At 36.6% G+C, this 217,875-nt stretch overlaps 4 protein-coding genes across 8 annotated transcripts; 2 read left to right on the forward strand and 2 right to left on the reverse strand.

Annotated features, from left to right (window-relative positions):
- Positions 1 to 47,476: 47,476 nt before the first annotated feature.
- On the forward strand, positions 47,477 to 91,782 carry NPHP3 (nephrocystin 3). Of its 4 annotated transcripts, none has more exons than XM_031940116.1 (27): positions 47,477 to 47,896; positions 52,896 to 53,021; positions 54,212 to 54,362; positions 56,430 to 56,582; positions 58,443 to 58,576; positions 60,104 to 60,264; positions 63,894 to 64,050; positions 65,646 to 65,720; positions 67,013 to 67,192; positions 69,796 to 69,899; positions 70,924 to 71,038; positions 71,229 to 71,429; positions 72,314 to 72,411; positions 73,626 to 73,728; positions 74,180 to 74,262; positions 75,597 to 75,738; positions 77,656 to 77,820; positions 79,481 to 79,575; positions 80,606 to 80,728; positions 82,458 to 82,647; positions 82,904 to 83,145; positions 84,141 to 84,216; positions 85,231 to 85,358; positions 86,088 to 86,328; positions 88,373 to 88,498; positions 90,156 to 90,271; positions 91,010 to 91,782. In XM_031940116.1, the coding sequence occupies exons 1-27, from the start codon at positions 47,498 to 47,500 to the stop codon at positions 91,185 to 91,187; spliced, it is 4,062 nt and encodes a 1,353-aa protein (XP_031795976.1). In that variant the 5' UTR covers positions 47,477 to 47,497; the 3' UTR covers positions 91,188 to 91,782. The 4 variants fall into 4 exon arrangements, with proteins under 4 accessions (XP_031795976.1, XP_031795977.1, XP_031795978.1 ...); XM_031940117.1 differs by having other exon boundaries at positions 75,600 to 75,738; XM_031940118.1 differs by having other exon boundaries at positions 71,286 to 71,429.
- Positions 91,783 to 98,823: 7,041 nt separating this feature from the next.
- UBA5 (ubiquitin like modifier activating enzyme 5) lies at positions 98,824 to 109,784 on the reverse strand. Its single transcript, XM_012551337.3, has 12 exons — positions 109,677 to 109,784; positions 107,282 to 107,327; positions 107,095 to 107,184; positions 104,058 to 104,167; positions 103,423 to 103,509; positions 103,002 to 103,086; positions 101,890 to 101,994; positions 101,582 to 101,709; positions 100,779 to 100,914; positions 100,056 to 100,134; positions 99,800 to 99,906; positions 98,824 to 99,103 (listed from the first exon to the last, which is right to left on the reverse strand). Exons 1-12 carry the CDS (start codon positions 109,709 to 109,711, stop codon positions 99,017 to 99,019), a joined length of 1,095 nt encoding a protein of 364 aa, XP_012406791.1. The 5' UTR covers positions 109,712 to 109,784; the 3' UTR covers positions 98,824 to 99,016.
- Positions 109,785 to 110,212: 428 nt separating this feature from the next.
- ACAD11 (acyl-CoA dehydrogenase family member 11) lies at positions 110,213 to 197,640 on the forward strand. Its single transcript, XM_031940121.1, has 20 exons — positions 110,213 to 110,800; positions 123,103 to 123,202; positions 127,499 to 127,624; positions 129,211 to 129,372; positions 133,955 to 134,119; positions 135,822 to 135,963; positions 136,401 to 136,522; positions 140,083 to 140,189; positions 140,388 to 140,514; positions 145,619 to 145,696; positions 147,715 to 147,853; positions 151,071 to 151,178; positions 152,994 to 153,092; positions 185,251 to 185,317; positions 186,036 to 186,121; positions 187,850 to 187,921; positions 189,029 to 189,183; positions 194,272 to 194,388; positions 195,296 to 195,405; positions 196,126 to 197,640. The coding sequence occupies exons 1-20, from the start codon at positions 110,478 to 110,480 to the stop codon at positions 196,238 to 196,240; spliced, it is 2,520 nt and encodes an 839-aa protein (XP_031795981.1). The 5' UTR covers positions 110,213 to 110,477; the 3' UTR covers positions 196,241 to 197,640.
- ACKR4 (atypical chemokine receptor 4) lies at positions 164,595 to 179,850 on the reverse strand. 2 transcript variants are annotated; one of them, XM_031940122.1, is made up of 2 exons: positions 179,579 to 179,850; positions 164,595 to 167,370 (listed from the first exon to the last, which is right to left on the reverse strand). In XM_031940122.1, exon 2 carries the CDS (start codon positions 167,359 to 167,361, stop codon positions 166,309 to 166,311), a length of 1,053 nt encoding a protein of 350 aa, XP_031795982.1. In that variant the 5' UTR covers positions 167,362 to 167,370; positions 179,579 to 179,850; the 3' UTR covers positions 164,595 to 166,308. The 2 variants fall into 2 exon arrangements, with proteins under 2 accessions (XP_031795982.1, XP_023360922.1); XM_023505154.2 differs by lacking the exon at positions 179,579 to 179,850 and adding an exon at positions 168,925 to 169,229.
- Positions 197,641 to 217,875: the final 20,235 nt, after the last annotated feature.

The raw sequence follows: 217,875 nt of genomic DNA on the forward strand, positions 1-217,875 counted from the left end.
ATTCAACAACAATGAAACCACAGGTACAATATGATAGGAGAATGATACTTAAACTTCATCAAAACATAAAGCAGTTTGTGTGATTGCTGATTGTCATACTAAGGTAAAATGTAAAATATCTAGAGTCAGCTCAAACTGGCTCTGGAAAGTTGATTGTCAAATTTTTAGTGCAAATTATTACACTTCAGAAGTCAATAAAGACTACAAATTAGAGATCAACTTACTGTTTTGTTGATTGTCTAGATTTAAGAAAGTGGAAAAAATAATAATGCAGATTAAACTTAAAAGTATACTGGGCATACTTCTATTTTTTCAAAGATAGAGTTGATTGTTAAACATTTACCAGCATACCTCTATCATTCCATTCTGAACCTGAGCTTTATGCTCCCCTACTTCCACAGTCAACCATTCCTGTATCTACTCTTGCCTCAACCACTGTACTCGCAGATCTCTCAATCCTCCCAATTCACAAATTCACCTCCATTTCCAGGCTAATGCTTGAACACTTCTCAGCAAAGGAAAACAAAAGAGGCAGCCCAAAATCAGATTTTTCTAGGCTGGACTTAATATACTTTAGCTACTGTGTATCAGAAGTCACACGGAGGCAGGAGTGGAGGAGTGAGCCAACAGCACCATCCTCCATGCTATTCATATGGAGCTAAAGAACATCCCTGCCCAATGGATTAAAAAAAAAAACGGTAAAATTTATATGAACTGACACAAAGTAAAAGAAACAGAACCAGGAGAATACTACACAGCAATATTGTAGCAATGAACAACTTTGAAAGACTTAGCTATTCTGACCAAGATAATTTCAAAGGACCTGAGTAGGACAGCAACCCTGAGCCAAATTATAATCAGAGACCTCATGGTAAAAAGCAAAAAAGGATTTATTATGATCTCAAGAGAAAGGGCAACTCCCAACAGAGAGAAGTACAAAGCACAAACTGCATCATACAAGGTAATATAGACCCTAATGCAGAAGTCCCCACCCCCTTCTGACCTTTTCTCTCATCGGCTGAGGAAATCCAGATTTATATCCTAAGGTGGAAATCTACCCCAGAGAAAGAATACTAGTTAGTAACACACTCTTAGATACTTAAATGTTAATGAAGGGGGAGACGAGGGAAATATAAGTTTATCTATAATTCAATTTATCGCAAAGTTTCAAGTCACAATTAGAGCACAGGTGGAGGCCATATTCCTGAGAGGTCTTCATTCAGTTTATCCCATTCAGACGCAGCAAGAAAAATGCCATCTACCTCTAAACAGAGACTTGATAAACTCTGAAAGCTGACTGAAGCTTATGTTTTTCACTTTATTTTTCTTAATTTTTGTTTTTGTAATATGGTTAATATGGAAATGTGTTTTTCATGATTTTAAATGTAGAATTGATATCATATTATTTGTCTTCTTAGTGGGTAAGGGAAGGCTGAGAGGAAGGAAGAGAATTTGGAACTCATTTTTTCAAATTAGTGGTAAAAATAAGTTTAAAAATTTTAAAAGAAGGAGCCTACAAAATTTATAATCAGAAAAGAAGAAAGGATTGGAGACTACCTTCTGTACATCTTCCAAGTCATTGGGTCTTACACTTCCACAAAATAAGGAGATTCTTTGTCATCTCATGGTGCTATAATCTTTGTGATGATGAGTTCCATATAACTAGAAGCAGCCCTTACTCAAGCTTTCCCATGGTCAGCTGATCCAGAAATGGTGAAATCTTATTTTCATTTAAACTATGTAAAATAAACTAATGTGTCCATGATCTGCTGGTTAATTGTGCTCTTTGAATTTGCAGGATCAGTTAGAAAAAGGAAAGTTCAGACGCAGAAGGTAAGAACTGTGTGCAGACATTGGATTTCTATTTTAATCTTTTTAATTGATAGTTCAAATCCTCTAATCCAAATTCCTATTTCAGCCAAATTGCCTTTTATTTTAATTTTTTGAGGGGGAGGGGGTCGTCTAATAGACCTGCAGCAACAGGGCTCAGTGATGGTGGAGGCTTTTAGAAAATGCCTACAGACGTACTGGCAAAATCAATTGAATGGTGATTTGACTATAGTACCACCTGGTGGAAAATTAAGATAATACACTGACTTGTTAGACATTAATGTGACAGCCAGTCTTCCTCCTACCTTGCTAAAGGCTTAAAAAAAGGCTGAATACAAATAGAAGTGGGTTGTTTATACTCCTTGCACTGCTTCTAGTTTAATGTAGTCAAGAAGAGAGTGGTAAGTGTTTAACAACAAGCTCTCCAAGGGGTGTGGGGAGAAATGTACACATGAGGAACTTTAAAGCTTGATCTGCATTATTAACTTTTGCTTTATCATTTTCTCAAATTTAGACAATCAACAAAAGAATAAAGCAAGCCCTAATTTTTAGCATTTGCCAATTTCAGAGTAAATGCTCACACTGAAAATTTAACAATTTACTCCCACTCTGGTCCAGTCTTGCATGGAACACACCCAATTCCAAACAATGAAACAGAGTCTGAAGAAGGAAGTGACTATAAGATCAATACCTTAAAAAAAAAAAAAAGTTAACATGATGAATATCAGAATGATTTCTGCTTTGGTTTTTGAAAGCATAGTAGAGTAAAAGGATCTTTTTATTGGTAATGACCACACCACCAATTTATTTTCACTTATAAAATAATGTGCCATGTGTATATGCACATACATATGTATTTTGAGAGAGAGAATTTCTTACTATGTTCTAGTCCTTATGATATGTGGTATGGATACAATATAACCTAGCAAGAAAGTCTGCACTCCAGGAGCTACATGTTAATGAGGGAAGATAAAATGAAGCTAGAAAGTTGGGAGGGGACAGATGGAGAAGAAATAATAGGAAATGGTGAGGAGGTCTGGGTCCCAGGAATACAAGACAAATAACTATCAGAGCTCAGACTTGGGGATGGAGGCAAATTTTTCCATAATTAGAGATCTGGGTCATCTCCAAAGGAGAAAGAGGTGACTTGTGGGGATGAAGGTTTTGCTGGACTGTACCAACTGAATTTATCATATTGACTATATTCTACCATATGTAGAATCATGACTAGAGAAAAGCCCCCTACAGACACATAGTAACGCACCTCATGTGGAGAATTTTCTTGGAAGACAAGAAGATGTAATTTGTGTAGAAGTGGATGGATTTATGATATACATCTGTGAAGGAAGTAGGATGAGAGTGAGAATCCATCCAAATATCAAAATTAGCTTAGGGCCATACATATTGATTACTTTTCAAAATAGTTTTATTTTTAATATTTTTAAATTTGAATTTTTTTAAATTATAAAAACAATTTTAACATTTTTTTTAATTTTTGAATTCCAAATTCCCTTCCTTTCTTCTCTCCTTCTTCCCTGTGCTGGTAAGCAATTTGATATAAGTTATACATGTGCAGATAGGCAAAACATATTTCCATAATAGTCATGTCATTACAGAAAATGCAGACCAAAAAAAGAAAACAAACAAAAAGTGAGAAAAATAAAGAAATCTAAAATAGCATGCTTTCTTCTGCAATTAGACAACATCAGTTCTTCCTCTGGAAGTGGTCAGCATTTTTTATTATAAATCCTTCAAAACTGTCTTAGAGCATTGTGTTGCTAAAAATAGTAAAGTCATTCACAGTTGATCATTGTACAATATTGTTACTGTGTACAATGTTCTCCTGGTTCTGCTCACTTCATTTTACATCAGTTCATGTAAGTCTTCCCAGGTTTTTCCTGAAATCATCCTGTTCATCATTTCTTTTAGCAAAATAATATTCCATCATAATCGCAACCATTCCTCAATTGATGGACATCACCTTAATTTCCAATTCTTTGCTACCACAAAAAGAGCTGCTATAAATATTTTCATAGATATAGTTCCTTTTTACTTTTTTTCTTTGACCTCTTTGGAATACAGAACTAGATGAGCATAGTTCCAAATTGTTCTCCAGAATGGTTGGATCAGTTCACAACTCTACCAATAATGCATTCAGAATTTATTTTCAAATGAGCCTCAAAAAGTTTGTAACTGCCCCATCTACTAAGATGACTAATCAGGCACTTGGTCATAAATATAACACTCCTCCGTCGGAGGGCACCTAAATTGTTGGCAGTTCCAGATTCACATTTCATCTTTATCCACTTGCTCATCCAATTTGAAATAAAGCCAGGAAATAAGGTTTTTCATAAAGACTAAAGAAATTATTTAATCAGGAAGGATTCTGGAAAAATGGTGTTCATTGGTAAATTTCAAGTTCTCCAGATTTCTCCCCAAATAGAACAAATTTGAGCCTCAGGGCTAGCATAGACTGGTGAAAAATCTAGAAGACTTGGGGAAGAACCCGGGTCCTCCAGATACAACCCAAAATCTTAAAGACCCCAGACCAGGATTAACCCATGTGAAGTGCAAACATCTCCAGGCTAGCTCCACAGAAACATCAAGTGGGACCCTTTGGCCTAGCAGGGTGTGACTGGAGCCTCAGCCAGAACCCCAAAAACCTTTACCTCCCAGACTTTTTTCCCCCAAGTTGGGGCCTGAGACCTGGAAGACTGAAGAAATCTCAGTTGATTGGGATTGCTGGGCCCAGCTATGCTGCAGAGATGCTGCCCTGGAAGAAAAGAAGCTAGCACTCTGAGAATGCAGAGGCAGTAGGGCAGGGATGCTGTTGGCTGTGGGAACTTGCAGGAGGATGGAGCTCTTGGTTTGCTGTTCCTGGTCAGAGTGGAGCGCAAAGAGAAGCTTGACACCATCCCTCACCCCACAATTAGAGGTGCTTACACCAATACCTACTATTTTAAAAAAAATGAACCAGCAAAGAAGAAAGAACCCCACCACTGAAACATATTACTTGAACAAGGAAGACCTGGGTTCACCTTCAGAGAAGGACACATTAGTAAAAAATTTTTAAAAAGTTTCTACTCCAAAAAGTAATGTGAAATGACTCCCCATCCAGAGAAAATTTATAGAAGAAGTAAAAAATGTGTAAAAATCAAATGAGACATTGGGGCAAAATTTTTTAAATAATAAAAACCATCCAAAAAACCCCCAAGATTATGGGGGGGATTAACCAACAATCTCAAAGATGAAAATAACTCTTTGAAAATTAGAACTGTGCAAGCAGAAGCCAGTGAAGCTATGAGAAACCAAGAAATAACAAAAGAGATTATAAAGAATGAGAAAATAGAACAGAATGTGAAACATAAGAAAAAGAACAAATCTGGAGAAGAAATCAAGAGGAAAAAAACATAAGAATAATTGGACTGCCAGAAAGTTGTGGCCAAAAAGAGAACCTTGACACAATAAGGCAGAAAATAATCCAAGAAAAATGTCCTGGAGTGATAGAACATGAGGAGAAAATAGAAATAGAAAAAATTTATTGATCAGCACCTTAAAGAGAGGCTTTGTGGAAAACACACAGGAATTGCCAAATTTTGAAACATCCTGATCAAAGGGAAAATTTTGCAAAAAACAAGAAAAAAACAATTCAAATATTCTAGAGCTACAATTACAAGACTTATCAATAGCTACAATAAAAGACTACAGGTCCTGGAATCATATTTATCAATAATCAAAAGAACTAAGCCTGTGGCCAAAAATATTATGTCCAACAAAATTTTTTTATAATTTTGAATGAGAAAAAAAATGGACATTCAACAAACTTGCAGATTTTCAGGACTTTCTATCAACCAAACCTGAACTTAACAGAAAATTTAGCACATAAGAGCCAATATCAAAAATCAATTTTAAGGAACTCAACGTGGATAGACTGGTTAAACAGTAGGTTTTTTGGTTTTTTTGTTTTTTTTTTACACAGGAAAATCTATGCTGAATGTTTAAGATTCACATCAACAATAGGCTAGTTTAAGAGAAAGATTGGCAAAGTCAAGGTAAAAATAGTAATTATGTCATACAAATCAAGATATGGGAGCCAGCTGCCAGTGACTGTGAGAGGTCTAACTCACACCTGTAGAATGGATCTCTTCATATGAGAGGATGATAATGATGATACAAGGACACTGAGAGGCAATTGCTGTTCTCTGACCACCCCACTGAGAGGCTTTTATGTTGTCTGACCTCCCTCCTTTTCCCTTTGCCTCCAATTTATTTCATTCCCAGTCCACAAGCAACACTTGTGTCAGTAAAGGCTGCCCTGCAACTCCTTCAGACTTTATGATCCACAGCTGTGGAGGCTCTCGGAGAATTGACCTGTCCCTTCACTTAGGCCTGGTCCTTAACAGGAAGTGGAGAGGGAGAATAGACACAGAAGCATTAGAGGGTGGTTCTGAAAATCTATTCACACTAGGAAAGGGTTCAATAAGCAACACTACATGAAGGGGATAGCACCCTCCAAAATCTATAAAGAAATGAGGGGGGAGGGATGGGCAAATAAGGAAGCAAAGGGTGAGGGAAGAAATCAAGAGAGGGATCCTTGGATGGGGGAGGTTAACTAATAACAAGGCAAGTTAAAGAGGAGAATTTAATTAAAGAGACAGCAGGGATAAGAAAGATGTATGTGGAAGGGTGAGTGTGTGTATGTATATATTTACATATGATGCATAAATTTCTTTTCTTAACTGTAGCTTGCTTGGGGAAGATGAAAGGGAGAAAAAAATAAAAAGTAAATAAGGTGCACAGCAGAAAACCAAAGAACAATTTACAAGGAAGTAAACAAAAATGAACATTCATGAATATAATTTCTTCTGTTTAATATATATATACTTTCTTGAACTGGTAATTTGTTATTACATATTTTGAATCCTCTCTGATGTTCTGCTGGGCACATGACAATGTTCTCTTTCATTTTGCTTTATTTTGTTTTGCATTCTTTTCTGTTTTTCTGTTTTTCTTACTGTTTTTTCAAATAAAAAAAGAAATTATTTTCTCCTTGAAGGTCACTCAAATAGCATCACTGGTCATGCTATGCTTTTATTAAGAAGGATTCAGATATCACATTTAACAATATAAATAATAAGAGGATTCTCTTCTCCTTCCTTACCCCCATTTCAGCTGCTTAGATGGGCATAACAAAGCATTGATTTGAAGTTGCAGTGGTGATCACTCTGCATGATTTCAAAGCTGAGTCTACTGTGACAGTTCTGTATGGTACAATTTTATGTCTCTGTTTACCTCTTTAAAATGAAATGACAATTCATTTTTCATAAATAAGCTGAGAAAATGTCTTGACTGAAGATTTTTCCCCTTTGAAGTAAATTTAAAAGAGATTTCCCTATTCCCTCCCCCTCAACATATCAAGAGAAATAAAATGCCCAAAGAATTTGCCTCTTGACATCTGGTAGTCTGACATGCACAGCTCCATCTGATGCTGGGAAGAAATGGGACAAGAAACTCCTTGCCAGTTTCTATCTAGTTGCACCTGCTCTTGCAACATGTCTACACTTCCTGTTTTCTACAACATGTCTGGCCCGTTTCTACATGTCAGCTTTGAGTGGGTGTTTTTTCCCAATGATCTTAGATTGCTTCAAATGCTTGTTTGAGAACCAAAAAGTTCCCATCAAGTCTTACAGAAGAATGGTGTAGTGCAGTCCTACCCTTGAAACCCAAAGATTTAAGTCAAAGCCCACACTTACACTTAATTTCAGTGGAAATATGACTATAATTTAATACCTCTCAGATTCATTTTTTTAAAATGTCTGCTAAATGAGAATTCCTGCTCCACCAACCTCTCGAGGATAGGATGGAATCATAGATGTGAAAACACGTTAGATATTATGATTATCAAGACCTTTGGGGCTTGTGAAATTCCTGCCCAACAAACATTTGAAACTTTTTCCTACCATGTACAAAATTAGAAATGGATTCTCTGTTGGTTCATTTGTTTTTTTTTTTTGTTTGTTTGTTTGTTTGTTTGTTTGTTTTTGTTTTTGTTTTGGGAGACTGGGTCTCTATCTCAACAAAATGCAGCAGCCACTCTAAAATCTCATCCCATTGTTATTCAGCATAGCTTAATCTTTCCTTGAGTAGCCTACAACAATTCTATCAGCTCCCATGAATTCACCATATTGGTTCTGGACTTGATGCAGTCAACTTTAACCATACACAGCTCAGAATGCCCAAGCTCAAAAGATCCATCAGGCGCAACCTAATTTTTTTAGGAATAACAAGCATGCAACTGGAAAGAAGCTGGGGTCTACATCGATCTCTTATCTTATATTCAGCATGAGGCAGGAAAACAAAAGTCACAAAATTGGAGGATGAGGCCAAATTCTAATCCTAGCTCAATCATTGACTTTCTGAGTAACTCTAAATATGCAAATTAACTTCTTTTAATATCAATTTTCTCACATATAAAATAAAGAGCTTGAATTAAATGATCTCTAGGTCAGTCCATTCCAAATCAAAACTACCATTCTAGGAAAACACAGCCCAAAGGAGCTTCATGTGATTGGAATGATTGATATAACCTACATAGCAATGGAAAAGTCTGGGGCAAAATTTCAAATGACTTAATCATTTTTCATTAGAAAGTTTTCATTAGAATGTGTCCTTGTACAATGGAAAGAACATTTGGTACAAACTCAGAGGAGCTAGGATAAAACTTCTAGCTTTGCCATTATTACCTGTATGATCTCAGACAATTCATTTAATTTGTCTGGACCTTGAACTTCCTTGTCTGTAAAATGGGTATAGTGGTAGATTATAGGACCTTTAAGGTCCCTTTCTATCAAAATTTATGATCCTATGATCCTCTTATTAACAAAGTATTATCTAGCTTAGAATGGGATAATCCATTTCTACATAAAGCTAAACATTTTAAAATGGAGAGCTAGATATGTTAAAGCATCATGTTGCCTTTTTTTTTTGTAACTAAAATAATCTTCACTCATATGAGCTCTGCCAAAACCAGGTTCAAGGCACTCAGTAGGTCTACATCCACTCAAAAACTATAGCTCATGAGTTCCTATCAATGCATTCACTTTCATTAGTCAACCAGAGTGGTTCAAGGCAAAGATACCTAACAAAACATCATAACCGTAGTTTAGGGGCTTTTACAGTATCAATGTAATATTGCCCTCCTTAATCCTGGGATCTACTCTCTGACAGAACAAATAAGAAGGTAGAAATTGAGGAACACTTGTGCAAGACATGTGTTTTGAGAGTTATGTCCCAACTTTACTATTGCAGAACCAGCTAATGTTTTTTGGTGATAAATTTGACCAGGAAATACCAAGCTGATATTTGGGACAGCATTTCAAGGAGTCTTCAATACTTGACTGAACAGGACTGAGAAATGAGTGAAACAGCAAGGTCAGGGTTGACCTTAATAAAATGATTCACGAGGATGATAAAGAAAAAAAAAATGAGTCAATGTTGTAAGGGATGTGGGAAGAAAGGGATGTTGGTGGAGCTCTGAATTATTCCAGTCAATCTGGAAAACAATTTGGAATGACATGAGAAATATCACCTCTAAATTTTTTTGTATTTGATCTTCAAAGTTATAGAGTTTATTGAGTAGCGAAGAGATATGATTAGACTTGTGTTTTAGGAAAAGTACTTTGGTGGCTGACTGGAGGATGGATAAGAGAGGAGAGACTTGGGGCACCCTGCTACTTCTATAGCCCAGACATAAGATGATAAAGACATGTACTACAGTGGTGACAAAATGTCAGAGCCAAACATATGTGAGATATGTTGCAGAAGTGAACATGATAGATCTTAGCAACAGAATGTATAGGGGTAATGAGAGATAGTAAAGACTTCAGATAACTTCTAGGTTGCAAGCCTAAGAGACTAAAAATATAATGTTCTACATTACTAGGAAAAATAAGTAGGAAAAAAAAATGAGTTCCATTTTGGACATGTTGAGCTTAAGATGTCTGCTGGATATCCAGCTGGCAATGTCTGAAAAGCATTTGGAGATGTGAGTTTGGAAGTCAGCAAAGAGGTAGAGTACAGGAGTATCCAAAAAAGGGGGGGGGTCCCAGAATAGAAGGCTCTGGAACACAAATGGGTAGAGGGTGTGCTCTGGAAAAGGATCCAGCACAGGAGAGAGGGAAGAAACAGTCCAATAGAGGAGAAATGGTGTCCTGAAAATCTAGAAGGAAGAAAGTATCACAGAGGAGTGATCAATTGTATGAAGGGCCTCAGAGAGGTCAAGGATAAGGAGGACTGAGAAAATGCCACTGGATTTAGCAGTTAAGAGATCAAACTGGTAATTTGGACAATAGTTTCACAATCATTATCTTTAATGATAAGATTAAAAGCCACATTGTAAGGTGTTAAGAAGAGAGGGAGAGGAGAGAAAAATGGAGACTCCTATTATAGATGACCTTCTCAAGGAGTTTATCTACAAAGGGCAGAAAAGAGATGGGATGGTAGTTAGTGGGGAATGGAAGGATTGCATGAAGATTTTTTTCAAGATTGGAGAGATATTGACATGTTTGTAGTCAGTAATGAATGAGCTAGTAGATAAGAAATCAAAATTAAGTGAAAAAGTGGGGATGGGGACAGCTAGATGGCACAGTAGATAGAGCCCAGCCCTGAAGTCAGGAAGACCTGAGTTCAAATATGGCTCAGACACTTAATACTTCCTAGCTGTGTGACCCTGGGCAAGCCATTTAACCCCAAAATGGGTCAGCAATAAAAAAGTGGGGATAGAGGGGACAAGTTGCTGGTAGAGAAAGGCTAGAATGGGATTTCTTGAATAGGTAAAGGGATTAGCTTTGATAAGAAATGAGTCCAGGATATACTGTGGAACAAGAAAGTGGCAGAAGGTATATTAGTGACAGGAGTTGAAGAAGAAGGTAGAAGACAGAGCTTACAGAAAGCGGTCTCAATTTTCCTAGAAAACATAAGGTGGGGATGAATGAGAAAAAGTTTGAGGAGTGAAAACCACTGTAGAAGGTGGGTTAGTGAGTTGATAAGAGAGGAGTAGTAGAACTGCCTAGAACAGCAAGTTTTGTAATATTATTGAGGTTATATAATATAAATTTGTAGTGAATCCAGAATGGGTGAATGAGTTTTCTCCACCTTCATTCAGCAGTACATGTGTAGGAGCAAAGGTGACAAATGGTGGGAGTGATCAAAGACTGAGGCTTGGCAAGGCTAATCAGTAAGATAAAGCGGCTAGGGATCCAAGACAGGAGATAAAACAGAGCTGAAATGGTTCACCAGAAGGTCAAGTGGGGAAAAGCAGAAAGAATAAGTAGTTTTGCTTATTGTTAAAATGGAAGATTCAGGGATGAATCAAGTATTTGGGGAAATACAGACACACACACACACACACAGTAAAACTAAAAATGTGGGGAACACTTTTTTATCAGAGGCTTGAATGAAAGAAGGGAGCAAAGAATGATGTGATGAGTTATGAGGAAGAGTCAAGAAGGAACTTATGGTGGGCAAAAAAGGATAGGATACTTTGATAAACCTGTTTTTCTTTATAAAATAGTCATGTTTAAATATCTACAGATATATTTGCCTCGTGAATAAATGATTTGGGACGAATCATTTGCTGAGCTACAATGCTAATAACATATATGATAAGAACTTGCAAGTATACAGTTTTACTGAATCAGTTCTCAGAGAATGCAATAAAATGGCCCATAACACCAATCCAGAAAACACTAACAGACTAATAGGCCTGAATCTCTTTAACAAAAAGTCCTCTCAACAGGAATAAAATCCTAAGCGGTCTCATATATTTTAGGGAGCCATTACCCAGAATATAAAGAAACACATGTCTGTTTTAAAAGGATTCTGTCCTTTTAATATTTTATTTATTTTTAATTTAAATTTTAAAAATATTTTATTTAAATTATTTAAATTTATTTAATTTATTTAAATATTTTATTTTTATTTTGGGGGAGAAAAAGGTAAATTTTTCAATAAGAGACTTGTGAAATTACATGTGTATTAGTTTGTACATAAATATTGGCTTCAGAGGGTAAGAAAAAAGGAAATAGATCTCAGTTAGAGGAAAAGAAATACAGAAGATAAGTGTATGGGACAGAGTGTTCATTCAGGCTCTTGTAACTGATATCCATGACACGGAGGTTTCCACAGAAGAGGTAAAACAATAGTTAATGCTAAAAGCAATAAGTCTTTTGTCAGGGGTGCTTTTTAGTTCACATTTGTCTTGTGAAGATCAAATGAGAAAAATACACTTGATCTATGTCCTAGAAAACCCGATTATAGAGTAGAAAGATCTTTAAATCGGAGGACTTGAGCTTGCCTCCTGGCTCTAAAAAGAGGTATGTGATAACTCTCAGCAAGTCATTTAACTTCTGAATCCTACTAGCTTTCCAGTTCAGAAAAGGCAAACTGATTCAGCTGTTGAAGTGCCAGTTAGTTGGAAAACTAGGTGCTGAAGTGGATAGATTGCTGGACTAAGTATCAGAAAGACCTGAGTTCAAATTTCAAGCTCAGACATTTACTAGTTGTGTGATTTGGGCAAATCACTTAACTTCTGTCTTCCTCATATTCTCATCTATAAAATGGGAATAAAATGGGAGCTAGATGTTAACCTAGCTCCTAAAATTGCTCTGAGGATCAAATAGGATATTTGTAAACCATTTAGCACAATGCCTGGCACAGAGTGGGCATTCTGTTCTCCCTTGTAAAAAGGGCCAACATTCTAATATCCTTGAAGTTATTGTCATTGATCCTAATAAAGATGCTCTTCATAGAGCAGCATGAGCAATTGCAGCAGCTTTCCAGGGTATTCTCTCTACATTCAGTCATTTGATTGGATAAAAAATTGAGTCCACTCCAAATAATTATTTCCTTCAGCTATAGCATGATATTCACACAATTCTTTCCATTGACAAAGCATCATTTCTATGAAAGGACTTGCATAGGTGCCTTCCATTAAATAGATAAGTAAGTTTTTAAATTTACTATATGTACCAAATACTAGATTTCCTTTCACTAAGTTTCCAATGATATAAAGGAATTTATATCACTACTTTTCATTAGTTGAGGGAGGGAGTTAAGTTAAGCCATTTGAATTAATTATTGTTCCCTCATTTTTCAGTCCTGTCCAATTCTTTAACCTCATTTAGGATTTTCTTGGCAGATTCTGGAGTGATTTGTCATTTTCTTCACCAGCTCATTTTACAATTAAGGAAACTGAGGCAAACAAGGCTAAGTGATTTGCCTAAGATCACACAGCTAGTAAATGTTTTAGACCAGATTTGAATTCAGAAAGATGTCTTCCTAATTCCAAACCCCGTGTTCTATGTGCCCAAACACCTAGCTTTTGCATTTAGAATTGCCTTGGGAAAGCAGTCTAAAACTCATCTTAGTTTTCAAATTTCAGGAGGAGTAACCGCTATCATACTTTTTTCAAATTTTCATTTCAAAACCACCCGATGTGATAAGCCCAATCCAACCCTGAGTATTCATGATATATCAAACTCAGCAGAAAGCAACCTGAAACTTCCCTACTTTGGATGTTTCTTTTAGAGATAATCTTAAAAGATTGGATTGTTTGAGTAAAATGTTTGATTGATCTTGGAGCTAAATTCTGTTAAGATACTACACTGTTCCCAAAACTTGTTAAAAAGAAAACCTATTCATCAATATGGGGGAAGAAGGTCTGTTTTCTATCAGTCAATGTTCATGTTCTAGTTAAATGGATCTCGGATCGCAGCACTGTAGCTATTCCTTTCAATGTGACCCATGCTTATTCATCCTGTACAATTCCTGTCCATAGCCTCCCACAAATCATCTTTACACAATCTACCCAGCACGCTAAAGGCATTACTTTAGGTCTTTTCACATTCCATGGGGGCCAGGGCTACCTCAGCTATCCATCTGTTATTCCCGGCTGTAACTGCTGGCCCACTTCCTTATCTCCTTTATAAATTTCCTACCTACTCTTGTTCACAAATCATTGTTGCTTCCCATAGCATTTAACAAATTCTTGAGGATTAGAAAGGGAAAGGAAATGTAAGAGGAGATCTCTGGCTGATTCCAGCAGAGTAGCATTTGAGATGATAAATACTGTTGTTGTGTCCTCTTGCTTGGATGTTTATCAAAATGTTCTTGTTAATGGTGTTTTGGAGGTTTTACAAATTGATGGTCTCTGGGAAGGTTTAGTGATAGTATGGTGGCCAGTTTGGGGGAATTCAAGGAATGCAGACAGGGGTAAGCATAGGAGTTAGCAGATTTCCTTTGGAATTTGGGGCTGAACTAATGGATATCCACCAGTCATTCTGATGATGTGTTTGTCCTCATTGGAGGTATTTGACATCATGGTTGAAAACACATCACGTCTAAAAAGCTCAGGAGTAAGCACACAGTCTTGCTTCATTCCACTGGTGACTGGGAAAGCTCTAGAATATTTTCCATTGCCCAGAACACCATTTTCCATCGCCCAGAACCCGGGCAAGCATTCCATCGTAAAATTGACTTACTATACTGATGAACTTTTCTAGGCAACCAAATATTGACCTAATTTTCCATAAGCCCTCATAATTGACATTATTAAAGACCTTGGTCAAATCTCCAAATATCCAAGTATACAGACCTCTGTTCTGCTCTTGGCATTTCTCCTAGAGTTGTTGGGCAACAAATACCTTATTGACTGTTCCTTGGCCCCTTCTGAAGCCACACTGGCACTCAAATAGATGGCCTTCTTCCAAGTGTAGGATCAGCCTATTAAGGAGGACCCTGGCAAGAATCTTGCCAGCAGTGACTAAGAGAGAGAACCTGTCTCTTTTAGAGACAGTCTTTGTTGGGTCTGATTGTCACAGGACAATCCATTCCCTTTATCTTTATAGAGATAGACAATGGAGGCATAATTTCCTCTTGCTACATAATCTGGAAATTTTCAGTCAATTTCTGTATGAGCAGTGGAACTCCCATGTGGTAAATCTCAGCTGGAATAGACTCAGCACCAGATGCTTTGCCACACAAAAGTAGTCTAATAGCATGCAAAATCTCTTCTTTGTTTGAAGCTTCAGAAAAGGAGTGATTGATTTCAACCTGAGGTAAATAGTCAATGGCTTCAGCATTGATCGATGATGTTCTGTTGAGAACACTATGGAAATGTTCAGCCCATCTCTCCAGGATTATTCCTGATCACTAATCAATGTAACTCCATCAATACCAAGTAGTTGAGAGGTCTTTGGCCCATAAATAGTCTTTAGGGAATCATGAGGTCCTTTCTCAAACCAAACTGCCAAGTATTCAAACTCTACTGCAGAGAGTGCAACTCTGTTGAGCCAGTCACATCATTTGAATGCCAAATGTAAGCTTGCCAAAAAGACCATTTTACACAGAATTCACATAGGGTAAGCATTGACAGTGGTCAGAAAAAGTGATACAAGATCTCCTTTAAGAACTTTAGAATTGATTATATGACATGGGAGACACTGGCACAGGACCATCCAACATGGCACACCCTCATCAGAGAAGGTACTGTGCTCTGTGAGCAAAACAGTATTGAATTAGCTTAGAAGAAACACAGGATGCACAAAGTTAGAGAATTCGCCGCAAATATTCATAGGGACTATTTGTGTCTAACCTGTGGCAGAGTGTTCCGAGTTTGTATTGGTCTGATCAACCACAGTTGGACAACTCTAACATAGTGATGTCATTTTACTCCTCTTCAAGAATGAAAGACAACAACCAACCAACCAACAATTTATCAATTAATCTAACTGCTGGATCTCTATGTCCCTCCTTTCATTCTGGATGAGGGAGCTAAGCTAATTAGCCTGAATAAAAGTCAAATAGTCACTTTTGGATTACAATGAACCTTATTATCTAACTCATATCTTTGCCTTATGATGTAAAACTCAAAAAATCCACCTTTTTCGTTCAGAATGTCTAGACAAGTTCTAATAGAGAAGAGTCCTTGACTTCTAACAGTCCCCAAAGAGGTATTTAATTGACAATTTCTCAGCCATATCCTTTAAAATTCTGAAATGTCATATGCAAATGAATTGACAAATAATAATAGATTACAGTCATCCTTACCTCTGACAATGCTCTTGTCTCTGAGCTGCTTTCAGACAGGTCCTCTCAGGATATAATATTTTTGCATGTGTTTATTATTTCTCCATTTACATTGTAAGCTCTTATTTATACTTCCTTTGTATTTTATCATTCTATCCTATCTCTATTATGTTAAACCTATTTGGTATCATAAATGTTTGTTGACTGAATGATAGCTGGGACTTTATGCAGTGGAAAACACTGTGAGGAAAACTTAATTAAAATGGATGGACAAGATGGTATTGAATTAAGCAAAGCTTTGGTAATAATAAATCATTTTAAAATTCTCTTTCCTTCAAATGGAGCCAGAGTTTATGCAAGTGATCCTAGAAGGTGAATCCCATGTTCATAACGTTGGAAGCCAATCAAGACTACAAAACTATCCAAAATTACTTCTCATTAATTCCCATTAAGAACCTTCTGTTCTAGTCAGGTTGGTCTGTTTACCACCCCTCACATACAGTTTTCATTCCTACCTCTAGGTTTGCTAATGCCAAATTCAAGCCCTTCACGGAATGCCTTTCTCTGACAACCAAAACCTAGCATCCTTTCAGACCCAGCTCAAAGTCTCAGCTCCTTCACAAAGATTAGCCAACAGATTCAAAGTCAGAGAACCTACATTGAAATCCTAGTCCATCAAAGTCCACTACATATATGATCTTGGCTTGTGGACTAAAATTTGTAAAGCACTTTAAAAATCTTCCAATCCTCTATAAATATTCACTAGTGCTAGTGTAGTTGCCATGGAAGCGTACATCAGCTATCTAGTCTTCAGTTTTTTCATGTGTAAAGTGATAACATTAGACCAGAAAATCTCTAAGTTTTCTCCCAGTCATAGATTCTATGATTTTACTGTAATTTTTATTTCTGTTCTCCTTAAAGTCCAAGAACAGGTATACTGTTCTTATATATACCCCAAGTCTTGGGGATATATACCCCATAATTTGGTACTTGTTTATACATTCAATTGATTTGTGGGTGTTAAGTCTTACTACTCTCACAATTCTGTAATGCCCTTAGAAAACTTGGATTGCTAGATCACGTCTTACTTCAATACCTCGAGGATCAGTGCAAATATCCTGTGCTCTTTACAACATGGTAGGCTGTCCTCTAGACTTGTGATTGAAAAAAAGTGTTCATTCTACTACAAACCTGATAACAAAGCTTTTGGAGTTTAGTAACTTTGGACCATGGACCACAAACATGCAATCCTTCACTTGGCCTGCATTCAAAGCCTTTCCAATTGAATAGGAAATGCTTGGACTTTCATTCCATTGACCCAGTCTTCTAGAATCTAGAGTTACTAAAATAACATCTCGAGACATGGCACCTAGCATTTCTTGACAATATGTGTGGTATATCCTGAACCAAAGAATTCTTGCATACCAAATTCCTCTTCATACCTCAAACAGTGAAGAGAAGTCCATGGTTGCAGAATGAAATAAGTAGCACTGGCTGTAAGAGACAGAGGACTTGGGTTCAAATCCCACTTCTGATACTTACAACCTGTGTGATCTTAGATAATTCACTTAATATTACTTGGGCCTTAGTTTTTTGGGTTTTTTTAATCAAAATCAAGGGACTGGACTACATAGACTTTGAGAGTCCTCATAGCTCTAAACCTATAGTCCTCTGCTAATTTTTAAGGGAGTGAGATCACCAAAGAGTAAAAAATTGCAAATATCATTCAGTTTAATCACTCTGTCACTTTTTTGTTTATTCTTGTTATTATTACTATTATTATTTTGTCACAAGAAAGTTTTGGGGTAAGGGTGGAGAAAGTAAATTCAGAAATGACTGATACAAAAACTTCATCATGGTTCTTTTTAAAAAGAGGACCACTAATAGGAAAAAGAAAAGGAAAAATCTTTAGAAGCTTTCCAGAGAGTCTTTGGATATTTATATGAAAAGAGATTCAGAAAGTTACCAGATGGGCATAGGGACCATAAATAAACAAGAGATGCAGTCTTGATATCTTAATGCAGGAACACAGTTTGTAGTACTGTGTCCTAGCAGGATGCAAAAATTCAAACATATGACATAAACATCCCAGGGAGATATCAATGTGTCACCCAGCTGTTTTGTACTTTGCTCCTTTTTGACAAAACAGTCCTCCAATTCTGATGATCAAGATCTCTGATTTATTTCAGGAAGAAAAAAGAAAAAGAAAAACAAGACTCAATAAATAAATATGAAAAAACTCTTATCAGTGCCCACAAACCTGGATGATAGATCGCATCAACTTCTGTGGTTCACATAGATACTGCACTATTTGAAATCCACAAAGACATAGGAGAAGCAAAGCACTCAGGGTGGACACATTTTTAGTGGAAACAGTCAGGACTTCATGACAGAGCACAATCATATAAATGAGTTATTTTTTAGAGAAGAAAAATAATTTAAAGTAAATTGGAATGTCAAGAGAAATCATTTTACTCTGAGAAGCAGAAATTTGGGGGGATAATTCCAGGCTGCAGAAAATGAAAGATATTTATTTTTAGCAGAAGCTGAAAGTCTAAGGTTTCATTACTTAAAGCAAAGAAGGTCCTAGTTACCCAAAGGGAGTCTAACATTGCCAAAGAAATGGAACTCAGAAAAAAAAATTCATTCATTCATTCAATGAACATGTATTAAAGGCTGACCATATGAAAGATACTAGGAAAACAGAGACAAAAAAAAATGAAACAGTTCTTTCCCTCAATGAACTTACATTGGAGGAGGCAATGCAGGGCAAAGAGACAACATAAACTCAAATAAGGAAATACAAAGTAATTGCAGGATCTTCATATCAATGCACTGAGCCTTTGAGGAAGCTAGAGATTCTAAGTGGTGGAAATAAGGAGGGAATATATTTCAGGTATGAAGGAAAGCTAGTTCAAAGGCATGGAGATGGAAGATAGAATGGTGTGTAATGGGGGCAGCAAGTACATAAAGAGGAGTAATATAACTGTAACCTATTTAACATGCTTGCCATCTCGGGGAGAGGGTGGAGAGAGGGAGGGGGAAAATCGGAACAGAAGTGAGTACAAGGGATAATGTTGTAAAAAATTACCCAGGCATGGGTTCTGTCAATAAAAAGTTATTTAAAAAAAAGAATTACCACCTAAAAAAAAGAGGAGTAATATAAAATATCCCTGGAAAGGTAGATTGTGGTTGGATTATGAAAGGTTTCAAATGCCAAATGAAGGAATTTATATTTTTTCCTATAGACAATAAGAAGTAACTGGAGCTTTTTAAGCAGAGTATTGATTTGGCAAAATTCTTGGAAGGCCTATTACTAATTACTAATGGATGTAGTACTGACCACAAAGACCCAACTTGACTTCATCAAGAACAAGTCATTTCAACTCTCAGGTACCACTTCATGCCTTTCAGATTTGCTAAGATTTTGGGAAAAGATAATGATGAATGTTGGAGGAGTGTGGGAAAACTGGGACATTAATACGTTGTTGGTGGAGTTTGAACTGATCTGATCATTCTGAGGAGCAATTAGGAACTATTTCCAAAGGGCTATCAAATTGTGCATTCCCTTTGATCCAACAGTGTCTCTACTGGGTCTGTATCAAAAAGGGAAAAGGACCCACATTTGCAAAAAAAATGTTTGTAGCAGCCTTTTTGTTGTGGTAAGAAATTGAAGATGAGTGGCTGTCCATCAGTTGGGGAATGGCTGAATAAGTTATAGTATATGGAAATAATGGAATATTATTGTTCTATACAAAACAATAAGCAGGCTGATTTTAGAAAAGCCTGAACTGACGCTAAGTGAAATGAGTAGAACCGAGAGAACATTGTACACAGCAACAAGGTTATGTGATGATCAACATCAATGAGATGATTCAAGGCAATTCCAATAGACATGTGACAGAAAGTGCCATCTGCATCCAAAAAGAGTATTATGGGGAATCAATGTGGATCACAACATAGCATTTTAAAAAAAGAACAAATAATTCTAGATTGATCTTGTTTCATTTTTTGATGGACTAGCCTCATAGAGGAAAAAATATACTTTAGATTTAATTAATTTAGATTTCAACAAAGCACTTGATAAAATCTTACATTCTATTCTTGTAGACAATTCAGAATAATGAAGACTATTCACTAGTATAATTAGGTGGGATAGGCTGGAACTGAAGAATAGTTGTTACTCTTTCATTGACAGTTTAAAAGGGGGTCTCCAGTAGTGTTCCAGGAACTGTGCTTGGCTTTATGATGCTTAGCAAATTTATGGATGAAACTAAGCTAATACATTAGATGAAACTAAGCTAATACATTAGATGATAATCAGAAACACAAAACATTCTACTAGACTAGAACACTGGGCCAGATCCAATAAAATGAAATTTAATAGGAATAAATGTAAAGCTTTATTTATGTCATCCAAAAAAATAAATTTCCTGAAGGGAAGTTTAAGATACCATCTCCCCACCCCATGATTAGAGGTGCTTACACTAATATCTCTTATTTTTTAAAAAATGAAGCGGCAAAGAAGAAAGAACCCCACCATAGAAACATATTATGGAAATAGGGAAGACCAGGATTCCTCTTCAAAGGAGTATACTTTAGTTTAAAAAAAAAAGCTTCTATCCCAAAGAGTAACAGAGAAAATTTATAGATCTCAAAAAAGAATTTTAAAAAATCAAACGAGTGACATTGAGTAAAAATTTTTAAAAAGCATCCAAGAAAAACAAGATTATGAAAAAAAGAGTTAACCAACTAGAAACGGAGATACAGAGCCTCAAAGATGAAAATAATTCTTTAAAAATTAAAATTGGGTAAGGGAAAGTCAATGGAGCTATGAGAGACCAAGAAATAAAAAAAAAAAAACCAGATGATAAAGAATAAGAAAATATTTATAAGAAAAAAGTTAAAGAAAAGATCTGAAGAACAGATCAAGAAGAAAAAAATATGAGTAATTGGACTGCCAGAAAATTGTGACCAAAAAGAGAACCTTGACAATATAATATGGAGCAAAATTTAATGAAAGAGTCAGCAGGAAATAATTCAAGAAAATTGTCCTGGAGTGACAGAACATGAGGGGAAAGTAGAAATAGAGAAAAATCTACCAATCACCCTCAAAGAGACCCTTTGTGAAAAACACATAGGAATACTATTGCCAAATTTTGATCAAATCAAAGAGAAAATGTTTCAAGACACAAGAAAAAAACAATTTGAATACTCTGAAACTACAATTACAATTATACAAGACTTAGCAGTAGCTATAATAAAAAAAAACCCAATAATTTAAAAAAGACCTTGGAATCATATCTACCGACAAGCAAAAAAACTAGGCCTGTGGCTAAAAATGTCATATCCATCAAAATTATCTATAATTTTAAATAAGAAAAAACAGACATTTAATGAACTTACAAATTTTCAAGATTTTATATCAACCAAATCCACACTTAACAGAAAATATAATATATAGGAACCAATATCAAAGAGCAATTTTTCAACTTGGACAAACTGTTTAAACATAGACAAACTGTGTTTTTTTTTAACATGGGAAATGTATACTTTATGTTTAAGATTTACATAACAATAGGGTAAGCTCAAAAGAAAAATTGGCAGAGTAAAGGTAAAGATAGTAATCATATTATACAAATGAAATACAAGGAAGAATAGACACAGAGGCATTGGGGGGAGGAGTTCTCTTAGTTCTGGAAACCTACTCACATCCAGAATTAGTTCAATAGGCAACACTACATATAAATCATGAAGGTTTTAGCATCCTCCAAAATTTATAAAGAAATAAGGGAAGAGAAATAGGTCAATGGGAAAGCAAAGGGAGAGGGCAGAAGATAACAGAGGGATTTCTGAGTGGGGGGAGATTAAATAATAATAAGCCAAGTTATGGAGCAGAATTTAATGAGTCAGCAGGAATAGAAAAGATGTGTGAATGGGGTTGGGGGGCGGAATGTGTATTATGTATGTACATATTTACATAAATATATCTTTTCTTAACTGTAGCTTGCTTTGGAGTGGGGGGGAATGAAAAGGAGATATGTGTGTATGTATATGTGTATATATAAATATATCCTTTCTTAACTATAGTCTGCTTGGGAGTGGGGTAGAAAGAAAGGAGAAGAAAAGAATAAAGTAAATAATGTGCACAGCAGAGAACAAAAGAACAATTTACAAAGAAGTAAAGATGGACACATGAATATAATTTCTTCTACTAATATATATATATATATGTATGCTTTCTTAAATTTGTTGTTATATATTTTGAATACTCCCTGATTTCTGCTAGGTACATGATAATGTTCTCTTTTGTTTTGTTTCATTTTGTTTTGTATTGCTTTTCTGTTTTTCTTTTTGCTTATTCTGTTTCTTCAAATAAAATAAATTTGGGGGAAAAGGCAAAAAATAGAATAAAAAAAGAACAAAAAAATCAATTTCACTGTACAAGATATGTTAGGGAACACTTTATCTGAAATATATCTGGGTACTTTAGTGGCCTGCAAGCTGAGTCAACAATGAAATATAAATTTTTAAAAGATAATATGATATTACATGGTATTTTAAAAACATGGTATCTACAACGAGTGAGATGATCGTCCCATTTTACTATGCTCTGGTCAGAACACATTTGGAATACTGTGTCTGGACATTATATTTCAGGAAGGATACTGGTTAATTAGAAAGTGTCTAGGCTGCAGAAGGTGAAAAGAATGGGGAAAGGTGACTAGAATCCAGGTAATATGCAAGTCAGTTAAAAAACAGAAAATTTAGTTTGGAGATGAAAAGACTTAGGAGACACATGATTCTTGTATTCCAATATATGACTTTTATATGGAAGAAATTGTCCTTCTTCACTCCAGGAGAAAGTACCAGGAGCAATGGGTAGAAGTTGTGGAGAGGCAGAAGTGTCTTCATGTTATAATTTGTGCCACCCAAAAGTAGAATGGACTGACTTCCTTTGGAGAAAGAAAGTTCTACTTAGTTAGTCAGAACCTGGATGATCTCGTCTTGAAAACTTTGTAAAGGATTCTAGGTTATCTAGATGAGATGGGCTCCAAGGTCCCTTCCAAGAACCTTTCTGAGGTTCTATGGTTCTGTAATTTTAAATGGTACTTTGGGAGCAGCTAGGTAGTGTAGTGGATAGAGTACCAGCCCTGAAGTCAGGAGGACCTGAGTTCAAATTTGGTCTCAGACACTTAACACTTCCTACCTGTGTGACCCTGAGCAAGTCACTTAATCCCAATTGCCTCAGCAAAAAAAAAAAGTATCATAAATGATACTTTGGTAGTTAAAATGTTTATATAGAACACATAATTTATCTGGCACTCTTTGGAGCTGAATGGGGATGAAGAGGATGAAAGAGAGATATGTATGTATATGTATGTTTATGTATATATCTACATATGTATATATAAATATATACTTTCTTAACTATAAGCTGCTTATGTATTGGGGGGATGAAAGAGTAGAAAAAAGAATAAAGTAAATAAGGTGCACAGCAGAGAACAAAAAAACAATTTACAAGAAAGTAAAGAAAAGATGGACACTCATGAATATAATTTCTACTAATATACATGCTTTCTTAAATCACAGTAAGTGATTTTTATAGACCAACTATGCCTTCACCAAAATGTCAAACTAATCTTTCGTTAAATTATTTGGATAAACAAAATCAATGCAGACAATATTAGAAGGGAAACAATAAACTGGGGGGAGGTATATTCAAGGGTTCTGATTTCTAGAATTTATAGAGAAGTAATTCAAATTTATAAGAATTCAATCCATTCTCCAAATGATAAACAGTCAAAGGATATGAACAGACAATTTTCAGATGAAGAAATTGAAACTATTTGTAGTCATATGAAAAGGTGCTCCAAATCATTATTGATCAAAGAAATGCAAATTAAATACTCTGAGGTACAACTACACACCTCTCAGATTGGCCAAGATGACAGGAAATGATGGAGGGGATAAGGGAAAAATGGGACATTAATACATTGTTGGTGGAGTTGTGAACTGATCCAACCATTCTGGAGAGTAATTTGGATCTATTCCCAAAGGGCTTTCAAACTGTGCATACTTTTTGATCTAATGGGCTTGTATCCCAAAGAGATCATAAAGGAGGGAAAGGGACCCATAAGTGCAAAAATGTTTGTGGCAGCCTTTTTTGTAATAGCAAGAAACTGGACACTGAGTGGATGCCCGTCAATTGGAGAATGGCTGAATAAGTTACGGTATATGGATGTTATGGAATATTATTATTCAGTAAGAAATGACTAGCAAGACAATTTCAGAGAGGCCTGGAGAGACTTGCATGAACTGATGCTGAGTGAAATGGGCAGAACCAGAGATCATTATATATGGCAACAACAAAATTATATGATGATTAATTCTGATGAATGTGGCTCTTTTTAACAAAGAGAAGATTAAGGTTAGTTCTTATGGTCTTGTAATGAAGAGAACCATCAGCACCCAGAAAGAGGGCTGTGGGAACTGAAGATCACAAGATCACAAGATAGTATTTTCCTCTTTTTGTTGTCATTTCCTTGCATTTTGTTTTCTTATTTTTTTTTCCCTTTTTGATCTGGTTTTGTTGTGCAGCACCCTAATATGCATAGAAGAATTGCATGTGTTTAACATATATTGGATTACTTGCCATTTGGAGAGGAGGTAGAGGGAAGGGTGGAGAAAAAATGAAGCATAAAGTTTTGCGAAGGTGAATGTTAAAAATTATCTTTGCATATGTTTTGAAAATAAAAAGCTTTAATAATAAATAAATAAATTATTTGTCTAGAAATCTTTTTCTTTTTTAAGCTAGTGTTATAAATTTAAGAACAAACACTATACTTATAATGACCAAACTTGGTAGGTCATTATAAATGAAAAAATGTGCCTTTCTCTCTCTCTTCCTCCCTTCTTTGCAGAGATAGAGTATTATAGATATAGAATATTCATTGCATGTGCTGTCAGATTCTGTTTCTTTGTTGGCAAGTTTTGCTGAACTACTTTTTTTTCTTTTTTATTCTCTGTTTTGAGGAATGGCTTGGGGAGTATAGGAGGACAAAGATATATTTAGAAACAAAAGTGATAGATATATATAAAGAAATAAGTAAAATTTCCAGGCCAGTTAGATTAAATGGGAGAGTTGACCACCTGAATTTGAAATGCATATTTTGATTAAAAAGAAAATTTCAAAGATACACTTTAACAAAATATTTAAAAAACAACAATAAATAATGCATTTTCCCAGTTCCCCTTTCAAATCTATCTGAGTATTTATAAATCCCCGTTGCCTGTAAATTTTTAGATAGTTGTGGTCAATGTGCCTGCTGCACTGCTCGTTCTGCTGATCTCACTTTTTATTACTCCATATAAGTCTTTCCATATTGGAAATCTTTCGAAAATACATTACATATGGCCTTGCCGTCACAAACAAAGTCTACTGAACACAATTTAACTGCCTCTAGAGCCATCAAAAAGAAAAACAAATATTGCACTGTGATACAATCAGAGAGGAAGCCCCTGGGGTGAAAGGATAGGAAAGCTATGGTGTGCCCCCAACCTGCCTGGCTTTGTGAGATTTTGCTCTGGCTTTGCTGGCTTCTCTCTCCCTCTATGATAATGGCTGTTGGCCCTTCTTGCTGACATATACAAATAATGTGTGTGTGTGTGTGTGTGTGTGTGTGTGTGTGTGTGTGTGTATAATGGGTGCTAACGTCTTTTCCCTCTTATTTTTAGGTACCCTTCTTTGTTCTGCATAGCTAGGTTTATTGGATAAGCAATCTCTGGGTAAATGTGGGAATGTTGTACTGAATAGTAATCCCATATTCACTGCCCTGGATAAACATTATTTCTTACACAAGTACTAATATCTAAGCCCTAATCTTTTAATTTTCCCATTAGAATGTACATTCCTTGACAGTAGGGGTTGTTTCAAGCTTTGCCTAGCAAATAGTAGGTGCTTAATAAATTCTCATTGATTGAGGGATTTCAGGCAGTGAAGAGATGAAGGGGAAATGCATAAACTTTACAGATTTAGATAATATGCATGTTGAAAGAGACCTCAGTGGTCCCACAGTCCAGCCAAGAATCCTCTTTCCAATATCTCCAACAGTGGTCATTAGGACTTTTCTTGACCTCTTGCTATTGTTATTGGTTGCCCATTGAGGTTCCTACCTAGGCCATTTTACATTTGGCTAGAGCCAGTTATGACAAAGTTTTTCTTTCTATCAAGTCAAAAGATTAACTTCCATCTGTTTGTTCCTAGTGGTACCCAAGAAAAACAAAATTTGGGGTAAAATCTACCATGAATAAAATAAAAAGTAGCAGGACTTGTCAGGACCAGTAGTCAATTTAAAAGTAATCCCAGAAGCCTCGTTGAAAGGAATCTCAGATACCACTACACACCTGTCAGATTGGCTAAGATGACAGGAAAAAATAATGATGATTGTTGGAGGGGATGCGGGAAAACTGGGACATTGATGCATTGTTGGTGGAGATGTGAACGAATCCAACCATTCTGGAGAGTAGTTTGGAACTATGCTCAAAAAGTTATCAAACTGTGCATACCCTTTGATCCAGCAGTGTTACTACTGGGCTTATATCCCAAAGAGATCATAAAGAAGGGAAAGGGACCTGTATATGCATGAATGTTTGTGGCAGCCCTCTTTCTAGTGGCTAGAAACTGGAAACTGAGTGGATGCCCATCAGTTGGAGAATGGCTGAATAAATTGTGGTATATGAATATTATGGAATATTATTGTTCTGTAAGAAAGGACCAACAGGATGATTTCAAAAAGGCCTGGAGAGACTTACACGAACTGATGCTGAGTGAAATGAGCAGAACCAGGAGATCATTATATACTTCAACAACAATACTATATGATGACCAGTTCTGATGGACCTGGCCATCCTCAGCAATGAGATCAACCAAATCATTTCCAATGGAGCAGTAATGAACTGAACCAGCTACGCCCAGAGAAAGAACTCTGGGAGATGACTAAAAACCATTACATTGAGTTCCCAATCCCTATATTTATGCCCACCTGCATTTTTGATTTCCTTCACAAGCTAATTGTACAATATTTCAGAGTCTGATTCTTTTTGTACAGCAAATTAATGGTGTGGTCATGTATACTTACTGTGTATCTAATTTATATTTTAATATATTTAACATCTACTGGTCATCCTGCCATCTGGGGGAGAGGGTGGGGGGGCGGTAAGAGGTGAAAAATTGGAACAAGAAGTTTGGCAATTGTTAATGCTGTAAAGTTACCCATACATATAACCTGTAAATAAAAGGCTATTAAATAAAAAAAAAAATAGAAAAAAAAAAAGGAATCTCAGAAATCAAATGTCCTAGTGGCTGTCCTACCCAACTACTTCATCCCTCACCATAGAGAGGAATCCCTTTACAGGATTCCTAATATTTGATTGTATGCCTTTCCTTGACCAGCTCCTGTAATAGAGAAAAATGCCCCATCCCGAGTAGGAGATAACTAAGTTGAGCTCACTACCTTAGCTAAAGTTTCTTTGTGGAGTGGAAGGGAGAGGAGAAGAATGATTAAATGACCCCAGCAGGCAATAAGTTCAAGCTTCTTGGTTCTTTAGGTCTCAGTTGCCTCATTTGTAAATTGAAGAGGCTTGACTGGATCACCTTTGAGACTGTGTCCCTGTGATACTACAGTTCCTGGTCTGACACCATTGGCCACTCTCCTCCCTAGCCCAGAATCACAAAAATGTGTGCAAACTGCTTTATTTGGTAATTCAGTTCTGTTGATACATTAGGAATATGATGTAATTGCATGGTATGAAGGAGAAATGTGATAGGGAAAGTAACAAGTCCCCTTTTCTGGTGCCATCAGGTTTAGGTGGCAGTTTTTCATCTAATAATCCTTTGAGGTAGGTCATGCGGGAAAAGTCAAGAAGTTCTGTCTTTACTATATGTAAACTTGCTTATAAATGAAAGTCCTGTTTGAAATATCTCATTGACAGAGCACTTGGACAACAGGAGGAAAGGAAAAGAAGTGGACAAGTAGATCTTTGTAGACGGGTGAGAGTTCAACTGATAAAGGTGGGTTGTCTAAAGCAGGAATCTAATATAAATGGAGAAAAATATAAAATCAACATCTAAAAGACTCTCATAATCAGAGGGAGTCCAGTACTCATTGTTGTTGTTTGTTCTTCATTCTCAAAGAGAACCTTGAAACTGGGGAGTAGATGTCATGACATGCAAGTGACCACTTCTCACCAGTCTCACACTTGTCTTCAAGTCATTTGGGTTTAGAGGCAAGATATCGATCAGGGGATAGACTGGATGCTGTGAGAGACCTTGGCCTTTGTAATCTAAGTTCTTTCCCAGGTCTCAGTTTGGCAATGTATAATCAGTGATTATTTACAGATGAAAAACATAAATAAAGCGTACTACCATCTATGTGCTTCTACCCAATGGTTTGCAATAAAGCTTAGGCTACAATCCTGGATTTCATTTGATACCATTATACGTGTTCTAGTCACCACTCTCATGCAAAACAATTTGTCTCTCTCTTTTGGCTCACTTCTCTCTATAGTCAACCATTAAACAATAATTTGATGATATAAAACACAGAGACAAGAATAAAAGAGAAGCAATCTTTTGCCTTTTTGCTAAAAAAAAAAAAAAACCCAATAAACCAATTTCCTGATGTGGTCTGACTCTCAGTTCTTAGTTGGCCACCAAGGGAGCAGTCCATCAAGAGATGCCAGTTTAGCTTCCCTGGTGATGTATGTTTATTGAAGCAGATATGTCAGTGCTCAGTCTGTTTTCAAGAGGATAAATGTTGTTGGGCTGTCAATTGAATCACCCTTCAACATCTCCATAAATGAAATGTATCTGTCAAGCCTGTCAACATTTTATTGGAGAAGCACTGCTGAGTCATTTGTGGGAAAGAATTTAACCAAATTTGGAAAAAATAAGATTTTTTCCCTAATAATCAGTCTTTTGTTTGCTGAATCCCTGTTCTTTTTTATTTCACTTAGATCTATTACTATTTGACAAAATGAAGGAAGGAAACAGGTTTTTATTAAGTTCCTACTATGTGCCAGGTACTCTACTAAGTGCTTATCAAATATTATTTCATTTGAACCTCACAACAACCCTGTGAGGTAGGATTATTATTATCATCCCCATTTTACAGATAAAGAAACTGAGGTAAACAGAGATCAAGTGACTTGCCCCAAGATACACAGCTAGTAAATATCTGAGTCTGGATTTGAACTCCGATTTTCCCGACTCCAAGCCCATTACTCTATCCACTAAACTGCTTAAATGCTTCAATAAAAGTTCAAGATGTCAGTATCAACCACTCATCCTGTATTTTCTTTTTTAAAAAATCTATCAACCTTCTACAATGTGGTATGTTGGAAAGGGCCCTGAATTGGCGAGAAAGCACCTACATTTGAATCCCAGTTCTTATTCTCAGAGTCTCTGCAAACTTGGACAAGATGGTCCACCTGCCAATTCCTTGATTCCCTTACCAATAAAATGAGGGCTTTGTACTAAATCATCTCTGAGGCCACTTGCTGGTTTAAATTCATGAATTTTTGTGTGTAATTTAAGTTACAGTTTCCCATAAGCCTGTGGAGACTAGCAAGGGAGGGATGTAGAATCACAGAGATCTGGGTTCAACTCCTATCAATAACTTTCTAGCTTCTATGATCTTAGACTTGGAGAAAACATATAGCAGAATATCACTTGTATTTGCAGAATTCATGGAGACTCAAAGAAAATAGAGCATGAAAAACACCTTAGAAACCTTACAGTTTCATGTAAATGTCAATTATTGCCATTACTCATTTTAACAATGAGATGATTTAGGCCAATTCTGAAAGACTTGTGATAGAGAGAGCTATCTGCATCTAGAGAGAGAACTATGAAAACTGAATATAGATCACAACATATAATTTTCACCTTTTTGTTGTCATTTGCTTGTATTTTGTTTTCTTTCTCATTTTTCCCCTTTATGATTTGATTTTTATGCACAGCATGATAAATGTGGAAATATGTATAAAAGAATTGTACATATTTAATATATTTTGGATTACTTGTTTCTAGAAGAGGGGAGTAGGAGAAATGGAAGGAGAAAAATTTGGAAGACAAGGTTTTGCAAGGGTGAATAATGAAAACTATCTTTGCATGTATTTTGAAAATAAAAAGCTTTTATTTAAAAAAAGAAGAAGAACAATTGCACTTAAACCTATGTCGGATTGCTTACTGTCTTGGGAAGGGGCGAGGAGGGAAGCAGAAGGAGAAAGAGAAAATTTTGGAACAAAAAGTTTTGCAAAGATAAATGTTGAAAACTGGTTTTGCATGTATTTAGAAAAATAAAATACTATTAAAAATAAAATTGATGCAACAAAAAAAGAAATGTGAGTGAGTTATAATTACTATTATGTTAATCTTTTATAAAATTATTTAGATCCAGTTTGAACCAATCCCAGGCACCACCCCCAACGCTTTTACCATTATTTCCAAATGTATTGATCTTGTCATCTATTCCTCTTCCCTATTTATCTACTAAAAACTCAAGCATTAATTTACAAGAGAAGAGTAAATATCTTTATGTAATATATAGGATATGTTTGTTATATTAACACATTATGTTATGTAACATATAATTTGACATTCACAAAGTTCCAATTCTGATGTCTTACTATATGATATGAAGGTAACTTTGAGTCATCAAGTGTTCTGCCAATAGGACACATGCTCTTGGCAGATTCTGCTCAAGGGTTTAAGAATGTTTCTAGCAACAGATGTCATTTTTGCTGTCTGAAGAGTGACCTAGCTAATTATGGAGAGGTTCAGTACTAGAAAGAGGACCATTGTGAGATAAATTCTTCAATTGTGTGACCTTGGAAGTAGAAAAAATTAAAATGGATCCTTAGTCTCATACAGCCCCTTGTCATTTCCTCAGTAACAATGCCAATGGTAGAAAGGAGAGTAGAGAGAGCTAAGAATCATTTGATTTTTATAGTAATACTATACTGGGACTTGGTGAGGTTTTTGGGACTCTTGGTGAGGTCTTTCTCTAATGAGCTATGAGCTGATCTACTAATAGGGGAATTGAATTACATCAATATTGATATAAATGAAACCAAAACACATAAAGTTACCAGGAAATGGAAGGACGATTCACAGGGGGTTTTTTGGAGAAGAAAATAAAGGATTTTGTAGATTTGACTTCAGCACGTGCCCCTTAAGGCAACAAAAAATATTGCTCTATAAGACACTTGGATATCTCATGATCATCATGATCATGATAAGAAAAGGCAAAAAGATTATGATAGATATTATTAGAGCTTATATATCAATACCTGTTATAATTTGAAAAAGTAGAAAAAGTAGACTTCATAAGTTATTAAAAACCTTAACATTCAGTATAAAGATGAACATAAAGGAAAGCAAGAAAGAAAATAAATAACATGTGAGGAAATATGTTTTGGGTTTAAAAAGTTAAAGAGTCTGAAAGGCTTCCAAATGAATCAGAAGTTTCAAATCTGTGTTTCATGAGCTCTTTCTTGAAGAAGGAAGTAGGAGAATTTCTAGAAGCTGATTAGTGAGAGTTTACAAGAGATCTTCTCCATATTATCCTCCTCAAAAACAGCAACAAAAACAACCAAAAGAAGTAAAACTCCCAAAATTCCAGGAAATGTATCTTTTTATAAAAACACTCAAAATGAGTAAACAAAAGTTCTACTGCAATTAAAAATATATTAAAAGAAACAAAGACAAAAATCCCAATTAAAAAAGGACTAAACACACACACACACACACACACACACACACACACACACACCCAAAGTAGCACCAGAAATAAAATTATATAATTTTCTCAATGAAATAAATATGATCAAAGTATGTCAAGATGGATGATGAAAAACTTCAAAATTTTAGAAATATATGAGGGAGTATAAAATAATGGAAACAACAGAGTAAGCATATCAATAGACCAAAATAAAAACCACTATGTAATTGGAAAGAAATTCAAAAGGTATACAGATGAAATTTTGAAAAATTTGAAATTTTGAAAATCTCTTGGGGGAGGAGGATCAGGTTACAAATTAACTGAATTCATAAAACAAGGGAAAAATCCTTCCTTGTGCATCACTATAAAATTTTGTGATTACAATAAGAATATTATTTTAAAACTAGCCAAGGGCAAGTCATTAGGCATCAAAAATACATTCATTTGAATTAAGTGAGATTTTTTTTCTATAACCAAGAACAATGAAATATGCTAGAAGATAAAATATGATAAATTGAAAATGGATAAATAAAACATTTCCCCAAAAATCAGCTTCCCAATAAAGCTAAGCATTCTTTCTATGTTTTGTTTTGGTATGGGTTGGGTATTTTTTTTTAGGCAATCAGAGTTAATTGACTTGCCCAGATCATAAAGCCAGTGAATAGTCTGGAACTGTATTTGTACTCAGGTCTTCCTGACTCCATGCTGATCCACTATGCCACCTAGTTGCCCTTTAAGCATTCTTTTTGAAGGTCCATTTTAAAATTTCCATGAATGTGAGAAATGTAAGATATGAATTTTTCAAAAACCTTTTGCTATATAAAATCAACAGAATTACAGAGCTAGAGCTACATAACCAAACTACATGTTAAATTAATATTCACTTTATAATATGATTAACTACCACTATCTTCAGGTAACAACATAGGGGATTTTAAAAGCAGTAATATTATTTGTTAGCAATTAAATTACACAAATATGTTTGAAAGAGGAAGGGGTAAGAGAAAGGAAGTGCAGATTAAGTTAATTTAGGACATCAAAAAAATAAAAGATAATAATTGATGCATATATACTTAAAGTTTCCAAAACATTTTACATAATCTAATTCATCTTATCCTTATAACAAAATTTTAAGATAAATACTATAGGTATTATTATTCCCATTTTACAGATGAGGAAACTGAGCCTCAGATAGTTTAACAAGCCTGTCTATCATTATATAAGTAGTAAATACCTGAGGAGGGATTTGAATCCATATTTTTCCTCACTTAATTCTTGCACATTTTCCACATACCACACTATCTCAGGAAAAAAAATGAGGAATGGAGAGAAGAACAATCTCAAAACAACAATGTTATCTCAAATAGGTAGTAGTAGAGTAAGGAAATCTACTTTCCACAAAACTCATTGTAAATAGTACAAATTGTAAAAACTATTCAATGTTGTATGAATTTGTGTGGGTATATCTATTCCTGTTAAGGTTGAAAATGATTCATGTTAGTGAATATTTATTGTTCCTTTCTGGAAAAATGATAACTAGAATGCAAGATTTAACAATTATATCATTAAACATAAATAGATTGAGTTCCTTTTAAAAACATAATAAATTGAATGGGCTAAAAAACATGTTACCTAATGTAAAACCACATAATACAGAAATAAATCTATAGATTTAAGTTGATAGGATAGAAGAAAATTACCATGTTTCAATTTAACTGAGAAAAAATATAGAATGTTAATGTAATAACAGATAAACCTCAATACAAATTAAAAATCATTAACTGAAATACACAAGAGAACTATATACACCAATATTAAATATCTTTATGAATAACTGTACAGTAAATAAAATGTTATAAAGGAAAAGTTTGCTGGGTAAACCCAATACAATAAACCAAAATAAACAAATCAATAATTTGTAACATTTAATATTACACTCATAGAATCATGATATGATTATTCAAACAAACAAAAATAAGTTATAAATCTGAATGAAATAGTAAAGAAACTGAATTTGTCAGATATGTGGAAAGGATAGAATAGGAAAAAATAGAAAATATGTGCTTTTAAAAGAATGCTTAAAATACAAAAATCCTAGGGTATAATGGAATTATAAATATATTTAGAAAATTAAACTATATTTACAAATTGTAGTGCAATAAAACCAGAATAAATAAGAAAACATCATCAAAAGATATAGCTATGTAGAAACTAAAATGACTTGTTGAAAAAATCTTGAGTTATAGAATTATAGAAATAACAAATTATATTAAAGATAATTACAATGTATAACATATCAAAATGTATGGGAGGCAGCCAAAGCACTATTCAGAGGCAAGTTTGTATTCCTGGAAGCTCATATTAAGATGAAAGTAAAAAAGAAAATTATTGAGTTGGATCTGCAATTAAAGAAACTAGAAGATAAATAAATCCACACATCAAAATTAAGTTCCAAACAACAAATCATCAGAATAAAAAAAGAAACCAATAAAAGAAAGGGGGAGAAGTCCCCACACACACCAAAATATTTATAGCGCCACTTCTTGTGGTAGCAAAGAATTGGAGACAAAGTAAATGCCCTTCAAATGAGGAAAGGCTAAATAAATTGTTGTACATGCATATGATGGGATGTTGCTACACTGTAAGAACTGATGACTATGATGAATATGGAAAGCCATGAAAGGACTTGTGTGAACTAATATGGAATGAAGTCAGCAGAGCCAAGAAAATAATACACATGATGACTACAACAATGTAAATGGAAAGAATGAACATAACAAAACAATTGACAATGAACATTATAAAATAACAAAGAACAAATGTTACTCCAAAAAAGAAATTTGAAAAAACACCTAACTCTTCTTCTTTGCAGAGGAAAATTCACAGTTGTTGAATACTGGACACATTTCAAACTTTGCTAATTTTTCTTCTCTTCTTTTTTTTTTCCTTTAAAAATATTCCTTATTCTATTAAATACTGGACTTGAACTCAGGTTTTCCTAATTCCAAAATTAGTACTCTACATACTATAATCCACTATCTTTTCTTTTTTAAAATAATTTTTCTTGGTTTATTTTTTGTTTTTAATTATTCAAATTGCTCCTAATATTCTATTTCCTGCCCACCTGCCCCTTAAGGGCCATCCTAACAGGGGTTCTCAAACTATGGACAAGGCCAGATGCAGCAGCTGAGGACATTTATACCCCTCACCCAGGGCTATGAAGTTTCTTTATTTAAAGGCCCACAAAACAAAGTTTTTGTTTTTACTATAGTCTGGCCCTCCAACAGTCTGAGAGACAGTGAATTGGCCCCCTATTTTAAAAGTTTGAGGACCCCTGAATTCTAAGCCTTAGTACTTCTGTGATCCTGGTTGTTACTTAGCCTCTATGTATAAACTCCCTGGGACATTCTAAGTCATATATGAGTGGTGATTTGACTCAGTGATCGTCTTCTATACTGTAAGATTTTTTTAAAATTATTTTAAATCAAGGAGTAGAATTAAATATGATCATGTTTAGCATTCTATTTAATTCCACTTCTTGATCCATCAAGATTTTAATTTTTTATTTACTGGAAAAACATCCCTATGATCTCTATTAAAGACAGAGGTAAAGCATGATTGCCAACTCTTACTGTTAATGGGCAACATAGTTTTTAAAAAGTTACCTAGAACAATAAGTCAAGGTGATATGTGCACATATCATAAAAAAATACAGAAAATACAATGTAACTTCCATCACCACTGACATGTAGAGAGCTCAGAAAACACTACATGTGAGAATTAAACAGAGCTGGGTTTTGATGGATGGCAGAGATTCTCAGAGCTTAGACATCAGTGACCTAGAGAGGATAGGTGAATTCTCTAGAAAAAAAATTTAAATGAATTTTAAAAATACAATAGGATTTGGATAATTCAGAATTAGAAACACAGACATATAATAGATATGTTTGGCAAATCCACATCACAAAACATTGGGCAAGGGATTTATCATTCAAGAAAAACTATTGAGGAAATTAGATAGCAATATGGTGAAAATGGGACATCTTATAAATATATTATTTGCCACAATTAATTTCAAATATTTAGCTAAATATTTTAAAAAGGAAAGCAGAATTAAATTATTATCATTATTGTGGAAGGAAGGAACATTTCTAGCTGTTCAACAAATACATGAAAGTAGGACAGAAAATACTGATGGATTTGATAACATAAAAGTAAGGTGGGGTTTTTTGTACATACAAACAAAAACCAGTTCAGACAGAATACAAAGAAAAGGGACAAATTATGGGAAAATCTGTTAAAAATTAAACATGAAAATATATAAGGATTTGGTAGAATTTTATAGATAATATCCCTTCCCCAATGTGCGAGTAGCCAAATTCAAATCAATTTAACAAATATTTTCAAAGGATCTGTGATACATAAGGGATTGTGCTGGCATATCAGAGTAGGGAAGTTGCTATAGAAGTGTCTAGGGTCGGGGAGATTGGTGATATGGTTAGTATGTGAGGGGAGCCTAGACTGTTATGTAGATGTAGAAGTGCTACTAAAAGGGGAAAGGATCCGACTAGTGTATAGATTTTAGGAATATGAAAATACGAATGAAATCATCTGGGCTTTCAAGAAGCTTACTTTTTTCTTAGGACAAGGCAAGGCAATTAGCATTTATTAAGCACTTACTATAAGTCAGGCATTGTGCTAAGTGTTGAGGATACAAATATAAGTAAAAAGAAAGGTAATTCCTGCCCTCCTACTTCCTTACATTCTAATGGAGGAAGACAACAAATAAAAGGGGCTGAAAGGGGGTTGGGAAGAGATAGAAGGTATCACAGCCAGGGAGAAAATGTGACAGTGTCAGCCTGGGCCCATTCTCCAAATGGATAATTCCAGAGAGAGCCAGCTTGGAAAAGGGATGATCCAGGGTGAGAAGGCCCTGAGGTACAGGGAAGTTCAACACATATAAAACTAAATAGAAGGAAAACTGAGGAGATAAAAAGCACTAATAATTAGGTTTGGGGGTGAATGTAAGGGGAAACTATGAAAGAGGCAAAAGTAAGAGTTGAAAGAAGAAAAAAGGCAAGAAATATAAGAAATAAGGATGGAAGAAAGTGCATTCTATGCAAAGACAATGGTTTTTGCAAATGCATAGACGTGAGAAAGTACATGGGGTGGAGATGTGTAACATTCTTCTCTAAAATATAATGTTCTCTGGGAGCAGGTTTCTTAGGGGGCTTCTGGGAGCAGCCTTTGTTTCAGTTCAGTATAATCACCCCAAATTCAGCCAGGAATTAAAAGTTCATATCCTTTATTGTCTCCTTCAAAATAGCTCAGTTATTATCAAACTGTGCATACCCTTTGATCCAGCAGTGTTACTACTGGGATTATATCCCAAAGAGATTATAAAGAAGGGAAAGGGACCTGTGTGCACGAATGTTTGTGGCAGCCCTTTTTGTAGTGGCTAAAAACTGGAAACTGAATGGATGTCCATCAGTTGGAGAATGGCTGAATAAATTGTGGTATATGAAAATTATGGAATATTACTGTTCTGTAAGAAATGACCAACAGGATGATTTCAGAAAGGCCTGGAGAGACTTACACGAACTGATGCTGAGTGAAATGAGCAGGACCAGGAGATCATTATATACTTCAACAACAATACTAGATGATGACCAGTTCTGATGGATCAGGCCATCCTCAGCAACGAGATCAACCAAATCATTTCTAATGGAGCAGTAATGAACTGAACTAGCTATGCCCAGAAAAAGAACTCTGGGAGATGACTAAAAACCATTACATTGAATTCCCAATCCCTATATTTATGCACACCTGCATTTTTGATTTCCTTCACAAGCTAATTGTACAATATTTCAGAGTCTGATTCTTTTTGTACAGCAAAATAACGTTTTGGTCATGTATACTTATTGTGTATCTAATTTATATTTTAATATATTTAACATCTACTGGTCATCCTGCCATCTAGGGGAGGGGGTGGGGGGGGGGGGTAAGAGGTGAAAAATTGGAACAAGAGGTTTGGCAATTGTTAATGCTGTAAAGTTACCCATGTATATATCCTGTAAATAAAAGGCTATTAAATTAAAAAAAATAGCTCAGTTAGCTTTCTTAGAGGTCTATCTCTCTCCTTGGTTCCAAGAGTTCTTGCCACTAGTCCTTTGTCTCTTCCAGCTTCGGCCTCCAGCTCAACTCCGACTCCCAAGCATCCAATCAGCACAAAGGTGGAAAATGGAATGAATCTGACTCCGCCTCCGAGAGTGGGCTTGTGGACTTCTGTGACTTGTGAATCTCCTCCACTGAATCCTGACTTGAGAATCTCCCAAAGTGCATCCTGGTTGAGGCTCCTAGCTCATATATGCTCTCTTAAAGGTGTAAAAGGTGTGAACTCTAATAAGTACCAAGTTCATTAGCGAACTAGAGAACTGTTAAGTACTGTGCTAAATTAGATAATTATTGTCTCTATCAATTCCAGTGACTTAGCACCTTGTAAGAATTCTAACAGAGATGGGGGTAGAGGAATGGGGCAGTAAGGGTCTGAGAGGATGATCTAGAAGATTCCTGTTGATTGTTTGACCCTTCCTTCATACCAGAGAATTTTGAATTTTTAATGAGGTGTTAACATTATTTTTTTATTTAAATATATAAATAAATAAAAATATAAAAAATTTATGCTGACCATAATATGTTGAAATCACAGTGGAAAAAGTCATGATGAGGAAAGGATACCAACAAAACTTGAAGAGACAGCTATTAGTCCAGTTTAGCTGGAACACAGCTCATGAAGAAGAAAGGCATTAAGGGGAACTGCAATGGGAAATAGAAATTTTCTGGATGAAATAAGTCCCTTTGGGGTTCTTATCTTTTTTACTATAGCATAAAAGATGTCTTCCAAGAAACAGCAGAAAACGGGAAAAAAAAGGCAGATAGACAGAAATAAAGGTAACCAATGAACAGCCCACAGCAATAGGATCAATAGAATGTTAAGAGATTTAGTAAAAATCAATCAGGCAATAAACATTTATTAAGCACCTACTATTGGCCAGACATTGTGCCAAGACCCCCCAAAACACTCGGTAGATCCTTTCTGAAGAGTTTATCAGAGAATTCTGTCAAGAACAACAACAAAAATGGATTGTGACTTGTGTTGCTGAAAGAAGTAATTGCAGTAATGAGACAATGTACCCACTGAAGATTCTAAAGCTCAAAGTTTTTTCATTAAGCCAATATTAGCTTTTGGAAGATTTAACCATCTAAGTGAAAAATCAGTTTAGCCATAGAAACATGCCATAAAAAAATGAATGCTCAAAATTGTCTTTTTGTATAAGTGGAAAAAATAAAATACTATTAAAAGCAAAACTCCATTTGGCTATCCAAAGCTATTTTACCTTGTTTTTGATTCATTGAAACATTAGATCACTGGGGTTAGCGTCAAAAATGTACTTGCCACTTGGACCAGCTGATTCTGTTCAATTATGCAGCCTCTTTGCACTCTGGGAAGCCACCTTGACAGTTAAGTTACTAGGATGGATGGGAGCCAAATGAGAGTATGGATGCATCTCTATAATTTTATCTGTTACTGAAAAATAACTCAGAATATCCCCTACTGACAGTGCATGGATACATGAAGGATAGTTTTTTTTGTTTTGTTTTGTTTTTTTACTAGTTCCCTATTAGTCTTACTGGGTCCTGATGTTCTTTGCTAAATCATGCTGACCCCTAGTGGTACAAATTTTAACTCAAAAATGAGGAATTAAATAAGGTTGGACTATTGTTGTGGGGCAGGTAGATGGTACAGTGGATAGTTCTGAAGTTGGGAAGATCTAAGTTCAGACACTTATTAGCTATATGATCCTAGTCAAGTTACTTAATTTCTATTTGCATCTATAAAATGGGTCCATACTGGAGAAGGAAATGGTAAATTGCTCCTGGTCCCTGGGTCACAAAGAGTTAGATATACCTGAACAACAGCAGACTATTATTTACAAATCAATTATAGGTTTTTATCTCCTAGACTAATACATTTTTCCACAGCTGAATGAATGAATGAAAAATTATTTATTAAGCACTTACTATGTGCAATACATTGTACTTAACTCAGGTGGAAAGGTAAGACAGACTCTACTCTCAAGGACTTCGTTTTCTTTTTTTAATTGAAGTTTATTTTCAAAACATATGCTAGTTGATGTAGTGGACAGAGCACCAGCCCTGAAGTCAGGAGGACTTGAGTTCAAATCTGGACTCAGATACTTAACATATTCTGACTGTGTGACCCTGGGCAAGTCATTTAAGCTCAATTGCCTCAGCAATGTATATATATGCCTAGATAATTTTCAGCATTCACTGTTGCAAAACCTTATGTTCCAGATTTTTTCTCCCTCCTGCCACCTCCTCCTCTAGACGGCAAATAATCCAATCTATGTTAAACATGTTCAGTTCTTCTATACATATTTCCATAAATATCATGTTGCACAAGAAAAATCAGATCAAAAAGGGAAAAATGAGAAAGAAAACAAAATGCAAGCAAACAATAATGAAGTGAAAATGCTATGTTGTGATCCATGCTCGGTCCCCACAGTCTCTCTCTGGGTGTAGATGACTCTCTCCATCACAAGACCACTGGACCTGGTCTGAATCGCTTTGCTGTTGAAAAGAGCCATGAAGGACCTCATTTTCTAATGGGAGATAGGACACATATAGAAGGCTTCAGCCTCAAGTCAGAAGGGAATATCCCATGATTCCTAAGGTACGGTAGTAAAGCCAATAGTAATGCATCTTCTTCAATAGCATTTCCAATGACAAAACCATTTCCATCTCTGATGTTAACCTATTTGACAATGCCAAGGATTTGGGTGACCAGAACTTTCTGATTCCCTATTCTGAGCTATGGCACTGAGTGGGGCAGCCGTACCTACAGAGGCAGGTGCCAGATCACATCTCCACAGGGCTATATTCCTTGGATAATGGTTACAGAGGCTAGGACAGAACCAGGGCTAATGGTCTGGCAGTCTCTACTATCCCTAGGGCTCTTGGGTTTGGGATCCTGGATCTTCTCTTTGAGGAAAATTGGCGATGTAGGGGGTAGAAGTACCTTCTCTCTCTCCCTCAAGAGGGCTTTCAGTTTCAGAAACTGGGGGAAGAGGCCGGTCCCTTCTCTACCAGGCTTGTTCCCCTGGAAGATGCCCGTGGGGATTGAGTTGCAGGCTGTGGCACTATTATTCCTGGGGCTCTTGAGCTTATATGCCTCATCACTGGAAGGGAGTGTTGATGAAGGATCATCCTCCACAAAGGTTACTCCTCTCAAGGATGGCTACGGGACCAGGGGCAGCCTGTAATAGGGTTTGTGTTGGGGTTGGGAGAGAAAGCGTTGCTGTTCCAAGAAAGGCTGAGGCTGTCTCCAACAGGATCTGAGGAGATTTGAGGTGATGGCAATGGCTTGACTCAATGGACACTTGCCACTTCTTTGTTTCTCCCTCGGGATACCTGGCTGCTTCCAACTACCACACTGCATCTTCAGTGTTGTGACATTTAGGAGCTGGAAGGAAGTTCAGGGATCCTGGGATCCCCAACTAACAATGACAAGCCAGATGTTGAGCCTATAGGTGCAGGGGTACTAGCTCCACTCCCTTTTCCACTAAGTGCCCCTCTGCTTCGGACCCAGGAATATAGTCCAGCCAGATCCATTCCTAAAGACTTTTTATAATAAGAGGGAGAAGAGGTTCCCTTTTCCCGCAGGCTCTGATTTTCTGAAATCCCTACCATGGTGAGAGAAAACTAATTAAAGCTTAGTTTAAGGTTCAAGTCTATAGTTTTTTGAAAAAGGACATTTAAAAAGTTGCTTGATATACAATATAAAGCATGTACAGGACAAGTATGTATCTCCCACACACAAAAGGAATGCTACACACAAAATACACACACACAATTAAAATAGGACACATTTAAAATAGGATCCAAAAACTTTCCTCAAAGCTCTAGTTATAATCTTTTGGGACACTGACATTTAAGCATCATCAGAATATGAAGCAGCTTGTGGGATTTCTGATCATACTTTTATTTCACCTCAGTTCTGCCTATCCAACCAATACCCAGTATAACTGCTGACAAAATAGCCAGGTTTGTGCCGAGCCTTTTGCTTTTTTTTTTTTTTTTTTTTTTTTTTTTTGCTGAGGCAATTGGGGTTAAGTGACTTGCCCAGGGTCACATAGCTAGGAAGTGTTAAATGTCTGAGGTATTTGAACTCAGGTTCTCCTGACTTCAGGGTTGATGCTCTATCCACTGTGCCATTTAGAAACCCCCTTTTCTTACTATTTTTTCCCCAAGACTTTTGTCAAAGACCATCCTCTCCACTGCAGAAGCTTCCCTTGTCACCAGCCAGCTATCATCATTGGACCTTTCAAACTCATAAAGTCACCTCCTAGACTGGTCACTTCCACCTCAATGCTAATACCCAATCATTTACTCAGAAAAACAACAGAAAAAGCAGTGAGAGTTCCAAACCTATCTCTTTACTACTGTTATAGCTCAAGGGAAGATCACAGAATCCCCCATAATTCTTTGCATCAAACCAAAGCAAAAATCCCTTTTAAGGCTGTGCTACTGTATCACCAGAAATATCCAAAAAATTCATCTTATCCCCAAAAGCTACAATGATGAGTCATCATCTCTCATCTATTCCCACTTCTCTCCCCTGACATTACACCATTGTGGCATAGGACTTCAACACCTCGTATCATATGCAATAGCCTGCCAGTTGGTTTCTAAGTCTCTCATTGAGCCATATTCCACTCAGCTATCAAATAAATCTGAGTATAGTTATGGGGCAGCTAGGTGGTGCTGTGGATAGAGCACTGGGCCTGGAGTCATGAAGACCTGAATTGAAATTTCACCTCAGATCCTTACTATCTGTGTGAGCTTGGGCAAGTCACTTATTGCTACTTGTCTCAATTTCCCCATCTGTAAAATGAGCTGGAGAAGGAAATGGCAAACCACTCCAGTATCTTTGCCAAGAAAACCCAAAGAATCAGACATAACTGAAATGAAAAAACAACAAGATAAAATATTTTAAAACTTCCAGTACATCATCTGTATGTTATCCATTTTGATCTCCACAATAGTTCTATGATGTTTGAAGGCTATTGTTGTTTAGTCATGTCCAGCTCTTTGTAACCACATTTGGGGTTTTCTTGGCAAAGATACTAGAATAATTTGCTTTTCTTCTCCAGCTCATTTTATTGATGAGGAAACTGAGGCAAACAGGATTAAGTGACAGGGTCACACAGCTGCTAGTGCCTGAGATCAAATTTGAACTCGGATCCTCTTAATTCCAGGACCAGTGATCTATCCACTGCCCCACCTAGCTGACTCCTTCCTTACTATAGTTAATCATAATGTTCCTACCCCAACCCAGCAACTTTTTCTCCATATCTATCAAGACCCTTTTCTTTTTGATGAGTCAATAAAGAAGGTCCCATCCTTCTCTTAGAGTTGCTGGCTTTGCCAAGGTCGCCAGAAGATCATACTGGCGATTATTATACATACACATATATAAACATATATGTGTGTACACATATGTACACAGACATGTCTATATACACACATGTGTGTATTTATATACATATAAATAAAGTTATTACATGTATCATGTATTATAAGATACATAATACATATATCTATATATCTGTGTGTATATGTCTAGGGGAGGGAAAGTGCTTTGGAAAATGAAAGTTCGGTATAAATATTATCTGTTATCATCTGGTATCATTTGATCATGATGACCTTCCTTGGGTACCCAATTCAGCTTCCCTGGCAGTGGTTCATAATTAATGAAACTTTATCCCGAATACTTCATCTTTGAATGACAATATAATATATTCCACCAAGATATTTAATTGAAAGAACTTTTTAGGTTATGTTTTGAATAAGAAGAACAAGGGAGAAAAGGCTCAGTGTACAAAGTAAATGATATAAGAGAATCAGATAGCAGAGAGAAAGAATCACTCAGTGCCTGTTTTTCTTCTAAGAGAATCATCCTGCCAAAAAAAAAGATAGCACAAAAATTATTATAAGTTGAAATCCAAGATAAGGGAAGCCATTGTAAGAAAACACCTAGCTAGTTTAGGATGAGTTTGGGCTATTTGGTCTGGACAAAGGATATCCCAGAGGATAAAAAAGCTTTAAAGATGTGATTGCTCATATGCTAATGATCTTTGAGAAAGCATTGAGAGGTGCTACAGGATTAAGAAAGTAAATGTTGCCTTATTTTCAAAAAGGGAAGGAAGGTGAGATCTCCTAAAGGAAGTGGGCTTCCTTGCCTCTCCTGAGATGGGGGTCAAATGAAGGCTGGTTGACCAGTTGACAGGATGTCACAGGGCAGGTTCAAATACTGGATGACCTCTAAGATTCCTTCCAACTATTAGCATCTGTGCTTTTATTATATCACAGCTTGGCAAATGTATTTTACATTTTCATTTGGATTGCCTCCAAGTACTGGCACATTGTCAGAAGGTTAGAAAATAAAAACTGCTCTCTGAATCCCTTAAAATAACTGAAGGATCCGACTTGATAACCAATATCTTCCTTTTGTCTCCCCTAAGTAAATGAAAGATAAAAATTAGTCTCAAGAGATGAAAGAACACATATGCATTTCTAGAATCTATGAAATATAAATAGTTAAAGGGGCAGGGATAACAATCATATTTTATGTGTCTTGGGGGAACATGTAAGCAATAAATTACACATGAAATAAGACAAGTTTGATGGGATGGACATTCGTTAAATTTGGAAGTAAGCACATCACAAGTGGTTACATTTCAAGGAAAAGAAATAACATCATGGTGCAAGTCAGGAAATGTTTCTTGGAAGAAGAGATTTCTGAGCTGAGTCTTGAAGAAAATTAGGATTTGGATTGATGGTTAGAAGGGAGATTACATTTCAAGAAAGATAAAATAACATTAGTCATCACAGAAGTGGGAACAAATATATTGTGGGAAAGAAATAATGAGATCAGATTGGCTAGAACAAATGAAAACTGTAAGGGAGTAAGAGACGGTGCTGGAATAGTAAAAGATTAGAAGAGATCGGCACTTAACAAAGAGCTGAATTGAGTTTGGATTTGTTCCAATAAGCAACGGGAAGCCACTACTTTTGAGTGGAGGAAGGACATAATTAAATCCTCCACTAGTTATGAAATTTTCAAATATATCTACAGAAGAGGTTTTTATTGCTTTTTTATCTACATAAATAATTATAAATAATAACCTATTATATTATATATATGTATATGCATATATACATATATATATATGTATATATATATACATATATATATATATATATATGTAACTTTTCTCATTTGAAAATTCTTTGTCTTTTGCTCAAGGGCTTCTCCTTATCCTGGGGCCGCTAGGTGGGGCCATGGTGCAAAGGGTATTGGATCTGAAGTCGGTTCAAATGTAGTCTCAGACCCTTACCAGCTGTGTGACCCTGGGCAAGTCACTTAATCCTGTTGGCCTCAGTTTTCTCATCTGTAAAAATGGGCTGGAGAAGCCCATTGGAAGCCCATGGAATGGGTTTACCAAGAAAACCTCAAATGGGGTCATGAGGAGTCAGAATTGAAGGAAACAACTTAGCCTACATTATCTCTAACTTATCAGTTCTCCATCATTTTACCAATCCATCTGTCCTTCACACTATTGCCAAAGTAATTTTCCTAATGCAAGTTCTGCCCACATTATTGTCCAACTGAAACACTTTAAATGAATACTCCCAGGCCAACTGAATAAAACAGTAACTACTTACTGGAAATTGAATTAATGTACATCAGTTGGGGAATGGCTGAATAAGTTTTGGTACATGAATGTCATGGAATATTATTGTCCTAGAAGAAATTGATGAGCAGGTTGATTTCAGAAAAGCCTGGAAAAATTCACATGAAATGATGTAGGTGAAATGAGCAAAACCAAGAAAACATTGTACACAGCAGCAATAAGATTTGGGGATAATTAATTGTGATGGACATGGCTCCTTTCTACATTGAAGTGATTTCAGGGCAAGTCCAAGAGACTTGGAATGGAAAGAGCCATCTGCATCCAAGGAGAGAACTATGGAGACTGAATGTAGATCAAAGCATAGTATTTTTACCTTTTATTGTTGTTAGCTTGTTTTTTTTTCTCTTTTTTTTCTTTTTGATCTGATTTTTCTTGCTTAGCATCATGAATATGAAACTATTTAGAAGAATTGCACCTTTAATCTTTATTGGATTGCTTGTTGTCTAGGGGAGGGGAGAGGACAGAGGGAGGGAGAAAAATTTGGATCACAAGGTTTTGCAAAGGTGAATGTTGAAAATTGTCTTTGCATAAATTTGGGGAAAATAAAAAGCTACTTTAAAAAATAAAATCTAAATATTTAAAAAAAAATGCTAACTCCCTTTTAGCTAGGGAGTTCATAGAATGCCAGATCTGGAATCTGGAAGACATCTTCCAGAATTCAAATCTGATCTTAGAGACTTCCTAGCTGTGTACTCTCTACAAGTCACTCAACCTAATCAATTTCCTTATCTGTAAAATGAGCTGGAGAAAAAAATGGCAGATTACTCCAGAATCAATGCCAAGAACACCCCATGTGAGGTCACAGTTTGTATACATGTAAGCTTTAATGTTTAAAATCCACTAAGACATTTGAAACAAGGTATATATACATATGTTCAGATATAGACATACATATCACTTCATATACTGAGAGGAGGGCAAAAATTCACCCAAAAACTTGTCCTGCAGGTTTTGAACACTTCTATTTGTTCCCAATTTAGTGGGACTGGGCAAAGGGGCCTTACAGCCCTGCTCCGGGCAGGAGCCAAAAGGAGGAAGAGCTTTCTCTCTTGAGCTTGGGATACAGCAGGCCTGCCAGCCCTGTGCTGAGGTGACTCCTGAATGGCCAGAGGAGGCGAGATAAAGGTGGAAAGCAGGAGGAAGAGAAAGGAGGAGATGGTAAAGAGATATATAGGAAGATAGAGGGAGCAAGATGTGGAGGAAGAATAAAGAAGGGAGGAACAGGGAGAGAGAGGAGGTGGAAGAAGATGAAAAGAAAGGAGAGGAGAGAGAGGAGAAAGGGAGATATGGAGGAAGAGGTAAGGATGAGAAGAGATATAGAGGAAGAAGGGATGAGAAGAAATGGAAAGGAGGAGAGATGGAAGAGGAGGAGAAAAGAAAGGAGGAGACGTGGAGGAAGAAGGAATGGAAGAGAGAGGAAGAAGACAGAAGGAGGAGAGGTGGAGAAGGGAGGTAAGGAGGAGAGCCCAGGGCCACTGACAAGACACCCAGGAGAGGAGCACGGCCCAGCGGAGTGGGGCAGGGGGGCTGGGCGCCAGCCCCGAGCCTCAAATCCACGCCCACGAAGACGGCCGTGAGGTAGGGATCTGGAGGGGGTTGGAAACGTAGGAGGTCGGGAGTTTGAAGGAAGGGGTGGGGAACACACGGGGTGGGGAACACACGGGGTGAGGAGCGCGAGGGGGTGGGGCTTGAGGGGGTGGAGAGTTAGAGGGAATGGGATGCTCGAGGGGGGGGAGCCCAAGGGGGTGGGGCCCGAGGGGGTGGGGAACATGAGGGGGTGGGGCGTCCGAGGGGGAATGAGGGGTGGGGAAACATGAGAAGGTGGGGAAACATGAGGCGGTGGGGCGTCCGAGGGGGTGGGGAACATGAGGGGTGGGGTCCGAAGGGTGGGGCGTCCGAGGGGTGGGAGGCCGGGGAGGTGGGGCGCTCTCAGGGTAGTGCCGGGGTCTGAGGTTCGCCATGGGGACCGCCTCGTCCCTGGTTAGCCCCGCTGGCGGGGAGGTGATCGAGGACACGTACGGGGGCGGCGGGGGCGAAGCGTGCGAGATCCCGGTGGAAGTGAAGCCCAAGGCCCGCCTGCTGCGCGGCTCGTTCCGCCGAGCCGGGGCCGCGGGGGCCGGGGCCGGCGCGGCGGCCGGGGCCGGGGCCGGGGCGCGCGGCGCGGGCGGGCTGCTCGGGGCCAGCTTCAAGTCCACGGGCTCGTCGGTGCCCGAGCTGGAGTACGCGGCGGCCGAGTGCGAGCGGCTGAAGAAGGAGTACGAGATCTTCCGGGTCAGCAAGAACCAGGAGCTGCTGGCCATGGGCCGCCGGGAGGCCAAGCTGGACACGGAGAACAAGCGGCTGCGGGCCGAGCTTCAGGTGACCGGGCGCGCGGGGCCCGAGACCGGCGGCCAGAGAGGACCGCGGGGGCCAAGGGGGCCAACTGAGGAGTGCAGGGGCCTCTGGGGCCAGAGGGGGAAACTGAGGCCCAGAGAGAACCCCGACTCTAGAACTCGAAAGGACCTAGGGGGCCCTCCAGCCCACTCCCCTCATTTTACTGAGGAGGAAACCGTCTCAGAGAGGAACATAGGATCCTACATCTAAAGCTGGAATCGATTTAGTCATTTTCCAGACAAGGAAACTGAGGCTCAGGCAGGTGAAGTTGTCCCAGGTCCCAGGTGCTAAGTGGCAAAAGCAAGATCTTTAGCCCCGGTCCTATGAATGAGGCCCTCGGTGCTTTTTCCCACTGTACTCCCTCCATTCCCTCTAAGTTGGTCGTTTTCACTATCGCCTCAACTAATCCTCAAATCCCTTTTGGTAGCTGCCATCGTTCATGCAGGCCCCTTCTGTGGAGCTAAAAGGACTTTCACTCTCCTGTCTGGGAAGGTTCTCCCATCCACGGCTGTCAGCCATCCCCTCTGTACCCTGTTCTAGCAGGGTTCCCAGTCTGAGGTATCCTGTGTGGAAACCCCCCCCCCCCCAAGTGTATTACCTGATTGCAATTGTTTACTTTTGTTTGTGATTCCTTTTAGGGTTATTTTGGGCAAAGAGACTGGAGTATTTTCTTCTCCAGCTCATACTACAGATGAGGAAACTGAGGCAAACAGGTTTAAGTGATCTGCCCAGAGTCACATTACTAGCAACTGGTAGTCTTTCTGACTCCAGGCCCAGCACTCTAATCACTGCACCTCCTAATTGCCACTTTAAATAACTTAATTTTATTTGGGGGCATTTTCATGGTAAACTGCATAATTGATTTCATTTCCTATAGAATGAGGTAGAGAGGGCTTTTTTAATATCTAAGGAGTACAAACTGGAAAGGTTTGAAGATCCCTCTATTAGATCTTTCCTGAAAATTCATCCCTCTGTGGCTGGCTAGCTTGGTGATGAATGAATGAAATGGTCCTGAGGCCATTCATTCTACCTGAAAACATTATCATTTGATAAGAATAACCAGAAGTTATATTCTGCCAGGATGGCCTTTGGGGTTGCCTCCTCCATGTCTACTCTTCTATCCTTCAGTTCATCTCAGGTCCAGATGGACCATCAGAGTAAGACATTGGTGAAAGCTGTAATAGCCTTATGTGTCCCATTAAGACATAAACAATAAGAGACCTGAAATAATGGTCTTTAGTTCTCAACATCTCCAGATAGTAAAGAACCTGAAGAGAACACAGTATCCTAATTTGAGCATCAGAAGGTCTTCAGCATCCATCTAGTGCAATAGATACCTGAGGTCGGATCTTTGCCAGAACTTGAGTCCTTCTGACTCCAGAGCCAATATTCCAAATACTGAGCCACCTAGTTGCACCTCCTCCCCCCAATCCCTCTTCTACATGAATGCAGCTATCTTGTCGCTCTTAAATCCTCTCATCTCTAGCCTAAACATGCCCAATTCCTTCTTCATTTTTCAGCTTCTTGGAATACCTAATTTTCTTCACTATAATAAATTCAGAGCTAAAAAAAAGTTCTTGGAGATAATAAGTCAATTCTTATTTTACAGATGAGGAAACCAAGTCACAGATAACATGAGGTGACATCTCCAAGGGCACACAGAGCCAGGATCAAAATTCCAAGTAGTCTGAATCCAAATCTAATATTTTTCTGCCTGAGCATTCCACCTGGCTTTTTCCTCATAAGAAAGTTCAAAAGACTTAGCTTAGTTTAAAGAGAATCCCAGTCTCTGTTGTAGATGTGCCCACTCATATTTATGTGTCCCTGTGTTTGGTCTCACAAAGATTTTTTATCAAGATCCTCTATCAGTCAATAAGCATTTAATGTCCGTTCCCCCCCCCCCCCCCACATCCCTTAGGTTCTAGGAATTGTGCTAACTACTGGAGATACAAAGACAAAATGGAAACAGTTTCTAAGGGAGGTTTTCTGCTTGCAGGGGAAACATATTACATATAAATTACAAAATACAGGGTGTCCCAAAAGTTAGTGTAGTTTTAACTTTTAGTAGCTTAAAATTGCTCTAAAATTTTTAGAATATCCTCTGTGTGTGTATATATGATATACATATATATATAAATTATATAATTACATAATATATGACATACACATATATTGTAAAGGTCTCATCTAGGCTACCCCCATTCCCATTTTATAGATGAAAAAAGATTGTTTTTGTCCTTCATTCTCAAAGAGGACCATGACATCAGGGAAGTGGTGCCATGATAGCCATGTAAATTGGATTTCCGTGAGGGAGGCTGTGCAAGGTCAGCTGCCTCACTTTCCCTTCCAGGGCCATCTGGATCCAGTGACAAGATATAGATCAGGGTGACTGAAAATGGCCTTGGATGCAATGAGAGCCCTTGGCCTTTTTAAGTTAAGGTCTCAACAGGTCTCAATTTGTCTGGGATCACATCCATTCAGTGATTAAGTCTATATGGCAATTGATGCAGTTTCTTTCACCTACTCCAAAAAAATCTAAATGAATGAATGAATCTGGGAGGGAAAAATCCTCAGAGTTTCTGGTCAAAGCATTCAATCTGACCCAATTAGAACCAAATGGGGCTTGTCCTAAGTCCTATTGGTGGCCAATTAGAAGCAGATTGGTTTTGGTTTAAGGCTTGGTTCTTAAGAAAGAAATCTAGCCAATAAATCCTAAGACACAGAGACATGAAAATCTGAGGCCCAGTGAGGTAAAATGATGGATCTAAAATTAGACAGGTAGTAATGGAATAGTATAGGAGAAGGGACTTAACTCTGGAAGCAAAAGTCCCAAGTTTAAATCCCATCTCTGACATTTAATATCTATATGTCCTTGACCACGTTTCCTCAACTGTAAAATAATGAGATTGGAATATTTCACCTCTGAGTTCCCTTTCAGTTCTACATCTGTGATCCAAGATATTGGGATCTCAAAACTTAAAGCAGTACCATAAAACCTTGGCTATCTTAAACCCATAGGGCAGTGAGTTCTGGATAGCCCAGCTTTCTAGAGTTCTGAAATTTTACCCCTGTGAGTACTAAAACTCTTTGAAAAATTTGAGTCTTTTGTATCTACATAAAACCAATTCCACAGGATCTTGCTTTCACAAACAGAACATCTGGAACACAGGTGCTTTTTAGACTGTCGAATATCCTAAGACGATATACTTTCAATATGAGTCTGGAGATTCACAGTAAGTAAATCACATAGACCTAGATGTACTTGGAGATTGTGATATCAATTTTTACTATTTCAAAGACCTTTTTTCTCTTTCTTTTTTTGCTGTCCACTTGATTGCTGGCTGGATGCAGAATGGGTAAGATTCCCTAAATTTCTGCAACTATGTCTGCTCAGCATACTAAAAAATATTCATGCTCCTTCACTTAGCCTTCAATGTCTTCCATGATTTGGCGCCACCCTGTCAGGAGCCATCTTCAGTTGTCTTGAGTTTTGTCTTGCCCCTGGAGCCTGATGACTCCAGAGAAGAGGCTGATGACTTTGCACAGTCCTGCCTCACTTAAATCCAGTTCACTTGAAAGTCAAGCTATCACCTTTCTGATGTCATTGATCCTCTTCAAGGATGAAAAATGATTTAAGATACCTATGATGGGAACACAAGTATTCCCAGACTGCCTTTATTAATATCTTCAAGGCAGTCTCAACATATCAATATACATCCTTGTTCCCACCTTTATTTCCCCTCCTCCCTTGAGAAATGCCCAAGATTATATTTTCCCTTTAAAAGATGTAATTATGAGGAAGTCCTTTGCTAAGTCCTTTTCTGGACTAAGCCCACTATGAGATACTCCCTCCCTCCTCATAGAATCTTCCCTTTAATGATGTCTTTCCCCTTATTACCATTAACTCTGGTTAGTCTACTAAACTCTGTGGATCTAGCCTGCTAGTCAATGATGTACTAACACTTCATGGCATATTCCTTTAATGGCTTCTTCCAACTTCTTTCCTTGGTAACCTTATTGCTCTCCCAAATTTATTTCATATTTATCACTCCTGGTGACTCTTTTACCTCTTCATTTTGTCTGAAATATCTTCTCCTAATTAAATGTACCTTTGAGCTAAGGGGGAAAAAGAATGAACATTTGAAATAAATGTTATCTCACAGGGTCCTCATCCATATGTGTTATATTCCCTCATAATCCTACAGCAACTTGCCATCTCCAACACACATCCTCCATCGTTATACACCTTAATGCTTTTGCTCATGTTTTACTCAATATTCGGGAGGAATAGCTCAGTAAATATTATAGACTATTCCACAGACTAAAAAGTAGCCTTCAGATAGTTCTCTGCATGTGTTACACATATAAGTTTTCACCAGGATTTATCAATTATTTTTTAGCAGTAAGTTACAAGGACATGCTAATTACCACTAGTTTGCTGTACTTTCTAGTGGTCACTTGTCAGATTTTCAAATTCTGGCTTATAACCCCTGTCCAGAATAAAGAAGTAAACCAAAAGGGTGATTACAGGTGCAAAACAGTCACCTGGGAACTGGATAAAACATACCTCTAATTGACTGATCAAAGAGCAGCTGAGTTTATATGGACTAGTTCTCTCTGCTGTTAGAATTCTCATTGTTGCCTAATATAGCTTTCCTTTCTCTTCTATCACTAAGCGTCTTAGGAAAATCCCATGATAACATTAGATAGGTATTTTTATTCTCATTTACAGTTGGGGCAAATGAGGCATGGGAAAACAAAACAATTGACCCAGTGTTCTAAAAGAAAAAGTAACAGTTTGCTTCAAGATCACAATTTCTCCTTGGGGCAATTCAGATAAGACATATTCAGTTTGGAGAATTTCCTTGTTATATGTATAGTTAAAACAACCGTGTATTCTTGTTTTGTTATATAATAAAACAACACAGAATTGCTCAGTGATACTGCCTGTCAGAGAGATTTACAAGATCACTGTTTTTTTTAGGCACTTCAGAAAACTTATCAGAAGATACTTCGAGAAAAGGAAAGTGCTTTAGAAGCTAAATATCAAGCTATGGAGAGAGCAGCAACATTTGAACAAGATCGAGATAAAGTTAAAAGACAATTCAAGGTAAATAAGTTCCTTTGATCCTTTATATAGCTACAGGAGATAAATTCATAGGACTTTTGTGAAAGCCAGCTTAATGACATCTTTTCTGATCTGAAATGGAAGGCGCTTTAAAGATAACCTAGTTCACTTCTACTTTTGCAGATGAGAACACTCCATTCTTCCCATTTTTATGGAAACCAAAATCCTTAGTCTTTTTCTGAATTCAAAGAATGTCATAATTGAAAAAGGTCTTTGAGATCATTTAGTCCAGTCTTTTACACCATCTAAAAATTTACTCACGTAACATGGAAAAAGCCAAGGAGATAACTGATGAATTTTAAACATTTTTAAAGAACCTGACGTGCCAAGCTAAGTTCTGGAGACACAAAGAAAGGCAAAAGATAGTCCTGCCCTTAAAGTACTTATAATCCCCTGGGAAAGACAACATAACAACAACTATGTACATAGGAGTTATATAGAGGTCAAATTGGAAATAAGTAACAGAAGGAAGGTGTCAGCATTAAAAGGATCAGGAAAACCTTCTCATAGAAGATGAGATTTTAGTTGAGACTTGAAGAAAGCCAGGGAAGTAAGGGAGTAGAAATTAGCAGGAAGAATATTCCAGGAATGGGGAACAACCAGTAAAAATACTAAGTTTGAAGAAGGACTATATTATGTGAGTAATACCAGGGATCCAGAATCACTGAATCACAGAGGATGGGAGAGGAGGAAGATAAAGAAAACAGGAAAAGGTTAAGAGGGCCAAGTTATGAGGGACATTGAATGATGAGCAGGATTTTTTGTTTGATTCTACAGATGATAGCGAGCCTTTTTGGGGTTTAGTTTGTTATTGTTGTTGTTTTGGGGTTTTTTTACTGAGGCAATTGGGGTTAAGTGACTTGCCCAGGGTCACACAGTTAGGAAGTGTTAAATGTCTGAGATCAGATTTGAACTCAAGTCCTCCTGACTTCAGGGCTGGTGTTCTATCCACTGTACCATCTAGCTGCCCCCATAGCGAGCCTTTTAAATAAAGTCATTCAGGAAAATCTTAAATACCTCAATTTTCAAATTCAAAAAATCTCAAAAAGAGATTTTGAGGATCAACTTAATATTGGTTTCACATATCAAACGTTTTAATGAAATAGTCTTAGATTATCAGTCAACATTCTAGTTATGAAAAATGTATTTGAATTATTTTTTTCTTTTAAAAGATTTTTCGGGAAACTAAGGAAAATGAAATCCAGGACTTGTTAAGAGCCAAGCGAGAACTGGAGGCCAAACTTCAGAGACTCCAGGCTCAAGGCATTCAGGTCTTTGATCCCGAGGAGTCTGATTCTGATGACAATTGCACAGATGTCACTGGTAAGATGTTTGAACACTTTATCTAATATTAATGAAGAGATGGTATTTTAAAAAATCATAATCTAGTTGGCAATTCTTGATATTATGAAATAGGACAAGATTAATGCAATAGAAAAGTTCCTTTTAACTGCAACGTCAATTATCCAGAACAGAAATGTCAGGCTCTTTCTGTTTGATCCTACAGATGATAGCAAGCCTTTCAAATAAGGTCATTCAGGAAAATTTCCTACACTTGGGGTTATTCAATTTTCAAAAAGGAAGATTTTGAGAATCAACTTAATATTGGTTTCACATATCAAATGTTTTTATAAAATAGTCTGATTGTCAGTCAACATTCTAGTTATGAAAAATGTATTTGAATTATTTTTTCTTTGAAAAGATTTTTGGGGAAACTAAGGAAAATGAAACTTTCTGGAACTGCAACCAAATTACGGTGTGATTGGGAAATGTTTAACAAAGTAAATATAATATTTAACATCTACTGATCATCCTGCCATCTAGGGGAGGGGGTGGGGGGGTAAGAGGTGAAAAATTGGAACAAGAGGTTTGACAATTGTTAATGCTGTAAAGTTACCCATGCATATATCCTGTAAATAAAAGGCTATTAAAAAAAAAAAAAACTTCCCCCCCCCAAAAAAAAAGTAAATATAAATACAACATAGATAATGTTAATTTGTGGCAGTATGTGGCCACAGGAATCCCTTTCTATTTGAGTTTGACATTCCTGATCTAGAAGACAATAAAAACTTTCAATAAGTTCTTAGTTTTCTTTAAAGGAGATGGTGCTGTTGAGCAGCAAAAATACATGATAATGTCCAGGACCTAAAGCTCATGTAGTTTACTCCCAAAAGAGCCCCATCAGGTCCTTATTCAGAGTCTTCTAACTCTTACTTTAAATACAGTTCTTACAAGTCTATTGAATCATAAAACCAGGGGCATGAGAGCCAAAAACAGTTATACTGACAGTAGCAAGAGGAAATACATATATAAACAAACCAGATGCAAGATTGTAAAATGCACCATAGTGAGTATACATTTAGTTTACATTTACATTAAATCAATATATTACATTACAAAGTACATTATATTACAGAGCCATATGCAGAAGACATCTCTATGGCAGTTGATGTTGATAATAATGAACATATTGTTAATAAAACTGAGTTGTTAATAAAAACTAGTTCTATACAGATGTCTCTGTTTAAGAAGGCACAAGTCAGGGCAGCTAGATGTCCCAGTGGAAAGAGCACTGCTCCTGGAGTCAGGAGGATTTGAGTTCAAGTCAAGCCTTAAACACTTAACACTTACTAGCTGTGGGATTTGGGGCAAATTATTTAACCCCAACTGCCTTGTAAAATAATAAATAAGAAGACAGAAGTATATTGAAATTTTTCTTTCCAAAATGAATAAAAATTTTAGCATTTAAGGGGTTGACTTCATTTATTTAGAAAATCACGTTATACATCTCATTCTGATGATACCATTTAAATGAAATGATACATTACATATTCAAGACATAAGTTTTAAACCATATTTTAAACAGCAAAGATACATTGGCATTTTTGAAATTAAGACAGTATTTGGATCACTCCTGGAGTACCTCCTATATCTCTGCAAAAGCTCCTGGTTTATGTAAAGGATTTGAGCACATTCAGAAACTTTGGATATAGATTTTATAGGTATGAATGCAGAAGAGGAAAATGTAGTAATTTTCAAAATTATGAAATGGAGCAAAAAAAATCAGGTTGACTTCTTTACTCCTGGTTTACTTGTATATTGAGACATCCAGTAATTATGTCTGATTATTTATTTAATATATACAAATGGTTATACAGTTAGGTGCTTTTCTTCCTATTAAGATATGTTATTAATACTAATTGGCTCTTGTTTAGATGGGTCTAGTTTCTAAGCTTTGGTTTTATATCTCTCTTATAACTCTATACAAGAAATAGGAATTCCTTAAGTGAACATGATAAGTAATTAGGAAGCTAGTAAAGAAAAGAGAATAGTAGGATCTTTTTTTTAAGCAGGTTTATTAAGTAACATTCTGTAACTTGTTCTTTTAAGCTACTGGAACTCAATGTGACTACTGGCGTGGTGGTGCCTTGGGGAGGGAGCCCTCCATAGGCAGTATGATGCAGCTTCAACAGTCTCACAGGGGACCTGAGTTTGCTCATAGTTCCATAGATGTAGAAGGACCATTTGCAAATGTTAACCGAGGTAAGATATGCTTTGTTTTGAACTAACTTGATTGGCTCATGAGTGGTCATTCCTATAATACCCATTAATGTAAGTTTGCTTTTATTTCCCCCTAAAGTAATCATGGATTTTCATTTCCCTGACCAGGAAATCACACAGAATCTAATCACTTATAAATCCGTGGGGCGATACAGTTCAATGGATATTTTTGCTAAGATGTATAAGAACTATGTTTCTACTCCTGAATTTATTAATAGTGCAATAGAACATCAAGAGTATGGCCTATGAGGGGTTGACCCCCACTTGTTTTTAGTCTCTGTCCCTGCAGAATGGGAGCTAGAAATATGAGGTGGGTGGCCACTCAGGGTGACCCAGTACCTGAGACCTGAGTCTGGGTGACTCACTGGACCTTTGAAGTGAGCTTTTTAAGTTGACCAAAATACAGTGGTGAGAAAACTCTTTAAAAATAGACATACTGTATAAATATGTAAATATGAGTTTTGTTGTTATTATTGTTCCAAAAGTCCCAATGACTTTTATCTAATTGTCCAGCAGAATTTTACCTACCAAAAAATGTCTTTGGAAACAAGCACAACATCTTTACCAAAGTCAAGGAATATACCCATCACCTTTTAAAAAAAGAGAGAAGGGGAATTATGAGATAGTCTCTGTGTCTCTTGATTTTGCTTAACTATTTGTTATAAGGAAATTGAGGAATTTAGTGGCAGGCACATCCAAAAATGATTAAAAAGGCATTAATAAAAACTTAATGATCTTTTTTCTTTTAATTTTTATTTCGATAGCTTTATTAGAAACTAAATTGAAAATCAATGCAAATAATTGGATTTTTCAATCAATTTCTTGTGCTCCAATTTTTTTCTCCCTCCCTTACTCCCACACCCTCCCCTAGACAGCAACTAATCCAATATATGTTAAATTTGTGCAATCCTTCCATGCATATTTCCACATTTATCATGCTGCACAAAACTTAATGATCTTTTAGCCAAATGTCACATAATTACATGTCCTTTTTTCCCCAACTTCTTGGGAACAGTATAGTTTGTAGTTCAGTTGTTTTCATTCATGTCTGACTCTTCATGACCCCTTGTAGGATTTTCTTGGCAGAGATAGTGGATTAGCTTACCATTTCCTTCTCCAGTTCATTTTACAGATGAGGAAACTGAGGCAGACAGGGTTGAGTGACTTACTCAGGTTCACACAACTGGTAAGTGTCTGAGGCTAGTGTATGTAGTTCAGTCATCACGGGTTAGATAAGCCCACAGGGCAGAGGAAGAGCCTGGCTTGACCAAGGTGATATTAAAAAAAAACGTTCTCCTTACCTTTCAACTAACAATTGGTTAAAGTTCTCTTAGAAGAGAAATCGCAGTAAGAGTTGACATTTTTGGATGGGTCCACCAGTGGCTCTCATTATCCTGGGGAAGGGGGGGAAAGTCCTACGTCACAAATTGAAGAAGTTATTGATAACTTATAGTACAATATATTAATCTAAAAGATCATTTCTACATTAATAAGTGTCCAAATAATCTGATGAATTTTTTTTTAAGTTTGAAGGAAGTAAGGGAAAGCTGGTTTTGAATTCTGCCACAAATGATTGCCAGCTGGGAGACTCTGTTTGAATAACTAAATTTTTCTGAGCATCATTTCCCTCTGCTACACTGAGGATCATCATATAATCATATACACAGTTCCACCCTCAGAGTATTATTTGATGCTCAAATGAGTACTCTATGAAAAAGTGCTTTGCAAACTTGAAAGTACAGTAAAAAGTATCCATTAACTGTTATGATCCTCTTGTTGAATATCATTTGAAAGATCATTAGCATTCCTTCTATGAAAAAATCACATTTCATTTATTTACAGATGACTGGGATGCTGCTGTGGCTAGTTTACTACAAGTTACTCCACTGTTCTCACATTCTTTGTGGAGTAATACAGTCAGATGTTACCTCATCAACACTGATGAAACACAGCCCGAAATGGACATTTTTTTGAGGGTGAGTGTCTTATAAAACACAGACTCACTGAAATAATATCTGTATACTTCCTTTTAGAGAGCTGACCCTACTTCTAATCCAGATAATCACTTATCTTCGTAGTAGGAGATCTAATGCTATAGTGAGTTGGGCCAACTTCTGGGGAGGCAAGATTGACCAGAACTGTAATTTAAGATCTTGACTTGCCATTGAAAGTTGCTATATGGATTGTCTCCCTCATTAGAATTTAAGGTCCTTAAGAACAGGGATCATCTTTGCTTTTCTGTTTGGGTGCTAATACATAATAGGTTTTCAATAAATGCTTTTTCATTCAGCAATTTCTTCCAGAGCCCTTGCACATAGTCCCACCAGTCCCCTGTTTCTTTCCCTTCTTTCCCTTGCTCTTGTTCTTCCATATCTAGTAGGACTGAATCAGCTTCTGCCAAGTTGCAAGCTGGAGAAAGACAGGATATCATTCTGAAAAGATTCTCTGAACCCTTGAAGCTCCCTAACCTAGAATCTTCCTCAGGCAGAGGAAAACCCAGTTCCTATTTCATCGCTCCCAGTTATTTGTGTAGAGAGTTTCTTGTGCTAAACTTTTTCTACCCTCTGCCATTATAGTCTTAAACCAGGGGCATGTGGATAGATTTCAGATGGTCTTGGATGAGAAAAAATACATCTTGATTTCATTGTTGTCCTTTGTATTTTCTTGTATGCATTTAAGAATATTTTTCTGGGAATGCTTCTATAGGCTTCACAAAACCACCAGAGTTCCACGACACAGAACAAGATTAAGAATCCTTATCTTAGACACTTGCCAGCATTATTATTAGAGATCTGTTCTCTATGTTTTTTGTTTCATTTTGTTTTCTTTTTTTATTTTATATTCCTTCAAGAACTCCAAAGGCAGGATTTTATTTCCTATCCTGAAGCACAAGTCCTTCTCCTGATTCCCCATTAATTGAATGTTACAGAAGTTGCAAATCCTGAATCTCCACCCCCCATTACATAGCTAGTCCCTGCCCCCAAGAAGCCTACATTCTGGAAGGGGGGAAGATTAACAGTAATTCTCCATGTTTTTTCATAAGAAAATCCAAGACTCAAGGTTGATCAGTTTGTTGTTTTGTCCTTGATACTGCCATGATATTGAATGTTATTAAGGAGGGTGAACCTGATATTACTTACTATTTTTTGCATCTGAAATTGCCATAATTTTTGAGAAAATGTTCATCTAGCAAATTTTGTTATTTTATTTTCTTTGTAATAGATGGATATCTACAAAAACTCAAAATGACTCATGCATATAATACTCATTCTGTGCAGTGATAGAATTTAGAGCTGGAAGATCATCCAAATGCTTTATTTTACAGATTATAACACTGAGGCCCAGAGAGGGTATGACATGGGCATCTGGTGGCCGAACTGGATTGGAGGCCAGAGTCTGCCCTGTGTCCCACTCCACATTGCTTTTACATAGTATGGAGCTACTTAAGGCTTAACTAAATTTTTACTACATCATGTTTTCTTTTTTCTCATTTTTGCTATTAGGACTATTCACCCAAACTCCAAAGGATGTGTGAGACAATAGGATACTTCTTCCATGCAATTTATTTTCCAATAGATAATGGAAATCATTATTTCAATGTAAGAAAATGGGAAATTGAGAAGAGTTCATTAGTTATTTTGTTTATTCATTTAACTTTGCCAAGGTAAGTATAATGAATCTACAGTTTATTATTAGTCTGTACTTTTGTATAGTAAACAGATTGCTAAACATGAATTTAAAATATGCATTCTAATTTAGTTTTTTATGTTCTTAATTTATGCTACTTAAAAAGTGTTCTAATGGCTCTTTATTTAATTGAAACACATCACCAAAATGTGCTTACTCATTCATCTTACCGAATGTATCTTAAATTCATTATCTCTATTGGCTAAGGACCATTTAAAGTCCAATATTCATTTCTTTGGCAAGAATAAAAATATAAATCACTTTCTCTGATTTAATCCTAAATTGCTACATGTAAATCAAAGGACATTTCAGATATACCAGGGGAGTTCATTATTTAAAAGACACCTCAGACTTCTAAAATGAAAGTTTATTTTTGACCCTTCTTTTGCTTGCTTTTTAAATTGATTTTTGTACACTAAGTTTTTTGTTTTAAAGACCATGTGTAATTAGGAATGAGAATCACAGACTATCAGAATTGAAAGGGCTTTTGATGATTATCTTCTCCAACTCATTTTCCAGAAAAAATCCTTAAGATAACATAACCCACTGTGGTTGTCCATCCTCTATTTGAAGACTCTCTTTGAGGTGAAACCTTATTTTTGGAAAAAAAGACAGTCAAGAAGAAATTGGAAAATATAGATGTTTCTTTGCAGATTCTTTAAAATCTAGATTTAATTTCTTTATAGGCAAGGGTTCCTAATCTGCACCCTGAGAACTGCAGAATATCTTGATAGCCATATTTCAATGCATTTGTTTTTCTTGATTATCCTGTGTTTTTTAAAAAGCATTCTGAGAAGAGGCCCATAGGTTAGACAACCAAAGGGATTCATAATGTCAAAATAAAATGATAAAGAACATTTCATATGAGCAGTCTTGGGCAGTTACATGTTTACCCTCATAGGGGATGTTCAGGCAGAGTTTAGGTGACCACTTATTGAGGGATTTTAGTTCCTGTGTAGTCTGAACTATAGAACCTTGAGGGTCCCTTTTAACCCAGGGAATTTCCTTTCTTTAATAATTTCATTAAATCCTGTTGCTTCAGTATATATAACTTGTATCTTAAATATGTTGTTAGGGGGAGATAGTGCTATAGTGAATAATTTATTTCTTTTATTTTGGTACTATAGGAGTTTTTTCTGGTTCTCTTTCTTAACTATAAAAAGTCATATTTTAAAAAAATTAAAATCCATGGGTCAGCTAGGTGGTGCAGTGGAATAGATCACCAGCCCTAAAGTCAGGATGACCTGAATTTAAATCTGGTCTCAGACATTAAATACTTTCCTGGATGGGTGACCCTGGGCAAGTCACTTAACCCCAATTGCCTCAGCAAAAATAAATAATTAGAAATTAAAAATTAAAATCCAGCTATCAATTCAATTTCTTGGATTCTATTCATCTGTTCAATTCTACTCATTCTCTAGTTAAAGCAAATATGATTAGACAAGTGAAAAGGGTCAAAGAAGAAGAAATTTGAGAAATGACTCATCCATGAAGACAGCAATAATCAGATTTTCACCTGAACAGATTTTGTTAAATGCTTACTACAGACAGGGCATTGTGTGTAAAACTGAGCATACAAAGACGAAAATGTGACTATAGCAGGAACACAGATGAGGGAGGAGAAGGCCTGGGGGAAGCCTCAGAGCAGAGAGCATCTGAGCTGATCTTTGATGGATGGTCAGTATTCTGGAAGGATGAGCCAATGAGGGACTGTGTCTCAGCAAGGAGGTGTTGCTGTGTGAGTGTAGGTCAGTCAGTTTTTAAGTATTTAAGAAGTATTCGGAGAAGTGCTTCCTATGTGCTAGTCACTCTTTTAAGTATGGAAGATACAAAGAAAAGCAAAGACAGTCCCTGCCCTTGAAGAGTCCATATCTTAATGAAAGGAGCCTTGCCAAGGCACAAGTGGTTGCATTTGAGGAACAGCAAGTAGTCTAATTTGGCTAGAACATAAAGCATAGAAAAGAGAGTAATAGAAAATAAAAGCAGAAACTCACTGAGTTGGAACTAGATGGTGGAAAACTAAGGGACTCATTAAAGAGTGTATTTTATAATAGAAGTCATGGGAGATTGTTGAGCTAGAGAGTACAGATCTACAACTTAGGCAAATGATTTTGTCAGTTGTTTAAAGAGTGGATTGGACAGGTACAGAACAGATAGGAGGCTCTTGTAGTCATGTAGGCAAAAGGAGATAAGGGCTGGGCAGTGCGACTATGGGCAGTGAGCATGTGAACGTCAAGCAGGGGACAGATGTAAGAGATACCCAGAAGAATCACATGGCTGTTGGAATAGGGAGATTGGAGGAGGGGCAACAAGGAGGTGATAACTATGAATCTGGTGCAGAGGAAATGTTGGTGCCCTTTATAAAGATTGAGGGGGAGTTTGGTTTAGGATGTGTTGAGTTTGAGGTGTCAATAGGACATCTAGCTGGCAGGAAAGCTCAGGAGGCGTTTGAATATGAAGGGCTAAAGTTTAGGAGATAGATAAGCTTGGAATTATGGGTGTCAACTGCATAGAGAAAATAATCCAATCTCTAGGAGTAAACGTGACTATTCATGGAGAGAGAAATGAAGCCAGGAGAGAACTTTGGAAATCTTCATGCTTTGGATGTAGGATATGGATGATGAACCAGGAAAAGAGACTGGGAAGTTATCAGCCAGATGGAGGAGAGGAGGTGGTCAGCATCTCAGGGGGAAAAAAGTAGTAGTGAGCAGTGTCACTCACACTGTAAAAGCTGGACTTAGGGATGTTCAGAGCTCCTTAGTGAGCTCCTTACAGAGGTGAGATTGGAAGCCCAACTGCGATCGTTTGAAAAGTGAGAATGTAATGAAGAAATGGAAGCGATGATAGATGCAGTCTCTGTTGATGGATGAATCAGTCAACAAACATTTATGAAGTATTTACCTTGGGCTAATCATGAGCTTAGTTCTTTAGAAATTAAAAAAATTAAAAAGCAAAAACTCTCTTTACCCTGAAGTCACTTCATTCTAATAAAGAGCAATACAGAGAAATCACATGTAATCACAGTAAATAGGAACATATGAGATAAATACAGAGGAGAGGGAAGGTAAGCTCAGTGGGGATAGTGGATGTGTTGCTTGAACAGTCTTAAAAGGAAGCTGGGAATTCTGAGAGTCAGAAAGAGAGCATTCCAAATTTGGATAATAAAACTGTGATCTATACAGTAAAGCAGTAAAGAAGCGAGAGAATCATAGCTTGAGGGAATATTTGAAAATATCATGACAAACTTATCACTTGAAAATAAATGGCATGGTTAAATTTTACATTTATAGCATGAGTTTGCTCTATTATGTTAAAAATCTAAGTTACTGTTTGGCTCCAAATATTCTCTAAGTTTTATAGATATAAAGGAAAAAAAATGGAGTTCAGCTGTGATAAGTAGCCCCCAGCATGTAAGTTATCATGACTTTAAGAAAATCTTGCTTCTTGATCAACACAAAATAATTAGAAAAATGCTTTTTTTTTTGCATCAGGGACTTTTATGAATAGTCTTTATAATCAAATCCATTAATGAAATTTAAGTTGATTGATTAAACTGTTTGCTGCAACAGTGTAATGTAGCACAAGAAATGCTGATTTCCAATCTAGCTGTTTGTTGGAGGACTGTGAAGAGGCATTTTTGAAAAACTCTGAAGGAAAGCCTCGATTGATCTATCATCGCTTGGAGGATGGCCAAGTCAGCTCTGACTCGGTCCAGCGGCTGATTGAACAAGTTTCTTACTTGAACAAAGCTAACAAGGCCAAGGTAAATTTTAAAGAAAACTTGACTCACGCATGAAGCCCCGCTGCAGTAATGTTGAGAGGCTTGGTTGCACAACCACAAAAATGATCTGGACCTTTTGTCCTGTACACTGTTATAAGTTAGCCTCCTGGGTTGGGCTCTAGAGCAAGAGCAGCATTCTATGACTAAGTACTGGAAGTGGTAGCAGTGGCTAAGTGTGTTAGCCAAATTAGCAACTTATATTCCACCCAGAGATCTTTGTCATCTAGGAAAAGTCTAGGATCTACTTTTACCTCCACAGACCTAGAAGTAAGGGGGGAAAGGAAGATTTTTGTTTAGTTTTACAGGCTGTTTTTCCAAAAACATAGGAAAATAAAAAACAACTGATAATGATAATATTACTTTTCTCTGGCTCTATCCTATTGTTTCAGTGAGAACTGGATGAAGATGATGATGATGATAATATGATGCATACACCTTATACATTAATTTTCATTTGATCCTCAGAGAATAGGTATTGATATTAACTCCATTTTAAGATGAGAAAATTGAGGTTGAGAGAGATTAAATAAGATTAAATAAATAAATACTGTCTAGGGTCATGTATTCACATTTGAACCTTCCTGGTTTCAAATCCAGCACTAACCACTGAATTGCCTTGCTCATTTTTGCATCATGAATGGCTGTATGGCAAGTCGAGTATCTATTTTAATTTGAAGTACAAGTTTGGTTGAACATATACCGAGAGAGGAAGATTTTTTAACTTTATTTAGTTGATATTTAAAGTAAAATTGAAGACTTTTGTAGAAAATTGATGAGCTAGAAAAAAATAAACATAGCCAGATGCCAGAATTTTTCTTTCTTTAATTACAGGTTTTAGAAACTATGATTTACATATCAAATAAAGAAGAGCCTTAACAAAATTAAAAATTGTATTCTTTATAGTACTTGTACTGTAAAATTATCACAATTTTTCCATTGACCTTTCTAGTATCCATATATTAGAATTAGTCATAACATGGTTAATTAACTATATCCCCAGAAAGAAGATTATGCATTTATGGATATTTGTTTAAAGTTTAATGTGTGCTTTCACAAAGTGTTATTCTCTAGATATTACTAGTCTATAATTATGGATTTCTTTTAGAATACATCATGTTATCATGTATAGAAAACTGGTCTTAGAGCCAGGAAATGCTGAGTTCAAATCCTACCTCTGACACATCCTGGCCATGTGTCCCTGGTCACAATACTAAATCCCTATTGTCCTAGGCAGTCTTCTATAATCTATTATGATTTGGAAAAATTTTTATGCTCTTTCATGAGGGCATTGCACTGGTGGTGGTTGTTGTTCCTACTCATAGAGGACCAAAATGGCATATTTTGTTGAGATCAAGGTACAGAGTGTTCGACTATGGCCAATCAGACCAGTGTGACCTTAGAAGGCTTTTCCACAGGTTGTACACAAATAATCCACATGAACATCTGGAGTGATTATGTCTCTAAATTTGGTCATCTTCTGTTTCTTTTGAGCTCCGTCCAGTTAAGACTTTAATTGTAAATTCCGTGTTCATTAAGTAATTCAACACTTAAAACATTCTGTCTCATTTTTTTCTCAGATTATTGACCACCAAGGAGAGCCTGCAGAAGGAGTATATAAAACTTATAATTACGTGGAAAAAATTATTAAACAGGTATATGGGTTTACAGGCATTATACTTAAGACTTGATATTAAGTATTATGTGATAATTTTCCATAAATTTCACTGTTCAGGACAAAATCAGGTAAGAGAACTATTGGTTTTGTGGATTTTTTAAACCTTATAAGACAGAACAATTCATTTCTCTTATCAGAGAAGGTATAATACATTTTCATGGCTTTTATCCATGATGTTTACTAAATGACTATGGGAAAGTATTTCTCTTTATTCCTTACATAGCTCATAGGATTGTTTACTCTTGCTGTAACTGTGAAGCATTTTGATATCTCCTTTTGAAAAATGTTAGATAAATGGTAGTTTAAAAATCATACCTTGAGGTTATTTTACTCACAGACAGTTCTAAAATGCAGATAAAGTAGTTATTTCTGTGTTAGCTTATATGATGTTAAAATTATGGCTTTGATAAACAAAATTAGAGAATTAGAATTCTTGATGCAGGAAGTAAAAAAAGGCAATATTTAAGTCTTCCTTTTTAAAAAAAATAAATAAATTCTGGGTCTTCTCATTTCACCCAGCTTAGAAATGCAGTCTACTCATAGATTCAATCCCACTCTGATTGACATAAGAACTTTGACCTACTCCATCTCTGACCTGGGCCACTTCACTCCTCCTTGGGCTGCATAGTGGCCCTTCTCTTAAGGAAGCCAACCACATTAATGGGAAACTTAGTTCAGATACTTGATCATTGTAGCCCACTACAGCTCAGAAAATTCACACTCCAGAGAGTCAAAAGCCTTAGCTTCCCTGGTAACCAGGATTATAGACATATACCAGAATCTGTCTTCTAATGTGAGTTAGAAAGCTTGTAAGGCATTAGAGTTGGGATTAAGTGGTGTCCAGAGATTTTATCTGCTAAATCAAAGACTGAATTTTAGGTAGGTGCAACAAATAATATTCATTAATTTCATGGAGAATACACAATAGCCCAATTCAGGATCAGGATCACAGAGGAATAGTGAGGGCCAACCCAACCTTCTAGTTTCTACACAAAATTAAGAAAACTTAGGAAGTGTGTGTGTGTATGTGTGTGTGTGTGTGTGTGTGTTTGAGAGAGAGAAATCAAGCTCATGTGTATGTGTGATAAATTATCAAGCTCTAGCTTGACAGCTGAACACATTCACTCACTAGCTAGAATGATAAACTTTATAGCTTTTTATCTTTATCTTATCTTTTTTTAGATCGTGAATTATATCAGCATTGAGTTTTAAAGAGACAAATGTGTCTTTATCCTTTCTGTCTTTATGTGGATGCTCTGTCTTGTTTAGGATATACTGGGCTTTGAGAACACAGAACAAGAAATGAAAGATTTGGACAATGAAGAGGATTCTACCATTCCAGAAGAAGAAGATTATGGTGACGTTTTGTGGGACATCCATGATGAACAAGAGCAAATGGAGGCTTTTCAACAAGCTTCAAATTCAGCATATGATCTGGGATTTGAGAAAGTAAGTACTTACCTATATTACAGAGACAAAAATAACAGTGACTTCATTAGGGGAAAAAAACCTCAAAAGAACTTAAGTCTGATCCTTTGGATTGATGATAGGTAGCAGGAAATGAACAGAGCTTAAGCTAAGTCCCTAGAGTGACATGAAAGGCTTGTGAACATGAAATGCATTTTTATTTATTAATACCACACAACAAAGTAAAAAATCTTAAAAATCACTTGTTAGAAATATCCTTCATAATTTGTGAGCAAAATCTAGGAATCAGGACATTTCTTATCTCATTCTCTGCAATAACCCAATTCAGGATCAGGGTAACAAAGTAATTCAAAGGATAGTGAGGGCCAGACGCTTTTAGTTTCAAGACAAAATTAAGAAAACTTGGGAAGTGTGTGTGTGTATGTGTGTGTGATAAATTATATACTATAACAAATATATATATATATCAATAATAGTTTACATATAACATTTACTATGTGTCAGACACCATGCTAAACACTTTTATAATTATTATTTCATTTCATCTTCACAACAACTCTGGGAGACAGATGTTTGCTTATTTGAGCAAAAAATTTGAGATACTGGATAGAATTTGGATCAAGATCTGAAAACATCCAGATTAAGTCCAGAGGACATTAAAAAGCATTAAGTACTACAACAACAAGGCAACAAAAATACCGCAGCATTTGAATTACAAAAGACTCAGATATAGAATTAGATGTGAAGAGAACCTGGTCTAGACTCATTCCACTGGGGAGTGATGGACACTAGGAAATTCCTCTTCTTTTTTGTGGAAACAGCACTTTCTCCAATGCATGTATAAAAAATTCACAAATTGGTGGTATTCAGGATTGATTTCCTTCCCCATCTCTCCTGGAGATCCTGCAACAGTAATATTCAGTAATATTGTTTCAATGAGAGCAATCTGAGTTTCAGACCACTAACTTGAAAACAACAGCAAATTTAAAACACAGTTGTGAAGTTGAAAGCTTTCCTATACCAGAATCTTCCTCCTTAATATAAGATCAAACCAAGTTTTACATAGAAAATTTTTTATAATGTATATGTTGGAAAGCCATGAAGACCACTTAGTCCATTTCACTGATCCATGAAACTGTAAGAACATCAAGACAGCAAGAATTGGTCATTTGTTCATCCGCCATCACTGAGGGCCACCAAAAAGGGTCCTTTCTGGAGGCTGGATAGCAGGAAACCAGAAAAGGGAAGCCTACTGAGGGAATAGCAGGAACTTCTCCACAAACTGTGTTTGTTTGAGAAATGATGACCTCATCAAGCCTTAAAAAAGGCAACTTCTGATTTCCGAAAAAGGGAGGACACCCATATTCATGATTTATACGACTTCTCAGAGTTTGCCTTAGGAACTCCAGATAGCTCAGCAATCAATTTTCAAACATTTTAATTTTCTAAGCATTTTGACAGTAGAATTGTAGAAAAAATCATATTTATTTTTTCTGGAATGTAATGTTTTTAAAATATTTATTGCCTCTCTCCATCCCATATTTCATATTTCAAGCCTATACTATAAATGATAGGAAGACCTATAGACCATAAGTCTCTGCTTGAATCCATTACATTCTAGCTTAAGGAAGTAAAACATGCACCCTGAAAACTTAGTACCAGAAGGTAGATTCTTGGTGATACACGTGTGATACAGCCAAATGCCACATCCAGAGTCCAATCTGGAATGGTAGAAAAAGACTAAGGAGGAACTTGGACCTAATCGGGGGATGGAATAATTAGTAGGATTTACATAGGAGTAATGAGAAATATTGACATTTTAAGTGTATGCAACAGCTTAAGCAAAAAGAGAGCAATGAAAAAGATCAAGGTTCAGAGGATGGTGAATACCCTAGGCAGCCTCTAGTTTGAGTTCACATTTGAAAAATCACAAAAGTAAATGGGAACCCAGTTTTGGAATGACAAGCTGAATCATTAAAGGTTTTTGAACAATGCAATGACGTGATTTTCTTTCTGAGAACACCTTCATTCTTTCATTGTAAATGAGTCTGTTCTTGGTCTTGTCATTAACAGTTAGTGGAAACTTTGGTGAGTCATTTAAAGCAAATCAGTTTTCTTTGCTGTAATTAAGAGTAGATCTTGTCACAAGTAATTAGGACTGTTACTGGGTTTTATGAGATAAAGAATGTAAGGACTTTTGTATTTTTAGAACCATCATCATTATCAAAATTATTTAAGAGGCCAATCAAGTGCATCACTCTGTGTGAGATTCCAGGAATAGAACTTCAGGCATTGATTTAAAGTTCCATGCCAGCTAATCACTTTACTAGGGTTGCAGGAAATTTCTAGTCACACGTTGTTGGCCCTGAGACTGCTGCAGCTTTTTTTTTATCTTCCATCAATCAGATTTGGATTCTTTCCTTTGTATCTAAGTGTACTTTATCAGCCAGTGTGGATAGAAGTCCTGGCAAGGTCTAAAATTGGGGGTTTAGGTTACTTCTTGAATTCATTTATTCAGGTTCTCTTTGTTCTAAACAGATAAACTCATATTCAGCTCTTTTTTTGTGCATTAACAGTGCACCAACCCTTACCAGTTGCATTTTTGTTTGTTTCTTTATGCATAGTATTATCAGCGCCTAAATGACCTTGTGGCAGCAGCAGCACCCATCCCACCCCTTCTTGTGTCCGGAGGACCAGGCTCTGGGAAATCGCTTCTTTTATCTAAATGGTCTGAGTTTTTGTTGCTGTTTTGTGGTTTTCAATTTACTTTTCATTTTTGAGTTTCATTTATTTAACTAGAATTAGACGGAACAATCTAGTCTGTGCACAATTTTGTCACTGAAGTGCTTGTAATATCATTGGGAAGTCAAAATCTACATAAAGGAAACAATTCAGTAACATATAAAGACGTGATCACTAAGTGCAAACAGTAATTATGTTTTCTTATGGGCACCAGAGAACATGGGAATGATCAGTTCATGGGGAGTGCTTACATAAGAACCTTGGAGCTAGGGAAGTTATTTTAGGCTCTAGTTTTAATTTGCATTTCATTGAAAACTGAGATAAAAATTAACAATGGCAAAATTAAGAAATAGATGATTAAAATATTGAACCATTAAAATATTTGGTGCCCTCAGTCTTTTCCTTGGAGTTTTAACATTAACCAACAATTTTTCTGCCTGTTTAATTGATTGCAGCATAAAAGTTGAACAAGGTACCATAAGAAAGGAGTCTGTCATAGTTATTATTTGTGCTGCACTACATAGAAAGCTAATTTTTTTTCCTACAACCTTTTCATTTAATTTGTGTTTACACTCAGGAAATACTTGGGTTATCTCTTACCACAGAAATGGCCTTAGTTCATTAGAAGAATGTGTTATTTAAAAGGCAACCATTCATTTTAATTGTACTTTAAATTCTAATTTAAACAACCCTGGCTGGAGACATTCAGATAGTTGCTTCAATTTATAGTCGAAATGAATCTGTAATGAAATGATTAGTGATCCAAAGAATCCCAGCATTCCATAATCCCTTAGTAGGCAGATTTCAGCACAGTGAAAAAGATTATGAATCTGTAACTGCTGACAGATTGATAGTATTTGATAAAGCTCCTTATAGTGAATTAAAATGCTTAGAACACTAATTTCAAAGATATTTGAAGAGTTGTTTTTGTTTTTTGTTTTTTGTTTTTTTTGGAGAATGATATAGTTTTCCAAACTGTTTTCTCAAAATGTACTTTGTCTTTTCTATAGGATTCAGCTGCAGCAAAAGCATTCTCCAAACACCCTAATTCTGTATCACTTTGTGGGGAGGCCCATGTCCACCAGCTCAGAGTCAGCCTCAATAATTAAAAGACTGACTTTAAAGGTAAACTGGATACTTTTTCCCCTGTGAGCAAAATTCTTACTTCAGATGTTATAACTGTAATGAGTTTCTGAGTGCCTGACAATAATTTAGGTATTTTCAGAATTACACATTTATTTTGAATTGGTTAAGTGAATAACTCTCCTGCTGGAGAAGCTCGTGCTTTTCCACATCTCCATTTTGGTCTCTACAGATAGAAATACCTTCTGCCTGCTATCTCAGCCTGAACAAATCATGTGTCTTCTTGCAGCTGATGCAGCATTCCTGGTCAGTGTCTGGGCTAACACTGGATCCCGGTAAACTCCTCGAGGAGTTTCCACGGTGGTTAGAAAAGCTCTCTGCTCGTCATCAAGGCAGTATTATCATCATTATTGATTCTATAGATCAAGTTCAGGTACTCTTTCAACGTTCTGTTCATAATTTCCTTGGAAAACTTGGAAAAATAAGAAGTCCTATTTTCATAGCACTAGCCTCAAAAGGCCCAGGTTCAAATCCCAGCTCTGCCATTCTTGTTGGTGTGAGCTGGTCTCAGTTTCCTCATCAGCAAAATGAAGGGCTTCGGCTCTGAGATCCCTTCCTCTGTAATTCCCTTTGACCCATAGTTTAAAAAGCTCTTGACTCACAAGAGCCCTGAAGGCAGGTAGTACAACTGTCACCACCATTTTACAAAGATGGCTTCACTTGTCACCCAGCTCGTAAGTTATGGAGCCTGGATCCAATGCATGACTTCTGACCCTCAGTCTAGCTAGGGTTCTGTTCACTACTCTCACTGCCTTTTCTGGAAAAGAATCAGAAACATTGTCAGTGACAAGAGAAGCCATTTGCATTTCTATCCACTGATTTTATAATTTTCTCCTGGGAGGAAGCCAGACTGGTTAAAGATTATTATTGTGCTGATTATTAATCAAGGAAATGTTGGTCATTTTAATGAAGTCATTGATGTTTTTGAATAGCTAGACCCCTAATTTGCTTATATTTTAGTATTTATGGATTTAGTTAAAAACTTAGAATTAATTTGCCATATTTTACATTAAGAATATTTTGTATTTGGAGCACTCTAGTGAATCTAGTAGTTTTACCATACAGTACTCTTAATTTGGAAAGTATTATATCATTAACAAGAAGTATTTAATAATAGAATTTGGGGTTTGATTATTCAAAAATAGGTCCAAAACATTAAATGATAACTTCCATTTTTCTGCTTTAGTTAGTATTGAGAATGTGATTCTCTCAGTGAGTTTGAAGTAACAGACTGGATGTTGTTTTTGTATTTTCAAGCAAGTTGAAAAGCACATGAAATGGCTGATAGATCCCCTGCCTGTGAATGTGAGAGTAATTGTGTCTGTGAATGTAGAAACATGCCCTCCGGCATGGAGGTATGATAATAAGTTCTTCTTTCAGATTGTCTAGCTATATAAATATGTAAAGTCAGTATGTGATATGTGGCAATGTTATATATCCATTTTTTTTATCTTGTCCTGCCATAAAAAGTTCACTAAGCTGCCAGGAAAAATTATGAGTCTTCTCCTTCCCAATTTCATCCCTTATATCAGTCTTTTCTTCTCTTCCATCTTTATTCCTCCTGCCCATTATAGTATCTTTTTTGACCCAGTGCTTTTGCTCCTTTCTAAACGCTCCCACAAAGGCCTAACATTTTCCTCTTTCTGTTTTCTACTCACAAGTAACACCAAGATGCAGTGAATGTTACCAGCCAGGATCAACATTAGCAGGACAATATTGCCTGTAATACATACTCTGCTGTCAACTTCATTTTTCTCTTGCCAGGGCTAATTTTTTCACCCATCAGTGGTGAGTGTCAATTCGAATGTGTGGGTTATTGAATAGTGGGCATTTAGTTAATGTTTTCTGCTTTTGATATTAAAGATTTAAAATTGGTGAACATTAAATTTGATACATGTGAGACTTTTTAAATACTAAATTTATTATATATATTTTCAGTGATTGATGATTGTCTTATTGGGAATCAATGTTTTTATTGGTAATCCTGTTACACAGATCATCCAAAGCAAAGCAAAACTGATGGGTTTTCTGTCATGTAGAATGAGAGGACCCAGGAGGGATCAAATTTGCAAACTTGAGATCATCCATAATATAGACTCACAGCGAACTCTCTTAAAGATATACATCCCATGTCCTACACTAGAGGAGATCTCAAGATTGGTTGATAATAGAGTGTCTTGTATCTCTCTCGGTTTCCCTAAGAACAATGCCTTACTCACAGCAGGTGCCCAATAAATGTTTAATTAACATAGCTTCAAGCTACTATATAGAATAATATCTTCTAAATATTTTAGCAATATTAGATTTATGCTGTTTTATTTCATAGCACTGTGTGTGATTGTGAGAATTTTTTCAGAATGGCAATATAATTGTTAAGAGGAAACAAATCAAGTTAACATTAATATATAGGATATCAAGCTTCACTAAATATATTTCATATATTTCCAAAGTAGAGTAGAATGGCTAATTCTCATAAAAGATTTTTAGTATTTTGCTAGTAGACTATGATAGTACATATTATGTTACTAGACTAGAATATCATTGTTTCTTCTCTTGTCTTAAATATAAGGTTGTGGCCAACACTTCATCTGGATCCTTTAAATTCAAAAGATGCAAAAGCTCTTATTACTGCAGAATGTAGCTGTGTAAATATCAAGTTGACCAAAGACCAGGTACGAGCTTTAATTTTAATAGACAGATCTCACTGTATATGAGTTTTCTTAAAGAAAGTGTTATTTAAACTAAAGATATGGACTGCTTACTATCACAAGTAGAAATGAGTTTTAGCCACAATATGATTAAATGCATTTTATACTAAACTAGTAGTGAAAGATTTGGTATCTTGTGCTTTTGTATAGTTGGAAAATATGAGGGCTTTAAATGTTTGAGTTCGTGGTATACCCTCCACATACACCCCAAAATTCCTATCTACCTCCTTTATTGGGTAAAATCAGGAATGTTACCAAATCTGAATGTATTCCAACATATAAAAATTGTCATCTTGATCAAGATTCCACAGCCAGCTCATTCTTTGGTAATGTGAAAATCTCAGCAATTTGGACAGCTTCATTCCAGGTTGGACTTTATGTTTTCTTTTGTTTTTTTGCTAAATCACCATTCTAGGAAAAGAAACTCGAGCGACACTGTCGATCTGCTACTACCTGCAACGCCTTATATGTCACCCTTTTGTGTAAAATGATCACACAGTAAGTTGTGGATCCTTAGAATGCCGACCTGCACATTGTGTGTTTGCTGAAAACCATTTCACCAGCATGGGAATTTGGGAAGATGTGACCATCACTGTGCATTGGAGATGGATGGCAACTTTTTCCCAGATGCTGGCATGCCCTTGCTCTACTGTAGCAGTAACTGCAGAGTTGTCTGAACTCTGAAATAATTAATGAATTGTCAGATGTGGTTAAATATATTTACCTAACTTTTTAGTACTAATCCTGGGCCAGGTAGAGGATTGCTCCAGAAAACTTGTTTAACTATGAGCCAAACAGGTAAATACCATACACATAGGGAAAAGGCTTAGCTGAAGAATGGGGGAATTGTGCAGATCTCTTTGGATCTATACAATTGCTATCTTTAATTATCTTTTTTTACCTAATCTTCATGTTCTTTAACTTTAAAATATTAACATTGGAATCTCAAGTTCCTTCACCACTGAATTCCTTTGCTTTTTGATAAAGCAGCAGATTTCATGTTTATTGACACTTTATCTGCTTAACTGTATGTCATTGGACAAGTCACATTAACTTTTCCAGTTTCTCTTCTGCAAAATGAAAGTTGCTTAGATTAGTTGCTGTTATCTAAGGCCCTACTCTCTAGCTCTAAGATCATCATTCATTGGTGCACTCTGAGGAAGGTTTAAAAATTGCATCCTCCAGATATTATCCACTAAGGACTTTGACTCTGCACTGTGACATGGGGCTTGACCGATCATAAAATCAAGATCCAGACATCATAGAGAATCATATTTTTCCCATTGAAAATGTGGATTTGCAAAGAGTAATATTTTTAAAGCATCCCTTGTTGTGACCTCTTGCATGAAGATATCTGCTCATGAGCAATAGTAAAAAGTACAAATATTGAGTCATATTTTCAATTCATGTAATAATATTTGTTAAAATTATTCATTGAATGGAATACAAGGTTTTGCAAGGGTGAGTATTGGAAACTATCTTTGCATGTATTCTGAAAATAAAAAACTATTATTAAAAATATTGTTCATTGATTACAGGCTGATTTCTTTCCGGCTCTTTTCCCTTGTTGATTTGCCTGCTCACTTACCAGTTCTGCTTGATTATTTTCCCGGTACCTCAATGTTGTCTATTTGCATCAAGGAATCAGCCAGAGCACTCTTTTTAAGTGTCCTACATTCTTGTGATATCTGCTATTAGGGCTGATATGTTTTGGGTAGTGATGCTTTTTTGCTGTTACTGTAATTTATTACCAGATTTTATCATTTGAAAGAGTGAAATCTGCTTTCCCTCAAAGGCTTAATACAAATTTAAACCTCTCTCTTTTATTTCAGCAGGGCTGGAAAAGCAGGCAGCATAGATGAAATCTTGCAGCAGTGTTTCCAGTGTCAGGATACTGTGTCCTTGTATAGGCTGGTACTGAGATCAATTCAGGAATCCATGGAAAATGATAAAGAAAGGGATCTAATGAAGGAGGTTAGTACATAGTGTCATAAAAGATTGGTTTTTTTTTAAAGTATACTTTGTTCTCTGTGACTTTAATAATTACTTAGATATTCTTTGTTTAATGCTATAATTTTAAGTTGTTATTAAAGATGTTTCACACAAATCCAAGAATCCCAGCAAATCAAAACATGCTTTCTTGTTGTAAAGGCTTATGACTGATTTGTTTGGTAAAAATCTACTGTCCGTGCTGCCCAGATAAATACCTACGTACCCAGCTGGACTTACATCTCAAGATAATTTATTTGATTCTACTGATCAAAGGTGGAGGGCTCTAGCTAGATAGAATGAGTCAGGACAGTGGCTGCTTATCTCCAAGTCCTGCTACTGGGTAATTCCTTTCCTTGACTTTATGTTTGTCTTAGATATTTCTCAGATACTTAGCAGGCTGTGGGAAGGCTTACAACCCTTTCCAGGGGTCCTCAAACTACGGCCCCCGGGCCAGATGCGGCAGCTGAGGATGTTTATCCCCCTCACCCAGGGCTATGAAGTTTCTTTATTTAAAGGCCCACAAAACAAAATTCTTGTTTTTACTATAGTCTGGCGCTCCAACAGTCTGAGAACAGTGAACTGGCCCCCTATTTAAAAAGTTTGAGGATCCTGCTTTAGATATTTGTGGGATCTGCCCAAATGTATACAATTCTCGATTTGCCTGATTGAAATGTGCATTTGGCATGATTTAGATGAATGTTTGACTGAATGCAAGAGTGGTATCCAGCTAGCTTACCTCTTTTTAAAAAAAATTTTTTTAATAGTATTTTTTTTCCAATTACACATGAAGAGTTTTTGACATTCATTTTTTTTTAAGATTTTGAGTACCAAATTTTCTTTTCTCCCTCCCTTCCTTACCCCCCCCCTCCAAGACAGCAAGCAATCTGATATGGGTTATACATGTACAGCCATTTAAAAAATATTTCTATATTATCATATTGTGAACAAAAGGGAAAAACCACAAGAAAGAAAAAAGCAAACAGTTTTTAAATGGTGAAAATAGTATGCTTTGATTTATATTTAGTCTCCATAGTTCTCTCTCTGGATGCTGATAGTATTTTCTATCCCAGATCTATTGTATTTGTCTTGGATCAATGTATTGCTGAAAAGAGCTAAGTCTCTCATAGCTGCTCATCACATAATCTTGCTGTTACTATGTATGATATTCTCCTGGTTCTGCTCATTTCACTCAGCATCAGTTAATATAAATCTTTCCAGACTTTTCTGAAATCAGCCTTCTCATCTTTTCTTATAGGATAATAATATTCCTTTACATTCAAATGCCAAAACTTCTTCAGTTATTCCCAAACTGATGGGCATCCACTCAGTTTCTAGTTTCTTGCCACTACAAAAAGAGCTGTTACAAACATTTTTGCACAGTGATCTCTTTGAGATACAGACCAAGTAGTGACACTGCTGGGTCAAAGGATAGGCAGTTTTATAGCTCTTTGGGTGTAGTTCCAAATTGTTCTCCAAAATGCTAGCTTGCTTCTTAAAAAATATATTCTAGACTTAGAAGTCTATCAATAGCAAGCTTCTAAAATGCTCACATTTAGGAAAATTAACAGTAAGATAAATTTATTCCCTTTGAAGTACATTTATCTTAACTTTTGAAATTTTGCATTTTATGTATTAGTAGTTTTTATTGGGCTTCCTTTTTTTCTCTGCACGTACAATACATATTGCAGTACAAGACATTTTATATCATTTCAATTCTGTTTGCAAAACAAAGTTCCCATAGCTTAATGACATCTTTAGATGCTTTGTTGGTATATCAGGAGAAATCAGTGGACCTGACTTTTGTGAATAAACAATTCTTAAGATTAAGGATTTATATAGCCATTTGCCCCCTTATTTGTAATACTTCTGAATCATGATGTCATTCTGTTCGGTCTGTAGATCCTCTGCCTGGTCACTGTCAGTCACAATGGAGTGAGTGAATCAGAACTGATGGAACTCTACCCTGACCTGTCCTGGCCGGTGCTGACATCCCTCATTCATAGTTTGCACAAAATGTGTTTATTGACGTATGGCTGTGGCTTACTCAAGTTCCAGCATCTCCAGGTAAATGGTCTGTTTTGCATATTTGCCAAAGTGACTTTTGCCTCTCACCTTGATTAGATCTAAAACCAGAAGTATCTGTTGAGAGCTTCTAATGTGCAAGTTACTGAGCTCCCGCCTAGGGAAGAACCAGAGATGAATGAAATGGACCTCTAGTGAGCCTAGTGAGACTATCTTGTGTGGAACTCATAGCATCAGTAATCAAAGAGCAGTTGAGAAGGTTCCAACAGATGCTCAGAATTAGGAGAAATCACTTCTATTGGCAGAGCTATGTGGAGGGAAATCAGGGAAGGCTATAGAAGGGGTAGCTCTTGGTCTCACTGTGGGGGGTAGATTTGGCTGTGAAGAACTGAGAGGACAGATCATTCCAGTCAGGGGGAACAATGGGAGTCAAGACATTCAGGTTGTACAATGTGGAGTTTGATAAGACTGGAAAAGGTAGATGTTGTGCCTTGAATGACAGGCTAAGGAGTAAAAAATTTATGCAGTAGGCAGCAGAAATACCATCAAAAAATTTTGCAGTGTGGGGATGAGGAGAAGGAGGCAACAAAATCAAAGCTGTGATTTAGAAATATTAAATAAAAACATAACATTATAATTTCAAAGGAACTGTATAGAGCTTAATGCTGTCCAAAATACCTGCTTTGTTTTATCAGATTTTATTTGTGTAAAAAGGTAAACATATTCCTGCCTTTAATATCCTTTATATTTTTAGTGTATTTTTTATCCTCACTTATTCTGCATATAATTAATCTTATTACTAGGAGTGTGTTTTTGTCTTATGTTCATAGGTTTTGTTTGGTAATCTATTGAGTCCCATTTTCTAGCTTTGCTTCATCCTTTATTTTCAGTTTCATATTTTACTTGGTATTGGTAATTGCTTCTCCAACATTGCAACTGTAATTTCGTTGATGTAAAACTCCTAATGTGGAAATTCCTTCAGCTGATACAGTTAGTAACTCGTTCCTAACTCAAGAATTGCATGGGACATTGAGGCTGTGTCACCTTCCTGGATTGTCATGGCTTAGATCATATCAAAGACAAAAACACAGGTTTTCTTGTCTTCATAGAAGGTCTTCTATTCATTATGTCACATTATTTTTCATATGTCTCGAGATCTTTCACACATGAATTAAAATTTGAGTTAATTTTTTCTTTTCCTAAAAATAAATGTTATGGGGCATGTAGTGAATAATTCATGTAGTGAATAGAGCACCAGCTCTGAAGTCAGGAGGATCTGAGTTCAAATCCGACCTCAGACACTTAACACTTCCTAGCTGTGTGACTCTGAGGCAAGTTATTTAACCCTAATTGCCTCAGCAAATAAATGAATGAATGAAATGATTAAATGGAGGTATTTTATCAAATTTGAAGTACCAAATATTTTATAGCGTGTAGTATTTGCTAAAAAAACAAACAAAAATACAGCTTTATGACTATTTTCTGTAGTACTAAAAGGATGGGTAGGGCTACAGATGTCAACCAGTCAATGAACACCAAGTGCTTGCTATATACCAGGCACTTGGCTAAGTGCTGGGGGTGCAAAAACAGGCAAAATACAATCCCTGCCCTCAAAGCACTTACAGTCTAATAAGGAAGAAAATACATATGTAATGTGAATATCACTTAATAAAATGATATAATTTGTTTATATTTTTCCTAGGCTTGGGAAACAGTGAGATTAGAATACATGGAAGAAAGTCAAGATATTTCTACCTATAGAGAAAAGTTAATTGAATATTTCACTTCCCAACTAAGGTATTTTACTTCTTCAATTTGGTCCTTCTCTAACTTCTGTTGTGAACAGTAGACACCAATATCATTTTCTATTTATGTGGCTTTATAGTTTAAGAATTTGGCAGTGACTAAATACATGCAGATCCCTTCTTTGCACTTTAAATGTCAAAAGTATCAAATTACTAATGCTTTAAAATGTAAATCTTTTTTCAGAAGAAAGCTCACCTTGGTGGGTAGAGCCAGCTGTCAGAGTCCTGAAGGCCTGTCTTCATGACTTCCCTCTGACACATACAGAGCTGTGTGACCTTAGGCATAACTTTACCTCTCTGTGCCCCATTTTTCAAAGCCCTTCCGTTTCTTATGAGTCACTGATAGAGTTTGGTAAAGATTTCCATGCCAGAAGTTTTATCACATGGATAAAAATGAGAGGTTCCCAGATCTAAAAATATTTCAGAGGGGATTTCAATTCCCTCATTTAATAATTGAAGTAGTCATATTTAAAAAAAAAAAAAAAAAAAAAGGTCTAATATTTTGACCAAGGATTCAAACCAAATTTAAGATGGGGAAATTTGGATTTGGCATAGAAAATACTTTAATGCTGAATTTTTTCCTAGTTTAATAGTTAAAGAAAAAGTATAGATTTGTGTTTCATTTCATTGAATAATGAAATTTAGTTTTTCTTTTTTTTTTCTGAACTTGCCCTTTTTAAAAAGTTTTATTGATGTCTTTTGTTTTGACATCATGATTATCATTTTTATTGTATTTTCCAAATATTTCCTAGATTGTCTTTTATTTGGGTTAGAGCTAATCATGTGGTTTCTTTGGCCTTTGACGTAGGGGCCATTAGGTCTAAGTCCCTGGTAATATCTTAGTTATTGGCTAATATAAAGAATCAGGGCATGATGCTAAAAAAAGCTTATTTCCTTCAAAATCATACTTTTACTGTCTCTTCATGATTTCATCACTGTGTCACTGCTTCAGTGAGAATTGGAGGGGTGCCCAACGCACCATGTGTTGATTGTGTTGAATTTCCTCCCCTTCCTTTCCTTAGTAAAGCCCGAGTGACCTGGAGGTGTGCGGATGAGCTCCCTTGGCTTTTCCAACAACAAGGCAACAGACAGAAGTTGCACGAATGTCTACTCAACCTCTTTGTGTCTCAGAATCTTTATAAAAGGTAAGAAGAGATCACATCTCAGTGAGTTAGTTTGGATTTTCAAAATCCAAAAATTTGGACTTATAAAAACAAGTGTATTTTAAAATCAGTATCATTCTGGCAATTTGAGATTCTAGTAAAACAAATCATGGTGGAGACTGATCTATAGAAAATGGTATTATTCATCATTTCAGTCATGTTTGACTCTTTATGACTCCATTTGGGGTTTTCTTGGCAGAAATACTAGGGCGGTTTATCATTTGCTTCTCCAGCTCATTTTACAGATCAGAAAATTGAGGCAAACAAAGTATTGGACTAGAGTAGGACTTTTGAATGTTTTTGGAGTCACCGTCCCTCAGAGTCTGATGGAGTCTCTGGAGCCCTTCTCAAAAGAATGTTTGTCTAAATGCATAAAATAAATTATATTGAATTGCAAAGAAAACTAGTTATGCAGATTTGAAAAAAAATGCCCAGAGCCCAGATTAAGAAGTACTAGACTAGATAAAAGAGCAAGATTTCACAGCCCTTTCTAGTTCTAATCCTATATAAGAGGGCATCTGGTGGTACAGTAGCTAGAGCCCTGGGCCTAGAGTCAGGGAGATCTCATTTCAGAACTAGCCCCAGGCACTTACTAGTTGTGTGACTCTGGGCAAGTCATTTAATCTATTTACCTCCATTCCCCCAACTATAAAATGGGAATATTAATAGTATTGTCTCCTAGGGTTGTTGTAAGGATCAATTGAGTTAATATTTATAAACATTAAGTACAATGTCTGGCATATAGTAGGTATTTAATAAATGTATATATCCTTTCCTTCCTTCCTTCTTATGTCTCAGATTTAAGCTTTTGAGACCAGGTGCCATTCTCTAAATCGAACCTAATTAATGATGAGTCATTCACATTGTGATTTTTCTATGTTACATCTCTTTTATTTAGTATCTTGCTTGTTTTTAATATATACTGTGTCTAACATTAGCCCTTGTGATTCACTATGAATATTAGAATTTTTTCCCATCATCTTTACAAATCTAAATATTTGAGTGTTTTTTTCTCTCTTCGTAGTGATCTTTCTTCAGGTTACTTTTGATTTCTTTATGGCCAGAAATCTAAATGATTTTTCCCCATGCCTGTCTGTATTTTAATGCATCCTCCACTGGAGAATAGCAAGTCTCCCTTGAACCTGGAATCATCTGCAGAAGAAATATGTTTTCTTTTGTCTTGAAGCTTGGTGACAAAAATGCAGAGTAGGAGTCCAGTTAGAGCCCATCATTCTTCTCAGCTTCATTAGTCTATGATGTTCCCCCCATCCCATTAGTTATCTTAAGAGTGATCCTGGCTTTTGATGTTGGATGTCAGTTTAATGGGTTGGTATCACTACAGAATCCTTTTTCAAACATATCTGCACTTGACTTGTCAAGGAGCTATTTGTCTTCATGGAAATACTTTTAATTAACATTTACTTGTTTTGGCTTTCATTTTTAAACAAAGCATGGAGTTACTTGTTTTCATAGCAGCAGTTCTCCCATATTTATTATTCGATACAAAGCAACCCATGAATTCTAGCAAAGTGGTTATATACAGAGAATAAGCTTCTGTGTGTCATGTCATAACTGTAGAGAGCTAAATCTTGGACAAAATTGATAGTAGCTTGTATGTATTTTATTTTCGAGCTGTGTATGTGTGTGTGTGTGTGTGTGTGTGTGTGTGTGTGTGTGTGTAGTTTCTCATTAAATTATTATATTAAAACAGAGGACACTTTGCTGAATTGCTGAGCTATTGGCAGCTCGTTGGGAGAGATAAGGGATCCATGGCTGCCGAATATTTTGATTCCTTGAAGCAGTACGAGAAAAACTGTGAAGGAGAAGAAAGCATGATGTCGTTAGCTAATCTCTATGAAACCTTGGGTCGATTTCTCAAGGACCTCGGCCTTCTCAGTCAGGTAAGGGTCTCCAAGACTCCCTGGAAATGTGGATTTTCATATTGTGACTAAATGTAGAGTCCTATCTCTTTACCTTTATTTATGCTTACTCTTACTCCACTTACTGCTTCTCCTGTAGTGTGAAATAGCCATTAAGAAGCAGGTTTCTAAGAGTTCTTGTGTTTATTTGATTTCCTTTCGAAGAGGGGCAACATTCATTAGAAAATACGTTTTTAAGAGTTCTTGATTTTAATTTGATTTTGGGGGGGGGGGGCAGGCTATTGTTCCCTTGCAGAGGTCTTTAGAAATCCGAGAAACAGCCCTGGATCCAGATCATCCTCGAGTGGCCCAGTCCCTCCATCAGCTGGCAAGTGTTTATGTACAGTGGAAAAAATTTGGCAATGCCGAGCAGCTCTATAAACAAGCCCTGGAAATCCTGGAGAATGCTTATGGTTCCGAACACCCTCTTATTGCCCGGGAGCTAGATGCGCTTGCAACCTTGTATCAGAAACAAAACAAGTAAGAATGAAGCTGGTAGTATTGCCATGTCAGAGGAGGAGGTTTGGGTTGTTTTACATTTTAATAAATACATTGTGGCAGAGAGCGATGAGAGGTGATGAGGGCATAAGTGGTCCCTGGGTGTTTCTTAATTTTTCTAACTTCTGTACACAGTGTATTTAAGGAGAATTTCTTAAGATGAATTTATATGGAGTAACAGTATTGAACAAGAACCACACTGTGTTCAGCAGGCAACTAATTAGGACTGCAAACTAAAACTTTTATTTTACCTTAAGACATACTGGTAGAACATATTTCTGAGCCAATTAAAAATGCTACAATATCTACAAGGTTACTGACCAAGACTTGTGATGATAACTCACTAGGATCATCCACTGTTGCTGTGAGGTGAAGAAGGCTATCATTTTGGGCTGGGCTGAGAGATGGGAGACCTGGATTTTAGCCCCAGTCCTACCATTGAACAGTCAGGCAAATCACTGCCTCCTGCCTGGGGCAGCTCGGTGGCGCAGTGGATATAGTACCAGTCCTGAAATCAAGATCTAAGTTCAAATCTCGTCTCAGACACTGGGCAAGTCACTTAACCCCAATTGCCTCAGAAAAAAAAAGAAAAGAAAAGAAATCTAAAATCCTTAGCAAGGTTAACTCAAGAAACATTTATTAAGCATCACTCTGATCCAGGCACTGAGAATACTTAGACATCTCCCTTTTCTCTATCCAGCAAACAAAAGCCTTAGAGGCTACTCCTTTTATGTAAGTTAAATCTTGTTTTCCTGAGACATTATTGTAGAGCTAGGTTTTAGTTTTATGAGATGAGATATTTTTGGTAGAATCTTTAAATTTCAGAAACATTTTCATTATATGAAAGCTGCATTATTTAGTAACCAAAAATATTTCTTCATATATGCATTTTAAAATAGTTCATTTTTTGCCAAAATGATGTGTGAACATTTGTTTCTTCCTTTTAGCTTATTTTTCATCTAAATTACTTTTTTTAGATATGAACAAGCTGAACATCTAAGGAAAAAGTCCTTTAAGATCCGACAGAAAGTTGCAAGGAGAAAAGGCAATTTGGTAAAGAAAAAAAGTTTTTCTTTCATTATATATTTGAAATCCTAACAATGATTCAAAACTGAATTTCATCTAGCAAGCACATGATGGGCTTTATTCTTTCACAAAGTTAGAGACTTGATAATTTGCATTCTTGAAGTGTTAGTTAAGGTTTTTCCAGTGGTCCTCATCCTCCATGAGGCTTTAGGAGTACAACTATTGGTGGGAAGAGAGAACTATGAAACTCTTGGATGTTGAACTACAATATGACTGAAGAATATTCAGAGAGAATAAAGAAGCAGGGCCTCCTTAAACAAAAATCTGAGCAAGATTTTTGTGTTTTAAGTTCTGAGGAAGTAAGAAAAAATTCCCTACAAACACAAGGTATATATATATATACATATATTTAATTTTGTAAATTAGTTTTTAAAAATTAGGCCTCAATTTTCATATCCCTAATATGGAAACCATAATAATAAAACTATTTGCACTGTCTGTACCTTAAAAGATTATAAGAAATGTGCTCTCTAAACCCCAAAGCCCTTGTTACTTGGAAGCTCTTTATCATGGTTTAAAACACTCCATGTCTAATTTTAATTAGGAAGTGAGAATGTTCAATAATAACTTAGTGAGCTGATTTTTAATTCTGCTTGTTTTTAAGTTGTGCTGTTGTTTATGGTATTAAGTTTAGACTTAAGAAAAGAAAGAAAAAAGTAAAAATTCTGAATGGGCAGTGAGGGAGACACCCTTATAATTCCAATTCTTTAAAAAGAAATAGTGAAGCATAAAGTTCGCTATCAAGTTATTTTCTGAATGACTTGTGCTTCCCACCCCCATTGCTTCCCACAAACATTTTAATGAAATTTAGTATATGAATGATGGGAATACTTGGATGTGGGTGATTTTTAATGAATAATAATTTTTAATTATATGACAAATAATTGCAATTGCCTTTAAAGAAGAAAAAAAGCATGGTTAATCATTGGATATTGCTTCAAACTAAACTGGTGACAAATTGATTTTTTCTTTGCCCTTTAGTATGGATTCGCTCTCCTACGTCGACGGGCTCTACAGTTAGAAGAACTTACATTAAGCAAAGACACACCGGATAATGCTCGAACCCTCAATGAGCTGGGTGTTCTCTATTATCTGCAAAATAATCTTGAGTAAGTAATTTATTGATCAGAAAATAAGTAAAGATAAAGAAGCAAAAGGAGAAGGAAACAACAGAGTATGAGATGTATGGATGGTGTCATGGAAGCAACAAACATAATCTCTGACAAACTTTAGGAACTATGTGGTCCGTGGGGTCAGGAAGAATTGGACACAAGTGAATAACAAATGTTATTTTTCCATTCAATATTTTGATTCCTAGGTCAAAATATTTAGCTTTGAAAAAAACTAATTGTTCAGTTGTCTGAAAGTATAGTGCTTAACAAAATTATTGAAATCTTAGGATTTAAAAAATATTACAAATGTTTAGACCATTGTATTAAGATCCAATTAGATATTTTGGGAATATTGAACTTGGGCTTTTTGAACTGCCTCCCAAAGGAAGGACTTGATTTTTAAAGAATTTTTGTTTTAAAATCATTCATTTTAAAATCTTATGCAAAATCTGTATGTCATCTAAGTGGGGAAGTTGGAACACTGAGGTCATTAGTTAGGTGATTCATGCCCCCAGATTTGCTTTCAGGAAAGCAGTTATTTTGGCGTGGTTTTTACAAGAGGGCAGGATATATTGGTCCAAGTTCTCTACCCTGTCTACTTACTATGTAAAAATATTTCCTCACTTTTCCACTTCAATTCACCTAGTAGATGTGGCTTTTCAGGAGCTTAACTGTACAGACCTCGCTGATTGCCTTAAAGACCATTTGTGCTGTTACCATTCGCAGGGCCGCCGATCTGTTTCTGAAACGCTCCTTAGACATGAGGGAGCGAGTCTTAGGGCCGGACCATCCTGACTGTGCCCAGTCTTTAAACAACCTGGCTGCTCTCTACAACGAGAAGCAGCAGTATGCAGAGGCGGAGGAACTCTATGAGCGAGCCCTGGACATTAGGAGGCGAGCACTGGCCCCCGACCACCCCTCACTGGCATATACAGGGAAGCATCTAGCGATCCTGTACAAGAAACTGGTCTGTGTTTGTTTGAACTGCACTTGCTTTCACTGCATAGCTTTTTGTGTTCAGGATATTCCATTCAAATCACCAGTACTGACAAATAAACAATTTCACTTCTCTAAGATAAATAACTTTTCTTTGAGCTATTACATCTGTCAAGTAGATGGATAAATAAAAGTGTATTTAGGATTTGAGCCTTCATAAAATTATGGTAGAGTATAGTAGAGGGAAGGAAGTAAAGGGTAAAACCCTTCATCTTCCTGGGCTCTAATTTCCTCATTTGTAAAATGAGGATTTAGTTGAGATATAGAAGGTTCCTTCTTTAATTAGAGGCTGATAACTGGATTCTCAATTTACAACAGAAGTTTTTCTAAAGTATATTTTATAAATATCAGTATTTTTACCAGAATGGTGATTTTAGATCATGGCCCTAATTTTAAATGATAATTTTACAATTCTGAAGTGATTCTTCTTCAGCTGTAATCCATATCCTTAAAGTACAGAAAGAAGTGGCTATGATTTTTCACCATCTGTCTATGACTTTATGATTTTGTACCATCTGCCTATAACTTTATGATTTTGCACCATCTGTCTGTGACTTCATTGATGGTCTCAGAGTCAATGGCCAAAAAATAGATCAGTGGGCAGCCAGCATATCAGTGAGCCCATCCTCTGAAAATACCTGACCCATCCTTAGATTTGAGGCTTTTGTGGCTTGCGGGGAAGACCTGCTGGCACTTGCCTTCTACTGACATAAAATGAGAAGGACCTGAGTGACTGTAGCCAAAGCAAACCCTGGAACAGGCCAGCCACACACGTTGTAAAACAGCCACTTCCTACAAGCCCCTCAAGCTCAGGTCTAAGTGGTCTCTTCTATTACTTGAGCACTTTTATCATATAGTGCTTTCCCTATTGAATCAGTCATTTCATGGTGCTAGAAGCCAGTAGCCCTACAGCATAACCCACAGCCTGCAGCATAGCCCATAATTCCATGTAGAACAAGGTCAGCAGGTTTTTTTTTAAAAGACAAGAATGTGGCATTTTCCAGACAAAGCTAATGCTGAGATGGAGGAAAGGGAAGTGAGCATTTTAGCCGAAAATCCAGTTTCCATGAGCACTCTCAACTCTTTTATTTCATGAGCATGGTCTTCCCATATCTCTTAACTGAATGAAAGTTAATTTTGTTCTTTTGTCAAGATCATACACATGATCCTAATTTGCCATTTAAATAGCAGTTGATTGAAACTACCCTTCTTTTCTAGGACTTATATTTAAATATATCAAATGAATGTCAAAGGGCGTTTCTTTGCCAGGTGGTGTATTCTTGACATCAAAATACATAAACAAGAAGGAAACCAGAATGAATTTTATTATTAAATACAGTAAATAAATAAATGAGTTCTTCAGTTAGACATTTCTATAGCAGTATCTATTCAAGGACAGGAAACTTAAGAATCAGATGTTTGCCCACTTCAATCAAATAGATGATACGGTGAATTCAGACCACTTTTCTACTTTCCTTTCAGCTTGAAACAAAACACTTATCCATGACATATTGAGGAATATTTACAGTATTTCTACTTAAGTAGGACTTAACACTATCCAGTTTCCCAGCTTCCATTTGCACTGAGCACCAGCACATTCAGGAAGATACCAACAAATCCTTGGAAGTGTCAAGTGAACTTGATTATGTGCCAAATGGGGTGCTGTACACCTGGAACTTGTAAAATATTTTTGAGCTCTCATCTCCCTTGCCCAGTCTCTGTCGCTGGAATACAAGACAGTAGGATATGAGTTCTTTTTAGAATAGAAGCCATTATGGGTTTTATCTTTATGTCCCTAGCTTGTATCCATGCAGTACATTATCTTACACATGGTATGGTATTTAACAAATGTTTATTGAATTAAGAAATGGATGAAATGTTGAGAGTTGTTAAGGGAAATTTGTAAACTTATTAAGTATTCATAATTGATCTAAAATATAATATATTTCCTTTTTTTAAGCAGCTGTTCAATTATATGATGTAATTTACTTTCTTCATATCACTTTATTTTACAGGGGAAACTTGATAAGGCTGTGCCTTTATATGAACTGGCTGTAGAAATACGTCAGAAATCTTTTGGTCCAAAACATCCTAGTGTGGCTACTGCCTTGGTAAACCTTGCTGTCCTTTATAGCCAAATGGTGAGTTCCTTGATTTTTTAACTTCCACAAATCCCCTATATTATAGTATATATTGAAAGACCCATATTGCCCTCGGTGTACATGCTCTCCTCTGATACAGTCCAGAGTAATAGCATCATGAACTGCTGAAATTTAAAAAAAGAAAAAAGGCAAAATACATTGTCATCTGGTAGACAAACTCCCATTGATGGCCTCTTCAAACTTAGCTCATATGGACATTAAATATGGCGTTCTGAACTGTCACCAGACTGGTACATTCAGCCTCTCCAATCTAATAGAATATCTAGTAGAAATTTAACTTGGGCACCATAAATTTAAAGTGAAAATAATTTAAAGAGAACTAAAATTGTTTATTCTGATCTTTGGAATAGCATTAAGAAACCTTTTCATTTAGTGGCCTTTTAAAATAATTACAGTAGAAGTAACTTACAAGAACAGCAGTTTCTGGTTTAAAAAGCCATCTCACACATTTTATTTCATTTGATTCCCACAATAGAGCAGGAAATTGTAGGAGTAATGGCATTCTCGTTTTACACCTCAGAAAACTGAGGCTCAGAGTGAGTAAAGGCACACAAGGACCCAAGATCGAGACAGACCCTGGAACAAACCCACAATTCCTGACTTCAAGTCCAGCCTTCCTGTCTCTTCACCATAATAATATGATCAGGCTACCTTTCAGTTGTTCAGTCCTTTTAGCCATGTCTGACACTTCATGATCCCATTTAGGGTTTTCTTGTAAGAGATACTAGAGTGATTTTGCCATGTCCTTCTCCACATCATTTTACCGAGGAGGAAACTGGGGCAAACAGAGCTTCCCCAGGGTCACAGAGCTAGGAAAAGTTTGTGACTAGATTTGAACTTAGGTTTTTTCCTGACTCTAGATCTGGCACTGGGCCACTTAGCTATTCCCCCTTTCATTTACACAGACTTAAATAATTATAATCAAGTTTTATGAGAAGATAGTCGACTGAGCCCCTAGATTAGTTAAACTAAGTACCTAAAGGCTTAATGCCTTCAATATTTTCCTTTATCTTCATACACTAGGGAGAGAATATTACCCTGAAGGCTTTATTGGTTGATGCCAGTTCTTAATGGGCTCTTAAGGAAATGCCAAGAGAGCACAAAGATTAGCCACTCTTGCCAAACTGAGAAGACTTAGAAAATAGAGCCAGGGTGGGATGAATAGCCATCATTGAAGGACCAGTCCTGGGCAGAATTTGGAGAGGCTCATTCTCTCTGATTTGTGTGAATTGTCCAGCTCATAGCCATTTTTTAAGACTGCCCATTTAGAGAGCTTTTACTCTCTGTATTTGAAGAGTACCCACATAAATGAAGTCAGAGATGCTGAAGTAAATCAATTGAAGAAATAGTAAGGAAAAGAGCGAGAATTATCATCCCTATTTTGTAGATAAGGCAAATGAAGCTAAAAATTTATCTGATTAAAGTCAGATCAGTAACTAAATTAGGATTGGAACCCAAGATTCCTCATCTAGCAGCCTTTTCATACTCCTGATGAATAAATTATTCTCTAATTTAAAATATTCTTTTTCTAAAAATTTATTTTTGTCAAATAACGTGATTTGATACATATTAATTTTAGCAATTTGGTATATTTATCATATATTAACAAGCAATATGATTATTTTTTTTCTTCAAGAAAAAGCCTATTGAAGCCTTACCATTGTATGAACGAGCGTTAAAGATTTATGAAGACAGCCTGGGTCGGATGCACCCACGAGTAGGTGAAACACTGAAAAATTTGGCTGTGCTGAGGTAAGATTGTTATCCTTTTCCCTTATATAATCAGACTCTTGGGGGGGGGGGGGGGGGGGGGGGAGATATTTTTCACTTTTTGCAAACTTGAATAGTATAATAGATTTACCAACACGTCTATTTAAAGGTGGCTACTTTCCTAGGTAACATGATTTCACACACTAATGGTAATGGAAGGAAGTCAGCAGTATTGATTATTTTCCATCCTAAATTTGTAACTGGTATTAAGCTAGATAACATGGGTTCTTTGATGTTTGCCAGGCTAATGTTTGTAGCTTGAGTGACAAATCTGCTTGTTGACAAGAGTGGAAGATTAAATATGCTGTTCCAACAGATCCATCATTCTTTTTGTCACAAGAGACCGAGGGTTGAGGAACTTATCACAAAATGACTAACATTAACACAAAAGGCACCAGCAAAACTTGTTTTATAAAAACCTGGTGGCCTTGTCCTCTGTGTATTTCCCCCAGTCGTGCTTCTAGATTGCACTGGGCCCGTCCCTGTACCCAGCTTAGTCAGGAATGGTTCCCCTATAGCAGGAGAGAGGAGGCTGCAGGATTGGAGGCTTCTTGTTTTCTCATGCTTCTGAGTAAATAGATCCACTTGAGCAAAGCTCACCATCAGCTGATTTCTTATTCCCAGCTTTATTGTCCACATCACCACATTGTCCTACAGACTTTGGAAATGGCCATGGTGCTAGAATTACAGTTTTTAAAACTTGTGCTCATTTTGTTTAAGCTATGAAGGAGGAGATTTTGAAAAGGCTGCTGAGCTCTACAAGAGAGCAATGGATATAAAAGAAGCAGAAACGTCTCTTGTCGGAGGAAATGCGCTCTCGAGGCACTCATCCAGTGGAGATACATTTAGTTTAAAAACTCTTTCCCCCAATGTTTTCCTTCTCCATGGACAAAGGTAGCAGTCTCCGTTTTAAGAATATAGGCTAATTAAAACTCTCCAAACTGAAGCAGACATTGATGCACTTTACAATGAATTATTTGAGGCTTGGGACAGTATTACTTCAAACCATAACAAAGTGGTTTTTGCTTTTTTTTTTTTTTTTTAAGTTATTTGTCTCTGGCTGCCTTGTGCTGATCTAGAGTTTTATGTACTTATATGGAAGAGTGACTGGGAATAAAAGGAGTCAAGGGATGGAGTTACACCTGGATACCTTGTGCCAACTTTAAAAATATTTTTTATACTTTTCTTAAAGAATTTCCTTCTAGAGTGTGACAGTTCTAAGATATGTAGACCAGGGTGCCCTCCATCTCTCGGTACGAGGTCAGTCAGTTTCACACCAGGAACTCAAGGATTCTGGACAGCATCCTTTTTCAGTTGTGTTTCTTTAAGCAGCAGCCCTGCCTCTATATCTACCTCATAGAGATTTTGAGGATTAAAATGATAATAGATCAATCTATTTGAACATAAAATATTGGTATTAAACATTGGCTGCTACATTCTTATGATTTCTTCCACTGTCGTTTTTTTCTTAAGAAGACTATGCTAATATATAATCACCTTTTTAAAAAAACAATTTTATAAATGACTCCTATGTTTTCTTGTTGTTCATCAAAAACCTTGGGTATTTGAGATAAGGCAGCATACATCTCATCGTCCCAAATCTTTTCTGAACAAATTTTTGACTTGTCAAAATGTAACACTGATATTTTCTCATTTGTAAGCATACTTACTATGCAAAACCAGTCCATCATTTACATTTAAAACACTTATCTGCCATTTCTTATACTGAAAAATGAGACATTACAAAGGAGATTGCTACCTCCCAGCTTGGATATTATTTTGTATCGATTGTCATGTAAGTATAGAATTGTTTTGTATGTTTTTTTAATGTCTGTAGTTTTTAATGTGTAACATGCCTTCACTGCAAAGGTGAAAATGATATAACTGTATTCCACTTTTAAAATAAAAATGGAAAACTGGCTTCCTCATCTTCTGATTTTTCCTAGATTGCCAAATTATTTCTCTATATAACTGCTCAAGTGGTTTAACTAAAGCCCAGTTCTGACCATGTCAAATGAATGTTCAATAAATTCCAGTGGCTCCCTATTAACTCTAGCATTAAAAACAAAAATCCTGTTTAGCCTTGGTGGAGCTCTTCAGCGTCTGTCACCACCCTTTCTTTCTGGCATTATTACAGATGACCCTTCTTTACACGTGCTGGAGTCCAGCTAAGCTGGCCTGGCTACATGTCCCTGTGACAAATCAGCCTCCACATGTTTGTACGAGCTGTGCCCCCATGCCTGGGATGCACTCCTTCCCCACACTTCTTAGAATCCTTGTCTCTTTAATAGTTCTTCTCAGACATCACCCTCTGCAATAAGACCTTTCCTGTTCCTCCCAGCTGGCAGCTCCTCCACATCCCAAGTGACTTTGTACCAGTTTTATATATGTGTAAACATCTCCTTGAATGTAAGCAATCAGTCTTGCATTTCAGTCTTTATATTTCCAGTGCCTGGCCAATAGAGTTTTAGAGATGCTGTCCTGACTTTTATACAGGTATTTTGCAAGGAGACACAGCATATTATTTTGAAAAGGAAATTATTTTATTGAGATTATAGGAGTAAAATTTGTAAATGCTTGAGAACTAGTTCTACTTGAGGAGCTAAATGAGTTTTTAATCAAGATTCCATTTACATATTTAATATTTCACTTTACCCAAAAGGAACAAAGCAGGTACTTCAGATAAATATTCTAGAAGCCCTTTTTAATGATACGATCAGAAGAGCTATTTAACCTGAATTATCTACTTATATAATTTAATTTTGTAATTCATCTATCACAAGTTTGTCTATAAGTCCATATATTCTATATACTCATTTTAAAAGAAAAAATGGATAGAGTACTGGGGCCAGAGTCAGGAATACCCGAATTCAAGTTCAGCCTCAAACACTTCCTAGCTTTGTGACCTGGGCAAGTCGCTAAATTTTTGCCTGAGTCTCCTCTTCTCTAAATCCCTTGGAGAAGGAAATGGCCAACCGGGCCAGTATCTTTGCCAAGAAGATCCCCAAAGGGGTTGTGGAGAGTATGACGCACCTGAAGTGATTCAACAGCAAAGGCCACAGATGGCCTGCTGGATGACAGCACACAAAAGCATCTGCTGGGCTGAAATGATGAAGAGTAAAACTGAATAAGGACAGATGCATTCAGATGTTAAAAATTCAAATTCCCCAGTACAAAGAAGGAAAGCTTGACTTATCTGAATGTGATGGGGTTCAATGGGCCCAATGGGCATCATCTGCACAATGTGAAAAGCTGACACTATCAGTGATCAATAATTACACAGGGGACAAGTTGCACTATACTCGATTCTCTCATCAGACCACACCCGGAGTCATTGAGTCCTAGGTACCACATTTCAGGAAAGATATTGGAAGGAAAAGAGCATCCAGGAGGACAACCAGAATGAGGGGGACCTGAGCTTCAAAGGAGCATCCCAGGAGTGTCTAGCTTGGAGAAGAAAAGACATAGTGGGGGCATCAGAGGTCAGAACTAGGAGCAATGGGGAATGTCGTAGAAGGAAACATCAGGAAAAACTAGCAATTCAAGCTATCTCAAAAAGTGAAAGCTCCTCCAGCAGGGACTACCTGGTTCTACAGAGGATTCTTGTTCAGAGAGGTAGTACACCTAGCTCTAGAGACAGAGGACCTGGGTTCAACTCACACCTCCTTCTATCCTTGTGTGACCAACAAGTTTAACTGAACTTCCCTGGGCCAGTTTCTTCATCTATTAAATTAGGGGGCTCCGGATCTATGATCCTAGGATTCAAAATCACTAAATATTAAAATATTAACTCTTGACGAATCACCTCCCACTCATCCATTTATGAAGATGGTAAAAAGATGGAAAACTTTGGGGCTCAAAGAGCTGTCAGAAGACAGGAGTGTTAGCACCCCCAGAGCTGTGAATTGGTGCAACCAATTCTGGGGAACAATTGATAATTGTGGGAAAAATAACAAAATAGTTTTATAACCCTCTGCTCTACTCAGGAATCCCATACTTATGTTTTTAAAAGGAGCCATATGAATCAAAATATTCATAGCAGCACTGCTTGGAGTAGGAAAATGCTAGAAATAAACAGTACCCAGCAATCTTGGGGAAACTGCAAACAAGTGAAATTGTTCATTGTTTTCAAGAGACGAGACTGTAGTGGTGTGGTGTGAGTAGGAGGATGGAGAAGGATTTTAGAGGAAGTGATGTTGTCAAAACAAAGTAAAATATTTTTTTAAAAAGGAACCTTTAAGTTCTCTAGCTTTTCTAGAACTATGAATTATGCTCTAAACTAATACTGATTAGTGAAAAGCAAATTAAAATAATTTTATTATCTCACAACTAACAAATTTGGCTAAAATGAAAAAGAAAGTGGTAAATGTTGCAAAGGACGTGGGAAAAATAGATACACCATTGATGTTAATGTGAACTGATCCATTCACTTTGGAGAGCAATCTAGGATTATGCCCCAAAACTTGTAAAACTATATTGATCCCCTTTGACCCAGCAATACTACTATAAGTTCTATTTCCCAAGGTGATAAGGAAAAAAAGAAAAAGAATTTATATATCCAAAAATATTTAGAACAGAAAATATTTTGTGTTAGCAAGAAACTGGAAATTGAGGGGATGCCCATCAATCGGGGAATGGCTAAACAAATTGTGGTATGAGATTATGATGGAATACTACTGTGTTATAAGAAAAAACCTCAGTGATTTTAGAAAAACATGGATAGACGTGCATAAAGCAAAATAAGCAGAACTAAGAGAATGTTATATACAATAACAGTGACATTAAGAACAACTTAAGTCATTTTGAATATTATAAATACCCAAATTAACTTTAAAGGATATATGAAGAGACTATCTGCACCAGATCACTGTATAAGGCAACAGCAAGATTATACAGTGATCAATTCTGATGGATGTGACTCTTTCCAACAATGAGTTGATTCAGGCCAGTTCCAATGGTCTTTTGATGAAGAGAGACATCTGCACCCAGAGAGAGGCCTGTGGAACTAAGTATAAATTACAACGTGGCATTTTCACTACTTTTTTTGTTTGCTTGAATTTTATTTTCTTTCTCATTTTTCTTGCTTTTTGATCAGTTTTTCTTGTGCAGCAAGATAATTGTATAAATATGCATGCCTATATTTGTTTTACATATATTTTTACCATGTTTAACATAGATTACTTGCCATCTAAGGGAAGGAGTATGGGGAGGAGGGGGAAATTGGAACACAAGGTTTTACAAGAGTCAATGTTGAAAAATTATCCTTGCATGTTTTGAAAATAAAAAGCTTTAAAAAAAAAAAAAAAAAAGATACTATCTGCATCTAGGGAAAGTACAGAGAAATTTAAGTATTATAATATGGTTTTATATGTACACACACACACACACACACACACACACACACACACAAGTCTGTGTCTAATAGTGCTTTTCTCTATTGCAGGATGCGAAGGGAGGAAAAAAATTTAAAGTACATAACAGAACAAAATAAGTCTCAGAAGGAAGCACAGAAAAACAGTGTAGTTTTGAAAATATGTAGTTGAATTGATGCTAAGCAAAATGAGCAGAACCAGATTATACACGGCAATAGCAAGATTACAAGAAGATCAATTATGATGGATGTGACTCTCATCAACAATGAGGTGATTCAGATCAGTTCCAATGGTCTTGTGATGCAGAAAGCCATTTGCGCCCAGAGAAAGGACAATAGGAACCCAGCATGGAGCACAACATAGCATTTTCACTCTGTTGTTGTTTGCTTGCATTTTGTTTTCTTTCTAACTTTTTTTCCTTTTCGATCTGACTTTTCTTGTGCAGCATATTTGTGAAAATATGTATAGAAAAATTGTACATGTTTAACATATATTGGATTACTTGCTGTCTAGGGAGGGGGTGAGGAAAAGGAGGGAAAAAATTAGAACACAGAGTTTTATAAGAGTAAATGTTGAAAATTATCCATGTATATATTTTGAAAATAAAAAGCTTTAATTTAAAAATGACATAGAGTATTTATTATATGGTTTTTCCAAAAAAGTAAACTGTGAAATGGAGATTCATTCAAAATGAATGGTGTTTTTGTGCTGTGCTATTTACGTGGAAATTTTTTTGGTTTTTTTGTATTTAAGTTCAAAATGAATTAAAAAAATTTAAAAAGAACTCATTTTGATTTTATCTCAAGTCTAATATTGATTGCTCTGTCACTCTTCTTGATATAAAGAAGTCCAGCCTGGGTAAAAGGAAGCCTGGCCCTATTCTCCTTTGTTTCAAACTAAAGATCAAGGTATTTCCTTAGGACAGAATGAGTTAGAAAAGCTACACCAGAGTTGAAATGTAAAGCAATGGACCTCCATATGTCAGGGATAACCCATTCATTATATCCAAGCATTTACTTTCCAACAGTCCTGTACTATTGTGTGGATGTGTACTTCAAATAGTATTTAATATTAAATATACATGTATGTGTGCATTATACTGTATATGGACACACATGCATGTAACTGTATATGGACACACGTGTGCAATCTATATTTCATATGAAAAAAGCTGGGAAAGAACACAAATTATAGAACTGCTTAAATTTTATTTCCTGCAATTTGGTGGACCAATAATTAAGATTGCTATTAAAAAGACACAAGGTTTACCAATAACAATGGTTAAGTCCAAGGACTATATGGACTTATAGCCAATTAATATTTAAATGGCTTTGATTTTATGATTATTTTAAATTTTTCCATATTTGTATTTGTTAATTGTGAACTTTTAATTTTAAATATATGTATATACATACATACACACACACACACACACACACACACACACACACACATATATACATTTACAATAAACTGGAAAATGAGGAAAGTTAGTTTTGATCCCTAAGATTTTTTTAAGAGATAACAAAGTCCCTCAGTTAATACTCTTAATCAAAATTTGTTTGAATAAAGTATATTATATTAACATTTATTCTATTTGTAGAAATTTTATGCAGTAAATCACTGAGACAGTCAAATCAAGAAGACAGACCTGCTTTAGACACACAATAGCGGCATGAATATTCCCACGGACACCTAAGATTGAGTTAAAGATTAGCTGCTCATACATTCCATGGTGAAAGGAAGCTTCCACTCTGAAAAATCTTTCCAGTAACGAAATCACAAGTACACACAAAAAGCATTAAAAATCTATATTAAACATTGTTAATCAGTTATTTTTCCACTGTCAGAACATATTAGATCAAAGTTCTTATTTTAAAAACAAGTAAGTAAAACCTTACAATGCCAATGCAGTAATTTCCAAGGAAATAAACATTTTACAGAGATTACTTGATTCTCACAATATTCCTATGAGCTAAAGGAGACTACAATAAAGTGAGGAACAGAAATAAGTGCCCCCAACAAATACAGCTACAATGGTAGGCCCTTCTTTCATTATATGATGATAATCAATAAAGCCTCGGAACATTAAAAGATAAACAGTCAAAACATTATATATGAAGTTTATCTTTTAGAAAAAAAATTACTGCAGGTTAAAAAATTTGTGAACATTACATGTGACATGTCTTTAATTAGTAAATTATCAACATTTTCTTTCACTAGAAATAGTTCAGATATAGATATGGTCTTCAAAGCAAAAAAAAAAAATCAGATGAAAAATTATTGTCATTACAGTATCAGAAGGGAAACATTTTTAAAACAAAATTTAAATAGCAACAAAAACAATACAGAACCAGTATAATCATAAACAATAACTATATGATGTTTTTAAAAAAACTCATTTCTTATTTTGTAAAAACAGCAAATTATTTCTAATTAAACATCCCTCTTAGTACAATCACAATTAAAGGCTTTTTGTCTCTAAGCTGTGCAAGTCTGAAATGTCAATCTTCAACATTTCCAAGAGTAACTGGGATCCAAGATAACTAAATCACAGTGCCCAACTAAAAAAGCCAATTTAATGTAAGGGATATATACAGAGTTATACAGTACTTCTTTTCCCCAGTATTTAGGTATCTAAGAAATAAAAATAAAACATTAAACAAAGTTGAAAAATATTCAGAAGGCTGATAAATTAGATTTAATCAGAATAAGCAATCAATAAGTTAAAAGAACTCAACCAGAATACAAGAAAGCGTTAGCTAGTATATAGTTTACTGTTTTAGTGACTAGATATTCATGTCTCATCAGATACAGCATTATTTCTCTCCAACTCGCCTTGTGGCTTTCCCAAGAACTACCATCTTGGTTTATAATGATGACTGTCCTTTATTTCAACATCATATACTAATATTTTTAAATTTTACAAAATTTATTTTCAATTTCAGTACTTTAGATCATATGCTAACAGGATATAACAAAGACAACTCCTTAATTTTTGTAACTGGCCTCCAAATCCTAACGTAGTAAGGGTTTGTACAAACAGTTTCTATCCCAGAGTGTGATATTTACTTTGACTTTCTTGTTTGGGACCCAAAACTTTGTCTCAGTAGCTGGATCTGAAAAAATGCCAGCCTCTTACAGTTCCTTTTTCATAGTCTGAGCACTTTTCCAGTGAATAAAAGAAATCAAACCAAAGTTCTTAATTCAAAGAGGACGACATGGTACCGATAAAGACTACCTATCACAGAATGCTACCTTACATTTTACTAGCGATGCAGACATTTTCAGCTCTTTTAAAGTTAATTTATTCCATTTCCCCAGAAGGCAGAAGGTGAAACAAACCAGCTCCAGGCTACATATTCTTCATCTTAGCCATAAGTTCTTCCAAACTTTCCCCAGAATCTTCCACTGATTCCCTGCCAGGCAGGGCATCTTCTACCTGTTATCAAATGAGGGGGGAAAAATCCTAAATGAAAGCAGATCTTGCATTTATTTCTATTCAGGAATAGATGACCATAATCACTCACTTCAAATTATATAAAGGCCACTGATTAAAAATATATCCACTTTTAAAAGAGAGACCATAAAAACCAAGTCCCACTAACTGTCCCATCAATCTTCTGATCTTAAAATGGCTTACTAGTTAAACCATGACTACTAAACAAACAAAAAACAACAACAAACATTTTAATAAGAATTCATTAGGCAATACTTGGTATATTAAAAAGGAAATGTAAACAATTATTTCCTTAGTATCAATAAACTTGAAAATACACTACATATAAGACAAAGCCATTTAAATTAGTATTAATAACTTCTACCTCACAATGAATGTAACCCTCCTGCCTCCCTCCACCCCGACAAAAATAAACCACAATACTTTAAGGCAAGATTGTGTTAGGGATACTTTTTTTTAATATGAAAGATTATTAGAAAGCAAAAAAATTTCTTTTCACTGATAAGTTTCACAGCTTTGGAGATGCTTTCAAGCTTGTTATTTCCTTTTTATTTTCATTTTAAATTCTTTTCCTCCCTCCACCCTCTAACTTCACCCACTGAGAAGGCAAGAAATACTATGCCCATGATAGATGGGTATTTTTTATTTCCTAAATCACACTTATTTTTTTAGAAGTACCTTTTTTGGAACTGTGTATGCTACCGTAATTCCCTCAGGCAAATCAGGAACAGGACCAGAAGCATCTTTAAGCTCCTCTTCTGAAATTTCAGATACCAACTCGATACCTGGAGAATAACATTTAATGCCTATTGTTGAGCAGCTTGGAAAAGCAAGGATTTCTTTAGCAATGATAAAATCCTAAAAGGCTTATGCAAGATTCCTCACAGGGTTGGGGCTTCTGCTGCTACTCCTCAATTTCTAACTGAATATTTACCCCAATCATTGTCCTCATGCAGTATTTCTTCTTCTTGTCGTTCAACAACCTCTTGTTTGGGTAGAGCTGCAATTTTTTTCTGCAGAAATCAAATAACAGTATGTTCCTTAAATTAGTGGTCATTGTGAATTCTAGAACTAAAGAGTTTTCATTTCTGTTATAGAAACTCATCAGCTTCTTTAGAAAAGATTGATTTCTAAAAATTTACTATTTTTATTTTCCCCACAATTTTTTACACTTGTTATAAAAACTTTTTACACAAAACATTTCCATAAAAGTCATGTTGCAAAAGAAAACATAGATCTTTGTCCCTCCACTTCCCTCCCCACAAAAAAAACTCAAGAAAAATAAAGTTAAAAAGACAAAGTATGCTTTGATCTATATTCAGGCACAATCAATTCTTTCTCTGGGTATGGACAGCGTTTTTCATAAGTAATTTTTAGAGTAATCATGGATCACTGGAACACTAAGAATAGCAAAGTCATTCACAGCTAATTATCCCACAAGTTGCTATTACTTTGTATATAGCTCATTTAGTTCATGGAGGACTTACCAAGAAAAGACATAAATGTAATTAATTTAATTTTAATTGCTTTCCTTCAATAGCAAACTATTCTTTTCTCCCAGGATTTCAAGATGACCTTGGTTTATCACGGGTTCTCATATTTATTCTTTTCCTATGAATAAATGCCCCATCAATAATCCTTAGGAATAAAAGTTTACCTGATATTCTTCTTGTTGCTTCCTGCAGTTTCTGTCATCACACTGAGGATTTGGCTTCATGGACATGGTGGGAAAGAAATCCTGCATTGCATTATAACCCAGGTAAAAACTCACAGTACCAAAATTTAATAGAAATCTAGAAAAAGAACAAATACAATTGGTTTGGAAAAAAAGTATAAAAGCACACACACATATCTACATGCAGGATGAGAGTCCATAGGCCCATTTCCAGAGGGTTCTGAATGTTTATTACTTTAAGTACCTTTTGGGGTACCTTTTAGCCAGAGGCCACTAAAACTTTTTGATGCTTTTCTTGCTCACTCAGGATCTCCTGGTGAACACTAGTGCTCCATACTCCCCCTGGGGCCAGCGCGTGCACCTAGACTCCAAGCCTCCCAACGCTATTCTGTGCCGAGTCCCGGCCTGCCGGCCACATTACTGCTTTTTCCAGCTAGCTTCCCTGTAGCCAGTTATTACTGGCAGCACATTAATTACTGCACATCTTCCATGCAATTTGTACTTCTAATTTATTGTGGGTTTGGGAGTCCTGAAAACTACTACCAACAGAATTACGTGGAAAATAGAATCAAGGAGCTGTGAGAGGGACCTGAAGAATGATCCCAAGGAAAGAGCATCTGCTTCATGAGCTCTGTGAGCAATCTGCAGATTCTGCCCCAAAAGCTACATGGCTTCCTGCTTGGTCCTTGGCATGTTCTGTCCAGATAACTTTCCTATCCAGTTCAACTTTTCACAGGAACTATTTATACACACTGGACAATTTAGACATTTTTTCTAGCACTTACTTTAACACATTTTGTACAAGAATTCCAGCAACCACTCCCATAGTAGTGGGAAGACTAGCTGCACAAACTCCTTCTCTTTTTAGTGTCTTTTCATCAATATTTGCAGCAACTACCAGTGGAGGAGCACACTTCAAGAAAAAGGGAAAAAAAAAAAGTTAAGATTATTTTAAAAGAATAAGAAAAAGTAAGAGGTGTCCCAATAGAAATATATGAAATGAGGATTGTATTTTCTATCTCATCTCTCTAGTTTTATTTTACATTTTTAAAATTCCAGAACCTAAAAATGAAGGCCAAACAGCAAAACATACCGCAAAACAAGCAGATTCTCCAGGAATGATAAGTTGGATGTGCCCTGATACTGCATTTTCACTGACCCCAGATTCCATCCATGTTTGCCCAAGTTCATTACAAGCCTAAGTAGAATGAAGTCACAGCTGTGAATAAAAGGCTATACTTTACCACCTGTTTTTTTCATGAAAAATGAGGATCTATATATACATGACAGATATACACACATACATACACACGCACACACGCACACACACACTTTGAAATTAAATTAATTTGTATCACAATAGAAACAAAAAATTATGATTTGGGTTAATGATTATATTTAGTTTTTCCTCTCCATTAAAAATATTAGCATGGAGCACAAGATGGTTTATCAAATTATCAACACTTCTGAAATTATCTGTACATGTAAAATTCTTCTCCAAAAGAATCCAGCAGCAATTAAGAAAATGATAATGCACTGTGATAAAGGAAAAAAAATTCTAATAATTCAATAGAAAATGATTCATGACATTGAGAAACATCACCTTTGTAGGAATTTAGACATTTTAAGATGTCAAGAAAATTCAAGTACTAACAAATAAGTATTACTATAAAATAACTATCAAAATATTTGTCTTTAAGAATTAATACATCTGAAATATATTTGAAAGGAATAAGTTGTATATTATTAGATCTGCAGCTTCATCTTTTTTACTACATTATAGAAATGCCTAATTCATTCTAAAATTAAAAAATAATAATAATGCATCTGAGAAAGATGTGTGCGTGCAATCACATATATGCCGGCATGTACATGCATATACACACACATATACACACATAGATACACACAACACACATCCTCAAAAATAAGTGGTCAACTAGACGAAATACTTTTGCTTGAGTTAAGTGCTACAATTCAGAATGTGTTTTATATAACAAAAAGATAGGAAAATATCCAAAGAAATGGGAACTTGAAAATATTTCAAAAACATTCTAAGAAAACAGTTTAGAGATAAAAAAAAATTTTGAATACTTCAAATTTAGGACTCATTCGAAATAATTTATTGCTCAGATGAAAATTATCTGTAGATAACAGAAAAGAGTAAACCAAATGAATGCATTATGGATTAAATAAAGCACTCACTGTATTAATTGCCATTCGAGCCTCAAAGTTGTCCACACAGCTCAGAACTAGGTCAACAGGTTTTCCACTTTCCAAGCCACCATTACTAAAAAAAAAAAAAAAAAAAAAAAAAAAAACTAAATTGGATGCAGAAAGCACATTCTAATAGATAGTAAGTATAATTTTAGTTCATAAAATTTGCAATTTCTTCAGCTGAGACTGATTCAAAGTTCATTAAGTTGAAGGTAATAAAATATTTAATCTCCTAATGTTTTTACTTCCTTTTCTATATATTTTTTAAACTATATCATGAGACATTATATGCTATTACAAGGGTCTACCAAGTATATTCTATTTTAATTATAGTATTTTCTTGTATTTAAAAATTCACTAATCAAAAAAGAAAGCATCAATGGAAGATTTGCAAATAAACATATTTTACCTTATTCTATCCATGAAATGTTGAAAATTGTCCACTGTAGTGATATTATAATTATAAACTTCAAAATGAACATCAGGATTAATATTCCTTAAGGAAAGAAAAAAAGGGAAAAGTTACAATAAAATTCATTGGTAGGGGCAGAGAACAAAATAAAAACTAAAAGAAAAAGGAGAAGAAATTCAGAAAAATTCCAGAATATTCTATAGTAATTCAGAATTGGAAGAATCTGTTTGGCAAATCCTTTTCTCTCCCACCTCAGCTAGTAGTTAAAGTGCCAAGTACAATGAAATGAATTGTGAAATTGTGAAAATGAGACCTTGTAAAAGTTTAAAAAACAATAAACACTTCATCAAGACTGGGATCAGCTCATATGACAGGAGCGAGCCCTTCCTTTCAATTTACAGAAAAGCATCCCAGACAGTGCTGCTAGTTCAACAAAATTCAGTAAGGATTTACTGGGTATCTATTGAACTTGTTAAACATCAGCAACAGGAAAGTTTTACCTGCTGAATATAAATCAAGCCTACTGTTTTAAGTAAAACACTAGAGCTCCATCTAAAAATCAAGTGAACTTTTTATACAAGACACAGGAAGATGTCACTTAACAATAAATATTTAATTTGTATTCTACTAACCGTAGAGTATGCTCTGCTGCTTGAACTTTGCTTAATCCTGCTTGATGGGGCTGGAAGAAAAGTCTGTTCATGTTGGCCAGTTCCACTTTGTCATAATCAAATAGTAATAGCTAAAGATAATAAATAACATTTTGTGAATAAGCACCTCATTGATAATTCATGTGGGCCAAAGTCATTCATGGAGTTAAAAATAAATAAAATTTCATCAGATGTAAACATAAATGATCATTTCCTCACTCAAAAAGTATTTAAGTAACTTTTGTGTTGTTATTATAGGTGCAAGAAAAACAAAAATTAATTAAATTCTTAATCTTATAATTCAATCCCCCAAAATAGTACTGAAAAGATAATGATAAATGTTGAAGGGGATGTGGGAAAACTGAGACACTAATACATTGTTGGTGGGGTTGTGAATTAATCCAACCATTCTGGAGAGCAATTTAGAATTATACCCAAAGGGCTATCAAACTGTGCATACCCTTTAATCCAGCAGTGTCTCTATAGGACCTATAGCCCAAAGAGATCATAAAAAAGGAAAAAGGACCCACATGTGCAAAAAATGTTTGTAGCAGCCCTTTTTATGGTAGCAAGGAAATGGAGTGGATGCCCATCAGTTGGAGAATGGCTAAATAAGTCATGGTATATTATTGCTCTATAAGAAATGATCAATGGGATAATTTTAGAGAGGTCTGGAGACTTAACATAAACTGATGCTAAGTGAAGTGAACAGAATCAAGAGAACATTGTACACGGCAACAAGAAGATTAAATGATGATCAACTAATAGACTTGGATCTTTTCAACAATGAGGTGATCCAAGGCAATTCCAATAGACTGGTGATGGAGAGAGCCATCTACACCCAGAGAGAATATTGTGGGGACTGAATGTGGATCACATCACAGCATTTTCACCTTTTTTGTTGGTGTTTGCTTGCTTTTTTTCCTTCTCTTTTTTTTTTTTCCTTTTTGATCTGATTTTTCTTGTATAGCATGATAAATGTGGAAATAGGTTTAGAAGAATGCACATGTTTAGTCCATATTGGATTACTTGCTGTCTAGGGGTGGAGGGAGGTAGGGAGAAAAATTTGGAAAGTTTTGTAAAGATGAATGTTGAAAACTATTTTTGCATGTATTTTGAAAATAAAAAGCTATCATTAAAAAATTAAAAGAAAAAAGAAAAAAAAGATAAATCAAGAAATGGAAAGAATTTCAGTTCAAAATTCATTGCCAGCCCATAAAAATTTTCAGCAGAACTTTGTCACAAGTGGAGTCAATTTTATACTGGAGGTATTTTTTATTTTGTGTACTACTCAGTCCTTTCAGAAAATAAGAACATAATGACCAATTTATAGCAAAGAACTCTACCTTAGAGAACACATCATTCTGATTTAATTATGCATAAATAAAAGTCACCATAAATTTTTATAACTAACTGCCTACTCTTTCATAGCTAGGTCAATTTCTTTTTCTCTGATGTAGAACATTGTACAGAATTAATCAGCTATCGTGAAGTTTTTAGATTATAATAACATGCACTATAATTTAAACTAAAATAAAATACACTTGCAGTAGTGTGTACATGTGTGTATATACACACAAATCTATTGTCTATGTGGTGACTGAAAAGAAGAATTCTAAATTACAACTATGACTTTAATCAGTATAAAATCATTGTTCCTATCATGTGTGGTTGTGTGTGTGTGTGTGCATGACCATGTGTGTAGGAAGCATATTAAAAAAAAAAAAAAAACTTGAAAAAACAAAAGGTGCCAACAAACCAAATTTTAAAACCAATAACGCATAATTTTAATACTAAATCAACCTAGGACCTAATTTGAAGAAAAGGAGTTCTTCTTTCCACCTTATTCAGAGAACCTAATGTTTATAAATTAAAATATAAAATTAGAATTTAAAAAAATGACCCCAGTCCAAACTAGAACTATCGATATCAGACTTAAAAACAAGGAACAGCAAAAACCTGAATCACAATTCAAAGAGGAGAAAAAGACTTCTGATTTCTGAGACTCCCTCTCCTATGAATCCCTCATTTTACAGATATTATGAGACCATAAATTTAGATTTGAAAAGGACTTCAAAGATCAGACCCTACATTGCATAGATGAAGCAAAATGAGACCCATTCAGCAGAATGTGGATGTGATCCACATTCAGTCCCCAAAGTATTCTCTCTGGGTTCTGATGGCTCTCTCCACCACAAGTCTAATGGAATTGCCTTGGATCACCTCATTGTTGAAAAGAGCCAAATCTATTAGTTGATCATCATTTAATCTTGTTGTTGCCGTGTACAATGTTTGTACATTAAGTTTGTCTAAGGTAACACGGGTAGTAAAACAAAGTCTGAATCTGAATCCACATCTTCTGATTCTAAACCTCAAACTTTCAGTTGAAAAGAAATGTCATTTAGTCATTTATTTACCTATTCTAAAAGTCTGCAAATAACTTTTCCATGGTTCTTATCCCAAAGAATTAGGAAATGCTTCAGACTGGTCCACATATTTCCCAAATAAGAACTTAAGAGTCCCACTTTATCCTTAAATAGAGGATATTTAGTTATAGATTGGTACCAATTCTTTAATATTTAAGGTGGCATCCCTAGATAAATAAAATTTACTTTACGACCCTGAAGGAGCCTCAATTTTAATGCTATTATAACTCCTTCCATTAAGAGATCACAACTCTTCCACGTTTCATTGGGCACAATGATCAAAAATATTAGTCCATGTTAGCCAATCCAGTGATAATAAATATCCTATCACACTAAAACACAGAAGCAGCTTCACTGGACCAAATATGCACTCTACTGGCACAACACTTCACACCACAATGACATTAGACTAGGACTTTAATATATGTTTTATATATATATTTGTTTAATATATGCTTCAACTTCAAGTATAGGGAGTACATGTATGCATGTGCAAGTGTTTGTGAATGTGTGTGAATAATGTAATACTTTCAGTACCTGTGTTTCTCCAGAAGTAAATGGTTTATCATGTAAGTTAGAAAAGTGTCTTTTACCTTACCAATGCCACATCTCGTTAGCATTTCAGCAGTTACGCTACCAATTCCACCAACACCTACTACTGCTACAGAAAAGGTTCGGATTTTCTGTGAAAAATTCATAAAAAATAATCAATATGCTTCATAAAAGTTGTCAGAAATTACTGAGGTTGAAAATTTCAAAAATGTCAAATAAATACCATACCTCATAATCCTTCACAATTCCCATTTGTTTCAATGCCATCAGGCGACTTGAAAGAAAAAGAAAAAATGATTTTAAAAAATCCTCAAAATCATTTTAAGCTTAGATCTGCTGCACTGTACTGAGTGAGTGCCAGATATACAAAACTGAAAAGTTTGAAAGCTAGTTTTAATAGTGAAAGTGACAATTACAGATAAATTGAGTGCTGCTCAGGTGCCCAGAAAACACTTAAAAACAACACAAACACAAATCAGGGATGTGGGTGTCAGGGGAAAAGTATTCCTCAGCAACGAGATCAACCAAATCATTTCTAATGGAGCAGTAATGAACTGAACTAGCTATGCCCAGAAAAAGAACTCTGGGAGATGACTAAAAACCATTACATTGAATTCCCAATCCCTATATTTATGCACACCTGCATTTTTGATTTCCTTCACAAGCTAATTGTACAATATTTCAGAGTCTGATTCTTTTTCTACAGCAAAATAACGTTTTGGTCAGGTATACTTATTGTGTATCTAATTTATATTTTAATATATTTAACATCTACTGGTCATCCTGCCATCTAGGGGAGGGGGTGGGGGGGTAAGAGGTGAAAAATTGGAACAAGAGGTTTGGCAATTGTTAATGCTGTAAAGTTACCCATGTATATATCCTGTAAATAAAAGGCTATTAAAAAAAAAAAAAAAAAAAAAAAAAAAAAGAAAAGTATTAGATGTGGAATCAGAAGCTTCAATTCTGAGCTTTACTACTGGGTGACCTCAGGTGAGTCAGTAAACTGCTTTTGAACCCCAATTTGCTCATTAGAGGCCTGGATAAAATGACCTTTTGAGGTGCTTCTAGCTCTAAACCTAAGGATAATATTATGATCTCCCTGGAAGATGAGAGATGGAATACAATATTTATATATTCATATTGTATTTCTTGCCCTTTAGAGGGCAAAGTACAAATACTTAATGTTTGGATACAATGAGACAGATGTGAATTTCATTACTTTTCTAAGTTTAATTTTTGTCAAAGTTTTTAACATTCAGTAAAATAACCAAAATTATGCATCAAAGTGAGTAAGGAAACAATGTATTCCTTTTTCTCCTCAGTCAGCAACTCCAGTTCTCATCCCTCTTCCCTTTTACAATTCATAGTCATTTCAGTACCCATGAGGCAGCTCAGTACTCAATGTAAAAAATCTAATCTCATGTATTTTGCAAATTATCTCATTTCTCTTCTTTCCTAATCTAGATTCTAAAGACTTTGAGAGCAGATCCATCTTACATCCCTGAAGCACCCTGTTGTAATTGTGCCCTAATATTTACAAAGATCTCATTTCACAGAAAAGTCCTAGAGAACAGCCTGAGGCATACAGAGGTTTATTGATTTGTCAGCATTACAGGAAGAGCCAGAGGCAAGATTTGAACCAGACTTCTCTTTCTTTCCTTAAGGTATTAAGACGTAAGCGTGTAAGGAGCTTGAAAAACTAGATCTTCCGGACTTGGAAGTAGAACAACAATTTTCAGAAGCAGATCTGTATTCTGAACTTTTTAGTGACAAAAGGATCGCTAAAATAAAAAGAGTATATTCTTTAATCAGAGAGGAATACAGATTACAGTAATGCAAAGCAAAAAACTCAGAAGTTATCATTTATAGGAGTACGGGGCTATTTCATCCCTGAAAGACAGACCCTGAGAAAAGTGTAAAAAACTAAAGATTCATTTGAATGGTGATCATTACAGCATTTGTCAAAGAAGCATGAAATTGGCCTCTAATCTAAAAAGCTACCTTGAATACTCCTGAAAAGCAGGGGCTCTGTCTCATGCTTTTATCTCAGAGCCACAAAGGAAGTAGAAGGTCATTAATAAGTGGGTGGGTGAGCCGGACCCCCCGGGATTCCGGCTGAGTAATAAGGCCTGGACTCCCTTCGCTTCCTCCCGAAGGCCCCGGGGAGAAGCAGGCACAGCCGGGACTCGCCCCCGGGCCACGGCACGGAGCGGACTGGAGGCAGAAGGCGAGGTGGGAACCGAGGGGGGAGGGAGGAATCCACTTCTAACTCTGTTAAAAACAGGGCAATCTTTTCCTGGACTAGGGATATAAAGAGCTCGCGTTCTCAATGGCACAGAAGGGGCAGGAGCGAGAACCTGAACTCAGAACGTTGGGTTAATAAAAGATTAAAAAAAAACCGGACAGGGGCGTGAGAGTGAAAGTGCCCGGGAATCTGCAGCTGGAAGCCCAGCTGCGGGAACACTCCCGGTCTTCAATTTCGCCTCCGTGACGTCACGCAAGAACAGACCATAACCACAATCCCAGCGCCGCTCCCCCGGGCGCCCGGCAGGCCCTTTCAGCGCTTCCCTAAGACCTGTGCGCAGGGTGGAGGCGCGCCGCACGCCGGTCGGGCCGGACTCACCTGTACGGGTTGGAATCCACCACCTCCGGGCTCATCTTGTCGATGCGGGCCCGGCCCCCGCCGCCGCTCCCCAGATCTCCCCCGGCCTTGCCCCCCGAGGCTCGCCGGCTTCGCTCCAGGGCCAGCTCCTGCTCCAGCTCCCGGACCCGCTGCCGCAGCTGCTCCGCCGTCTCAGCCGAGGAGGAAGCCATGTCCTGGGTCTGGGCCTGGGCCGCCCCTCGCCCGGGCCTCCGCCTCCCCCGCCGCCGCCGCCCCACGCTGCTGCTCCGAGAGTCCCGAGGGCCGAGCCGGGGAGCAGCCGCTCCGCACCCCACGGACACGTCGCCTCAGTTCCCGGAGCCGCTTCCGGTGTGCTACCACCATTGCCTTCCCTCGGACACGCTTCCTTCCTGCTCCCCGCGCCTCCATCTCTCCGGGCGCACAGAACGGGCCGGAGAGGAACTGTCTGTCCTCGGAGCCCGGAGCCCGGGGGGTCCTTTTGCGAGGGACCAATTGGCTTTCCGGTCTCCAGTGAATTAAGTTTAAAAGGCGGGATGTGTGGCTTCTTTCACCTCGGTCAAGCAGGCATCCTTCTTTTAAAAGAACTAGAATCGTCTTCTGGAATGAGAGGAAGGCTGTTCTTAGCCAACAGCCACAAAGAGAGCGGCGGCAGCGTTGCTAGGCAACTACACGTGAGCCAATCGTGGGCGAGAGAGGAGGAGCTCCGCTCCCGTGAGGAAGTGATGGGGGCCGGCCGAGAGTCCCGCCCCCCGGGGAAACTCCAGCCCGCTTGTCACTCATTGAAGACTCAGCCCCGCCCCCATGGTCAGCGTCCAGTCACCCGGGCCGGGCTCCGCCCCCGACGCCTCACGCCCCCGGTTCCTCCCTCTCCCGCCCTCTGCCACGCCCCGAGGAGCGTTCCTGCCATTTGGACCGTCTCCCTTAATCCTCAGCTACTTGGCTTCCCGGCGGCGGGGGCGGCAGCGACAGCTGGACATGGAGTCCAAAGCGTTTGGAGAGCCTGACACGGGCGAAGTGCTGCCCCAGCACAGGCTCGACCTGGGCTCCCTGGAGGCCTACCTGCGCCGGCACCTGCCCGGCTTCGGAACCGAGCCCCCCGGGGCCCTGACGGTGGCCCAATACAGGTACGGGAGGAGGCGCCACGCCCCCTGGCGGCCGGGCGGGGCTCCCTCTGCCTCCGGGTCCTGGCTCCCCGCGGAGGCTCCGAGCCGGACAGTGCAGGAAGCCGGTCCCCCCGCGGGGGCCTGGCCGTAGATGTCCGGGCTCCGCTAGCCTCAGACGGGGGGAGGGACTTGCTTATCCGCTCAGGGGCTTCCTAGGAGCCCTCATTCCTTTGTTTCCAGAAGGAATCCGTGGGTTGGAACCAGACTGCCAAGTGCTCTGTAACGGCGGCCTCAGCCCGAGGATTTGGAGGCAGCTCCGCCGGGCTTTGGCTCGCGTCTCCTCCCGAGCCCCGGGGACACGGAGTCCTCGGGGAGCGTGCCGCGGCAGCAGCGTGCCCCGATGCAGGCAGGGACCCTGCCGTGTGGCGCGGAGAAATCAATGTCGTGCCCGCAGGTGGAAAAGAAAGCCCGGAAACTCCAGAGTCACAGGCTGGCGGCTGGACTGGAGTCCACCTAGTCCCGGGCATGAGCATAGCTAAAGAACCTGTGAAAATTCTGCTAAAAGACTCAAGGGAGAAGAGAGCGACTGACTGCCTTAGACAGCGCTCATCGTTCACAAGTTTTTCCGTAACATAAAGTCTCCCAATTTTCACCCATAATTTTAGTCCTGTTCTCTGGGGATGGACGGAACAAACCCAGTCTGGGATTGGGTTTCCAGATGATGACCTTTCAAATACTTACAGGCAGCCATCAGATCATTTTATTCTATTTAGATCGTTTCTATTTATTTCTTATTTATTTATATTCTATTTAGATCATTCTATCCTATTCAGATCATTTTATTTTATTTATCAGATCTTTTATTCTCCAGGTTAAACATACCCATTCCTTCAACCAGCATCATTATTGCTTGGATATAAATTAAAGTCACACTCCTCCAACATTCCCAGATCTTTTTCATTCGACAGTCTTTACTAGTCATCTTTGACTCCCATCTCATTCCTTCAGGTCCAATCATTTATCACATTCTGTCTTCCTAGTTGGAGTTTATGAATGAAAAAATCTTGTTCAACCATTTCATTTTGCAGTTAGAACTGAGGAACCAAAGAGATCCTAAAGTAATTCATTGAGAAAGTGGCAGAACTTAAGACCTGAATGAATGAAAAGCGTTAAGGCTTCTATGTGCTTGCCACTGTGCTGAGCTGTAGACAATTAGGAGAAGGTAGCCTGAAGAGATTTTATTTGAATAGTGAGAGCACATATGGAGGAGTAATGGCCAGTGAGGAGTATTTTGATTTGGAGAATTTCAAGGAAATATTCTATGGAGACTAGCATGGCAATATAGGAGATAACAGTCCAGTCCATCTCTTCCATGACTGCTACAAAAAAAAAAAAAAAAAAAAAAAAGATCCAGAAGGTAGCAGATCAAGAAGTGATTGGGAAATCCAAAAAGAAACATTGGGTGATTTTTCTAAATCAAGATCTTGAACTAAGCATTCAGATAACCTAGTGAAGAATTGTAGGAGAGGGGATATTGGCAAGAGCTTCATACTGGGGCTGGATCTGTGACTCTGTCACTCTGAGCCTGCAGTATCATTCTGCTAACTGGCTGAAGCCATCCGCTATCTACTGAAGCTCCACCCAGGGACCATAGTTCAGTTGTGTTGCCTAGATCCTAACCAGTGTTCAAAATCTGCAAAGCATGGTTACAAGACCACAACAATCAGACCATGTTGGGGACATAACTAGAAAGTTTAGAGCTCCCTGGCATGAGCTAACCTTGAGAAGCCTCCTTTGCTTGAAGAAAACAGCACTCAATACCTTCCTACATAATACAAACTAAAATCATTCTCTCTAGACATTCTCAAAGTATGAAAATTATGGCCCTAATAAAGTATTCCAAATCCAAAAGTAAGGCTTGAAGAATGGCAGACAAAAAAAGCACTGATGATAAAGGGTTATTTTAGAGAAAAATGATCAAGCCACAAATCGAGAAGGAAATAGTTCAAAAACATCTATAAGCAAATCTTAAGAAAAACATGGCTTGGTCACATGATCAACTAGAATTGCTAGAAGAAATAAAAGGGCAATTATTTTTAAGAGTTAAAATTATAAACAAAATGAGAGTAGTACAGAAAAGAACTAGTTTGGAAGGATAATTAAAAGCTTAGGATAAGTCTTACAAAATCATATTCATATAATAGACTCATTGAAAATTAGAAGGGATCAAATGTAAGTTATTGGTTCTGTGAGATAAGAAATAATTTGTTGTATTTTTTTTTTTTAAAAATATGAACCTCGCACCTCCTCAATACCTCCTACCTCTGGGGCACTTGTCTAGTGAGAAGGTGGAGAGAAGACATCATAGAAGTCCTCTTAGGGCATCCAGTTAAGAAGAGTGTCTAGAAAGCCTCTGTGTTATTTTTCTACCTATCTTCATTATGGTTCCCTCTCCCCAGTATCATTCTCCCCTTGTCTTCTTGCCCATCACTCCTTCAGCTTCTTTTTATATATTATATTCCCGCATTAGATTGTGAATTTCATAAGAGCAAGGGCTGTCTTTGCCTTTCTTTGTATCCCCAGCACTTAGCATAGTGCTTGGCACTTAGTATGCACTTAACAAATGTTTATTGAATATTGATTATTGATTAATCCCCAAAATGAAAAAAAAATAGAAGAAAATGCAAGTATCTCAACCAAAATTAGCTGACCTAGCAAAGCCAAGAAGAGATAATTTAAGAACATTGGAGTATGGACCTAGATAGAGTATTTCAAGGTATCATAAAGGAAAACTGCTAAGATCTAGTATAACTCAAGAACAAAGTGAATATAGAAAGAATCCACCTGTCACTTTCTGAAACTCCAAATGAAAACTTCCAAAATTGTCATACCCCAAACCCAGAGATTTCAGGTAAAATTAAAAAAATATATGTAAACATTAAAAGAAAGAATTCAGTTATTGAGGAATCATAGTAAGGATCACTTAAGATTTAATTGCTATTAGTTTAAAAGAGCCAAGAGCATGGAATAAAATATTTAAAAATGCAAAAGATACAATTAACTATAATTAATAATTTAGAGAGTAAAACTGAGAATAATCTTAAAAAAGAAAAATAGTCTTTCAGTGAATTACAGGACTCCCAGACATTTCTAATTAAAAGAACGTGTCTAAATAGAAACTTTGAATTGTAAATATAGTAGTTGAGAAACATAAAAAGGTAATGATTTTATTATGTTTTGATGATCTTAGAAGAAGAAAGGAAAGGAAAAGGGAAAGTAATATGCTAACAAAGAGCAAGGAAGGGAAGATCAATTACTATCTAACATAATTGAGGCTTGCAAGTAGAAGATTATACAAGCAAGGAAGAAATGATCAGAGGAATGAGAATCACTTGAACATCATTTTCATCTGAAGTCATCAAAGAAAGATAGAAACATACATATAAAGAGTTTAGTAGAAAAATATATTCAACTAAACAGAACAGATATGTTCTATGATATAAGGTGGTATAAGGATAGTATAAGAAAGAGTTATTAGTTATAAGAAAAAAAGAAAAGTCTAAGCTCAGAATGTTAATTGTGAAAAAAGCTTTGAAAAGAAAGAGTAGCAACAGGATTTGTACTAGAGGAAGAGAAGTAGGGACAAGGATGCAATCAGGTTGCATCAATTATAGGACACTTGCATTGAACACATTTCCTTCTCACTATCTTCTTTGTAAGGAAGGGGGAAAAAGAAAGAAAAAATATAAAAGAACAGGATTAAAAAAAAAAAAAAAACCTGAGCAATTAAAACTGAATGTAAATAGGGTGATTGGAAAACAGATTCCAACAATATATTGTGTTCAGGAAGCATATTTGAATCAGATTCATAAAAAATTGAAATAAGAGGAGGGAGAAGAATCCATTATATTTTAGATACACTAAAAACTGAGTTAACAATCATGATTTCAGACAAGAAAATAGTAGAAATAGAGTTGATTAAAAGACAAACAATTATGCTAACAGATACTATAGACAATAGCAAAACTAAATACATGTGAATGAAATGTGGCATTTAAATATTCAAAGGAAAAGTTCAGTGAGTTACAAGGAGACATTGACAGTAAAAGGATAATAGTGGGGAATTTTGGTATACCCCTTTCAGACCTACACAAATTAACTACCACTACTACTGCCACCGCCACCACCACAACAAATAAGCTAAGGACCTGAAGAAATTTGTAGAAGTCTGATATGATGGATATCTGAAGATTACTAAATGGGAATACAAAATATATATACTTCTTTGCCAAGAATTACATATTAAGAAATCAGTCATGTATGCAGAAAAGCAGAAATATTAACCATGCATTACTATGATGCATTACATAATTGCTTCTACTAACAATCTAGTCCAATAAAGGCCCTTTGAAAATAGGTATTTAGCATTTATTAAGCACTTACTATATACTAGACACTGTGATAATCAGTGGATACAAAAAAAAGGATTAAAATAAATGGAAAACTAAATAACTTAATCCTAAAGAATTGGCTGATCAAAAAACAAATTAGAAGCAACAGGTCGTTTCATTAAAGTTAATGACAGCAATGACATAATGTACCAAAATTTGTGGGATACAACAAAAGGAGTGATTAGATGCAAAATCATCTCCACACATTTTCATCAGCAAGAGAAAGAACAATCAGTAAACTGGACAGTAAACTGGACAAATAACTTTAAAAAAAAAAAAAACTTGAAAACCTAACACATTTTTTAAAACTTCAAAATCAAAATGCAAATCCTGAAAAATTAAAGAAGAAATTAACAACCATTTTCAATTAATAAATAAAACCAGGAGGTGGGCTGTAAAAAATCAAATACAACAATACAACAAAGATTAGCTAATGTGATTAAAAGAAAGTAGAAAAACAGATTACCAATGTTAAAATCTAAAAAGGTGAACTCATAGCACAAAAAAGAAATTTAGGAAGTTATTAGAAACTTTTGTACAATCACATGCCAATAAAACCAGCAACTTAAATAAAATGTATAAATACTTATAAAATGCTCAGATTAATGGAATAAAAAGTAGAGAACTTAACCCAACAAGATATAAATAAGCTCCAAAGAAAAATAAAACTTAAAGATTAAATGGATTTCCAATTTTATGTAAGATATTTGGGGGGAAAATAAGAAAAGAAGTTCTATCAGATTGCTTCTTTGATACAAATATGTTCTTAATAACTAAACCAGTCAAAACAGGAAAAGAAACCTATAGACTAATGTCCATAATAAAAATTGATGCAAAAAATTTAATTAATAAATATGAGCAAGGAAATCACAGCAACATATCACAAAGATTGTACACTATTATCAGGAATTCAGGGTTAGTTTACTATTTGGAAAACTATAAATGTAATCGACCATATAATAAAGAACATCAAAAATCAGGATTATTACAATTGCTGCAGAAAAACACTTTTGGAAAGATACAGCACTCATTCCTATTAAAAAGTCCAGATAACATAAAAATAAAAAGACCTTTTCTGAATTTGATAATATATCTACCTAAAATCAAGAGTCAGTTTTATACTTAATGGACATAAATCAGAGGCCTTTCCAATAAGTTAAAAGATAAAGAAGGATCTCCTTTGACACCATTACTGTTTGATATATTGTTAGAAAAGGAAAGGAAATAGTGGGAATAAACATTGGCAAAGAGGGGAAAATATGGCATTTTACAGATAATATAATGGTTTCCCTTAGGAACTCTAAAATCAGCTAAAAATTATCTGTAACCAATTACCAGAAAAGTTGCTGAATATACAATAAACTGACAAATCATCAGCATTTTTGCATATTGCCAATAAAACCCAGCAAAAAGAGAGAAATTTAAAATAAAACACAAAAAGAAACTTATGAATATAGCTATAAAACATTTGCACAAATACAAACAGACCTAAGTAATTGGAGAAATACTCATTTTCCATGAACAGGCTGAGCCAATATAGTAAAACTAACAATACTACCTAAATTAATTTATTCAGTTCCATCCCAATCAAAATACAAAGAGAATTTCTTTATGGAGCTAGAAAAAAATGACAATTTGTCTGGAGAAACAAATTATCCTCCAAAGAAAATAATGAGGGGAAAATGGTAAAGAAAAGGACTTAGCAGCACCAGTTCTCCATCATACAACATAATAGTAATCATTGAAAGTCTGGAAAGTAGTTTAGAACTTTACCCAAAACTACCCCTTTTTCAGATCCTTTAATCCAGTAATATTGGTGCTAGGTTTGTATCCCTGTACCTCTGAAGAGATCAAGGAAAAAGGAAAATGACTCATATGTACAAAAACATTTGTAGAAACTTTTTATGGTGCAAAAAAACTGGAAAATGAGGAGATGCTCATTAATTGGAAGATGATTGAACAACTTATGGTATATGAGTGTGACATGAGAAAATATAGAGGATTGTTTCAGAAAAACCTTGGAAGATTTAGATGAACTGAAGAAAATAAAATGAGGAGAACCAGATCAATTGAGACAGTAACAACAATATTGTAAAGAGATGCAAATTTGAAAGATTTAGGAACTCTGATCAACAGCAATCTTCCACAGCTCCAAAGGACTCAATGAAAAATGTCATCTACCTTCAAAGGGAGACTGATAGACTCAATGTCTATTGAAATAGAAGCATATTTATTTGTATGACTCCATCTTTGTGGGTTTTTGTATCTCTTGCCTTCTTATTGAATAGGGCTCTGGGGGAGAGGATCTGGAAGTGAAAATAAAATTGAATTTTAAAAAACATTTTGTTACTAGTTAAGAAATAGAGAGATCGGTCAGTTGAACTAGCCTGAATTTATTAAGCATCTGCTATGTGCCGGGCATTCTGCTAAGCACTGGAGATACAAATGCTGACAAAAGACAGCTCCCTCAAGGAGCTTACAATATAATGAAGAAGACAACATAAAAATAATTATGTGCAAACAAAATAGATAAAGAATAGATAGAAAGTAGTTAATAGAAGGAAGGCACTAGTAGTAAGGGAGGGGGCACATCAGGAAAGGCTTTTTGCAGAAGATGAGAATAGCTGAGACTTGAAAGAAGCTGGGGAGTACAGATGAAGATGGAGAGAAGGTATGGGGCCAGCCACAGAATTGGGAAGAGTGTCATGTATAAGAAACTGCAAAAAGGCCAGTGTCAGTGGATCACACAGTACATATAGGGGAGGTGCAAGTTGCAAAAAGATGAAAGGTAGAAAGGGACAAGTTATGAGGGACTTGAAAAGTCAAACAGTATTTTATCTTTGATCCTAGAGGTAATAGGGAGCCACTGAAGTTGATTAAATAGGAGGTAATGTAGTCACGTTTGTGCTTTAGGAAGATCAGTTTGATAGTTGAGTAGAGAATGGACCATAGGGGAAAAAAACCTGAGGAAGGAAAATGATTGCAGCATCCTGAAATAAGGAGGAGGAATAGATGTATAGTATTGTGGCTGTGTAGAGAGAAAGGGTCATCTCAAATGTTACAAAGGTAGAAATGATAGTACTTGTATTTGAAAATGGGTGGTGGGTAGGAGAGTGAAAAGTTGAAGATGAGTTTGATTTAGTTGGTGATACCATTGATAGTAACAAAGAAGTTAGGAAGGGGAGAAGTTTTTTGGGAAAAGATAACTTTGCTTTGGCCATATTCAATTTAAAATGTTTATGAGAGAACCAGTTCAGAATGTTCAACAGAATACTTAGTAGTTTAACAACAAAAGGAAGGATCGACAGAGGGTGATAATAGGCGTAGCTGGATCACTTGAAGGTTTTTTTTTCCAAGAAAGGGGACTCATAGACCTGTTTGTAAACAGTAGAGTAGGGTAGTAGTTAGGAGACAGAAAGAAATTTTTTAAAAATAGAGACTGGGAATTCTAAAGGAAACAATGTGCATTGCCTTGGCAAAGAGGAAACTTGTCAAACTCTTGTAAGATGGGTGAAGAAGAAAGATATCTTAGTGAGGTGAAATGAGGATGATGGGAAAAGAGGAATTTCTCACCAAAAGGACTGTTTTTTTCTTGTGAAATTTCTTGAGGAAATATTTTTAGCTAAAAGGATAGAGGGCAAGTACTGTGAGTATTTAGAAGATTATTTTTTTAATTTTAAAATTTTTTTAATTTTAATTTTTTTAGTTTTATAATTCTTTTTATTAGTTTTGCCATTACTTTTTTCTGTTTCTTTTTATTATAGCTTTTTATTTACAAAACATATGCACGGGTAATTTTTCAACATTGACCCTTGCAAAACTTTCTGTTCTAACTTTTTCCTCCTTCCCTAGATGCCAGATAGTCCAATACATGTTAAATATGTTAAAGTATATGTTAAATCATATATATATATATATATATATATATAATTATATATAATTATCTTGCTGCACAAGAAAAAATGGATTTAGAAAGAAAGAAAAAAACCCGAGAAGGAAAACAAAAATGCAAGCAAATAATAACAGAAGGAGTGGAAATGCTATGTTGTGGTCCATACTCATTTCCCATAATGTTTTCTTGGGTGTAGCTGATTTTCTTCTTTACTGAACAATTGGAACTGGTTTGAAGAAGATTATTTTTATTATTATTTTGAAGCCATAAATGGCTTAAAGAAGTTGTGTGTGAGGTCGGATAGACGTCAGTTAGAGATAGTGTGAAGACAGTGGATGGTGAGAATAATCCAGGACCAAGACTTGGCAGGACAAGATTTCTGATAGGATAAGGAAAGAAAGGACTTGAGAAGAAGACAAGTTAGAATTAGTTTAACAAGGGATCAAGTTAGGGAAAGAAATAGGATTTGAATAATAAAGGAGTAATGGTCTGGAAAAGAACTATGGGGTGGAGAAATTAGAAGTATTTGTGAAGATGGAGAAAAGGTTTTGGAGTTGGCTAACAAGATAAAAAAGGAAAATGACAAATGCTGGTAGGGATGTGGAAAAATAAGGACACCATAGTACTGTTGGTAGAATTGTAAACTGGTCCAGATAACCATTCTGAAGAACAATTTGGAACAAGAACAAAGGCTTTAAAACTGCTTACCCTTTTACCTGGCAGTACCATTACTGGGTGTCCCAAAGAGATAAAAAAAAAAGGGACTTACGTGTATATAAAAACATTTATACCAGCTTTCCTCATCCCATATACCAAGATCAGCTCTAAATGGCTACATGACTTGGATAGCTAGGTGGCAAGATAGAATCAGCAATTCTCATCTCCTTGGGTTCAAATCCAGTTTTGGACATGTGGTAGCTATGTGATGTTGAGCAAGTCACTTTACCCTTTTTGCCTCAGTTTCCTCATCTGTAGAATGAATTGGAGAAGGAAATAATAAACCATTCCAGTATCTTTGCCAAGAAAACCCCAAATGGGGTCAAAAAGAGTTGGACATAACAGAAAAACAACCGGGGGAGGAGGGGGTAGTTCTAGTCTCTACTTTAAATATTTTCTACTTGGAAGGAATTAATAAAATCTGAACTTGAAGAGACCTCATCAATCATCTGATCCAATCCAGACCCAGAGTAAAGAGTGACATTATGAAGAAGTTAGAGAAGCAAAGAAGAAATTCATGCTCAAGTAAGGGATAGAGCAGATCATAGAAGATTAAGCGGACAGTGGTATGTGGTGTGATTGGACTGAATCTAGAAGAATGGAGAGACATTCAACAGATGGGAATGAGAGAAAATTCCACAGCAATGAACAATAGAAGCAAAGGCAAAGAAACAATGTGTAAAGGGGAGATAAGTGGATTAATTCCCCTAGAATGAAGAATGGAAGGTCATAGTATAAGGTAAGACTAGAAATGTAATCTATTAGGTTGTGGAGGGCCTTGAATGCCAGGTCAGTTATTTTGAACTTGATTCAATCAACAGTAGGGAGCTAGTGAAGACAGGAAATATGACCAAGTAGCATTATAAAGAAAAAGGAAGAAGAAAATAAAGTATTTATTTGTTCAAATATAAAATAAGAATTATAATAACTTTTACATCACAGAGTTATTATGTGAATTAAATGAGATAACATATACAAAATCCTTTACAATCGTTAAAAATGATTTATAAATGCTACAGCCATTATTATTATTAGAAAGCTATTATAATTCAAGTAAAGATGGACTTTATTAGGGTGGTAGTAAAACAGTGATGAATATAGTCTGCTAACACTTCAATCTACCTTGCAGGCCAACTGCCTGAATAATATTCCTAAGGTACTGTTATAACCATAACTTTCCTTTATCAAGAATTTTCAATGACTCTTCCTTGTCTCCCAAGTCCTTTATCAAAATAATTATCACTGTTATTACAATTACTATTATAATTACAGAATACATAAAATACTCGGGAGTCTGTTTGCCAAGATACATACAAGAACTATAATATTACAAAATATTCTTTTTAGAAATAAATCCAAACCTAAATACTTGGGGTGTTATAAATTCCATGTGAATAGACTGGGTTAATATAATAAAAATGACAATTAATTAATTAGCTTAATCAGTGCCATACCTATAACATTAACAGAGTATTAATTAATAGAACTAAAAAAATTAGAACTCATCAGAAGGGCAAGAATCTTTTTTTTTTTCAAAGCCAAGAATCTAAAGAAAGAAAAAAGTGGGGGGAGTGAAGACAAAAGGGCTATGTTCTCTAGGGCATGGGTCTTCGTTCAGAACCCAGATTTCTCGACTTTTTACTATCCTGGACTCATCATACCCCACCTATCGGATCAGTTACCAACTTTCTTTCTATCTTCCTAGCACACTTCACCTCTAAATCCTCTCTGTTTAAAGATATCATCTGAGTTAAAGCTGTCATCATCTCTTTTCTAAATTATTTCAACAGCCACATAATTAATCTTCCTCTCTCAAATTTCTTGCCAGTGCAGTTTGTTTTTCACACTATTGTCAAAATGACTTTCCTTAAGCACTTATCTGATATGATTCACCTATTCACAAAACTTTTACAAGCTTCCTCAGGGATCAAATATAAACACTTCAGTTTAACTTTTAAAGCCATTCACATTACCTGACTTAAGTTAATCTCTACATTGGGTATTATTTCTCTGCACACACTCTTATCCAACAAACTAGCCTTTCATACATTTTTCACACATGCCCCTCTACTCCAATTCAGAAATCCACTAAACATTTATAAGCTTCATCTCCCAACTATATACCTTTGCCATGGCTGTCTCCTATGACTAGAATGCACTTCTTCCTCACTTTTGCATCATAGAATTCTTTTCTTTTTTCATGGCAATACTCAACCATCAGTCTCTGCATGAAGCCTTTATCTCCCCCCTATTGTTAGTGCCTGTCTTCCCAAACTGCCTTGCTAAGGACTTTATTCCATTCATATTTATTTTCTACATTCACATAAATATGCTCATCCCTACTAGGGGAACCAGTGAACATAGATAATACAAATATGTAAACTAAATACAAAAGTATAAGCTAAATACAAGCAATTTCTGGATAAAGGCATAGTACACTAGCAACTGAAGGGATCAAGCTATTTAATAAATGGCATCTGAGATGATTCTTGAAGGTTAGAGATTCTGTGGACACCAAGAGGGCTGGAAAGTATTCAGGAATGGGAATTCCCATTGAGAAATTTTCATTTATGGGGTCTAGCAAGTAGACCTGTTTGGCTTAAATGTAGAAGGTGTTAGGAGGAATAATTAGCCTAGAAAGATAGGCTGTAACTCAGTTGTGAAAAGCTTAAAATGCTCAACAGAGGAAGTATTTTATCCTAACAAGTTACTTGAGCATCTAAGAAAGAAAGGAAGGAAGGAAGGAAGAAAAATAGAGAGAGAATGAAAGAGAGAGAAAGAAAAAAAGAAAGAAAGAAACATTTATTAAGCATTATCTATGTATCAGGCTCTAAGAATACAAATGCAAAAGTTTAAAAAAAAAAAATCTGTGTTCCCAAAGAGCAGGAATTTTTGTTTTACTGAATTCTTTGTAATCTGAGATATCTGATGGGGCTACTGGTGGGAGTGGAGTGGGGTGGGGGGATAATATCCAAGGGAACTGAAAAAGTGTGTATCCAAAGGTGGGGGGATGAAGATACCATATGTAGAGGGGTAGTTTTGAAATTCAGAAAATCAGGAACAGGGTCAATAGGAGAATGAAGACTCAAGATATGTGTCTGGTTTTTTCCTGTTATAGCCTTCCTGTTGTAGATTTGCTCTATACTATTTTTGGAAGCATATAATAAAATGAATAGTTGTATTAAATGGTATCTAGGGCCTACTCTTAAAATTCTATAATTCTGTGTTTTTAGCTTTGTAACCGATCATTTCTCTTTGTCTAGATCGGGACAGTCAAATCCAACCTTTTACCTTCAGAAGGGATGTCGAGCTTATGTACTCAGAAAAAAACCACCTGGCTCTCTCCTTCCTAAAGCACATAAGGTATGACCCAGTGCTAAATTTATTGGTGAAGAACAGAACATTTTAAACTCATAAAATAAATTTAAAATTTTTTTCCTTTAAGCAAAGCCAATAAAAATGTAATTTCATAGGTTTGTTAAGGTTATACTTCTTTCTATATTCCACTGAAAAACAATTTAGAGTTAGAACCTCAAATAAAAAAATAGTTATCTTTAAACATTTAATCATGAGCCATTGCCTAACCCCCTAGAATCCTGTATGGGAGAGCAATCATTCAACAACTTTGTTCTTAGTTGTAGTCATTTTATGTAGGTTTTACATTTTGTTGTTTGTTTAAATCACATGTAAAACTATATCAAAGGTCCCACAAAATGTTTTAAAAAAACAGACACTAGGAAAAAATCTCCATCCCATGTGTAGATTCTCTGTGAAAGAGCTGGAATAGCATGTGCAAAAAAAAAAAAAAAAGATGCAGGGAGAAGTCCCATTCTATACTGATAGAGGAAATTCCACATCCATTAGAACATAGCTCTATTGAATTGAAGTCGTAAAACAGATGTATTGTTCTGAGACTTGTGTTATACTTATAACCCTTCAATGGAAGAAAAAATTTAAAATAGCTTGTGAATAGAATTTTCATCTTATTTAATAGCAACTAAATATAAGCTTTGACAAAGTAACTATTCTTCAGGTGTTGGACATACCTAATTATAATTATGAAAATGATATGTCAGGTCTTCAGAAGAAGAGAAAATGTGAAAGCCTCTTGAAAAGCCTAGAGACACTTGCCCAAGCTCTTTGCCTCTCTGCTCTGGCTTTGTTTTCAGCTGAGTGGGGCACCACTGAGCCAAACTGCCCCTTCTAGGCATCCCTCGGTGAAGACCACATTAGCACCCTGGATACTTTAGAATCAGCCGGAGTCAGGATCAGCAAAAGTCCTTGATCTTTATTCTTTTTGGATGTAAACCGAAGAAAGAGCAATGGCTGCAGGAAGCTGGCCAGGAGTGACTCTGGCTTTCTCACTCCACCCTCTCAATCCTCCACCCAGTCTCCTTACAACAAATCAAGCTTGCACAGAGTAGTGGGCAGGGCCATTTTTTCTCTGAGCATGTACTAATAGATATTGTCCAATTGGTAATTAGCCTTAAATACTCGGATCTCAGTGCATCAACTGAGTTTCAGCCCATTACACCCCTCCCGTGTTTTATTCTGTCATTGTTCAGTCTAGATGTTCCAGGTTCCCAACAAAAATAAAATCTATTGTAGCACCTCCTCTTTTTTCTGAAGAAGTATGGTTGTACCAATGCTCTCTCATAGTAGTTTAGGAGATTATTGAAAGGTACCAATGTGGCGGAAATTAGTTGGTAATATGTGTATGTTCTACAATCCTGACATGGACAATTTAAACATTAACTTATTTTTAAAAATACTATATAATATACTGTTTTTTTGAACCTTGCCATTTGAAATGCATGTATTATTGTAATTGTCAGAGTGGAGAAGTGTAGAGAGGCAAGACAGAAGGGATGGCCCCTGTACCAGCCAGTCAGCAGCATGGATGCTTAGGCTTCCACCTAGATGAGATAATAGGAGTTTGCTCTGATGTCAGGCCTGACTCCTTATTCCAGAAATACTTGATAGAAATTGATTTTCCTATCTTTCTCCTAAAATAAATTCTCTATTTCAAATTGAAATAAATTTTGTTCCTAAAAAAAAGAAAAGCATAGAAAAACATTCAAATACAGGAATTTATTCAAAGATTTTACTAAATAACAGCATCTATATGAAAGACGTTGTCTAGTAAATTGGCAAAGACTTGTGAAAGGAGCTGTTCATCCATTCACTTAATCAGAGCATATTTATCATGATCTTAAGTGAACACCACACTGCTAGGCATTGTTGGGAGCACTAAATGCAGAGTTCTCTGCTCTCACCTAGCCTGTAGTCTGACAGGAAAAGCAAAACTTGTATATAAATAATTACTGTATGGAAATGTAATTTTTAAATTCCACAAAATACTGTGGAAGGTCAGAGGGAGAAAAACCATTTCTTCTGTCCATGAGAATCAGGGAAGTCTCTGGATACATTTTTTAAGAGAGAGGAATTTGTGAGACTCTCAAAGAAGGCTAGTTGAGGCAGATGTAGAGAGGAAGGGCCCTCTGGCTGAAAGAAGATGGGAGCGGATACAAGAAAGAGCAAGGGGACATGGAATGCTTGGGAAATGGCCTGTGATCCGGGTGAGGGAGGCAGTGAGGGCTGGAGAGAGATGGCAGCCAAAGCACTCTGAACGTGCATTTAAACTCTGAACTGGTTTAGAGGGCGAGCTTTATTTTGTACGTCATAAGAAGAACTTGAAGCTTTTGGGACAGTGGCTTGAGCTGCACTCCCACAAAATTATTCTGGTACTAGTTTGGAGAGACAAGGCAGTTACCATGGAGGAGGCAAGCACAGTAGTCTAGGCAACAGGTAGTGAGGGCCTAATGAATGAGGGTGCTGGTGTGATAACTGGGAAAGGAAGGAACAGATTTCACAAATACTTCAGAAGCAGAATGGCCAGTTCTTGGTGACAGAGTCATAATGTAGGAGAGCGAAATAAAGAGAAGTCCATGGTGAAACCAATATTTCCACTCTGGGTGAAAGGGGAAATGGTGATGTCAACCCTAGAAATAAGGAGCACAGAAATTGGAAATGGACTGCCTCAGGACCACTCCAGCCATGTGACCTCAGGCACTGGGGAAATAATACTGCTACTAGTGAGGACAAAACTTTGTAAACTACAAAATGGAGGGCAACATGAACCAATATCAGTTCAGATTAACATTGATAAGTGTTTGGTGATTAGTATCTTTGTATTAGAAATTAACTAGAACTAATATTAATAGGAATGTTGAAGTTAGGAGGAGAAAGCTGGTTCCATACTTGTTGTCTCTGAAGTGGGGGGACTTAAAAGTGGAGAAATCTAACAGGAATTGGGGAAATTGGATCTAGAACTTGCCAAGCACATTGAGACTGGAGGTAAAGAGCTGGCAATATGTGAATTGAGGTGACATTTAAAGCTGTCACACAAATTCAACAATGTAGACTCAATATTTTTATTCCCATTTTATGGATGAGGGTCAGAAAATTAAGTGGCTTGTCCTTGGTTAAGTAGCAGTGTTGGGATATAAATTCAGAAACAGTCCTGAGAACTTAGAGAGGAAGAGACGTGGAAAGGAGACATACAGGATATCCACTGAGCTAAATGAGAACCAGGGGGATTATAGAAGCCAAGAGAGCTTGCCCTTTTCTTCTTTTCCTTTTTTAAACAAATCAAAAGTTTTGTTTTCATTGTAGAAGAAAAAAACTATTTAATTTACAACTCAGAGACTAACCTGCTGATGTTTATTCAATTATTTAAGTCGTGGAGAGCTATAGACAGCTCAGCTAGAATTCTCATAGGACACAAAACAGTGTTAGCTTGGACGTGGAAATAATGTCCTTGATATAGGCTTGAAGGGGCAGATGACTGAAGTGGAGATAGGGTTGACCAGGCATTAGAAACACCAGGGTACAAACCATAATCTAGCTATGGAACATTGGATGAGTCTCATAATCTTATAGTACTCAGGGCAATTCTCCAAGATGATACATTACCTAGTAATTATTGATCTCTCTTGGTAGAGGGAATATCTACACCAAGAGTTCCTTGCCCTGATGAGATCATAGCTTTGGACTTCTTCCCCTTGTTATCTTTGGCCACCTCACAATTGATTTAAATTGGCTGAGACTTTATGGAGTTATTTATTAAAATGAGATTATATTTGTACGTAATTAAAGCCCAATTTCATAATTTTAAGAGTCTTAATAATTTAGAAACTAATATGATTTTCGGAAGGGAATTGAGTACTCTAATATTCTTGGACAATTAGTTTTTTTGTCATAAAGTAATCTCTACTAACCTAACCCTGTAAATATTTTCTGTTCTAACAGATAAATTAAAAACAAGAATACATTTTAAAAGTGATTAGGCTCATGGATTTTAGACTGGAAAAGGCCTTTGTGGTCATCTAACTTGATCTTTCATTTTGAATGGCTCCCAAAATGGAGAAGAGATTAGCTTCAAGTCACACACATAGTCAGAACTGGAACCCAAGTCCTCTGACTCCAGATCCAGAACTCAAATCCTCTCTTCTTTTCCACAATGCACCACACTGTCCCATAGTTCAAAGGCTAAGGTATATAAGTATTTTTATATACTCTTCTATTTTGAAAAAATGTTGAACCACACATCAGGAGCACTGAGATTTTGAATGTTAAATAATTTATTATTCTATTTAGATTGACAGAGAATTCCATGTGCAGAAAGCCTTGTTTTCCAATGGATTTCCAGTCCCTAAGCCTTTACTCTACTGCAATGATGTCTCTGTGATTGGAACTCAATTTTATGTGATGGAGCATATACAGGTAAATTAATATACATTATTGTACTATCACTATTTATTAGTATCAAAAGAATGGATTTATCACTTATTTATTATTTATTAGCTGCTGCTAAGTGGAAAAAATATTTCCTAAAATTTAGGTAATTCAAGTGGTATTTTTCTTTTCTTTTTTTGTTTAAATATTTTATTTTTTTACATCAATGTCACTTCCTAACAACTCCCGATTGAATTCTCTCTTGTTACAATGTACAGGTAAGTGTGTCAGGTCTGACTACATCTGCCTTTTTCCATACTTCACCTCTGAAGTTATGATTGGTCACTGCAGTGATCAGAATTCTGATATTTTTTCATGATATCTTTCCTTTACAAAGTTATGGTATCTTATGGAAAATGTGTAAATTCTCTTTGTTCTACTTACTTTATTTTATAACAATTGATAAATGTCTTCTCAGATTTCTCTGAAATTTGTTGTTTCTCGTGGTGAAATAGTATTTCATTATATGAATATACCATGAATTGTTCAGCTAATCCCCAATTCATGAGTATCCACTTTGTTCTCAGCCCTTTGCTGCCTAAAAAACGTGCTGTCAGAAATAGTTTTATATATACCTTTTCTTCTATCTCAGCTATCCATAGGACATATACCTAGTGGAGGAGGCATCTTTCTGTCCAGGGGTATGTACAGTTTAGTGACTATTCTAGTATAATTTTCTAGTATAATTCTAGTATAATACTAGTAGAATCTAGTATAGATTATATTTATCTAGAATGGTTAGACTATTTCACAACTCCATCAGTAGTGCAGAATGTGACTGTCTTCCCACAGCCTCTACATGATTTATCAATTTCCTGTTTTTCCATTCTGGTAGGTATAAGATGAAACCTCAAAATTGTTTTAACTTGAATTTCTCTTAGTGATTGTAGATCATTTTTTGTATGGTTATTTACAATTGGCTTTTATTTCATTAAACATTTCATGCTTATTTGTGTCCCTTCATTCATTACTTATTGAATAAAGGTTGTTTTTCCCCATAGTTTTAAACTTTTACCTGTCATGCAATCAAAATTAATTTCTAATTTTTCCTTTAATCTTAGCTAGCTCCAGTCAATTGTTAGAGTAAACAAGCCTAAATCTTCCCTTATCCTCTAGATGTCAGTACAGATCTATGAAACGACTAAAGGGGTGGGGAGGGAGAATTTACTTTGATGATAGTGAGTTTCTTAGGGTTTCTTGTTGTTTGTTTGTTTTTTAAGTTAACTCCCAAATAAGGAACCAAAATTTTATGAAAGGTAAAAGTATTGAGATAGTGTTGAAGCATAGAATGTAAAAATTGTAGTTGTGGATTTTTATCAGTTCTAACTTGTGTTTTCCCATATGATCTTTTTCTTAATGAACAACAGCAATAAAATCCTTCTAACCCAACATTTGAAATTAATATTTCCAGAATAAATTCTGGAAAGAATGATTTTCCAGACTTTTATTACAAACCCATTATCCCAAATGTTTCTGGATATTGAAATAAAGAAGGATGGTGATCATTTCTGAAATGGCATAGTAACAAATGAGCTATGAAAATTTAAAAATCTCTACTATGTTGACTTTTGTAGGGTCGCATCTTTCGCGATTTCACACTTCCAGGAGTTAGCCCAGCAGAACGATCTGCCTTATATGTGGCTATGATCGAAACCTTGGCCCGGTTGCATTCATTGAATATACAGACCTTGGGTCTGGAAGTATATGGTAAAGGAGAAGGATACTGCAAGAGACAGGTAATGTACATCTTTAATTGTTCTTAGTCACTACAGATCAGAATTTTGAATGCATTTGGAAATAATATATATTGAAATTTTTTAAAGTATGAACCATGAAAAAAAATATGAGTTTTAACATTAAACCTTAAAAAGGCTTCTTCCTCCCCCCCCCCCCCCCCACACACACACCTTAGCATAAAGGGAATATTTTAAATTTTCAAGTCAGGCTATCATTCCAAAAAATTTCTGCTGCTTGTTCCATGTTGTTAAAGGCAGGTTGGAAATTGCACTGTCAATGAGACTTGGCCATTTAGTTTACTTATTTGTGGACTGTGGACTTTGGAGACCAGGGCAGGGAGGAGAGTTTGAACCTTGTAATCATTTAGTTCATCATTGGAGCTTCCCCCATCCACTGATCCTCTTCCTGGACTCATTCCTTTGATATTGATAAGCACTCCTTTCTTGAACCTTCCAAAGGGTGAAGAACACAGCCTGCCCTTCTGAAACCAAGCTATTCATTCCTTCTTCCCGCCCAGCTCAGCCCTAACCCACCACTGGTCCCCTTCAGATCTGCCCGCCCTTGCACCGGACCCTCTAGGCTTCTCTGGACTTAACACACTTCTTCGTCAGTCCTCTTCCTCTCTTTCTCTTTCATTCTTCTGGCACTCACTGACCGAGCTGGCTTCTCCTGGATGGCCCTGCAGGAGCCCCCACCAGAACTCGGCACGGACTCAGTGGTCCAGGCAGCGAATCAGACTACCCCCAGCCCCTCTTCTAAACTCTCTTCCTTCAGCCTCTCCTCATCCGGTGGTCATTCTGTCTGAACTCACTGACCATTCCAGATCTTGGCATCTCTTGTACTGACCACCGAAGGAAGGTCTTCCCCTTTTCAGTGAGTTCAGGATCTGGCCCGCAGCCTCCTTCTTCCTCCATTCCCATCCCTGCCTTCATATTAGGAGTTGTTGATACTCATGCAGGTGACCCTCAGACGGCCCAGCTTTCTCGTTCTTGAGACAGCTCACACTTGCCTTCCCTCTGTCGCAGCTTCCCACAGGGGTGATCAGACCTCCGCCTTTTCCTGGTGTTCCATTCCTGTGTTCAGAGATTTTCCATCTCTCCCTATACCTTTCTCTGTCTGAATCTCTCTTCTGCCCTCCTGGAGGACTCTGGGCCCACAAGTGAAACTCTCCTCTGTGTCAATTCTCTTCTCTGCAGGGCCTCGACCTTAGGGCAGCTCCTTACCCCTGCACCACCTGGCCACCTGCTGACAGAGTTCTTGAAACAGCCTCTTGGGTCCTTGCTGTGTGGGCCTCTCATGGCTCTGGTCCGACTGTCCTCCCCGCTCATGGATTCTGTGCCCCTCTCCCCGGGGGCTGCACCAGGCACCTTCTGCCCTCGCCCTTGGCCTTTCTCGTCTTCAGAATTCTTTGCTTCATAGTTCAAAAAAAGGGGGGTCATTCATCTCAGGCTCCCTCTTTCTTAAGATCCTTCCTTGTAACATCATCTTGCCCCATCTTGGAGTCAGGAACACCCGAGTTCAAATCTTTCCTTTGAAATTCAGTGGATGAGTGACCCAGGGCAAGTCCTTTTACCTTGTACCTTCAGTTTCCTCTCTCATAAAATGAAAGTATTGGACTTCATGGCCCCTGAAAATCCCTTCCATTTCTAAATCTATGATTTTATAATCTCTTTCACTACTCCAGCTTCTAACAAAGAGGCAATCCTTCTTGCTAAGCAAGGCCAACTCACCCATGTATGCTCCATCCTTTGCCCTCTGGCTTTTTCAGGAAAATGTCCCAGCTGTTCTCCCTTATTCTCTCCAGTATTGTCTCCTCTTCTACTCATTGCTTCCCATTGCCTACAAATATGACTGCATCTTTTCCAGCCTTCATTAAAAAAAAACAAGATCCTACCAGCCCTGCTAGCGTTTGTTGTATTTCTCCTTTTCTTATCAACTAAACACCCCCAAAAATCATCTATTTGCCTCCCCCTTACTTCCTTTTGGCCTTTTTAGTCCTGCTTCTGAACTCATTTGTTCAACTTTAACTGTTCTTTCCAAAAGGTGTGTGTGATCTACTGATTCCAAGATCTGAAAGGCTCTTTCTTAGTTCTTAAGCTCCTTGCCGTCTCTGTGCTGACCACTTTCTCCTCCTGGATTTTTGTGACTCTGATTTTTTCTGACTTTCTTCCTACCTTTCAGGTATCATCATCCGTGTCAAGTCTACAAGCTCTAGCTGTACCCAGAGTCTCTATCCTGAACTCTCTTCTTTTCTCTCTTTGTCCTTTTAAATAATCTTTCACTTGGTGATCTTATTACCTTTGATGACTTCAGTTATCATCTCTATAAAGATGATGCTCAGATCCTTATATATGCTCCAGTCTTTCTTATGAACTTCATTCCTGCATCACAAAAAGCCTAGTCAGCATTTTTTAATGGGAGGATGACTATGAAAAGATTTTTCTGAGGAGTTTCCTGAGAGGGGGTTACCTGTAACACACACACACACACACACACACACACACACACACACACACCCCTTCCACATATAACTTGTCTCTCCTGTTAGAATGTAAGAGTCACTACTATCTCATTTTTGTCTTACACAATGACTGGTACATAGTAAAAAAAAAATTAATAAATGCTTGATTGGTAAATTCTATGAATGATTCCTTTTCCCCATAAAATCAAGAAGTACTTATTAAATATCTGCTGCATACCCTGCACTGGGTTAGATAAGATACAAAACAAATGGAAGATAAATTTCTGTCTAGAAGGCATATCAGATCTTAATGTGAAGACAAGAGGCCTTAAGTATAGTTAAAGGATTGGATTCAGAATCTGTGGAGATTCTAAGAGTATTGGAGCTTGCAGTTTTGAAAAGAATTTTATTCAGGACATATCTGTGAACTCAGTGAGTAACTTCTGATTAGATTACTTGTAGAACACAACAGAAATCTATTCATTTTCTCCCCCTCTTTCCTTTTAAGGGTGATTACTATTCACACATAAGTATATGGGTAAGTATATCTGCTACTTCTTTGGATCTTTGAGCAAATTATTTCCCATCTCTGGGTCAGTGAAGAGATTATATTAACTGACCTCTGAGGCATCTTCTAGATCTTAAACCTTAAAATAAACATAGATGAAACAACTAGAAAATCATATGTAAGAGTTTATAATGGTATGCTACATTTTTTGATATGCCCCAGAAATAATCTATAGCAGTTTGGGAATGGAAAAATCATTATGAACTAGCACAGGAGAGACAGTTTCATGAAGAAAGTGAAATTTGAGCTGATTCTTTAAGGATAGATAGGATTTGGAGGGATAGAGAAGAGGGGCATGAGCTTAGATTTGGAAACATGTTGATGCTCTCTATATAAGCACGTTGTTAAGAATTTTGGCCAGAAGAGAACAGAAGGTAAGGGAAAAACGAGAGGTGGGTCTTAGAGATAAAATGGGGCCAATTTATCAAGAAGACTGAAAGTTAAGCTGTGAAATGGAACATTAATTTGATCAAGTGATATAAAGGGCCATTTTTGATCTTTATATGAGCAGGGTATTGCATGCTTTAAGCTGTACTTTAAGAAATATTACTGGAAAAGATTGGGAAGATAAATTTGAGAAGGGAGAAAATTGTAAATGGGGAGACCCTTCAGAAAGTCCAAAGCTTGAAATGATATGAATTTGGGTCTCTCAAGTTTGAGGACTTGCTAGCAGTAATATTGCTTCCTTTCCTGTGTGATTATAGCAATAACCAATCAGTAGAACAAACATTTTGTTTTTAATTAGTGGAATTTTTTTAATATCCACATTTTTAAGTGAAGAAAATGAAAAGTTTAGAGCCTAATACCTTAGTATTAATAGAGAGCGTCTTGTATCTCAAATAGTAAAGTGGTTAAAATTGTCATTTAATCATTTTTTCCTTGCTTTACATTTTCACTAAATAGTCATAGCCATCAATGTTCTTGAAAAGTTCTTTATTACTCTAAGAGCACATTTTTGCATTAATTGAACATTGTTAGCTCAGAAATTATCCTGTTGATGTTTTAGTGCTTGACTTAAACAAACATGTTTTTGTATTGAGTTTATTTAGTCACAAAACTAACTTCCTCCTGTTGTTATTTTGTTGTTCACTTATGTAATATCTTAAACAACTTGCGATGGCTGGTCTGAAAGATTGTCTTATATAAACATTCCAAAAAAATAGAATAATGTCTTGTTTTTCAAATGTGAAAAATATTAACATATATATAATAAATCCTTTGACTAGACTTAAGTCTTCACAATATGGCCAATGGCCACAATGACTCTTGTCTTCACAATAAGATCTGATATGATATCTGATTTGTCCTAAGACAAATTAATCATTGTGAAGTGTTTTTAGGGGTGAATTTATTTCATAGCTCCTATTTGCCTTTAATCAATGAGCCAGTATATACTAAGCACCAGTTACATGAAGATTTAATACAGTGCTAAGATCTGGGAGGGTGCTTTGTGTTACCTTGCCATAGAAATTCTGCTGTTTAATAGTGAAATTAAAAATTAAAATCGTTTATAATTTACTTTTAATTTCTAAAACAAACTATCTGTCTGCAGGTGTCAACATGGACAAAGCAATATCAAGCTGCAGCTCATCAGACCATTCCTGCTATGAACCAGCTTTCTGTCTGGTTAATGGAAAACTTGCCGGATCAGGATAAGGAGCAAAGTTTGGTTCATGGGGATTTTAAAATAGATAATTTGATTTTCCATCCAAAAGAGGTATTCCAAATACTATGTAAATTAAACCAGAAGCTGGGGCTAGCACTGGGCAAAGTCTGAAATAGATGTTTTTTCCATCCAAGGCATCTGAGCCACTTCCTTCATCTTGTTTATACTTCCAGGATCATTGCTACCCATCAGAATATTTATTATTGCATGGGAGGAAAAGTTTCATGGCATCAGTGTATTCTGTGTAGGGTAAAAACCCTACAGAGAGGGAGTGATGGCTGAGATATAATTAGAAATGTATCAAAGGAAGGCAGTTAGGTGGCAAAGTGGCCCTGGAAACCAGAAGACCTGAGTTCAAATTTAGCCTCGGATACTTACTAGCTATGTGATCTTGAACAATATTGCTGAGCAAGTTGCCAAGGAAGGAAGGACAAAATGAAAGAATAAAAGGATTTTGTGTTTGCATTCACCAGGGTGTTTAGGGAACCAGGGAGGATGCTTTAAGAACTGAAGGAACCAGGGATGTTTAGCTTAGGCCTGAGAAAAGGTAGTGCAGGGTGCTCCCTAGGCCTGCATTGAGGCTTTTGAGGGCTTGTATGTTGGAGAGTAATTAAGTAGACTTGTCCTGCTTGGCCCCACCTCATGGAACCAAGATGGTGGAGGAAACTGGCAGAGATAGAGTTCATTTTTATATTTAAAAAAAAAAAATCCGTAGGGTGGAGTTCTGCCATAGTGGGGCTGGCTGCCTTCGAGCCCCTGAACTGTTGGACCCCCTGAGTTGATGGCAGTTGTGTACTTCCCTGAGGGGCCTGTGAGCTGCCATCCAGTTTTAGAGCTCAGTTATTTAAAAAGAAGAAGAAGAAGAAGAAGATTAATTAAAAAGGAAGATTCCTTAAAGAGTCTGTGTTTGCATATTTGGTTTGCTTCTTGGTTTTTTTTTTTTTCATCCCCTACTTCACGTCCTTTCATTTTTTATCTTCTTTAAGATGGAAAGACTCCCCACAGCATCCACAGCATTACAAAGAAGAGCAATCTCTTTGAAGTGATGCCTATGGTGGAGTTTTCATAAAGTTAGTCACAGTAAATCAAGATGGTCAGTCCACTGCAATTACAGGTTATGGGTCCTGGGAGCAGAGGAGGATAGTGGGAATGAAGAGATGGAAGTTTATTTATGGTTTAGGAGATTTGTGATTTCCTCAGTCTGGTGAATTCCAGCTATGAGAACTGTGCCCATCACATCCTGACTTTAACTTGAGAGACAAGACCTAGGGAATGGGTTAAGGCCCTGTGGTTAAATGACTTGCCCAGAGTCACACAGCTAGGAAATATCCAGGGGCATATTTGAATTTAGGTCTTCATGATTCCAGATTCAGCATTCTATCCAGTATGCTCCTACCTGCCCTATTATACATTTATAACTTTGATAATTAAAATGTACAATTTAAACTATATATTTTTTATTATTTTAATTTTTAACTATATTTTTAGCCAGTAATGTCTGCTTCTTACTTCACTAAACCTTTTTATGTCTGCAGAAATATTTAAATGGGTTTGGATAATTGACAAATTGGGGTCGGGTAGTCAGCACTATATTATTTGAAAGATGGCTATGTATAATTGCAAAGGTCACAATTTCTTTTTTGCAAAGCAGTGAGAGTGTGGACATATTTGATTCAATTTATTTGCCTTTTTAAAAGTCAATTTGAAGTTCTAACTTATTAATTATTGGTTTTTGTTTGTTTTTAAATTAAAGGCTCGTGTAATTGCTGTTTTGGACTGGGAGCTTTCAACCATTGGCCATCCTTTATCAGATTTAGCATATCTTTGTTCCATCTTCTTTTTGCCCAAGGACCTTCCACTGTTAAATCAAAGTAATAATTTGCAACATAGTGCAGGTATAAACCTGAAGCTTTGTACAAATGGCTTACCTTAAGACTTATTTCATTTTCTCTAACTGAAACTATAATATTTCAGTAATCCACCAGATTTAGACATTTAAATGATCTTATTGTTGTAGAATTATGACTAACTTGCAAGGTTTTTATTCTTAGATTTTACTGAATTTATAATAAAAATCCAAATTGAAGTTTAAAATAGGTAAATAGAGAATTAATCTTCAATATTTTATTTCAGAAATTTCATTTTAATAATTAATTGCAAATTTTGGTCTAGTGTATTTAATGTGTTTTAGAGAACCAAAGCTTAGAAAGTCAATTGTTATGTGATTTGATTTACTTAGTTTGAAACAGATATATATATATATATATATGATAATATACATTCTTAAATATATACTATAACTTTTTAGCTAAATAATGTCTTATTTTTATAGGGATACCATCAGCAGAAGAACTGGCATTAATTTATTGCCGCTGCAGAGGAATTAGCACTGCACTTCCTAACTGGAACTTCTTTCTTGCTCTTTCATATTTTAAATTAGCTGGAATAATGCAGGTAATTCTTTAGTTTATAATACACAGAGATTAATATTGGACAGTTTTTAAAATTCAAATTTTCCGTGGAACAGTGGATAGAGTGCTGGACCTAGAGTTAGGAAGACCTGAGTTTAAATCTGGCCTCAGATATTTAATAATGGTATGCCCCTAAAGAAGTCACTCAACCTTTGTCTCCCTCTATTTCTCCATCTGTAAAATTCCAATAATAATAATAGCACCCATCTCCCAGAATTGTTATAAGGATAAAATGAGATAACTTTTGATAAAAATTCTAAATAAATTTTAGTTATTACTGTGATTTGTCTAGCTGGAATAAAGAAAGCACTGTTATTAGTATTAAAGTCTGTGTAATCTATTAAAATTTATATGGAATGAATAGCAGATTAAGAATAGATTCAAATATTTCATAGACTTTTTTCTCTTTAGATAAGTGATTCTGTTGTATTGGGGTTTGGTTTTCTTTGATGAATGCTTTAGATAGAGTTGTTGATCAGCAGAAATTTTTAAATGATATGAAACACAGGAGCCAGGAATAGAGAATCTTTAAATCTTTTTGTTACTTGATGGCAAAATAAGAAAACTGACTACAGGGAAAAGTTGGCTTAGGTAATCTCCAACATTCCCTTTAGTTCCAGCCCTCTGATTCTGCACACATGACCACTAACAAGTCCAAAGAGGAACAAGAAAGCAAGAAAAAAAGCTGGACTTTGGAATGGTGATAGATGGGAGAAGGCTTGAGTGTTAAAGGCAGAAACAGAAAGGACCTAATACAGATTTGCATGTAGTAGCTGCTTAGTAAATGTTTGAGGTTTTTCCCCAAAGACTGTGTCATTTTTCACCACACTGGACCTGATACATAGCAGATTTTTAATTAGAATTGAAATGAATTGGTTTTGTATCCTAAATGGAAAAGGATTAAAAATCTTGGTTGGCCCTCTCTTATCGGACTCTAGCTATAAATACTAGTAGATAGGCAAGAATAACCCACATTATGACTCTAAAAGGAAAAATTCTCTATTATCATTGTCATTTTGCTACTTTAAAATGTTTATCTTTTATTTAGCAATAAAATATACCATACTTTCAAATTTATATTTTTACATAGATGGTATGCTAACCCAATTTCCAGATTATATAAACTAGAAAGATTACTTAATATGTTGGTTGACAGAATCAGAATTTAAGAAAATCTGAATGGCCTGATTAAGCCGAATCTAATCAGATGAAATCTAATTAGAGTAAATGTTAAGACTTACACTTAGATTTTTTTAAAAACCAACTTTCCAGATATAGAATGGGAAAGAGATGATCACATCAAATAATATGAAAAAGAGCCCAAAGTTTTAATGCATTAAAAATTCATTATGAATCAGCCATGTGATGTGGCAGCTAGAAATGGTAATAGAAACTTTGGATAGAAAAATATCATGTCCAGAATAAGGGAAGAAGTAGGGGATAGTCCAGTAGTTCTCTTTCCTCCTCAGTTCACATCCAAAATGTTGTGATCATACCGTTCTCCAAATTTTAGGGAAGATAGGGTGAGTGTATTGGGATTACACAGGAAAATAAGGAGGGTTAAAATTATGCCATATGGGAGAAATTTGAAATAATTGGGGATATTTAGCATAGATAAGCAAAGGCTTGCAAAACTGGGGAAGAAACCCTTGCTTTTCCTTTGTAAAGGTGATTAAGTCTATTCTGTTTTACTCAGAGACCAGAACTAGGGCTGACAGAGGGAAGAAAAAGCGAGACAATTTTTGACTTGGGGTAAAGAAAAATGTCTCAACAACAAAAGCTGTCCAAAGATAAAATGAGCTAGCTGCTTCATTAGATAGTGGGCTATCTCTTTCAGCTAATGAGTTCTCCATCACTGATGATCTTTAGAGAGAGGCTAAAAATGCTTGTAGAGGGCTAGGCTCAGAATCGGGATAATCTGGGTTCAGACTGTGATTCTAGGCAAACAACTCACTTCTGTGAACCCTAGTGTCCTTCAAAGCTTGTCTAAAACATCATCTCCTCCAAGAAGCATTACTAATGCTACTCTACAAAATTATCTGGGGTTTATTTTGTATGTACTTTTATTTGTACGTGTATATTCTGAGTATGTGCATATGTACACAAGTTATTTCCCATACTAGAAAGAAAGCTTGAAGACAGTGACCTTTTCACATTTGTCTTTATATCCCCATGGTGCTTGGTACAGAGTAGCCCTTGCAAATTGAATGCAATGGAAAAATGGCTTCATTGAGCCTCAGTATCTCCATCTGTAAAATGGGAACAATAATAGCACTTATGTCAGAATATTGTGGGGAAGCACAAATGAGATAATGTATGTGAAGTGCTATGTAGACTTTAAAAACCGTAAGCAAATACCAGTTATTGTTATGATTATTATCATTATTGGCTAAGTAATAGAAAAGAGGTCAGGATGGATTGTAGTAAATGAGCTTTAAGATCATTTCTAATCTAGAATTCTATAACTCAAAAATAATTTCTAGTGATGTCACTGAAATAATGATCCAAGAGTTGAAAGAAAAAGGGACAAAAAACAGCTCAGGAGCCCAAAAGAATAAGTAAAAAAAAAAAAGTTGGAGAAAAGTAGGCCCTTTTTTGCTTTTAAGAGTTCATCAAAAAAAAGAGTTCATGCATTTTCCATCAAACGGCTTCTTGTGTCAATAACTTTCATTATATGCCATTTTATTCTATTATTTTACATAGATTACATACCTTGGATAATGAGTTCCTCAAAATAGATCTTAGAAAATCTTTCTAAATCTATCTCTTTCTACAACTGGATATCAAATAGGATTTTAATGTTGGAACAATTTTTCATTTCATAAAGGAATTTCAGTGACTTTTAGCCCACTCAGTCTAAAAAAAAGCTAAGTCAAGATGAAAAATATCAAGGATGATTGAAATTTTTATATTGATCATACATAGTTCTTTTAGAAATTAACTTCATCCAAATTATCAATATGGAATTAGAAAAGATGGAAAATCTTTAACAATATCATAAATAACATACATGAAATAATTGACAGTTTTGTTTGTCAAATTGGAAGAACAGGGAAATCAAAGATAAACTGATAATGTCCATTTAGAAATGTCTATTAGGAGAAGGGATTCCTTTGATCAGGTAGAATAGGAAGGCTCCATTTGTCATGCATAATTGTTAGAGTAGGAAAGGGTGATTTATTGAAGTTTCTGACATAGCCCAGGTCAAACTGCTTTAGAAGTTACATAAATTACCTTTTCTTTGGTTTTATAGCTTTAATATTTGGTTTCATAACTAGGTTCCTCTAGTCCATGAAGCCAATGTAATTGGCAAGTATGGTTGTCAATAGCCATATCATCCATTTAAAAAGTGCACTTTGTCTTTGTGCTCTGTGTGGGGGATAGGACCACAGCCCCCATAAGGCCTACTGGTTGAAAAGTTAGTGTCCCTGTGGGAGTGGTTCATCCAGATCAGTGATGTGACAAAGCCACATCAGCCTTGGGTGGGCTGCAGAAAGGTGAAACTGGTGTTTGGCTGTGAGCTCATGTTCTCTTGCATTTAAGGGAGTCTATGCCAGATATCTTCTGGGAAATTCTGCATCTGAAACAAGTCATCTGTTTGCTGATGTTGTCAAACCCCTAGCAGAGACTGGACTACAACTCACAAAGAGGTAAGAAAAATGTAAAACTGGACTCAAGTAGATTTCATTAATTTGTAACATTTATATCCCGATTTTTAAATGTTTAGCAGGCAGGGAGTATTTCTTTACAATAGCGATGCACATTGCCAGTCATAATCGTCTTCAGGAATGCTACGTGGGAATCATTTTGGAGCTTATACTAATTGACCTGTTTTACTTTTGGTAAAGAACTTTGAATGCTACAGTTTCACAGTCTGATCCAACGGGAAGATTGTTCCTCCAGAGTAAGACAGGCCAAGAAGTTCTGCTGAAAGTGAAGCATTTTATGCAACAATACATACTGCCAGCAGAAAAGGTAATTGTGTTCCAAATACTTTTATTATGAAATGGAATATTTATTTTGCCCCCCCCCAAAAAAAAGATTGAAGAACTATGTCTATGCTCCCAACTTTCATGGGTTTCTCTAGCCTTTCTTTGCTCAACATCAGAGGGAATCTGCCTGAGTACCTCAGCTGGGACCCCCTTTCCTGCTACCTGCACACTGCATTTTGTGCAGTTCTGAGGTGGAAGAATTCAATTTTATTTCTTGTTAGATTTCTTGAACACCATTTGCTCTGATATGAACTCCAAGATTTTGCTGCATTAGGTATCCATAGGCTGGGCAACCTCTTTCCTTGTTCAGGGGCCTGTCCTCATTGAGAAATGCAAAGAGTGAAGTATAATGGAAATAACACTGCGAAGAACCAGAAGATTTAGCTTCCAAGACCAATCTTTCACCACATGGCTGTGGATTTTTAGACAGCCTCTTTAATCTTCTTAGACCTCATTTTTCACACCCACAAAATGAGTAGTTAGGTCATTTTTTTAACAGTCCTTTCAGACTCTTAAAAGTTATTTATCTTAAGGGTATAGATTCAAACTAATAATGTGAAAGTGAAAAATTGAGACAGTTACCTCTTTCATTTGAAATCTACATATATACATAACATATATATATTTGGTTTGTTTTTATTTAAATTTGCCTCTATTGAAACCATAGAATAATAGAAGGGGGTCCTCCTTTCTGCTGAAATTGCCTTGTACATGCTTACTTGTGTGTGTATTATTTCCTTTTGATTAAATTCTTCATAGTCAGAGACCCCACACCTAGTGTGCCTGGCACACATCATAGATGTTTAATAAATACTAGCCTAATTAAGATTGAATATGGATTAACCTTGATAACATTACCATTTTTATTGCTCTGTTTATCTTAGAGTATTTGATCCTTAGAATCACTCTTTGATAATTGTACTGACAGAAGAGTCCTTTGTTTATTTAGTAGAAAGTGCCTAACATTTATTTCCTAATACTTCATTAGTCTCAATAATAAAATACTACAACTGTTACCATTCTTGTGAGATTTATATTATTAACAGTATATTGTGTTTACCTCCAGAAGGGATTAGTCGCTTTGGCTAAAAGGTGTTTAGAGAATCTTGTTAAATTGTTTTTTCATGATCTGTGTAAAAGAGATCACACTTGTCAAATGTTATAATTTTTAATTAGGCAGAGATTTAGGTCATTTCACAACTGTAACTTGCTTTTTTGTCAGGAAGTTAGCTGCTATTTAACGTTTCCTGTTTTAGGCAGTATACTATTATTGGTTTTCTAAAATGAACATTGCTTTAAGCCCATTGTGTCCATAAAGAAAGGTATTTTGTAATACATATTTTTTTTTTACTATTTGTATTTTTGCAGAATTGAGATATTGAGTAATGGGCACAGTTGTCTAAATTTTTCAGAATAAAAAATTGCTAGTATTATTTTCATTAGTAAACCCTCTATCTAAAGATGATTCTACTGAAATTACAAAGCAAAGTTTAGAGATTCCATTTTCTTTTGACATATTAATGATATAGTCAATGAATTATATAAACATCTCTGTCTATATAGATAATGGACATATGTGTGTATACAAACAAATCTGTCAGTGGCCAATTTGAACTGTAAAGCAAAAATTTGTGATAAAGATCTTGGAAGCTAATTTGATTTGGGATTAAAGGGAGATGATATGAAAGATGATTCCCAAATTTTGAGCCTAAATAAATGGGAGGGTGATAGTCATTTACTAATAAAAGAAATAAAGTCAAGATTAGTCACTAATTTGGATGGGAAAATGATAGATTAGTTTTATTGGATTTGTTTGAACAACAAGACAACTAGGTAAAAATATCTAGCAAACTGTCAGAAATATCCTCAAACTTGGGAGAAAGGACAGAGTAGATAGATAGATAGATAGATAGATAGATAGATAGATAGATAGATGGATGGATGGATGGATAGATAGATATGCATATATATTTAAGATTAATAATCTACTTAGAAGTAACAATTGAAGTCGTAAGAGAAGAGAAAGAAAAATAACAAGGATAGAACTGCCTGGATGAACCAAAAATTAGCAAAGCAGTCAAAGAAGATGTTTTGATCAATATTTTTATAATTGTTATTATTAAGAGAAATGTATAAAATCATTTGAAACAGTAGACAAATCTCATATCCCCAAATGACTTATTCTTGATTTTGGAAACATATCTTTATATTTCCACTTAAATATAGATTTATTTGATGCTCTTTAATTCCTTCTGTATTGAATTAGGAGGGAAGTGCCTTCTGTCACAGTAGCCTTAAACTCATATAGAACACAGATTCAGTCTGGAGGGAACCTGACCCTTTAAGGAGAGGAGAAATCAGATTTCCTCCTCTGTCCATTCTCAAGTTAAGTGCTTCTCACAGTGTGGTCCAGAGAATTCTTAAGGTCTCTAAAACCGTTTCAGAATATCTACAAATTCAAAATTAGTTTTTATATATGATAAATATCTATAAATGTAATCCACACAAACAAAAACTCTTTGGAAAAATCCTCAATAATTTTAATGGTGTAAAGATTCTGAGAACAAAATTTTGAGAACCCCTGCTTTACTCTCGAATTCTGGCAAAAAAAATCTCTTAAACAAAAGTGAAGATATAGCTCATTTCTAAAGTCTCCTCAAAAGAAATTAATAGGGACCTTCCAGAAGTGTATTCACTCTACAAAGAGTGCTGCAAAAGGCCTGGAGAGACTTACACGAACTGATGCTAAGTGAAATGAGCAGGACCAGGAGATCATTATATACTTCAACAACAATACTAGATGATGACCAGTCCTGATGGATCAGGCCATCCTCAGCAACGAGATCAACCAAATCATTTCTAATGGAGCAGTAATGAACTGAACTAGCTATACCCAGAAAAAGAACTCTGGGAGATGACTAAAAACCATTACATTGAATTCCCAGTCCCTATATTTATGCACACCTGCATCTTTGATTTCCTTCACAAGCTAATTGTACAATAATTCAGAGTCTGATTCTTTTTGTACAGCAAAATAATGTTTTGGTCATGTATACTTATTGTGTATCTAAGTTATATTTTAATATATTTAACATCTAACTGGTCATCCTGTCATTTAGGGGAGGGGGTGGGGGGGTAAGAGGTGAAAAATTGGAACAAGAGGTTTGGCAATTGTTAATGCTGTAAAGTTACCCATGTATATATCCTGTAAATTAAAGACTATTAAATAAAAAATAAAAAATAAAAAAATTTATACATTAAAAAAAAAAAAAAAAAAACAAAGAGTGCTGCAGCTGGGGGCACGCTGGGTAGAGTGCCAGGCCTGGACTCAAGGAAAGACTGCTCTTTAATTCAAGTCTATCCTCAGATGCTTATTAGCTGTGTGACCCAGGGCAAGATAGTCAATCCTGTTTGTCTCAGTTTCCTCATCTGTAAAATGAGCTGGAGAAGAAAATAGCCAACCCCTCCAGTGACTGTGTTCGAAAAACTCAAATGGGGTCATGAAATTTGATACATGAAGAGTAACTGTCTCATGTAAGATAGGTATTTATTTCCTCCATCACAAAAAAAATCCTTTAAAAATATAAAAGATTCATAAGTGCATATTAAAAAGATATTTAAAATTTGATTCATTTTATAGGATTGCTGAATAGATTTTTATTTTACCTTCTATCTGCATGGTTTGAGCAGCTTGCTGTGTATGTCCAGATCCTCTGGCCAGCTGGACTGTCTTCACCTTTAGCACTCTGGCTGCATAATCTGCCTGGTAGAGAGGTTTTCCCCTCTGAAAAGTCATTTCTCACTTTATTCATCATCTCCTGGGCCTCAGCAGCTAATTGGAAGAACAGCCAACCATTCAAACTCAAGCCACCTGTTAGTCAGTGTGATGGTTAAAATCAGAAGAATCAGCCAGGGCCTTGAACCAGTCTCAGACTTGCCTAGGCAAGCATATGTTCATGCTGCTACTTGCCCATGGGCACTATTTTTTTCTTTGTGTGTGCGGTAGGGGGTGAAGGGAACAGAAGAAAGGAGTAAAGAGAAGTCTTCTCTCCCAGACCTCAGTAAAAATTTAAGGGAAAGCTGATTGTGGTTTAGTTCTTATAAAGAGGCAGCCCTGAAAGTAACCAAAAGCCATTTCTTCTTACGACCCATAGAGTAAGTGACATTTCTTGGTCCAGTTGCCAATTGTCTTGGACGTAACATCCCACCCATCCCTCTGACCAAGAAACCAATTAGAAGATACTAGTCACATGTGGCTTACCAAATGATGGTTCATATTATATCTTTAAATCAAATGATGAACCCCATTATGAATGCCAAACTCAAGAGAAGCCAAAAAGTTTCCTAAATTCCTCTGTCCTCCTCTTCCTCCCTTCAATCTATTTCATGCTGGAAAATGCTGGCTTCCCTGACAACCAACACCCTAGACTGACTCAGGGTTCCCTGTCTCAGACCTTTCTTGAAACAGGAGAAGGATGTTAAGTGCTTTGAGATTTAAATAATTTCATCTTGTATAAATAAAAGAAATTGAGATAACAGAGCAAAATTAAGTACAGTAGGTTCTTTCTTAAAACACAAATGTGAAATGTTCTGTTGGTATTTCTCACAAGGATAATTACACAATAAATGAACACCTGATCTCTGATTTTGTTTGAGATCTGATTTTTAGATAGTATAATTTTATGAAATAGTATATATATATATATATATATATATATCTCTTGGATATACTTATTGTATATATATAATATATATTATATTGTATATATCTACATATATATGTATATATATCTTTGATATATACTTATTGTCTCTCTGTTAGAATGTAAGCTAAGTGGAAGTAGGGACTGTTTTATTTTCCTGTTTTATATCCACAATACCTGGCACAGTACCTCTCACATAGTAGGCTGTTAATAAAAACTGGTTTATTAAAAGAGATTTTATTTGATTAAGATATATCTATATTCTAAACCTAAAACTGTATCCTTTGGAAATTGGTAGTAGTTTGTGAAATGTTTAAGTAATAATATATCGCAAATGATAGTGTGCAATTTTTTAACGAATTAACATTTTGTTTTTGTTTTAAGGAGGTAATAGAGTTCTATATACAAAAGGAAAATTCTCTGGACAAGTGGAAAAGGCCTGCAGTGATTGAAAAACTTGAGGTACTGAAAATAAAATGTTTAAGTATTTTATAAATATTATAAAAACAATAGTGATGGTAGTCTTAATCAAATATAACTTTAAATACATCTATATTTAGATAAGATTTATGATTACATATGTATATATCTACATATATATGTATGTGTGGGTACAGATGTGTAAAGAATATATACATAACAGAATTTAAAACTTGAAGAATGAATGATTTCCTCACTATGAGTATTCTCTCCTGCCACAGATTGACAGTTTTTATTCCTAAGTAGCATCTGATGCATGCCTGGGGATTCCTCAAAGTCGCCTGACTTGGTTGCACCTAAAGTATTTGTATTATGCTGACATAGTCCTTGGGGGCCCAACTTCATGAGCATGTCGTGCTGAGACTTCAGATTCAGTCTTTCATAGAATGTGTTCTTCTATCTTAATAGAAGATACTGATTGATTGATTTCAGTAACAAAAGAAAACCAGTGTAGCGAATCACTGGGCTCTGTGGAGAAAGTGCCAGAGGATCCAGCTATAGTAACAGAACAGAGCAAAGAAGATACAATTCATAGCTAGGCATGGCTGTGTTCTTCAAAGTTCCTCAGGGTTTTCTGCATATCAAAAAGTTAATAAACCAATTGCAATGTCTGCAAACAGTGAAAACTGAGATAAAGCACACTATTGTTGTGATTGTTGTTTTAAGGGGATGTAATCTAGAACGTCGGAGAGAATTTTTTTTTAATTTTAATAAGAATAATCCATGGAACTTGTAGTTAAATATGAAATACCATACTTTTGAAGCAGGTGCTGGCACAAACATAAGCAATATAGTTGTAAATCTGAATGTGAAACAAATAATTTAGTGGTCACAGCTCTGCTAATTACTTAGAGTAAATGAAAAAAAAATGCATTATCTAAAAATTAAGTAAATTTCAGTGAATCAGGAAGACCTTTGTGTTTCATATCCTCCATAGTGGGGGTGAAGAATAGAGGCATGTGTTTATATATGACGAATTATATATGTGTGTATATGTATATAGAATAGCTAAGTAGTGTATATTGATTAAAACCTTGAGTCTGGAGACAGGAGGACCTGAGTTAAAATCTAGCCTTAGATACTTCCTAACTGTGTAATCCTGGGCAAGTCTCTTAACTCTATTTGCCTTAGTTTCCTCATCTATAAAATGAGCTGGAGAAAGAAATGGCAAACCAGTCTAGTAACTTTTCCAAGAAAACCCCAACTTGGGGTCATAAAGATTTGGGTGCGACAAAAAAGAATCAATATGTACATACACATATGTACTTGTATCTCATATGCATGTCTGTTTTTGATTCACACACATATGTTGATCACATCTACAATTGACTTTTTGAAAAGAAAACTAAAAAATGGATTTTCTAATACACAAATCAAGGTATACAATGTCCAGTTTTCAGTGTGTGATAAATGGTCTTAGAAGTTATCAAAAGAAAACATAAAAATACAGTAATAACATCAACAACAACCCCTATTATCGTGGTGCACCTAAATTATGAATAAAACAGGGCAAGTGGAAGTGTGATCATTTGCAAGTCATTGCAAATTATTGTAATTTGAATTTCCGCTTTTGTATTTTCAACAAAAATAAGTGTAAGAAGTAGAACAGTATGATTCACAGTATTTTGCATAGTCATGCATGGAGATGTGAGATCCGGTTTTGTTTTGTTTTAAACTGATTCAGTAGGACATGCTAAAATGAGCAAATTCAGTTTTAAAAACCATATCCAGAGCAATTAGAGAAGAGCTTATAAACACAGTAGATAATAGAACAAGAGAGAAAATTCCTGTTGAATTTGAAAAACAGCTTCCACTTGCAAAAAGTCAGAGCAATTGAATACTGTTGGATATAATGAATGTATTCATTAGTACCCAGAAGATTTTTAAAGTTGCCCAAATAAAGCATCTTCTCAGCATGACATATTTCCTGGGATAAAGAGATGAACCCTTAATGAAGGGTTAAGGCAAATTATAAAGATGTCTCTTCACCACTTTGACAGGAAATGGCCAAAGCCGAGGGGCTTTGGAACCTCTTTCTGCCAGCTCTCAGCGGCCTCAGCCAGGTGGATTATGCATTGATTGCGGAAGAAACAGGAAAATGCTTTTTTGCTCCAGATGTTTTCAATTGCCAAGCACCAGGTTAGAAAACTATTTCATAAAAGTGTCTTTAGCTGATATTCTAGGCAATGTTTTCAATAATGCCTTAAGTGAAAGAGATGATATTTCAAAGACATGGGAACATGAGGATTTTCTTTTTTTATGGTCATAAATCAACTCCCAAACCTGACATAGTTGTAGTCATGTAGTTGCTGGTATCTGGTAATGATAAAGACAGTCAATTCCTATTTAATTATCTGGAACTGAGACGTTGTGCCCATTCAGAAAGTGGGGGAGTTAAGGTGAATAACCACCAGACTTCTGAGAAAAACATTGGGTTGTGGTTAAAGAGTTGGGCAATTTTGTCTGTGGCAACATGGGAAGTAATTACTGCTCTGGTGCTCCTGTATAGCAATAACCTTCCAACTTTCTGGTCTTCTTTACGACCTTAAAAAAGTTACTGAGGACCCCTTCAAAGAACTTTTATGGGGGATTTTCTATTAAAACTTTCCAAGATTAGAAATTAAAACATCTCAGGATTTATGAAAATTGTTGTGACTTTGGGTCTCTAAGGGTCTCCCCCACACACACATTTGTTCATGCTTTGGCCTGAGTGAAGGCTTCTTGGTATGTGTCAGCGAGGTGCCATGATGCAAAGACCTCAGTGGAGGCTCCTTTCTCCTACTTTAGCTCTGCTGCTGTGCCACATGATTCTGTGGCATCCTGAAGAAGCTGCTCCCCGTGTAGATGTCAGGGATCACGAGGGCCCCTATTACACAGTCGGTCACATGACCTCTGTTTGGCTCGCATGCTGGATCTATCTGAGAACCACTCATGTAGTGGGGTCAGCAACAGCTCTGCTAGATGTACAGTACTGGTCAGAGAAAGCGCAATCCAGGCTTAGCAAAGCAACTGCAGAATGAACTTGAACTTGTGGGGGCTTGAGCTATGGAACTGTGCCACTCCACTAGGAAGGTATGGGTGATGTTCCTTCCAAATGCTGTCATTATTACCTGCACCCCACTGTAACCATCTAATGAAATGGTTGTAAATTTAAAGTGTTGATAATTGGTCATAACTGTTTTAAAAATAAGACCTATTCCTAGTCAGGTTAACAAGTTAATAGTCAAATAAAGTGGAAAGAACATGAAACCCTGCAAGAGATCTACATCCTGATGAAGGTCTGTCATAAAAGGGTGTGATCTTGGACGTGGCATTTAACTTCTGGGACATCAGATTACAAAATGAAAAAAAAGTCATTATCTCTAAGGCCCTTTTAGTTCTAATTTCTATGATTTTTTTTCTGTTTTATGACTGTTTCCCCAAATAACATTTTACTAGTGTCCTAAAGGACAGGTAGGTGGCTCAGCAGATAAGAGTGCTGGTATGGATATCAGGAAAGTTCATCTTCCCAACTTAAAATTCAGCCTCACCTACTTACTAACTGTGGGATCCTGGTTAAGTCATTTAACCCCATTTGACTCAGTTTCCTTAGCTGTCTAGTGAACTGGAGAAGGAAATGGCAAATTGCTCTACTGTCTTTGCCAAGAAAACCCTCAAAAGGGTGACAAAAAGTCAGACATGACTGAAACAACTCAACAACAATGTTCTGAAATTAGTTCAGGAAGAACTAAATTACATGAAAAATAGTCAGCTACTTTTAAAAATACATTAACACCACCAAGTATCCTAAGGAGGAAGTAAGAGATTTTCTTTAAGTTCCTTTGGTCTTCAGTTTTAGGGATGTGTGTTCTAGACCAAAGTGCTTGAAACATTTCCAAGTGAGGTATACAAGTGAATGTGCTCTATATTGAGTGTTTGGGGAGACTTAAATAATTTTTCAAAAGGCTAACTAACTCCAACTTAGAACGCCTAAATCCTCAGTTTCAAAAGTCGTAATAGAGATCATTTAAAGTCTTTAACCAATAGATTATTCTTCATCTTTACATTCATGCAGCAAGTACAAAGGACAGTAAGTGATGCCATTAGTTTTGAATTGATTAGTGGTTTCATTAATTGAACTTATAACATTCAAGCATTAAAAGAATAGATGCTTATCTAAATTATTTTAAGTCATTTGGCAAGTCATGTTATTAAGAAGTTACACACCAAAGCCTTATGCCCAAATCAGGATCAGAACCTAGAGAATGAAGAATTAGTTTTTGAAAAATATGACATCACTTGAAGACCATAATAAAACATTATTTTATGATGTAACATGAATTAGCAAACCAGATTTTTTATGAAGATAAGACTTCATTAATTAAAAAATATATATTTATTTACTAATAGAATCATATCAAATTTTAGGATAAGTTATCTTTGTCAACTTTTTTGCTTTATGAAGGAATCCCTTCTATAGGGTCCCTGAAGGCACTGTATAAGTATTGTGAGAAATTCAGAGTCTTGTTCTTATCATCTAAAAACTAAAGGAATAAGCATATACAGAAGTCACTACAAAGGAAGGCATAAAGGGGGTGTCCTGTGCATGATATAGATATAAGTGCCAAAGGAATTCACTTGAAAGAGAAATCTGTTCTGCCTGGGGTGATCTGGAAAGGCCCCAAGAGAGGAGATGGCTCTTGAAATGGGCCCTGGATTTTAAGAGATAGAGAGGGTGTGTAGCTGCAATTTGGGGAATCAATAGGTAGAATGGGGAGTGGTGTCCTGGAAGGGCAGGTATTCCAGGGGTAGGAAAAAAATATAAACAAGGATTCCAAGATAGGATTGCATAAGGCATGTTTAAGCAGTGATATTGTTGAAACAGAGGATTTGTGTGTGCCTCATTAAACTCAGGTCTTTTTTCAGTAATGATACTAAGATTTTCTCTCTTTTCTAGTCCTCCTATTGACCAAAAGAGTGTGGTTGAAGTACAATAATAATTCAGGTTTAAGGGGATAGTCTTTGTTCATGAAATGCTTTTTTCCTCAGTGAAAATCTAATCACCTACCCTGGAGTCAGATCCTGTGTCTTGGGCCGCATAAGTGTCATGCTCTAAACTGGCCAAAACTGACTTAAACTAACTTGAAGAAAAATACAACGAATATTTATGTAGATAATACATGTGTGCATGTATATATGTATATATACAACTAGGATTTAAATAGGCTTAAACATCCTGTAAGCTTAAACTATTGTTACTTTATGGTCTGAGATCATTATTTTCTTAACTGATGTGTTTTAAAATAATCATATAAAGCTACTAACCTCAAACTGGGTAAAATTGTGGTGCAAAAATATACTTTTTATCAATTCATAGACACGGGAAATATGGAGGTACTTCACCTATATGGAAGTGAAGAGCAGAAGAAACAGTGGCTTGAACCTCTTCTCCAAGGAAGAATGAAATCTTGCTTTTGCATGACAGGTAACCTGGCCATTTGTATCCTCTCTGCTGACCTCCATCTCCTATCTCCACCTGCACGCTGGACGTCTTGAACTAGATGTTCTATAGAAGTCTTACCTTCACCATGTCCAAAACTCAACTCCTCACCTTAGCCTCAAAACCTTCCCTTCTCCCTAACTTCCCTGTTCATCCTGTTGAGGCTCCCATCATCTTCCCCTGCCCCCAGCCTGGGGACCCTCCTGAATTCCTCACTCTCCCTCCTCCATTCCCTCTTACACGTGCCCCTTCTCTCCTTGGCCCCTGCCACAGAGTGCTTGTTTGCATGTTGTCTCCCCAATTAGACTGTGTGTTTCTTAATAGTGGAGACTGGCTTTTGCCTTTCCTTGGGTCCTCAGCAATTACACAGTGCCCGGCATAAACTAGGCCCTTTTCCTGAATGTTTGCTGATTGACTACCCGTTCTGCAGCTTAAGAATTCCTCACAGTACAATGGTTTTGAGGAAGTTGTTATTGGTGACTAGAAAGATAAAATGTGGCATAGAAGGCAAATGTGTGGATCCAAGGCTTCCTTTCCCAATTGGCCCAGTCAATAATAAATAATTGATAGGCAGTCTTGTTCCTTTAAAGTGAAATTGATTCTCTAGTAAAATCACCCTTCCTAGTTGATTCCTAGCCAGCCACACAAGGGATGATTATAGTAAGAAAAACAAAGGACAACATTTGCTTTCTTTTGACTGTCTTTCTTTTTTAAAAAATTTGTATCCACCTACAATTCACATTGTAGGTATTTGTTTATTGAATTTAAAAAATTGTGACTATGACTTCCATTACTCCCATTGTTCTTTATGGACATTTCATGCTGTTTTCTTTTAGGTAGATTAAACATCTTGATGTTAATTAACTTCATAATACAGTTCTCAAAATGCTTAGCTTTTTCATGAACTAGTAAAAATGGAACTTTGATCAATGCTAAACATCTGGTCCAAATTATAATAGTATGTTTTAAAACATACCTAAAAATATTTTACCTAAGAATATTTGACCTCTTTTATGCATAAGAGGAAGTAATTTTTAAAAGCTTAGTTTTATTATTTCATATTTCAGTTTACAATTAAAGCTCAAATTTATTTTGAATTTTCACAGTTTTAGGTATACAAATTATTTTTATAATTTTTCTATAAGGTTCAGATTTTCATCTCATATGTAAATTATATAAGTTATTCCTTAAAAAAAAACATTTTTTCCTCTTCATCAGTAACATTTAGAAATACTTTATGAATATTTATTTATTTCTAGTATTAGGCATTGTGGGAAATATAAGGAGCTTTCAGTCAGGTGAGGCAGATACATATAATTAAATAACCCATTTATCGAATATGTCAGCTATAAGTAACTATGAAACAAGAACTGAGATGATACTGAGTCTACAGTCTGCAGCTGAGAGTCAGTGAAAGAAGACTTCCTAAAAATATTGAGTTTGGGCAAATTTTGTAGGATAGAAGGAATATGAAAAGATGAGGTATCACAAATGAAGAGAATGAAATGTGCAAGTATCAGAAGAGGACTGGTCATTAAATTAACTGAAGGAAATTAATTATAGAATTGAGGGAAGTCTAGATCCAAATTTTTAACATTTTTTCAGTGAAACAAGATAGTAATGTTTTTTGTCTTGTTTTGACAAGTTTAAAAGCTTCTTGCCAAATTAATTAGTGCAGACACGTGAAGTAAAACTCAGGATGATGGAGATACAAGGTACTGAAGTATTGAACTTTACCTTTTTCTCTCACTGGTGATAGTTTTATGTATTTATTTAAATTTAGCTTTTGGTTCCTTATAGAGCCTGATGTTGCCTCTAGTGATGCTACTAATATTGAATGTACTATTGAACGAGATGGTGATAGCTATGTCATCAATGGCAAGAAATGGTGGAGTAGCGGTGAGTAAACCTAGTTATGGACATCAGAATTAGCTGACTTTCAGCAGTTCGGTTTTTTTCAATTTGGGGAGCTGGGAGAGTTGACAGGGAAATAAGACAAATCTTTGTTGGAAAAAAGTGACATATAATTTAAAAAACTGAAATAAGAAACAGAAAAATTTCAGTTATTTTAACTCTATTTTTGAAGTATTTTCATAATTTCCAAATAAATTATTTGTGAATAGTTCTTCGGGGTTTATTTTTCTCTTCTAATTTTTAGATATGAGAGGAGATTTGATAAGAAATATTTCAATAAATGACATTTATTTTCCCTGTAGAAAAACCTATGTCATCAAATCACATCATTAAGGTTTGTAATTAGAGAATCAATACATACTCACCATAGTTTAATTTTATTCAGAATGAAAAATGGCTACTATATCTTTGTATTTTTGAAATATTTATATTACATGAAAGTTGTTTTGATTTATGTGAATCACAGGGTGTGGTTTTTCAAGATAATGTGATTAAAATGATTTATTTTTGTACATGTTTTTATTCCTTTGAAAAATTAATTTTGTTTGAGATAAGACACATTAGACAGTGATAAGAAATTGTACAGTTAGCAGTCAGTAGTGGTCTTGACTAAACTAATGTGTCCTTTAGGAAATGATTAAAAACCAGAATTTAATTAGTTTTAAGCTAAGAACTTTGAACTAAAGAATCATTAACAAACTGTACCAGTGGGAAACTGTGCTCTAAAATCTGACAAAAAAAAAGTTTTTTAGGCCTGAAAAACATATTTGCACTCTTTTTGGCTATTTTTACTGAGATTATATTTTTAAAAACTTATAAAGCAAGAGACATTTTGGTTCCAGGAGACATTTAAGATTATAATATAAGTATATGTTTATCTAATTTTGAAAAAATTGTGTTTAGTTCCAGAAAATTAAAAGTATCTTATAAATGCATCCTGGTATTACCCCTATTATGGCCAAACAATTAGGGTTGCCAGTTCATTTTATTTCATTTTTTATGATATGAAATATTTTATACCATTTTGTATTTTTTAAAAAAATAAAATATTGATACATTTTTGAGAGGTACAGTAGAAAGCATATGAAATATGGAATGGAATCACAGCACTGATATTCAAATACTGGCTCTCTCTATTCATGGCTTCTGTAACTGTCTCTTTTGGCAAATCTCTGATTCTCTGGATCTTAGCTCCCTTATCTTTCAAATGAGGGATTGGGCTGGCAGATTCCCAAGGTCCCTATCAACTTGTTTTTTATTTTCTTGTGCTTCTATTAAAATCTCTCAACAATCCCCCAAACCAGTTAGTTTATTATTGACAAAAAGGAAGGGTATATCCTTTAACCTTGACAGTATGGTACTAATATTAATATTGGCCACTGTGCTGACCAGAATTTTGTTGTTTTTCCTTGTTGATTTTATTTACAATGTCATGGTCATCCTATATATTGCCATTTGGTTCTTACCTTATTTTGTTATCAAAAACATTGTTACTGCAGATATTTTTATAAGTATGATAGGTCTTTTCTTGTGCTTACCAAAAATTTTTGGGAGGCAGTTTATTGAATACTAGATTTCTTTTTTTTTAACTTAATATTTTATTTTTTATCACTTAACTATAAAGTTAGTTTTCAATATTCATATTTGTAAGGTTTTGAGCTCCAAATTTTGCTCCTTCTCTCCTTCCCTCCCTAAGACAGCAAGCAATCTGATAGAGATTATACATGTACAATCATGTTAAATATATTTCCACATTAGTCATGTTGTAAAAAAAAAAAAAAAAAAGGCTCAGAACAAAAGGGAAAAACCACAAGCAGTAAACAAGAAAAAGTGAAAATAATATGCCCCAATCTATATTAAGACTCTATATTTCTTTTATGGATGTGGATAGCATTTTCTCCCATGAGTCTTTTAGAATTGTCTTAGATCATTGTATAGGTGAAAAGAGCTAAGTCATAATTGCTTATCACACATTATTACTGTTGTTGTATACAGTGGTCTCCTGGTTCTGCTCACTACACTCAGCATCAGTTCATACAAGTATTTCCAGGATTTTTTGAAATCTGCCTGTTTATCATTTCTTAGAGCTCAATAATATTCCAAAACATTCATATACCAAATGAGTGTGCAATCATTCCCCAATTACTGAGCATCTTCTCAATTTCTAATTCTTTGTCACTATAAAGAGAGCATCAATAAATATTTTTGTACATATATGTCCTTTTCCATTTTTTATTATCTCTTTGAGTTATAGACCCAATAGTAGTATTGCTGGATCAAAATTTGATTGTTCCTTGGACATAGTTCCAAATTATTCTCCAGAATGATTGGATCAGTTCACAATTTCACTAACAATGCATTAGCATTTCAATTTTTCCACATCTTTTCCAATATTATCATTTTCCTTTTCTGTTAGGTATGAGATGGAACTTCAGAGTTACTCATTTGCATTTCTCTAAATCAATAGTATTTGATATCATTTTTTCATATAATTGTAGATAGCTTTAATTTCTTTATCTGAAAACTTCCTGTTCATATTTTTTGACCATTTATCAAGTAGGGAATGACTTGTAAGCTAAATCTGATTCATTTGATTCTGTTTGTTTTAGAAATGAAGCCTTTATCAGAGACATTGGCTACATAAATTGTTTCCCATCTTTCTGCTTTCTTTCATTGATTTTGTGCAAAAACTTTTTAATTTAATTAGCATTATCCATTTTGCATTTCATAAAGTTCTCTCTTGTTTGTTCATAAATTCTCCCTAGATCTGACAGGTAAACTATTTCTTACTCTCCTACATCTCTTATGTCTAGATATCATGTACCCATTTTGAGCTTATCTTGATATGGGGTGTGAGATGTTGGTCTATACCTAGTTTCTGCCAAAGTATTTTTCAATTTTTGCAACAGTTTTTGTCAGATAGTGAATTCTTATCCCAAAAGCTGCAATATTTGGGTTTATCAAACAATAGATTATTATAAACAGTAGTAATATATAGTCATTGACATTGTGTTTTGGCAACCTGTTCCACTGCTCTACCACTCTTATTTCTTAGCCATTACCAAATAGTTTTGATGAATGTCACTTTATAATATAGTTTGAGATCTGGTATAGGTAGGTCAATTTCCTTTGCATTTTTTTTCCATTAATACCCTTAAAATTAATGCTCTTGTTTCTCCAAATTAATTTTTTACCCTTAAAATTCTTGAACTTTTGTTTCTATAAATTAATTTTGTTATAATTTTTCTAGCTCTATAACAATTTTTGGTAGTTTGATTAACATAGTACTGAATAAATAAGTTAATTTAGGAGGAATTGTCATTTTTATTATATTAGCTCTGTCTACACATAAGAAATTGATATTTTTCTAGTTGTTAGATCTGACTTTATTTGTATGAAAACTGTTTTGTAACTGTGTTCATACAGTTCCTGGGTTTGTCTTGGCAGGTAGACACCCAAATATTTTATATGGTGTAAAGTTATTTTGAATGAGATTTCTTTCTCTATCTCCTGCTGCTGGGCTTTGTTGGTAACCAGTGGAAATGCTGATGATATATATTGACTTATTTTTATCCAACAACTTTGCTAAAATTGTTAATTTAAAGTCTTTTTTTAATAGATTCTACAGGATTCTCTGTCATCTGTAAAAAGTGATAATTTTGTTTCCTCATTGCCTAGTCTAATTCTTTCGTTTCTTTTTTCTTCTTTTATTACTAAAGATACATACTAAATAATAGTGGTGATAATGGGCATCCTTGTTTCACCCCAATCTTACTGAAAAGGTTTCTAGTTTATCCCAATTATAGATAATGTTTGCTAATGGTTAGATAGCGGTTATCATTTTAAGAAAAATCCATTTATTTTATTTATATGCTTTCAAGTGTTTTTAAGTGTTTAATAGGTACTGTATTTTGTCAAAAGCATTTTCTGCATCTGTTGAGATAATCATTTGATTTGTATTAGTTTTCTTATTGATATGGTCAATTATATTGATAGTTTTCCTAATAATGAATCAGCCCTGCTTTCCTGGTATAAATCCCATATGGTCATTAGGGAAATTCGTCTGTAATTTTTTTTCTTTGTTTCAGTTCTTCCTAGTTTAGGTATCAGCACCATATTTGTATTATAAAAGGAATTTGGTAGGACTCCTTTTTAACCTATTTTTCCAAATAGTTTATATAGTATTAGAATTAATTGTTTTTTAAAGATTTAATAGAATTCACTTGTAAATTCTTCTGGCTGTAGAAACTTTTTCTTAGGGAGTTCAATTTTTTTTTTCTAAAAAGGGTTATTTTGATATTGGTAATTTTGTTTTCTTCTTTTTTAGAAAACAAATCAAATTAACCAAAGGTTTTTTTTTCTATTTTACTGATTTTTTAATAAAATCAACTCTTAGTTTTATTTATTAGTTCAATAGTTTTATTAGTCCTTCCTTAGATTTTAGCATTTCTATTCTGGTATTGGGGATTTTTAATTTGTTCTTTTTTTTTAGCTTTTTTAGTTACATGCCCAATTCATTGATGATCTCTTTTTCTATTTGATTCATGTAAGCATTTAGAGAAATAAAATTTCTCCTAAAAACTTCTTTGATTGAATCCAGTAATTTTTGGTATATGTCTCATTATTGTCATGCTCTTTAAGGAAATTATTGATTGTTTCTATGATTTATTGTTTGACTCACTCATTCTTAAGGATTAGAGTATTTCACTTCCATTTAATTTTTAATCTGTCTTTCCATGGCCCTTTATTACATATATTTTATTATATTATGATCTGAAAAGGATTCATTTAATATTTCTGCCTTTCTGCATTTTTGACTGTGAGGTTTTTATGCTCAAATACGTGGTCAGTTTTTGTGTAGGTGCCATTTACCACTGAGAAAAAGGTATATTCCTTTCTATCCCCATTCAGTTTTCTCCAGAGCTATCTTATCTAACCTTATTAATCTCCTTAACATGTTCATTTTGTGATCAAATTTATCTAGTTCTTAAAGGGGGAGATTGAGGTCTCCTAACAGTATTGTTTTACTATTTCTTCTGTAACTCATTTAGCTTCTCTAGAATTTGGACACTATAGCACTTGGTATATATATGTTTACTATTGATATTACTGCATTATCTATGATACCTTTTAGCAAGATATAGTTTCCTTCCTTATTTCTTTTAATTAGGTTTATTTTTGTTTTTACTATCTGACCTAAGGATTTCTTCTACTTTTTTCATTTCAACTTAATAATAGATTCTACTTCGGCCTTTTACCTTTACTTTGTGTGCATCTCTCTATTTCAGATGTGTTTCTTGTAAACAGAAACAGTAGGTTTCTAGTTTTTAATCCACTTTGCTATCCACTTCCATTTTATGAGATAATTTAAACTCATTTCCCTTTGACTACCTTCTCACTAGTGTTTGCTATGTAACTTCTCTATCCATCCTTCTATCATTCTTCCCTGTTTCCTTTTCCTCCTTTCCTATGCATAGACACTTTGCTCACTAGTGTTTTATGTATATGATACATCTTCCTCTATCTAAACTCCTTCTATCATATAAGGTTCCAATGTCTCCTCCTACTTCCTCTCTATAGCATAAGACAATTTGCTATGCTTACTTCATGTGATATAATTTACTATTCTCCTTCGTTGCCATTCCCCATGAATTCTTTTATAGGTCATCCATCAAATGTAATCTCCTGCCTATTTACTCCTTCTTGCCCTAATAAGTCATACAGCTTCTTCAAGTGATTATAATATTATCTTCCTTTCTGTCCTTTCTTATGCTTTTTAGTCTGTTCGAAATCCAATTTTCTTCTCAACTCTAGTCTTTGCAGAGAAAGTTCAAAGTCCTCTTTGTCCTAATGTATTTCCTAAGTTTATGCTCAGTTCTGCTGAATAGTTGATTCTTACAGTTTCATCAAGATTTTGCTTTATAGATGTATATTCTAAGCCTTGATCTGTTTAACCTATATATGCTTACTAAATCTTGTGTAATCTATCTGAAATATCGATATTTATTGTTTCTGATTACTCTAGTTCTTTGCATGAGAAAAGTTCAAAAGTCCTCTGTGTCACTGAATGTCCATTTTCCCCTGAAAGTTTATGCTCAGTTCTGCTGGATAGTTGATTCTTGGTTGTCATCCAAGATTTTTTGCTTTTTGGAATATTATATTCTAAGCCCTTGATCTTTTAACATAGAAGCTACTAAATCTTGTGTAATCTATCTATGGCTTCTTGATATTTGAATTGTTTCTGATTATCTACAGTATTTTCTTCTTGACCTGATAGTTCTAGAATTTGGCTACAATATTACTTTTTCATTTTGGATCTCTTTCAGGAAGTGATTGGTGGATTCTGTCAAAGACTATTTTACCATCTTTTTATAGGATAGCAGGACAGTTTTCCTTGATAATTTCCTGAAGGATGCTGACCACACTCTTTTTTTTTTATCACATCCAATATTTCTTTTTCCCCCCACTATTTCTTAAATTATCTCTTTTGGATCTGTTTTCCAGGTCAGTATTTTTTTTTTTTGTTTGATTTTGTTTGATTGATTCCTGATGTCTCATAAGAGTTATTAACTTTCACTCTCCCAGTTCTAATTTTTTTATTATTAAATCTTTTTATTTTCAAAACACATGCATAGATCATTTTCAACATTCACCCTTGTAAAACCTTGGGTTCCAAATTTATTTCCTTTCTTCCCCCACCCTCTCCCGTAGATGGTAAGTAATCCAATATATGTTAAAGATGTGCAATTCTTCTATACATATTTCCGCAATTATGCTGCACAAACAAAATCAGATCAAAAAGAAAAAAATGATAAAGAAAACAACAAAAAGAGTAAAAATGGTATGTTGTGATATACCCTCAGTTCCTACAGTACTCTTTCTGGGTGTAGATGGCTCTCTTCATCACAAGACTATTGGAACTGGCCTCAGTCATCTCATTGTTGAAAAGAGCCATTTCTATCAGATTTTATTATTATATCATCTTTTTTTTTCCTGAGGCAATTGGGGTTAAATGACTTGCCCAGGGTCACACAGTTAGGAAGTGTTAAGTGTCTGAAGCCAGATTTGAATTCAGGTCCTCCTGACTTCACGGCTGGTACTTTATCTACTGCATCACCTAGCTGCCCCTATTAATAAATTTCTTAACAAATTTCATAAATTTATAAAAATTTATTAATGATGTTTGCCTATATTGTCTTTCTGTGCTTTACCTCTTCTTGGTAGATATTAGGACAACTTTTGCCTCATAGAAGGAAACTGGTAAGATATCTTCTTTCTGTACTCAAAAGCAGTTTATGTAATGAAGAAATTATTGATTAAATGCTTCACAGGAATAATTTATAAGTCATTCTGCAGTAGGATTCCTTCCCTTAGGTTGTTACTTATGACTTAATTAATTTTACTCTCTGAGGTTGGATTGTTTATATTGCCTATTTCCTGTTTTCCTAACTTGCCAAAATTAAGTATAGTAGTTTCTGGTTTCTGCTTCTGAGTACAGAAAGAAGATATCTTTATGTTTAGTAGTTTACCAAAGAGCTATTATGTCTAACATTTCATTCACATCCTTAACTTCTTGTTTATCTTTCTACTAGATAGCTAAATCAGAATGAGAAATATTTACTGTCAACAATTCTTTTTCTTACTCTCTAGGTAATATGATAATTTAGTTATTTTTACTTAAAGCATTTAGGTACTAATGTCTTTTTATGTATGCATATTTAAAATGTATGTTTTCATTATCTATAGTGTGTTTAAGCTTCATGTGGTTTCCCTTTATAACCTTATTTAATTACTGCCCTGTCTGTGGTCATGATTTACACTACTGTTATTTGAGATTCAAATGAGAAACAGTATTTCAGCTCTTCATGTTATTCTTGTATGAATATTTGTGTTTTAAGAATATTTCTTATATGTGGCAAGTAGCTAAGGTTTGTTTTCTGATTCATTCTTCTGCTCTTTTTTGCTTTATGAATAAATTTATCCCTTTCACATTTATGATTATGATGCTTAAGCTTGATTTTTTTCTCTCCATCATCAGATCTTTTTTTTAATGTTTCTTCCTTGAAAATTTGGTCCCTAGGAGGTTGGAACAATCAGATTTTAATCCATTCTCTTCCTCTTCCCTTCCTAGTCCAGACTCAAAGCAAGTATGCTTCCACTCTGCTTGTAACTATAATTTATTTTTAGCTTGATACAGCTTTCTCTCTGTTTCTACCCTTTTTTTTTTTTTTTTTTTTACAAACAATTGTCTTCCTTTTCTCCATTACAGACCAGGCTTCTGCTCACTTTAAATTATTCTAGTACTACAGTTTCTTTTTGTAAAGTTTGAAAAATGTTTTCTTTCTTTTTTATTTATTTTTTTGTTTTTTAACCCCTTCCCCCATATTTAAAATAACAATCCTTGTAACAAAAAGAATATAGCCACATCTGTCATTCCAAAAATGGATAGATCATTTTGCACTTCAGTTCATCAGTCTTCTTTTAAGAAGTGAGTAGCATCAGGTTCTCAGGAATTATGTTTGGTTGCTATGATATTGATAGATGTTGAAGCTTTCCAAATAGTTTTTTATTACAATGTTATTATTGTGTAAATATTCATAGTTTTGTATATAGGTTTGATGTTCTCTTTCTGCTTACTTCACTCTACATATGTCATATAAATCTTCACAGATTTCTCTGAAACATCCTTTTTACAAGTTCTACAATTTACAATTTTACAATTTCTTATGGCACAGTAATGTTTAATTACATTCATATGCCATCATTTGTTCACCCATTCCCCATTTGAAGGGCATCCCCTTTGTTCCCAGTTCTTTGCTAAATCAAGAAATGCTGCTATATTTGTGAACATGAGTCTTAAACTCTTTTGGGTTTAAGTGATATTGCCGGGATAAAATTATGTACCATTTAGTGATTTGGGGGGCATAATTCCAAAATGCTTTCTAGAATGAATGGACTATTTCACTAGCCTATCAGCAGTGGAGAGTGTGCCTGTCTTCCCACAATCTCCCCCATTCACTTTTTCATTTTTGTCAGCTTTACCAATCTCAAAGGTATGAGATGTTTTATGCATTTCTCTAGGAGTAATTTGAAATTTTTTAAAGCTTCTGTCTATTGATAGCTTGGGATTCTTCCTTTGAGAGAACTGTTTATGTCTATTGCCTATTATGTACTGAGGAATAGTTCACATTTGTATATCTTGAAATTAGTTCTCTATATTTCTAGGATATCAGTCCTTTATCCTAGAAACTGGTGGCATTTTTTTTTAACTCACTTAACTGTTTCTCTTCCATTTTAATTATAATAATTTTTTGTGAAAGTACTTTCCTTGTCTGGACATGAGCTCTTTATGAGCCATAGCCATGATTATGAAAAGTGTTTGTTCCCTATTACTCTTATTTATTTATTATGTGATCTTTTATGTATAGATTATATCTATCCAGAACTTATTTTAGTCAAATAGTATTAGTTATTAACATGGTCTGTTATGTTTATAGTTTTCCTAATATTGAACCAATATTATACTTAATATAAACCTTACTATATCATACTATTTTGTACAAATTTTATAGGCTATTTGCTAGGTTTTCTAATCTATTTAAAATATTTGCAATACTCTTGATACTGGTCTATAATTTCTTTTCTCTCATTTGACTTTCCTTGGTTACCGTTTTGTTTTTCTGAATTTGGTAATTTAAGTTTTGTCTTTCTTATTCTTATAATCTTGGTGGTTTAAATTTTGTAGATGTTTATCCATTTCACTTAAATTGTCAAAAAAATTGGCATTTAATTGAAATTTCCTTTATTTCTCCATTTGTGGTGATTTTTCTTCTTTAATTTTTGACACAAACAACTTGATTTTCTTAATGTTAATTAAGAGTTTATTTGGCTTATTATTTTTTTAAAATAGCTTTTGCTTTATTTACCAATTGAATGATTTTTTAAAAAATCTTATCTTTGATTTTCACAATATCTATTTGAAGTTTTTCTAGATTTTGTGTTTGTTTCACATCCAATTCATTCTGTTCTTTTTCTTATTTTTTGTTGAAAGGATATAGATTTTCTAGTGTTAAATTATTTTAAGCATTTAAATTTTCTGCTTAGAACTGTTTGTGGAAATTTCCTAACAATTTTGTTATGTTCTTTTATTACTTCATGAAATTTAATATTGTTTTTAATTCTTTGACCCATGAATTCTTTAGGATTAAGTTGTTTAGTCTCCAATTTTTAAAAATTCTTCCTTCAAGAGCATATATAATTTTTTTACCTTGTAGTATATAAGTAATATTTTAATATTCTACTATTTTTTCTACTTTTTGAAGGTATTATGGCTCCAAAACTGGTTAGTTTTCATAAATATATCCTGCAGAGCTGAGAAATATCTATATTCCTTTTCTCATTCAGTAAACCAGAAATCTGAGGTTCTCTTCAGGTCCTTAACTTTTTTATGAGTTTTATCTAAATCTGAAATAGGTACATTGAGGTCCCCAACTATTATAATCAACTGTCTCTTTTTCCCTGTAAGTCAATTAATTTTTCTGCTATTCAGTGATAATTCATTCTTCATATTGGAAATTTATCCATAATTTATAGTATCTTTAAGTAAAATGTAGTTTCCTTCTCATCTCTTATAACTGTCTCTTTTTAGCCTTGTCTAAACTCGTGATTGCTGTCCTTTCCTTTTTGAGTTCAGTTGAACGGAATAAATTACATTTATTTTACATATAAATTACATTTATTTTAATACTGTGAAAATCTTTATATTTCAATTATGTTTCTTGTAAATGTTTCTTGCATACTATTGAATTCTGCTTTCTAATTTATATTGCATTCCTTTTATGTTTTAAGAGAAATACGTCCTACTCATGTTTTTGAAATGATTATTAATCATATATCTCTTTATTCTTTGCTCTCTGTGTTTTCTTTTCCTTACCCCATCTCCTTTCTAAAAAGTTGTGAGAAAAAGTGTCCTCACTACTAGTGATATACCACTCCACTCTCTTCTTCCGTTCTGTTTTCAAATCCCACTCATAGATTTTTGCCCCTTTTTCTTTCTCTTTAATCTTCATTTCCAATCTATCTTTCAGAACTGTAGTACATTTTTCTTATGACTACTCTTACCTCCCTAATTCTATCCTCCCTCTTAAATCCCTTCTCTTTTCTAGCCTTTCTGATCCTGTTTACTTTGACATCTTTTTACACCAAATAGGTGTGTGTGTGTGTGTGTGTATGTGTGTGTGTGTGTGTATGTTTCTAACCATCCTTTGTCCATTTCAGATGAAAGTGATGTTTTTGTGACACATGCTGTCCCCACCCCTTCCTTTGTGCAAGGATAGTCTCTTCTTTCCCCCTTTTTTTCCTTAATGAACTCCATTCCCACCCTCATCTCTTTTCTTCAGTTGAAATCATTAGAACAGAACAAAATAATCTCTAGTCCCTCTGTTTCATTTAACTCTTTTTTTATTTTTTGAAGACATTAGGATTCTAAGTAAATATTTTTTTTCTCCTCCCTTTAAAATGCAAACATTTCTTGACTGTATATTCCCTTCCAATTGCCCCAGTATATTTACCTTCCTCAGTTTCTCTAGACTTCTGTGTTTTTAAAGATTCTGTTTTTGTTTTTTAGCAAGAATGCTTGGAAGCCCTCTAATTCATTAAAAATCCATTTTTATTGTAGAATTATATTCAGTTTTGCCAAATAATTGTTCTTCTTTTAAGTCCTTATCTTTTGCCTTTTGGAATATCATATTTGAAGCTTTTCTGTCCTTTACTTTTGTAATTGCCAAATCTTGGATGATCCTGATCATAGTTCCTCTGGACCTGATCCATAATGTTTTTGAGAATTTTCATTTGTGGGTTTCTTTCAGGAAGTGAGTGGTGGTCAGGGACCTGGATGGTTTTCATTTGTGATTTCTTTTAATAAAATATACCTTTATAAAAATATAAAATATTTTTAATAAAATATCATTGTTTTTAATCTGAGTGTTCTTAGATTAACTTTCTATGATCTGTTTCCCAGGTGAGTTGTTTTAATTAGAAGACACCTTATTTTTTCCTCTTTTTATTCCTTTCATCTTGTTTTAATATTTCTTATTGTCTCCTATAGATACTTATTTCTGTTTGGTATATTCTCATTTCCAAGAGGTCTGTTACTTATATAAGAAATTTCATATCTCCTATATTAAACTTATTCTTCTTTTTGTTCTTCTAGAGTTATAATTTAATTTATAAATATTTTGTTTATTTCTTGTTTTATCCCTTCTAGAAATTTTATTAGATCTTGTGGGCAATTATATTTCTAAGATTCCGCCTGTAGACATTGTAAACATAGTCTTTTCCTCTAGATTGTATAGTGAAAGTCCTTTTTATTGTTATTGTCATACATGTTTTCTTCTGTTTATTCATATTTCAAGTTTTCCTCACTAAATTAGGACTTTTTATCATGGCTAGAATCTGACTGTTCCTGTACAGTTAGGATGGGATGGTAGACCCCCTGCCTAGTCTTGATTTGTATTGTCCACTAGCTCTCCCTTACATTTATATCTAATGTACATAAAGTGCCAGCAGGTCCCATGTTCATCTGCATCCTCTTTGTATAGAATGCTGAGTTTTTCAAGGCTGTCTATTATTTTTCTAGGTGTTTCCTACTACTCCTACTAGGTGTCTCTTCAAGGTTTTTCAGCCTTCCGTTTTGAGTCACTCATTCTTATTCTTGGGTTTTCTTTGAGAGTCTCAATCTCCTTTTTTATCTCTTTCTTTGATTCTTTTACTAAGTCTTCCAACAGTTCTTAGGGTTGGTTAGTATGTTATACCTCCCTTTCTTTGATTCTAGTTGTTACAGAATTATTCTCTGCAGTCAGAGATTATTTGTAGCATTTTCTTACCCTTTACTGTGTCTTTTATTGCCTTAGGAGTTTCTTTGCTTGCATTTCCTAAGTTTCTACTGTTTTTTCTGTTGGGATTCCTTCCTTTCCACTTCTTGTAGTTGTCATTATTGTTTTAGTTCACTTAATTCTAATGTACTAGATTTTTTTTGATGTCACATGGGGGAATGTCACTTATGTTTTTATGTGTTATCTAGATATATGGCTTAGTGTCCTACTGAAATTTAAATCTCTGATAAATGCAGATATGTTCTCCTATATTAGAATACATTGAGCAGCATCATGCACCCCACTGAACAAAGAGATCAGTCTACCTGCTAGATACTAAAAGTACTTGTTGGTTCTGTGAGACCGTCAGAATCAAAAGGGATGTCTTCTGGATTTTGTCTCTGTCTCCTCCAGTAGCCATATTTCTTCACCATTTTGGTAATGTGCATTTTAAAAGAGGATCCCATAAAAGCATATAGGATTGGGTTGAGACAGCTGTGACAAAGGGCCAGGCTCTTTGTGATTTGGATGGCCACATCCATGCGCTTGCTCGTTTCACAGTCAGTAATCAGCGAAAAGATGATGTCGATGGCTTGCCAGAACTTGACTATGTTGTACGGCAGCTGAGTAATAAGGAAAACAGCCACAACTGCGAGTAGAACCTGGAGGGCCCGAGATTTCTTCATGTTGGGCATCTTGATGAGTGTCCTAGCAATTACAGAATAACAAACTCCCATTATGAGAAAGGGTAATACAAACCCTAGGCAAATTTCCAGGATCTGAATTGATGCTTTCATTGTTATTCCTAGGTGGTGTGGAAATATGGGCAGGCATCTCTTCTTGTCATTCACTGTGTTAAAAACTAGCTGAGGTATGCTCAGCACTATTGCAGTGATCCAGACACCAACACAAATAATCCAACATGGTCTTCCTGCCCTTTGATGCCCTGGGACTTTAGTGATTGCAGAGTATCTGTCTATGCTGATGCAGGCCAGAAACTGCATCCCAGAGACAAAGTTTATGGTGAATAAGGCTGACGTCAGTTTACACATCGGTACCCCTAGTACCCATCCATGCACTGCGTTAACTGCCCAAAATGGCAAGGTGATGAGCAGAAGCAAATCGGCCACTGCCAGATTCATGATATACATGTCAGTTTTGGTTTTCTGTTTCTTATAATAGGCGTAGATAGCCACCACTGTGGAATTTCCTGCAATCCCAACAATAAAAGCCACTGTGTAAAAGGTTGGCAGGAATACCTTGGCAAAGTTTCTGACCTCCTCTTTGACACAGAGTATTTCATACTGACTGTAATCCTGAGTGCCATTTACTTCATTTTCATCATAATAGTAATCTGTTGACTGATTGTGTTCCAGATCCATGGCCCCAATCTACAAAGGAGAATCAATAATGAATTTATTAGTCTACCAGAGTATTATACAAAGAAACTTTTTTTTTATTTCACATAATTGTTATTCCTGTTGAGAAAATAAGCTTTTGCTCATTTCACAGTCAATAATCGGTGACTAGATGATGTCTGTGGCTGGCCAGAACTTGACTATGAAACATTCCTTGGAATGAAATTACTTTTTTTTTAGTAGGCTTAATGATATTAGTCAAACCCATGTTGAATGCATATCCACAGAAACAATGATTTAATATCAAAGAGACTGGAAATGTGTCTTATTTTGCATTAGGGAAATGGAATAAATATGTTGTTGGTTTTTCATATTGTTCAGACACTAAGCAAAAGTATGAAAAAAAAAGTTTATTTAAAAAAAGTAAGAACTCTGAAAAATGAGCCAGGTCTGTCACAGAAACTGTTACAGAATCCTCCCACCCACCCACTAAGTTTGTAGTTTTGACAGTTGAGCTCAAAGCAATCATGTAAAATGAGGGGGAAGATTAGTTAAATTAATCTTTCAGCAGCCAGACTTTAAAAAGCCCAGGTTGTTTTTGTAGAATTACAGCTCTCTCATGTTTTGGTATCTGTTCAGGAGACATTAGCATCTGTTAAATACTATATTTGGCTGACTTCCCTCCCAGCGATTAGGAACAATGCTATTCTTAAATAATAATAAAAATATATAGTAACTTTCAAAGTTTTGATTTTTAAAAAGAATGCTCATATTCTCCCATGGATTTTTTTCTTTGTGGATTTTTGAATAATAACCCATCAGGAATGAAAGCACAGTTTTAAAAAAAAAAAGAAACACAAATAACTGAATTTTTTTCTTGCAAGAGAAAAGTATTACATTTGCCCTTTTATTTTAAATACATAAAGTGGGGTACAGTACAGTTTATAGGAAGAGATGCTATATAAATATAAACTACTTTCATTATATAATATCAAGGTATTAATTTAATTATTTTCCTCCTAAATTATTGAAAAAAATTACTTATGGCTCTTCATCTTTTCCTAGTGCACCATTTAGAAACACAACATAAAACAATTAACACTAATTCCTACAGTTTATAGAAATCTTGAGAGAAAACACAGCTATATCAAAGGAAACATAATCTTCAAAGGTTCAAGTGGCAGTCATTAATATTCCTCATTAGTATTCCTAAAAACATGAAAGCAAAATTGAAAAGGAGAAAGAAAAGAATATTTGGTGGCAATATTGTCTATAAAATTCACTATAGTTGTACAATAAAATAATTCAAAATAGTGGCATGTTTTTTGCCCTCATGATGAAATAAAAAAGAAAAGCATATTTTTGAAATTCTTTCTGTGTAATACTATTTAAGTACAAAATAAAAGGAATGATATTATTCTGCCACTAAACTTTATTTAAAAGTTGAAGAAATCATTGTTTTTACAAATGACACCATATTTTGACTGTGTGCCTTTAAATCCCTTTGCAAAGTCATCCCCTTTAAATATGTAAATAAAAATATCTGTCCAATTTAAGGTACATTGGAATGAATAAGAAATAACTGACCTGTTCTGGAGAGCAGCCGACTCATGCAGGGACTGTGAAGTCTAAAGTCAGTTTGGTCTAATTCATTTTACTTTTGTTCTCAGTCTGACTCCCCGCCTCTCGGTTTCTTAGCCAAGGAAGCCTTCATTTACATCTGATTTTTTTTCTTTCTGTCTTCCGGAAAACTAACTCCAGGAGGACTTGGAACACTTTTGTCTTATTATTCCATGCTAATATACATCCTAAGGACCCAACTTGTTTGGGAAATGGATTTAAAAGAATAGCATCTCATTTGAAAAAAATTAAAATCTTGTAAATATGCCTATTGCTGCCAAAAATACAAGAGAGTAGCTGCAGATGTAACTGAAAGACTAAAATAGAAATTCACTCAAGAGCATCGGTGCAGATAAAATTACATAACCTTGTAACATTAAATGTTATTTTTCTCTTTTATAAGGAAATGTCAGGGTTTATCTTTGAAGTAGCTATCTGATATCTGATAAAAGGAAATCATTGCAATTGAGAGTAAACTCTTCAAAAAGCTATTTGTGTATCTACTAATAAATCTTCTGACTCCCTACCTCCCTCAATCTGCCCTCTACTTTTTCAGCCCCTCCTTTCCTTTCCCCTTCTACTTCTATCCTCCCTTCTGTTAGCCTCCCCCTTTCTTTCCCCATTCCCATCCTACTTCCCTATAAGATGAGACAATTTCTATACTAAACTAAGTATGTATGATATTCCCTCTCTGAACCAAATCCAATGAGATTAAGGTTCAAACAATGCTCACACACACCCCTTCTTTCTCTCAACTATAAAAGATCTTTTTTTTCCTCTTCATGTGATTCTACTATTAAATTTTAAACAATTATTAGATAGAGTTTAAAATTTTGGTTTTGCATTGTATTGTATCAGACCCTTAGTCTTTCTGGCTACACCAGTCAGCAAGCATTTATAAAACACCTACTGTTTCCTAGGCACTTTGCTAGGCACAGGGGATACAAATGTCAAAGAAATGAAACAGTACCTTGTCTAGGAGACTAATACAAATATAAGTATATTCAGAAGATATATATATATATATATAAAGAATAACACAGTTAAGTATAGAGTAGATAAAGAAAAGTGGCTCAAAAGGGAAGAAACCAGCAGTTTGGGTAGAAGAAAAAGCTTCGTATAGAACAGCTCAGCAAAGTAAAGCCAGGGTCAAATCCTATGTTTGTAGCTTGGGAGCAAAGAATGGTTTTTAGTTTTTAAATAAAATAAAATTTTATTTTAAAATGTTTCATTGAGGGCCATGGTTTATCCATCCCTAAAGAAGGTGGTATTTGATCTGTATTTTGAAGAAAAAAGTGGTAGTGAGGAAGGAGTAAATTTCTAAGCCTGGCAGGTCAAAACCCTGAGATGTATGTGTCAGAGGGGAGGCTAATTTGGCTAGATCCCAGAGTGTGGGAGAGGGAAGAATGTCTTAGGAACCTGGAAACAAATGGAGATGGAGAGTTTTAAATCGAAGCAAAAGAGTTTGAATGCTAGAATCAGTACCAAGCCCCTGAGGCTTACTGAGTAATGCAATCAGGTCTGAATTAGAGAAAATCACTGTGCCTTCCTATATAGGATGGACTGGCATGAAGAGGGACTTGATGCAGGAAGAATGTTCTACTTGACCCCAAAGTTAATCATTTTGGCATTAGCCAGCAGTAAACTTGTAGCTAAGGCCCCCCCCCCCCTCTTCTCTCTGGCTAAGCCATTAACAGTTCCCAGTTGATTTCACCTGGATTCTTGCATCAGTCTATTGATTGGTTTCCTTGCTACAAATCTGTTCCCAGGGCAGTTGATCCTCCAGTCAGTTATCCGAATAGATCTTTGAAATCTCAGGTCTGTTGAGTAAACTTCAATGGTTCCCTATTACTTGTGAAATTAAATATAAAATCCTCTGACATTTATTGCCCTTAATAGCCTGTCCCCCCACATCCCACCCCGCCCTTCTCACCTTCACACAGTATTACCACAACTTTTGCCTCTCTACTCTGCTTATTCTGTCATCTCATAACACTGGGCTTCTTGCTATCCCTCACACAAAATAATCCATCTCCTTACTCTGCATTTTCATTGTTTAACTCCCTTGTTAGAATTTGCTTCTTCCTGCCTTCTCTAAGAAGCCTTTCCTGAGCCCTATTAACACTGATGCCTTCTCTCTGACATGCTCTCCAATTTGTCCTGTATAAAACTAGATTGGAATTGAAGAGAGTTTGAATAATGTGAAATTAGATTTAATGTGAATTACAAAATAATACCAAGCCATGTTTAATAAAATCCAGAATTAATGCTATGCTTATGAGTTGGTCAAAGTATTTATCATGCTTTCTCAGTCTGCATTTGTCTTTGATTACATGTGGAGCTGATGTGCTGTGTACTTTATTACCAACAGTCATGCAAAAAAGAAGAGACCTGTTTTTACATTAAAACAAAAATTAGATGTAATTGAATAACATAAGGGTAGTCATGGGGACGCCAAAAAAAGGATAATATTTTGAAATAGTTGAATATGCAATATGGAATAATATAAAGCACAGAAGCGAAATAAAAGAGATAAAGTTACGCAAGGTTTTTGAGGTTTGCAAAATTCCTGAGGTTCAAAAGAGACCCCAAAAGGTTGAGGTTGCAGAATGTTATTGTGAGAAGAATTTGCAGACTTGAGCCCATCCCCAAGTCAAGGGGCAAAGTTTATTATAATTGTAATACTAATAGCCAGCCTAAGTTCCAAAAGGATTTAGCAGAGAACCAGCAGTAAGGAGATAAAATTTATAGGACAAAGTTAGAGAGACCAGAACTTCATGTTAATTATTTGCTAATCTTATGGCTTAAGGTAGGTTTGAGGGTGGTCTCTTCACGCTTATCTCAGGAACTTGGTTATCACTGATCAACGGATTGTCTATCTGACATTTAGCAGTGTTTGTAGGACTCCAATATAGTATTCTTAAGTCCAGGAGACTGTAAGATAATCATTGACAGACAGATTGTTAGAACAATAGCACTCTTAAGGTCAGGGGACCATAGGATTACTGCTATATTGTCTCTAAAGTCTAAAGGAAGAAATATAAAACTATATTATTATATTCCTAAGGCCAGGAGACTTTAGGATCTTTGATAGACAATTAGAACAATTATAACATTCTAAGGTCAGGGGGCCTCAGGATTACAGCTATATTTCCCCTAGAAACTGTACCCCATCAACATAGTACAAGGAATTTATAGTGTTACAGTGATGGAAGTGTAAACAGTGACAGAAATGGGGCATCTTTCAATCATATGGACAGCAGATTGTGTCCTCTTAACAAAGTAGCCATTCAGGAAAACATTTCATAATGATTTAAGCCAGCAAGAAAAAATGGAAATGAAATGGATAATAAAGAAACTTACTGTAAGCCTTAGTTGGTTTATTCACTTTAAAACTGATATAAAAGTTAAAATTGTATTATGTTTAAAATTACTGGAGAGACAGTGCAAATGCAATCATAGCAGCAAAATGTCCTGATGTTTTGAAGGAAATAATTGAAGAAGGTAGATGTGCTAATTAACATATTTTGAATTTGAATAAAATAAGGTTTTTTGGGGAAAAATTGATATCTTTTGGAGTTTATATTTCTAAGAAAGAAAATATTTGCCTGGATTTTAAAAGTATAAAGATGGTCCAACTGATGAGGAGGAACCCTGAAAGTCTCTCTCAAAAACTCCTTCAAGGAGAAAGTCTCCTTGAATTCTGACCTGTGTAAAAGACCCTTCAGAGGGAAACAGGACAAACAGTTTCATCTAAGTGGGGCTAGTTGAGTCCCAAGTTGGAGATTCTAACCCCATTGAATTAGAGATTAGTTGAGAAACACTCATTCAATTCTAAGATTCTCTATTCAAATTCCAGCTCAAGCTGCACAGCTCCCATCAAGAGCAATCCCCAGCTTGTAGCCAAGGCCTCAATTATAAAATGAGCCAACTTGGGGCTCAGTCCTTGCAGAGGACCTAACATGCCAAGGAACTTCTCTCTCCCTGGCATAGCAGCAACCTCTGCCCACTGAAATGATATTCTCTTTCAGCATTACCCTCTTTATCTCTTCCTCACCTATTTCCCTAACAAGACTTTATACCTCTCTGTTGGGATTTCTCTGCTAGAAATTCTCTATCTCTCTGCCAGAACTCCTCCACTAGAAACTTCATATCTCTCTTCCAGGACTTGCCACTAAGGAATTTGGTCTTTCTACTTATACATAGCAAAGGCTGACTTCCCAATGCCAATAATAAATTTCTTTTGCCAGTCTAGCTTTTGGGCTTCATAAATTCCTTTATGAAAGATCTCTGCACCCCCAGAAGGGGTTCCCACAATTCCCTACTTATCATATGCTGAATCCAAAGGGGATGTAAGGGAGTCAAACCTCTTCATTTGGTACCCTGAACCCCAAACCTGCCACTGACCTCATCATTTAACTCCCTGACCACCAGGAACCCTAAACTCATCACAACTACAGAAGGGAATTCTTAAGAAAATCAGCTCTTAGTTAACAATTTCAAAATCTCAGTACTCTGAGAAGCTGTTACCATTGATTGCTTCTGTTTCTTTCTCAGACAAATAAGAAAACATGAGTGACTAAAGACTAGTTTTCAATTTTTTTCAACTGAAAAATATTGCAAGAAGAGTTCTTTCACAAGCAAAATCACAAAGCAGTTTTAAATAACGCTCCATTTCATGCAGCTATACTTGATTTATTGTAAGAGAATGGAAGAATTCATATTTGAGGAAAGATAGATGAAACTCTATTTACCAGCTTATGTATGAAGGTTTAAAGAAAGAGAAGACAGCTCAGTATATATGGACTTCTAGCAATAATAATAATATTTCATTATAAGTTTAGGCTAATTTTTGAGGTGTGATATTAAGTCATTGTAATTTTAAAAAAATTTTCTTTCAATAATTACCCTATTGTTCATCCTAAACTTGAATCAGAAATATGTTTTTCTTATCCTTTCCTATTATAGTAATAGATTAAAATTTTATTTTTACAAATATTAACTCCATGTTTCCATTGGATCTGAAATTATATTTTACTTATAATTACAAATTCAAATAGCATGAATTTAAATAACATAACCACTTTGCAGAATTCATTATTCATACTAGGTGGGTCCTAGTTGTTTATCTTATTTGTACATACTTGTTTGCTCTTTCCCCACCAGAGGGTGAGTTCCGGGAGACAGAGACTGTTTTTTGCCTTTCTAGTAGCTGTTGTGCAGTCATTTAGTCATAGCCAACTTTTCATGACCCCATAAACCATCCTGTCCAAACTATGGGGTTTTCTTGGTAAAGATACTGGAGTGGTTTGCCATTTCCTTCTCTGGTGAATTAAGGCAAACAGAGAACTAGTGGCTTGCCACGCAACTATTAAGTGCCTGAGGCTGAATTTGAATGTAAGTCTTCCTGACTCCAGCCCCTTGCTCTATTCACTGAACTATCTAGCTGTCCCTGGCACCTCTTAGGCACTTACTAAGTGCTAGCTGACTTTACTTGACTTTCTTATTCATTATTACATTGCCAGAAGTTCCCAATATTGGATACATATATAAAGCATTGTGCTGAAGCAGTAGAAAAATAGGAATGCAAATACAAAAGTGAGACAGCCTCATACTTCAAGGAGCTCACATTCCAGGGGGGAAGATAATTCCTCCTGGAAATTTCAGGTGCAAGTCAGATGGAAAGGCACCATAGTCTTTGTCAATGGTCATACCTCTTCTTTCATGCCATTTCTGCTGATAAATTTATATCAGATTCTGACGCTGAGCCATTTGACACTATATGGAGCAGCATCCCTTTTTCCAAAGTTCTTGGCTTTCCAGTCCTGGGCTTTCCCATCTAAGATTGAGAGAAAATGGCAGCAAGGTGGTAGTTTGACCTGCTTGGCCACACACGCTGCCTCCTGTGAGAGCTCAGCATTAGGCAGTTGAGCTGGCGACCCCTTCTCTGCATGTGATGGTTTTGAGAGCTGGGCCTGTGGAATGGTGGGATGGGGGTGGGAGGGGAGTTGTCCCCCAGGATCTCCCCATTCCAGTGGTGAGTGCTGAGGCAGGAGGGCCCATCTCCACAGCAGAGTGGAGGAACATCTGTAGGAATCCAATTACCTCTTTCACCCTCTTGACCTCAGACCACATGCACTCATGAATCTTTGAACAGGTCCCATGGCATAAGGGACAGAGTCTGAGTGGAGATTCTAGGAGACAAAGATCCATCTTCACTAAGCCTCGGGGTTCCAACTGTGTCACAAGGCAGCCGGACTGGACCACCACCACCTGCCTCAGACCTGCCATTTTCTCAGGATCAGCAGCATTCACAATGGATAATTGCAGAGAGCTGCCTACAACCCTGAGGACATGACTTTCCCAAAAGCCACTTGGTTAGCATCCAAAGCCACAATGAGCACGAGACCTCCTGCCTCCAAAACCAGACTTCCATCTGGTAGAGCACTCTGCCTTTCTCTGCCATTAATGAGGTGGAGTAAATTAAACACCCTACCCTCAGCACTGAATTTTCCCCACTTATGATGGAAAGATAATTTTTCAGAATTTGTGTGGGGAGATGGGGAGAATTTCTCTCAAATTCTCTTTGCTTACAATATGAGTATAATTCTTGATGATTGTGTGAATGAGAATATGGTTTTCTATAGTTTGCAGCAATAAAGAGATATAGATAATAAAAAATAATAGAGAGAGCATTGTTGTTTAAAATTGACTGATAGGGAATCGCTTAGCAGAACATATGCCCAAATGTTTGCTCTTCCCAACATTTTCCCCTTCCCCTTCATTCACTATCTGAAGATTATATAAACCTTTTCATTCCAGAACCTGCTCTAGGGCCCCCAGTCCTAATTCATGCTTATCTGAATGGCTCACTGCATTTCAGACTGGGCTTCAGGCCAGCTTCCCTTGAATTTCTTGCCACTCACACACACACATTCTTTCTCTCTTCTCTCTCTCTCTCTCTCTCTCTCTCTCTCTCTCTCTCTCTCTCTCTCTTTCTCTCTCTCCATCCCTATAAATTTCCAAAATTCTTTGACTACTACTCTCCTATAAGTAATGCCTTTTTTTATTAGAATGCAAATTCCTCAAGGGCAGGGACCATTCTCTTTTGTGTCTGTGTGCCTAGAGCTTATTCTAGTGCTTGGCTAGTTGGTTATTGTCCTTTGCTCTCGAAAAGGACCAAAATGAAGTTACTGTTAGAACTGGATTGCAGTGTGTCTGATTGTGGCTGATCAGACCAATAGGAGCTCGGTACACTCTGCCACAGGTCGCACACAAATAGCCCATGTGAACATTTGGGCTAACTTCTCTAATTTTGTGAATCTTGTATTTCTTTTGGGCTAATCCAATTCTGCTTGGCTCATGAACAAGCCCTTCTCTGATGAGGGCTCTCCGTGCTGGCGGCCCTGGGCCATTGACCTTTATTTAAAAGGAACCAAAATGTTTTCTTGAGAAAACATTTGAATATTATTATTTTTAAATTACATTACATATTATTATATTAATCTATTATTGATATATTCGATGTTATATTAAATATTGTTCATATATCATCATAATTATTTATAATGATACATAATAATTATGGATTACATTATCATCTTTTATTATTATTTTTGCCTTGCTACTCCTTTTATCAGATGAAAACTAAATAGTTTCGTAACACAGTTTTTCTATACTAGAAATTCAGTGATGGAGGCAGCTAGATAGTATAGTGGATAGAGCACTGGCCCTAAAGTCAGAAGCCTCTGAGTTCAAATTTTATTGCAGACACTTAATACATCCTAGTTATGTGACCCTGAGCAAGTCACTTAACCCCAGCTACCTCAACCAAAAAAAAAATCATTTGATGATGTTATAGGCTATCTAATGCAGTCCTTTCATTAAAGAAAGAAAAGAAAAGAAATCCAGTGACAGGAGTACACTCAACTCCCAGATTCTATTTGTATCTCATCAAATTTTTTGTCCTCTTTTATTTTCTGTTTGAGGATGATTTTGTTTGATGATCACAGAATCTTAGATTCAGCATGAAGCTCAGAGGCTGTGCAGTCCACCCTACACCAGAACAAGAATCCTTATTACAAGAACACTAACAAGTTTGTCAGTCAGCATTTGCTTGAATGACCAGTGAGGAGGAACCTATGGTTTCCCAGTGTAGCATATTTCACTCTTTTTTTAAAATTAAAAGCTTTTTTGTTTTCAAAGCACATGAGTGGGTAATTTTTCAACATTGAACCATGCAAACCCTTGTGTTCTGAATTTCCCCCCTTTCCCTCACCCCCTCCCCTAGACAGCATGTAATCCAATAGCATATTTCACTCTTGAATAGTCCTAATTGTTAAGAAATTTTTTCCATTAGTTAATTCTAAATTCACCTCTTTGCAATGTCCACTGCCCCTTGTTCCTGTCATTTAGGGTGGGGCACTACAAGTCTAAATCTTCCTGTTTTCAGGCAGAGACCCTGCCCCCTAAATCATCTTCCAGAACACTCCCAATCCCTTAGCCATCCTGGCTGCCATCCTGGTTGCCATCCTGGCTCCCACTCTCCCACCCAATGGGCTCCAGCTTATCTGTGGGCTCCCCTCAGGGTGGTGGTGGAGGAGATAAGGAATGCACATGCCAGAGAAACATTCAGTCTGATTCATCTCTATCACGTCAGCATCCTTGAAATTGTGCAGTGTTTGGATTAAAAACAACAACAATTATATTATCTACTTCATCTGTTTCAGCTAGAACAGGGAGAATATCTCCTGGTCTCCCACCCAGATTTTCCTGAATTTATTTAATCTGTGTTTGTATCCTGTGTTCTTGACTGAAGCGATGTACAGGACATAAAAAAGCTGAGACCATGTTGTAAATGGCTGTATCAATGGCTTTTACCTGCCAAAATTTTGTCTGTGGCTAAATGGAGAGATGAAATATTTGTGAAGGGGTTTTCCATTTTTTCAGTGAGAAAAAAAATCTGATCACTTGCTGATTTTTCTCATTTGAAATCTATTCTCACCTTCTTTACTTTAACTGAATTTAAAAAGGAGAGAATAGAGTTGGAAAGTTTATATTTTAGCCTGTATAATGTTAGAATGTGTAAAAGCAAGATTGAATTATTGTATTGCTTATTTTAAAAATTTATTCAAAATGTATTCACTTTCTAAAATTCACTGAGGACACATGTTCAAAGTTTAGTCAATGGGCTCCACAGTGATTTTCCTCCAAAAGAAAAAGCTAGCCACAAAAACCAAGAATCCATCTTGTACTGTCCCTTAAATGTCTGAAAAAAATGGATTATCAGACCAGGAAAGGAAGGAAATTCTGGCGAAAATCCATTTCGTCAAAAGTATCTATCTTCTGTCTCCTTCTCTAACTAAGAGCAGAGGACTATTGTGGAGAAGCCTTCAGTGTTCTGGATTTCCAGATTGCTCTATAGGGAAAGAAGTGCTCTCCAAAGGAATGACTTCCCAAACCTTATATCTCTATAAGATACTCTCTTCAAATTAACTAAATGTAAAGGAGAAAAGCACATTCTTTATGTCACTAGTGTCTTTCTACTTACAGGCCTCTGTTTTTTAAACTTAACTGAAGTTTTTACAACCAAACCCCAGAGGGAATTTTCACTTGAGTTATCTAGTGTAAAAGGTGGACTCTTTCAGAAAGTTGTCACAGTTTCTCTGTGGGTCCTCCTGCCATTGACAGAGAATAAAACTTTCTGCTGTTGCCAACAAATAATCCTTAGGCTAAATTGGTCGTGAGCTTTAGCAGATTTAGCTGGGCTGATCCTCAGGTAATAGACCTGCAATCCTTCAGTGATAAGACTTGCCACAGCTTGTAATCTGCTAACAGTTTCTGAGAAAACAGAATTTTATCCACCCTGTGACGAAGCATTAGGAGTAGAGATTTGGTGGAAGAAAAAAGCTACATGAGAAATCAAAGCTATCTAATGTTAATAGAGATAAGTGGTAGAAGACTTCTCTGTAATTTCTAGTCATCAAGGAAGGTTCAGTTATAGAATCAGGGCACTTCACTGTTGAAAACTTTCTTAGCAGATGAGCACGCAACCGATAGCAACCATGAACTCTAGCTATTTCCCCTTGCCCACTGCTCATCATCTGGATATTCCTAGTATAAAACAGTGCTCCCATTTTGCACTAGAATCAGCTGATATTTCCTCCTTCGAGGTTCTAGAGCTAACCCAGAAAGGTTTTGACTTCTAATATTCTCATTTATCAACCTTACTGATTTTTTTCAATTACATTCAAGCACCTGTTTCCCCAATATCAGTTAACCTTTTAACATCAATGAACTTTTACACACGGATATTTACTGAGAAGATTTAGCAAGAACTAGAATATACATCCCCCCAACAGGGAGCTAACTCTTCCCTTCACACACCTACTTGGTTCCTGGGACAGTGGATCCAAAGTGGGTGCTACAAAACATTTCCTGACTCTTGTCCTGTCCCCCAAAGAAGGGAATGTTACTTCCGGCCATGGGAGTATGTCTTCCACAGAATTCCTCTCGGCTTCACTTCTAGGTTTGCCTTAGCTTTTGAACACCAAGCTCTCTTCCTCAGTTGAGCTGGCTCCTTGATAGGCCAGATCAAGCAGATCATTGTCAAGCATCTCACCTGGTCCTGCTACTCTTGCCACAGATTCCAGAACTCTGGTTGTCTTTGGTGTCTCGGATCGTCCCCAGGGGCTCCTGCTTCAGAATACTCAGGCACCTGAAGTTGGGAAAAGAGCATTGTTCGTGGATATGACATTAGATAGACTAGTAAAGGCAACCAGAGCTGCTCTTCCTCCACCCCCAGCCTGAGGTTTAAAGCCGTTCTTCCTTGTCACTCAAAAATGCCAGGGAAGAAAACAAGAGATTTTCTTTTTCTTTCTCTCTCTCTCTTTCTTTCTCTCTTTTCTTCCTTCTTTTTTTTAATCTTCCCTTTCTTTCTTTTTCTTTCTTTCCTTTCTTTTTTCTTTCTTTCTTTCCTTTTTTCTTCCTTTCTTTCCTTTTTTTCTTTTTCTTCCTTCTTTCCTCTTTTCTTTCTTATTTTATGTGACTATTCAATTCAGTCTCAGCAGCCATTTAAAAACCTTTTTTAAAAATCCCAGCATAGTAAACTACCAGGAAACAATCTGGTGATCTTGCTTGTGTTCTGTGAGGAAGAAGTACTCTTTCATTACATACCCAGAGGAGGCTCATCAAGCCACCGTGGCTTGGGAACATTGTGTTCTAAGGACTAAGTTCTCCTTGGCCAATCCCTTTATTACACTAGATTGAACCTCAACTCTTATTGTTTGCTTTTATCTCTGAATGGGACAATATCAATTTTAGTAACGAACAACTAAGGTTACTGTTTTTCAGTTTAGTAGATAAAAGTCCAGAAGTTCCAAAGCAAATATCTTTTATTGATTCAAAAGAACATGGCTTATACATTAAGCCAAAATTTTATAACTTTATTATTATTTATATATTTTATATATTATTTATAGTATAAATGAGTAGCTATGCGGAATTTTCTGAAGTATTACCTTTATTATGTTTTTTTTATTACTTAAGTTAATGGACCTCTTTTAATTGAGAGCAGACGTCTTGCAAATAACTTCCTATCTGACTCATATTTTTTTAAATGGAATTTAGTGGAGAGGTTTTTGCAGAAATCCAGAAGAGCAACAGAAGAAGCCATTTCCACAAAACTGGAAAACTTCACATCAGGGAAGGAAAAATATATACATACAGTTTTAAGTGCTCTACAGTTATACAATTTGATTTATAATGCCCATTAAATATTTTGTCTTTTTGGTTTCCTTGTATAGTCAGTGAAAAGACCTTGCCCTTCACTTCCTTCCATAAATCTTCTAAAACAGAAATTAAATCAGTAGGAATTTGTGTTCTGGAAACCCTAATCATCACAATTTTACAGGGAAACTATTTGTCCACAACTGTTTTATATCTCTTTGAGGGGTTTCCTTGTTCCTGTCTACCCAAGATAAAAGACAGTCACAGGATCTTCCATCCTTCACACCCCTGTGCTTCCCAGTTCCCTCACTGTAATTTGTTTATAAGAATTTTGCCCAAGGCCTCCATCAGAGTGCTTCTCCATTCCTTCTCACAGCATAGAGGAGGCCAGGGTTCTCTAATGTTAATCCAGGAGAACATAAGCTCTAAAAGGTTCTTGCAATCCATTTTTAGCTTCTCATACCCACTTCGTGTCAGATTCTGTCCTCCCTCTTCTAAGCCTGGCTGCCTTTGCAGAGGCTGGCCAACAGTCACCTTTCTAGCCCTAGCAAATCACGAAATCTACCCACAAACATATGAAGAAATGATGAGCTCTGTGAATGGAGGGAGGCCCACACCCTTGAAATCACCAATTCCTCTGAAGGATTAAAATTCAAGTTGGAAGAAAATAGAGGTCCATAGAGTCATATGTAACCAGATAGAAGAAGAGGAAATATAGTGCTCTGTTTGTGCAACAGCTGGGCCTCCCATGTTCTAGGACCCGGAAGTCAGCCAAAAAGGCCTTCTCCAGGCCCATCAGCAGGAGCCTCCTCACAGCCTTCCCATGTCGGTCCCTGTCCCGTGAATCAGAATGGCCGTCCACTTGGTTCTTTTAAATTTGGCAGATTGCCCCCCGGAAGGTAGCGTATTCTGCACCTGTCATCTCAACTCTCGTCGCCTTTACTGATCAGCAGACACAAGAAGTGCTTAATGGATCAGATGAACAAATAAAATAGCTTAGAGTAGATAGCAATAGAATAAATAAATAGCATTCCCAATGAAGAAATGCCAAGGGTTCAGTGGAAACCAGTCAGTCCCCTAACCTTTCTGCCCATCAGTCAGCTGGCCCTCTGAGATCACCTTTATAAAGCAGTAGAGGAGGGGCTTGGTAAAGGCTTGCTCCCCACCTGTGGCTCTCTTTGCTCCTCTGTCGCTAGCTCTGGCCCAGTGTCCTCCTCCCTAGCACTGTCAGCCTTTGCTCCTCCCCTTCCCATTTCCTATACAACTTGGAGATGTAAGGCAGCGGCATACTTGTGACCTGCCTGTTGCTGCTGTTTCCTTTTTTCCTGGACAGGTTGTGTGGCCAATTTCACAGATTGTCAGGCTTCTTCCATAGCTTTTCTCCAGATAATCCTTCCAAGAGTCTTTCTTGAAATACAGCTTTTCTTGTTAAGAGCCAGTGGATTTGTCATCAGCCAAGTTAATCCTTCCTTTGGACAGTACCGCAGTCCCTTTGTCCTGTCTGCCCACAATGTGCAGTGTCATAGAATTTCAGATACGGAGCTACCTTAGGGATCATGCAGAACGTAGGTGACTGGCCCGCGATCTCACAGCTATCTTGTGGCAGAATTGCATTCTAACCCACAGGCTACAATGCCAAAGCCGTTGTTCTCTCGGCAATGGTAGAGAATGAGAGTTAAGACCTGGGTTCAAATACTGACTCTGAGCAAGTTAATTAATGAATTAGAGCACTGGACAGCCCTAAAACAAGATGCCCAGAAGGTGTTGAGCCACAGGAGTCCAGAACACTGAGGGCACTGTTCTACCCTCTCCCCAAGATGGCTCAAAAGCACAATTAGATGGTAACAGCAAGACTGATTCCAGAGTTCTCAGTCATTGGAGTGATGTTGAGTCGTTTCAATCATGTCTGACTCTTCGTGACCCCATTTGGGGTTTTCTTGCCAAAGATACTAGTTTGCCATTTCCTTCTCCAATTCATTTACAGATGAGGAAACTGAGGAAACCAGACTTAAGTGATTTGCCCAGTCCCATAGCTAGTAAATATCTGCCTAGGCACTCTAGCCAGCTCGATATCTTGGTATCTCTTGGCTATGAAACGAACTTATTTCTTAATGAGGAGTTCTTATCTAGCTATCTTATATGATGTTACTGTTTAATTTTAGGGAGCAATTCCTGGCAAATCTTACCGAGCCTTTGGATTATTTTAATTATATACATATATATATATATATATATATATATGTAAAAAAAATTGAATCGCTGTAGGATCTTGTGCAGACCTGTTTTTAAACTTGGGCAGGCATCATTGCTGTTACAGATTTAATTGATAAAATCTCTTTGGCAGATTTAATATCTAGAGTATGCTTTTTCCCCTCAGGGAGTTAGGTGTTTATAGAGATGCTGGTGAAAATGGAGAGACAGAAGGTATGTGTTTATAAGAAGGCTTTTAGTGGCTGTTACAGTCGTCTAACTGGGGAAAACAAAACTTGAAGGCAATAAAATGTATTTTTTCCCAAAAAAATCATTGTACTTACACAGATAAAGAAATCCCACTTAACTTGGGAATCTACCTGCCAAGACACACACAGGAACTATATGAACACAACTACAAAATACACAGACAGTCTAAATAAATGGAAATGTATGCATTTTTTATAGGTAGGCTAAGCCATTTTAATATGGGTCAATACTATATGAAATAATTTACTTTCTCAGTGTCATATGAATCAAACTACCAAGGAATTATTTTATAGAGTTCTAAAAATTATTTCTAAATCATCCAAAAGAACAAAAGTTCAAGAATCTCAAAAGGAATAATATAAAAATGGAGAGAAAAGGGGCCTATCAGTATCAGATCTCAAACTGCACTCTAAAGCAGTTATTTTTAAAAACTGGAAAATAGAGTAGTTGGTCAATGGAACAGATTAAGTACACAGTGTACTTAAGCAGCAAATGAACACATATTCACAAATTGCCAGGTTATAAGTATTTGATCAACCCCAAAATCTCACCATTAGGTTAGATACTAACACTATTGGACAAAAATCTTTTAAGAAAACTGAGTATTCTGGCAGAAACTAGATCTAGACCATATATGAATAAAAAGATATTGCCCAAATGAAAAGGACATGAACAGAAAGTTTTCAGAGGAATAAAAAATCAATAGCTATTTTTAAAAATGATCTTTAGGAATTAGAGAAATGCAAATAAAATAGCTGAGTGAGCTTTTACCTTATACTCATCAGATTGGCAAATGACAAATTTTAGAGAAACTGTGAGAAAATAGATATATTAATTTCTAGAAAGCAGTTTGGAACTCAGCCCAAAAAGCAATTTTTGTGGATACTCTTTAGCTTAGTAATATGAACTATTAAGTCTATAACCTAGATTAGAGGAAGAGGGAAAAGATTCCCATTACAAAAATATTTATAGCAACTCTTTATGATGACAAAGAATTGGAAATTGAGGGAGTGCTTGTTAAGTAGGAAACTGCTAAACAAGCTGTGCTATGTGAGTGTAAGGAAATGCTGTGATACTGTAAGAAATGATGAAGAGAAACCTAGGAAGACTTATAACAACTGATACAGACTGAATTCAGCAAGAAGAGAACAAGTTGTACAACAATAACAATATTGTCAAAGCAAACAAGAAAGACTTAGGAACTCTGTTCAACACAATGATCCTTTGTGATTCCAGATAGTTTTTAATGAAGCATGCAGCCCATTTTGAGAGGTGATAGATGAGGAAGGTAGAGATTTATGAAATACCAATGAACGTGGTTCAATGTCCAAATGCAGGAATTTGTTTTATTTAATTATACATACCTATAACAGAAATTTTATTATTCTTGCTTTTTCAATGAAGAAGAGCTGAAACAATAGATCTTCATTTTGAAAAAAATAAAAATTTTTACAAGCTATCGTACAACAAACACATAGACAGGCCCTTAGCATATGCCCTAGACACTCAGCAGTTTGAATAGCCCCCAGGTTGGGCCCTCTTCAGTTTCCTCGTGGTGCAGGAGAGCCAGGATGGAACAAAGTGTACTGGAGAATGAGGCCCAAGAAAGAGGCCTTAACCATAGCTTAGCCCTTAAATTGGATGAATAAAATCCTAAAAACATCTCTCCTTTTATCCTGGCCCCTTCTTGGTCCTCTTTTGGTAGTGGATAGCACATAGCTTGTAACAGTCCAATCACACAGTAGAACATTGAAATTCTAAACAGGTAAGACTTCTCAATTGGAATATCACAGCCTTAGTATGTGTGTGTACATCTGGGGCTAATTTGGGTGGAGGCACTTTTTTTTGTCCTAAAGGCAGCAGATGGATAACTGTTTCTTTCTCTTATGGCATTTCCTACAGTTTCTCATGCTGATGGAATCCAGCCTTTTTTCTTCAGAGACTTATTTACGCATTTTGAGAATGATAGAGTTATGCTTGTGTGCATTTTCCATCAATCAAAGATTTTTGTTTTGCCAGGAACAAATAAGTCAGTAACAGAAAAAAAAAATTAGGAGTTTTGAGTTTTAAATGATCTTTTAGAAAGATATTTGCTATTTTTTTTAGGAGCTGGGAATCCAAAATGTAAGATTGCCATTGTCTTGGGTAGAAATAAGAGTTCTTCTGCATCCAGGTAATAAAAGAAGTTATGATTTTACAACCTATTTCAAAGCCAAAGATAGTTTCACAGAAATGAAACATAATTTCCAGAAAGCATGCTAGAAGGTAAATTTTGTTGTGAAAGTAAATTTGATTGAATCATGATTTCAATAATTTTGCCAGAATCTGTATTTGGAAAAGATTTTGGAAAGTGTTCTTTCTCTGTGTGCTTCATTGTAGAATTTCCTGCATTTATCAAGTTTCTCAGTTCTCAGAGGTGTGTTGAGAAAGATTATGGAGCATACTGTTTAACCTTCTATCATTTCACATGTGGTTCTACTTCAATCTAATGTGGTAGTCTTGAAATGTTTACTTCTAAGCATGTCTTTCAAAATCTTAAAGTCTTAGAAAGACTTCTTTATACTTAGAAAAATCTTGAAAAAATCAATTTAATTTTTTTCAAGGGTTAAGTGACTTGCCCAGTTTACAGAGAAGTGTCTGAGCTCACATTTGAACTCAGGTCCTTCTGACTTCAGGGCCATTACTCTATTCACTGTGCCAGCTAGCTGCCCCCAATCAAATTGATTTTTATAAAGTTGTAACTTTGACTTATCTTTGAAGTCATCATGTGCTTTGCCTTTTGCATTATTATCAAAGCCTGTCTCTCAGTGCTACTGTGTTTCTTTTGCATTTTTACCATTGCAGACATTATTGCAAGTCATCCTGACATCTCTTATTTTTTATTGGAACAGACACAAACAGCACAGCATGATACTGGTTCCAATCAACACGCCAGGAGTGAAATTGGTAAGGCCATTGTCGGTCTTTGGATATTTGGGTAAGTAAGAAATAAATAGCAAACATATTAATTTAATTTGAAAAATATTCACTAAATAATTACTACGTTAAAAAGTATTACATATTATGCCGAGCTGAAAAAATACAGCCTCTGCTCTTTAAGATGTTAAAATCAAATTGAGGGAAATACATAATATGCAAAAATAAGGATTTGGCACAAAATTGAATGTGTTACAGGCAAAGAATTTAAGGGCAGAGAATTTTCTTCTGGGAGGAGCAGATAAACTTTGAGAGATAAGAAACTCTGAGTGCAGAGTCCTGGAGGATACAGCCCTCATTAGGGGACCGGAAGAAGATGAACCAGTGGAGGAAAGTGAGGAGGAAATGATGAGACAAGTAGAAGGAGAACAAAAGTGAACAGGGTCATGGAAGCTTGGGGAGGGGCCTCAAGAGAGTGTGGTCAGCAGTGACCTGTACACAAGGGTCCAGGAGGAACAAGGCCGAGAAAAGTCCCTGGTATCTGGCCACTGAGAGGTCACTGGTTTCTAGAAGAAAAATGTTTCAGCCGAGCACTAAGGACAGCAGCCAGACTGCAGGGCAGCAGGGAGTGTAAACCGTGGTCTGCCCGTTAGCTGGCACAAAGTGGGCACCTAATTCATTTTTGAGGAACAAGTGGCCTAATTTTTATAACCTTCTCCTTTGACCAGACATTCCATGCTGACAGAATTGTGGGCATTTGCCGTTGGCCCCATGCTGCTGGATTGCATCCAAGACTTTGTTACTTACCTTCCTGTTCATGTAATGTTATAACTAATGAACTTACTCAGAAGGGAGGGACAACTAAACAAGACCTTGCCTTGTAGTATTCCAGAGTCTTGGACATTGCCATCTTACATAAACTTAGGACTTAGAATCAGGGATGTGCCAGAAGCGGCTCAAACTGGCTCTTGATAGCTGATTGTTAAATTTCAGAGTGAGCATTTATACCTTGGAAATTGGCAAATGTTACAAATCAAGGCTTGATATTGTTTGGTTGATTATCTAGGCTTAAGAAAGTGAGAAAAATATTAATATCACAGATTGAAATTAAAAGTACTTATTATAAGCACATACTTATTCCCCCTCTCCTCAGTTATTCAACCCTTAACCAGAATACCCCTGCTTAGAACTGTTTAAAAGTTTGATTTCCCCCAAAGACCATGTGTTGGTAGCTGAGTTATGACTAACTACCATTGCACGTAATGTGTACATTTGCACGTGATAGAATTTTGTGTGACTCAGGACTTGAGGGTTCTAGAACTTGAAAGATGACCCATAGCTTATGGAATGGGGTACCCATAGCCACCAAGTATCTCTAGCAAAACCTCCCTTTATCAACACAGCATAAAAACTCACCAGCATCACTTCCCAAGCCAAAGGCCTGCTTTAGGCATTAGATTAGGTCTTGCTTCTCATGAAATAAGTGTAAGGTGAATTATCCAGTGATTTTTTTGGAAGTAATTCAAGACTTTTTTCTGAAGCTTAGTCATTATTATGAAACTCACACTTATATTTTGGCACTTTTGGCAGAAAAGGTAAAATATAGTTGAAGGGATTCAAAGTTTAGGATTACTCAGGTACAATTGAGAATATTATAGTTACCAGATTTAAACTAATCTTGTGAAATCTTTCCCTTTTCTTGAATTTAAATAACAAAAATACTAAGTGAGTAATTCCAAATGACCTTCTTGTACTTTTTAAGAATTTAAGTATACTTTCTATTTTGTAGATAATTTCCATGGAGGACATTTTGAAATACATTTTGATAAAGTACGAGTACCTGTTTCCAACATGATACTAGGTAAGATATGTTCAGAAAATATTTCTTAGTAATAGTCAATATTTTATATCATAACTTCTCAGGAAGTGATTATTAAAAATCTGACTCAATGCTAGAGAAATTATCAATTCAGAGAAATCAGTAGGAAAATGGAACACCAAAATTTTAGATAAGTACTAGATATCTGTTTGTACCCTACTTTAATATTTAAATTTCAGGTAATGCATACCTGAAAACGAAACAAAATCAATAAGATACCTTATTTCTCCTAAAATAATGATCTCACCATAATTTAAACTATACTTATTCTTAAACAACTCCATTACATCCTTGATTCGATTCTTGCATGTAAGGTAGAAATTTAAGCACCCCTGAACTTTCTTTGCATTTGTGTCTTCACCTATGCAGCTAGTGGTATGATCAGTCAATAGACACTTTTTAAGTACCTACAGTGTGCCAGGTATGAGCTAAACCTTTTGGCTACAAATGCAAATAAAAACCAGAGACAATCCCTGTCCTCAAGGAACTTCCAATCTAATGGGGAAAACCACCCAGCAAAGGAAACCAAAAAGCTTGCGGGGAAGCAGAGAAAAGGTATCAGAAGCTAGAGTATATTAGAGGGTCCAGAGAAATACAGAAAAGGATAACTGGAGGGAGATGGGGAGGGATGATAGATAAAGGGCTGAGCCTGGACTTAGGACGTCCTAAATTCAAACCAGTCTCAGACTCTGGCTGGCTGTGTGAACCTGGGCAAGTTTCTTAATAATGCCCTTGTCTCCCAGGATCAAATGAGATGATGTTTGTAAAGCACTTTACAGACCTAAAGGCATTATAAAGGTTAACCATAGTTGTTATTAGTAATTTGTCTTGTGATTTTAAAATATAAAAATAAAAAACAATTCCTATAGAAACAGTAGGGCCCACAGATTTACTGCCTCCTGAGATAGACCTCCCACATTCTACTCACAACACTGAGAGCGTGCCAGACTCCTAGCATCCTCGGAGGCAGGAGCGGGTTGTGGTCATTGCTGATTGAGGGAGGGATACCTGCAAGGATTGTGGATTCATTGAGGTGTTTTATGAATCATGGTCTGGCCTTTTCTCTGCTTCTCCCTTTATTTTACGCAGGTGAAGGAAGGGGCTTTGAGATTGCCCAAGGCCGTCTTGGACCCGGCCGCATCCACCACTGTATGAGATCAATAGGTATGGCCGAAAAGGCTTTACAGATCATGTGTGAGCGAGCAGCCCAGAGAGTGACCTTTCAGAAGAAATTATATGCACACGTAAGCATGTTTTGAACATAAGCTCTTCCTTTGACTCTGTGCCCTCTGAGCATTCATGGCAATGATTCCTCCGAGAAACAGGATTTTTTTTTTACTAAAGTAAAATAAGTACGTGTGCACTTAGAGATGTCGGAACTGTGCTGAAGGTTAAGTGACTTAGGCTGTGCGATGCTCTTAATTCTCTGCAAACACAGAGGAATCGGGCCTTGCTGACTAGTAATTGCAGGAGTATGTCTGGATGTCAAATGAAATCTGAGGTGATCATGTCAAAGCATGGCTGAAGTGGGGAAGAAAATTCTTACCTCAGACTTTCTGTGGCTCTGATAATGAATAAATTAACTGATATTTAAAATAGTGCTTTTTAATATTTGTGGAGGGTTTTGCTCATATTATCTCATTTGAGCTTAATGAAAATTTGGGGCAGATCTTCTTAGCCCCACTTTACAGGTGAGAAATCAGGTTCAGAGAGTTAGGAAGCCTACAGAAGGATTGGGACTCAAGTGCACCAGGCTTCCAGCATGGCATCTTTGAGAGAATGCACTTGAAGTTCAAAGGATTTGGGATTCACTATTTTTTTAATCAGCTAGAAAACATTTATTAAGCACCAACTAGGTACCAGACACTGGGCTGAACACTGAATATACAAAGACAAAAATACCACAGTTTCTGTCCTCAAGGAGCTTGCATTCTTTTTTGTTTTAATCTTTTTTTTTTCTGGATTTAACAAAACCCCAAAGAACATTTTCATATACAAAGTAGAAAATATGCATCTCTATTGCTTATTTCTTTGCATTTCCTTCTAAAGGAAGATGTGAGTTCTAAAACTGTCACTCTCTGAACCCCAGTTGATATTTAAGTATATGTAAGCAAAAGTGTGTACACACGTGTACATCTGTCTACATCAGAACTTTACCCTTATGCTGATCTCAAGAGCCAGGAAGATTTGGGTTTAGTTCTGCCTCTGACACTTCCTGGTTGTGTACTCTGAGAACGTGACTTAATCTCCCCTTGCTGGAGACAGAGCCAATAGGATTCTAAAGTGCAGAGAAGGTCCAGCTTGTATTGGGAGAGGCCATGCTCCAGGTCACTGAAGTCACAGGGCTGGCTCCTATCCTTGACGTGGTCTTTGGGCCCTTGTTAACATTCTGATTTGTTTCCTTCACTCTGTACTTTGCTCCACCTGCCGTGGCAGTTTTGACAGGTGGAGGCTTTCCTGTTTCACTAGTTTCTACCCTGAAGTTTCTGGCCTACTGAGGTTCCCCCATCCCTGGGCAAATCCTGTGCCTGATTTCTTGCCTCTTTGCCAGAACTTCTCGGCCCCACTTAGAGAATGACAGAATTGCTCTGATTTTGCCCGCTACAAATCACAGTACGTGGGAAGGCCGGCAGTCCTGCTCTGTCCTTGTTAACTGCCCACCTTGTTCCCACAGAGCTCTCTTCTTCTCTTCTTCTTCTCTCACCCTTTCTACTTATAGCAGATGACCAGGACTTCTATTTCACTGAGTCCTGAGGCCATTCCTTCTCTTAAGACCTTCTTCAGCATCATCACCCTGTCAGGGGCCCTTCCATTCACAAAGGAGATCCTGCTACTCACCATAATCCCATTTCCTTCCTGCCTTCTCTCACCTTGTTCCAGGACCCATGCCATCCGTCAAATTCCTGTCTCTACTGGCTCCTTTCTTTCAGCTTACAAAAATGCTCATTTTCCCAAATCCCAAAAGATGGGCACTGTCCCTTCAGTTCCTTTCCCATCCATCTCTCTCCTAAATATCTTGAAAAAGTTTTCTGCCCCTGAAGCTCCTACTTCCCATGTCTTTAAAGTAGGACCCCTGTCCTCACTATACTAAAATTGCTCACTGAGGTCACCAGCAACCCCTTAGTCACCTGGTGCATGGGCCACTTCCAAGCCCTATGACCACACTGCTGGATCTTCCTCTTCCCCCTCCCAACACCCTAAAGTCCCCTGTCCCCGTCAGCTTCGGAGATTCCTCATCTTCCTCGTTTCCTGCTTCTCTGCCTGCTCTTGTCTCTCTGGCTGCATCTTCTTCATGACCCTGAACAAGGATTTGCCCAGAGGTCTAGAGGAGACCCTCCTTCTCTCTACACCTTTGACCTTGACAGTCTTCCTGCTTCCACATTTTCGCTTTTGGTCCCTGTGGAGATGATTCCTTGCCCCTCTCTCATCCCTGTTGAGGGCACCACCTTCTTCCCAGTCTCCCAGGCTTCCAGTCTAGGCGCCATCTTCAAGTTTTCATTCCCTCACCTGTATCTTGGTTTCTTGGCCTGTCGATTTTTCCTTCATAACAGCTCTCAGATTTGCCCTCTTTTCTCCTCTAACTGTCATCCTCCTGGTGCAGACCCATTCCTTCAGCTCGTTCTTCCTTTGCCATTCATTACTCTTCCATGTTCACAATCTCAGAATCATTTCAGACAGAGATGCCTGAGGAGCATTGCCATAGCTCTTGGGGGAGGGCTCCTGCCTACCTCTAGTCTCCTCCCCTATAATCCACTCCCCACTCAGTCACCAAAGAGATCTTACTAAAGCACCAGTTTAACCATGTCACCCCCAGTAGCTCCACAAACTCCAGTAGCTTCCTTTCACCTCCAGGATCAAATATGAGACCCTCTGTTAGCATATACAGCTTTTCATCACCTTCCTAGATTTTTTTACACTCTTCTCCCAACAATCTTTTTTTGGAGGAGATAAAGTGAGCCTTACTTCTCTTTTTTTTTTTACATTAGTATTTTATTTTCCTAATAAATGTAAAGATGTTTTTCAATATTCATTTTTATAAAGCTTTGCATTCCAAATTTTTCTCTCCCTTTCCCCAAGACAGCAAGCAATTTTTAAAACATATTTCATATCTGTCATATTGTGCAAGAAAAATCAGATCAAAAGGGAAAAAACCATGAGAAAGAAAAAAGCAAGCGAACAACCAACAACCAAAAAAAGGTGGCAATGCTATGCTTTTATCCACTCCCAGTCTCCATAGTTCTCTCTCTGGATGTGGATGGCTCTTTCCATCACAACTTTATTGGAACTTCCTTGAATCTCCGCATTTCACCTTCTCCTTAATCCAGTGATGGTATCTTCCTTGCTTTTCCTTGAACAAGATTCTCCATTTTCCAAATCTGTGCATTTTCACTGCCTGGACTCCTTGTCTGGAATGCTCTCTGCTTCCTCGCTTCCTTCAAGTTCCATTCAGATTCTGGGGCCCTCCTTCTGCTGACAATTTCCAGATTATCTTGACTTTATATAGTCATTCACATGTCGAGATCAAGAACTCTCTTTTACCCTTTTGTATCCCCTAAATTTAGCACAATGCCTGGCACATGGTAGGCACTTAATAAATGTTTATTGCCTGCCTGACTCCACGCCCTTCCTTACTTGGAAGTGTAAGTGTCCAGGAAGGTCCAGGGTGGCAGAAGGGCACATCTTGACTGCATCAGCATAGCCTTTTGGTAAGAGGGTCCTTCAGGTCTACGCTGACAGTTTTTCAGACAACATTCCCACTTTTTTAATAAGTCAATAACTTTCCATAAATATGCCTCTCCTCATTGGAAATTCCACCTGGCACCAACCAAATAATCTTCCAGAACGCGAGCAAAGACATGTGAGTATGTTGAAAATAATAACATTCCTTTCTCCTCTACTCTACCAAGTGCCGGGAGCCTCCTTCCTGATGGCTAGTTATGGTTATGGTCTCAGCTTCCAACCAAGAGGGGAATTAAAAATTTACTTTAAATCCATAGTAATCCCCAGAGAAGTTATCTAGAATATTTGATTCTTTTTTCCAAAGCTAATGTACATTTTAGTGGGAAGAAAGAGCACAAGTACTGGTTCCTGTATGCATTTTTTTTCCTCCACAGAAACAACTTTCCTTATTAGGAATTTGATTCCTCTTTCTAGGCATTAAATTCCTTCTGACTCTGGGGATGAAATGGTTATCATCCAGTTTCACAACAGAAAGACATGACTGCAGGTTTCCTTGGGATTGTTCATTTCTCTGTCAAAGTTGAGCCTCAGGGAACATAGAGGGCAAATATTCAGCAGTAGGATATTAAGAATAAGAAATACTTAAGAATATTAATATAATAAGAAATATTAAGAATAAGAAATACTTAACAATAGAATACTAAGAATAAGAGCCAACATTGATTTTGTTCCTGATGAATAAAATCAAGGCCATTTGATTATGAGCTTATCATCTTGTTAAAAATAGTATTCTTTTAATCACAATTGATCACTGAGAGTGACACAGGAAACTCCATCAATTCTATAAGAAATAAGAATGAAATCAAACTTCTGATTCTTGCTGAAAATGGAACATTTGCTGATGGATATTCCAAGAAAAATTAAGGCCCATTTTATTGGCCGTCAGATTGCTTAATGAGTCCAAGATAAACTATTATTGACACATTGGAATGTTTTCTACTTTGAAAAAAATAGACGTCAGTTGTAAACTATGTGAAAGAATGCACAATTGGCTCACCCTGAAATTCCGTCTTAACTCTCAGTGCTTTAGAACACAGAATTAACATGCCTAGGACCAGATATTAAATTTTTAAAAATCTGAATCTTTTTTTCAGATTAAAAAATCTGGAGTTTGAGTCACTTTATCCATACAGTGTTATAGTAAAGTTAATTAGCATCCACCAGGATGCTGTTGCCGGGGATGTTGCCTCCCTAGATTCCAGAGTAGGGTAGAGATGGACTTTAAAAGGGAAGCCCAAGATTTGGACAGGGAGGCCAGGGACTTGTAGCCAATCACAATCTTTCTGAATGAGATGTCTTCCCAAGGCCCTACCCTTCAACATGAAATCTACAATCATAGGACATTTTGAGCAAGTTAACTTAAATTCAAATTGAAAATGCAGCATCCGGCATCATGCCGTATCCACGAGGCTCAGAGTCGTGGCATGGTGTCTGCTGCTTGGTGAAAGATTTTGAACTTGTTAATAGCGATTTTCGGATTTAAAGCTTTTCATGTCTTGTTGGCTTATTTTGAGGCAGGCTGCAAGGCCGCAAGCATTCGATTCATGTATTAGAGACAAACTCAGCTTCCACTCTGTTTCCTTGTGCTGTAGGAGGTGGTGGCCCACTGGATCGCTGAAAGCCGCATCGCCATCGAGGAGGCGCGCCTGCTGACCTTGAAGGCAGCCCACAGCATTGACACGCTGGGCAGTGCCCAGGCAAGGAAGGAGGTAAAGCCGGTGCCCCCAGCTCGGGGACCCTGTGCTCCCAGACCAAGGAGAGCACCCAGGCTGGCCCCTGGAAGACCTGCGGTCAGGAGCGGCTTCAGACACTCATGAGCTGTGTGACTCTGGGCAAAGCACTGAGCCGTCCTCAGCTTCCTCATCTGTCAAACGGGGCTGCTGAGAGCCCCTGCCTCTCAGACTGTGGTGAGGATCAGATGAGGCCCTAATGGTAAAGCACTTGGTGCAGGGCATCTGCCCAGTGCCAGCCCCACATCAACGTGGGCCCTTAGTGGTCTCAGAATTCCAGCTTGCTGAGGATGGAATCAGGACATCGGACACACGCTCGGGGGCTGGGTTTCAAAACTTGAAATGTCTTTCATTTTCAGATTTCCATCTAACAAAGTGATTGGGGGGAATTGCTTGCACAATCCCTATTTCTGGGAGTCAGTCTCAGCAGCCAGCTCGTGTTTGTCAGTGATGTGACTCCATTCCCTGATGGATGATGAGCAAACTCTTTCTTCTGCAGCCAGACAACATTTCAGAAACATGAGCATTGGTGGAGAGGTGGCTCAGGTCCACGTTCTGCCTCTGATACATATTAGTTGTGTGACCTTGTACAAGTCACATACTTCTTGGGGCAACTCTCCTGAGAGCATCAGGGACTGACCGGCTGCCATGTTGGTCAGAGAGGGCCTGTCTGTACCAGGCTCCCCACAGCAAGGAAATAACAAGGGGGGGGGATCTTCTTGGGTCACAGGAGCATTGTTGTAGCCATCTGAACAAAACCTGTTTGCAGGGAGAATTGTATCGGATAAGCCTCCAGTTACCTTTCACTTGTCTGTAAAGACAGGCAGATCGTCTCGGATTCTCCCTAGTGCTTTAATCTTCCTGTTTTCACTCCATATATTTACAGATTGCCATGATCAAGGTGGCCGCCCCACGGGCAGTCTGCAAAATTGTTGACCGGGCAATCCAAGTCTGTGGAGGAGCTGGAGTTTCTCAGGATTTTCCTTTAGCCAAAATGTGAGTAGCCATCATTTAAATACTATTTCTTAAAATGCTTGGGGGGCAGAGAGACAAGAAACCCCTTGTCAAATTATGACCCTCCATCTCCATCATTGTGCTTTGGCCTTGAAGAGGAACAGGCTCTTAAGGAGCTCTAAGGAGGATGTGGGAAGAGGTAGAGAGAGGAGGGTTGGGGAGCAGCAACAGCCTTGGAGAGCCCCCCAGTGGCTCCGCACCAAAAGTGTTGGGGTCAGTCTCATTCTGTTACCACCTAAGGGGTCAGCACAGCCTGCAGCAACATGAGCCAAGGAAATCTGCTTGGGAATGTGACTTCCTGGCAGTCAGAAGGGGCCTCCCAGCCCCTTCCCGCCCTCTGGAGCATCCCCTCCTCTCCTTCTCTGGCCTTAGGTAGAGGCAGGGAGTGGGCGCCGGGCCCAGTTGCAGCACTTCTCCGAGTTACACACTCCTGTGACTGCCCCCCCTAGCATTAAGGTGAGGGGTCTCTGAAAGTCCTCCTCCCGAGCTGGAATAAACACAAACCCCCTCAGCAAGTCTGTGGGTCATCCCTGTCCCATTTCCCAGCCCCCACTGTACCTGTTTCCCTTTCTTTTTAACTGGCAGCCCTGCTGAGCTCCTCCTGGCAGTGTTTCCCATCTCAGCACCCTTACTGCTCCTCCCTTTGGCTAAGGCTAAAGTTGGTTTGCCTTCGAGTAAACCTCCCCCACTTCTCTTCCCTAGGTATGCCATGATTCGAACCTTACGAATAGCAGACGGGCCCGATGAAGTTCATCTCTCAGCAATTGCAAAAATGGAGTTGCGGGACCAGGCCCGCAAGCTGACTGCCAGGATGTAGGGCTGGGTGGTTCTGGCACCACCAGATATTCTAGATGTCGGGCACAGCTGCACCTGCTTAAGTAGCATATGAATCATGATGGATAATTGGCCCTTCATTTTTAATCTTGTGTTTTTGTAGGAATCAAAGCATAGGAAATATTAGATCAAATGTTCATTTTTTACAAATTATTAGCCATTTTGCATATAATTAATTTACTTTAATTTTAGTATCTCTTTTATTAGGCAAATTTTCCAGTGGAAGATATATTCCAAACAGCTAATTCTTTAGCTCTCAGTCTCCCAGGCTGACGTAGAATTTTTGATTGGACTTTTGACTTTTTAAACTTCTGATTTGAGTAAAGTGATGGCAAAGAAACAAAATCATAATAAAAGTGGCTTTTTAAAAAGAGCCAGCATATTAGTTTTGAGGCCCTGAGTTCTGTTTGTCCATTTGGATATTTTTTTTTAGGGAAACATTTAAAGCATAGATTTTCAACCTGATCTTCATGAACTTATTTGTTGTTGTTGTTTACTATTTTGATCATTATATTTCACTGTGATTGATTATTTTTGTAATCCCCTGTTGTAGTTTATGCGTTTAAAAGCAAGATTCTGAGGAGGAGTATAGACATTTCCCTAACTGCCCAATGGGCCCATGACACCCAGAAAAGGTCAGGACTTCTTATTAAAGGAGGATTCGAGTGCGGCTTGGTAGTAATATAAAGGAAAGCCTTTGCAACATCATTGTGAAGAAATTAGTGTGCTCCCTGCCTTTAAATTCAAGGTCACTAAGTCATCAAATCTGACCCATACAGAACATTATGTCCAATGCTGAGGATTCAGGGACCAGAACAAAACTGCTCTTGTCCTTAAGGAATTTTCATTCTAGCTTTATACATGAACAGGTTGTGTTGTTCAATGGGCAGGATTTGCCACAAACTGGCTTAAATTAATTATGGTTATAAATTGTAATGCACTTCTAGCGCCTCTAAATTCTAAATAGTATTTCAGATCTCCTGTGAATTAAACACCTGATGTGGCAGGAAAGCGATCAGGGAACAACTTTTCTCATACTGGCGGACAGACTAGCAGGCCATTGTCTTGTCTTCAGGATGGCACATCATTTTGCTGAACCTGCAGATCAGACCTAACTTACTCGCTTCCTGCCAAAGTGAAAAGTTTTGTTAGATGTAAACCTTTCAGAAATGCTTTGAGATCTTTAGAGTTTTCTTAAGATTGTTCAAATGGAGAGCCCTCACTTATTCTATGTGCCAACATTGTTACTGGGAAATCAAGTATATTGCAAAATACAACGTACTGTGCGTAAAGTAACACAAATATTGTAAGATGATTTGTTCTTCTCAGCAATACAATGATCCAAGACATCTCTGAAGGACTTGGGATGAAAATTACTATTCATGCCCAGAGAAAAAACTAATGGTGTCTGAATGCAGATTGAAACATACTTTTTTACTTTGTTTTTCTTAAGGATTTTTTTTTGTCTGTTTTCTTGCACATCATGACTACTATGGAAATTTTTGCATGGCTACAAATTTATAACCTATGTTGAATTGCTTGTCTTCTCAATGTGGGGAGTAAGGAATAGTGAACATGGAAGGGAGAGACTTTGGAACTCAAAAGTTTTAAAAACAAGTGTTAAAAATTAATTTTACATGTGACAGAGATGAAATAAAATACTAAATAAATTTAATTTCAAAAGAAAAACAAATTAGAAATCAAGTCTTTAAGGCACTGTTAAAAATCTTTGTATGTTGCTGGAATAAACTACTATAAATTATACTAAAATCCCAAATAAAAGAAAGATTCTTAAATCAGTTTGTTTGAAGCACATTCAAAAGATTTTGGTTTCTAGAGATCATTTCAACTTGCATTTTAATTTCTTTACAAGGCAAGTGAAGGTAGTGAGATGATTCTTGGGATACTTACAATGGACCCAAAGCCGTAACTCAAACTCTTCAGCATAGTTGTGTTCTGGAGGAGTGAGGGAAGCCAGTTTGCTTGTGAAGAATTGCACCCAGAACTTATATCTATCTAGCCAAAAAGCTTCACCCTTTTTTTGCCTTTTCCTTTTTGCCACAGGAAAATACCAGTAGGATCCAGAATTCCCCTCCTCCCCAACCAAGGGACAAGCTATTTGTATCAAAAAAAGGCAGAGAGAGTCACTGTAATTATGTGAGGAGTTTAATAGCCATAATGGGTTATTTACATATTTGCTATCTGGCTTCCAGACAGTTCATTGGATCTCAGATCTCTGCCATGAAGTCTGGGACAGCAGCCAGACTATTCAGTGGATTTCCATAAAGACACCCCCTCCCCAAAAGTCCCTTAATTATAGAAATCAAACAAAGGGAGAAGGAGTAGCAAAGCATCATTACATATGTCATTAGGAATTTGCATGATGCTTAGCCAGCAGTTCTGATTTTTGGCCTGAGTCCCAGGGCTCGGGGTTGGGCCAGAACCCCTGGGTAAGTGCCAGGTTTATGTGGTAGACGCAGTGAAGTACGTTCTGGTCACTGTCCTTCTCATATGTTGTTATAGCTTGAATCTGGGTAGTCTATCCTCATAATAGCTTTCAACCCAAGAGGGACCCCACAGGCCGGGTGCTGGTCAGTTTGAGTTAGGTCCCAGATGCACACGAGGCTTTTGCTAATCACAGTGTCCTTGTAATAGCCTTCTCCCTCCCCACTTTGAAGCTGCTTTCCCCAAATAGTATGGCTTTCACCAGTCAGGACCCTCCAGTACTGAATAAGGAAAAAGGGGAGGGGGAAATCATACAATGTAGTCTCTTCCCTCCCTTCAACGTCTTTATCCCAGTGAAATCAGACTCAAGTGAACATGGAAGGTGGGCTTACATGTTGAGAGAAAGGATAGACAACAGGTCAGTGAGCGGGCAGAGTGGGATGGGAGGGGAAAGGGCACTGGCACTGGGGGAAGAATCGCTGGGCCACCATCTCTTTGCCAGGCGCCACAGAGCCATAACCCAACCCAGTGGCAGCAGCCTCCTGAGCATCTCATACAGGGAACCAGAGTGACAGAGGAGCGGCACTGCTGGGGTCCTCAAACCCTTCAGGTATCCTAAAAGGGGCCTTCAAAAGAGCTCACTGGGCAGCATCTCTGAGGGGTTTTAGGCAGAAAATACAAGTATGTTTTGCCATGTCTTCTAAATAGTATTTCAGTAATAAACATTATAAATAAAGGAATATTGGAAATAAATTAATAAAATTTCTATCCACATTCAAATTAAATTAAAAAATTAAATCTGTTAGGCAAGGGACAGCTTATCCAGTCACTTTGCACATAACAACTTGTATGTCGTTTCCATTTATTCTCATTTTATTAGCCTGCTTATGTAAGGCAGAATAAGAATATTCAAGGTAGAGTTGTTCCTCATTAAAGTTTAAAGGCTGCCTATTTCATCTATTAATCTATCTATACAGATAATTGAGGAGGGCTAGTGTTTAAACAGGGAGAGGGATCTCTTCAAATAGAATAAGGAGTAATTAATTCTAGGTTGTAAGTAAGCAGAATGAGAATCATCCATCACTGTTTCCAAACAAGTTAGTTTGGAGATAAGATATTGATGACTGAGACATGAACCAATCTTCCCTCAAAAATACTCTCTCTGACAAAATGTTTTGTTCCAGGTAGAGATAACATCCTCAACTTGCTTTAATTTGACAAGAATTAAAGTATTTTATAATTCCATCAAACAGTATTTTTCTTACTTTACATGTGGCAAACAGAGAGACTGGAAGACTGTCACTAATTGAGCTAAGATTAGTTTTACATGGGGAGCCAAAATGGTGGAGAGAAGCCAGGAAGTCGCCTGAGCTCTCCTCACTTTACCTGAGAAACAACATTAAATCAAGCTTCTAAAATAATTCTGGAGTGACAGAATCCACAAAAAGATGGAGTGAAACCGTTTTCCAGCCCATAGTTTAGAAAGACTTCAGGAAAGATCTGTCTCATTTGGCTAAAAGGGAAGCACAGCACAGGTGATGTCTGGGGAGCCAGCAGGAAGCCCTTGGGGACAGACAGTATCTGAGGCCCTGCAGTTCTGGCTCAGAAGACCAGGGGTCCAGCAGGCCAGCTCTGAGGCCTCCACCCATAGCCCCAACCCTGGAACCCAGGGCACAGCAGGCACAACTAGGCTGGGCCATCCTAACAGTGGGCAAGCTGCCAGCCTCTGAGACTGTACAGAGCACTAGCGATCCATCCCCTTGTCTCCTGTGCCAGAAGCTTGGGACAGGGCTCTCTGCATCCCAGGAGTAAAGCTCAACTTCAAAAAATGAGCAAAAAACTAAAAAGAACCTTGATCATAGAAAACTACCATGATGACAGGGAAGATCAAAATGCAGACTCAGAAGAAGACAATGTCAAAATGTCCACATGTGAAATCTCAAAGGGGAAGAGGGTTTGTTTTCAAACCCAAAAGGTTTTTTTGGAAGAACTCTGTGTGGCCAAATGGAAAAGAAGTACAAAAGCCAATGAAGAAAATAATTACTTAAAAACTTGAATTGGGCAAGCAGAAGTTAATGATTTTATGAGACATTGAGAATGAGTCAGACAAAATTAAAAGAATGAAAAAAAGAAGCAAATGTAAAATACCTCATTGGAAAAACAACTGACCTGGGAAATAGAACCAGGAGAAATAATTTTAAAAGTATTGGACTATGTGAAGCCCATGATCAAAAAAATAAAAAAATAAAAAAGAGCCTGGACAGCATCTTTCAAAAAATGGTGAGGGAAAACTGCTCTAATATCCTAAAACAAGAGAGTAAAATAATTATTGAAAGAATCTTTGAAAAGGATTTCAAAATGAAAACTCCCAGAAATATTAATAGCCAAAAACTCGGGTCGAGGAGAAAATATACAGCCAGAAGGAAACAATTCGCATATCACGAAGCTACATTCTACATTAAAGGAAGCCTTGGAATATAATATTTCAGAAGGCAAAGTAGCTTGGATTTAAACCAAGAATCAACTACCCAGAAAAACTGAGCATAATTTTCCAGGGGAAAAGTTAGACATTGAGTGAAATAGGGGACTTTTGAACTTTCCTGAAGAGAAGACTAGAGCTGAGCAGAAAATTGGATCTTCAAATACAAGACTCAAGAGAAGTGTGAAAAAGGTAAGCAAAGAAATCTGGGAAACAATTTTTACAGCAGATGTTTCTTAGAAAGGCCTCATTTCTTTTTTCCCCACTTTCAATGTCTTTTTTTCCTCAATAGTACTTATTTCATTTAAAATAACTAGATAATAGAAAATATTTGGGAGTCTACCTGCCAAAAGTCAATTTGAACACAATTACAAAACTTTCCTCACAAATAAAGTTTAATCTAAACAACTCGAAGAATATCAAGTGCTCATGGGTAGGCCAAGCTAATATAATAAAAGTGACAATTCTACCTAAAGTAATTTACTTATTCAGTGCCAAAACTAAAAAAATCCATTTTGGATTATATTAGAAAGTTTTTATATAAGCAAAACCAATGCAGGCAAGATTAGAAGGGAAGCAGAAATTGGGGAAAATTTATATCCAAGGGTTCTGATAAAGGCTGCATTTCTAAAGTATATAGAAAATTGACTGAAATTTATAAGAATACAAACTATTCTTCAATTGAAAAATGATTAAAGGATATGAACCGACAATTTTCAGTCAAAGAAATTAAAACATTTCAAGTCATATAAAAATACTCTAAATCGTTATTAATTAGAGAAATGTACATTAAAACAACTTTGAGGTATCACTACACCCCTCTCAGATTGGCTAAGATGATTGGAAAAGATAATGATAAATGTTGGAGAAGATTTTGGAAAACTGGGGCACTAATGCATTGTTGGTGGAGTTGTGAACTGATCCAGCAGTGTTACTACTGGGTTTATATCCCAAAGAGATCATTAAAAAGGGAAATGGACCCACATGTGCAAAAATATTTGTGGCAGCCCTTTTTATAGTGGCAAGAAACTGAGTGGAGGCCCATCAGTTGGAGAATGGCTGAATAAATTATGGTATTTGAATATTATGAAATATTATTTTTCTATAAGAAGCAACCAGCAGGATGATTTCAGAGAGGCCTGGAGAGACTTATATGAACTGATGCTGAGTGAAGTGACCAAGACCAGGAGATCATTGTACATGGCAGCAACAAGATTATATACAATGATCAGTTCTGATAGACTTGGCTTTTTCAACAATGAAGTGATTCTGGCCAATTCTAATAGACTTGTGTGAGAGAGCCATCTGCTTCTAGAGAGAGAATTATGGGTACTGACTGTGGATCACAACAAAGTATTTTCATTTTTTTTGTTGTTGTTTGCATTTTTTCTCTCATTTTTTTCCTTTTTGATTTGATTTTTCTTGTGCAGCACAATAATTATGGAAATATGTATAGAAGAATTGTACACTTTATCCTATATTGGATTACTTGCTGTCTAAGGGAGGGAGTGGGGGAAAGGGAGGGAAAAAATTTAGGGTACAAGGTTTTGTAAGAGTGAGTATTGAAAATTATCTTTGCATATATTTTGAAAATAAAAAGCTTTAATTTTAAAAATAGTATTTTCTTTTTTCAATTACATGTAAAGATAATTTTCAACATTCATTTTGGTAAGGTTTTAAGTTCCAATTTTTTTTCTCTCCTTCCCTTATTTCCCCTTCCCCAAGAGCAAATAATCTGATATAGATTACATATGTACAATCATTTTAAATAAACCTACATATTTTCCATGTTGTGAAAGAAAAATCAGAATAAATGGCCAAAAAAAAAAAAAAAAAACAAAAACCATGAGAAAGAAAAAGCAAACAGGCAAAACAAAAAGGGTGTAAAAATTCAGTCTCCATCTTTCTCCTTCTGGATATGAATGACATTTTCCATCCCAAGACTACTGAAATTGTCTTAGATCATTGTATTGATGAGAAGAGCGAAGTCTATCATAGTTGATCATTGTACACTGTTGCTGTTATTGTTGCTGTACAATATTCTTCTGGTTCTGCTCACTTCACTCAGCGTCAATTCATGTGAGTCTTTCCAGATTTTTCTGAAATCAGCCTACTCATGATTTCTTAGAATACAACAGTATTGCATTACATTCACATATCACAATTTGTTCAACCATCCTCCAATTAATGGGCATCCACTCAATGTCCAATTCTTTGCCCATATAAAAAAACTGCTTAAATATTTCAATACATTTATTAAAAGGACCCAGGAGAACATTGTATATCGTAACTGCAATATTATGCTATGATAGACTTAGCTTTTCTCAGCAATGCGGTGATCCAAGACAATTCTAAAAGAATTGTGATGGAAAATACTGACCACATTCGTAGAAATAACTATGCAATCTGAATGTAAATTGAAGAATACGATTTTCATTTTTGTGACTTTCCCATTTTGTTATTTCATCTTTTATAACATGACTGATGTAGAAATGTTTGTTTATATATATGTATGTGTGTGTGTGTGTGTGTGTGTGTGTGTGTGTGTAAACATAAACATCTGTATTAGATTGCTATCTTAGGGAAAGGAGATGGGAAAGAAGGAAGGATAAAAAATTTGAAACTCAAAATTTTATAAATAATGAATGTTGAAAACTATCTTTATATGTAATTGGGAAACAAAAATGCTAGCTCTTTAACAAAAAGTCTGTATTGCCCAGAGGTCTGAAAGAGTGTCTTCGTTCAGGGGGAAGTCAGGATACCTGAACAGGAACAAGACCACTTCTGGTAATTGTTAGGATTTTCCAAAGGCATAAGTTTCTTGGAAATAGAGCCCCACTTAATACAGGATAGAAAAAAAAAAAAGATTATTATTCTTTTATAGCTTTCATTTAGGCCTTTTTCCAGTCTTTAGTTCCTGTTGTGTGCACATGCTGGTTATCTCTTTTTCTAAGATAAAATAGTACAGAGCTTGACTGTTGGTGTGAGAAATTGGAGAATTTTTTTTTCTTTTTCTGATTATAACTTCACTGTCATCTGTCTTCTAGAAGGTCTTTCACTTATACGTAATGTAAGTCCCTCAGTATATGATGAAGGCAAAGCTGGGAGAGTACAAATTCTGACCAGTCCTTTTAAATTGGAAAGGTTTTGAGCCTAAGTCTTCAACATCTGTTACCTATACCCAACACTGCTAAGTTCAAAGACACTTATCAAAGGCTCATCACCAGATAAAGGCCTGTAGGGCTTATAATTCATGAAATCTGTCACCTAAATCAATGGATTTGTAACCTCCATTGATGGGAAAATACACTGATGAAGTTATGGATCCCTCAAGTTTTGGGGTCCATTCTTGCTGTAAAGGGATCTGAGATTAAAGATTAAAAGGAAGAGTAGCTGATAAACTGGCAGAAATGATTTTAAAGACAGGAAAAGTCTATATTGGAAGGGTTGTGAAAAGACTAACACAATAATGCATTGTTGGTAGTACTACAAATAGAATTGTTTTGGAAAGCAAATTGGAGTTAGGTAAATAAAGTGACTAAAATGCTATACCTTTCAATCTAGAGATTTCATTGTTAAGCATATATCCTAAGAGGATCATTAATAAGAAGGGCCTCATATATACCAAGATGTTTAGAGCAATACCTTTCATGATATTGAGGAACTAGAACTAAGGAAATGCCCATTGATTGAAAAATGGCATATGAATTAAATAAAATATTCCAGTGTTGTAAGAAACCATTAATGGGATAAATACAGAGAAGCATGAAAAGACTTGCAAATGGACTGATGCAAAGTGAAGCAAGTGGAGCTAAGAAAACAATATATATGTCAACAACTGTAAATGAAAAGAACCATTTCCATATGTACACACAAAATTTAATCTTGCAAAGTTGCAAAGAACAAGCTTGTCTTTAAGAGACATGGGAAGGGATGTCCACTCTTAAGGAAATGGGGGAGATCCAAGGTATGAAACTTTGGATATGTGTATTGTTAGAATTTTTTTAATCAGTTTTCCTGATTTTTTTCCTCTTCCTCTTTTTTTTGGTGAGAAAAAACGATTTCTTATATAGAATGATATATTTTCTGAGAAAATAACAAGGAAAGATTACTAGCAATGTGAAAATAAAGAACAAAAAATGTATTTACATTTTTTTTAAATCTGTAAATATGATCATAAGTTCTTTATACTCAACAGTGGATTATAAACCCAAGCCTATATATTCTATTACATTTTATGGATCTGAGAAAGGAATGTACTCATTTTTTTATTTAAAAAAAAAGGTGGCTACTTATTCTTGAACATTTAGAAAGGACTTCAAGAAGTCCTCTAAAATAATTCTTTCCCCAGGCAGGCTTTATACATCCCCTCTACCCAGAGACAGTAGTATTCTTTGTCTTCCATCACCCCCAATTATGCCATATCCCTGTTCATGAACTCTGAAATACCTTTATCTGAGCTTAATCCTTCTCTCTCTACCGTCTGCATCCCCGCTGTGACCTCCATTGCTTTCACCCCTTGGTTTTGTCCCTGGTCATCACCACAATTGTTCCAAACTTGTTCATCCTTCTGATGGCATCCCCTCCCAGCAATCCTATCGGCTGAAGAGCTCCTTATTTTGCCAAAGGAATGGAGGCCATTCTTTCTAGAGCTCCTCCTGTCACTGAGATGCCTTCCTTGACTCTCTCCCCCCATGTCACAAGAAGTAGCCCTTCTCCTTTCCAGAGAAAAACCCCTCTTTGAACTCCTGATCCCATTCCATCCTATGGACTCCAGATTGCTCCCCCATGTCCCATCCTTGTCCTCTCCAACCTTCAATCTCCTCCATCTTTCACAACCAGTTGAAGTGATCCATATTGGTGCGAATTTTTTTAAGAAGGCTCTGAGAATCAGTCAGCTCTCCATTCGGTTTGCTATCCACTGGAGTACCTCGCTGCCTCTTGTATAACCATTGTCCTTCCCATAAGATATCAAGCTTCTTAAAGGCAGAGATCATTCTTATTCCCAGTGGGCCCTGCAACATGCCACCTTTTTGGAAGGTATGTTCCATATTTAGGTAAGAACGAGGGAAATCCCTGCCAGGGCTTGCACCCCCTGTTCCAACTTTGAGACCTGGAGGAACATAGCTCTTTAGCTCCTGGCTCAGCCAAGTAGTTTCTGAGACAAGGGCTCACGTTGCAGTGATGCTGCATTGGGACATGAACATGGTGGAACCAATGTTGTTTCAGCATCAATTATGAGCCCCCTCTGCTCGAGGATGAAGGCAGTGTGAGGGATGACGTGCTCCTATGCTGTTCGTGGCACATTTTTGAAGTGAATATCCATTTGTAAAAGCATCAGTGGGTTGAATGGAACCGAGTTAGTAATCATCGATGGCCAACAGCAGCAGAAACTCCTGGGACGGAGGCACAGGCTGTTCCTATCAGAGAACGAGCTACCCCAACTCCCTAGAACTGTGAAAAGGAGATGTAGCCAGCCCCGTTCTGAGAGACCCCAAAATACTCTCCCCAAGGCAAAACCCGAACAGCTTGGGTTGTTCCCAGGTAGTGTGGTAGTAAGGAAGAACCAACGATCATCTGAGAACAGATCCCTCCCTTAGGGTCTGGAGGGCCCCTGTGCAGGGCTGCAAAGTGAGATAACGCTCGCCTGGACCAGACAAATTCTGCCTTCTCTCCTTAAAGCATCTCAAAACACTGGTTTCTCTCCTCCCTTAGACTATCTTGGACTTGACTCCCATTCAAATGGGAGGCCAGGATTTGCTTGAAAAGTCTCTAGTTTTTCACAGATTGTACCCTCAGCAGAATGCTAAGCGACCACATAGGTTTTGTGGACACCTCTGACACTCACACCCCTAAAGTGGTTCATTTTACCTTCTCTGCCAGGATAAGGAAAGCTAAAGATCTGAATTTTCAGATGGAAACATCTTTTGAGCCAATGAGTAGCTAAGGTTCTTTCCAGCCATGGTGAAGGATTTATCTGGGAAGCCACAATAAAGTATGACCTATTTATATAATTTACATTTAGATTTTTTCCTTTGACATTTTTCTGAAGTGGAGAAACGGCTCTTTTCAAGGGTAGCAGCAGAAACCAAGCAATTCAAGAGAAAGGAAGGCTGGAAACAGGGGTGACTGCTCGCAGCAATTTCACTGTCTCCTCAGAGAAAGGGGCAGAGAGGCCTTAGCCCAGGGGGACAAAGGAGACTTCCTCTGTGCTCAGTTAAGCCTTCTAATCAAGGGGATGCTTTTTATATGTACTTTTTCTATGCTTATACTTTCACAACAAGTTGAAGTGATCCATATTGGTGTGAATATTTTTAAAAAGACACTGAAAATCAGTGATCTAAAGAGGAAATTAGCAAGAGTGGGTTCCAGCCCTAATTTCTGTGAGTGATCCTGAGTTTCATTCACATGAGGGTGTTAGCAGGGATGGTCTATCTCTAAGGCCTTCAAAAGTGAGCTATTTTACTTGGGAAAACTAGGTAACACTACAGTGCATAGAGTACTGGGCCCAGAATCGGGCAGGTTTGATCCCACACCTTCTTGATTCCTCAGCGGACACCCTAGTCACTAGATGGAAAAGATTCTTTTCTAGCACCTCAGAACCTTCAGGGGGAGGTGAATGGTCTTGGGAAAGTGGGCGCATCAAGGGGTTAGATTTGTTCCACTTGTCCCCAGAGCTCAGAAGTCAGAGCAACAGAAGTAAATTCAGAAACAGACTTGGGCTAGAAAGGAAAATAAAACATCCCAAACATCCAAAGAAAGAAAAAGGAAGCATTCCAAAGCTGAATGGGTTGCTTGAGGTCGGGGAAGAATTGGACAGGAGGAATAATCATTTGTAAAGTTCTTTGCCAACAGTATTAATCCTCACAACAATCTTGAGAGGCAGATGCTATTATTATTCCAACTTTATAGTTGAAGAAAAGGAAGCAGAATGAGATCAAGTGATTTGCCCAGGGTCTTACAGATCCATTTCTATCACCGTGCCTCCTAGCTGTCTCTAGATCCACCTGAAAGGAGGAAGAACCTTCCAGGATTATGTCAGTTAATGGAAGAATCACTTGGTGTTCATTTTAGATCAACTAGAAAGGAGAAACCTGGAAGGGAGTATCAGAGGGAGACTCTGATGAATGGTTTCAGGAAAAAAACAATTTGTGAGCCCAAAAATGTGACTTGTTCTGATGGAAGAGACAAACGGTTACATCTTTTGGGCATGCTTGCTCAATCTGTGAAATATTGCTCATTCAGGAAAGCCAGAAACTCTGCTTTCACAAGGACTTGGGAGAAAAAGAGGTGAGGGCTTGAGGGGATTCTTGTTAGTGTAAACATTTCTCCCTCAAAGTAGAATTAGATTTGGAATAACCATAACTTTAAAAAAAAAATGTTCCTGACACACTTGCGTCCAAAACCAGTATTTTTTCACCCTCCCAAAAAACACAATCCAGGAAATTTTCCTGAATCTCTCATCAGACAAACATTGGTAGGGGTATTTACTGGCAGATGACCCAGCGAGAGGACTGAATGACTCATTTCAGCCAGGCCTGGATCTTCCCTTCAGATCCATCGCCAGGAGAATCCCAAACCTCCTCATGCTTGCCACCCGCCCCCACTTTTTCCTGTTGACATCGCTCTTTAGGATGCAGAAAATGAGGATAACGTGTCTCTGTATTTTATAAATACTGCAGCTGAGTAACAGACTAAAATAACTTCAAGACACTATATAAAAAACAAAGGATATTTTAATGCTAGAAGAATGTTAACATTTGCACTTGTATGGTATATGTGTTTACTCATATTTTCCAGTAAATTATTCCTGCAATTTTCCTTTCTATCCACAAAAAATACTTCTTTTTTTGCTGATGGCAAAACCAAACATTCTGATTCCGGTCAACCTTCATCCCCCTTCCCTGTGGCCCTGTTGGACACCGAGTGGTCCCAGGTGGATACTGTGGCTAAGTGAGTCCCTGTCTCTCTCACATATTATTTGTAAAGTGTTTTGCAAACCTTAAAGTCCCCTTTAGGTACTACTAAATATTATTGCTATTATGGCACTGGACCATGGGTGAATGACTAACCTGGTTATAGTTGTTAAATGACATTGTTAAATCAAAAATAGGCAAGCATCCTCTATCTAATTGAATCCTGAAGTCTTCTCTAAAATGGTATGGGGAAAATCCCTTTCAGATCGATTATAAATCTAGTTATATGAGGAAGCAAAAGCACAGAATAAGATAAAAATCTATTCTGAGCTGGAGAGAAACCTTACACATCACTCCAGTCTACAGAGGTCAAGTGTTAGCAGAGATTAGCAAAAATAGAAGAACAAAGATCCTAAGACTCTTGATTTCCCTGTCCAGGAATCTTTCCATTCTACTGTACAGGAGGATCTACAGGCAGGAGAGGATAATATTGGCTTTTTCTTAGTCATAGATGTTTTTATCTCTCTATATGATTTTTAAAAAATTATAAAGATTTATAAATTTCATCTTAATGTATAGCTCTCATCAGTAGCTTTGGTTTAATCAGCTACATATTAGACTTTGTATTCTGTAGGTGTCTCAAACTCAACATAACCCCAAAGAAATTATTTTACTTTTAAAAATTAAATAGCATTTTTCTATTGAACAAATATTTATTTTCTCCCTCTCTTCTTCCCCTTACCAATGAAAAAAAGAAGAAAAAATTTCAATACATATGTATGGTCTTATTAATGTTCCATATTGCCTATGTCCAAAAAAAGATCTCTTGTTCCTGCATTTAGTGTATCACCTCTGTCAGGAGGTAGGTTTTGTTCTTCATTACCAATCCTTTTTATCATGGTGGATCGTTGTGCTGATCAAAGTTCAAGTCTTTCAATAATGTCTTTACAATGTAATTACTGCATAAATTGTTTTCCTGGTTCTGCTCACTTCACTCTGCATGAATTCATACAAGTCTTTCCAGGCTTTACTGAAATCAGTCCCTTCATAATTTCTTGTTTAATAGAATTCCATCCTATTAACGTTCTATAACTTATTCAGCCATTCCCTGCTTGGCTCCCTCTTAAGTTTCCAGTTTTTTTACCACCACAAAAAGAGATGCCATAAATATTTTTGTTCGTATTTTCCCTTTATTCATTCCTGATGTCTAGGTCCAGGAATGGTATTGCTGAGTGTACAAATTTAGTAAGTTTTGGGAAATTCCAAATGACTTTCCCAAAAGGCTTGATCAATTAAGAGCTCCAATAACAGTGCATGAACTAATACGGCCATTTCCCACTGCTTTTCAACATTCATTCTTTTTCTATTCTGTTAACTTTGCCACTCTAGTGTGCGTGACGTGAAACCAGAGAGTTGCTTTAATTTTCATTTCTCTAGTAAGCAATGATCTGGAACAATTTTTCATATGGTTGTTATTAATAGCTTGGATTTCTTCTTTAGAAAACTGCCTGTTCATATTCTTCGATCCTTTATCACCTGAGGAATAGTTCTTAAGTTCCTTATATTATCTTGGAAATGTGACACTTCTCAAAAATACTTGCTGCAAAGTATTCCTATTCTCCTAGGCTACCAGCTTCTCACCAAAACTTGGCTGCATTGAATTTGATTGTGAAAAAAACCAACACAACCTTATATTAGAAAAATTGTATAGAATTTCTTTTGGCAAGGCAATTGGAACTGTGTGACTTGCTCAGTGTTACACAGCTAGTAAGCGTTAAGTGTTTGAGGCCAAATTTGAACTCGAGTGCTCCCAACTTCAGGGCTGATATCGATCCACTGTGCAGCCCCAAATTATGCATTTTTTCTTCTGAAATCCTCTATCTCTTGTTTGTTTATGAATGCCCACCTCCCTTACCCACAGATATAAAAGGTGATTTCTTTCTTGCTCCTCTAATTTATGATGTGACCTTTTATTTTATATCTAGATCATATATCCAGTTGAAGTTTATCTTGCTATATGATGTAAAATGTTGGTCTAAACCTAATTTCTATTGGATTGATATTTAATTTTCCTTGCAGTTTTTGTCAGAGTGAATCCTTACCTTATTATCTGGGGTCTTTAGATTTATCAACACTAGGCTATGTTTTGCATTGATGTATTATATACCTAATTTGTTCCACTGATTGACTCATTTTTCCAAACAAGTATGAAATACTTTTGATAATCATTGCTTTATTAATAGAGGTTCCCTTACCACTTGCTTTTTTTAAAAAAAGAATTCTCGTCTAAGAGATCTAACTCAGCTTCAATTGATCAAGGATGGACAGAAGCAGCTTCACCCAAAGAAAGAACACTGGGAAATGAATGTGGACTACTTGCATTTTTGTTTTTCTTCCCCGGTTATTTTTACCTTCTGAATCCAATTCTTCCTGAGCAACAAGAGAACTGTTCGGTTCTGCACACATATATTGTATCTAGGATATACTGGGACATATTTAACATGTATAGGACTGCCTGCCATCTGGGGGAGGGGGTGAAGGGAGGGAGGGGAGAAGTCGGAACAGAAGTGAGTGCAAGGGATAATGTTGTTTAAAAAAAAAAAACTACGGCATGGGCTCTGTCAATAAAAGTTTTAAAAAATCAATCAATTAATTAATTTGAAAAAAAAATTCTTGTCTTTATAGTTCTTTAAATGAATTTTATTATTTTTTCTAGTTCTGTAATTTTGAGTAGTTTGGTATACCACCATATAATTAAGTAGTATCTTTAATATTAACTCAGTTTACAAATGACCAATTACTATTTCTCCAATTATTTTGTCTCCTCATTAGTCCCACAGAAATGTTCTCCCACTTTAGTTTTTTTCCCCACTATGGTGCAATCACCTCTTGATTCAAGCTCTGGTGACTCAAATATTAAAAAACAACAACAAAAATCTTTTGGCATTTAAAGCTCTCACAACTTGGCCTTTTTCTACCTTTCCAATCTTCTTACTCATAACTCCCCTCCCATGGACTCTATGGTCCACTAACTCTAAAGTGTTTGTGGGAAACAGCACAAACACTTCCCACAAACACAGTAGAGTTTGTGGACCATGGAGTCCACCGAGGGAAGTTCCATCCTCTGGCTCCTGCCTGGACCACACTGGCTGTCCTCCATTAACCAAGAGGCTTTTCCCGTTTCCCTCTTAGAATCCATGGTTTTTTTCAAGATTCAGTTCAAGCACCCCATATCAGCTCTCATAGGACTTTGTTGGGCCAGTCTGCTCTTCTCCTACCACATCAGGTCACCTTGTGTCTTCTTTGTGTATTGAATATATTTATTCATGGACATGTTACATTCATTAGAATTTAAGATCCCTAAGGATTTTAAAGAGCTTTGGTCCTTGAATCCCTCGGTATCCCCAGTGATTAGCACAGTATAATATGGGCATTTTTTAAAATGTTGACTGGTTCATTCTAACGGTTATTCTGCCATACCAAGATTTTTTCCTCTAATAAGTCTGTCACTCTTGGTTCTCCAGTTGACATCTTCCCAAGCTTTTTCCTTTCTCCTCCCTTTGCTGGCAATAGATTTATCTGGGGAAGATAGGATGAAATTTCCTGCATTTAAGCATCTTTCCTTTCTCTTCGCTTTTCCCCCTCAACCCCCTCTCCCCCAAAAAGCCCACCACCATGGTCACAAAGCATGTTCTTTTCCCAGTGGCAGGTAACTTATAGAATTGGGGAGTTGTTAAGGATCTCGGCTGCCATCTGGTCTAATCACACATGACAGGAATTTCTATCGTGTCACATCGGCCTTTGCATGAGACCTCCAGGATCACACGTGAGGAATTTTTAAAATTTATTTGTGTTAAGCTTCGATCGGTCATTTGGTGAATTCCCCCACTTGCTTTTGGTTCTGCCTTTGAGGCAGAACTCTTCCTCCGCACGTTGGTTCTTATCTGGACACGGCATCATTTCTCCGGGCTGACCATGCCCAGGACCTTCAACTGATCCCCATATGACTCCAGACCTTCCCCATCTCCTCTGCCTCTGGACACTTTCCATCCCGTCCACGTCCTTCATTAAATGTCCTGCCCACTGGATTTTGTGCCTCATTTATAAAAGCGCAGAGAGGTGTTCAGTCCTAAACTCCCGGGGCATGTTTGCTTCGTACTCACAGGTGCTTGCTGTCTCACTGATGCTAGGCAATTCTGCTCTGGCTCCTTACCAACCCATTCTCCCAGGAGCACTGACAAGGACAGGCTACATCAGCTCTTTATTTCTAGTTTCACACAGGGGAAAAGGGAAAAGAAATTTCACTCACTTCCCTGAAAGATGGATTGGAGGGGGAAGAGACTTAAGCACCTCCAACCCCACAGGCCCTCCGACCCCTGCTGGTCAGACATAAGTGGGTGAGGCAGGGTGGAGATGCTGCAGAGGGGAAGCTGGCGAGGGATGCTGTGGAAGTGAAACAATTGGCCCCGAGCTGGGTACCAAGGGGTGCGGGAGCCAGAGCAGAATGACCCCCAAGTTGTCTCATTACTCGTGGTGTGGGGAGGCTACCTTGGGCTGATGCTTGTTTTTACTGTCATATGGCCCCTTATGTTTTATTGCCTGTGGGCATGTTGGATTTTTTGAACTTTCTTTGGTCTGGTACAAACTTCAGGATTTTGCTGGTGGGCAGCCTGGCTTTTTGCCTCCTATTCAGGCACTTATTTTCTCAGGAAAAGCCCAAATTTACTAAGAAAATTTTAAATAAAATTTTTGAGACTTATGTCCTTGAATTTGTTATGTGGTTCAGGCAAGAAAGAATTCAAGGTAATTCAGAAAAAATAAATGCTTGGTGAGATGGAGAAATTGATCTTGTTGCCAAAATATTACAAATCTAATGACTAATATATAAAATTTACACTGATGATACTTATCTAGTATCTTTGCTTTGGATTCACAAAAGGACCAAAAACGTCTTGGATATTGCTTCATTGCTGCTGGGCAAACCTACTATCAATTCCCAATCTCCCCTTCCAAAGTGGCTTTCCCAAACCTTTTTCATCCCTCCTCCAAGCTCCCATGGCTACCCTCCTGACCGTCAGCTGACAATCTTGCTTCTATTTGACAGGGGGAAAAAATGAGGCCATTGGCTGTGAATGCCCTCTTCCTTATCGTCATCACTCGAGTGCCTCCTGCCTCTTTTTCCTCCTCACATGATGAAACGGCCTTACTCCTTATGAAGGCCAACTTGTTCCACTTCCACTTGTTCAAATATGCTCCAACAGATTGCCCCCTCTGGCATTCCCATTCTTTCACTTTTTTTTTTTAAATAATTAAAACTTTTATTTTCAAAACATATGCATGAATAATTTTCAACATTCACCCTTGCTAAACCTTGTGTTCCCAATTTTTTCCTCCTCTCCATCTCCTAGATGGCAAGTAATCGAATTTATGTTAAATGTGTGCAATTCTTCTATACATATTTCCACAATTAATGCTGCACAAGAAAAATCAGATCAAAAAGGAAAAAAAAAATGAGAAAGAAAACAAAAAGCAAGCAAACAACAACAAAGTTGAAAATACTAGCTTTGATCCACACTCAATCCCCAGAGGCCTCTGATTGTTTCTTTTAGAATAATACTCCATAACATATATTATAATTTAATGAGCCATTCCCCAGCCGATGAGCATCCACTCAGTGTCCAATTTCTTGCCACTACCAATATTTTTGCTCCTTTTCACTTATTTTCAATTTCTGTATACTGACTCAGTTTCTTCTGCCTACAAACATGCCCATGACTTCCTCATCCTAAAAAAAATCCCATTTGATTCTTCCATCCTGCTAATTATCATCCTGTTTCTCGTGTCCTTTGAAACTAAACTCCTAGAAAATGCTGTTTAGAATGGCTGCTTCCCCTTTTTCTTGCTTCTTCCCAGTTTGGCATCTGATTTTAACATTTCAGGGAAACTGTTTTCTCCAAAGTTACTCATGATCTCCAGGGATCTTTTTTCAACCCCGATTCTCCATGACCTCTGCAGATTTTGACAGTACCACCTTCTCCTTCTTGATACTCTTTGGTAAGTTTTGAGGACATCCTCTTCTTGCCCAGCTCTCCTCCTAACTGCTCCTTCTGATTCCTTTGCTCTTCATCCAGATTTTGTTTTTTAACTCTGAACATCCCCTGAGGTTCTATCATTCTCTTTTCCCTATTACTTTACTTGGCCAACTCATACTTGCAGACGTAAGTACCATCTCTGTACTGATTCTCAAATCTATGCTTACTTGCCATATCATGTCTGTAACTATCTTAGACCAAATGTTGTAAATTCAACGTCCAAAACAAAAATCCATTCTCTTTTCCCCCAATCCCTATTCCCCATTCTCATTATTCTAGAGCTAACACCATCCTGCTCTCCCTCCGGCTCCCAACCTAGTGTCTTCCTCACTGTTTCTCCCAGCCCTTCTTCCCCAGCCAGACTGAACTCACATCTGCTGGAATACATCCCTTTCTGTCCTCTGCAGTTGCTACCTTCACCACCTCACCCTTAAGACTGCTGCCAACAACTGCTGGTATTTCTGTGTGCGTCGTCTCTCTCTAATCCATCTTCCCTCCAGCCACCAAAGTGAATGTTCTAAGTGTGGACTGAATCCTGTCAGTCCCTTCCATGTTCTGCTTGGCGTTCAAAGCCCTCCTGCCTTACTCCCCAACATGTCCTCCTCCATCCAGCTGGCCCCGACACTCTGCCTCTTGGCTTTGGGCCTTCTCTCTGGCTGCACCCACGCCGCCTCCACTCCAATTACTGACTGCCCTGGTTTCCTTCAAGTCCCAATTCAAGTCTTACCCTCCCCACGTCTTCTTAATTCCAGTGCTTTCCCTCTTAATTATTTCCTATTTGCCCAATATATAACTTGCTTTTTATGTATTTGCTGTTTCCCCATATTGAGGAAAGAACGCTGCCTTTTACCTTTATCTCCAGCTCTTAGTACAGAGCATGGATGTAATAGATGCTTAATGTTTATCGATTCATTGAAAACATTGATGACTAATTTTAAAATGTAAATAAGAGAAATTAGTTTTAATTTCATTTTCTTCCCATGATCTGTATGTAGCCCAGAAACAAAGCTTGGGGTTTACTTGCAGCAGGCTCAATCTTGGGGTTTTTCAACACTACTACTTTTTGGCTCATACACCCGTTTCCAGGTTTTCTGGTATCAGAAATTCATATAGCCAGATTCTTTGCCAGCTCCAAACTATCAAGACATTTCACACACAAGCAGCATACTGAGGCGACTCGATCTGAGCCTGGTGATCAGCACCATGCCGTTATTCTGCAGCTTGATCACAGCTTGATCACCAGGAACTTGTTTTTATCCATTCCCCTTACACCTTTTAATATTGCCACGGGATCCATGTTTGGAGATGTATCCACAGCCCAGGCCAACGTGCCGCAGTCCCACCACAGAACATCACTTAGGGAGCATCAAGGCTTTCAGACTGGCTCTCCAAGTCCTTACTCCTTGGCTGAAGGAGGGTGGCTCCATTCCATTCACTCCTTCCTTTCCTCCCGGGATATCGTTGTCTCCACCCCTAATAAGCATCTTGGAATCCTTGAGTAGAAACACCCGTTTCCATCTGTCTTCCCAACTCTAGCAAGTTCCCTGATACAAGCAAGAGGATATGTTAGAGTTCCAATGTGCCTGGAGAGGACACTAGAAACAGTGGAGGGTGGAGTTTGGAATTAAAACGAGTCCTTTTGACTGGCATTTATACTGGCATAGTAAAAAAAACCCACATTCTTCACCATATAAATATAACTGTGTTATGTTTAATGGTTGCAGGTGTCATGGTGTTCCCAGGGAAAGCTATGTAGTTCTGGGTTCAGACAGATACACCACAGGTGACAGGAAGGACCAACTTTATCATCCATTCTTAACTTTACAGGCTTTTGTGTATATAAACATCTCTCTCAAATATTAATTCAACTTAAGTGCTTTCAAAATTTAAATGCATTAAACAATGCCTCTTATTCATAATGTACTGAGTAGTAAGGATACAAAAATGGGGGGAAAAACCCATCACAATTGTCTTTGCCCTTGATAAGTTAGCAAAAGAGGGACACTAAGACATGTGTATTATACTATCATGCTTATACACTTTAGTGTAAGGCCAAAGGACACATCCAAAGAGAACTTTAAATGTGGTAGGACCTTACAATTCAAATCCCTACTTTACAGATGAGTTGAGAGAAGTCCAGGCTGGGCCAAAGCTGTACAGGTACTTTGAAGCAGGACCTACATTGGGATTCAGGTCCCCTTGTTTTCTCAATGCAGAGCTTCTCCCCAGCATACCACAAGTTTTCCCTAAAAACCATGGGCTGAGTTTCTCAGGCATGGCTTTGTGTTAACCAAAATAATAGAAAAATCCACCCTAACAAGATTAAACATCTTTACACTCTCACAATTGCCATATAGACATTACATTTGGTTATTTAAAAAAATAAAATCTATTCCTTATGTGTAGGTCTACTGAATGCAGAATTGAGCTCTTTATTGAGAAGCCAGTATGGGGGGAGGGGAAAGAGACTCAGATTAGCTATGCTCGACAAGCACTAGCACACAATTTCCAACACTGCAACAGTCCCGGTTAAAGCAGACTTGTCTTTTCGTTGGTCTCAGGAGCTCCTGGAGAGGGACTTTCTCTGTCCCTGTTATCTGGGCCACTGAAGTTAAATGACTTTATCCAGCTTAACATGATTTACATCAAAGATAGAACTTGAACTCGGGGAACCTGCCTCCAAGGC

This window comes from Sarcophilus harrisii, chromosome 5, assembly GCF_902635505.1.
Source record: "Sarcophilus harrisii chromosome 5, mSarHar1.11, whole genome shotgun sequence".
Classification (NCBI taxonomy): Eukaryota; Metazoa; Chordata; class Mammalia; order Dasyuromorphia; family Dasyuridae; genus Sarcophilus; species Sarcophilus harrisii.

Excerpts from the sequence above, each read along its gene's own strand:
- ACKR4 (XM_031940122.1), bottom strand. The coding sequence starts at position 167,361 with ATGGATCTGGAACACAATCAGTCAACAGATTACTATTATGATGAAAAT.
- UBA5 (XM_012551337.3), bottom strand. The coding sequence starts at position 109,711 with ATGAGCCCGGAGGTGGTGGATTCCAACCCGTACAG. Across the intron at positions 107,328-109,676 it reads GTGGATTCCAACCCGTACAG|TCGCCTGATGGCATTGAAAC; the intron begins GTGAGTCCGGCC and ends TTTTCTTTCAAG. Across the intron at positions 101,995-103,001 it reads CTCGAATGGCAATTAATACA|GCTTGTAATGAACTTGGGCA; the intron begins GTGAGTGCTTTA and ends CATTCTACTTAG.
- ACAD11 (XM_031940121.1), top strand. The coding sequence starts at position 110,478 with ATGGTCAGCGTCCAGTCACCCGGGCCGGGCTCCGCCCCCGACGCCTCA. Across the intron at positions 140,515-145,618 it reads ACATACTGCCAGCAGAAAAG|GAGGTAATAGAGTTCTATAT; the intron begins GTAATTGTGTTC and ends TTTTGTTTTAAG. Across the intron at positions 145,697-147,714 it reads CAGTGATTGAAAAACTTGAG|GAAATGGCCAAAGCCGAGGG; the intron begins GTACTGAAAATA and ends CCACTTTGACAG.
- NPHP3 (XM_031940116.1), top strand. The coding sequence starts at position 47,498 with ATGGGGACCGCCTCGTCCCTGGTTAGCCCCGCTGGCGGGGAGGTGATC. Across the intron at positions 79,576-80,605 it reads TATTTCACTTCCCAACTAAG|TAAAGCCCGAGTGACCTGGA; the intron begins GTATTTTACTTC and ends TCCTTTCCTTAG. Across the intron at positions 84,217-85,230 it reads CAAGGAGAAAAGGCAATTTG|TATGGATTCGCTCTCCTACG; the intron begins GTAAAGAAAAAA and ends TTTGCCCTTTAG.